The sequence below is a fragment of the Phasianus colchicus genome, chromosome 1 (assembly GCF_987193195.1).
Source record: "Phasianus colchicus chromosome 1, bPhaCol1.hap1.1, whole genome shotgun sequence".
NCBI lineage: Eukaryota > Metazoa > Chordata > Aves > Galliformes > Phasianidae > Phasianus > Phasianus colchicus.
The window spans coordinates 134554661-134759366 of NC_143436.1; the positions used below are offsets into that span (position 1 = coordinate 134554661).

A 204706-nucleotide genomic window follows, 5' to 3' on the forward strand; every position below is an offset into this window, starting at 1 on the left:
TCGTTTTGATGAACATGCTGTGATGGGGCACGCCTGTGACAGGCCATTCATGGGGTGCTGCTGACATGGTGGGCACAATTTCAAATGAATCCTACAGTATTTTTCAGCCCCACTGGGGCTGCCCACATCCGTGCTCCTCTTCCTGTGCCAGCATCCAGTCCCAAGGCAGGCTGGAGGGCACAGGGTGCTCCAGCCAACACTGAGATGAGAAAGAGCAGAAGGATGGGTCAGAAAGCTGAAGGAGAGAAGCCAGGTTCTTCAGAGTCCTCTTGTCTTACAGGATCAATATTTGTATAATATTCATGTCAAAGGACTAAATATTTGTTATGGGACTAAATATTTCAGTGCTGCTCTAGTGACTTCGCCAGCCTTCAGCGCCTGGGGCTGCTGGTAATGAGCTGGAGTCACACACCATGCTGAATTATTATTGCTAACACGTATGGATGCAGCCTCGTACCTGATGAATGACACCTGCTGTGAAAACTGAGTGATGCTATTTTAAGAAGGTATTTATCTGGTATTTGGTGGGGAGCTTTAGACATATGCAATTCAGATGCATTTCTTTAGATAGGATAGCAGTCCTTACATTATCATATTCAATGAAAGTGTGCCTGCAAATACATCTTCTGTACATGCCGTATGTGTGCAAAATGTGTATCCTAGATACCTAATGGCAGATCCAAGCTGTAAATAAACTGATAAGTCAAATGTGCTTTATTGGGCCCAGATCACTAAAATTGGCAGGAGCCAAGTATGGAAAAGAGCGCAAGATTGGATCAACCATAGTAAACTCAAGCATTATTATTTCCCTTTCGGAGATTAAAGCAATATTACAGATTTAAAACTGGATGACATTTTGAGCACCGTTTGAAAAATCATGTTACAGATTTACCAAGGCACTTTCAGCTTAAAACTGCCTTCTGGAAGAGTTCTTGGTGTTTCTTTTGAAATCTGCAAGCACTTTCTCCCTTTCCCTTCCCCCTTCGTCTACTGCTCTTTCTAATTGTGTTCCACTAGAAAACCAAAATGAACTGGTGAAATATTTAAGGGCAATATTTACAACAGGAGTTTTTTTATTTATTCTTATTTTTTTTTTTACTTTTCCTGACTTGCAGGTTAAAGTGAGAATTTACTATTGGCACCAGTGTGTTTGCACATCTGTCTTGCTTGATTGCTAGTGATGCAGGCATTACTTGGCCAATATTTAGAGTAAGCTTGAAGTGGGATGATGCAGATGTCTTCTGTGATTTCTCATGAGACACCACTTTGTTTCCTGGTAGTGTCACTTGCGCATTCTAAATAAACCACTGAAAAATAAACTTCTTCTCTGTCTCCCATGAAAAACATTCAAAGCTTCTGAACAGCTAGGTGTGGGTTGTCCCAGGGCTTTGTGATGGGCACGTGCATTGCTGTCACTGGGAATGTATCTAGAGCAGTGTCCTGCTCCAGTTTGGGTCAAGAAAATACCTCAGACTTGCAGCATGCAATGGGCACTGCTGGGACTGCACAATGGAAAAACCATGAACTAAAGCTAAAGCAAAGTCAAAGACTAGGCTGTTTCCTAAACTTCTCTTCCTCCTGGTTGAATTCATGGTTTCCTGCCTGTGTCCTGCTGTGGCTAGAAAGCAGTGTTTTCCCAGGCATGTGCCTGGCTCCTAGGCTTGCTCCTGAGACCAAAGCTGTAACATCCAGGTTAGATGCAGAGCAGCTGAGCTCCTCTATATCTCTGTCACCAGCCTCATTGGAGTCCCTCAGCCTGTGTAAGGTGCTGTGCTGGTACAGAAGGGAGGCACTTGTGCTGTGCAAGAGCAGCACACTGTATTTTTACTGCCTGGAGCTGCCTGTCTGCTCACAAGAGCAGGTAGAGTCCCTGTGCCTGCAATGAGATCCACCTAAGCCCAACATGCTTGCATCCCAACCAGAACACATACTTCTACACCTAGCAATCTGCAGGCTTGTTTGGGAAGGAGATGGACTTCGTGGCCCTGGTGGATTAAAAGCTGGACATGTGCCAGCAGCATGCTTTTGCATCCCAGAATGCTAACTGTATCCTGAACTGCATCAGAAAAGTGGTGGCCAGCAGGGAGAAGGAGGTGACTGTTCCCCTCTGCTCTGCCCTTAGAGGCCCCATGTGAAATACTGTGTACAGGTCTGGGGCCCCCAGCACAAGCAGGGCATGGAGCTCTTGGAATGGGTCCAGAGGAGGGCCGTGAAGATGATTAAAGGATTGAAGCACCTCTCCTATTAATAGAGGCTGAGGGAGTTTGGCTCATTTAGCATGGAGTGGAGAAGGCTCTGGAGAGGAGGCTGCAATGATGAAGCCTTCTAGTACTTTAAGGAAGCTTACAAGCAGGAGGGGGACTGACTTTTCACAGGGTCTAATAGTGGTAGGACAAGAGGGAAAGATTTTAAACTAAAAGAGGGAAGATTTAGGTTAGATATTCTGAAGAAATTTTTTACTCAGAGGGTGGTGAGGCACTGAAACATTCCAGAGAAGTCACGAGTGCCCTATCCCTGGGGCCATTCAGACCAAGTTTGGATGGGGCTGAGGCAGGTTAGTCTGGTGGTTGGTAACCATGGCAAAGGGGCTGGAACTAGATGATCTCCACCCCAAGCTGTTCTATTTCACTTGATAACCTACTTCCATGCAAGTTATAGTTGCTAACGGGCTAAGATTCACTGGCATGCTTTTGAGATGCACATGGTGATCTTGCAAATTTCATTTCCTTTTTTCCCTCTCCAAAAGGCAGTTAGATTTTCATACGCCTCTTTTTTTTTTTTTTTTTTTAATCAGCATAGCTCAAGATAATCACTTTCTTCTTCTTAATTAGCAAATTACTTACCAGTAAAGTAAAAATCATTTTACTCAATTTTCTTTCACAATTTCTTCTTAACTTCCAAGAGTTTTGCTTCACAAAACTTTTTTTTACTATACCGTAATGGTGTGTTATGGGATCTCAGATTTTTCTAAATAGCCTTCGGTACTTAATGCATATATTCTTTAAACAGTGTGATTTTACTCCTCACAGTAGAAAGCAGACATCATTCATAAATTTCCTATTTCCTCAGGAGATCCGCTCTGATTGATATTCTGCACAATTAAGCATTTTAATTGCATATGTGAAATCTTGAACCTGGGGCTGTTTCCAGACCAAGTCATGCTTTGAAAAACTGTAAGAAAGGTGGGTGCTTCAGGAAGGTAATTTGTTTGAAAAGATTCATTTCCCTATCCTAAACTCAATGTTTATTGGATAATATAGCATGTCTCAAAAGAAAGGGTTCCATGAAAAGTTGTGATTCACTGATAGACACAGATAGAACACATGCACAGCACTAGGAGTCATGTGGGAGCCCAGAGGTTGAGAGCCTGAGTTTTCCTTCAGACACTGTAGAGAATCTACTCTAAAGTAAATAGAATTCTCTGTAATTTATGCTACATTTATTGGTGCTAATTTCTCATGCTCATCTATCAATTTCCAATCTTTCTCTCACTAATCTGCATTCAGTTTTTCAGTTCATATTCCTGTTGGTGGTTGAAATTCTCACTCATAATACAGCTCAGAAGATCTGTTGATACTTAAGAAGCATTTACTGGAAAATTCATCTGAAATTCTCCCAGTTAATTTCCCCAGATTGTGTCAAGCAATGTCTGAATAGAGAAACAATAGAAATAGATTATCTTCCTCCTTATTTTAAGACTGAACGCTCAACCACCAAAATGACCTAAAATAAGTAGACTTCTGTCAACTTATTACAAAAGATAAGTACACCCTCTATCTAGAACTGCAAGTTAATGACCATTAGGGTTCTGTATTTAGTTATGGCTGTATTAAAAACTGCTGTTAAACGTGATATCCAGTGAAGACTGAAATCCTTGCTAGGGCTTTAATTTAATGCAAAATATATAGACAAGATTTGTCTAAGCAAGGGGTTAGCAATATCCATTTACAAATATTTCTATTTTAAAAGGTATACATTTCATTCCTGAGGATGAAAACTGAAGATACCACTAGTAATGCATTTGGCTTGAGGGTATTTTGTGAATGGGTAAGGATTTCATACCTTAGATATCATGTAAGAATTAAAAATAATGGAAAAAAAATATTCTGGTCATCCCACATGTCATTGTTTCACAGGAACTGACAAATTCCAGTACTAAGAATGTATGACCAAATCAAGGGACTCTGCTGGGGGAAAATCTAGTATAGATCTCTTAAGACCTTTTTTTTTTTTTTTTTTTTTCCCAGATATTTTATATTCATTAGGGATGTCTTCCTGCAATGAGCTCTCACTTGAGTTCCTACAGCTGATTCTTATATACGGTAATGTCACTTAAAGCATTTCCAACTCATTATAAACAACATTTGTTCTAGCAGAGACAGAATATGATAGACATCCATAAAACCAGAAAAGCAATGGGGAAGGTGAGTCTGAAATGAATCTTCACTACTTTTCACTGTTTCTCATGATGGTAGAACAAGACATCTCTGAGAAATACATTTGAAGCAGACAAAGGAATACCTATTTCACACATTAAATTTTAATTATAAGGTTTACTGTCACAGCAGTAGGTCCTGAATTTCTCAACCTGAAGAAACACATGTTGAGGGAGTTCAAGGGATGGACAGATTCCAAAAGAGTTCAAATAGTTTCAGGGAGGAAAGAGAGACAGTAGGAGCACTACACGAAATTTCCTGGGTGTGTTTTCCTTCTAACAAAGCATCTGAACTGCTGATTGCTGGGAGTAGAAAAGACACAGAAGGGGAAGGATCACTCCCTCTAAAACTATTTCCTAATCGTCTGTATTGAAAATAGGGTGTGAGGATAGATGGAGATTGACTCGGCCTAATGCAGACTTCTTATGCTACTATGATACGTATCAGTGGCAACCAGCCCCATTATTTATGGAAGACTATTTCAGGATTATATTCTTTCGAAGGCACATTCAGATATTCTTTAGCATATTTAATTTTAGTTCTTGGGAGTCTGAAAGTCCAAATACATTTCATCTATATGAAGCATATTCTGAAGCAATTTATTCTGTTTTGAGACCTGTCACTTCAATGTTCAATCTTGACAGTATGAGAAGTTCTGCACTGAAGTAATGCACACAGAACAGAAGGCCAGACACCTGCCCAGACGAGTTTGACCTAATAAGCCCTTCAGAGAGGGATTTAGCTGCTGTTACAGATGCCTAAATTTAGGGCACTGCAGTAAAGATATCTGTATACAAGCTTGGTGTTTAAACTTCCATTACAGTCAGGGGAAATTTGGTCAATAGATAATGGTGTTAAGGAGAATTCATAGCATTATAAAGTAAAGTCTGTGATTCTGTGATTCTGTGAAAGTCCAACATTTTCTTAGCTGGATTACTTCAGGCTCAACTGACCCTATTCCTTAGATCTCCAGTGATGACAACAGAAGCTCAGACACCCAGCTGGCACGTGGAGGCCAAAATTTGAAGTAGCTTAATGGGGAAATGAACTCATTCACAATTTCAGTTAAACGTTGTAGAGTAATAAATAATTAATCTGTGCTGGATGGATTTGGTATTTTAAGGAACCCCAGATCTCCCTCACACCAATCAATGCATGTTCCTTATGTGGAAGGAATGATTATTTCAGGAGAGCCTGGTGCTTTATGATGTATACAGTTCATTGGATACCTTCTGTAACATCAGCTAGCAGCCTAGGCTAAAATTGCCCTTCTCAGTCAACAAAGGAACTGTGCCTTGGCACATGAGAGCTTGACCCGAAGTGAACAACCAAGTGAACTCTTGAGATTTTCATGATAGTCTCTTTTATTATTTCTTTTTTAAGATTTTTTTAAAGGTAGATATTTTCTCTCTGAAAGGCTATAACTACATCTACGTGGCAACCTGCAGTTTCCAAAACTCTTGGAGTCATTGAAAGTCTCAAGAACTGCTTAAAACTTGACTTGTAGATTTGATAATTGCTTCTGTGGGGAGGTGGGTATGTATGTAGGACAGGAGTGTGACATCGTGGGGCCATTTGAATGGGTAAAGTGATCAAGGCTTGAGGCTGGGACCACAGCTCTCACCCGTTGTGCTGTGTTTACACCGTACTCAGCTTTTGCAGCCACGCTTGTATAAACAAAGTAATCCCCCTGTGCGTGATAAGGTGCATCATCAAAGACAGGAGAACTGAAAACAAACCTGAATATATCCATGAGGATATAGCCTATCTGATTTGGATTATTAAAACAACAACAAAAAAATACTCACAAAGCAGCTCTGGAATGCAGAATTACAGAGGCACTTTGGTTCTGTGTGCTCTATCCCATCACACAGGAGGGGCTGCTGAACACTGTCTTTCTTTAGCAGCCAAAGACCAGAACTGGGTTTTATGTAATTCGGCTGTCCTACATTTATCTCTACCTGGCAACGACTTTGCCATGCTGGCTGCGTGCTGCACGTTTTGTACTTCATCTGTAGCAGCTTTCTCTTTGCATTTAGATCTGAGAACATAACAATGTCAGATCTTCTGTTTAAGATCTAACTGAATGGAGTTGATGTCTTCTCATCTCTTTCCCCTAAAAACACACAGCATCATCTTGCCTTTCTCTCAGATGTGGGCTTTTTGTCCTTATTCTTAAGTCCCAGCACAATTTGTCTGTCTCATTTCTTGGCAATTCATCATTGATGCTGATTTGTCAATCAGTGTTTTAAAGAAGTGAGGTGAAAATCTGAGATGTGGGGAGGTGAAGTGACTTGCCAGAGGCAGAAAGGCAGCTCCCTGAATGTCAGCCTTACGCTCAAATCTCACCAAAGAGCTCGCATCACTAAGGCATGCTGAATCCCTGCAAGCCTTAACACGTACCTCCCACCAACTCTCTGTGCCTCATCCTAGGTGTTTGTACTCGTCTCTCCATACTCCATTCCAGGCATCTTCTGGTGGCCTTTCATTGTCGCTGCACACCTTGCCAGTACATCACCCATACCCTTCTCTCTACCTGCCTTTTCAAGAGGTCCATTCCCCGCTGGTATGGCATGACTCCATGTCATCTTTCCATGTCCATCTTGTACTGTTGCAGTTGTACAACACGCACAGATTTCTGTTTGAATAGCAAACTGCTACTCAGCTTCCAGTATGAATAGCAGCTGCCTAGGGCAGGCATGCTCACAGAAAAGATCTTTGCTTTCTCTCTTTCTAAAAATAATCAAAGAAAGGGAAAAGTCAAAAGCTCATCATGCCCCACAGAAATGTCTGCATAGCCACAGAAAACCTTCAAATATAGAAAACAAGATAGAGCAGCAGGAGTAGAAAATTTTCAGATCAAAGGTTTAGAAAATGTGAAGTTCTGTTTGTGTGATGTAGAGTCAGAGCTGTTTGCTCTTCTCAGAAGTAGAAAACAGGCAGGTACACTCCTGCCAATGCCATGGTGCCATCAGCATTTGAAAGCTGAATGCCGCTCCTGCTTGCTGCAAGAGTTTGGGCAAGGGTTACTTCAATTGAAACAAAGCTTTCTGGCTATTTCACTCACTTCTGCAAAACAGGTAAGGATACTTAGGCCTAACTTTGGGGAGGCTTTTAAGGTAGAGATTCAATTCTGCCTACAGCAGTGTGAGTCCCCTTGGGTCAAATCCTCATTGGTGCATTTCCATCAATTTTTTACAGGCATTGGTTTCATCAGGCAGAAACTGAGACGTGCTCGCCCTCACACTGCTGGACACACATGGTGTGCATACACAGTGCAAATTCTACAGGTCTTTTTGTGGTTTGTTTGGTAAAGCCCATTGAGAAATACACATCCCTGGAAGGAGGAGAGGCAAGACTGAGACAGGTTGGGTCATTGCTGCTGGTTTTCTACAGCACCGTGTCAATCTTACTTGATAGCACCAGCACAGGTCTGTGGAACACAGATCTGTAATACACCTAGCAAGAACTGCAAAATGAAAACGAAACTGGATGATTATGATTATGATATTTACAACAGTTTTCAAGCAATCCAAACATCTGACTACATCTTTAAGGGCGAGGAGGACATTTTTAAACAAACATGCTTCCTTCCTGCAAGTAATGGATTGCAATAGCAACTGGCAGAAAAGCTCAGCTGTTAGTTTAGTTTTCTTCATGGCTTTTTGCTCTAACAAAAACATTTAAAAGAAGATAGTAGCTTCTGTTGTGGGGAAGTTGTCAACATTTATTATTATTATTATTATTTTAGCCTATATTTATTTTCAGAACTCTAGAACCTTTTGAAAAATTTCCTCTTGCTGTCCAAGCTTTCTTTGATTGATTCCCCATTCCCATTTCAGAATGGTTATTTTTTTTGTATGTGCACAACTTAGATACAGCCTTTCCAAACATTTTGGAAGTTACAATTGATATTCTGAGCAGGGAGGTTGGAACTTGATGATCCTTGAGGTCCCTTCCAACCCAAGCCATTCTATGATTCTATGATTCTTTGAACACATTTTCTCCTTAGCTAACAAACTAATATATCAGTTATCATATTATTTCCATAAAGCTAAGCATGTAGATAAGCCAGTGCAAAATTTTTTAGTATTTTATATTGGAATCAGCAAGGTTCTTGAAAAAATGTAAATGGAAAAAAAAAATTATTGAGCTCATGTAAGTGAAATTTACCTTGAATATGAGATCTTAAAGACTCGAGAGTCACTGTAACACATTAGCAATTGTTAGAGAAGGAAAAGAGAGTAAAACAGAGAACACCATCATGCAGTGGTAGTGATTGTTTGCCTACTTGGATTGCCTGTCAAATACTATGTGCAATCCTCATCCTCACCTTCAAGGAGATGGGGAAAACAATCAGAGAAGAGCAGAAAGGGTTATCAAAAACATGGAGAAGTTTCCATATAAGGAGCAAAGAAGCAGCCTTTGGCTTTTCACCTTGGAAAAGGGTTGATGGAGAGGAATTATGACATTGGTCTAGAAGGCTTTGAGCAGCATAAGGAAAGTAAAGAGGGACTGAGTATTCTTTCTCTTTTCCAATACGAATGAAGAGACTCCAAATAAAGCTAGTTGGTTCAAAATGAGCAGAACCAGATGGCTCTTCATAAAGTGTATAGTTAAGCAGCGGGGTTCCCTGCAGGAAGATGTTGCCCATAGTGGTTACATGGGTATAAGGAGAGCTTCAGAGAATAAACTATTGACAGCTGAGAGAGCACTCCAGGGAAGTGCACAATTGTGCTATTCTTACTCAGTTCCTCACACATCTCTTTCTGGTCACAGATAGAGGCAGAATACTTTGGTCTGGCCCTGCATATAAGTTGTTCTTATTTTCATAATTGCTTCCTGATAGAGCTAAGTTCCTTCCTTTGACCTAGATAGGAATAGGGCTGTTATTGCATATATGTCTGTTTGTAAAAAGGTGCTGATGTCAATGATTTGCTAAAATACAGTCAGCAAACCTGATCAGCAGACTGCTTTGGCATTAAGAATAGGAAAAGATTCTAAGTGTTAGGAACAAGAGAGTAATTCGGTTTTAGGGTCAATTATAGGGTCTCGAAATAACTGACGCTGCAATAACACAGTCTGTGAAACTCTTGTATCAAAAAGAAAACATCTTCTGTGTGAAACTAAGTTCTGTTCAGTGCAAGTAACGGATTGCTGTCCTCTTCATTCCATCTTGGCAGAAATATGTACTTGACCAATGTTAGCATCAAGAAGTATGAGACTCACTCCTCATCTGAATCGCACAGGTGCAGACTTCCCTGCAGAGACCCGCCTCTGACACAGAACCATTTGGAAAACATTTTGCTGTATTTAGCATTTCATTAAAAGCGTTGTGTAAAATGAATTCTCCGTTACTCTGTGCTGTTCATCTGCATGTAATACGAATGGTAATTGATTTTCTGATGGTGCATGAACTGCTAATATAAAACCTCTGCAAAAGGCTTACAGGTGAAATCCATTTTCCCTGCAGACAGCCTACATAATCTGGTTTTACGCATGTAAAGGACTTGCGAGGGCAACACACACGGCACCCCAGGTCCTGCCTCACCGTGTGGGGTGAGGTCAGCACCTGTCTGGCTTCCTTGCACCCTCCTCAGTGGACATGGCCCTGACCAGGCCCTGCTACCACCTCACCATCATCCCCTCCGTCGCCCAGACACATTTTTTTTTCAATATGAGGTTGCTAACACACCCCCTCGCAAGCAGCTGTGTTAACTGCATATTCTTCCACTTAGACAAGAGAAACAAAAGGCGCTGTGTGTTTGTGTCCACACACGCAGCTGTGTTTGTGTCTGGCTGGGAACGGCCCGGCCTGACGCAGCTCCCGCTTCCAGTTGTCAATGGGAGCGAATCGTGGGGCGGCGGGCCCACATCTGTGCACAATTACTGAGCGACGTCAGGATCAGGCCCTGCCTGTTTCTCTGCGAGAACAGCTGAGGGCAAATATTGCCTACAGGATCTGCTGATGCTGGAACACTGCAATTACTTCTGAAATCTAACCTAATTACAGTTGCTGAAGAATTCTCTCCATCCTCTCTGGCTCATTTACAACTCTCCCACATTCTCCTTTACGTCTCCTTTCTTTGAGTCAATATTTACCTCCATAACTCTCTCTTCCTCTGCTCCCTCCCCTCTGTAGTGCTCCGTGAGAGCAGAGCAGCACAGCCTCCCCCATCAGCCTGCACCAATGGTTAACAAAGCTCCGAGGTGTCAGAGTCAAAGATCTGACATCACAAAAGCAACAGAATCACCTTAGCAGATCTGGCAACAGGGAAATTGTTTGCTTGCGTTGTGTTTGCTGTTCTGCACTATCCCAGGGTATTCACAGTGAAAGCAGAACTGCAGATCGCATGAGTATCACAAAGAGAAGCTGATAGTGACAAAAAAAGAAGGAACAGGCCACAAAGAAGCCCATTGCCACTGACGAAATAGAAAACAAATCAACTTTTTACATGGCCTGATTGTGATAAGACAAGGGGAAATGACTTTAAACTAAAAGAGAGGAGATTTAGGTCAGATGTTAAGAAAAAATTCTTCACTTGGAGGGCAGTGAGGTGCTGGCACAGCTGCCCAGAGAAGCTGTGGTGCCCCATCCCTGGGAGCGCTCAAGGCCAAATTGGATGGGGTCCTGGGCAGCCTGAGCTGATGGAGGGCAGCTTAAGAATTTTTAAGTCAAGATCAACATTCTTTAGGTTGACAATATGACACCTGACCAGATGCACTCAGGAAATTCTGCACCCTGGAGATGCAAAAGGTCAAAATCAGTGGTCATGCTAGTCCTTTATCATGTGTAGATATGTAGAAGATAATGAGGAAGATCTTGCTGTGTATGCTACAAGCATCCTGGAGTGAAATCTTCTGAGCTAATGTTTTTAAGTTAAGCTTCTATGTCCAGGTATATACATTTTCTTGATACTTTTTGAAAATCATAGATGGTAAGATTTACATACAAGGCCAAATGCATATGCCCAAAAGTTTGAAGATTTTTGTATTATTTCAGTTATTTACATAACTTTCACAAGTAATTTTTCAATAGTTTTACTAATCCGTGTTAAATATTTCGAGCTGAAGGTAGGTGCAAGAGCAGAGTGCTACAGAGAATCAATGAAAGCTGAGAAGAACTTCAAAGAGAAATCATAGCGTTAAGTAGTGTACCAACAAAGTTGTAAGCAAGAACAGTAATCAGAAAAGAAAAAAAATAGCAGGAGCAAATAATAACAAATTTGGAAAAATTATTCAGAACCCTGAGCTGAGGTAGCTACGGGCCTAACCCATCTCCTCCTGAAGTGGAGAAAGGGATTAGGCAGCTGCTGTGAGGAGAAAGGCAATGGTAGCTACACCTTCCTAGAGCTTCTAGAAGAGATAGAAGTCTTTGAAACATGCCAAGAATTAAAATATTTGTACAGAACCATAAATCCATTAATGCCATTGCTTACTTTAGTCAAGGTAAAACCAAAGATGCTGCATTTGCACTGAGGCCTCCCCCAGCTGTTCTTAATTCAGTTGTGGCACTGCAACCCTTCATTATCTTGTGTCTCACTGAAACTTCCAGAGAAAAATACATCCTTTACTGCTAGATTTCAGTTTGAAACTCATTTTCTTGAACATGTTTCAAAGCTATCCAAGCTTTAGCAGCCTAATTTCAGTTCAGAGCCTTTCTCCCAGGTACAGCCAGGGCACAGTAAGTTGTTCACATTAACCAGCAAAGTCCTGCTGGACCAAGACTTTGCTGTGAAGTGTGTTCCCATCCCAACACAAGTGAGCATAATGTCATGTGTGGGCTGGCAGGAACAAAGGACAAGCAGAGGGTAAGGGGACCATCTTGTCCGTCCCACAGAAATGATTATTTCCACAGCCTTGAGGTTGGGCTCTTCAGGCTGGTCCACATATTGCTCTGCAGCAGCTGAGTGCATACGTTTAGCTTGTGCTGCACAACAGATTTGATTCACAGGAAGGCTGCAGACATTCAGCCACATGAGCAGTGGTAGGATTCAGGGCTTTCTATACAGCCAACAACAACTTCTACCCTTTCAGACATGAAATCTGTTCAAGGCTTAGTTACTAATTTTTCGGCCCTTCTTCCAACTTCCTCCTAGCATTAACCACTTAAAGAAAACCTGCACAACCTCTTTTGAACAAGCTGAAGAATTAAACTCTCAGGCAGGCTGTACATAAAGCTAAGTCCTTCCAGGAGGACCCTTTGGAATGGATACATTTTTTCCTTCAAAATAAATCAGGCTATGCTAAGTTCAAATCAACACATTGGCTCTTATTTTGTAATAATAATGTAGGAAAACAGGCAGCTTGGTTTCCTAGCTGCACAGATTCATCAAACATCCTCTTTGAGCACTTGGGGCAGCACCAGCAGGGTGCATTTGGCTCCCATTTCTCTGTGGCACGTGGTTCAGGGGTGTGCTGCCAGGTGATAACTGTGCCTCTCCCTCTCCCAGGAACCTGAAAGCTGCAGAATGAGAAATAATGCTCCTCTAAAGACTGCTTCTTTCTGCAGAAATCTCTGCAAGAACTGGTTACAGAAGTGCATCTGTCTGTCCTGTCCATTAATTAATGCAAGGGTAATATTAATCAAATTAATCCTTGTTCATCTTCTTCTTACTTGTAAATGTCAGAGAATAGCACCAAATTCTATGTAAACTAGTCTTTTCTTGGAGGCTCCTTTCTTCTTTTCCACCATGCCCCCTCTTCTCCTCTCCCACAGTGACTGTGGCACCATTCACATTGATTAGAAGAAGATTATTTGGGGGCCCTTTTTCCTTCTGCACAACCACCAACCTAAAAGTAGGCTCCACTGGAGCAGTAACATCCTGAGGGCAGCTGCTGTCATCTTCCACTCTCCCTGTGGCTCCCACTTTGAGAAGCACCTATCTGGTGGGTGGCAGTCCATTGGTAGCCCTGGTGTATCTCTTCTGGGCTGCCACAGTTGGCCAGCCTATTCTAGTTGAAACAAAGGGATTACGACTTGGGATTGCAGGCTCCTGATGGCTGAGAAGCAATTTACCAGTATTTTGTGATTATAAAATGATTTCATTCTTAAAATTGAATACTGGGCTCTTTCCCCAGTGTTCTTATACGTGGCACCCAGTGGAGTCCCTTGGTTGGCTTCCAAACCAAACACAGCAGCGATAGCATCCAGTTATTTTCCATTGGCAGCTGGATGGGAGGAAGGTCTGTGGACATGGAGAAGTCGTCGTTTCACAACAGGCTCAGGTATGTGCTGGGAAAACCCTGCCTTGCCTTCAGCCAACCTGCTGACCGTGGCCGTAATTCAAGTACACACCAGTAATCTAGGGGGTGAATGAAGAAATAAACCTTACCCAGTTTCCCTTCTCATCTATGCAGTGAAGGCACTACAAATTCATGGGGAATGCATTAAAACCCAGTGTAGGCACAGTTTTGCATGCATGTTCCAGTGCTACCTTTCCCACTGTGATACTGTCCTCAGAGTGCTCCCTTTCTCATTTTTGGAGATCGTTTTGGGGCAGGGTTTTGGAATGTTTTCAACAGGACCAAAACATCACTTTGTGTGATATGTAGTCCTGGGAAGGTCCTTTTCTTTACCCTTACAAGGCTTGAAGACTGTGTGTACTTCAACACAAGAGAAATACCTCCAGAACAGCAATCTCTTTTATTCCACTCCCCATGTATTTGATGCTTTATTCCCTCGGGTGCTACTTGTTTGCCAAAGGATTGTTTAACCACTGTTTGACAATTTCCAAATGGGAAAAACTGCTGGGTTCCATCCAACGGAAGGGAGGAGCTTTGCAAAGTTTTCTATTTAATCTTGGTTAAACGTAAACAACTTTACCCTTTCAACATTAGTCATGCCCGCTGGAGAAAGGATGGTGTGAAGGCGCTCAGCAGAAGAGTGTGACAGTTTCCTGTGATAATTCCCGTGTGCGTTGGGGATCGTAGTCACTGGGTATGGTGGCAGGGGGATGAGGGAAGCAGGGCTTTGAAGTGCTCCCCTGCCCAGCTCCTGTGTCACTTGGCAGTGCTCCTAACCGTCGGGATGGGCAGTGAGGGAGGGTGCTCCGGCACGCTGCTTATCTCTGGCTGGCTACTTTTCAGGAGGAGAACTAGGGAAAAAAAAAAAGAAAGAAAGAAAAAAAAAAAAAAGGAAGAAAGACAGAAAAAAAATAAATGATGCAAAGAGAGGAATAAAAAGAATGACCTACTTTGCAAAAAAAAAAAAAAAAAAAAAAAAAAAAAAAATAGAGCTCTCTCTCAAGGTTTTGCTCTAATTGCCGGTACGGTGTTGCATAACCACATCGGGACTTACTGCCTGTACCCGGCGAGGCCGGGACTTGCTCCGAGTTCGTGGGGTGTCCCCTGCGGGCGGGGGATGTCCCCGGCTGCCGAGTGAGGCCGGGCCGGGCTACACCTGGATGCTGCCCCTCCAAGGCTCCAGAAGCACGGTCCTGGGGTCAGAGATAGGGGGCTGTAGGGATGTGGGTGTAGGGATCTAGGGATATGGGAATATATGGATACGGAGATGGAAGGATGGGGAGACGTAGGATATAGGGAGATGGGGATATAGGGATGTAGAGATATAGGGACGTGCGGATGCGGGGATATGGGATATGGCAGTGTGGTGCGGGGATGCCGCTCCGGACCCGTACAGTAGCCCGCACGCCGGTTTTGCTTGAGGCGCTGTGAAGCCATCCCTGATTCAGGGCTGGGTTTTTTGGTTGAGGTTTTATTTTTTTTTTCCCCTGCTTCCCCTTTCGTTCTCTTTCCAGCTTCTCCTTTTCTTGGATCCACGCCTGTCTCCTCCCACAGAACGAGAGAGAGAGAGAGAGAAAAAAAGGTCACGTATGTTTGGAAAAATATGTAGGTCAGTGGAACATTCCCTGCACTTGTGCAAACGGAGCCGGGGCGGGAGAGCTCCTCCGCAGCCCTCTCGCTGCCCACCTCCCGGCCCGACCCTCCCCGAAGCCCGGGCGCTCGGCGGCGGGGAGGGGGCAGCCAGGAGCCGGGGTCCCTCTCCCCTTCCCTGACCCGTTTCGCGCGCCCAGCCGGGCTCTCGGCCGCGGGCTCCGAGCTCCGGGGAAGGCGGGCGGGCGGCGGAGGAAGGCGGCTCGGGCGATCGGCCGCCTCCAACCTCCGGGCCCGCGGCCGCCCATGGGCGCGGGGCGCCGGGCGCGGCCCCCCAGCGCCGGCGGCTGAGGGCGGGAGACGGCGGCCGGGGGATGGAGGCGGCCGGGGGGGGACGCCCCCGCCTCGCCCGCCGGGCTCCAACTTCGCCGCCAACTCCCGGCCCCGCGGCCCCCGCGGCCGCCCCGCTTCTCTCGGCCGCGCGTCTAACTTAATGCACCAGCGGCAGCCCGAGCCAGCGGCCCCCCCGGCCCCCGGCCTCCCGGCCCCCCCGCGGCAGCCCGGGCTCCCGGCGGCCTCCCGCTGCCGGCGGAGCCCCTGGCCCCGGCGCGCCCGGCTCCCGCGGCGCCCGGGGCGGCGGCGGCAGCGCGGCATGCGGCGGCCCCGCGCACCATGAGACACGGCACCGGCCCCGGCACCGGGCGCGAGGCGGGCGGCGTCCCCGGCTCCTCGGCGGCGACCAAGAGTTTGCCGGCTCCCGAGCCCGGCCTCCTGCGCGCCTGGAGCAGCGGCGGCCGCTGCCGCAGCGGCACCGGCAGGCAGCGGAGAAGCGGCGGCATCCAGCCCGGCGGCACCGGCACCCAGGTGGCCACCGCGGACAGCAGCAGCGGCGGCGGCGGCGGCGGCGGCGGCGGCGGCTGGGGCTTCCCCGCCGCGCTCCCGCAGCACCGGCAGCCCAGGTAACGCGCGGCCCCGCGGCCCCCTCGGGGTACCTCGGGGTACCCGCCCGCTCCCCGCCCCGGAGCCCACCGGGACCCCGCCGCGGGGGGGGTGGGAGATGGGATCGGGGCATCTCCCGCCGTCCCCGGGACTCCCGCGCGGTGCGGGGTCATCGCATCACCGCTGAGGCGGGGGAGGAAAAGTTGCGGTGAGGTCGGGGGGGATCTCTGCTTGAGGCCCGGTGGGACGTCTGCACGGGAGCAGGGGTTGAGGTGCTCGCTGTGGCCGCGTACCCAGCCCCGGCTTGTTCCCCGCAGCGTGCCCGATGGGGGGATGCTGAACGCAGCGCTCGGCAGCAGCGCGGCACTTCTTTCACGAGGAGTTGTGCGCTGGTGCTCTCCTGCACGGTCACCGTACGGTTTGTCGGTTAGCGAGCACGTTCGTCCATAAACTTTACTCGGCGCACCGTAGCTGTCGGCAGGGCGGCAGCTTACTTTCACTCAAGTGACTCAGAAATAACGAGCGGCTCTGAGCGTTCACGGCCGGCAGAGGAACTTTAATCTTTTCGAGGCTCTACGTCTCCAGAAGGGCTGCCGGGACTCGTGGCTGCGGGACTGCCCAGCCTGACCTAGTGCGTGACGGCCCTACTCACGGCAGGAGGTTGGAGATGGATGGGCTTTGAGGTCCCTTCCAAGCCAAACCGTTCTGTGACGCTATGATTCTAACCAGGCTCTCGGTGCCCGCTCAACAAGTGGCCGTATCTCGAAGTGGGAAGCCATCTCCCTTCCACCCCTGAGTGAGTGTTGGTTTGCATCCCTCCGTGGTGCTAGGCTGTGTGCTGACACTGATTTAGCAGTGCTCACACTTCGCAGAGGTGGCCCTGCTGCCCTGCTGAGTCCTGCTCCAACCCGTGCAGCCAGCAGGGATGCCTAAAATTGTCTTCCTTCACACATAAAGGTGCTGCTCTGCCTGTGTGATGCATTGAACCCATAGGTTATACTTTGCAGAATTGCAGCTGTCCCATTTTCTAGCCCTGCACTCGAAGGTATTGTTATTTTATCATAGGCAGAGATGTTGTCTACAGTTAAAATTACCCTGTGCTTTCTAATACAATGCTCTGCTTTCAGGTGCTTATGCATTTGCTAGGCTTGAAAGTAGGCTGACATTTTCCGGGTTGAGTATTTGCTGAAGACAGAATCTCTTTGGGAAGTTTCAGATAAAATGGTTCAGCTATTTCTGAAAGCGTGGTGAGAGGAAATTGCATTCTTTGACCACATATCTGACAAAGATGGTTTAGGTATATCCCATCCTGCATTAGGAGACCTTGATCTTTGTTTTTCCATGAATCCGCATTTTTTGGCTCTGTTGAAAAAAAACACTTTCATTGAAACCGTTGAATTCTTGTGGCTTTGTGTTTTGGAGCAGGAAAAAGATACTTGGCTCGGGATCAACCTTGTGACGGGGGTATGCGTCACATTGAGCCTATGAAAATCTTCCAGAATTTGGAAGTGGTGGGCATTTGGGGGTTTGCCTATGGCACTGCTGGAGATGTTCTTGGTGTTATGACACACTGAACTCGTCCTCCTGGGAAGGATGGGAGCTGTCCTGCTTGCGGCTGGAGGGCCGTGTGGGCTTCCCTACGCAGGTCTTCTTCCCAGATGTTGCTGCTGTGGTGAGCACCAGAAGGAGGGGACATGGGGCTGTGTCTGCAGTGCCTGGGTGTGTCTGCTTGTCTGCTGGCATGGAGACTGAGTGGGGAAGGAAAGGGAGACTGCTTCATTTGCATGCATGGGGAAAGAGAGTGTGGGATTAGGGGGGAGAAGCAGCACTGGTGATGCAGGTGTGGTAGAAGAGAAAGGCAGGGACCTTGAAATCAAGTGGAGAGGGCTTGGTGGAGTTGATACGTGGCAAAGTTTGGCAACAAGGTGAAGAGGAAGGGCTGGAACTGGAAACAGAGGGGGAAAACCCAGACTGAGAGAAGGAATGGTGAACAGAAACACGTGGTGAGAGTCTGGTGGTGGACAGGGACAAGAGATCTTGGCCTGCAAAACCAGTTGTTTCCAAACTTTCAGTGATTGGATTGTATTATTACCACTTCTTTGTACTTCTCATCTTCCCCCTCACACAGCCTTCTGTGCTCTTCAGCCCCTGCCTCTACTTTGCCCCACATGAACTGCTCTGCCACCTGGTGATGATCTGAGTTTTGGGTGGTGCTATGTGGAGCCAGCAGTTGGACTCAATGCTCCTTATGGGTCCCTTCCAACTCGGGATGCTCTGATTCTATCATTCTGTGGTCTCCTTGCTCTGAGGAGCAGCTCTTGTTGCTCATCGTACATTTTGCACCACCTTCCTTTAGCTGTGGGCTTGCCACAGGCAGGATGGCAGCTGTGTATGTCCCCATTAAGTCTCATACTACGCTTTTGTGCTGTGGACCTCCAGGATTCATCTCATCCTGCAGTAAGCTGATGCGGGTTTTCCACAGGAAGAATTTATAGCTCAGTATATTAAGAATAAATCAACACAGCAAAGTCCAGTGGAAACAAAACAGTATGTCATCATGGAGCTGATGCTGCATCGTAACATATTTGCTTCAAGTAGGAAAATGAAGATCAGCAGCTGATTGTTCCAGTTTTGTAGCTTGGCATTCTTTAAAGATAGGACATTTTGCACAGCCATAAGTTTAGAGCAAACAAATGACATCTCTGTACAATTGGTGAGTGGTAAAAATAAAACAACTGAGAATGGCATTCAAATGTGTATTTTATGAGTACTTTACTGCTTTTTCTTCCTAAGCTGGACATTAGGATTTAAGTAACTTTCATTTGTATTTAACAATGTTTTGCTTTCAGGTTCTTAGGACAGATGCACTCAAATAGCAAATTTTGTAGGGAGATCATTATCTGTATGAAAACCAGGCATTTTTCCAGATTTGGCTTAGCTTTCTGTTGATCCTTGGTCTTATTACAACTTCTTTTTAAGAAACTAGGCTGAGGCAAATATTTGTATTTTAGCTAACTTAATTCAGGCTGGAAGTTTAACAGAAATAAGCATCAGCTGGGACTGACTTTCTTTTCTGAGACAGAAATTTGAAAAGGAAATGCCATGTAATACTGTTTAAGCAGAGTGTAGAGATGGTGGTGGATTTGTTTATGTACTGGCATTATATAGGGATTTTTTTGGGACCCTTTGTTGGGACCTGCTGCTATGTGCCACGCAGGATGTATATACTGATGTATCACCAGCTGAATTCAGAGATGTAACAGTTGTAGGGCAGGAAGGACAGTGTAATGTGATGTGATCCTGTAGGCTTGTGCTGAAGCATCTGAGAAACTGCAGACATGATTTACTCCTTGCATTTATCTTACCATGGCTCAGGGATCTTGGTAGATTGGGCTGAGGGGTTTTGGAACACACCTTTCTTATACCAATACATGTAAATTCTGTGTACCTTTTGGGGATGGAGGGATAAGAGCTGCTCTTTATACTTCATTTCCTGTGTGTCTTCCCCTAAAGGCAAACCATGATGCATACGTCAGTCCAACCCAAATGTCGTGTTTAATAACATTTTAGAACAGAAAGACTCTTCTATTCCTTTATTCAAGAATCATGGCAGAGGTCAGTGTTTCTTCCATACTGCCTGCCTTTCATTTTGGCATCATTCTGAAAATTCACCTGTGGCTTCAGAAGAGTGAACCTCTCCCAACATATAGGCCACCAGTGAGCTTGGACATTTGTTAGTATCCATTAGCATTACCACACACTTTGCTGTCTGTTCTCAGTACCTTCCTGTTGTTCCTTGTCCTGTCCCTCATCTGTAAGCTCTGCCATTGTTCTCTGCAGTGCAGGTACAGCATGTGCACACTCTGATCCATGGTTGAGAGCTCTGAAATATTCCAAACCTGACCTTGTAAATGGTGAGTACTGGGAGGTGAGCTCACCTTCTGCTTGGGCACAAGTCTGTGTAAAACAGGTGATCTTTTGCTGACCCGACTGTGACAGAAAGGAAAGTGTGTTCATCTGTTTTACTACTGTTCTTAGGGATCTGTGCATAAAATACAAAAGTACCTAAAGGGATTCTGCAAGAAAGCTGGAGAGAAACTTTTTACCAGGACATGTAAATGATAGGACAAGAAGTATGGCTCTAAACTAAGAGGGTAGATTTAGTTTGGCTAGTAGGAAGAAATTCTTCACTCAGAGGGTGGTGAGGCACTGGCACAGCTGCCCAGGGAAGCTGTGGTGCCCCATCCCTGCAGATGCTCAAGGCCAGGTTGGATGGGGCCCCGGGCAGCCTGAGCTGGTAGGTGCCCAACCATGGCAGGGTATGGAACTGGATGGGCTTTGAGGTCCCTTCCAACCCAAGCTAATCTGTGATTCTGTGATTCTGTCATATGGAAAAAAAGCCTGAAGGATGTTTATGTGGGCTTGAGATCAAAATGGAAATTTGGAAGTTCAAGTATGAAACTTCTTAGTTATTTCAAAACATGGAACAAGAGCCAGTGTGACAAAGCATCATTTACCTGGACATCTAAACCATTCTTTCTCTTTGAGTATCCTCATGTCAAGTGAATGTAATATGTTTTGCATTCATATTTAATATGTCGTACTGACAGTTAATGAAAGAAAGTACATGTTATCCAAAACAAAATCACAGAAATACATTGCCACAAGTCACTGAAGATACAGAAAGTTAGATAAAATCTTCCATAAACAACTCAAAAAACTTTCAAAGCAACATACAGATGTGAGCGTAGAAAACTAAACAAAACAATGGAAATAATAAAAAAAGAAAATCATTAATTTACTGCGGAAACTATGGGTGTACCCATGTCTTTGAGATTATACATGTTGATTCTTCCATTCCAAAAGCATGTGGTGGCAGGGAGATTAGGAGATTCAGGGTTTGGTGATCAGAGGAACAGTGTGGCTTCTGCATGAGTAGCGACAAGGCTAGTAAGGCAATGATTGGCAAGAAAGGAAACAGAAATCTGTAAAATCCTGCAATACATGGAGGAGGCGAGCTGGGAGTGACTGCTGTCAGAGACAGCCATGAGGGTACCGGGTGAAGCAGGCAGTCATGGGGATTGAGACAAAGGGAGGTGGCTCCTCGAGCAGTGTGGTCAAATGCTGAGCTCCTCACCACAGGATGTGGATGCTGAGAGGTTACATCAGCTAATGAGGTGACTGGATGAGTTCATGGAAGAGAAATCCATCACCGGCTATTAAATACAAAACCACTGCCTCTCACTTAGGAAGCTTTGATCTGCAAATTCTTGGAAGCCTGGTGAATATCCTGAGGAAATACTGCATTTGATTTGCTGTATTCTTCTATGCACTCCTTGATATCATGGCTAGCTGTGGCTGGGCCAGGTGGTCCTCCAACTGTGCCTGCTCTGCTACATGAGGTGCGTTGGGGACTCCAGTGCAAGGAGCTTGTGGTTGTGTATTTGAGTGGAAAGAGCTGGTTTGATGAAACTGGTTGATATGCTCCACAGAAAAGCCAGGGTGTGAGCTAAAGCTTATGCAGGGCTGGAAAAGCAGGGTACGGGGCTCAAGCTTGCTCCCTGGTGTCCTATTATTTAGCTATGCAGTCATGCCAAGGATGGCAGTCTTATCTCCTTGGGTTCAAGTGGGTTCAGAAAGCAATTACATTCACAGAAGCAATTCTGCCAAGAGCCACTGAATGCTGAGCTACAATGCCTGGCTGAAGGAGTCTCTGCTGGAAGACTATTGTATTTCCACATGCCTGTCCCACTCACACAGCCTGCCCCAGCCTTAGCTGCTGCCCAGAATTAGAAAGATGATTTGGGGCACAATAATCTTGTTTCCTGACCTGGCAGTACTGTCATTAGTTTTATCTGTCCATTAGAGAGTAGGCTTTGAAATTCCGACCAAAGAATGGGAGAATCTTTAGGACTATTATTTTTTTCACCTATCCACAGCGCTCAGGCACTGGTTACAGAAACAATATTGTGTTGGCTGCTGGTTGCTGGACCAGAATTTTCTTAATCATCTGAAAGGCAGATTTTAAAGCCCTGGGTAATGAACACCACAGCCGTTCCAAAGCAAAACCTCTGTAGTGCCTAAGCAGTGGTCAAAGTACTTACACTAGCTTACCCACTAGTTTCTAGATGAGAACTAGCTGTATGAAAATGACAGAAGCAATCTGAAATTCAACAACGTGCAAGTTGTTGTGGTCATTTCTTAAAATTCCTCTATGCTAGCTGCTAAGAAACTCAAAGGCAGCGTGTAACTGAACTGTATGAGTGCCTGTATGTATTTTAGGAATGCCTTATGTAACCGAATGGCAGGCCCTTACACTGAGCAGGAGAGCAGTGTTGCATAAGCAGCTGGGGAGCATGCAGGAGCTCCAAGAGCACTCCTGAATTCTGTGGATCCTGCTGGATCTCATTTAATGTTATTTAATAAGCCATATTAACTTCTCTTCCCAAGAGTTATCTCGGAGCAGCGACACTGATTTCATTTCCCAGATAAGCTTCACTTTTTAGAAAGAGCATCAAACTTTTCAGTCGGTTGAGCAGCTTAATGTCCTGGTAGCCTTGAATTTTCTGTAGTCAGCACTCAATCGAGTTGAAAATAAAAACTCATTAAAGTGAAAACCTTGAACAGGAAAACACTTGTTTTTCATTCTCGTTTCTAATTCGGTAACCATTCTTAAAGCCCATCACTATGATTTCCTCTATCTTGGGAAAAACAAATTATTATTCAAGCAGCTTTTATTTTCTTTAAAAATAGACAATACTGTTCAATTGTCGGGAAGAAAACCAGAACAAGAAAATCAACTTTAACAAGCATACAGATGGCAATGAATTTTTTTAACATAATTTTAGTCCTGCAAACAGTAATAATTGAGTTTGATTTTTTTTTTTTTTTGTCTTTTTGTCATTGATGAGCCAACCCGAGTTTTTTTCTCTTGATTCACCCTTAGGTGTGTCAAGTCATTAAGCTGGAGGGCTCTTTTAACAAGGAAGCTCCCACCTGTAATCTCTCAATCAACAGGTGGATGTGACTGCAATACCTGAGAACTGCCGGTTGTCTGATCAGCAGAATGAATCCAACTATGAGTACATCTTGGACTTATTGATTTGGGTGGGATGACTCTCATTAGTACGTCATGGAGAACTGATGCAGCATGGATAAGACTGATATTCTTGCAGAGTCCTGTAGATAATAAGTATTATTAGTGCGTGCAATGTGATCAGGCGGAATCAGGGCGTTTTTCTGCTGTTTGTAGTTCTTATACAAAATATTCGCCTTGTTGTTCTTGTTGGTAATTCCACAGATTTTACTTGTGGTATTTTGCCTGTTCCTGGTTTTGACATCTAAAACAGTAAAAGGTTTTAAATTGGAGGCTTTACATTTGACATACCCACAGCCCAATTACACATCTAGTGAGAGCTCCTTTAATTTATGATTTATAAAGGTGTACGATGTCTTCATGGACCATTAAGGCCACTACTTAGCCGAAATCTTCATCCTGTTCATCAGATGAGCATCTAGCTTTTAAAAGTCGCTTTATCTTTGGTTACCAAGGTCAGAAGAGCATTTTGTTCCCCAATTTAGTTTTTGCTATATCAGTGTGATATCTGTGGAATACACTTTCTCAGTCTTTCTGCCTGAAAACAGCCTAATCAAAGAATACTTGTGTGAGCCACATGGGTGCATTTCCAACAATTTCAGCAAGAGCAATGCAGATACAAAATAAATAGGTCACTCATATTCACTGTTGTATTTGTATTATTTTTTTAATAAGAAGGACTGGAGAATCTTGTTTGTTTTCGGAGCTGTCACTGAAGTGGATGGAAACTTTCCTGGAATAATTCTGGACCTTTAATTTGGTTATTTGCAAGGTGACATGAGTCCCTTGTTTCATCTTTTCTCTTTCTTACAGCATGAAGGGCTTTATTGTAAGCTGATGCGCACTGATGTATCCCAGCTGGTTGTGGCAATTACACTTATACTGCCTGGCTCCTAATATCCATATTTCTTCAAAAATGCACAGTCTTTTTCAACAATACAATATCTTGCTGTATCTTGCTGTTATTCAAGTATAGAAATAAAGCTGCATTTGGTGCCTATCCTCCTGTCCTCATTAAGGCAAAACTCCCACTGAAATCAAGGGGAATTTGGCTTGACAAAGAATTACTGGCTTGAGTTCCTGATAGCACTAAACTTTGTCTTTTTCTTGTTGTTTTTTGACTTTTTTTTTTTTAAAATTTTAAATTTCATCTGTTCCTTCTCCTTCTTTTACTTCATTGTAATCTTTAGCTTTCTTCAAGAGGACCTTGTTTTTATGAATTTATTTCAGCTGGTACATTCTGCTTCTCCCCTTTTCCTCTCTCCTTTCTTCTTCCCTCTTTCACTTCTCCTGTTATCCCCACCTTCACTGACTACAGTACTGTAAGGAGCTGCTGTAGATCATGCATGTATCAAGGAATTTAATTGTCTCTTTTAGATTACTTCAACATATAGGTACCTATATCCATGTACTTGCCTTAGGGTGATGCACAGGTTTATAAGATTGGTGATTTAGACAGAGATTTATTTGCACAAAATCCATCTCAGTAATCTTTCCTTGTATTCTGGCAAGATCTTAAAAGTTCCTCTGAAGCATTCATGCAGGGTTTTAGCAGTAAATTGGGTTTTGAAATGACAAAAATATTTGGCACAGCATTGCAGTCAGAAGAAAATACTTCAGGATTTTAAAGTCAGTGTAAAAAGGGTTTTGTTGATGGCAACAAAACTGGAAATCTCAAAATAGATAGATTTTATTTATAATTGTACTGTGCAATGCTATGAGCTTAGACCACAAACATAATGCCCTTTGTGCATCACATCTCTTGTCTACAAACTAGGGCAGCCTAATAGAGAAGCGTAGTCTCTGATGAGTGATGGGTGCATTCACAGCCATGTGTTTGAGGGGGTCACCGAGCAGGGGACTGCACCATTACAAAGAGAAGTGGTGGAGTCACCGATCCTGGAGGTGTCCAAGAGACATGTAGATGTGGCATTGAGGGACGTGGTTAGTGGGCATGGTGGGGGTGGCCTGATGGTTGGACTGGATGATCTGAAAGGTCTTTTCCAGCCTTAGTGACTCTATGACTGGTAGAAAGAGGAGCCATGGTGAAGCCTCTTCTGGGTGTTGATCCACCTTGGTGGCTGAGCCTCATGAGGCGTTTCCTTGTGCACTGCAGAGTGTTGCTTCCAGCTGCTCTTGTGCCTTCCCTGTATGCCCTGTCCCTGCAGGTACCTCTGCAAGGTCATTCTCTCTCGCTTCTACCTATTAATTATTTTTGGCTTTAAGACAGAAGCCTTTTGAAAGTGCTAAGTATTGTTATTTTCTTGCAAGTTGAACTGATATTCAAATTCTTTTCCAAAAGACCCCATTCATGCTTGTGAAGTAAATAATGACTGTGTGCCTTCCTGATGGATAGTATAGAATTTAGAAGTAATGCCACCGGCTTGCAGTTCCTTAGCATCTGGATCCTTCCAGATATTCCCTTTAATGTAAAAGGCATAATGCCAAAGTTGCTTATTCTTCCTCAAATAAGCAAATACATTTTCTCTTTTTGTAAAGGTTACAAATATTGTTACATGGTGTCCAATTTTCTGTTACTCTGGAAAACCTAAAAGGTATTAAAAACTACAGGCAAAATCCATAGTGTAATGCCAGTTAAAAAGGTATCACTTCTTCTTTAATGCAACTGCTATTTCCCTTGCTCAAAATTGTCTTTTTCCAATGGATGATTTAAACTGTACCTGAACAACAGATTTATTGTTGTTGACCAAATATGAAATTTGATGGTCTTCTCGATTTCTTTTCAAGATAGGTTATTTTTCAGAGTACCTAGGGATATAAGTTCATTGTTTAACTTTGGAATTCACATTTTGTTTGCCTGGTCTATAATATATGTATTTGCAAAGTCATAAGTGGCATTAGACTTGCCATATTTCTCTGCAGACTTTTTCCCACTGTGAAACTAACACAGGGTCATCATACTGGTTAATGAAAGAAGGACGATATTTTTTGTAAATCATAAGTATTTAAATATTCTTCTATGCAGATTTTTCCTTTTCATGAGAAAGTTTAAAGAGACATCTGAAAAAATTCTGTCTTGATAACGCAGGTTAAGTTCATTCAAAATCTCGATATCCAGTGGTGTAAGGTAATGAGACGTTTCAAAATTGGTAGTGTGTAATTGAGAGGGGATTCCATATATGAGATGCAAGCATAAAAATTCGGTATAGCTCTTCACAATGCCGCTCGTTTTGCAGCTGAATTCCTCAGTACTGTTCTTAGAGTGTATAATCAGTTACGCTTGTGTTGATTTAATCAATTATTCTTGTGCACAAACAAACAAACACAAAAATCTGGCTAATTTCAGGCTCTCTTTGAAACACCAGACCTAAAGATTTAACTTACAAAGAAAGAAATACTATTTTCAAGCTTCTAGAGTGATTTTAAAAATGGCAAAGATATATTTGGGAAGTACCATACTTCTTGGTACTGGCAGCTGTGTATCCTTATGCAGAAGTGGATTTGGCTGAAAGACCAATTCATAAATATTGTATCCAAGGACTGCAGCAAGCTTTCATATTTTCAAGAGATAATGTAAAATGTGCAACATTTTTTCTTCACCCTCTGAAGTCTCAGCTTAAACAACTTGGTCTCCCAAGTACGATGAATAATGGCCAACTAGCCAAAGTATCCACGGCTTCTTCAATCACACAGACTGGATATGATTCTGCTTCCTCCCAGTGAGCCTGCATACGTAGGAGAAAAGGTCAGCTTGCTGCGCTCAGTCTGAAATCCCTCCTGCACACTGGCAATCTGCAAAGCAGCTCGGAAGGAGGAGATGTTGATAAAGAACTTGACTCCTGCACTCGGTGACTTTCCATCTCTCAGTCTGTGAGCTTCCAAGCAAGCAGCACAGACTGCTCCTCACTGTGTTACAGACTGCTTGGAAAGCCACATGGGAGATGGGGAGTCTCTTATGGCTCTCTTAGGAAAGTTTTTTTTTTTTCTTCTTGTCTCTAGACCTCCCTTTTGATCTGTGATCTGGGAAAGCAAGGGGTATAAGGAAGAGGTAAGCATTATCTTTGATCTGATGGCTCCTCTCCTTCTGGGCTACTCTCTGGAAAAAAAAAAAAATCCCCCTTGGGAAGGCAACATTTACTGTGGCAGAGGCTCTGTGTGCGGGAGCAGTGGGGAGGATGCTGAGCATGCCTGATGGGCGCTTGACATTTTAGCACGGATTTAACAAAGCAACTTTATTCAGGTAAACACTTAGGCACATGCTTTTCATTACCCATTTGCTAAGAATTTTATCTAAGTCTTCTCCTGAATATGGAAAGATTTAAGTGCATATTTAAAGGCTGACTAGTTCCTCACTCTGACTCACACGTATGCTGCAACAGGGATGGGCTGGGTGGAAAGGGAGCAGTCATCACAGTAGCATGGGAGCTGAGAAGTATGTATTTTTTCAAAGATTAAGGGATTCTGAGGTAGGAAGGGACTTCATTCTGGCCAACCTTTTTTCTGCTTTTTAATCTGGAGTTAATAACTTGTTGGATGTTTCTCCCTAGTTTTGTTTCCCAGCAAGTCTCCAGGTTTCTTTTGGAGAGTTCTGTTTCAGGTGAAACTCCTCTTGCTCTGCCTTAACGCAACACTTCTTGCAAGACAATTTTCTTAGAGAAGAAAGTAATAGCTGAGAAGTTGTGAGACATTTCTGGAATGAACTCAGGCAGCTTGTCAGCATAGGATATTCTTCCATTTAAGACCAATTTTCCATTGCTTTATCAAATGTTACCCTTTAGTACTAAAACCATACCTGCAAGATTGCCTTAATTTTGCCTTAGTGAGTATGTTCTGCTAGTGCAAAAGAAGATCCTGCCCTACTCCCGAATTTGAATACTCATTTCTGTTATTTCCCTTTTCCAGGAACTGTAGGCAAGACCAGGAAGCTGATCTTGCTGAAATTTAACCTTCTCTGTATGTAGGCTAATTTTCAGCTGTTGTGTTTTCCTAAACTGGTTCATGGCACAGATATACAAATGTTGGTGGTTGATTCAAGGAAATGAAGCAGGACTTCCTTTGGAGCTACTGTGGGTTTAAGTCACCTTACAGTGTCCCAGGAATATTTTTTCTTGAGTGTCCTGGAGGACAAGATAAATGGGGCTGTGTTTTGTCCTGCAGGAAGCTGGTGAGTGGAGAGATGAAGGCAGTGAGAAGATGTTGACCAGCTGGAGAGGGAACACAGAATGTGAATAAGGAGCAAGAAAGACCAGGAGCTTTGAGCTGCAGAGAAACGAGAGGGGAGGGATGGAGAAAGAGCCCCCAGTATGAAATGTGGCAAAGTGAGGGTTTTGTGGCCAACTGGAGGAAAAGAGTTGGAAAGAGGGCAGATGTGGACATGAGCCTGGGAGGAGGAAGGTCAGAGTGCAACTTGAATGCACCACACCGGGGAGAAAGAGATTGGAAGAGAAGCCAAGGAGATCTTTGGGCTGAGCAAAGACTGGAAGTGAGATTGGAAAGCAAGGAGTAATGCTCAGAGTTGCTTGGGAAGTACCTGAGACTTGGAAAGCCAGAAATAGAGATGAGCAGATGATTGTCCTCAAATGTGAGGCTGGACTGAGTGAGGGGTCTGAGGTGTGGAAAGAGCTGGAGATCAGAGGGACAAGTAGGGGCTGCTTGATCACTTGGGCACCTGGAATGGAAAACAGGCAAACTTAGCACTTCTCTGCTGCCAGCAAACGCTCAGGAAGCCCATTGGAAGAGCACCTCATCCCTGCCTCTTGCTGCTTCCCCTTATCGCTACCTGCATCGGTACCCTGTGATCATGGCAGCTGCCAGATCTTGTTAGCTGAAGTGGCTGGAAGTCTGATGGTATTTTGGAAATGTCACAACAATGTCCAGTAAGGAGGATTTTCACTAGCAAAGTCACGTGCTCCCAGAAGCTGCATTAAATGTTATCCACTATGGATGCAAAGTCAAGCATTCAGAAATTAGGAAATAGTATAATTAAGCCTGCCTGTGTGATTTTAATTTATTCACTTCCTGCATATTCGTTATGATTCAGTACTTAATGATTTAATGATTGCACTATGCTTGCTTTTTTTTTTTTTTTTTTGGTTTCTTGTTACCAGTCATTTTAAGTAATATTAATTTGCTGGCATTTCCCAATCAGTTCTGAGTCGCAGCACAACCGCTGGCTTAAGCTGGGGACAGGTCAAGCATGGGACCATTTCTGTCCCACCAAAGCTGACTTATCCTGGCCTGAACGAATTCTGAAGTGACAACACTGATCTCCATGTAACAGGGTGGCAACTTCAATTTTATTAAATGTTGGCGTTCCAGTTGGTTTTTAACTGGGGGGATATCCTTGTTGCAAAGGCCACACACACCTGTAAAGCAAGATATTGAAATATTTCTCAAGAATGTACCACCTCTCCTTTTTAACTGTTTTGGCAGAAATCGGGACTAATTGTAACTCAAGGAGATACCAGACTGGAAAATTTCAGTTCAAGTGATTTGGTTCTGGGAAAGTTCTGTGTGGCTGAGAGGAGTTCTCCTAAGTGGAGGCATACTGCAAGGCTTCCAGGCAAGCACTATACCCAGGTCACTCCCTAGAAAAGCCTAGCCACGAATAAAATTCATATTTCCTGCAGCCAGATACATGAGCCTTAGTAAAATCCTCAAGACTTCAGATTTTCATCTCGATCATTTTGTAGATTCATTTACTGAGCTAAGCTTTTCTCAGAGGAACTCTTCCATTTTCTCTTGAAATTATTGCTTCTTTATTTTGGGAGTGAGAGGAAAAAACGAAAATTAAGCTCATGGTTTGTTCTTAGTTCCAAAATCTACTGTCTTCAAGTGGCAAGGCACAAATGCAGGGCTAAGAAGAGAATTTTGTGCACAACACTGCCAGGTCATGAAGGCAGAATCAGTGAATCTAATGCAGATAGGGAATGGGAATGACCAACAGCTACCACCACTAGCAGCACTGTACAGTTCCATTACTGTGGCTACTGACAGGCCCAAAAAATAGTTTGGAAGAACAGCATACATACAACACAAACATATTTATGAGCCATGACTAGTTCCCTTCACTTTGGAGTATTTTGAATGAATGTCTTCTGGGTTCAGAACTACTTTGCACTAAGCAAGCAGTGGAAAGCATGTTTACTATGAAATGCTGCCTCCTTTGAACTTCAGTGTGACTAAATTTTTGCCTTTATCACGAAGAGTTTTGTGGCTGCAATGAGGCCATTCAATGTTATTGCCTGTCTTGCTCTGTTCTCTTCACAACTTTCCAGTAGTATGACTACTTTGGCCCTCTTTGTCTGTTTTGAAGAGGGGTCCTTTGTGGTTCAGCAAGCTTGAGGCAGGTCAAAGAAAAAAAATGGATTTAGTTTAATGGAAAAGTATTTCCCTAGAAACTTTTTCTAAGACTTTATATAGCTTTAAAGATAGTTTAAAAGATTAAATTTGCCAAAGAATCTGGCATTTGTATTTTGAAGTTTACATACCTGAGAAATGATTAATACTGAGCACACAGTACTACTTTTTTGCTCATTTTCAGGTGTTTCTGATGCTGTGATATGTTTTGGTGTGCTTAAATTAGCTTTTCAAGATTTTAAATTAAAAAATGTTAACTGGTTTTAATAGTCTAATAATTTTTCTACTAGAATCTAGAGTCATCTTTATGACTGCGATACAATTTCATTTTAAAGAAATGTGCACTGTTTTTGTATCTGAGAAAATATAAGTAGTATATGTTCAGAACTATATAAAGCTTCAACAGTTCTTTTTGATATGAGTTATTTCCAAAATTGTCAGTATGTAGCCAAACTCTTGAGATCAAACGGGCTTTTAACTTAGCTTTCTGATCTTCTAGTTGCATCTTTTAGGAGCAGATTGACAGGCATTGTTAAAAAACTGTATATATATTTATACTTTACTCCCTGCAGAACCTTGTGCAAAAGGGATTTTGTTATCTGTACATCAAGTCCTTAATGTAAGGAAACACAAATGTTAAGAAACTTGCTGTAACTAAGTTGTTTCTTGCATCCTGATCAGGAGTTACATGTGCTGTTTTGTATTGTATCTTTAATTCAATAAGGTATAAAGCTTGTTCTCGAGCTGAAAGGGTATTTTATTGGTGAAGTGACTTGATTACTCCATGTATCAATGTCTTCAAGAGCCTAATAGGTCTTGTTTCTATCATATATTTTTATGCACCAAGTCTATATACATGCAGAAATACCATCCTTTAGTTGTGAACTGTGTAAGAACAAAGCCTTATACATTTCTCTTTTGCTGTGCAAGGCTGTAATGCTCTGGAAAGAATAGTAACATAAACAGTAACAATAAACACCTTCACCATGTCCATGCATCACATCCTGTCAGATTGATGCATTAGCTTGTTGGATTATGGTCTTCAGTCAGCTAAGCACAAAGCATGTCGATAAATAAAAGTTTGACCTGTTTTCCCATATCATTAAAACAGCTGGTAGGTTTAAGACTGATGGAAGGCAGTGGACATTGCTGGCAGAGCAGGCGGAATTTGAGAGCAAATACAAGTTACCCGTTAGATAGCTCTTCAGTCGACAGAATCATTCTTTCATTTACTGTGGTATAAGGAGACCAAAAGCTCCCCGTGGACTTCCAAGGGACCCAGTTGACATCTGAAGTCCATCCATTATAGCTACAGTAAATACATTGTTGTCATGGTAATGCGGTGATCAAAGTCTGAGGGAAAAACTCAGGCATTTCTCTGGTTCATAGTGTGAGATGAAAGGAAGACTTGACAAGAAATAAAATAGAATTGATCAGCATTTACTGTAGGTTGGTTTTGCAACCTTCCAGAAAGATACTGTGAATTTTAATTTAAAATTAAACTGCTTCAATTTAATTATGTGATTTTGTATATCTGATAGGATATTTTCTGCACTCAGAAAAATTCTGTTTCAGTCGTCAGGGTAAGGTGGAAGTGTTCTTTCCCAAATCAATTTCTAATGATATGAGACAAAATTGACAATTGCCCCTTGTGAGACCATGCAGGGAAGTAGCTGTGAGTAGCTGGGATGATTCACAGATCTTCTAAGGGGGGAAAGGTGTGTTTTCACAACAGATTAAAGCTCATTGATGTCCACTCACTACTGGCTTACCCTAAATGGTGAAGGGCTGCTCCCACTTGCACGCTTGGTTTGGCAAATGCCAGCTTGCCAGCCCCAACCCATCCCCTGCTCCTAGCTCGACACTTCTGCCAATTGCTTTTTGCTATCTGACCTGGTGAGACTCCTGCAGAAGTTCCTTCAGCTCTCTAAATCAGAAAAATAAAAGCCAGAGGCTATCTTCTTGCCAAATTACTGAATTGAATCAGCCCATAGATGGAGGAGGAACTAGCAGTGAAGACAAGCAGGGGGAAAAAAAAAAGGAGTGGTGGAAGAAATCCTTCATTTTCCCAGCCCACAGATACGGGCCTTGAGCACTCAAGAGCCAGAGCCTGGGTTGCTTACTAACTGAGCAGGAGAAATGCATGTCCCACAGGAGTTCTGAGGAGAAAGGTGGCTTCAAACCAAGCCTTACTTACACCTACACGTGCCACATGTAGGATAGGAATACAGAGCCTCAGTGCCTTCTACACTGAGGCAACAGATCTTTCCCACTGGGTTGTGAATCCTCCCCCAGTGTGGCCCACTTCCCCATTATATTGCCTGGGAAACTGGGACACTACTTTCAGGCTTCTGATTTCTACTCCAGAAAGAGCAGCTTGAATATCAGCCCCAGCTCTGATCCCTTTTCAGAGGAATCATCTCCTTTGCCAGCATGCTTACAATGTGTTTCTAGCCCAACTCTAATATTACTTGCTCACAGCAAGCGTCTTGTTATTCCAACACTGCATCCTTCTCTTCAGTGGTGTAGCTTAATGGGGTATATGCATACATGCCCATAAATCTTGACAGATCAAACTGTGCAAGCTTTAGACCCAGTGAAAGGGGGATGACTCACCTGATGAAGTGCTTGCTAGTCAAAGCAAATCTGTACAAAAGAAATCGTGTTAAAATAAGCTTTTGTCAATAGGGATAGAGTCTGACCTTCTTAATAACAGTGACTGTGTCTCACAAGTATTCCCAGTGAATAAACTAAAAATACATGCAGAGTAATAATGAGAAAGGGTACCAAATTCCAGCCCTATGTCATCCACCTTCTGTTAAAGTTTAAATCCATTTAGCTGATGTATCATGCCTAATGTTTCATGATCGTCCTTTAGTACACATGAAAACAGCTTAATCTAAGGGAGCCTTCCTGGTGTGTTATGAATTTCATCAGTATTGAAGGGACCATTGAAATTACAATTGCAAAAAAAAAAGCAACATGTGAGATGGCACGTGACATGATGACGTTAATTTATTTCCTTGACACTGGAAGAAGCCTGCAGCCCATTAACCAACAGGCTGAGCTAAATGCCTAAGTGTGGAGGGAAAGGCACGCACAAGAGGAAACTCCTTGAAAAAAAGTAAAAAATAATAATAATAAAAAATGCTGGAAAGGACAATAGTCAAAGAGAATTTCTCTTCCAAAGTGTGTGATTGTCTGAACAGATGAGAGTACTGAAACCACAAGAGTGGCGTCCATGCAGGATCAGGACTGCTTCCATTGTAATTTTTAAACATGAGCAGTATGGAAATGTGAGTATGGGTGCATGTGAGCCATCAGAGATCAAGCAGAAGGGTTATATAAACACTGTGACTACAAAACGGGAGCCCTCTCTGGAATTTAAGAAAATTCCTATCAGTAAAGAATGATAAACTTTACGTTATTTTATTCAAAAGTTGTTGTGTCAAATACTGTGCCTAGTTTTGAGCCCCTCACTGCAAGAAAGACATTGAGGCCCTGGAGCATTCCAGAAAAGGGCAGTGAAGCTGTAAGGGGTCTGGAGCACAAGTCTTATGGGGAGCGGCTGAGGGAACTGGGATTGTTCAGTCTAGAGAAAGGGAGGCTCAGGGGAGACCTTCTCACTCTCTTCAGCGACCTGAAAGGATGCTGTGGTGTCATGGAGGTTGGCCTCTTCTCTCAGATAACAGCTATAGGACAAGAGGAAATTACTTAGAAAGACTAAGCAAGCATTGGGACAGGCTGCCCAGGGAAGTTTTGGAGTCGGTGTCCCCAACCATGTGGATGTGGCGCTGGGGGACATGGCTAGTGGGCACGGTGGGGGGTGGGCTGGTGGTTGGACTGGGTGATCTGAGAGGTCTTTTCCAACCTCAACAACTCCATGAATCTATGAAAAAACAATTTTATTTTTGTAGACCTAAATGATAAGAAATTCCTCGTCTCGAGGATATTACTGTCTCATGCAGTTTTCAACATAAAGTAAATAGAAAAGTAGTTTTGTCTGAGTAAGGACTTTATTATATGCCCCAGAGGAATTAAAACTCCAGGAAAGGAAATGGAAAAATCCAGAAAATGAGGAAAGACAAGTACTGCAATTTAATAGCATGTTTAAAGCATATACTTATTTTAGAACATGTGCTCAATATCTTTCCTCATCGGGTTTTCATTTATGTGAGAGTAAGTACCAGCTGATGTATATTACTAAATCACAATGCAAGGGTCGATAAACATATCCGCAAAACTTACTTTTTTTTTCCTGGACTGTGGCCTGGTTATTAAAAAAAAAAAAAAAAAGAAAGAAAAAAGGAGGAGGAAACAAAGAAATGAAAGTATTAAGTGCACTTTTTTTTATCTCCAAATAGATCATAAATCAAGCATACAGTAGAAGTTTTCATCAGTCTTGAGGCAGCACTCGGCTGTATGGAATATCAAATATCTAAAGGAAATACCATAACTTCTGAGATGTGCTCAGTGTTCTCATTTGTAATTTATCTCTTAAAAGTACAGCAGCCAAATGTTAATGCCCTTCAGTTAGGTTTTCAGAACCCAAGAAATACAGAAATCAGAGGGACATCTCTGGTTTGCCCAATCTGACAACCATATAATTTTTCAGGAAGGAACTTAGAGTGACTTCAGAGACTCTTCTTAGCCCTGAATCCCCCATATGGTGCTTGTACAATTCTGCTTCTGAGTGTTTAACACATTTTTCTCTCTCACTGTGAAATGCCCATGTAAGCAGAGGGCAAACTAAAGGACAGGGCACAAGTATGAGGGAACAATAAAATAAAGGATCAGTACATACACAAAGTTAAAAAGACATTTTTCCCCCTTCAGGGGACTTTCCTTGTACATTTTTGGAGGTGAAGAGGAATCTGATTCAGGAATCATGCACATGAGAAGGCTGAGCAAAATGGAGCCTGAGAGTCAACGTGATTGCTCTTGGAAGGTAGGTGAAAAGGAAACATGAAGGAAAGCTATTTAAGCTAAAGCACAAATTATCCCAAGAGCAAAAAGGTTTAAAATTCCAATACATAGGTACAGTAAATTTAGGTTATCAGGTAGAGAAGTTCCCCTAACCACTGGGAGAAAGTACTGAAGCAGCTTCTCTGTAGGATTCAGGGTGGAAAATCATAGAGTCATAGAATGGTCTGGGTTGAAAAGGACCACAGTGATCATCCAGTTTCAACCCCCTGCTATGTGCAGGGTCGCCAACCACCAGACCAGGCTGCCCAGAGCCACATCCAGCCTGGCCTTGAATGCCTCCAGGGATGGGACATCCACAGCCTCCTTAAACCCTAGCTGATTACAGGCTGATACCTGTGAAGTTTGAATAGAAGATAGAAAGATAGAATAGAAGATAGAAAGAAAGAAAATAGAAATTCAATAATGTGGTCTCCTGAGGTACTGGGGGACTAGAGGTAGACGGGGGTGCTTAGTCTGAGCCTTTACTATCAGGACACTTCTCAAGCATGGCATATTTGATTGATGTTAATAACTTTCTTAGAAATGGGTTAATGCTGAGAGTTGCTGTTTCTCTCTGCTGACTACAAAGGCCATTTTGACAGTTATCTCTGCTGTCAGCCATCTGTACTGCGAATACCTCAAGTTAGGTAAGAAGAAAGAATCCATGAGACTAAAAATTAGACATTGTAACCTCTAACTTTTTGATTTGTAAGTGTTTACAGGGTCCAGCCCCGGAAACCTGCCTGGTTTGGATATTGAGTTCAAAACTATGGGGTTTTTTTGCTCAGTTTCTTGGGAGAATAAAGGATTACTTGGTCATGTTTTATGTGGTTGTACATGTGCCTGTCTGGCTACATTCTGAATTTGCTGGCCAATATCAGTTAAATTTATGAGAAAGGTAAAGATATCAAAGCTATGGAGTATCTTTAAGTTTTATGACAATATATGCCAGACCCTACAGACCTCAGACGACCTTCACAAGAGCTTTCTGACACCATCCAGTGAGACATTAACTTGTACTAGTTTCACAGTTTGCAGAACTTAGTTTATGATGTGCAATTGCTTCTTTTCGGATTTGAATTAAGTGACTCTTATCGACAGTGAGTTGTTCCACATATGTAAAACTGCTCCTAGTGTCAGATTTAGGAGTAAGATGAAATGGAGCTGCTTGCTGGTGGTGCCTGCTTACAACCAGCTGTGGCTCTGACCATGGTGTTGCTGCCTGTGGGCAGTTCTTGGCTCTGTGCAGGACTAGCCTGAGGCAGTCTTCAGGCAGACTTGAATGCATCCTCTCATATCTAGGAACACTGTGTTTTCATGTGTTTAGCCTTAAAAGATAAGCATTTTTAAAAGGAAAAGCAGCCAGGAGAGAAATTAAATAGGAACTGTTCAAAATCAGGAAAAGTGAATGGGCTGAAGGCCAGGTTTCCTGAATTCATGGTGGTTGCTCTGGAGAGCTTTTTGTGGGGTAACTGCGCACTTCATCTCCTCCGGCCACAAAGAAAAGAAATCACAAGTGGGAGAGATTACTAATGGGAAATGCTGTATTATTTTCATAGGTCTAATGGATGATGTGAAAGAGTGAATTGTCAGGGGAAGCCAAAATCACACTGAACACTGCAGCATTTAGGCCTGCTCTTGGCTAGTTGCTATACTGGAGACACAAAAAAAGCTAGAAACATGGTGTTGTAGATTACATCGGCAGGATCCCCTGATGTGGGGGCTCACATACAGGCCAGCTGGCTTCTCTGAAGTTTCTGAGGCCAGCTTTGCCCGTGGCATGTGAGCTGGGTGGAACAGGAGAAAAAGGAAATCACCAAGGAAAGGGAAGAGATAAAGAAATTCCCCTTTTGAGTGCCAGCACTGCTGCTCACAAAGCTGCTGACAAATATCACAAATTTTGTCTGGAAGGAAGGACCGAGGTTTTCCCTGTCATGGATTTGTAGTTTTTCTCCTCCTCCAATGCTCAGCATTTGAGTGCTTCTCAGAGCATGCAGGAGCAGGCTACTGTGATTGCCCTAGATGAGTCATTCCTCCAGATAAGCCTGACTGACTTCAAAACTAAAGTTACCCTGCATTAGGTGGAAAACACTGAGATAGAAGAAAGCAGATTGTAAATGAGGAATTGCTCCTGCCAAACTGCAGTCCCTGTCACATGAAGCCATACTATTTTGTGTGTGAGGTGAAGTGCTGTTTTGAAATGACTTCAGCTGATCGTAAAACAAAAATGATGTTGTAATTGTCACATAAAGGCTCCTGACATAGCAGGGGAGAAGACTTCAATCTGTCGCAACCTGTTCTCTTTGAGGAAGAAAAGGTGACTGTGAGAGTGTTATTTGGCAAAGAACATTGAATCAGAAGCAGTAATACAGTCCTTTTTCATTTTTTGGATGCATTTACACTTGCTAATGTGCCACTCAGTGCTCTTAAAAACTTAACTCTTCCTTCCCACCTGGCAGCAAACTGAGAATCTACTTTCCTAAAAATGTGCCAGAAAAATGCAGCTTCTTCAGAACCAAAGATTTCAGTCAAATGTGCATTACAGCAGCTAAGACAACAACTCTTTCACTGCCCTGCGTGTGGGCTGCTCTCCATGTAGGACATTCCAGTTGGGGCATTCCTGCACAGCCCTAAAGCAGAAATACTACCTTTGCATTTTCCCATCTCCACACTTCTAAAAGGATCCAGTCTGCTGCCAGGAAGCTAGTTTATGTGGCAAACAGGGCTCAAGCAAGATATAAAGGTGGCTATTCAGACCCTCAGGCTTTGGCTGTAAAACCTACTTTATCTTTAGGGAAGCTGGGGAATGCCAGTGTAGGACTGAGTGAACCTCCATAGGAGCCTCTTGGTGCAGAACAGTAATGCTGTACAGCCCTGACAGACAGATAGCACCAGGCAGCCACATCGCCATGAAGGATTTCCAAAGGAATTCTCCAATGGGGCAAAAACTGAGTGATGCTTGATATTTTTGCAGACAGGGAAGGGAAAGATGCTGTGAAAAAAATCTCTTTTACATGCTAAGTATAGCCATAACCAGCAACAGTATATCATTCTGGATCAGAAGGACTTGCAGGGCATAGTAATGACTTTCTCTCCTGATCAGAAGACTATCCATAGCTACATGACCCTCACCCTCACCATGTATCTCTCATAACATGCATCAGTGAACACTTTGGACCCAAATGTAATGTTAATATTAAGGAGTAGGAGTTTTCAGGTGATAATTAAAGGCAGGATTAGATTTAGGATGAGGGTTAGGGTTGAAAACAGATGGGTCTGAGGAACTTGGTCTGCAGGTACAGCCAACAAGGCCTGCTGGGCTACAGCAAAGACTAGTCAGCTTTTTTACTGGTGGCTTTTTTACTGACTTTGTTTGGCTCCATATTGGGCATAGAGTTCACATGCTCTTCTCCACAGCACAACTAACATACTGTTCTTCAGTCCCAATACCAGCTGCTTTCATCCATCCCTGACAAGCTTTCAGGATTTACCACTTAACACTCCTGCAGCCACGTGTCCACCTGTTGCCTCTAACACTAGCCCTTGGTCTCAATGTATTCTTGTGGCCCATATCTGCTCCAGGGTTTTTCACAAGCCATTTGCTCTGGTGTTTGTACACAGTTCAACCTAGTGGGCCTCCAGGGACTTCTAACTTGCTAACTTCACCCTGTGTAACAGACACTTGACTTTAGGTCATTTGGGTCAAGGAGGACCCAGGTACAATAAGAGGTTTGTCCCAGAGCCTGTGACATTCCAATCAGAACTGTTGCTTTGTGGGATTCAGATAATTGCAGATGATAGAGGCAAGAATGCTAGGATACTTAACTCATGAATGTATGTTGCATGCAAGTAAACAAAACCTAGAAAGCTGTAAGCTGCTTGAAATCTCACATCAGTGATTGGTGGCCACTTGCTCATTGGTTCCAGCTGAACAAGTCATTGACCAGACACTGTTCTTTTCAGCAGCAGAGACACAGTCTCAATAAACTGTTACTTCTTCTGTCTCTTTAAAGTAGGATTGCAGCCTTCAACAGTGTCCTTCCTACACTATGTGCATGTGAATCTTCATTAGCTTCTAGATGCCTCCACCCAGAGCAGGACAGCCCTTGCTGTAACATGTCTTTTTGGCAAGGCATGGCATCCATGCTAGTTTCAGGTCATTTCGTTCTGATTTTGCATTGAAGCTTTTTGTATGAACAGCAGTTTCATTTCAGTAAGCTAATAATAGCCCTTAAAATCTTACGTATCTGCAAAAAAGAGTCCCCACAGCTGCAAACTGAGTTTAAGTTTATTCTGTGCAAGGGTGAGTAGCGAGGATGAATCATAGAATCACAGAATCACAGAATGGTTTGGGTTGGAAGGGATCCCAAGGATCATCAAGTTTCAACCTCCCTGCTGCAGGCAGGCCCACCAACCTCCAGATCTGGCACTAGACCAGGCTGCCCATGGCCCCATCCAACCTGGCCTTGAACACCTCCAGGGACAGGGCATCCACAGCCTCTCTGGGCAGCCTGAGCCAGCAAGTCACCACTCTCTCTGTGAAGAACTTGAGATCCAATCTAAATGTTTCCTCCTTGAACTTAAAGCCATTCCCCCTTGTCCTATCACTATCTATCCAAGTAAAAAGTTGATTCCCCTTCTTTTTATAATCCCTTTTTAAGTACTGGAAAGCTGCAACGAGGTCTCCTCACAGAGGAGATGGATTAATTACTTTTTTTTCTCAAAGCCCCGTTGTAAAATGGGCACCTCATGGAACAGATATGAGCTTTATGCTGTCGTTGGCATTTTGACACTGATTTTGACAAAGTGGAAATGCAGTTAGTGTAGTCAGGGTCATTGTAGTTGTTCTATTAACATGATGCGTGTTTTCCTGGGCATTATCTCCAAGCTATTTTCACAATAGAGCTCAATCAATGTATCTAATTCCCGTTCACATGCATTCATTTTACTTACCCGTGAAAACTGATGTTACCAGTCTTTGATAAGCACTTAAATTAATTCCTTCCAGACGTTTCACTTAATGCCTTTCATCCTGATGGAGTTGAATTAGCAGGACTAACTACTTAAGAGTACAGAAGAAGAAAGTAAAACATTTTTGGATTAGATATTCAAGACAGGTTTTCACATTAGCATATTAAATCCATAAAGTACAGGTGTTAAAAAGGACTTTAGTTACCCTCTAGTTAGAAACAAGCTTTTGGTATGAGCAGAACCTGTGTACCCTAAGACACAGGCTTCCCAGGTGGGTACAAGAGCGTTAGACAAAAGGATGCATTCTCAATGTAATTCAAAATGTAGAATTATTTTCCTCAGTTTGTTAAAAACAGCCTTCAGAACCTCCTTGCTGCTCTGCCCCAGCAGGACCATTTCCCCATGTGAAACTTTGATACTAGATTTGATACTAGAAGGTCTGCAGTTGCACCAGAAATGTAGAGTATGAGGCAGCTCCACTACATGGCTTTACTATGGCTCTCTTACTGGAGATTATGTGTCTGCCAGTTCAGAGGAGATGACCCCCAAAGTTTTGTGATTTAAGGGCGTGAGCAACCTATCAGGGACTCACTATCCATCACTGGTCTCCAGAACTGGGAAATTGCATTGTCCCTGCAGTGCCTCCTAGATCAAAGTCTCAACCTGGTTACTCAGTGTGGGAGAAGAAGCAACAGGTCATTTAGGACTACTTATACTGGGAAACACCCACACCAATGGACACCACCTGCAAGTAACTTCTGTGTTATGTGCAAATGAGACACTTCTAATGTGGAGAGCTGTTACGTATCTTACATCTAATTACTTTTTACTGAAGATTTCAGAAAATTCGAATTTGTCCAGTAAAGAGAAGATGTATTTCAGTTTTCCATTAACCAGATGCAGGTTGAGCTGAATGTGGGTATTTACTGATACCTTCAACAACATATTTTCTCTCTCTTCTGCTTTCCATTCCCTCCTCATTTATTTTTTTTTCAGTGCAAAATAGGAAATGTAAATTTGGAAAACACGAGAAAGTCTGGAATGTATTTGAGAAACATACTTTGTCAGATTGAGCAGGAGAATGTGCAATGTTTAAAACAGTGGCTGAAACTTTACCCTTCAAAGTATTTTCCATACAATAAAGTATTTCCAGATAGATTATTATGAAGTCACTATGCTGTATTAGCTATATTCTGTATATGAATGCTGATTTTGCAAACATTTCTTCTAGAAAGATGGATTTCTGTCGTATGAATTTATGCATTTTGATCTTAAACCTGCTTATATAGTGTCTCTGAATCTTAGGAACCTTGCTAATGGGTCAGTAATAGCACTACTCTCTTTCCATCTTTCTAGTTATTTACTCATTAACTTTACTGCTTTAGAGATATGTCAACTAGCCAGAAACGTCAAAAAGCACTTTGTGCGCATTACAGCTCTGTCTTTAATACTAGGCCTTTTTCACAGTGTTCAAAAGCCAGGATTTTTTCTCTTTTTCTCAGAACTATATCCTTTTTTTCTCAGATATACATCTAGAGAATGTTATATGCGCAAACAAAATTAGGCATAATACTGTTCTTATTCATAAAGAGGTAAATAAAATTTAGTCTTAACATGAAACGTGGAGGCATTTCAGTTTTTCCTTAGAGGGGAGAAAAGCTCAGGAAACTGTTATGTTTTATACGTGAAGGCATTTCCAGAAAACATAAATCTTTGTCTGGACTACATTTCTGTGGCTGAAATCAGTAAGTATATAGGGCTAGATGTGCTGAGGTGGGAACGTGCATTAGGAGTGGGCAGCAACAGGAGCCACGGAGGGTAGAGCAGTGTAGCAGCAGTGTAGGAGGGTAGAGCAGAGATGTAGCACCTCTGGAAACTTTTTACTTTTGGGAAGTTTTTGCCCCTTAAAAAAAGAAGAAAAAAAGTCATTTGCATCTGTGTTCTCCTAAACACATCTCTGCTGTCTTTCAGAAGCAGAAAGAATATATCCGAGCGCTTTGTCATGTTCCCTCCTTTTCTTTCATGTCTGCTGAGACTCATAGAGTCATCCTCCCTTATCTTGTAAAACGTGGTGAATGCAAATCAGCATCCATTGCAAGCTCAAGGTAATTTAGAAGTAAAGGGAAAAGGCTAACTTCCATGGCAACTTTGTCCTGCAGGATCCCTACAAGAAAAACTAGTATAAAACTCCAGGGGAAACTGGTACAACATCATAGCATTTGTTTACCTAGTCCTTTCTAAGCTTTTTGCCGTTCTGCTCTTTCTGTTAAGGACCAGCTCATCACTCAGATTTGTTTCTTTCCAAAAAAGGGCAGAATCTTGCCCATGTTTGCATCTAAGGAACATCCAGCATGGCTTAGTGAGAGGATTTTAGAGCAGTTCTGTTGCTGACCGTCTGCATAGTGCAACTATTTCAGGAGGGCTTTGGTTTACACCAGAGACTGGTAGCCAGCCAGCAGAAGCCCATGCTGTGCTGCTTCTGCCCTGGCTTTATTTTCTGCCTGTGCCCTAAGCACACAACCTAAGAACCACGGGTTTCTCTGAAGTCCTAGGTCTTCCCTAGTCACTCTGCTGTGGTACTGCCTCGTGACTCTATGAGGTCAGCAAGGAGCCAGTCTCCACCTCCCTGTCGCTGAACATCAAACCTCAGAAAGCAGGACAGGCAGAGGGGGTCATTCGCTCTTTGTGCTATCCTATTGTTTTGTTAGCATTTAGCATGCCTCTGAAATAGGGCAAAATGCTTTATTATTTCCCAGATTTCCTGAGGCTGCGTGTTCCAGTGATGGCATTTGCCACTCACCTGGCAGGGGATCAGATATGGGCAAGAGAAGCAGAGCTTGAGTTAGATATTGCATCGACTCAAGTTGCTTGTGTGTGCTTGAGTAACGACAATGCTGAGGATAGTGAAGAAGAATCCCCCAGGAGCAGAACATGAACGTTAATTATAGGGGGGAAAATATATTATTAACATCAGACCGCACACTACAGGAGATCCCAGTGTGACTATTAAAGGAAATTAATTACCACCTCTCTTTACCTTTCAGATCAACTCTTCTTTATAATGAGAATAATTCCTTCTTTGTTACCACTGGTATTATCAGCTGTGTGAGAACAGTTTTTCCTGGTATTCCATTCACTGGTATTGTGTATCTGTATAGTCTGAAAATAAATATTTGCAACAGATGCATTGCATTCCCTCTGAGGGGAAGTCCCACAAGCCTGGGCTCAGGCTCTGTAAAACAGATCGACGTGCTGAAATACTGCTTCCTCTGTGCTGATAAGTGTGAAATAGCATCAAAATCATTCTCTGTGGCAAAACCAGGAGCAGGATTTAGGAGGTAGTACAAGAGACCTCTTTTCCATTCCCATTCCTCACTTTACATCAGAGTGGTTAAAAGCCGGGAGATATTCTTACTTTTTAAAAACTAATCCTGCTTCACAAACCCTTTCCCAGATCACCAGTGTATTTTCCAAATACATCTTGTGTAATCGCACACAATACATTTTTGCTGGTAAAGTCAGAATTGAGGTCAAAACTGGACTAAAAGAAAACTCATTACAACTTCAACATCCGTAATCCACCCTGAGGAGAGAGATGAACGCAGTGAGCAGGCTATGCATGCATTGTTTCCATTGTGCTCTTGATTAACTTGTAATTCACAAGTGAGGGAGTGTGAAGGAAACTACTGAGTGATGGAAGGTCACCAATTCCAAGAGGAAATAAACGATGTATAGGCATCCCATTCATCACTTTATTTGTGTAACATCCTTTTGGAATCTGTCTCTCTAGAGTAAAGCCCATTTAAAATCTTCTAATATTTTGCAAAGACAAGGCTGGAAGCTTGTGTAATCTTAGTGACAAAAGAATCATATATAAAATCCACATCATCCCAGGGCTGCCAGCACCTTTTTTCTTGGGGAGGCCCCTAATTCTCCCAAATTCTTCCTGGCTGTCCTTGGATAGAGGCCAGAAATGCTCACGATTCTTTCAATCCCACATGAAGATCTGCTATCACCCTATTATTTCCAGATAATAACAACCCTGTGTGCTGCTGTATGGTTCACCTTTGCATTCCAAGGAGCATCAGTTTCTCAGAAAATCCTCATCACGGGCATGGCTCTGATTAGTGTCAGGTTCCCTAATTCTGGTATCAAGAAATACTTGAATGCGTGCATGATCTCCTCTCCTCATCCATAATTGCACCCTCAATTTTTACGGAATAAATTTATTAATGAGCAAAAGCTGTACAGCAAAGAAATTGCATCGATTGCTCCCTTCATTTGTAGAATAGCAGCTACCCCTCAAATGAGCAACAAACTCCTGAACCGGTAGCTTCTTTTATCACGCTGAAATGGAAGCAGTATAACAGTAGCTGGTCTAACTGTGGAAATAGAGATCAGCATTTGTATTGGCTATTTGTAAAGGCTGGAAGAGTTTGGCTAAAATAAGAATCAGAAACAAAAAGTGGTTGGTAAAACAGACATCTGTGCCAGACAGAGAAAAGACCTGTGCATAATATCCCCAATCTGCTTCTACTGTTAAAGTAATACTATAGCAATAGGACAGCTAGACATGATTGAAATGCTCTCACACTTTATTTTCTTCCACAGTTTATTGCAGAAATAATAAACACACTGTGCTGCACAGAGTCAAATTGACGCACGTGATCTTCTGCATTATTGGTGGCTAATAGGATTGCTCTGGAGCAGGTCAGTGCACATTCTCACTTTCAGTTACTTTGGACAAATGCAAACTAAGTGTACCGTGAAAAATTTCATCACAGAACATGGCGTCCAAAAGATGATGTATGTCACTACTGTGATATTTTTATTATGCCTCAGAGGAAACCCATGTTAATGCACAGCTGCAAAAAGAATCACAGGTTTTAGAGGAGAAAAGATCCAGAGTAACTAATGTGGACTAGCATTTTCTTTCATGTATACCAGCAGAGCTGCAAAAATGCATGAGGCAGGACATCATCTGCTTTTCTCCACATACAATTTATTTTTCAGTGGGAGATAGGATTGATTTAAGTCTTATCCCTGGATTTTGTAACAGTGCTTATGAGGAAGGTAGTGAGTTGCTAGATAGAGAAATAAGAGAAAGCTGTGGCATGCACACAGGATCTTGAGGCATGGAGGAATCGAAACATAGTATTAAAATTAATTCTTAAACTCTGCAGAGAGTTTTTTTGTTCAGCCCGCTATGCAACAAATAGAGGAGTCATGGCATGACAAAAAAATCTTCAGCCCAACTGTCACATCGCCAGGGTGGATGGAGCTGTAGGTAGTGGGCACATTCCTTGTCCAAAACGTGATTCCTCATTAGCAGGAAACCTGTCTGTGGAAGGGCAGCAGCTGCTGCTCTCAACTCCTTCCAGCTCTGCAGTAGCGGCTTGGCATACAGGGTTAGGCCATAATTCCAAGCCAGGTTTACAGGGCTTTTGCTCCTTTTCTTTCAAAGGACTTGCTGCTGCTTCTTCCTGATGTGAGAGCAGAGCGGCCTGATCTCCCCCTCAGGACTGTGAGTGAGGGCAGAGAGGCCCAGCCTCCTCATCCCAACTGAGCACTGCAGGAGGCCAATCCTGGATGGGGTGATGCTGCAGGAGAAAGAGGGGAGGAGAAGGCTCTCCCTGGTGGAGGGGGCAGATGTCAGGGCAGGCTGAACAGCTTCACAGACTCCAGAATGGGACAAAATCCAGACTGAGCCAGAGATAATTGGTTTGATAGTCGAAGAATAAGGAAGCAGCAGATGTCTTTGAATGCATGATAAGAGCAACAGGTCAGACTTGGCTCATGGTGATTAGGTTTTGAGATAGCAGTAGAAGAAGCCTGTGTTCAGAAACTTGGCACAAAGCTACAGTCCTTTTTTGAACATCTCTTTGGGCTGACAACCTATGATCCCTCTTTTTTTTCCCCCCTATGGTTTTATGGTATGAGAGTGTCTACTGCGGTCTGCACTTAAGCCCCTTAGGAGCAGACTAGAGAGGGAAAAGTATCTGGATCTATGAAAAGGATAATACAGGGGAAAGTATCAGAGAGCCTCTGTTTTCCACAGAGTCTTCTTAAATGTGCCTTACCATTGACTCAAATATAGATTGATATCCATGGCATAATCCGTGCAGTTCCTAGCAGCACCTGCATTTCTTTCAAGGTTTCTCACCCACTCTTTGCCCAGCCTGTTATTTCTTATCCTATATGACAAAAAGCCATCCTAACAGCCAGGGAATTGGAATGCAATGGGAAATAGCTGAAAGCTAGCAATGAATTTAGGAGCTGTGCTAACCATTTGGAGATTTATTCTCTTCTTTTTCCTGGATAATGGGTAAGTTAGAACCTTTCAATATTTCAAAAGAGTGCAGTAGAAAATATCCCTGGGGACAGGCTGTGTAAGCTCAGATCCTGTATCTGAAGTCCAGCACCAATATTTTCTCTAATGAAAAAAGTAATTCATTCAGCTAAAAGAGAGTGAGTTTGACTTTGAAAATTAAAATCAATGCTTTAATTCAATACGCATACAATTACCAGCTGTCAAATGGCATGTAATGCACTTTTACTTGGGGAAATAAAAACACCATCACGAAAGACCAGAAAGGAGGCATTTGACAAATGTTAGGGTTTTCATTATGAACATTTTTGGTGTTTTTGAAAGCAATGCTGCAAAGTTAAGCATCACAGATGACAGAACATTATGCAGAGGGCATAAAAGGACCGATGGTGTTTTTCAGAACACATATCACTGCTTCCTGTAATGTTCTGTTGTCACAAATATATGGTGATTAGCTATTTATCAGAGTGAAAGCACATCATAAAACATTCCACATATCATTGAATTTCTAATAATCTGTGTCACTGTAAAGATTAATACATTAAGTCAGTCCACATAACTTCATAAAATATGCTTCTTTGCCAAGATTTGTGTTGGCTTTGGAAAACAGTGGATGAAATGGGAACATCTACTCTTGTTGTCTGGTCTGTGAAATTACAGACTTGTTTTTTCTCTCTGGGACAAAACTGTTTTGAGTAATAAGAGTGTCCCCAGTAGTGTTGTCAGCATGGGAAAATCTCACCTGCCTGGTTTATGAATACAGTCCTACTTAGTCTATATTTTGGGACATGACTTACCCGCATTGAAGCCTTGCAAATCCTTTCACCATGTTAAGGCACACTGAAGACCAGCACTGTATATCAAGGTCAATATTTTCAATTTTGGGTGCTGAGAGTTCGGCACTGAAATCCATATTTAGTCATCTAACTACTTTTCTAAACACCCACATGTTCTTCAATTTCAGTGATTTATCACTACCTGTGTTTCCACCAATCCTTCCCCAGAGCCCCGTGGTGTCTAAGAATACACTGGAAGTTGTATTTTGTTTGAAAGATAGCTAGAGTAATTGCTGTTTCTGGAGGAAAAAAAAAAGAAAAAAAAAAAAAAAAAGGAAAAGAAAGATATGAGCCAACCTTAACATTGCAAAAGGGAAATTGTTTCAAATCACAGAAAACAGCTGAAAATCCATCCACATATTCATGCAACTTAAACATACTCCCATCACTAGCTTAAAAATCTCATGTTTAAAAATGTTGCCCTGAGCCCACTCAGAAATGCATGATTCAAAATGAGATTAATGATGAATCCAAAGGAAGTATAACCTTCTCAGGTTGGAGTGTGACTGATGACGTGCAGCACCAGTTCAGTGGGGAAGGTAGGAGTTCATTTAGATTGATTTATTAATGTTTTTCACAGCATCAGTAAAATACTTGATAATTAATGGCAGAGAAATATGAGTTCAGCTAAAATCTTCCATAAATTAAAAGTATTTAATTTAATAGTAATTTAGAGGATTTTGCAAAGTGCCAGAGCAAGATAACTGCATTTGCAGAGGAGGCAAGATTGAGAGAACTGCCTGCTGGACTGATGCACATAATGTATCTTTATAGCCATGCGATTCACCATTCAGCAGTAGAACTACTATCCTTCCCATCAATATTTCCACGAAGCGAGAGAAAAAGGTATATCAGGAAAAATGTTCTCTCGCATTTCATTCTTCGCTCTTTAGCTGACTAAAAATTTACTGCACGCCTCACAGTACAGTTTAGAACTCGGCATTATTTCTCGGGATAATGTCAGTTTTAAAATAGCCTGGAATTAGACTGTGGACAAATCGAAGCTGTTCATTCCAGTAAAACATTTCTGAGTTAGGAGGAGATGTGTGAAGCCTTTTAGTGGCTTTCCTATCCCAGCACCCTTCACCAAACCTAGCTCAGACCCTTTTGCCCACCTGAACAGCAGCAGCTAAACTCCATCACTCCATCTCCTTATGGCCCATATGTACACTGAGCTTTATGTGGCTTGGCTGTTCTCACAAGCACCCAGACACACATCTCCAACAGATGCAGCATGTTACTCATGGCAATGCTGGTACAAATCCTCTGAGCCACACACCAGGTCCAGGATGAGGAAGGGGTATTGAAACAGAGTTGGCTTGCAGATGGGAGGAGGTGCTGGCTTGGGGTGCTGTGGGGAAGGAGACACAGGGCAGGGATGAGATCAGAAGAACCTATGGTTGGATTCCCAAAATATGCATTTCAGCCATTTTGGCTGCCAGAGGTTGGAGCAAGAAACTTGTGTTTCTTGACAGCGGGTAGGTTGGACAACAGTGGGGCAACGTGTAAAAGGGTAAGTGATATATTAGGCAGATGTGCCTTGCAAAAGTGCTCATTAAAATTTCTGTGTCATCTTCACTAAGTGAATAGAGAGCATTTCACTTAGAAAATATAGGTTTTATTTTTCCTGTCCTGTGTCCTCAAGGGTGAGGTGATTAAAAACAGAAGGTGAGAGTTTTCAAAGGAGAGAACTACAGGGGTGGGACTGAGATTTGGATGAGGATTGCCCTCTTTTTCCAACACCCATTTGAAAAAGCTCTGCTCTGCTTTGAGGGATTTAAGAGACTCCTCGCTGCCAATTTTAGGAGTACTGGAACACGTTCAATCATAGACAGAAAGGATAAAGTGTACTTAATTCTCTGCACTTTGGGGTGGTTTACATTGGCACAGTCTGAAAGGTTTAGAGTTCTGAAGTTTACACATTCACAAAGTCTCGGTGTTCAGATTTAACATCATGTACTTTTTTTTTTCACTTGAAGTAGGAAACAATCAGCAAAGTTTTTTCAGGAGCTTGCCTTTTGAAGTATGGAAAGCAAGGTGAATGGGGGGGTGAACACCCAAAGAGGACCAAATATCGCTCTGATTATATAAAAAAAAAAATCTCCATACCCAAATACCCCATAATAATGTGGCAGAAGGATGTATGAAAATAAAGTGAAGTGCTGTCATATTGGATTTTATACTACTTTTGTCATAGTTTCTATAAATTGATATCTTTTCTGCTGACACTAAAGTTGCTATAGTTTCTATAGACACCCTCGAGACTGCTTGAAACCCAGCAGACAAGAGCAGCAACAGCACCCCCGTGACCAAAAATCCTGATCCATCTCATAACAAAAGCTTTTTCCTGGTTTCCTAATAATGCCATCAGGATACCATTTTTGTGAGGATTTTAGGGACTTTCCTCTTTTTCCCATCTGAAGCCATAGCCCTGTGTCTGCCTCTCCCAGGTGTTTTGCACGAGTCTGGAAGCCAGAGGGATCTGACCTATCAACCTCCAGGGCTTCCTTCCAGTTGCTTCCATCTCTTTTCTCCTTTTTCTCTTTTTTGCTTCTTTTCCTCCTACATCTAGCCATCATGTGCAACATAGTTTTGTAACCACAGTCCTGCTTCACTGCTTGTTCAAAGCTGGATCAGGTAGAAGAGAATCACAGAATCCCAGAATAATAGAATCATAGAGTGACATAGGTAGGAGGGGATCTTAGCTCCAACCCCCTGCTGCTGGGTTGCCAGCCTCTAGATCAGGCTTCCCAGGATCCCATCCAACCTGGCCTTGAATGCCTCCAGAGATAGGGCTCATACAGCCGCTTTGGGCAGCTGTGCCAGTGCCTCTGAGTAACAAATGTCTTTGAAATATCTAACCCAAATCTCTTCTCTTTTAGTTTAAACTCATTCTCCCTTGTCTCATCACTATCAGATTACACAAAAAGTTGGTTCCCCTCCTGCTTGTAAGCTCCCTTCAAGTTCTGGAAGATTGCAATGAGGTCTCCCCAGAGCTTTCTCCAAGCCAAACAAGCTGAGCTGCCTCTGTCTCTCTTCATAGAGGAGAGGTGCTACAGCCCTCTGATCATCTTTGTGGCCCTTCTGTTGGCCACAAAGCTCCAACAGCTCTGCATCCTTCTTGTGCTGGGGGCCCCAGGCTTGTACACAGTGCTACAGATGGGACCTCACAAGGGCAGAGCAGAGGGGGACAGTAACCTCTCTCTCCCTGCTGGCCAGCGATGTTGATGCTGCCCAGCATACAGTTGGCCTCCTGAGCTGCAGACACACTGCTGGCTCATGTGTAGCTTTTCATCCATCAGGAACCCCAAGTCCTTCTCCGCAGGGCTGTTTTCAGTCAGTTCTTCTCCCAGTCAGTACTCATATCTGAGACTGCCTCGACCCAAATGCAACACATTGCACTTGGCCTCACTGAACTTCATTAGATTCTCATGTGCCCACTTTTCAACCATGTCCAGGTCCATTGCTTGATGTCTTTTCTTTCTATTGTGTCAACTGCACCACTCAGCTTACTGCAATCAGCAAGCTTGCTCAGGGAAAACTCAATCCTGCTGCTTATGTCGTTGATAAAGATGTTGAAGAATAGATACACTGTAAAGTATCTTACTTTCTGCAAGGTAGCTAGTGCTGATTTTTTTTATATTACCTGGGAAAATCATGGTATGCTGAAGGTGTTCAGGTCCTATTTTTCCATCTGTGGTGGTTCAGTAATGACCATGACACTGTGTTTGAAATAACATGCTATTCAGTATTAATAGAAATCTTTTTTTTTTTCTTTTTTTTTTCTTTTTTTGCCTCATGATTTTTACCCCTGATAATTATGAATGATATGTAGGAACATGAAACAATTCAGGCTTTATGAGACACACACTTAGTGTGCGGATATATGACACAGATGGCAAATAAAACAGCAAGTCAGCCTGACATTCTGACAGCAAATTTGCTTGCAAGTGGGAAGGGTAAATGCACATTCAGAACTGAAAGAAGCACCCATCATAGCCAAAACATGCTTTCCTACCAATATCATTTGGCACAGAAAAGATTTGTTATTTTGCAATTCTAACTTTCACAGTACATGAGGTGAATCAGCAGATCAGTACCTCACTATGGTTTTCAGAGTGCCTTTATTCTTTCTTTTCAAAGTTAATATCTGACAGAGGCATAATTTGATGCTTTGCTATAGGGCTTTTAATGACTTTTCTGTTTCTGGAACACAGCAGCTGAATGAATATGCTAACATTTAAATGCACTTTATACTCTCTGGACTATATCCTGCATTTAGCCTGTGTTCAAGAGGACATTATGTTGAAACATTCTGAAACCTCTATTCCATTTTAGTCAATAGGGAGAGTTTCCTGTGAAGTAAGAAGTAGGGAGATGCTTGAATATAAATAAAAAAATATAAACAAAAGCAGTTATAGTTTGCTCTCATTCCTCCATCTCATCAGTTTAAAGCTGCTCTTATGCCAAACAGCAATGGATCACCAGAATGCATCTTGGCTGAAAAAAAAACAAGCCTGACAACGTATTTTCTTGCATGTGAGCCACATGGAAGATATTATCTAGGGCCAGATCCATTTTAATGGATTCTAAATAACTTGATTCAGGACCAACAATGTATCTAAATTAATAATTTCAGATGCTGCATTTGTACTGAATGCACAACTTCAGCCATAAAATCGGTTGTCCTAAGCATTACTCAGGATCCCCCTTTTCCAAGCAGCACCCCTCAGAAGAGTTGCCTGGCAGGAAACTCTGCCCTGGGCACCCCATAAAGCAGCACTGGCTGCTTCACGAGCTCCCCGTGCAGCACTGCAACGCCACGTCACACAACACAGAGCTGTTTCACCACAAAAATAGAACATCTATCAATTACGGTTGAGGAGACAAACCTCCCTACAAAATTCAGACAAAATCCCCTGCCACCGCTGCCACTGATATCAGGAAAAGAGAAACAAGGTGCAGTAATGACTGATGAATTGGACAATTTCCCATGCAGGAAGACAGTGTTGCCCATTAAATCTGGATTTGTACTGTATAAAGGTTATACAGAAATTTCTGCTAGTTCTGTACAGGCTTTAGACTGTTCTTTTCTCACACTCTATTTGTTTGTTTGCTTGGGTTTTGCTAGTTTTCATTGTTGTCATTTTTCATCATGCTAACCTATAAGAGTTATCATTACCCAAAATAAATAAAAAAAGAACAGGAAATGTGATATGTTCAGTGCAGTGAAGATTTGATTTTTTTTCTCTCATAGCATTTTGCTTTTCAAATCACTCTATTCCCAGTAGCACAACAAAAATCATTTGCTTTAATGCAATTGCTAATAACGATGGTATCAACACAAACCTCTGTTTGTTCATATGTTGAGCTCATTGAATAAAGAAGCTTATCATTTATCTGTGTAGAAGCTTCTAATTAGTTTTCTGAATTTACTCCAGAGATTAATGGGCAGATAATATTTAATATATGCTTTATTGTTTTCATTTCTTTATTGAGATATCTGAGTTTGTATGCTGTTCCACCTTTGATATTTTACTCTCTCCATGTTAGTAATAGTGAAATATTTGTCTGCAATCAGATTTATAAAGAATTCCACCAGCCCACTGCTACTGAGTGGTGGTGGGTGGTTTGTAATGTAGGACACAGCAAGTTCTACTCTGTCAGGGATTATAAACCACGCTCAGAAAAGGCCATTTGTACTGGTGTCACTTGCTGGTACATTTCAAGATTTCCAGCAGCTGGATGGGTAGATGCCTTCTCCTGCTCACACACCAGATGAATAGTTTGTGGATTTAGGCATTTCTTATTTTACTGAGATTTTGTTTGACCTTTTCTCCCAGCTGCCTCCTTTTTTCCCTGGTCATGACCACCAGGTATGGTGCACAGCTTAGCAAAATAAGAGGAAACAGATGTATCAGACTTCAGTAGTAAATCATACCTCTATAGTGTGTCTGCCTCGCTGGTTTGGCCGGTACCAACTGCATTCATGGAAGACGTGACACACTTCAGAGCATGCTGTTTGAAGAACTTGATCCAGGGTAAGCATAGGCAGAGCTCCTCTGGCTCCTTGCAGCAGTGCCACGGAATGTGGTGGTAGGGTAGAGTGGTTGTGCTTGCCAGGAAGGTGCTGGTGGGCTCCTTGTGGTAGCTGGGCTCCTCTGAGTTTCCATGGTGAGGACTGTGAGGTGCTGACATAGCTGCCCAAAGGAGCTGTGGTGCCTCATCCGTAGAGGCACTCAAGGCCAGGTTGGATGGGGCCCTTGGCATCCTGATGTACTGAGGGGGATTGGAGCTAGCTGACCTTCAAAGGCCCCTTCCAACCTAAACCACTCTATGATTGCATGATGTCCCCCTCCTGCCACATGTCTGGCCACTGCAGTACTGCTCCTGAAACCTGTCGCTCTCCTCTTCACTCACCATTGCTGGGAAGAGAAGCTGAGCTTAAGATGCTGAGTTCATCTTATTTCTTGTGTCTTGGGAGAAGATGCATATTCCAAGTGCAGATAAAAGAGAACGAAAACCCTAAGTAAACAACAGCGCATCATTTTTATTTAAAACTGTCCTATGTAAATATAAAGTTCAACATTATGGGTTTGTTGTCCCGGTAGGAGAAGGATTAAAATGCTTATTAATGGGATTTAAAAGCAGGAGTTCAGTTATATTAGCTACAAAAATATAATTATCATAATTAAGATTGCAAAGCACTAATGAAGCTCTTTAATAATTATCCTTTTTCCTCAGAGATTAATTTTGTAAAACCTGATTTGAATTTTACAAGACACTGGAGAAACTTTGTTGGTGTAAAGATGGGAACCGCTGGTACCAGGAGAGGGCTGAGAGCAGCAGCACTTGGCACACTGGTGGGATGTGCTGGCACCAAGGCTTGGCCTGCACTGGGAGAGACTCGTGGTCACAGATGCATTACATGGTGCAAAACATGAGTGCAGCCTTGGTTTGATGCTGTGTCTGAACTCTCAGTAGGCTTACAGACTTGGACATGAAACTATGGGACAGCAATGGGAGAGCATCCAGTCACAAAGTCCTTGCAAACAGGCAGACCATGCATCTCTGGACTCTGGATCTCTCTAGGCTTAGGAGTGCCCAGCCAGACTCTGAGCTTGATCTTGTCAGAGGTGACCTTAAAACCCCTTAGCTTACATGATTAACCTGCAAGAGAGACCGCAGGTGGTATAGGGCAAGAGCCTGTATGGTCACAGGCTTATGAGGTGCCCCCTGAGAGATGAGAGAGACAGCAAATTCTCAAAATTAAATGACAACAAAGTGTCCGTTTAAAAATATCTCCCCAAAACAGATTTTCATGATTCATCTCCCTAGATGATTAAATATTTAGTTCTGCTGACAGGAATATGATAGTTACTATAGAGCAGAAAATTTAGTGCAGTGTGTGAGTTATAAGGAGATATGTTATCAAGCTGTTAACACAAAAGTGATGGGATTATTGGTGTTGATATCTGTATTTCTTTATATTGTGCAGGGATTTTTTTTCCCTGTACAGCAGCAGATTTAGGCCACAGCTTTGCATTTTCTCAGGACAGGGAAGCTCTTGCTTCTTGCATGCTCTGTGCAGTAGCAATTGTGTTTTGTCACAAACCTCCTACCTCCAGCTCCCATTAGTGGCAGAGCAGCTGAGTCCCCCGTGGTTGTCACCTTGCTGGGACATCTGTGAAGATGGAGAAGGCCAAGAAAAGCACTCGCTGTCCAGCTTGAGTCCCAGGCTTCACTCCATGGAGACGGGCCCATCAGGAAACAATTATCCAGGCCCAGAGCCTTTGAAAGAAGAGTAACTTAGTTCCTTGAGAGCCATCCCTGTATAGTTAACAAACAGACAAAAAGCGGGGGGAATGAGACCAACCTATTTCAGCTTCTGGATATTCTGCTTTACACCATAGTGCAACTGTAGCCTGTTTAATTGGATGGAAAGGATTAGAAGGATCTTGTCAAGGCTATTGCTGCTGGGAAGAAAAAAAAAAAAAGACAGTGACTTTGACAACAGTCCCATCAGAAAAGACTGATTTTCTGTTTTAGTGCTTCCCAGTTAGTTCGTGCCAAACAACACAACACAACGATCCTTGAGATTTCAACAAATAAATCTTCAGAGTGTTATATTCACATATCTTGCCAGTTTGCCTGTATTGGCTGAGCGTTTGACCGTCAGATCATAGGTCAGATGTTAGATTATTCTACTGATTTAAATATTTGCAGGAGCAAATAAACTTTAACAGATTTTTGCAACTGAGAATACTTTATAACTGAGACATTCTTCCTTCAGGGGAAGGTTTCAGAGCTAATAATCACAAAATAATCTGTGCAGCTCTACCTGTACGTTTAGCCCTGAATTTTGCAAAAATATTAGTACGTGGGAGACTTCTTACAGCAGTATAGAGTTAAGCACATGTTAAAATCTTTGTACATTTGGGGTTTCTGATACTGTGAGGATTAAAGTTTTATGAATACCTAAAACAGATTAAGAACATGAGAAGCAGAGAGAGAAAAATACATTTCTTATGCTGTTAAGGGCCTTTCTCATGACAGGATTTTTTCTTCTTCTCTCTTTTTTTTTTTTTCTTCCAAACTCCATAATAAAGTGAATATTCTTTTAAATTGATGTCTAAAGATGACATGACAGATGCATGACATACAGTGATGCAATGTTAAAATGTGTACCTCATGTTCTTTTCTCCTTGATGGCAGGTTTATAAAGCAGGAAAGATGCCAGTGTAGAGAAGACGGTGCACAAGGTGTTGGTAGCATAGAAAAGAAAAAAAAAAAAACCATTAAAATAGATTTCAAGAATATATGTTATGTAGGAACTTATTCAAGGAGCACGAGGATGTTCCTGGTAGTAGCCAGCTGAGTAGATCCAGAACCACTGGACAATTTGTGTTGTAAGCGACCACAGTCAGTCTCCAGTCCAATCTCCTACTCAAAGCATAGCAGCTCTGGGGTCAGGCTGTGTTGTTCAGGATGTCTTGTCAGATCCTAACGGCCTTCGAGGATGGGAACAGCGCAGCCTCTCTGGGCAGTCTCCAGTACTGCCTGGCTGTCCTCATGGGAGAAGTTTCTCCTCTCTTCTTTCAACTGATGCTCATTATTTCTTCCTTTCCCATTCTGCATTGCCATGAGGAGCCTGATTCTAGCTCATCAACCCTCTGTAGGTTCTGGTGGGCCTGCTAGGTGCCTCAAAGCCATCCATCCCTTGTCAGCAATGAACCATCCCAGTTCCCCCAGTCTTTCCTCATGAGGAAGTGCTTCAGGTCCCGCCACTCTGTGGGCCCTCTGATGAATTCCATCCAATCTTTTCTGTGTTGATGTGTCCAGAACTGGATAGCCCTACCCTAGATGTGGTCTAACAAGTGCTGAGTCAAGAGGAATAACCTTTTCCCTCAATCAAGTCATGCCCCTGTTCATGCCACCCAGGGCACAAAGTCACACCACCACCTCATGCACAGCTTGCTTCCTACCAGGACTCCCAAGGCTGATCCACAGCAGTCCATCTCCAGCCTGTACAAGCATCAAAAGCTCTCCCATCCCAGATGCAGGATATGGCTGTGGTCCGTGTTGAACTTCATGAGGTTCCTGTCAGCTCTTTCCACCAGTCTGATTGGGTTCCCCTGATGGCAGCCCTGCCTTTGAGCGTGAAGCCAACATAAATGACACCCAGTGCTCCCTTCCCATCTACAGATCTTGTCATTTATAACAGACAATCGGGTTGCTCTGGTATGATTTACTCTTGGTAAATTCATGCTGACTGTTCTCTTTTATGTGTCCAGACATGTGGTCTGTGGACTTACCCTATAATTTCCCAGGAACTGAAGTAAGGCTGACTGCCTTTTTGTACCCTGTTGCTTTGTGGTTGATTTTGTGTTGTTGTTGCTGTTAAAGATGGGCATATCAGCCTTTCTCCAGTAATGAGGGACCTCCCTGAGTCTCCACAATCTCTCAGAGATGAGAGAGATAAGTCCAGTGAGGACAGCAGTAGCTCTCCCACTATCTGCAGAAGCCTATCATGCGCCACCAGCTTGTTGGGTCAAGTTGCCTCAAGGTCCCTTGAGTTCCTTGAGCTGATCCTCAGCTGTTGCTGGTCCTTCTGCTCCTCCATGATCCTGCCTACAACACAGAGTCCTGAGTGACCTTGTGGGGGAAGGCCAGGACGAAGGCATCAGTATCTCAAACATATATTTCAGTATCTAGAGGAGACTGTAAGTAAGAAGGGGACAGCCTTCAGCAGGATCTGTTATGATAGGACAAGGGGAAATGGTTTCTAACTGAAAGAGAAGAGATTTAGATTGGATATAAGGAAGAACTTTTTTTACAGTAAGGGTGATGAAGTACTGGAACATGTTGCCCAGACTGATAGTAGAAGTCCTTCCCTTGGGTCAGGCTGGATGGGGCTCTGAGCGACCCGATCGAGCTGTAGGTGTCTCTGCTCATTGCAGGGGTTTGAACTATAAATAACCTTTAAATATCCCTTCAACTCAAATGATTCTGTGATCACTTTGCTGCCATTAGTCCACCCACCCATCTAGTTTTGTAGCAGTCCTTCCTTATTCGACCTTCTACTACTGTGGTATTGCAGAACAAGCTCTTCTTGTCGCCATTGATGTTCTCTGCAAGTGTCAACTGTAGGTGAGCTTTGGCTTTCCAGACACCATCCCTACATACCCAATAAACTTAATACAAAAAGGCAGTAACTGCAGTGGATGATTTGTCATCTCCTGCCACATTGCTCATGCACAACCTTTGATAAAAATCAGGTTGTGCATCCTAGTTTTCTAAGTCCTATTTTTCCTGAACTTACAGTAGTTACACACTGCCCAATTCTGTGTAGTTTTGTAAGAATGGAGGAATACACATATGCCAAACCAGTAATGATGTAGCCTTTAATTGCCCCATGCCTCAGTTTCCTTGTTAAAACGCACCAGTCAATTCCATCCCACCATCCCTGTTTTGCCATATCCCTGCTTCTACACGTGTTACCCTTCTGTGAAAGGGCTGGTCCTTCTCCCTAGAAGAACAGGCTTTTCCTCGTGAGGGCCATGTGACAAGCCAAGGTCCCACTCTGCAGGAGAGCAGGCTGTGAGCAGACCATTGCAATCACGTCCTCTGTTCATCACACGCAGCAATGTTACCGAACTGACCTACTTTTTCCGTCCGCCCACGGAAGGCTAATCCTGTTTAGCATTGCTGGAAGGGGACGGGCACGCGGAAAAGTGCTCGGAGTTATACAGATGGCAGTCTTTGCTGATTAATGTTACTTTAATTTGTTTGCCTTTCTGTTTGCAGCCGTGTGAGGGGAGAGCAGCGTGGGGCTGGACCCGGGGATTCACTTATCCTGCTCACTGAGGTCTGAGTGGCATTAGCCATTCGGTAACAATCATAATAAGGAAGATAACGAGCATGCACGTCCTGATCTCCGTCAGGGACGCCAGGCTCTGCACAAACTTTACGCCTTGCTCACAAGCTAGAGATAAAGGATGCCCTGCGCTCACCCTGGCTGCCCTCCCTGAAACATTGCACTGCTGGCATCATCTGTGCTCCTCCTAGCTCAGGCAGATGCAAATGATGCTGCACCTATAGGGGGCTCACCCATCCCGCACCCCGAAATCAAACTGCCACCAGGGCAGCAGGGGAAGCTGCTAAATAGCTCACAGCAATAGGTGCAACACTTCTGATGGACAGAAAAGAATACCTTTTCTCACTAAATAAAGAATAAAATCAGAGTACAGTGTGAGCCCTTACTTCTTCTCATTATAATTTCATAACCACTCAGTTGTGCTACCTGTGAGCAGTCTTCTGCCAACCTCAGTTTGGAAGAGAGGAGCATTAATTTCTGTCATGTTACATCATTTTCATTGTCTGCATTTGGATTATTTTTTTAATGTCTGTTTTGCTTTAAGCAAGTCACCATGTAAAGATTCACTGTAAACATATGTGTGAAATGCGGATAATCCCATATTTACACGAGGTCCAATATTTCCTCCAAAAGTTTTCTTCTTTTCTTTTTGTGTTGGGTCTTCTTTGGAAACCTATAAACAACCTTTTCTTCAGTGCAAGCAGAATGTAGTAAACCACTGACTAAAGGAAGATCAAATTGCACACTGTCAGGCAAAGACAGTCATAGCTCTAAACCCGGACTCGTACCGTGCTGCTGGAGTTCTCCTTTGATTGTAAAAATAGTGATTCCCATAACAATTGCAGCATTACATGACCTCTAGTAACTGCCAACTGCCTTTCTCCCACTGAAAAAGCACAGTGCCTTCTCAAATGACAATCTATATCACAAGGAAAGTGAGGTTTTTTTCTTAAATTCTATTCAGTCTATTCTGTTTGCATTTTCGTACATCAGTTTGGATTGGTAGTTATGTCCTGTAGTGTATTTAGCTATGGATTCTGTGTGTTCTCGTAACAGCACAGTGATTTCCATCTGAAAACTAAATTTGGAGGGTTACATGAAATTTGTGTATGAATCTTTTGGTTTATTCTGATTTGCGTTATATGAATCCTTCCTGTGTGTATGCACCACAGCTGTCACAATGGGATGTCTGAGTGCTTCATCCACGTCAGAGAAACACAGAACAAGGTATTGTAAATGTTCAGACAACCATTTGTTGCCTGTGACTCCTCGTTTCCCATTTGAGGTTGGATATTAGGAAACGTTTCTTCTCAGAAAGAGCAGTGATGCAGTGGCATGGGCTGCCCAGGGAGGTGGTGCAGTCACCGTCCCTGGAGGTGTTCCAGAACCATGTGGATGTGGCACTGAGGGATGTGGTCAGTGGGCATAGTAGGGGTGGGCTGCTCGTTGGACTGAATGATCTGAGAGGTCTTTTCCAACCTTAATGATCCTATGATTTGCAGTTCTTTCTTCTTTCCTCCCAGCAAGAGAAAGGAAATACTTCACTTTTCAGCCCATGCTACCTCCTATTACAGCTCTGCCTTAGCTGAGAAGAAGGGAGTACAGCTGCTACTGCTGAGACTCAGCACTGCTCCCCAGTGTAGGCAAGCACCCTCCAAAGCCATGCTGTGGAACACCCATGGGACAACCCACCATGCTAGAGAGGAAAGGGGAGGAAGAGCCCAGCCTACCCCCTAAGCTGCCTGGTGTAGGGCTGGAGAAACACAAGTGCTGTGAGTACTCATCAGGCTTCCCCCGGCACAGCCCTGGGCCTCTGGGGGAGATTTACATCTCTGTCTTCCTTACTATCAGCAGAGGGATGTAATTCAGCTGAATTAACTGAAGGTGATTGAAAATTCCTGTTAAATGTCAGGCTGATTTGTAGGAGCTGAGATTAGCTTGCCACGTGGCAATTTACTGAGGAATCGACAGCTGCTTGCTTGTATTTTGAGCATCAGTCATGTTACAGTATATCCTCGTGAGCAGTAGTAGGACAGCAAGGAGGGAAACCAACCTCCCCTACACAGAGGAGTTTAACTCACTGAAAAACATGCTTCCAGAGTACCACGAGGTGTTCCTGATCAGGACCGGAGGAATTTTACAGTGTGAGCTCTGTGTCCACTGGGAAAACGGTGTCTCAAAATAAACACATGCAGTCTTTTTTATGGAGAGTCCCTGCAGAGAGCTGGAACCATCCTGGATTACTCCTTTCCCAAGCAGCAAGTATCTGTATGAATGAATGGGGGGAGATGTTTGTGCTGTAATTCTCCATCTGATGACCAAGCCAGGAGTGCATGGTTTTGTTTTCTGGATGTCCTATTTCCCCACTAGCTGAAGAAGCACTCATTTTGAAAAACAGAAAAACTAAAAGGAAAACATACAAAATAAAATATTTCTATACATGTTGTCATGACTTAAAGCCCTGATGATGGATTTACAGTTTGTCCAGACTCCTCCTAGGAAGGGAAGCCCTCTGGCAGACCTCAGTGGCCCAGGGGTGGGGAGGGCCATGGTTTGCTACAAAAGGAACCTGGCTACCAGGCTGATGTGCAGCTAGCAACGAGCTGGCCCTGCATGTTGGGAGCCAAGCAGCAGTGCCAGATTCTGCTGTATCTATTTTACAGAGACCAGCTTTAATTTCAGACGGTACATATGTACCTGCAAACGCTGTTAGCAACATTTATGATGCGCTGGAGATTTTGCCGTGTGAGCAAACAGAAGTAAAATGGCAAGTAGATATTGTCTAACAGTAGGGACAGCACAGCAGGTCCAGAATTTCATGTTAGTCAGTGAGAAAAATTGTTTACTGGAGTCTGGCTGTGAATTGCTGTATGGGTCTAGCCAGGTCCCTGGCAGAGCAGACCAGTCAGACCTGTTGCTTCCTGGTAAGACTAGGGGCTTCCCTGCCATGTAATTCCTTGACAGTTCATGCAATACAGACATAGGAAACCACTTTCCAGAGGACCGATGTGCCTTGCAGAAGCAGATGGGGCTGAGTAGCACCTATGCAGATGCACCATCTATCACCACCCAGAGCTTTAGTCCCAGAGCTCTAGTCCCTGTGTTCCTGCTTTCTGCTGTTCCTCCTCTGCTGCAAACAAAAGAGCCCCTGGTGCAGCAGAGGAGGATCTTCAGTGATTCACAGAAGGTCCTCTGCTGACAATGCCCTGTGTCTCATGTCATGTCCTAGATCACAGATTCATAGAATCACAGAATGGCCTGGGTTGAAAAGGACCACAATGATCATCTAATTTCAACCCCCCTGCTATGTGCAGGGTCACCAACCATCAGACCAGGCTGCCCAGAGCCACATCCAGCCTGGCCTTGAATGCCTCCAGGGATGGGGCATCCACAGCCTCATTGGGCAACCTGTTCCAGTGCGTCACAACCCTCTGTGTGAAAAACTTCTTCCAATGCAATGGAGCCTTGCAAGCAAAGCTCTAGCAAGGAAAAACAGCAGAGTCTAAATATCAGCCCTTGCCGTACTGCTGATACCTTCTTTGCTCTCCAATGACCTAGCTGGGCATTGCAGATTCAGTAAATGAACAAATAACAGTAAAAAAAACACTGAGTTTGTCATCACATTTTTGCGTGAATTATTTGAAAATTTCCTCGTTGGGCTGACAGCCCCATTTTGGCACTTGGTGAATAATCACCCATAGGATTTGTAGAATGCTGGTAAATAAAATTTAACTGGGGCTATAAATTTTCCTGGCCTAAAATATGGATCGTGCTGTGGCTGACTTGCCTGTTTTCAAAGCCAAAGAAATATCTGGGAAAAAAAAAATAAAAATAAAAAAAAATAAAAACCAACCCTAAAAACTACATCATGCTATTTATTTTCTGTATCACAGAATTCAGCAGTTTAAATTTGCCAGCCCCTCAGCCTTCATATTTTCTATTTATGCTGCTCCATCAACACATTGAGTCCCGTGAAGCACTAGCTTTACCCTCCAATCAGTGACCTGTAGCTTTAATTTCTCTTCTTCTTATATCTGATAAAAAATTGCAGGGTAGTTCCGTGTTCTTAGCTAACTGTTGAGTAATGAGCAGGTGGAACAGACTGCGAAAACGCCACTGACAGAAGGAGGGAATTTATCCACTGTTCTTTCTATTGATAACTTTTCACTCCTGATTTTTAATAAGGCAGTTTGGAAACAGGCTCCTGTGTGACTCATAGGTGGAAAATATCATGGACTTAAATAATGCACAGCAATTAACTTCTCTCCTCCCCTCTCCAACGTTACTCATGTCCTACATTTTGAGGACAAATTAAATGGAAAACTTGCTGATTTTTGTGAGTGTTATCACTGCATGTCATTAAACCGTGCCTTTGGGAAAGATGCTTGGGCCAACCCAGCAGTGTGGTGCTGCCCATTCAGTAAATGGGTGCAGTGAGGGGCTGGAGGAAGCATTTGGGGGGGATATGGGAGCACCTCCAATGCCTCCTCAACTTGCTCTCAGCCTGGAGCTCATTCAGCCTGCAAGCTGACAGAGAGCATCCTCAACACTGAAAATCCCCTGAGAAATGTCTGTTTCTGTACAGCGTTGGCGCGCAATGTTGTGCCTGGGAGCCTTGATCCCTGGCTGCAGACCCTACAGCTAGTGTGACGCTGAGGAGTAATGCTGTCTGCAATGGATGTTTCTTAAAATCACGGACTGTGGCATAAAGCACTGCTGACACATTTATCTGACCTGGATATCATCACTCTGTTATTAGAATGAAATAGCGTGACTCTGAGATTAACCTGAAAGTAGAACTAACAACGTGACAATTCATAATGGCTCTCGCATTCCTTCCACAGGAAAAACTGCTTAGACAATCTAATGGATGAAGATGAGAAAGACAGGGCAAAGAGGTGAGCACTTTTCCTTTTTGAACTCTCTTTAACTCTTGGTGAGCTTGATGGTGCTTGTTGCTGCAGAAGCTGCTTTATCCATAATCAACTAATCAAAAAGAAGAGAGGAAAATAAAGCCAAGCCCAACCTGAAAAACTGTCATATCACAGAGTGCAAGTCCTGGACACCCTGTAAGAGGAAAATAACTTACCAATTTCCTGTAGAAATGGTCATAAAGAGCAAAGGTGTGTTTTTTCACACTAGTGCAGAGCACAAGGCCTGAAGAACCAACAACGCATTCCTGCTGCTGTAGCACATCATCATAGTTCTCAGAGTGTAGAAAAATATGTGACTTTCTTTTTACAAGAAGCATATTGCAAAAGAAAAGGAACTTTAAAAATGTGTTTTTTGTTTTTTTTTTCTGTAATATGATGGCCACTGGCTCAGCAATGCCTATCTCACGGTGATGAGAACACCCAGAAGTTACCTTCATAACAGAGAAAAGCTGTTCAAAGTGCCGTGTCAGCCCTAAAGTGGCAGAAACATTTATTTCCATATATTCTTTGCTCCACGATAAAGTCCCAGCTGATACGTAGGCAGGAAATTGTTGCGAGTGCTTTGTGGGCAGGGGAGGGCTGTGCTTCAAGGCAGAAGAGCCGTGCAATAAAACGCTAATAACTGTCCAATCTGGCTGGCAGCTGCAGTGTCACAAAGGCTGTTGGAAAGCATTTATTTATTTTTTTTTCTGGAAGCATTATCAATACTGCAGCCTGCAATCTAATTGCTTAAGAGGGAGCCTCTGGTTGCATGCATTTTTTTTTTTCCCTGGTTCCCTTTAATGAGAGTAATTTCCAGTCCAGGCACAACTAGTTGATCCATTTTCATCTCTTTTGATTCCTTCTCCTCTCCTTCCTTCCCTGCAGCCTTTTCTCCCTAATATAGGTCAGTACATACTGCAGCCACGCTCAGCCGCTCTCCCTTGCTCCTTCCTCCAATGTATGCAAGGCTGCAAGGAGTCACCTGCTTTGCCCTTTGTGGGGTTTGGCTGATAAAATAGGGACACTTTACTGCGTGTGGCTGTGCCGAGACATCCACAGAGAACACAGAGACATGCGGACAGGGTGGTCTTGGGGAATGGATGCCTCCTGTCGCATCACTCACCAAATGATCTGTCTTTTTAGTGCACAAGGACCTGAAGAGTATAAGATGCAGGGACCTTGGGTCAAGGAGGTGGAGGGCAGTAGGCAGCCCACATCTAGCAGGTATCACCACTCATCATGCTTAAGACCTCATTTTTCAGATATTAGCATTGTTGAAACAAAAATGCATTAAATGAACACACAAAGGACAAAAATAGAATTAGGCGTATCCTCACGATCGGCGATTGTCATCACCATCTGGTGTGATTTTCATGCCGTTTGTTCAGGGAGGAAGTTTTTGACGTGCCCTGGGGCAGGCCTGCTCTAAGGTGGATGAAAGAAAAGATAACTTTTAAGATGTAAAGAGGAAATCACTTCTTCGAATTGCAATTTAAGCACTTCTTGGTTTTTAGAAATAAAACTAAATTGGAAATTAAGTCTGAAATTGTGGAGTCATAGAATATCCTGAAGGGATCCACAAGGACCACTGAGTCCAACCCCTGGCTCCACACAACACTACTCAAAATCCAAGCCCTGTCTCTGACAGCATTTTCCAAATGCTCCTTGAACTCTGGCACTTCGGGCTGTGACTGCTGCCCTGGGCAGCCTATTCCATGCCCACTGCCCTCTGGTGCAGAACCTTTTCCACACCTCCCAACCTGATCATAAGAGAATTCTTATAAGTCTACAGTTACTAAAGTATACGAGAACCACTGAGACTCATTTAAAAGCTGTGTGGTTTGTTCTAAAGCTTTAAAGAAGGACAAGTGTGGGAGAAGTCATTGGCTGAACATTCTGCTCTTATGGAGATCAGAAGCCGTAATTTCATTTTCAATTTTGATGCTAGATTAAGTATACTTGATTTTATAGATATATTAATATCTATAAAATATATCTATAGATATATTAATATCAAACAAAAGGTATTCTTGAAAAAAACCCTTAACCCTTTTTCTTGTCGTTTTCTTTACCTAATAGAAAATTATTCTCATATATATATTTAGCAATCTAATTGAACTGCACATTCCAACCCAAATCAGCTTGGAGTAAATCTTGAGACAACACTTAATTAAATTAAGACTAGCAGTTGCCATTTTCCACTCCAATAAACTGTAAATTTAAGACTCTGAATTAAAGTATGGGGTACAACTACCTGCTTCGATGCATATGTAATGTAATCCATTGGACAGCCAAAAGAGATAGAAAATTTAGTGTAAAGTCACATTTCATTGTAGATCAGCATCATACAATGGCTGCTGGTCAACAAGTATCGGCCTTTTTCTGAGACGATAAGCAGCAAGTGTGTGAGAATAAAAATGGCTGTTGAGAATACATTTGAATCGTTGGGTTTGATCTTTCTGAATTCAAGCTGTCCTGTATTGCCTCTAGCTGTATTCACTACAATTCCAGATTTTATTCATACTGCATCTCCTTCTTCCCGTGGGTATGTGTATTTTTTTGGAGCAGTGGGGAGAGAGGAGAACTGGGATGAGCGGTGTGGAATTAAGACTGTTTTGGCTTACTGTAAGTGATATAGCCTAGCAATGAAGTAAACAAGGCGAGGGAGTAATCTTCCAAGGGAAGTGATGAAACCTGCATTATTTAAGGCATTTACAACTGGACTGAACTAAAGCATTTACAACCATACAGGGATAGTTTAGATGACCTAATTGTGGGCTTTTTTTTCCTCTTTTTCCCCTTTTTAAGATTTTACTGTGATTATTGATTCAGATCTTGGTAGAGTTCTTTCTGTTAAAGGAGTTTTTATGTTTCCTTTGTGAATAAAATGTCAAGTATTAAAAATTGTTACTTTATATTTCTGTCAAAGCATTTTTATTTTGGCAGTGCAACACTTTCCTGGTACTTTATTTTATTTTCAGGAAGATCAAGACCCTTTGAGCTTAAAATGAACTGAGGACTGAATTATGAGAAAGTAAAATGTTGACATTCTTTAAGTCCCCTTGAACTGTACAGAAATAGGATAAGGATGGAGCTTTTCACATCTTGTTCTGACAGCCTTTTGCACTGCAATAAGAACAGGCTGGAATCAGTGAGGCAGTATCCACCCAATCTCTCGTGTTCCAAGCTGTAAAATAATCAAACGTTGGCTTCAATCCAGTGCATCTCCAAGTGTGTTCAGGGTTGAGAGCAAGACAAACAAAAATTACCCAGCCCTCTGTTGGTAGTAACATCCAGAAGCCTCTGCAGTGATTTCTCTGCTGAAAATGTTTATTGCTGGACTGGTCCTTGGGGGGATGTAAATGCTGGGCTAAATTCTGCTCTCATTTTTGCCAATGTGTGGACAGAACTCCTTACAATGTACAGCAGAATTAGCAGGGATGAGACGCTCAGAAGGAGAACTGGCCTCTTGGCTTTTCTTTCCTGCCTACATATAACCAGATTTTTAGATCTTTATGTCATGAATGAGGCAAATCTTGCCTGCTTGGTGACCTCTCAGAAGAACAAACACATGCTCTGTATCATGCTTATTTTAACATAGCTACAGAAGTCTGAGTGATAGTCTTCGTATAGCAAGACTGTCATATTTTGGGGGGTCATTCAGAAACCTTTATTTGTGCATAGCTTCATATATGTTTAAGAAATGAATAAAGTACACAAGCTGAAAAGATTATCAACAGCTTAATGACAGTGTCATGAAGTTGCCAAAAAATTCCAGATGAAGTCAGGTCCCTTCTTCTGTTGAGCTCTTCAAATACAGCAGTAGAAGTAGGCTTTCTCTGATGAGACACCAATGGAAATAGACAGGACTGGCTGAGAGTTGTGGAGTCACCACTTCATACCTGAAGAGTTGTGACATTTGGACCTAAAGTGATTTGCCCAGTGGCACCCAGGCATTATGGGCAAGAAGCTATGACTTTGCTAGCACTTCTGAGCCCCATGTCCAGGTATATGTCCTGGCCTTGGCCCTCATCCATGCTGAGATGGGATACACACATCAGCCATCCCTCCTTTTTGCCCTGGTGACCTTGGAAAGGAGACTGAGCTAGGGGGCATATGAGCCAGGTGGGAGCCTCTGCTAAGCTCCCTGATGTGAACGACTGGAAGACAACAGCCCCATGGCTTTCTGTAAGCAAGCTTAGATGTACCCAGAGGACCTGCATGAAGAGACAGTCTCTGGGTGGACCCCATTCTAGTGCAGTGACTGAGCTGAAGGACTGGAGATCCTCTCTCCTCTTAAAACTGCCCAGATGGGTATGCCCCATAGTATTATCAGTCTCCATTCTGCTTCTATGTGAACGATTTGCCAGTGCCAATCTTCACATAATGGGGCATACTGCATGCTGATTTCCACATGCATGCATTACAAAGAGGAGGTGCGTGATGATTCCTCTTCTTGCTCCTCTCATCTTTTTTTCTCCATCTACAGGGCTTCGCGTAACAAGTCTGAAAAGAAGAGACGTGATCAGTTCAATGTTCTCATCAAGGAGCTCAGCTCAATGCTTCCAGGCAACACCCGTAAAATGGACAAAACTACTGTGCTGGAAAAAGTCATTGGCTTTCTGCAAAAACACAATGGTAAGAGTTACTGCAGCTCATCATGCACTTGCCAAACGCTGTTACAAAATCCTGTTTCCTTCAGTGATTGTCAAAATGGCTCAAGGGGCTTAAAAGTGCCAATGTAAGGTATTTTTTTGTATCTCTTGGCTTCTAAAAAGATAATTTACAGTCATCGTGCTGCCCAAATCCATCTCCTCAGTTGTTCTTTAGTTGGGAATGGCTCTCAACCTGTTATGGAAGGTGGTGAATATCAGGAATGGAGGCAGCTGTGCCCTGCAGCTTATGTGAAGAAAAGGGGTGCTCTGAACAAGAGGAGTGTGGGGCTGGAGGGAAGATTCCTCTCCTTGAAACTAGCAATATTCTGAGAAGAATGAAGCATTCACTTCAGCTTCTCTACAGAAAAGTACCAGGAAACAGTCTGATTAACCCCTTGCTCCTCATTGGACTCTGTAGGACTCAATTTCCACAGACAGCAAAAAATTCAAACCAGGAAAGGCTCCAGCTCTTTGAAGTCAGTGTCAGCAAGTTGCGTCCACAGAAAGCTTTGCTTGGTTTACCCAAGCAGAAAGCTACATTGTGTTTGTAGATCATGCAGTTTCATGCAATTTTGGCCTTGGAAAGGCAGGAGCTTGTTTTAGGTTGCAAACACAGTGACAGTGAAGTGTCTCAGAAAGGTTCCCTCACTGCAGAAATCCCTGACCCTGCTGCTCTATCCCCATTGATCTTGTTTCCAGTCAGCGCAGTGAGCACACATGGAAGGCTCCCTGATGCATGCACACCCTCCAGCAGGAAAAAAAGACTGATGAAGTGCTTCTCCTCTATAAATCAGGACTGACATAGAGTCCTCTTGCTCTCCATGAGGAAGAGGATGAGAATTTAGCAGGTGACTATAGGGAACATCCCTGATCCCACAAAGTGGAGAGGGCTCTCATGGCTGATGCACTGCACCACCTGGCTCACCTTGCTTGTTGAAAATCTCCCTCTCTGGAAGTGCTCTGTGGGAAGTGGAGAAGAGCACAGCAACTCTTGTATCATAGCTCCCAACATAATGGAGTTGCAAATGCCAAACTTACTAAGGAAATAAATATAGTGATTCTGTTGTTAGAGAAAAGTTTCACTTTTTTTTTTTTTTTTTTTTTTTCCCTAGACAAGGTGATTTCATATGAGAAAGCATGACTAGGGTGTTTCGAAGTTTGATAATTGTATATATTTATTAGAAAGTGATAGCAGTAACATGTTTTTCTTTAGCTACCCAAGACAGAGTAAAACAAAATGTGAGTATGCACAGTTATAAAAGCCAAGCAAAGAGCAATCATACAAGTCTTGAAGAAGTGTAGACAAGTGTGGCTGATAGCCCAAATGATTTACTACAAAAGGCACTTCATTTCTAGAAGAACAAACAACTGGGTAAAAGAAATCCAACAGTCATAAATCCTTCCACAGAAACTGGGTCAAACTGTGACTGATTTTGTGCACTCTCTAAAAACAGTAAATGTTATCTATTTTTAAACTAGATTAGTTGTCACACAATATAATACAAAGCATCACCATTTAAAAATGTTGATTATCTTCAGAGTAGTTTGGATCTGCTTTATTCAATTGTATTTCCCTTTCACTTAGTAGGCTAAACCAAGATTTTAGTTATAACAGAGGAGCAGGTCAATTTTTAGAATTTTTGGTTTCGTAAACAGTCTCTTTCTTTATAATCCACAGAATCTCCCAAATCTCAAGTAATTCTTCTAGCAGTTGATGCTTTGTGTATATCAGCTTTCCCAAGCTGAAAGCATCCTCTATTTTGAGACCACGTAATGCAAATCTGGCTGGGGCTGATCTCTACTTTTCTTTCGTCTGGTTTTCATATCTCCATGTAAGACCATCTCAGCTGCCCATGACAGCTCCAGCAGTGCAGACAGCAAGCTGAACTCACTGTGTCTCCACTCATAAACCTGGAACAGAACTTTCATTTATTTCTAGGGGACAATATGCACAGGCAACATTATAAATTTACTCTCTTTAATAGCACTGAGCTATTTTCATTTCCCTGGCCAGTTTGCCTATGTGCTTAGAATAAAGAGCATTGGGTATTGCGTGCTCTGTAAGTGTTAATCAATAGGATTAATTAGCAGGGAGTGCTAAAAGGAAAAGGCAGGCTTCACTCAGCATCCCCTCACTACTCACTACGTCACTACTGAATGATGTTTGGAGAAGCAGAGTGAGCAGTGAACAAAAACAGCACCAGATTCTGTAAATCATAAGATCTACCCCATAACACTGTCTGACAAGTCTGGCAGCTCTCAGGCAAAGCTAGCACAAGTTGCTGTTTTTTGGAGCTTACCACAGTGCACCCAGCTATCCCTGGTATGGTGCCACGTTTCACTGCTACGTCATGATTTGTCACTCTGGTCTGCCTGCACTCCATTCAGGCACCACTCATCCATGGGCTTTGCTGACAGCAGGGCCATCCTCATGGGCACCATCCATGTGGACATGGAGGATGCCTACGAGGGCATGAGCATGGAAGACCCCCTTCAGACAGGATTTGGGAGGAAACCCCAGTGCTCCAACTCTTACATTTCCCAAGTACAAGTGATGCAATGCCCATGTATCACTTCCATTTTGGTGAATGGAGGAATTCCTCTGGTGTTTGGGGTTACAGGGCTTTGGGTCTTCTCTGAAGGGATTTTCTTGCTGTTCTTCATTTGCCACAGTAGCTATAGGCTGAACTCTAGCTCCTGGGTGTCCTAATTTTGAAGCAGCACGTTGTAAATACCAATTTGGCATGTGCCAAACCTCATCTTGATCTTAATTTTGTGCAAAATGTTTTTATCTTTTGAACAATACTTCAGTAATGCTGACTGATGCCAACAACTAGGTGAATACAAGCTCCCACAGAAGCTGGTTCAAGCTGAGTTGAACAAAAACAGAGGAAAACACTTCAGGCTTGGGCCCAGTTTAGGCTGTCATTATTCTCTCTCTCTATATGCAAAACCCGTACTTGAAAAATGAAATTTTTGAATGTGTAGATAATTTCTACCTTTTCATGTATAGTCTTTCAAAATATAAGTTTCTCTGAATTTTAAAAAATGAAATGTTTTATTTATCTAGAAGTGTCGGCACAGACGGAGATTTCTGAAATTCAGCAGGACTGGAAGCCTTCATTTCTCAGCAACGAGGAATTCACCCAGCTGATGTTGGAGGTGAACATGCATACAGCTCTGCTAATTTTGCCTAGCAGTTGTGGAAATGCCCATGCTTCTAGAATAAAATGTGGTTCGCAGCTCCAAAAGAGGTTTCAGGTACCACTGTGTTTGCCCATCAAGCAAAGGGCTGAGAGTTGGCTCATGGCACTGCTGTTCACCCTTGCACCAGCAGCACTGCTGCTGCAGCACCCTGCAAAAGTGCAGACAGAGCTCCAAGAAATGCAATCCAAAAGAGAGATTTGAATCACAGATTACATTTTGTTTTCACAACCAGGGGTGAGGGAAAGGGCATGCAGCAGTTTATCTCCTGATCTCGTAATGCGCTATTATTAATATTTATGCAAGAGTAGCACCTACAATGCAGCAGTGTCACATCCCTTTAGTGCTAGGTGCTGTACAACCAGATAAAACCTGACAGCTCCTGCAGGCTCGATGCAGTTAATACTTCCACTATAATGAATTTCCAGGCCCTTATCAAACACTTTTTATTCTAATAGAGAGCAGGGTTATTTTGCAATGATAGGTTTTAAATTATCTTTAAATTACACCATAGGTGCTTTTAACACTAGCTAGGATTTGAAGGGAGGTGACTCAATGGCGTTTATGCACATTTGAGATGAAATGCAAATGAGCTGCTAAAATGCACTTTTCTCTCTTAGTAACAGCTAGAGCCTTCTTTAACAATGATCTTCTCCCATGGTAAACATGGGGAAGTTGACTGTGATGGGATCCCCCAGATTCAGGGTTGAGAGATGCTTCATGCATACTGTACCCATGACCACTGATTCCCAATTTGGTGCTCCGGAGCATGACATACATTGCTCTTTCAGCTGCATTAAAACAGTTCCCTCCGGAACCAATATGTTGGTAGATGTCTTGACTGTTGATTCTGCTTTTATCAGCCACACAGTTTTAAAGTAAAAAACACTTGCTTTCAAACTTCCTGGTTTATAAAACTCCTTCCTGCTAATGTGAGTTTCAAATTGATGTTGCGTATTGGGTCCTACTGAGGCAGATGTTCAGTAGTCACTTCTTTTTTCTTTTTTTGCCTTTCCTCCAATCCTATTTTATTAGCATTTGGACAAGACTACTTAAAGTTCTTCCTGTTTTGTTATCAAAGAATGGGAAGGATTTTTTCAAGCACTGATTCAAAGCAGTCATGTTTTATCACAGAACTACATCAGCTTTCCTGAAAACAGCCCCTTTTTACTGAATGAAAAGTAAGGAAATTACACACGAGTGGGGACCAAGATCTGTTGGTCCATCCATGATTGTTGCAATACGGAAAGCTTTGATGAGCCACATGCCATCTTCATGCTGGAAGAGGACCGCAAGTAAATAAACACAGAATTATGTATGCACACATTAACTTGATCTTACCACAAAAGTCTGATATGAGTCACTTTGTATGATTTGCATTGGATATGAAATAAAGACTCGGTTTTAAAAAAATAATAAAAAAAAAACCATCCTTCACCATAGTAACATGAACAATCCAGCTGCCTTGTGATACCACTCTCTTCTCTCTTCTGAGGGTTAACAGATATCATGCCTTTTAGAAAACAGCTTGAATGTACTATAAAGAAGAAAAACATATCCTCTGCACTTAGATTAACAAAATCAAAGTAACTGGAGGGTTAGGCAGCTGGAGGGTTTTCAGAAATGCTAAACACATACTCTTCTGCTGGGGTGTAAGTTATTGACCTGCTTTTCAAAGGATTGTAGCACCAGCAGATTCCCATTGACTTAAATAGTTGTGGGTGCTCAGCATTCTCTGAAAAAAAGGAACATATGTTTGTGTCTTTATTCAAGGTTTTGTGCTCTCCTATGTTTTTTTACCAAACAATTAGCATTTCTAGTGTTCTCAGAATTCTTACCCTTATTGAAGTCAGCAGGGGAGAAGGATGTTCAGCAGCTTGCAGGATCCAAGTCTGTCTTGGAGGGGTGCCCAGGTTTGCAGGGAGGGTTTGTGACCTGGTGCCACCACGATCAGGCTATTGGCCACGCACCTGTCTTTGGAGTACACCTGAAATTTTCAGTCCTGCTCATGGCACTTATGCTGCTCCAATAGGGCAGTCAGCACCAGCTCCAGGTCACCTGTGACCTGGCAGAGAAAGCACTGCCCCATTCCACCTGAAGGCACTTTGCCAGTGGTTTTTCAGTCATGATAAGGCTTTAATATTGTCTCTGAACACCTGCTATCGACTCTGAATTTTTGAGGTGTTCTGCTCAGAGTAGGTGAAACATTGCTTTAAATCTGGAAATCTACCTAGGCTTAACTTAGAAGGAGATTGATCTCCAAACTTTGCAGCTCAGAATAAAGAAGGAACTAATTTTGAAGGTGAAATTGCTGCTGTGCAGAGGACTGGGATAAAGTATTCCCTTCAGTGCTAGGCATGAGGGGGCTCACTGCAAGGTGGGACTCAAGTGGGGAAGGAGCTCTGTGGAAGAGGGAATTTCTCTTTGAATGAGTAATCCAGTACCATGACCTTTAGAATAAATCACTCAATTAAAAGTCAGACTAAGGATTATTTGATCATTTGCATTGCTTTTACTTACATGAAAGCCCAGTAATATACAACGTTACATTAATACAAACTGAGATTTATGAGTTTTGCAGAGAACTACCATTTTGAGATAGGACTGCATCCTTTCATCGTCCTTTGATATTTACACAGAGCTCAAATGTTCATTTTAATAACTTCCAAGGGATCCAGTCTTAGTCATTTTGCATTATTAAAATGTGTGATTAATTTAAAAACCGAGACATGAAATATTCCTGTGAGCCCTTTGTTGCTTCAATAGTAGGTTTTGCTAGACTACAAAGAGTGTTGTAAAAGTTAAATCAGACTGTAAAATCAGAGAATTACTGTTCTGCAGTGTGAGATAACGTTCCTACGTCTCAACAACAATATGGTGCTGAAGTAAAATGGTTTTGATCAACATGCAGTGAGACATGCTGTTTACTCCCCTCTTCCTTACTAAAGCACTCTCCACTTGCATGTTTTCCTTAGGCATTGGACGGCTTCATCATAGCAGTAACCACAGGTGGGAGCATCATCTACGTGTCTGACAGCATCACACCTCTTCTAGGGCATTTACCAGTGAGTAACTCCGGCACAAGCTTTTTTCTACTAAAAACCATAGGATTGGGCTCTGTTAAAAACAGACACAGGAGGGTGGGAGATGGGGTGAGGGGATGTTTTCTTGCAAACGCAGGGAGAGTTTTTGTCCCTACATTATGCCAGTCACTGCTGTTGATCTCCTTTGCTCCCTCTCAGCGTGATTCATGCACTTCAAGTTTTTGTTGCTATGAGGCACTTGGGTTTGAATGGAAAAAGCTCTGTGGGAATCCTCTAGCCAAGGGAGGGATGGGTTGACCTGGCTGATCTTTTCCATCTCTGATTTCTAAGCCAGTTCAGCCCAGCAAGGAGCTTGCTAGGGGCCTTATTTCTGCTCCATGGAGGTAAAAGACAGAAACCCCACTGCAGTCACAGGGGCAGGAGGTAGCTGGCAACTGTTCCTCTACTTCAGCTGCTTGTGGAGATGTTGCTGTGAATCCAGCAGAGTGGCTGCGCTGGACTCTGCTCCTGTTGCTAAGGCTGCTCTGGGAGGAATGGTGCAGTAATGAAGTATTAATCCAAACACTCATTTTTAGTAGCTCAGTCTCAAATAAATGTGTGCCCGGGAGAAAACAATACCTGCCAAATCATTATTTCATTGCCACCATTCCCATGTTCTTCAGGAAATTACAATTATTTTTCTCTCGTTTACTTTTTCACCAAATATGTGCTGTTTTCCACCCAGCCAAATGTATTTCACACACACTACCTTCCTGTAGTACAAACAGTAAAATTATTTTCTTCTGAGGCGAAAGGAACTTGATGAAAGGCAGCAGCTCCTGGTAAATGCAAGAATATTGCTATGCAACAGCAGATTGAACTGAATCTATCTACTCCAGTTTTCTTTAATCGTCAACAGTTGAGAACCCAGTGGTTGACTATTTTTTGACATTTGTCTTCAAATCAAAGGCAGAGAGAAAGCTGTCCTGCATGCAAACTGCTATGTTTTCATACGCTTACTGATTTACGTGGAGCTGTTGGAGCAGGTCCAGAGGAAGGCCACAAAGATGATCAGAGGGCTGGAGCACGTCTCCTGTGAAGAAAGGTTAAGGAAACTGGGCTTGTTTAGCTTGGAGAAGAGAAGGCTCCTGGGAGACATCACTGCAGCCTTCCAGTACTTGAAGGGAACATATAAATAGAAGAGAGAACGAGTTTTTACACTATCTGATAGTGATAGGACAAAGGGGGAATGGTTTTAAAATAAAAGGAGGAGGTTTATGTTAGATTTTAGGCAGAAATTCTCTACTCAGAGGGCAGTGAGGCACTGGCACAGCTGTCCAGAGAAGCTGTGGTGCTCCATCCCTGGAGGTGCTCGAGGCCAGGTTGGATGGGGCCCTGGGCAGCCTGAGCTGGTTGGGGGCAGTCCTGATCTTGCAAACACTGATCTTAGTGGACATGGTAGATCTGCTGCAGAAAATTATCTTTTCAGGAGTACCACTGATGTCAGGCCCTTTCCAAAAACCAGCAAGCTTACCTCCATAACTGTTCCCATCAAAGCAGCTCACAGCAGCCAGGGTTGGGAACCAGCCTGAAGGCAGCAGCAGAAGTCCCACAGACCTCAGGGCTGACAGTGCAATAGTGGCAAACCCTGCCCCACCAGTCTGTACCTGTGCAGTATGTTGTGCAAGCTGGCTTCTACCAGCCTGAGGTGCGCAAATCACATGCCCATGTGCACTGTGCAGCTCATGGGAAATTTCAGCTGTCCTTTCTATTTGTCTTCTGAAGTTCTACCACTAATCAGAGCACTATCTGGAAAATCTACATTACTTACTTTGTTAACATGCAGGATCTACTGGTAAGCTACATTCAGTCACTGTTGGAGGGACACAATACCAATTCTTCTTCGTCTGTGAATGCAGGGGAAAAAAAAGATATTGTGTAAATCTGCTGCTTTGAGCACAGAAAGGAAAGCACAATTGGGCAGAGCACAAAGCAGGGCTCTCTGAGGGCCCCTATCCACAAATCTGATGTATTTTCTTTCATTAAAATCATGGAAGACTCTGGTGCTGAGAGTAAATATATCCAATTCTCTTTTATTCAGCTTCCCTGAGTTCCATGGAGCGTTTTCAGACACCAGCTGCCTCTGTGGTAATTCTAAATAGTCTATTATTGCAAGGTTTGGAGACTTCTCCCAGGGTTGGCTGATGTGAAGAGAGGTTTAGCTAATATGGTTAGACTGGCTGTAGTTAAAGTGAAGTGAACTACTGTAAATCTGGTCACAACTCAAAGCATTTAGCATCAGCTGATACACTACACCCCCGAAACCATGCAGGCCTTGGGAAGAAGGTCACCCATGCTCCTTCTCACCAGCTTTGCTTCACGAAGCAGCTAAATGCAGATGGCAGAATGCCAATTTCCAACCCACAGGAAGAAACAAACTGCTTTCTTTCTACTGGACTTAGGCAGAAAGTGCTGCATCTGCTCACTGACCAAAGGCAGTGGTGGGTGCTTTAGTTAAACATCAGGGCTTACAGAGCTGCCCACTGCAGAGCAATTGGGCAAAGCTGCAAACTTTCCCCTCCACCCTATGCATTTTTGTCTGTGGTGATTACATTTTGTTTCCCTCTCCTTTCACCTATTTGTCATGGCACCAGGTGGCTGCTCTTCGGGTCTGGTACAGAAGGAGCTTGCGTGACATTTCCTACAGCTCCAGTGAGACTCTGGTATATTTACTCCTCTCTTTATTTTTGGCCTGTCAATAGGTTCCTGACTGGCATATTGATTCAAGAATACTGTTGTATTCCTGAATTGGATGAGATCCAGAAGTTGTTCTGTGCATTTCTCTGCAGGTGTTCCTGACCTCTCCAATAGCAAGAGCTATAAAATATGTGAAGTAGATTCTATCTGTTTTGTCCTATCCTTAAACACAAGGGATACTGCAGCACTTGATCATAATACGGAGACAAAAGGCAGCACAGAACCACAGACTGGCTGTTACTGGCAGGGTCCCCTGGGTCTCTCTGGCCCATCTCCAGCAGAGCCACCCAGAGCAGGGTGCCCGGGGCCTTGGAGATCCCCAAGGAGGAGACCACACAGCCTCCAGGAAACCTGTGCCAGTATTCTGCCACACAGCACAGAAGTGCTCCTGGTGTTCAGAAGGAACCTCCTGTGTTCCAGTTTGAACCCATGGCCTCTTGTTCTGGCACTGGGCACCTCTGAAAGCGCATCCCAAGGTCACCATCAAAGCAGTAGTGAATGTGAGGAGCAGTGACAGCTCACATCAGGTGTGGAGATAGCCTGCATCTAGCAGTGAGCAGGTCCTTCCAGCCCTCCTCCATCTACTGCTGAGTGGATGAGAGAGTAATTAACCCTCATGACACCTGTGTGAGACTGGTAGATAAGCATCATTATCTACAATTTACAGGTAGAAAAGGATTGGGAAGGAAAATTACTTTTCCAAGACTGTGCCGTAAGCCTTGAACTGCACTCAGCACAGCAGTTTCCCTTCAGATGCTCTTTCTTCATATTCTCAAAATTATGTGAACAATGTAATATATTTTGTATGACTATAATGTGGATATTTATATATAACTGTACCACATGCAATATAAATGGGTTGTGTATTAAAGAGGTACATATTGAAGTCACAAAAATAATTTTCAAGTATTCTTCACAAAAGGAGTATTCAAGTAGCAAGCACGCTTAATAAATACTTGTAATTGAATAAATTAATATATTATTGCATCAAGGTAAGGATACAAACTGTCCCACTCTAGTTTTTGAAGTATGTTCACTGCATTTCCCTACCCCCAAATAGGAATTACGTAGAGAACAGCAGGCCTGGATGGAAAGCAGAGGGAAACCAAAGCATAATCTTAAGTAAATACATGAATAAATGATGATGATTAATAACTTGCCAGTCTCATACAGGGCTAACACATTTTCAGCACAAATGTGCAGTCTGCTAGCAGCTGCTCTGATGACACAAGGAGCTGTGTCAGTACGTCAGCTCAGCCCTAGGTAGTCTCCAGTGAGATGAGTGCAAGTTAATGCCATTAGAGGGTTACTTTATCTCACAACTTCCTTTCAGGTAGGCTTGTCAGGCATTATGTTGGTCACTGCACTGAATACAGGGAGATTTTTTTCTTGGCAACCTTGTGGCATACTCTTGTCTTATCCACCATAGGCTTGTACAGAAATGTATCCATCTTTCTGTTCCCTAGTCCCCGAATCAGTGAGTAGCTCTCACTCTGTGTTGGATGCATTTTGGGTTCCTACTCACTGGCCACAAGGCTGGAAACACCTGGACATTCAGTTCCAGAGGGCTTGTGCTGGTGGTACTGTGAATTCATGGAATCATTAAGGCTGAAAAAGACCACTAAGATTATCTAAGTCTGTCAGCTTACCCCCACCATGCCCACTCATGTCCCTCAGTGCCACATCCACACAGTTCTTCAACACTTCCAGGGATGGTGACTGCACCACGTCCCTGGGCAGCCTGTGCCACTGCCTCACCATTCTCTCTGAGAAGAAGTTCTTCCTAATGTCCAATCTGAACCTCTCCTGGTGCAACTTAAGGCCATTGCCTCTCATCCTATTTCTAGTTCTGCAGGAGAAGAGACTGACCCCCACCTTTCCACAACCTCCTTTCAGGTCGTTGTAGAGAGCGATAAGGTCTCCTATGAGCCTCCCTTTCTCCAGACTGAATAACCCCAGTTCCCTCAGCTGCTCTCTATCAGGCTTGTTCTCCAGACACATCACAGCTTCATTGTCTTTCTCTGGACATGCTCCATGGCTTTGATGTCTTTCTTGTAGTGAGGGACCCAAAACTGAACAAAGCATTGAGGTGAGGCCTCGACAGTGCTGCGTACAGAGTAACGATTACCTCCCTGCTCCTGCTGGCTGCACTATTTCTGATACCATCCAGGATGCCATTGGCCTTCTTGGCCACCAGTTCCCCATCCTAGGGGACTGCCAGTGCTACAAAGTGATGTCCATAGCAGAACATCTCCTGGAAGAAGGATTCATCATGCAGTGTGAATGTCATGGTGATGCTTGTTGTGACATTGCTGTTTAATATCAATATTTCTGTTGGTTTGTTTTTGCAGTGTGATGTCTTGGATCAGAATTTGTTAAATTTCCTCCCGGAACAAGAACATTCAGAAATTTATAAGATGTTATCTTCCTGTATGCTTATGACAGATTCTGCCTCATCGGATTACCTAAAAAGTAAGTTTTATTTTATCTTTCCCTGTAAATCAAAAAGCGTGGGTAGGATAAAAAACTTCTCACAGAATGAGTTGTTTTTGTTTGTTGGTTTTTTTTTTGGTTGTTTTTTTTTGTTTTTTTTTGTTTTTTTTAATGAGCCATGCAGTGTAAAACTTATGTTCATAGCATTTCAAAGAGATCTTGCCACCTGGCATGACCCTTTTGTACTATTTTTAAATTAAACTCGTTGCATTTATTTTATAGGCAAAGTCTACTTGCAGTTGTGTTAATTATTAAATATAGCATCTTTTGAGACAGCTGAGGAAAATAGGTTAGCCAGTGGTAACATTTTGCCTGAGACAAATCACATCTTAATTGATATTTCAGCCCATTAAAATAAGATGCCGTTCAGAGATATGCTAGCAGTGCATACCTTTGTTCTGCATTATAGTTGAAAAGTAGCTGTAAAATCATCATAATTCTTTTTCAAATTGAATTTATTTTTCTTAAAAATCCTTTTATTTGCCTCAACCTTATTCACTCTAGGAGGTAAGATGAAGGAAAGCAGAAAGCACACAATAATGTGAGACGTACAGCTGCTTAATCTACTGCATACGTAAATCTTGCAGCTCATAGTTAATATGCTGAAGTTAATTTAATAGATTTTTTGAAATAATTAGGCATAGTTTTCCAACACAAGATGTAAAACAGCTGTGAGTCATGAAAAAGCTAAACAGAAAAAAAAAGCCATAGCTGTAGGATCCCATTCTCTACCTCAGTATGCCAATGTTGTGTCAGTGCTATGCTGAAGACAGTGTAAGAGAACCAGCCACCAGCCCACATAGGTCAGCTGCACGTAGAGCTCTTGCAGAGGCTCTGGCCCTGCCACTTATTGCACCTTGGTGTGTAGAACTGAGTGGTGACACACTGCTCTTGTGCTGCAAGATTGGGGTTGTGTTTAGCTTAAATAGTATATTTATTTCTTCTTCTTCTTCTTTTAACAATCCAGCTGACAATGAACTAGAGTTTTATTGTCATCTTCTGAGAGGAAGTTTGAACCCAAAGGAATTTCCAACATATGAATACATAAAATTTGTAGGAAATTTTCGGTCTTACAGCAATGGTAAGCTTTAATTGTTGTATAAATGTTACTTTAGCTATGTAAAATGATCTTTAAGTATTGCTCCATTGAACAACACAGGCTTGTACTGAATGGGCTTTTTGTAATGTTGTGGGGCAGATTTTGCTTTGAGTGGATCTAACAGCTGATTTGCAAAAGCTGGATGAGAAATGGCCAAAATTGTCCGCTCCTGTTGTTCGTGCCCTTTGTTTGCTTTGGACAATGGGCAAATTTGCAAATACCGCCAGCTTCAGAGGAGGGTTGGGTTGTACTCCCCAGTACGCAAGCTATGGCTGTACCCATAAGCTACACAAGAGGAGTGCCAGTCTATCTACTGGCTTATGTGGAACACACATCCCAGCCCGTGCCAGAGGCGATAGCCTATCAGATTTGCCCTCTCATCCCCGCAGAGCCATTGTGGGGAAGGGCGACAGTGCGGTACCCTGAGGCCTCCCCTTAGGCTGCCATTTCCCACTTCTACCCAGAACCACAGAGCATGATGCCACAGCACGGGGAGAGAAATGCACTTGGCACAGCTCGCCTGCAGCATGGTCATCCTTAGGAAACCATCTTTCAAGGGACAAGGAGCAGATTTCTAGCTCACGTGCTCCCTAACAAACAGACTGCTCCATGACTATTAGTGTCAGAAATGAAATATTTTTTTATCGCTTTCCCCTCTCCTGCCTGCTTGAGTTCGCTGTAGTTACTTGTCTGATTGAACTCTGGAGTGGCATTTCAAAAGTTGCTGGTATTGCTCCAAATAGGTCATCCTCAGCAAAAATTCCCCACTGTGCTTTCCAGAAACCGCACACCACACTGTGAAGAAATGTCCCTGTCCCCATTTAACTTTCTGGTCTTGAGCCACACGACTAGAATAGAAACCTACGTGCAGCATGAAGGCATGTATTTCTTACTTGGTGCCATACGGTTTGGGGCTGTATTTGTATAAAAATGCAACCGCCTGTATGCTTTCTAGTTTGAATGGAAAGAAATGCGGCCGCGTGGCAGACGCACGCACCAAGCTGTTCTGTTTTCTAGAGCAGAAACCGGATTTCAGGTGCTGACTCATAAGGATACATTTCTACCAGGGGAATTTCTGATCCATTTTCTAAAGGATTCTCAGCCTTTTATTTTCATGTGACTTTAACATTGTTCTCTTCCCTGTTTGAGATTTCACATCCCTGCATTTGGATCAGTGGTTATTTCTCAGAAGAAAGATGCAACTTGCATTTTTCTGCTGCTCCAGATATCTCCCCTAGCTTAATGCACACAAACTAAATGCGAGCATATTGATTTCAGAACACACAGAATTATTTTGCAAGGACTCCAGCTTATAGCTCACAAATAAGACACAAGCTTTCTGCTTCAATTTTCTGCTTTTTCTTCCACGTGCCACTTTTCTCTAAATCCTCCACTTCATGTCACCTCTTCCAATTTCTCCCTGATCTGCTGCAGATGGACTCTCTGGTCAGGAGGGAGGGCCTGGCACTTGTCCTGATCTGTGAGATGGTACTCCCTCTTCCCATTGCAGAGGCTAGGCTATGATAAAAAAAAATGAGGCAGCGGAGCACAGAAATTGCAAATTAAGCTTAATTAGCTGGAGATGTTCCTTATGAATGTATTCAAGAATGCTTTTCCCTGTAGCTTTTCACAGCAGTAGAAGTGTGAGCATGTTTTTACGCATGGGAGACGGATACAGGATGTTCTTCTCTAAATACAAGTTTTTGCTGCTCCCTTTAGCTGTCCAATGCCAAATTTTACCTTTGTTTTTCTGCAATTTGCTGAGCATTTCCTGAGCCTTCTCTGTCTGCATGGCCCTGCTGCCCCAGCACGGGGTCTTCCCAGAACACTAAGATGTTCCATTCCCACTGGCCTAGTGTTGTGATAGGGATGGTCCTAACAACAGCCCTGACCTCTTCTCCTCAACCTTTGTTGAGTGTTTTGAAGTATGGGTAGGTACATTTTTGGCCTCTTTAACAGAAATGTCACTAGATTTATCCTACTTCTACATAATCTTTTACATAACCTCCCTTGAATTCTTTTCTCGGACTTGTTTTACTCTTTTTCATTGCCAACATAACTGCAATACTTAGGGGAAGTGGGTGATGTGTGATGGGGTCTCACAGTCCAATCCTCCTCCCTTGTACCTTCTCTGTTAATCACGTTGTGACTTATGGCTGAGAACATCATATAGGGATGGGTTTGAATGGATTAAATTGAAGGACTGAGACTTAGACAGTCTTAGGGGCTTAGCTACTCTCCCTAACTTCCTTGGGAGCTGTGGGACTAATTCCCTCTTCAGCTTTGGAGGCCGTTTTACTATAACACTGAGATGCTAGTGAGATTTATTTTTTCTCTAAAGCAGAACAAATACCTGATTTATACCATGGTGACTTCTCACCAGGATTGCTGCTGGGGATCCAGATCTCGTGTAGCCTACACGGAGCCTGTATAGGAGTAGCTTTCCTCCATCTTGGAAGAGAGATGGTGCAGGGCAGGGGGATGCACATGCAGCTCCCAGAAACTGCCAGTGAAGTTCACGTTGCTGCCGGCATGTGTTCAGTCTTTCAGAAGATCACTGTCCCTAGAGTTGTCTGCTCAGCTATAGCTGGAAGCAAGAGGAGCTGCTCCGGCCCAACCAAGGTTCACATCAGCATCCACCTAGGCTGGCTCTGGGCATGGTTTGTGCTCTGTGATACCTACTGCAGCGTTTTGGCAGCTCTTTCTGCACCAGGGATGTGTCACAAGCTGCCTGCACAGGAGTGAACCCCCTCAAATTAGCTGTGCCCAGGCATGAGGGGCCGAGCAGCCAAGCAGCAGTGCAAGCTGTGCCGAGCAACTGTATGAGTCACTGCCTGTGCTAAATCAAATACAAGAGATTTGATTTTCCATTTGGGAGGATTATATAATCATCATTAATTAAGCTTCAATGAGAAAAGCGGGGCTGTAACCTGACAAGAAGACTGAAGAGTCCCTAGAGATACGGTCTCTGGGCCACTCAGAACAGGAGGGCTGTGTTCCATCTCCTTTGGTGAGAAAGGCCTGGTTGCTCACAAAAAGAAAATATTACAGGATATTTTTTGGTTGTTTGTTTGGTTTGTTTTTTTGTTGTTGTTGTTTTGTTTTGTTTCAAAGAGGAATGCCTTCCAGTATTCTGAGTGCTTAAATCTCAGACTCAAAGGCTGGCTGAGGCTGGCAGGGTCCCTTGGGTCCCTCTGGCCCAACTCCTGCAACCCCAGCAGGGCTACCCAGAGCAGAGTGCCCAGGGTCACATCCCTCCCAGAACTATCTCCATTCACCTAACTGAGGCCTTTCCTGTAGACTGGAGAACTGAATCTATCAGATATCTGAGGGAACTGAGTGCCACCACTGCCCTTGTTGACAGCAAGATATGGTATGGGGCAGACTCAGGTCAGCATTACCAGCGTGTAATGTAGTGGTTCTCAGCCAGTTTGATCTGAGGGCTGAGAGGGGAGGAAAGTAATAAAGACAATTCTCCAGAAAGTTGAAGGGAATGTTTATCTTCCAGTATGAAATGTCAATTTAAGTGAGAATAAATTATTTTACAAAGCCGCTTAATAGCTCACTCTGATTAGAAAAGATAAGGCGGGCCGGATTTATCCCCCCTGTGAAAAATTGTTTGTTCGTTTGTAAACAGAAGATCTTTCACAATCATGTAACCAAATACTGGCTTTGGTATCATATTCCTGAGGTGACATACTTGTCTAAACACTTCTGAAAGGCACAAAACCTGAGATCTGCCTTCCAAATAGCTTACCAAAAGCAAAAGGACCACCAGCATCTTTGAAAGGGCAGATGTGGCCCTGTAGCCAAAAGGCCTGAGGTTTTGCTCCTAAAGGAGCGGATAACTGTTTTGTGGAAAGAGCTCACGATCGAGTAGTATAATTAAATATTATAGTGGGATTTAAAACTGTGCATCTTTGTTCCCAATTATATGGAAACTCAGGAATTATCTAGTTACTGAGTGCTAATAATAGCAGATAGCTCCACTGTTAGCTGATGTGTCTCTTAGAGATAACAATAACCATCAAGGAAATGATTATGCCACGGAGAAAAAAAATACACTCCTAGAGTGATTAACTTAGTCTGAATTCCATTTTGAAGGAAATAAACAGATTTATACAGAAGACACATTGATCTTGAGCCTCTACAAGCATATGCAGAAACATCTGATAACAAGAATAACTCGAAATGAATGTTTTGATGAGAACTGACAGCCACATATTATTATTTACTGTGAACAAAGTGGTAGAAGCTGCAGCTAGCAACATGCATTGCTTATGACTGGCTCTCTGTGGACACATCAGCAAAAAAATTCATGTCCTAAACAGTCTGCATGGGGTTCAGATCCACATAGGATGGCAGCATGAGGAGCAGGAGGAGGAAAAACGAGAGAGCTGTCCAAATGGACAGTGATGTATGGAGACCATCATTGTTCACTCAAAGCTATTGAGTGCAGCCTTGCTTGCCTTTAGCACTTTAGAGTTCTTCATTACATATATTAATTGTTGAATGTTCTGTTTATCCGTGGTCTGAATTCATTTATATGAAACACTCTTGGTTTTGTGCTGGTCTGTTTGCTCATCTTTTTTGAAATTACCATTCAGTTTGTTTGGCAGTCAGTAAAACTGGTTCTTTAAACATTAGCATCTACTCGCAAAATAGGAAAGAAGGATTTCTTCTTTAAAATGACATAAATGAGAAGCTTGCTTTTACAGAAAGAATATGTTTTAAACATCCCAAGTTAAAATAAGATGACCGAGCAACCCGCGGCTGTGCTATTATTAACAGAATAATGTGTCATCTGTTTTTTTTAAAGCATGCTTTCATTCATTTCGTGTGGCATGATTTGAATCCCTGAGGGCAAAAATCTTTTTATCTGTGGTAGCTAAAGGCTTTATATATTACTTATTTTTAACATCTTGTCCTTAATGTTCCTGGTCCTTTTATTTTTAAATTCTGTGTACAAGCAAATCAGTTTATTTCTATCTTCTTACATTATATTTGCAGGTCATTTAATACCTCCAGTGCAAACAAATTGTTTTGTAGTTCTAGCAGCAGATCTGATAGGTAACCACAAAAATTATTAGAACTCATGCCAAGGAGCACAATCAGCTAACCAATAAACATTTCCCTGTTCAGGATATGTTGTCTAAATCATTTAATTGTGAAACACACGTGCCCTCTGTTACCTGGCCCCACCTGGTTATAGCCTGTTCCAAAGTGAGTATGCCTCCTTTGGTAAATGTAAAAGGAGAACTGGCTTCAATGGATGAAGAGAAGGTTGAGGTACCGAATGAGTTCTTTGCCTCGGTCTTCACTGGCGGCCACGATTCCAGTACTTCTCCCGTCCCTGAGTCCTGCATCCCTAAACCTCTAGGTGGGGACCGGGGTGGTAAATCCCCCCCGGCTGTGAGGACAGAGCAGGTCCGAGGCCGCCTCATAAGACTGAATGTGTACAAGTCTATGAGGCCGGATGGCGTGCATCCCAGGGTTCTGAAGGAGCTGGCTGAGGTGGTTGCTGAGCCACTCTCCATCATATTTGAAAAGTCGTGGCTGTCAGGTGTGGTCCTGGATGACTGGAGGAAGGGTCACGTCACTCTCGTTTACAAGAAAGGGATTAAGGAGGACCCTGGGAGCTACAGGCCAGTGAGTCTCACCTCTGTGCCTGGGAAGATCATGGAACAGATCATCCTGGATGACATGCTTGATCACATGAGGAATGAGTGTGTGTCCCGAGACAGCCAGCACGGCTTCATCAGGGAAAGGTCATGCTTGACCAATCTGGTGGCCTTCTATGATGAAGTGACAGCATTAGTGGACAAGGGGAAGGCAACCGATGTCGTTTACCTGGACTTGAGCAAGGCCTTTGACACGGTCCCCCACCACATCCTTATCTCCAAATTGGAGGGATGTGGATTTGATGGGTGGACCACTCGATGGATAAGAAACTGGTTGAAAGGCCACAGAGAGCAGCCCTGTGGAGAAGGACCTGGGGGTCTTGGTAGACGAAAAACTTAACATGAGCCAGCAGTGTGCCCTTGCGGCTCGGAAGGCAAATGGTATCCTGGGCTCCATCAAAAGAGGGGTGGCCAGCAGGGACAGGGAGGTGATTGTCCCCCTCTACTCTGCTCTTGTGAGGCCCCATCTGGAGTTCTGTGTCCAGGTCTGGAGCCCCCAGTACAAAAAAGACAGGGAGCTGTTGGAGAGGATCCAGAGGAGGGCCACGAAGATGATCAGGGGACTGGAGCACCTCGCCTATGAAGACAGACTGAGGGAGCTGGGCTTGTTCAGCCTGGAGAAAAGAAGGCTGCGGGGTGACCTCATTGCAGCATTTCAATACCTAAAGGGAGCCTACAAGCAGGAGGGGAATCAACTCTTTGAAAGGGTTGATAACAGCAGGACGAGGGGAAATGGTTTTAAGTTGAGGGAGGGGAGATTTAGGTTGGATGTCAGGGGGAAATTCTTTACAGGGAGAATGATGAGGTACTGGAACAGGCTGCCCAGAGAGGTTGTGGATGCCCTGTCCCTGGAGGTGTTCAAGGCCAGATTGGATGGGGCCCTGGGCAGCCTGGTCTAGTATTAAATGGGGAGGTTGTTAGCCCTGCATGTGGCAGGGGAGTTGGAGATTCATGAGCCTTGAGGTCCCTTCCAACCCTGGCCATTCTGTGAAATTTTCATCAGATACCTTCTGAGAAAAGTACTCCAAGACTTCTAAGTGTAAATATCATCACAGCCTTAGACTTCATCCTATGTAAACTGTTTTTCTGTTGTGCTCCCAAAGAGCTCACTATTGAACTTTGTAACCTAAAGACACTGTGTGTGTTTTTCTTTCCAACAGACCCTGCAAATTATAAGGTATGATTTTTAGAAAGTCTGTTTAAAAGATTACACCAGGATATCTTTTTAAAATGTGTGTACAGATCTCTTTTTTAAATTACACTTTAAAGATCTCAACAGATTTCCAGATACCGAAGGCCAGATTGGATGGGGCCCTGTGCAGCCTGACCTGGTGGGTGGCAGTCCTGCCCATGGCAGGGGGTTGGAACAATATAATCTTTAAGGTCCTTTCCAACCCCAACCATTCCATAATTCTATGAAACAGAAAAGGTTGGAATTTGCTGACCAACTGCAAAAGAAGAGGCAAATTGGTTGTGCAGATAGAGCTGTGGAAAGAACAGATATCAACAAAGTAAGTCAGGCAGAAACTAATCCAGAAACAAGTCGCATGTATTTGTTACTTTTAGTCATGGTAGTTGTTATTTTCAGATCGAGATTCACATTTCAAGTTGGTGGTTATGTGCCTCATCATGGAAGCTTTTCGTGCTTTGGACTTTGTCAGAGACAATTGTGTATGGAGACAGCACAGATCAGTTTGTAGGCTGGAAGACTTTCAGCCAGGCCATCTCTACCTCATCTCCTCAGGCTCATTCCCTCACTGCCTCCAAGCTCGACATTCTCAGTGATGAGATCGTAAAAATGCTGTACAGCTATATTATATGACATTTATTACCCTTTTAGGATTGCATTTACTTCTTGGAAATATAATCCTGTTTTGTAAATGCCACATTCAGGGATGTATTCTGCTCTCTCCTGAGAGTAGAATGTCTCTGATTCGTGTCCATTTACATCAAACAGCTTACATCAAAAAGGCCATCTGCTGTCTTTGGCGCAACTCACTCATCTTCCAGCAGTTCTCCTGGAACTGGCGTTATTCACAGGCCCATGGCTTCAATAACTAGGTTAACTTTTTATACCTGAACTTTGGAGGCTGATTGTGCTTATCTTATTTTTATTTCTTATGTTTTGCGTTCCACTGAACACAGCAAAGCCAGCCAATCAAGAGAGGTGATTCTCCCACTATATTTAGCATTACTATAGCCTCACCTTGAATATGGGCTCTACAGTTCTGGGCTCTACAATATAAAAAGAATGGTAATGTCCTTGAAAGCGTCCAGAGGAGAGCTCAAAGCTGGTAGCAGGTCTGAAGGCATGTCCTGTGAGGAGAGGCTGAGGGCACTGGGCTGTCTAGTTTGGAGAGAAGGAAGCTGAGAGTTGACCCCCTGCTCCCTGCAGTGCCCTGAGGAGTAGAAGCAGAGGGAAGTGCCAGGCTCTGCTCCCGAGAACCAATGGTGGGATGGGAATGGCACAAAGCTGGGCATTAGGAAATAATTTTTTCATTGTGAGAGTGTTCAAATACTGCAACAGGCTTCCTAGATAGGTTGTTGGTGCCCTGTGCCTGTCAGTGTTTGGGAAGCATTTGGATAACGCCTTCAATAACTTCTGGTGAGGTTGTCAGGTTAGACTCAATGGTCTTTGAATGTCCCTTCCAGCTGAGCTATTCTATTCTATTCTATTCTATTCTATTCTATTCTATTCTATTCTATTCTATTCTATTCTATTCTATTCTATTCTATCCTATCCTATCCTATCCTATCCTATCCTATCCTATCCTACTCTACTCTACTCTACTCTACTCTACTCTACTCTACTCTATTCTGTTTTAGATCCCAGCCTACAAATATTTGCTATTGAACTTGGCCATTGTAGAGAGAAATTGGCTCATTGACTTCAGTTTGGAAGACATACTAGTTAGTAAGCTTGGAAGTAACTTCTTTACAATGTCCTTAATGTGAGTTTGTAGCCATATCATTAATTTTTAAACATTAATTTTCAAACATTAATTTTCAAACAGGACTGACTACAGAAATCAACAGGCTTGCATGATATAATCTCATCAGGGCAGAACCAATAGCTCTTTACTAAGGCTTCTCCTGTTTCCGACAGCTCCTAACTCTTCCTTCTTTTTTCCACCTCTTGTGCTAATAATCCTGTAGAAGCCCTCTTATATGCACATAACCCCAGGAGCAGAATTGGAATTCATATTCCTAGAAAGTCCCCAGAGCAAACGTGCTTTGCTGGTGAAAGGAGGAGAATTTTGCCCATATTTTTTATCTTAATATCCAGTCAGCCGTGCCCTCAAGACTCTTCTGCAATAGAGCTGCAGTCTCTGTGGATGTTCACATCTGTGCTGCCTTCTCAGATGAGGAATCTTTCTTCTCCCTTTTGGCACAATATATTGTGCATACAGTGGTCTAAGTCAGTTAATCACAGGTGTGAATTCTCTCCTGAGTACTTACTTTACTGTCTTATACCCTGTTATCCTTGTTATCAGCTGCGTATTGTTATGCTAAGGTTTTTGATAGGTTTCTGGGTTCCAGAAGCACATCTGATGAATAAGCTGAGACTTCTTCAGTCTCTACAATTTATGGCAGTGAACTAAAGCCCAGTGCAGAAGCATCCCAGAGTAAAATTTGCTATTGAATTCCTCCCCAGACAGATATAAAACCCTTCATTTTCACAGGAGCCAACGTGCTTATCCCTATGCAGAAGAAATGAAGAAATTTCATAAAGTTGGATGTAAAAAGAAAAGAGAGTGGGTAAAGTTGGATAATGGAAAGGGAGCACCATATTAGCGTCACCATTAACAGGAGTTAACATTAGATTAACTCCTACTAGTGACCTCTGGCTGCTGGATGGGACCATCTGCCTCCAAGGGGGACAGTGCAAGTTCAATTCCCACTGCAGCTTAACACACAGTTTATTACAGTCCCATGGGAGTGGGATTACCATCGCTAAACAGCTCAAACTTGGATGACGAATTTGCGTTATGTCATTTTAACATGGGATTGTGGGCAAGTGTAAGGCAACACATTCTTTTGGCAATACATCTCTATGGCAGGACGTACTTACAGGCCCGCAAAGCAACACAAAAACCATACACTCATGAGAGACAGATAAAAACACACATACTCTAGCTGCATCACACCATTTTTCTTTCTGCCCAGTGTTTAGGAGACACCTGCAGACCCATGAGAAATGCCCAGTTCTGGCAGATAGTGCCATATATGGAGTACTGGTGTATTTCTTCAACACAAGCAGAAATAGAACAGGAACAAACACTTCATCTGCTGAGGATCCCGGGCAGGCTCTGTTAGCTTGTTGAAGCCTTGCTGGCATTGGTCCTCCATGTTTGTTCACTGACAGCGTGAAGAATTGCCTTCACCACCTCTCTTGCCAATGCCTTTTTCCCAGTCTCATGGGAGTAGTGCACGCTAGGCTTGCTGCAGCATGCATTTGCATTGTGAGTGGTGACAAAGAGCAATTGGATATATGGGGTTTCTTTTCAGAAAGCTGGTTTATGCTCTGTGATAAGGTTTGGCCTTATTTTTGTCAGGATTAACCTCTAAGATCCATATTTGAAGTTAAACTCTGATGCCTTTCTGCCTAACATGACTGACTTGCATATATATATATATGCATATCAGCTTTAAAAAGCTTTTAGAGCACTTACGTGAATAAAATTAATACTAGTATGCTTCAAGTGTGAAAAATATGCTGGGATATCAGATCTGGTACAAAGCATGACACTGGGTCCCACTTTTTGTCCTGCCAGTGCCTAACTCCACCTGCAATGGCTTTGATGAGGCTGTTCCCAGGGCTTACAGAGCATCACCAGGAAAGCAGATCTGCTTTGTCGCTACTGTTCGTTTGGCAACGCCTCAGTTTTTAAAGGTAAGGGCATATCCTCGATCCCGTACTCTCCTGGAGTTATCAAAATGGTAGTGTGCAAAATTCTCAGTTTTGCTAATTGAATGGATTACGGCTATCACATTTCATGCACAGAAATCCAGTGAAGAGGATTATCGGGGTGAGTAAGGATCTGCAGAAGTGGTGTCTCTTCTGCCCCTCTTGCACTGTTAGCCCTGGTTGCGTGAGGAACAGCAACGTCACTTTGCAGATAGGCTGTTTGTGTTCTGTTCCTCCGATGGGACAGCACACAGATGGTTCTCATTTTGTGTCCCTTGGTGTCTTCAGGTCACTGCTCCCAGTTTACCTCCTCCCAGATCTACATAGTAAAATGGTTGTTTCTGGAAAGAATAGACAGCACAATCTGATGCCTGACACCATGGTTCCCTAATTAACAAATGTGAGCTGCTGCATCGGGTGTCCTGTCCTCAGGGGTTAAGAGGTTAAAAAGCTCATCTGAGACATGATCTGGATGAAATCACTGCCCCCTGGCATGGCTCTGTCACTGCACAGAGACTCAAGGGCTCTCCTGACTGATTCATGGCCCTGACAGCACGTAGGGTCCCTGCTGGGTGCAGGAGGACACCTCTCATTAATCTAACCACAGTTGTCATGCTAGGAGCAGATGACAGAGCCATAGTTCTCTGAGAACACTGAAAGCAGTTCCCTCATTGCTGGGTTAACATAATGTTAAAATGCTCACAGAATCAAAATGGGCAGCACATGATGACAATTGACCCAGGGATTGTGAGACATCAGCTGCCAAAGCACCCAGGAAATCCTAAACACTGATCTCCCCAGGTCACCTGGATGAGTCACATAACCCCCAGTCCTGACTCTCTCCTCTCAGATGGAGGCAGAACTTTTTTTCTGACTGGCTGAGCACAGCAGAATCAGCACACTGGTTTCACATAACAATGTTCTCATGTTGCACCTGAGCAACTCCTGAACTGTAGAATGTATTCTTGGCATCAGCATGGATCTGGGCGTAGAGTGGAGAGAAGGAGAGAGGAACTGAAGCTATGCATGAAGCCTTTGGCCATTGTGCGGCCAACGACTTTAGTCACTTACTTGAGCATTAATAAGTATAAAAGGAATGCTTGGTGACAGCTCCTCTTCTCAAAGACGGTTGGTGGCCCAAAAGACTTCTGTCCCTGTGGGCAACAGCAGAAAGAGGACTGGTGGAGGAGATGATGGGAAGGCGTTTCTGAACCAACGGTCCAGTGGAACACAGTACCAAGAAGCAGGGGGATATCAGGGGACAACAGACAGGCTGTCCTGAATAGCACCAACGGAGAGTCTCCTGCAGGAGAAACTTTCACTCCTAGTGTCACCACATTTCTTTGTGCTTGAAGCCAGGAAGAACCCAGGCCTTGTTTCCTATTCAGAAATGGGGGACAAATGCCCACCAAAGGCAACATCCAGTGGGAGTTTGAGGGGAGTGGTGAAGATATCAGATGGGGTGGGAGGAACCGAGGTCAGATATGACCCCAGTGAGGAGAAAGGGCTCAGTGAGACAGAAATAAGTATGATAGATCTCTCTTTGGAACTAGCAGGGAATGTATGAATCTTTTCTGTACTGTGTATTTATAGCTTACAAATGTAGATGTAGAGGTGTGAAGCTGCAACTCTCAAGAAGTTGTTTTTCTTCACCATACAGGAGATGTGCATCGTGGAAGAGCCTTTAGAGGAATTCACATCAAGACACAGTCTGGAATGGAAATTTTTGTTCCTGGATCACAGGTAGGCGACAAGAAGAGCGATCCTGATTGTGTTTTGTGTTTGTTTACTCCTATTTTCCTAAGCACAATTCTCCCAAAAGGTGTTATGTTTCACATCTAAATCGTGTGAATGGGAGAGTTACTACTAAGACAAAAGCTAACGTTTACTATTCTACCCTGCATTTATTTTTATCTGCCTTCTAAAACAAACTGCTCTTTTTCTCAGGTTGCATTTGTGATTAGCTGTTCTTGTTTGTTTTAAAAATATCTGTGGACCAAAGCATGTCCCACAGCAAAAATATACAATTATTATACAACTGTGGAAATAATTCCCTCAGAATCCAGCCCATGTTTGCATGTGCAGTTCCCACTGACTTATGACTCCCATACAACGGGTCCTCACATGAAGGCCCCTTAGAAACCAAGCTAGTTTCCACAAGCACTTTTTCCCTGAGAAGAAGGGGCTGTCACAGGCCTTGTGCTGGGGGGAAGGTGCCTGCTCTTTGGACTTTTGGCACATCCCTGTCAACATGTTTGTTTGTTTTGTGGTTGTATGGGTTCACTTCTGTTGTGCCCAAATGCAGAGCACCGCCGATCATAGGATACTTGCCTTTTGAAGTGCTGGGTACTTCTGGCTACGACTATTACCATATAGATGACCTAGAGCTGCTTGCAAGGTGCCACGAACACTGTAAGTATCACATAGCCCAAGTTTCTGTGAATTAACCAGGATACCTTTTTCAGTGTCATATGGTTGCTGTTAAGGTAGATGTAAACTCAGACAGGGAGAGGTATACAGGTGCACAGCCATGAGACCTTTGCCTCGTGGCTGTATACCTTAGTGGAGTTGTAGCAGATTGGGTGCATCATTTCTGATCAGCTGTGATTGAGGCCAATTCCTCTAGCTCTGAGGAGAGCACTTTCTCCTTCTTTATTCCAAGCAGCAGTTAGTGAGACTCACTGAATGGATAAAATATGCCAGATTTGACTACTGCTTTATTAGTCAAAAATATATAGGAATAGTTCAAGCAATCTCTGAGGAGATTGTATGTTGTAAAATTCTTGCAGACTATTTACCATAACGCTGCTCACCATGTATTTGGCGCTACCTGCGATTATTTAAATATAATCTAGTAAGATTTAAGTGGAAAGCTCTTTTGTGAAGTGAAGGAGGCAATCCTTTTCAAATATTTGGTTATAGATCTGAGTGGAACATCTCAGTCTTACTGCCTCTGGGTGGCCTGAAAATATCCAGCCAAAATTAGTTTTTATAAGTTGACATTAAAATATAGAAAGGTTAAATATATGCATGTTTGGGATCCCCTTGAAACCCTTGGAATAAAAGCAGAGATTAATTTTGTCCTTGAATCTTTGAAGCCTGTAATGCAACACAGTTTACTACCCTTCAAATTATTGTCTATCTGTGAATTTTCTTTCAGTTTCAAATGATTTCTATGTTTTCACAATGTTATCTCCTGTACTCACTTCATTCTGTACAGTCACTAACATCCATCTGTACAGAAAACTAATCTCCACAGGCATTTTTATCCAGTACTTTACTGCTACAGGTCTTCAGATGATCACTGCTAGAAACTAATCCCGGGTGCCTTATTAGGGAGTATGTGATCAGCACATAAGCCAGCAAGAGCTATGTTTAAGTCGTAGCAGACATGAATGTGTTAGTGTTAAAGCTAATTTTCCTGCTAAAGAAAGTGCTGTTCAAATTGCCAGAAGAAGGAACCCAAAAGATGCTTAGGAGTCAGTGAGGCTGGGACACCTTTGTCCCACTTCTCAGCTTTCATGACCTTTTCACACTGGTGACTGTGCTACTAGCTGTGTCTGCTTTCTCCTGACAGTGATGCAGTTTGGCAAGGGGAAGTCATGCTGCTATCGGTTTCTGACCAAAGGACAGCAGTGGATCTGGCTGCAGACCCATTACTATATCACATACCACCAGTGGAACTCCAAGCCAGAGTTCATTGTGTGCACACATATGGTGGTAAGGTATGGAAACTCCTGTCAAGCGGTGGGACATAAAGGAGAGTAAGATATGGGCATCCTCACAACTAAAACAAGAACTGTCTTCTATATAACAAAAATGAAGTCTGGGCTCCCTGAATGAAACATGTTCATTGCAGAAAAACAACTGGACTAAGCGTTACTGTATGCTATGCTTCATTTGTTGTCCACAAGCTTAGGAGTAACTGTTGCATTTTTCCATTTTCTGCAAAAATAGGGAACAGAGAGATCCCTCAACCATTCCATTCCTTAAATCCTTATGTGTTGCTTTTTAAGAGATGTGTGGAAGCTTTTCAGTGAAGTTACAGAGTAGCCTTAGGATGTGAATTTGACCTCATCTGTTTAATCCAGTTCTTGATTTCAAGAAGATAGGTAGAGAAAGAAATGAAAATTAAAACGTAATCTTTCAAATGCTTTCATCTGATGCAAGTGAGTTTTTAAACTGTTCATTTAACCTGTAAAATTTTACAGTAATTCGTTTCTCTATTTGCTTGAAGCACATTTTATGACTACTACTTTGATCCACAGAAGTGTATTTTACATTCAGTTATGCAGATGTGCGGGTGGAGAGGAGACAGGAGATGGGCTTGGAAGAAGTGTCCTCAGAGGTTGTGTCCTCAGCACTAAAGGTACAGTGAGAAAAGTTTTTTTCATGAATACATGTAGGAATCACAACTTTTTCCTATGCTAACATCACTGACGACTTCAACACTGTCTTTCTGGGTAGGTTCCCTAACAAGTTCAGGATTCATTGGCTCACTTGAATAATTTTAAATTAAATTGGATACATTCATTAAAGCTCACCTCAGCAAGCTCATTGGACAGCACATTAAGTAGGTGCTGCTTGGAAGGAACATTGACACTGGTGCCCAGGTCTTCTGTTGGCCTCCCTGAGATTAGTTCTGCTCAAGTCATAAAGGCCAGACAAAGAACCGAGTCTGCAAGTATTGGTAGATGCATTTTGAAATGTTTTTCCCCTGACAGATGCAATAGCTATTCTCTTTTTTGTTTGTTTTAGGACAGTGGCTCCAGCTTGGATCCTGAACAGCACTTTAATGCGCTTGATATTGGTGCCTCAATCCTCAGTGCTAGCCGGACACCCTCGGTGTCATCCAGGAGTTCACCAAAATCTTCCCACACACCCAAGTCTGACCCAGCAAGTGAGTGGCTTTCCTAGGTTGCTGCATTATTTTACATTTAGCCAAGTTATAGAACGTGTGTCTATATGCCACAGCTGCTAATGTAATAGTTATTGTTGAGGTATTGATAATACATGTGTTTCACTGACAATGAAGTGCAATGGTAATGTACAAGAAGGAAGGTCTAATGTAACCATGCATACACTGGAAAATGAATATCAGGACTAGCCATGAGACTTGCTGTTTAGATCTGTTATGAAAGTAAGGACTTGTGTCTTCAGATTTGAAGATGCCTGTATGAGCAATGGAAGGCCTCTCCTGACTTACTTGAGTAATAGCAGCTGAAGGTGAGAATTCTTCTGGCCAAGATTCAGGATGCTCCAGCCATGACTTGGGTACACCTTATGTGCACTTTCTCCTTCTTGGCCTGGAACAAAAGCCAGTGAGCTAAATCCAGTTATTCAGTCCATACAAAGGGAGCTTTTGGGTCCTTTTCTTCTGCTTGTTGGAGCATAGACCATAATCTGTCTCTGACTTTTGTCTTTGCCCAAACACTCCTTATCAGTTTAATTCTACTGCCATTGAAGCCAACAAGAACAGCCTCAGCTCCAGCTGGGATTCAGCCAGGCTATAATCATTTTTAGCTAGGTCTCATAATCTTGACTTCCAGTGGCGATGATTTGCAGTTTGTGAGAACTCACCAGAAATCACTTTTCTTGCAGCTACACCAACAAAGCTGACTGCAGAGACAAGCACTCCCTTGCAAAGAACATCCAGCACGCAGCAGGACTTATCTACACACAGGCTCAGCCAGCCTACCGCTCTGCAGGTAACTTCCAGAGGACCATAGGGACAGGCAAAAGGCAGAAGGCATGTGTCATGTATGCAGTTTAGCAAATCCGAACAACTTGCACAAATGCCAGGGCATTAGAAGAAACACAGAATTTAAAGGAGCCAAACTTATAAATAAAGTTTTGCTTTGTTTGTTTTGCTTTGTTTTTAACCTAGGCTTCCTTGCCTTCTCAACCTTCATGTGAGCTTCTCCCACAGCAGTTGCTGCCTCAAGCAACTTTGCAAAGTCAGCCTGCACCACTGGCACAGGTTAGTTGGGGGGTGGGAAGTGGAATAGGTCACTTACCTCTCTCCTGCTGCTTTCTCCCTTCATCTAATAAATAAATTCATTACAGGAGTCCAGGCTCCTGAGGGTTTTTAGACAATCTCTTTAGTAGCTAAAATCAAAAATCCACCAGCTCTCAAACTCTTAAAACACTGTGGGAAAGTAATCTGAACTGTACACTTGTGTGTTTAACTATTTTTCTGCATACATTCTCAGCAGAAGTCCAAGTGCATATAGGTTCATACATCTACTTCGCAGGATAACAGAAAGCAGAGATGGGAAATCAGTTTTCAACTTTGCTTCTGTGTAATCACATCCCTTCAGAATCAAGGTCACAATGAGAATTAAAAAAACAAAAGCTAACAAAGGCCCTCCTAAAACACCTGTTTGGCTGCATGGAGGCAGAACCAGCCAGCAGTAATGAGCACACTAAGAGCACAGTAGCACCCATTTTGTGAGTGTGCCAGCAACAGCAGGACATGTTCCAGACTAACAAATTCCTCCACTTAAATCTTTAAGCCTGTATCTCACATGTGTGTGATGGCTCAGAAAGCCATCTCAGTGTCTTATTTGGTTGGGTTGATGGTTGACAATTGGACAAGATGATCTTGGTGATCTTTCCCAACCTTAATGATTCTATGATTCCATGATTTGCAGTAGATTTTGAAGGAGCAAATTGGAGCACCGTGTTCCCATCTCATTGTTTGTGCCCTGTGGTTGTGCTGTGATGAGTGTCCCATCACCCTCTGATTTCAGAAATGACAGAGTCCTGGCCCTAAGCTGCTGCTGCTGTTTGCACACTGTCTTCTCTTGCAAGATCTCAGTGCTTCTTCCAGTAACATAAAAAACATAAGAAGTCCTGAGGATCCCTGCTTTAAAATAACAAATTCTCATTTATCTTTTGTGTTTAATATTCTTTTCACAATTCCACACCAGCATGCAGTGAAGGAACAGCATATCAATTACCTGCTCTGAGCAGTCATTTTCTTTTACAAATATCCCTCTCCTTTACTCATTAATGCACTTCTAAACATCAATTAGCTTATTTATTGTAACCCTGTGCATGTTCTGCATGACTTTTTTTCTGCTTTCCTTTCTTCCATCCTGCAACCCTTGCTGGAGGGATGCTTTCTGGTTGTTAACCAAAGGCTCTGCCACCTCCCTGTCCCAGCACAACACTTTTTGGTGCTGCAGCTCCATCTTCACCACCAGACTGTGGTGCTGTTCTGTTGCATGGCCACAGGTGCAGCCCTGATTGGCAGTTTCTGAACTGGGAGAAGCAAACTTTGCCCACTGAATGAACATTAAAGCACTAGCTGCTGCCTGCATGTAAATGGTTCACATTAAATGAAGTGCTCCCTATTAGAATATTTGTTTGTTTGTCTCCCTCATTGTAATAAATCCCCTGCAACACAGCGGATGCTGATGACTGAATAATAATCAGCACTAATAATTCCATTTGGGATTGCGCAGGTGTTTGGTAGCAGTGAGAATGAACAAGTTGTTCCATGAACCTCAAAGCCAGTGAAACCTGGCTTGCAGGCCCTCTGCCCTGCAGGGCTTTGCACTGGGGGGTTCTCCTTTTTACTGCCTGGCCAGAGCTCACATGGCATCACAGCAGCACAGTGGTGTTGAGGCTCTCACAACTCTGCTGCGTGTCTCCAGCATCGGGCAGTAGGCTTAGAAGTAGGAAGGCAGAAGGAATTGAAAGATTCATTTCATTAGGAAACCAAGCAAAAAATAAATAGTTGCTTTCCTTTACCCAGCTACTGTTTTAATGAAACTTGCAGGAACAGAATGTCTTTGAGGCATCTGTCCTTCTGCTCAGCACACTGCAAATGGGGAACACCTCACCTTGAAAGGTTCTGTAGGGATCTTTTTCTCCCTTGATTAAACTGTGATCCTCTGCAATTATAGATATCTCACAGGTTAAGTTTGTCATGTTTGGCTGTACCTGGAAGCTGGTACCTGTACCATGCACTTTTCTGAGGATCCCAAGAAGTTTGCAGTTACCTAAGTGAGATGAATGTCAACTTTATCTGATGCTAATGGCAAAGTTAAAGCTGTGCCGTGCTTTGTTGTGGAACATTTTGAGTTAAGCTATTTTAATGTATCATATAATTACAGACTTCTTCCTTAATCAGTAGAGCAGCTGATGATCTTGAGATAAATACTTTGTGGTGCAGGTCAATTGCTGTTAGTTTCTCACTGCACAAAAACAATAGAAGCTTTGTAGTCACAGGGATCAATGCAAGAATTATCAATAAACTTTGGTCTTAGAGTAGGAAAAAGCAAGGAAGGAGTTTCTCATCCTTTTCTTTAGCGGCTCTCATCTGGTAGACCAGCTAACTGCTGTTGCTGTTAAGTGGGAAACAAAAAGACAATACTAAACAAATATGTTACACATAAAAGATGCTGAATCAAATAATGGACTAAAGATTTAAAATCAACAGCAATACATTTTTGTACGCTTCACCAACCAGCACAGAGCTACAAAAACAGCCACGGGAACAACACGCCACCTTCGAGTTCAACAAGTCATAGCAAAATGCCTTCTTTCTTCTTTCTTTTTTTCTGGATGCTCCCAGCTCTGTGTCTTTTCAAAGAGATTTTAGATTCTTGGATGCCCTGATAACAGAATAGCACACTGATTTTTTTTAAGCCATAACACTGTGGGTTTTTCTCAAAGTGTGTTTTTTACTTTTGGAATATGAGCTTGTGCAAAGCAACAATTCCAAAGCCAATTAAAGTAATAATGAATTTTGGTGGACATTGGGTCATACCTGTAAACACCAAATAAAATGGGGATTTTTTGGCCATGTTGTCCCTCTGTGCTTATGGAGTCATTACACTTGGTGCGAGGCATTGCTGCTATGGAGGCTGCACTTTCTTCTTGACCCTTATTAGTGATCTGCATTCTACATTATTAGTTAGAATAGCCTTTCTCCCACTGAGCTGAGCTATTTGTTTTACGTCACGTATAAAAATAGCTTAATGAGTATTTCTTGCAGTTTGGCCACTACACAGTGGCAGAAATCTAAAAAATGTTTCCTGTGGTGAACTGTGGCATAATCTTACAGTATGTAAACAGCAGAATAAAGCATTGCACCACAGCTATTTCTGCATGGAAGAAGTTGGTAAAACGCATTTGGAATATACAGTTATGCTGTGCTAAGGGCTCCAAACTACAAGCCAATGATAAAAATGCACTCATTTACCATTCATTTAAGATGCTCTTGATATTCTAAAGCAGCGTACTCTCAGAAACAGGCATTCTGATAATTCCCTAACAGAACAGGGTCAGTTGTAAGCAGATCACTGTAAGTGAAGCAATTTAATATATGGGCATAAAATTGAAAATAGAAAAGATTTATCTCTGCCTAGATGGTAGTATATTATGAACACACACTTTAGTCCTTTGACTTTGCTTTGCAGCCAAAAAACCAATAACTTCTTACAGAATGATGTTGCATGAAGGCTTGTTTTCTTGTAAAGACTCATTTTTCTTCCTTTTTTCTAGTTCTCTGCCCAGTTTAGCATGTTCCAGACCATCAAGGACCAGCTAGAGCAGCGAACACGGATCCTGCAGGCCAACATCCGCTGGCAGCAGGAGGAGCTCCAGAAGATCCAGGAGCAGCTCTGCCTGGTTCAAGATTCCAGCGTTCAGGTGCGTTGCTGCTGGGAGGGCCAACCAATCTCCCATGAAGCACTTCATAGGGCTGGCAATTTAAATTAGCCCCAGGGCCTAAGTGCACTGGTGTCCAAGCTTTTCACTTTCATGGGTTGCATTGAGTAAAGAGGAATTGTCCTGGGCCACGTACCATTAGGATGCTCCATAAGTAATCCCTATTTATTTCCATGGTAAATACAACCCATACAAAGAACACAATAACACTGTTCGATAGAGCAAATTCTTTGCTACAAAACACTATTTTTCACCATAGTTACCACCAGTAGTTACACATTTTCACCAGCTATGAAGAAGTGCAGCTAAAAATCTGCATCAGAGGAGGTGACCCACTGTTCCACAGGTGCTATGATGGCGTCGCTGCTGATACACACCACCCACCACCTCACTGTGGTGATATATTTAGTAAAATGGGACTTATGAAAGTCCAGTAGAGAGACATGGTCAGATTTTTGAATTAAATATCTGATTGCAACTCTATACATTCCACTTGAAAATTTTCGGTTAATGTATTTGTGCTGATTGAAAATGGAGTTGCAAATATACCAAAACACTGATGATTTTTCTTTGCAATCTTGAAACCTGCTCTCAAATTCCTTTATCACAATGGAAAGCACGGCTGCATACTTTTTGCTGTTCACAAGACTGCATTAAGCCAATCCATAACATTATTTACCACAATTTGAGTTAGCACTGCATTGCACCCCATACCGTGGTTTCAGCCCAGATATGGTTGATAGCACACAGTTTGGTCCTTGCTGAGTGATGGCTGTGCACCCGAGCAGGAAAAGCCACTGCCTTTATAGTGAGGGGTAGGGTGGCTAGGGGGTGAGCTGCACTGAGAGCTGTGCCTAGCCACATGCAGCCCATGGGCCATGGGTTGGACATGCCGGGGCTATGGCATGTAGACATGAGAAAGCCAACTCATCTGAATGAGGATTTTCCCCTCTGAAAGCCTCTTGAGTAGCCTACGTCAGGAAAGATTAAGAGCTCTCTGGAAGAAGAGAAGAAAGAAATATCTCAACCATAGTGATGGGGGAAAGAGTTTGAGTCATTTACACTGATGTTTTAATACTTTATCTACTGAGCCTTCTGAGTGAGCAGCTGTAATGGAAACATGTTCATGTTCATATTCAGCACTGATTGTATCTCTCCAGTTCATTAGTTTCCATCAATCCACTGCGTGTTTCATGGGGACATCAAGGGTGCTCAGTACCGCATCTGTCTCTCCCTCAGCCACCAGCCCTCCTTCAGGCACTCCTGAAGTGCTCATCTCTTTCATGAGATCACTCATTCCCTATTTTCCCGACCCTACCACAGCTGGGACACAGAGCACAGGAGTCGAATTCCCTTCTCATATTAAAACCTCCAAAAACCTCTGCTGCTGTTCATTCCTTTCCAGCTGGGAAGTGTCTAAATGCATTTGTCACTGGGCCAGCCCAAGCCTTTAGGGTGAAACTGACTGGGGCTGCTGTCCTTATGTCTTTGATATCTTCTGCACAGAGCTGGTACAATGTCTGCTTTGTACTACCCCTGACCCCTACTGCACCAGCAAGTTCAGTTTAGTACATCTCAGGTTTTTTTTAATGACAAATGTAAGAAATCATCCACTTTTATGGAAGTTTCCTAAAAGCAGGTTGATTACTGCTCTGTTCTTTATTATGTAACTATAAATACCAGGTTAAATGACCCTTGCTAGAAGTGTTGCACTGGGGACCCACTGTGAGCATTGTACTAACAAGATTTTTAGAAGACAAGCTCTGCCACAGAAATTAAGGTCTCAAAAACATTTTAAGCACAGGATGAAAACATGGGACCTGGTGAAGCCAATGGGAAATTTGCTTCTGACTTGCACAGAAATAGAATCTCACCTCTCATCAGCACCTGTGAAATGCATTTTCATGCATTAAAACCATTTGGGATCGTATGTTTAGGCAATTAAGGGATTGATGAAGCCAAATTTGAAACTTTGCCACCTAAGATACTGCACTTGCACTACTATAAGGCAGCACAGCAGAAGCAGGGCTCCCTGTTTCTGGTTCCATATAAACATACAGGCAGACCAGGCTTAATTTCAGTGTATTTCTTCTATTGGTTCTGGAATGGCATTGACTAGCAGGAAAGAGAAGTCCCTCTGCAATTGTCCAGAATATTCAGAATCTTGGCATGTGTCTGAAAGCTATTATTGTTATTATGAATATCAAGAGACATGATATTTTCATTTCTTCTTCTAATTGTGCAAAAAAACATACCTCTCCCTCTGTGAAGTCTTCAATATTTATATACCCTGATCCTTTTTTTCCCTTTTTTACATAATCCAGGCAAAAATAGAAAATGAGAGCACCTTCTTACACACAGGAAAGAGATTTTGTTTTTGAATAGTTGGATGGGGAGGGTCCTCCTGTTCTGGGATCAGAGTGCTTCACAGTCTCCCCAGACCAATCTCAAGAGGCAGCAAGCTATGAGCAGTCACACTTTTACTTCTCCTGCTTTCTCTACACTGAAAAAAAAAAAAAAGAAATAAATTACCATGCCTTTACAAGGATGGAGTGGGTCTGGGGATTAGCTCTGTCGTACTTGGCTAGGGGCAATTTAAAATAAAACCTCACAATTTCACTTGTAGCACTTTTGTGACTCACAGGAGGTTGGGATTAAAACTGTGGAATCGGAAATCTAGCCATGTGCTCTGCCAAACAGATTTCATCACTGAGGGAGCTGCATGGCTGCAGACATCAACCAGTGTCTGTTAACAAGGTTAAAAAGCATAGCAGCAAACAGAAGAGCCTTACTGTTGAGCAGATTTCTGGTCTTCTTAATATTCCACGGAGAGAATAGGGCTGTGCTGGTTGTGAGCACAGGGGAGTGCCGTGGGCTGGCCACAAAGGGGGAAGCGTTCCCTGGTTTTCTCTCATTAGCTCCTTTATTAGCATATTGTCCCGAAGTGTACAGGTAGCACCGTGGAGAATTAAGCCCAATTTCCACTTCCTTCAGAGGTCTTTAAAAGTGTAGTGCAGCACTTCACCAAGAAGCACTTTCCCAACCAGAAGGATGTCAAGCTCAATTGTCCACATTTGTAACTATTTCCAAGAGCCTCGCGCAATGAAAGATGAAACTAGCAGGAGGGCCATAGGCCCTGAACAAAGTGCTCAAAACCCTATTAAGTCCTTGGTACTGCTCTCCTGACCAACAAAAGCATTAAGGGCAGCAGCAGCAGGAGTAACCTCAGAAGTCTGAAGGATGCCGTGTCTGTGCCAGATTTGAACAGTCTGGCTAATGAATTGCGGACGGAAAGGAAGGCAGAAAGAAGAGCAGAGACTGAGCAGCATGCAAGAAGTAAAAATGAGAGCATACATAGCCACCCATAATTTGCAAGCCAGTCTCTCTTCAAAGGCAGTGAATCTCAGATCCCCAGTGCTGCACCTCTCTCCTCTACAGGTATTTTACTGAGGGAGCCCTGATTCTTATAACGATGAGCTGTCATCACCTGATTATGCAGCAAAGAGTCAAAGAGCTGTCTCCCTCGCATCTTGCCAGAGTGATTCACCCATTAGCAGCAGAGACCGACTACCGCAACAAGTGTCAGAGGGCCCCTTCCCTCTCTTGCAGCTTTGCAGTGTATGTTAATAAGCTGGCCAATTAAAAAATATTTGTAAGATGCTTCTCTGGTTTTGCAGTCCACAAAATAAGGCACGAGACATGTCATTATTGGCAGTGCAGTTATGGGGCTGCTGGTTTATCTGTTTGGATTTGTTCCGTCTGGAAAAGATTTCTTTCCTTTATTATGGGGTTTCTGTTGCTATTTAAAGCTGCAGTGTTTCAGAGGAATTCAGGCAGGACTATCACAAGAGATACATTATGAAAAAACTGTTTTGTACAAATGGAGTACATTTTTGCTTTCAGGCTTAACTTGCAGGTAGCAGCTCCCTGCTTCAATACTCTCTCAAGTTAAGTTTTATTTTATGAGGTGTTTTGAGTCTTCCAGTTCTGTAGGGATAAAGGTTAAATGATACCATTGCCTCCTGCCCTCAGCTTGTTTTTCCAGGACATTTATGTTCAGTCAGTAATAATGCTGCTTTGTCCATTTTAACTCAACAGAGAGCATCCCTCGATATGAAACACTCATAGACCTGTCAGTGTGTGAACACATGAACAAAAGAAATTGGTTTACTGCAATAAACTTGGTTGTAAATTCATAGTGTGGCTGCCAACTGCGGACATTCCTACCCAGTGGCACACTCTGGTAATTGCAAAGTAGGTTACTCTGCTTCCTGTCAAGGATAAGCTACTTAGTCTTTGCCTTGAAGTAAGGCAGGCACACAGGCAGTTCACTGCAGAGTAAGTCATCTGCTGCAAGTTCCAGCCTGTCCAACTTTTGCACTGATGGATACTGAGTTTGCATTGGATGGACTTAATATTTCACCAGCATTGTGCACCATATCCAGGAAGGATGCTTAAGATGTTGCTCCTTAAGGTCATACCTTGTGCCAGTCTTGTCAGGAACAGTGGGCTCACAGTCCACGTGACATGTTTGGAAACAGGCCAATTGCTCTGCCTCCTCTGAATTTTACATCAAACATTTTATATCAACGGAGAGTGGTTTCATTGCTGGAGTTAATCAAGTTCATTTACCAAACGTGTCCAAAGCTGAGCTTCTATATAACAAAAATAAACAAGAAAATGAATTTTCATAATTTCTGCCTTTGATTTATTCATAATAAGACCTATTTACTTGGCAGAAGTTGCAAGACCATCTGTCTTTCTGGTATGTAATGGCTCCAAACCCAGCGAGCAGTGTTTTTAAAAGAAAACACTTGGAGCTAATTTCAGACCTGCTGCAAGCAGCCACAACTCTGTGACTTGACCCATTTATTTCTGTCAAGCATCTCTGAGATTAGCCTGCAGGACCTGAAACACACCACACCATTTCTTTAAGCCCATTAACATTTTCATTAATTGCCCACTTCTCTCATTAAAGTAACTGATTAAAGTAAGATTTGTCTCTACCTTGCTTCTGAGTAAAATCTTGGCGCACAGAGATTCATTATATTTGAATAAAAACTATGTTTTTAAAGCTAGATAAATAAGCACAAATATGGTAGATCGGCCCGCACTTACGCAGAGAAAATCAATGCATTGTGTCGGTTCTTTGGAGAAAGGTGTGGGTTTTTTTCCAAAAGAAATGACAGGGGACATGATAGTTTAGGGAATTGCTAATATAGCAATAAGCTGCATAAAGGTGTACTAATTACTGGGTGTATCTCAGACGTACTGCTATGCGTGAGACTGATGGATGAATAATGAAGAGAATAATTGTGATTCTGATTTCATTTAAACTCTCGGTAGCTCCACTTATATTAATGGAGTTCCACACTTGTAGTATTGGTGTGGGACCACAATCAGAGCCAAAAATGCCTTCAACTACTTTGGAAGCGTCGCTTTGTACAGTCCTTGGTGGCAAGAGGATAGATTTGAAATATTGCGAAGATATCTTGTAGCATTAATTATTAATAGTTTTAAAAGATGTCTTTTTCTTTTGTATAGCTCTAGTAAAAGAAATAGCCTCTAGGAAAGCAAAAAGATTCCAAAGCCCTGCAACTTTTGAAGAAGAAAGATTCATCTTGCAGTGCAAGAATGGAGAGTACATCATGTACAGAAGGGCTTCTAGTTCTCCTGCACAAGTTGAATGCATGGCATGATTAGGAAGAACACCAGGTGACAGCTACCTGATGGGAAATCAGATAAATGACAGCGACTGCCTGTTTACACATCTCCTCAATGATAAGGACACAGTCATTCAACACGGACAACTCTGGCCTTGCTGTGGCCTCATTAAATACGTTCAGCGATCCAACTGTATAGAAGGTGTTGAATTTTCTGAGACAAATTCAATAGCAGCCTTGCCTGAAAGACAAGCTGATTTGTTGAAAGGAAAAATGAAAGGATTAAAAAGACATGGAGTTACTCTTTGCTTTCTGGTCAGGGTGCCCCAGAATATGACAAATGCACAGTGAACTGCTCTCAGAAAGGCCCTGCCTGCCCCATGGAGTGAAGGCTTTTACTTTCAGGATACATTTCACAAGTAATGATGCACTTTTAGAAGAAGAAAGAAAGAAAGAAACCAGAGACAGCAGAATCGTTAATATAGGAAATATGTGATTTTCAACTAACAGTAAATGCATGGTGAATTCAGAGCTGTGATTACTTATCTCTAGATTTAAATCCGTCACCTTCGTTATTTGTAACAATTGGCCTACGTCAATAAAACATCTGCCCCGTTCTTTTCCAGATGTTCCTGCAGCAGCCAGCAGTGTCCTTGAGCTTCAGCAATATTCAGCAGTCAGAGCCACAGCCGCTACAGCAGAGGCAGGGGGTCATTTCTCAGCAGCAGCTTGTCCCCAGTCCTCAGCTCCCAGGGCAAATTGCATCTCCACAAACACCGAGCCAGCAAGTACTGAGGGAAGCAAGTGTGATATTAAGCCAGGTAATCATTTATTTGACCACAGAAGCATTTATATGGAAAGAAGACACTGAGCTGTTACAAGACAAGCAAGTAGAATCACGTCAGTCCTGCAGTTACGCCTTTCCTTCTCTATTCTTCTGTCTAAGTGCAGACTATATAAAGTGTGTCCCTACAGCATTTACTTCACTTTAGACCCTTTTTTAAGATCTTAGTCAGGAGTTACCCGCTGCCTGCCATGCTGGCATGCTGTTGGAGTGCTTGGATGTTGATGTGAGATGCATGGACTGGGCATGGGGAAATGGAGGTGCAGCATCAAGTATTTCTAACCAAGACCTGTGGGTGTGAGGAGACCTGGCACAGCAGTTCTGTCTTACTGCAGATGTCTGGGCATTTCCTTCTTTGCTCTTCCACCCACCAGCTGTGCCTCCCTTCAAAGGAGCCACAGCCTCTATTGCTGTTGTCAGAGTACACAGTGAAAATGGCTGCACTACGATGAGGTAAGGGCTTAGAGCCCATAGCCTTAGCATTTAGCCTCTTACCGGCCCACATTAACGTAACTGTTTAAAAGTGAACAGATAGAAAGACAATTACATTTTTTCTTAGAAACAGTCATTCAGGTTGGATATTGGGAAAAACTTCTCACAAAAAGCAGTGAGGCAGAGGCACAGGCTGCCCAGGGAGGTGGTGCAGGCACCATCCCTGGAGGTTCTGAAGAACCATGTGGATGTGGCACTGAGGGATGTGGTCAGTGGGCATGGTGGGGGTGGGCAGATGGTTGGACTAGATGATCTGAGAGGTCTTTTCCAACTTTAATGATTCTATGATTCTTTGATTCCCATTGTGGGGCTGTCATGGCAGGGCTAGCCAGGCCTAACACCCAGCCGCCACTCCTTGCTCTCTTGCAGGGCCCAAAAGCAGAGAGGAGCACCGAGCTGACAACAGGCAGCAGCCGTCCGGCTCGCAGCACAGCCACACTGTTCGGCCCCTCCACCCCTCTGTCCCGCCGAGGCCCTGGCCCCAGCTCTGGTCCTGGTGCATCCGCTGCTGGCTGCAGCCATGACCAGCAGCTCAGGTAGGGCACAACACAGACCGCTGCACTGTCTTGAGATGTCCGACGCCTTTTCGTCCGACTCCCTTTGGGAGTGAGGGAGGGGGTGAGGCTCCAGCTCCAACTAAGCGTATGAATCTTGGTTGGAATGTTGCCCAGCATAAAAGGATCTGGGGGTGCTGATCAGCAGATGGCTGAACACAAACCAGCAGTGTGCCCAAAGAGGCCAGCATCACCTGGGCCAGTGTCAGAAACAGTGTGATGAGCAGGTAAGGGAAGTGATTGCCCCTCTGTACTTGGCAGTGGAGAGACTGCACCTTGAGTGCTGTGTTCAGTTTTGGGCCCTCACTACAAGGACGCTGGCTGAGCTGGTCAAACACACACAGAGAAGAGCAGTTAATCTGGAGAAGGGACCAGAAAACAGGAGCAGCTGAGGGAACTGGGGCTGTTTAGTCTGGAAAAGAGAAGACTCAGGAGATCTCATCACTGTCTACAGCAACCTGAAGGGAGGCTGCAGTGAGGTGGGTTTCCATCTCTTTTCTCAGATGACAAGTGATGGGACATGAGGAAATGCTGCCATATCACACCTGGGGGGATTTACCTTGGATATCAGAATTTATTCACAGGGAGGGTGGTCAAGCATTGGAACAGACTGCTGAGGGAAGAGATGTGTGGATGTGTACTAAAGGGATATGGCTTAGCAGTGGACTTGGTATTAGGTTGATGGTTGGACTTGGTAATCTTGAATGTCTTTCCCAACCTAAGCGATTGAACCAAAAAAAAAGACAGTTGGATATTGAGGCAATACAACCCTTTGCCACTGAAGTCCGCAGGAACGATAGAAGTTTCTCTCTCCTGAAACCCAGCACCTCAGATGGGCATACATGTGACCCCAGCTGGAATGCATGGCCCCAGACCTCCACTAAGCAGAGCTGAGGTTACATCTCCTACTCTCAATCTTGTGCCATATCTACAAAAGCATCTTAGTTTTCAAAATAAAGCATTTTTATGGTCTTTCTCTTACAGCAGTATCACTTTTTCTTTTTTCCATGTGCAAGACTGTTGCTCAGCCAGCCTATTCAGCCTATGATGCCCACGTCCTGTAATGCAAGACACTCTTCAGACCTCAGCATGGCTGGATCTCAGGCTAAGTATGTGGCTTGTTAAAGATAAAATGCCGAAGTTATTTTTGAGGGAAAACAGCCTTCTTTAGTAAGATGACAAAATAGATTCAATCAGTCACACGTTATTGTGCTGAGCTTGGTGTCCAGCATCAGGGTCAGCCTCATCTGCTTGGTCACATCAGTAACAATTGCAGAGAGAAACAGAATGTGTCAGTGGTATCTTAAGAAGCCCAGGCTGGGAAGGTTTTCTCCTTTATGCAGCGCTGACTTCAATGCTGGAACTTCCGACCCACAGAAAGTCAGTCCTGACCCAGCTGAAATGACCAGCACCAAGAAGTTCTCCTCCTCTGCATAGAGAAGTACTGGAGTAACACCAATGGAGGAATGCCTAATTTAGAGCAGCAAAGCCAAAAGAATCAACAGGCCCTGCATCAGTGCTCTCTGAAATGCTGCTAAACAAATGGCCTTGTTTCTTTCCATAAACTTTGGGTGAAGGAAGCAGAAACTTTCAGTCATAAAATGCTTTTTTTCCCTTTAGCTGTTTGTTTGTTTGTTTTTGTGGTCACTGTCCTTAATTGTGAGCTGTCAAAATGATCAGTTCTTTGTATGTCATTAAAGTGATTCCTTAAGTTACCTCAGGAATGTAGGTATTCAGTATTTCTTTTTTAAATGCAACTGTTGCTGCTTAAGATTACCTTGAATTAAAACCTTTAGCATACAGATCTGCAGTGGAGATCTGCTTTAAGCCGCTAAATAAACAGGCCTGATCTTCAAACATACCTCTCCCCATTCAAGTGCTCTGCTTTTTCAGAGCTCACATCCTTTCATAAGTGCACAAATCTTAGCCATTTCTGACTAACCCCTAAATTTTGAACAGCTGTTAGAAAACACACAGCACAGTATGATCTCATCACCCATTACAGGATAAACAGAATTAGGCTGGGTTGGCAGTAGCTCCATTGTGGTTTTACCCAGAGCCTTCTGCAAAACAGCACATATTTGGCATTTGCTATGCAAAAGCAGCCTAGCAAGAGGAGCTGAGTGTTTTGTTTTTGGCCTGTCTCTCATTCTAGAGGACTTCTAGAGGCTTCTTGTGTTCTTCTAAAGCACCTTAGAAAGTAATGAAACCTACCCATCCTTCTGCAGAAGATCACCACTCCCACAGGCAGCCATACCAAAGCATAGGCAGCAGAACAGGGCAGAACTCAGCTACCGCAGTTCAGAACTCATCTTATTAATAAAAAATCAAAGGCCATTTGCTTTAATGAGCCTGGGATGTGAACCTGTGGCTGAAGACATGCATAAACCAGAATCTCTAATGAATCTAAAATGTGGTCTGGATTTTGAGGTGCAACGTGCTCTGCCTTGCAAGCCCAGCTCGTAAGTAAAGCAGTGCTGCCAGTGCTGTTGGTTCTCATGTGCACAGATCTGACGCATTGGAATCTTTTACTGAGAATTATTTATGAAGACTATTGATGTCCACCTCGTATCCTAGGAGAAGGTCTTTGTTTATACTGGTTTATTCTTGATTGTTTTCCTTCTTTCTCACACAGATATTCTCAAAACCAACAAATGTTTCAAAGTTTGGAAGTGCAGGCTTCCAGCAGCGGCTCTCCAATCGTTCTGATGGGACAAGCAGTGTTAAACCAAGGGTTTGCCACAACTCCTCCTTCCCAGTCATCCTCCCTGCCACCTATGCAACTCCAGCACCAACAGCATCAGCAACAACGCTACCTGCAGGTAGGGAAGGACAAAGAAGACAATGTGTAAAACACATGCACAGAGTAATGAGGAGAATGGGCTGTGCAAACAGGGCCTGCAGGCCTTGCCAAGCTGTAAGTTTCAGCGGGAGCCTGATCACAACAGAGATGGTCATTTCAGAGATAATGAAATGTGCAAGACACTGATACAGTGTCGTGTACTCTTCCAGTATAGCAAGGGAGCAGTGAGAACAGTCAGACTATTTCAAAGGAAATTACTAATCCTGCATATTGGAAACATAATCAGATTATCTTGGATGTATTAAAAGTGTATTTCTAGATGGAGAAAATTGCTGCCTTAGGATTTATTTTGTACTCTTTATTAAGTACAAGATTTGCTTAGTTTACAAGTCAAAAGATGATTTTTAATTACCAGCACCAACATAAAATGAGATCTGGATCAGATATCCAGATCTCTTCCATAAATTAAAATATTTCTTCAACTCCACAAGGCAAAGAAGATGAATTGGAGCAGATCACCTGGAAGCACCAGGTGATTTGAAGATGAAAAATACCGTGATGTTTTGTTTTGTTTTGTTTTACCTAATTCAGCACATACTAAAGCTAAGGGAAAGGGGGGGAAAGATGTGTTTCTTTAGATGTCTCAAAAGGAGCTGAACTGAGTGTATAAAGCCTGATCATAACTCCACTGGAATCACTGAAAGAGTATCATCGACCTCAAATAATTAAACTGAAAAATGGCATCCTTACAATAGCTGAGAGTTAATGGGGGAAAAAAAAAAAAGAAAAAAAAAAAGAAAAAAGAAAAAAAGGCAGATTCCATTCTTATACAAGCATCTGCAAAATTCACATGGACTTCAACACTGCAAGGTTACAACCTACCATGTACTCACAAAAAGAAAGGGCTAGAAGGGACCTCATGAGGTCTACTAGGATCCCCTGTGTCATTTCTGTTTCATTTCTACTGTCTAGCTATGTCATTTCTGACACTTCTGTCTCAGCTTGTACTTAAACAGACTTTTCAGAATAACCTGCAAGTCTTAGGCAGGGCATGCCTACTGGAAAATCTCGATGCCTAATTGTAATCTTCTTTGCTGCAATTTAAGTCTATTCCTCCTAGCATAGGTAAGCAAACCCCTTGCCAAGCAGACAGCCCAGAAATAAAAGCCAGCAAAAGAGTTAAGTTTTTAAGCATGCTGTACATTGAGGACGACGAGCTCTAACATGTGAAAGAATCAAACAACGAGATGAATTTTATTTTATCTGTAGGTACAAACACCAAGTTCTTTGCACAATGAGCAAACTGATTCTTTGCTCCTGCCATCTTACTCACCACAGCAAGGAAGTATGGGGTATCATCAGACACAGCAGCAGCAACAACTACCAAGAAGAAGCAATAGCTTATCAGAATCATCAAATTTACCACAGCCACTGCGATAGAGTCCCACCAGCACAATCAATGCACGATTAGCTTTAACCAATGGGCACATGGGGCAGGAGAGAAAGACTCTGTACTTACTGTTTCGGCTTTTGCACGAGCCTTTGTTTCACAGCTCTGTGATGCCACAGAGGACAGACTGCTGCACACAGCGCACTGACGGCACGCTGGATTTAGTTTGTGCTGTCTTGTGAGTGCAGCACGTACTGGCAGAGCAAAACAAAGAGGAACACTATCCTGTGCAAGGTCCATCATCACTGGGTGCACAGGGGGAGGAGTTCCAGCTTGGCGTGTTGCTTGGAAAGCTGTCTGGCAATTCCAAAAGACTGTTGACAGACACATGAGGTACATGGCCTTCACTCTTTCAGTTCTTCTTTTGTGTATGAAAAGCACTGCATCAAAGGTCTATTGAGGAGAGAACAAGAGATTATTTTTATTATGATTATTGTTATTATTTTGCACAACTGCACAGAGGACAAAACCTAGGCACTTTCTGTAAAGAGAAGTTTGTTTCCTTATTCTTGTGGCCAAATTAGCACATCCAATGGAAAAGAAAGCCTGGTCATTGGTGAAGATGGTCTACAGCTCATAACCCTTGATTTAGAATCTGAAAAGTATTATGCAGCTTACCCTAACTGTTCTTTGTGACTAAGAACAAAACAACAACAACAAAAAACACTGGACTGTTTTCTATATGAATTGTGATTGCAAAGGTGAACTCAGATTGTAAGCACAATCACGCATCTCTCCCATAATACAAGATGGATCCTTCTTCAAGCTAAATAACTCACTCACTGCAAGTCTCTGAGAAATATGCACTGTGTTTTGGCCCACTGACTCGGGATGCTGCAGACTATTACATATCTCCTTCATTATAACATTTAGGGTTGAATTTTCCTTTGGGGGGGAAAGAAGAAATGCACTTTTCGCTTTTTTTGTATGTTTTCTGTTGATATGTTTCTAAGAAAGATTTTATGTAATTATTAAATAAAAAGTAGTGTATTGTACAGCTGTTGTAATAATGACCTATTTCTATATAAAATAAAATTATATGGAATTATGTGGAAATTATTTTGTATATGAAATATCAACTCATTTCACAAGTATAAAGATTGTGCTTGTGCTTTTTTGTGAGTGGATATTTTGTAATAAACTAATGAATTAGAAATGGTTTTTTTTGTGAATGGTACTACTGTTTCATGCTATATACATCTCAAGCTATTTTTTTTTTCCTTTTAATGATGGACAGTGTCTTTATTTGTAGAATAAAATAAAATAGCCAAAAGGCTTTATTGCAGGACTTGCACACATTTTCCTGTGGCTGTTCAACTACATGATTCACTTCAGATTTTTAGTATTAGCTATAGCCTTACGGGGTATTTGGCATCCAGTTAGCAAAAACAAATATCCTACAGGATCTGGGTATGGCACAGACAATGAGAATGATAGCTTAGGAAGTTAAAATAGCTGCTAGCCAAGACAGCTGGTTTTACATTCTCTTATAACTCTGAAGGCCGTAGCTCTGTACTTCCAACCAAACAGTTTTGGATTGGGACAAAACGCAGGGCACAGCAAACAGTTTACAGCAGTCAGATGTAGCATATTCCCAGGCTTTGAGCCGTGTTCGCTAAGCAGCAGCTTCAGTGCTTAGAGACTTGGCTGTCCTGAGTTTTCTGCTACACCTCTGCTGAATTAGCTAACATACCCTCACTGCATACAGTCTAGTCTCACTTGGGCATCCTTGTGCAGGTTTTTTCATGTTAAATTCAAATTGACAAGATGAAGCAGCCGAAGCACAGATCAGCTTTCCCTCTGCAATTCTGCTGCAGGAGCAGTAAGCTCCAACAAAGAATAAGTGGACAACTAGGTGTAAGAACGTCTTCATCTGCCACAGCAGGTTTGAAGGGATGGCTCCCAGAGCCCCTCAGGACAGCCTGCATCTGCCTGACACAGCCTAACCTTCAAGAGAGCACAAATCATTCTGTCCTTCCCACACTTCTGCATCGGGGATGTCATAGGGCACTTGTGATCATCTCTGACCTCTACAACAGAGAGAACTGGGTTAGGGGCTGCAAATGGTGAAAGTAAACTTTCAGAAAAAGTTCACTTGTCCTGGGTTCTGAAAAGCCTTCCGTAAAAAAAAAAAAAAAAAAAAAAAAAAAAAAAAAAAGCTAAAAATCTCCTGGAGAAAACCTGCTGGCAAAATGTTCGCATGCTTCCACAGCAGGACTGGCTGGCAACAATGATTGGTACACAGGTATTTCAGTTCGTACTGAAGGAAGATGAGAAAATCAAGTATCTGTTTCTAAAAAGTGTAGTAAGACTACATCTGGTATCTAAGAAAACGTTTCTACCACTAGCTTCAGTCACCTCTCCCAGATATCTGAGTCACTGTGCTCACATTTAAGTTCTTACATTCAGTGAAGCAAGAGTGACCCCTCCAGATGAAGATTAAAGCACCAAACCCTAAGGTTCTCTCACCTGATGTCTGAGGAAACTTTTTTCTGTGAACTATAAACAAAGCTTTGTGAAGGCACATTAGCTAAGTAGGGGCTAACTTCATAAATGCCATCCACTTCTGTACAGACTTTTTCTTGGAAACGGAAAGGGAAATCTGTCCATTTTGAAGTCAGAATGTTCATGCAGGGAAGCAGTAATGAAGGAACACGAGCTCTTCAGAGAAAACACCCGTGGAAGCAGCACTTCTTAAGGGCTACAAAGATGGTGAGGGGTCTAGAAAGTAAGACCTGTAGCTGAGGACCCTCGTGCTCAGCGCAGAGCAGAGGAGCTGAGGGGAGGCCTGAGGGGAGGGATGGTGGCTGCAGTTCCTCACAGGGAGCGGAGGGGCAGCGCTGAGCTCTGCTCTCTGTGACAGCGACAGGGCCCGAGGGAACGGCATGGAGCTGTGAGGGAACGGCATGGAGCTGTCAGGGAACAAGATGTCCAGGGCAGTGGGCACGGCCCCGAATGCAGGGAGTACTTGGACAGTGCTGTCAGACATGGGGTTTGAATGCTAGGTGGTATGTGTGGAGCTGGGAGCTGGACTCTGTGATCTTTGTAAGTTCCTTCCAACTTGGGATATTCTATGATTCTATGACTCCTGTACCTCATTTATTATGACAGAAGCCAGAGGAAGAGAAAATCTCTTTGAGAAATTGTTTTACTCTCCCACATCTCTCCTGATTCTCAGTGGTATGCCCGAGCTCAGCCTCAAACCAGCAGAACTGCAGCAGTTAACAGGCTGTCAATAGGGTGGGGTTGCCTTCCCATAAGCTGGCTTACATTGTTGTTTGGAAGGACACAGGGCACTTGTGACAGCAGATTTACGTCAGTATCTCATTTTTCATGCTCTGTCTCATTTCTCCTCTGTACACACATTCCAGATCTGGATTATTGCCCTTGCTCCCTGTTGCATGCACATGGATTGCCAGTCCTCTTTTACAGAGTGGTTTGTTGTTCTGGTGTAGTATAGCTGAGGTCTGCCTTGTCCCACTGGAATTGCTCAGAGCTGGCTATTTCCCTAGGCAGACAGGGAAGTCATCATATGTTGCCCTGTACCAGCTGGTCCCCTTACTGTCTCAGGGATGAGAGGCGCAGATTGAATGGGACACAGTCTACCAGTGGGACAATCTTCAAGCCAAGCCCCTATACAAGGGCCAACTTATAAGAAAGACCCGGAGGCTGTGGATGCCCCATCCCTGGAGGCATTCAAGGCCAGGCTGGATGTGGCTCTGGGCAGCCTGGTCTGGTAGTTGGCGACCCTGCACATAGCAGGGGGGTTGAAACTGGATGATCATTGTGGTCTTTTTCAACCCAGGCCGTTCTGTGATTGTGTGTGACCCCTAAAGATGAATGGCACGTGGGAAGGCAGCACTCAGAGCCCAACACGGAGATGCAGGTGTAAGTTCCTCGGCTATGAGAACCTTTGGCCTAGCAAAAAGCAAACAAGCCAGGTTAGCAGAAGCATGCACCGTGTAGTAGACAATCAGAGCAGCCTATCATTAAAACGCATCCCGTACCTAATATCCTAAACCCGAACCACCTCTTGCCGGAGAGGAGCCTCATCTTAGCCGCCATCGGCCAGAAGCGAGTGCGCATGCGCATCGCGCACCCCTAGCCCTTGCCCCCCCCCCCCACCCGAGGTTCTGTTTGCGCAGGCGCAGTGAGCCGCAACCCGGAAGGGTTCCTTTCTCCCCCGCTCTCTTCCGCCTTCCTTTCCGGCCTGCTCCCGAGCGGGGTGAGTTGGGCTCGGGCCCGGTCGTCGTTAATCCGCTGCCATCCGCTCCGCAGGGCCCGCTGCGGGAGCGCTTCTCCATCCGGTCCAGCGCGGGGGACGGCCCTGCGCACGGGGCGGCGGGGCGTTCCTCTTGACGGGCGTCCGCTCCGTAGGGATGGGCGCACGTCCCCGCGCCCCCCGGCCGCAGCTGGGATGGGTGGGGAGCGGGCTCGCGGTGGCCGCGGGGCAGCTGTGCAGGGGCTGCGGTCTGTGAGGGGCTCCGGGCTCTGCTGTGGTTCGGGTTGGGAGCGGGAGAGCATAGGCCCCTATTGGGTTGCCCTGAAGGAGGAGGGAGCGTGGAGATACAGTGGCGGGATAGGGGAGGAGGGGTGATTTATGGTCAGCTGGGGAAAGCGTCTTGGTAAGCAGCCATGGAGCCCAGTGATGTGATCCCAGGGATTTTATACCGTGAGAATGGAGGGGTGCTGCAACAGGCTGCCCAGAGAGGCTGTGGATGCCCCCTCCCTGGAAGCGTTCAAGGCCAGGTTGGATGGGGCTTTGAGCAGCCTGATCTAGTCTTAAATTTGGAGTTTGGCGGCCCTGCCTGTGGCAGTGGTGTTGGAGCTTGATGATCCTTGATGTCCCTTCCAACCCAAACCATTTCATGATCAGAAATAACATCCTGAATGTGGGAGTTGTGCAGCCTGTAGGGAGCTGTGGAATGGAGGAGCTGGCAATGTAACGTAGGAAAAGTTACAGGGGTGTGTGTTTGACATGTGCATGGATGCTTTTCCAGTGGTGTTCAGATGGCTCCTGCAAAGAAAGGCAGCGAGAAGAAGAAGGGGCGATCTGCCATCAACGAGGTGGTGACCAGGGAGTACACCATCAACATCCACAAGCGGATCCATGGAGTGTAAGTGATGTTTATTTTATTGGTGAAGTGTTGCTTGTACAGGTGGCATTTAGAACAGCAGAGAACAACAGTGCTTACTGGCACGGGTTGTGAGGGGCGGTGGTGTAGTCTCTTCTCCTGCAGTTGTATCCCAGAGGACCAGATCTGTATCTCTGCAGAGCTGGACTTGGAGATGACTTTCTGCAAAAGCTTATTGGTTTTTTTGTGAGTGTTTCTGGATTTAATTTGAAAGGAGAGCTATTTGCCTCTGTGCCTAAGTCACTGTTATTTCCCAGCCAAAGTATAACATTTATCCCACTGTGATAAGTTTTAGAAATAGTGCTGTAGTCATATAATTGGATCTGTGCTCAGTGCTGAATTGGGTGAGGTATAAGTTGGGGTATGATTTGAGTTGAGCGATGTTTGTTGGGATTTGTGTGTGTTTGATAACATCCTGAAGCTCATACTGTGCAGCAGCAGAGTGCTTGAGAAGACATACTGCAAAATTCCCTTCGGTTCTCTTCATATGTGTATGGCTGCGGTCACACGGGAACGAAAGCTGTAATTGATGAAATGGCAGAAATTAACTTCGAGCAAAGAGAAATGAGACAGCAAACTGACAGCTGATGGTTGAAGTTTTTTGAATTGCGTGGCTGGTAGACGATTGCTGCAACAAGTGTCCTTGAGTGCTGACAGTTTGCTGGAGTTCAATAAATGGTTCTTCTGCTTGTCCTAGTGGCTTCAAGAAGCGGGCACCGCGTGCTCTCAAGGAAATCCGTAAATTTGCAATGAAAGAAATGGGCACTCCTGATGTTCGCATTGACACCAGGCTGAACAAAGCAGTCTGGGCGAAAGGAATAAGGTACATTTCTGCTACTTTTCTGAGTTGGGTGGGGAGAAACTTTGTAATAATGTCTTTATATATACAGGACTTAGAGGGCCGAACAAATTTGTAACCTTCTTGCAGTATTGTAGTATTGTAGTACCCCAATGCTTATCAGAGCAGGAAGGTTTTAGAAACCCATTGCATTCCTGGCCAGGAACCTGGGATCTTTTATGTGCCTGAAGAGAATTAGGTTTGAAGCATGGTGAACGGGCAGAATGATGCACGAGAAATTGATGTGGTGAGTTCTAAATAGGGAGGTTATTCTTGTGTTGAGAATGTAAATAATAAAGTTGTTCGGGGGTCAAAAAATAACAAACTTGTGTTAAATTGCTGCCAGAAAGGCAGTTGATTCAGCATTTGGCATGTGTTAAGGTGGCCCAAAGGCTATTACTGACTGTAAGGAGTGAGATCTTCTACACCATAATAAGTTACCTGGCAGGAACTCATACTGTAAGTGTGAGTCTGGCCCGTGCCATATTCAGAGTCCTTGTGTGCTTTGTCAACTCTTTCTTCCTTCTTGTATTAAATGTGGAGGATGGTGGCCCTGCTTGTGGCAGGGGGGTTGGAGATTCATGATCCTTGAGGTCTCTTCCAACCCTGGCTGTTCTGTGATTCCTTCCAAAGCAGAGTGGGGGGATAGGACTAAGTTATTGGATGGGTTGTTTTTCTGTCCTTAGTATTAAGCTGTTGTGGTTCGTGTGCAAAGAAGTAGCAGTTGTTCAGACAGCATAACTTCAGAGCTTAGTTGTGAGGCTACTATCCAGGACTTCTTTGTATTAATTTGTAAAAGTGCTGCTAAGTGCATTCAGCATAAAAGAGCAGGGAGTCATCACATCTGCCTTTCTGCATTGAGTTTAACTGCAGTTGTTGTTCTTCCAGGATTAATATCTTCTGGAAGGATGAGGAGAGACTAAAATCACAGTGTCAGCTAGTGCGATGATCAGTGAGCCAGGCAAAGTAGTAAGAAATGCTTAAGAGGTGGGAGAATTGAAGCGAGTGCCTGTGTCTTAATTACAGTATGCATGAAAGTGCTTTGTGCTGGATCTGATTTAATAAATATGCTCTGAGAGTGCACAGCAAGGAATTTCTTCTACTGAGTGAAGTACTGAGAGCAAGACTTGCCCAAAATCCTGGGTTCCTTTGAGTGGGAGGCTACTTGACAAATGGTCTGAACAAACTATTTTTTGCTTGCCCTCAGCATCAGACTTAGTGCAGTATTAAGGGAGGACGCTAGGCTGTGACAGAGTATCACAAAACAGAGCAGTTCAGCTGTGATTCCATGGGCTTTGTGAGGAAGAAACGCTCATCAACTATGTCAGTAGGTAAGATCTTTAGCTCTTATGCATACTAAGGTTGCACTGACTTGTGGCGAACAGATTGAGCAATGCTCTGAATCTTTGACAAGGCCCTCTGGCTTTCAAAGTAGTTGTGGGGTTTTTGTTAGTTTTTTCCCCCCTCACTGTTTCCTGTTCAGGTAGGAATGCTGGACACAGACAGGGAGATGAGGGGCTGGAGCAGTTCATTAGGAAGGGAACTGATGGTGCAGGTGAATCCCCTTCCCTGGAGGTGTTCAAGGAACGTTTGGATGTTGTGTTGAGGGATATGGTTTAGCGAGAACCATTGGTGATAGGTGGATGGTTGGACTGGATGATCTTACAGGTCTTTTCCAACCTTAGTGATTCTGTGATTGTGTGGTGGCAGCAGGCTCAGTGTGAGCCAGCATTGTGCCCTGGCAACCAAAGGGCAAACTGTGTTTTGGGCTATATTAAGCACAGCATGGCCACTTGGTTAAAAGAGTGGTTCTTTCACTATATTTAGCATTGTTGTGGCCTTGTCTTAAATATGGTCTGCAGTTCTGGGCTCTGCAACATGAAAAGAATGTTAAGGTATTGGAAAGAGCCCAGAGGAGGGCACCAGAGCTGTTAACAGGGCTAAAGGCATGTCCTGTGAAGCTGAGGGCACTGGGCTGTGCAGTCTGGAGGAGGACAAGCAGGAGTTGACCTCACTGATCCCTGCAGTGCCCTGAGAAGCAGAGGGAGGTGCTCTGCTGCTGGGAACTGATGGCAGAAGGAAAATGGCACAGAGCTGCACCAGGAGAGGTTCAGACTGGGCATTAGGAACAATTTCTTTATTGTGAGGGAGCTCAAACACTGGAACAGGCTTCTTAGAGAGGCTGGCGATACCCCTTGCCTGTCTGTTTAGGAGGCATTTGGACAGTGCCTTCAATTAATACACTTGGACTTTTTGTTGGCTCAGAACCGGTTGGGCAATTGGACTCAATATATTTTTGCAGATCCTTCCAACTGAGCTATTATATTCTATTCAGGTAAGAAATGCTTGTTAGTAACAGCTGCTTGCTGATGATAATCATCTTCATTTTGCCTATTTGCTGGATCAGAACTAGAGCATTGGTGCACTTCTGATGTTATGCTTCCAGTGGATCATCAGTACTCAAGGCTCAGTTGACTCTTAATGGCACGCTTAAACATAAAAGCTCCTTTAAGACAAGCAGCATAAATTTCAAGGTACAGGCTTTCATTCTTGTTACGGTGCTGCTACAGAAATAGGATTGACTCATCATGTCTTTGAAATAGGCAAAGCTTCAGAAATCAGAGAGGTTAGTAACCATGAAACAAAGAGCTTTTTTCTTTGCTGTTGACTGAAAAAAATTCAATACATGTTTTATTGACAGTTAATGATGTCTTGTTTTAGGAATGTTCCTTACCGTATCCGTGTGCGTTTGTCCAGAAAGCGCAATGAGGATGAAGATTCCCCAAACAAGCTGTACACGCTGGTTACCTATGTACCAGTCACAACATTCAAAGGTAAGGTTGCATGGCGTCTCTTCCTGAAGGAAATCATGCACAGTAGTGAGCAGCTGGTGAAATAGGACAGCTTTGCAATGCAGAGTTAGGATGAAAAGTGTGCAGAAAGGGGTCAAACTGTTGATTTAACTTCATCTACTGTAGAGAGCAAGGTAGCTTGCCTGGTCAGCAGTAAAATTGTAAGTATGGTATTATGTGAAATAATATATACAAATATATTTGAAAGAAAAAAAAAAAGCACTGTAGATGTTAGAGTCATTTAAGATTCATATTTTCCTATTTAAAGTATGTCTAATGATGTTGAGGCACAAGCAGGTAGAGCCTTCATGTGCATCAGCTGAAAAATACCTTATCTGCAGAATGGATTTAATGTGAAGCTTCCATTAGTATTTCCCTGTATAGTTCTTCCAGAAGTAGATCAGCAAACTAGCTTTCATACCATAGGTGGATTTCTCTTGGGAAGACTTGCATGTTCTTGAAAGGGAGTTACAGTGGGAATAGATGATGGTACAACTTCTTGTTTTGCAGGTCTACAGACAGTCAATGTGGATGAAAATTAAACCGATTTTAATTACAATAAAATAATTAAAAAGAAAGTTTAATTTTAAATCTTTTTTGTTGTCTGGTCTCTTCAAGATCTCACCCAGGAAGAATTGAGTTGAACAGGTGACAACTTGTTTTCTTGGGGCTTTGCATAATGGGGATGTTATTTTTTTATTATTATTTAGGAGGAAATTTTTCACACAGAGTGTAGTGATGTGTTGGAACAGTTTGCCTAGAGAGGTTGTGGATGCCCCATCCCTGGAGGCATTCAAGGCCAGGCTGGATGTGGCTCTGGGCAGCCTTGTCCAGTCGTTGGTGACTGCACAGAGCAGGGGGGTTGAAACTAGATGATCATTGTAGTCCTTTTCAACCCAGGCCATCTATGATTCTAAACAATACAAAAATCTGCAGACTTCTGCTACACGTGAATGTAAGAGCGAAGATAGTGTTTGGCTGGCAAAGTCCTAGGATTTTGTTCCTGTAGGAATAAAGAGCCATGACCCAGGTATTGTAACAGTACTTCGTGTATGTAATCTCTCCTAGATAGAGACTGTATCTGTTTTTCCTTTGCTGTGCTTTGAGGTGGAAGGCTTCTCTCAGGCAAGTCTGCGTACTGCCCTGAGACACAGGGCTCTGGCCAGGCTGTTAAATGGAACACACTACCTCAGGGAATTTGAAGTAGGAAACTAATGGCACTTAGCTCCCATCAATCCAGAAATTGCCAACGCAGGTTTAGTACAAAAAGGGTTTATTGAAAAGTGCATACTGTCAGAGACCAACATCAAAAGCACAGTCCATGTACACTTAACTTTTCAGCAAGACATACAAATTGGAATACAATCAAATATATTAAAATAGTTTCAATTACCAGCATTGAAACAGTTTTCAGTTATTAGTGCAAAAAAGGCAACCTAAACAAACTGCAGACAGTAGCTGAATAGTTTTCCTGTTTTTTTTTTTGTTGTTTTTTTTTCCTTTTGAAAAAAAAGGGGGGGGCAACAGGAGCCAGCCTCTGCTCTCCCAGTATGGAAGAGGACTTCAGTATCTTCATCCTGTAGACAGATGTTTCCTTTTAACATTCGGTGGATGGCACAAAATGACTTACTTACACACCCTTTTGTTTTAAAACTCTTAAACTGAAAACCACAAACTAACAAATTGTTTATCAGAAGTCCACTGCTGACTGAAAGCATTGTACAGTATGTGCTTTGGCATAATTTCAGTGCATGTTCTTTTTGATAGGTTTGTTGCTACTGTGTGTTTAGTTTTGTATGTTCGCTCCGTGACTGGCAGCTCATTCCATTTGTTTTGAGACTATACTGATTCAGCTTTGCATTCTCAAGTTTTGGTTTTAGCTCTAGGGGTTTTTCAAAGAAATTAACTAATGACTGTTCAGTTAAGAGGGATGCTAAAATGTGTTCAAAAGAAACCGTCCAGTCCCCTTCAGTCACAGGTGAAGACTGAGAGTCTCTGTGAAGGGTCTTCACAGTGTCACTAAAAACAGCATCATGGTCTGAAGCAGAGGCCTGAGCCTGCAGGTCCTCACTGAATTCATCCGATCCGCTCCCCAGGCTGATGCTCCTTTGTCCTACTTCTCCAATCTGAAGTAACAGGGTGGTCACAGTGGCAATGGCTTGATATAAGTCATTCTCCTCTGGATCTTCGTGAAACATGCTGTACAAGGTTTTGCAGAACTGAATGAATTCTCTCTGTAAAGGATGAAAAACCAGAAGTAAGGTGCTGAACAGCTATGCCATGGGTAACTAGGAGTCAGGGGGAGGGCAGAGCATTGCAAAAGAATGCAGAATATTGTTTGCAGATTTGCTCATTTTTAACTTCTGCTTGCTTTAGAAAAACTGCAAGCAAGGGGATTTGAACCTCCACTCAAGCTAAGAAACACTTGTACTGGAAATCAAAAGGGGAACAGAGCAGAAAAGTATTTTGCTTCCTTGCTTAGAACAGGACCTCTCAGATGACCAAAGAACAAGCGGAGATACATTTCATTACTGGCAGAAAAAGTATGGGTGAGAGTGATTCACAACCACAGTAGCCACTCATAGACCTGCAAATACCTTCCCTTCCACTGCTTCCCCAGCTCTCACCAGTATTTTTTTCTTCTAATTAAAAAAAAAAAAAACAACTCCTTGCCTCACTCACACTTCACAGATGCTTCTTAGGCCATGAGCTGTTCCATCTGTGAGACCTGAAGTTTCACACGATCAAAGGTTAATTCAAGTTGAAAGGGACCTCAGGAAGTTCAGTGAAATGCTGCCCTCAGATGGTGTGAGACCTGCTAAACTTATAAAAGGCTGGGGACAGGCCACCCATTAAAAACTTTATTTAGTTATACCATCACAGAAGGGATTATAGGTAGATTCTCATTTCTCTTTGTATGTCCATACACATTTTAATAATACAGAGCCCCCTTTCCCCAGTAGATTTCCTTGTATCAAAAGCATACACAATATTAGGATTAGGGAAGAGATGACAAGGTGACGAGCCTTTGGTGACAGCCAACACTGTTCAAGTCAGCATTAGGCTGAGACAGGGCAAGTCTCAACTGTTGATGGACCAACAAGGTTACTCTTCTGATGGGGAAGAGGTCAGAAAAGAGAGAACAGCAATATACATTCTCAATAATTCTTTGGCTTTATGAAGAGTGCTTTTTTTCCATCCCACTAACGCTGTATATTTACCAGCAAGTCTGTGGAGAGGAAGCTGCTTAGAAAGGTGGCTGATTGTTTTTTAACATGATGCTTTTCCCTCCATCAGAATAAACCTAGATACCTAAGGACTGAATCTGAGCTTGGGCTTAAGCTACCCTAAGAGCTAAGCTGCTGTATTTAGACAGTTCATTTGTGAATGCTCTCTACTTCTTTAAAAACAGACCACAGCCCCTTACATACATACCTGGCTCATTTTTGGCAGTTCTTTTTCAGTTTTAGTATCCTTTTCTTTGGCTAGGTCCTTCAACATCTGTTTCAATTGCTTTTGGTAATCTACTGCATCTCCTTTTATGGAGCGGACACAAAAAGGAGAATTAGTTTTCAAGTCATTGCAGTAAATCAACATTTCAGAATAAAACCCAGAGAGTGAAGATAATGGAGTGGGGGTAACATGCGGAAAGTCGTTATCTCATACACACACGCATACAATGGACAACCACTTCCTCCATACCGTTTGATTTCCCAATGACTAATGGTCTTGAAGTTGACAGCAAAGGATTCTTCAGTGGTGACTGGCTGTCTCTTTCATCTTCTGTGAGAGCTGTCCAAAAGAAGTATCATTAATCCTTCCAATGCTGCACAGTGGTTATTTATGTTTGTAAAATTTACATACTTAAAGAAAACTAAATAACAGGGCAAATATGTTTTTAAGCAGTTACTTCATTAAATCGTAATGTAAAATTATATTAATGTAAATAAGGCTGGAGCTGCAGTAAGATAGGAATTCTGACAGGAATGGTACACTGAATTAAAAACTTTGAACAGAGAAACTATTGCATAATTTCGTCACCTCATCACAACTGGATCAAGGTGCGATGAGGACATGGCTGCTGCAAACTGAGTACAGCCATTCAATAATGTAATCCCAGTTTGTATTTAGTCTAGAAATAACCATAGATCTGGCAGCAAAACATCTCTGTATGCAGCAGATGTGAGCCTTAACCGTTTTGTATCCATAAATTCCACCCAGAAAGCTTTTACTGGAGTGAGCATAATTACAAACGCAAATCCCAGCTGAAGGAAGCAAGACAGTTCATTAGGCAGCCTCTTCCCAACAGTTTTCATTGGGTGGTTTGCTGATTGTTTGTTTTTTTTTTAAAGGGAAACTGAGGTATATCCTTTCAAATTTCTTACCAGGTGGGATGTGCAGCTTATACAGGAACTTTATCTTTTCATTCATTTCTCCATTATACATGACATCTGTGAGAAGAGGTGGGGGGGGAGGGGAAAGAAAAATAAGGAAGTGGACTACAGCATTTACTCCCACAGCTTAAAATAAATCAGCCATCTCAGTGCAGAAAAGAGAATTGTTTGCAAGAACAATATGTGAAAACAAGCATGTTATTTTGAAATATTTTAAGTTGCGCCTATTAATGAAGAACAGCAGGTGACAGGCATCTGTTGTGCTCTTTGTTGTGTACCTACCCTATGGAACTTCATCATCAATTAAAAATATCAAGGAGAATGGTAGGGAATCTAGTGAAGGCTGTTTGTTGCTTCAAGATAAGCAGGAACAAGAAAGGGGAGAGACAGAAAACTCTCTTCTTGGGGCCATAAGGTTTTTAATGTTTCTTCCCCTTAGCCCTTACCACTGTTCTATAAAATAAGCCCCAACAAGGTATCTACTTTTCTTGTAATATAGCTCATATTTTCAGTGATTAGAAGTAATGAGATTCATAGAATGGTTTGGGTTGGAAGGAACCTTTAAGATCAGCTAGTTCCATCCCCCTTGCTGTAGTCAGGGACATCTCCCTTTAGACCAGGTTGCTCACAGCCCCATCCAGCCTGGCCTTGAATGCTCCATGGAGGGGCAACCTGTTCCAGTGTCTCACCACCCTCACAGAAAATAATTTCTTCGTAATATCTGGTATAAATCTAACCTTTTCCAGTTTAAAGCTATTTCCCCTCATCCTGTTACTACCTGCCCTTCTAAAAAGTCCTTCCCCAGTGTTCCTGTAGGCCCCCTTCAGGTACTGGAAGGCCGCTTCAAGGTTCCCCTGAAGCTTTCTCTTCTCCAGGCTGAAGAACTCTCCCAGCTTTCCCAGCCTGTCCCCTTAGAGAAGATGCTCCTGTCCTCTGAACATCTTCGTGGCCCTCTACTGGACCTGCTCCAACAGCTCCACGTCCTTTTTGTGTAGGAGTTCCAAAACTGGATGCAGTATTTCAGATGGGGTTTCACATGGAAGGGCAGAATCACCTCCCTTGGCCTGCTGGTCGCTCTTTTCTTGATGCATCCTAGGATATGGTTGTGGCCTTCTGAGCTGCAAGCACACACTGCTGGCTTATGTTGAGTCTTTCATCAACTGACATTCCCAAATCCTTCTCCTCAGGGCTGCTCTCAAGCCATTCTATGCCCAACCTGCATCTGTACTTGGGATTGCCTCAGCAGGGGTGCAGGACCTTGCACTTGGCCTTGCTGAACTTCATGAGGTTGGCATGGGCCCACCTCTCAAGCCTGTCCAGGTCCCTCTGGATGGCATCTCTTCCCTCTGGCATGTCAACTGCACTGCTCAGTTTGGTGTCATCTGCAAACTTGCTGAGGGTGTACTCAATCCTTCTGTCACTGTCACCTACAAAAAGGATAAATAGCACTGGTCCCAGCACCAATCCCCGAGGAACGCCACTCATCACCATTCTCCACTTGGGCATTAAGACATTGACCACAGCCCTCTGAGTGTGACCATCCTGCCAAATCTTTATCTAGGAAGCACTCAGTCAAATCCATTTTTCTCCAATTTGGCAGCCACGATGTTGTGTGGGACAGTGTCAAATGCTTTGCACAAGTCCAGGTAGTTGACATCAGTTGCTCTTCCTTTATCCACTCACACTGTAACTCCACCATAAAAAGTGAACAAGTTTCATCAGGCATGACTTGCCCTTGGTGAAGCCATGTTGGTTACCACCAATCACTTCATCTTTGTTTGCCTTAGCAGGGCCTTCAGGAGGATCTGCTCCATGATCTTGCCAGGCACAGAGGTTAGATTGACTGGCCTGTGGTTCCCTGGATCTTCTTTTTTTTTTTTTCTTGAAAATGGGGGTTATAGTTCCCCTTTTCCAATCAGGGGAACTTCACCAGAATGCCATGACCTTTCAAATACAGACAGCGGCTTGGCAACTTCCTCCACCAGTTCCCTCAGAACCTGTGGATGAATCTTGTTGGATCCTATGGACTTGGGCACCTTCAGGTTCTTTAGGCAGTCTCAAACCTGATCCTCACTTAGAGTGCGCAGCTCTTCCTTCTCCCTATTCTCACCTTTGCTTTCTGCAGCTTGGGTGGTGAAGCTAGAGCCCTTGCTAATGAAGACTGCTTCTAAACTTTCAAAAGCACTGAAATGTTGTGCAAACCTTTTCAGTTTAAAGAATGTAAGAATTGAAATCATGTAGTATGGGTTCATTTGGTTCACATAAAAAAATTCTAGAAAGCTTAATTGGCAAAAATATGGATTTACTTAATTTCTTGAGGCTTTGACTGTTGAAGCATTTTTGTTATCTGGGGTCAGGCAACAGCTGAGATGTAGTACTGTTCATCAGACAGATTTTGGGATGGACAGCCTTCTCTCAGCAGTACAGCTGTGGCCTCAAGCTCTGTTTTCAGTCCCCGATGGACATTTTTTTTGTTCTGCTTACTGTCAACAGCAGCAAACTCATATAATCTTAAATGAGATTAAAATAAATCTTGAAGAAGCAATTACAGATAATATACTGCAATTTCAAAGGTATACTGAGTATAGCAATCTGGCAGAGAAGATTTCCTAGCCTTCCACACAGACCCAAGTATGATTTTAATTCATAAAATACTTTCAACAAAATTACTAACACATATTTTAATACAATATTGAATGATGACCTTAGGTGTCTTTTAAATCTAACCTACTTACTGTGAATAGAATAGTGAATATTAGTGAAGGTCACTGGTTAGGTGAATTACACATATAAGAAAAAATACTTGCTCACATTTTCATAGAATCATAGAAAGGTTTGGGTTGGAAGGGACGTCAAATCCTACCCAGCCCCAACCCCGGCTGTGAGCAAGGCTGCTCCCCACCAGCTCAGGCTGCCCAGGGCCCCAAGGTACCACAGCTTCTCTGGGTAGCTGTGCCAGCACCTCACAGCCTTCTAATAAAGAACTTCCTCCTAATACCTAACCTAGATCTCCCCTCTTAGTTTAAAAACCATTGCCCCTTGTTTTATCACTATCTGCCTGGGTGCAGGGTCACCAATTACGTGACATCTGTCTCACCCCATACCACCCCACCTCTGTGCACCTTCCACCCCATGTAAGAAGCCAATACCTAGGCAGCTGGCAAGCCCCTTGAATTCAATGAGGTGGTCCATATTGTCATCTAGAAGCCGGAATGTCCTCTCAGCGAGGATGTCGGTGTGTTCCCCACACGTCCAGGGTGAAACGAGCTTGTAGAGGTTAGTAAACTGCTGCGCATCAATCCGGTACTGCTCGGCGTATGGCCTGCTGGGGTCGTGTCGCTCAGCAGCAGGCCCTGCCGTGTCCCAGTAGCATCTTATTAGATGTTCCCTCTAGGAGAAATCAAATGCAGGAAAGGGGAATTGCAGTCTGCAATATCAAAGAAAGCACGACTGGCAGAAAAAGGCATTCACATCAAAGTGTGCTGGAAACGCTCAAAATTCTCTTTGTGCTTAGTGTTATAATGATACCGAGACTATTCATGTGAAAAAAAGCTAAGTATGAATCTTTAATTAGAGCATCCAAGTGCTCTTATTATCGCCAATGGATAATTAATAAGTTTGAAAAGAAACTGGACAGACTCTTGGAGGAAGAGCTACTGACACTCTCTTGGCTGTATCTGGCTCAGGACATCTATCCAGAGGTACAGGAGAGTGGAAAAAATTCAAGGTGTCAAACATGCTTGACCCACTCGTTAATTCTCTCCCAGACCTCTCAGTTTGGATGCTGTTCCCATTATTCTTCCCTTAGAGTCAGTCAGGTTGATGCACAACAAAGAGTCCCAACAAAACAGGGTGTCCTGAGGGAGCAGAGGAGGTAATAAAAAAGGAGCCACAAGGAAACCAAGTGAGGAAAGAGAAGGAGTGCAAGTAAGAGTCAAGGATAAAAAACAGCAGCAAGGAGCAGGAGGAAAGCAATACAGAGTGAGCCCCAGCAGCAGCATCTTACCACAACTAATGGAACAAGAATACAATTGCTCTTAGCCACAAAGATACTTAACACTGAGTACATACCACAAGAATGTTCTCAGTGCCTAATATTTATGGATGAACAACAAATCAAAAGAAATATCCATTAAATGTCCATTACATGCGTGGAGCTCTAAATCATGGATTTCTGTGTAATCTTAAATGTTTCCATCTCCAAATATCTTTTATAACAGCTCTTTTAAATATCATCCTGACATTAAGGAACTGAAGTAGAAACTACTTTTAATTGTTAAAAAAAAAAAAAAAAAGATAATTGGGAACTAATAGGAAAGATGTAAGTTTCTGGGTTTCCTCCCCACTCCATGGACAATTGAGAGTGCCTTTAAAGAGCATTAAGAGAGCAGGACTTAAAAGTACTACAGATCTCCAGTGAGCAGAACTACATAATAAGTCTAGTCTGCATGTGAAAATTACTGGGACCTAATTTTTCACGGACCATTACCAAGCAGCAAGTTAGAAAAAATATTCTCAGTAGTTCTCCACTGAATTATCAGTACATTAGTATTGCTCTTTAGCAACTGGACAACCACACAAAGGACAAAATGACAAGTTCCAGCTAAGATCTCATCCAGGTAACACAGAACACCTCTCCAAGACATCCCAGACATGAAGTGCGAGATAGCTGTGCTAAGCGATGGCAGGAGGTTACAGCTGGGAGCCTCAAATAGCTTAATCCACTACTTTTTATGTATACCAACCTTGAACAGGTCATACAATTCCTCTAAATCTTCAGGAAGAATGGAAACATCTGGGATGACAACTCGAAGCTTAAAGAGAATACATGTTAGTCGCAATGCTTGCTACTGTCATCACTGGCACAAACAAGCAAGCACTCGAGCCCTCCCAGTGACTGTTCTTATGTGGTACAGGTAAAAACGAGCACTGAAAAATCTTTGCAATTTCCCCCCCCTTCTCTAGGTTCACTGGTTGGGCAAATCTGTGAAAAGAGAAGTCCCCTAAGGGCTATTAGAAACAAAGACAGGAAGTCCCTAAGCGGCAGGTCACAGGAGGCCAGGGAAGCATCGCATCACCATCGCTCTGTTCTTGCTCTTCCCCAGGCATCTGCCCAGGGCCACTGCCACACACAAAGCATTGTGCTGGACTGTCATGCAGTTGTTCTTAATGTTATAGCCACCCTAAAAAATAATGCATGTGGCTGCAAAATAAAAACATCAAGCATCCCAGAAAAGAACTTTTTTCCAGAGTCAGTAACGATTCCCCCTGTTTTCATAATCTTGCACCTTAAAAAGACTGAAAGCTGGTTGCCACAGAAGATTGGGGCTGAGGGGAGGTGTTAAATCTCAGCCTAAACAACATTCTACTCACCACATTTTGCTTGGTTGTGTCTTCGTGGCTTTGCAGAACACGGATTCTGTGTTTGTAGCGCATATGCTCTATCTGTTCCACAGAGTGATCTCCAAATTTCTTGAAAGGAGAAACAGAAGCTTATTGTTTTGTACATTTTACTATACTGATAATTCCAGTAAACTGTATTTCCAACAGATGGGAAACACAACTTTTAAAATACCGTGACTCCCTCAAGAACTCACAGTTTAAATGTATTCAATCTCTAACTGACCTCTCAGTTTATGTATTTATTCTGCACCTAGCATTTTGCATTTGAGCACTTCTTCGAAGATCTTTTAAAATGTGTATGAACTGTTGAAACATCTATATTGAATTTAAATCTTTTTCTTTTACAAAATTGTAACTTATCTGACCAGTAGACACCAAGCTGGATTTTACCTCGTAAGAATCATGAATGAGATTAGCTATTTCAGTCACTGGAGTGGCTTCCTGATCATCGCTGAAAAATGCATGGTGATTACCAATAGGTGGCAGAGGGCTCTCCTCATTTTTTACGTGCTCTAAAAACCTAGAGGGAACAAGTACAAGCAACACAGATTACTCTGTACTATGTTTTTTTTCAACATAAATTATAAGTCTTATGGCTCAGACTTAAATTTTTTTTTTTAGGCTGCTATGTTTTTCAGAAATGCCTTCAATATTACTCATCCTAGGAACAACAAGCCCGCCAAATGACTAAACGCTGCCCAAGGAAGAAAACTTCTGACTCCTTGAGGTCAGGAGCGGGAAGCTCGTCACTCCAGGGAAGACACAAAGAGCAGCAGTATATATTGCACACTGACAGTCCGTGCATGTCTCGGTGTCGCCAGGAAGTGTCACAGGACATATATTTGTCAAATTTACAAAGCCCATTGTTTGAGATAGGCACCGTGAAAGCAGCAGCAGCATGTTAACTGTAGGGTGCCTACAGTTGTCATGACAACAGCACCCAAATTCCTTTGACTGCAGAAAGATTTGCGAGGGAAGCAATGTTCCTGCAACCAGATGCGTGACGGTACCTGCTCAGAATCATCAGGGCCTGTCCATCATCTTTGCTGTTACACAAGTCCACTGCATTGGCTTCAAGTATGGCCAAGCCTAGCTGGAAGATGGCTTTGATCCCATCATAGAAAAAGCAGTCTACGACATTCACAGCACTTTCTAGAGGCATAATGCTAAGAAAAAGGGTGAGGAACCATGAAAGAGAAATGGAAGCTAAGGTAGTCAGGTCCTTCATATGTTCGGCCAGTTCTGGAAGCTGCTCTTTTATAAGCTCTTCAAACACCGACTGGTCTACTTGAGCACCTGCAAGTGCAAGGAAGCAGTATTAGCCAGGATTGACACAGGAAAAATATTCTTTAAAGCCAATGATTGCTGTTTTAAGACATTTTTTAAAAATTGCACTGACAAGATATGCATACGGCTACAATGAAATCCCCATTATCTTCCTGCTGTGATCTCAGCCCCAACCCTTATGTCTCTGATCCTCACTGTGCAACACTCTGCAAGACCATGTTGGTTCTGCTTACTGCCTTTAGGGTGCAGTAAAATAGTAATAGTAGCAGCTGTTGTTTTTGGCTAAAACGGCACATAATAATTAAGTGATAGGAAAAGCAATCTTAAAGCATTTTACTGTTCAACTTGGGGTCTAAGTAACGAAAATGAAACACTACAGATTCCTCTACAGCATATGTACTCAAGCAAGCAGGCAGCAGAGCTTTCACTCCAGGTAACAAAATACAGGAGATGACTACATTCATTAAACATGAAGAAGAGATTTACACATATACATACATATACACATATGTACACAAATATTTATGGGTACACAGGTAAATGCAAAGATATATATATATATATATATATATATTTTTTTTTTTTTAAGAGAAGATTTCTGCAATATCTATATACAATCTTTCCTGACCATCCAAACCAGGCCTTCCAGAAGGAGCAGATTTGGGCCCTGTTTCTTTTTTTTTTGAGCTGGAAAATTGTGTTATCTTTTGTTTTTACATCCAAATCATAAAAAAAAACAGTTATGATAATTCTCTGTTTTCACATTAAGACACAAAAAGCTTCTGCCGGTCTCTGACCAAAATTACAATATTAAAAATTGAAAGTAAGTACCCAGAGGCATGCAAGGAGCTTCTGAGAAACACCAAGCACTATGGTTGCTTTGAAGGGACAGTTTTTTCATGTCAAATGATAAGGGAAAAGAAAACAGAAAAGAAAGCAGGCTGGGGTTATTCTGCAGCATTCGTCTTTCTTAAGTGCTTTTGTTTCGTTTTTAATAAAGAATTTAACAGCTTTAATAGTTTACAGATCAAAAAAGATACAGAAAGTTTTAGGGGTATTTGAAGAAAGCTAGAGACAGATAGGTGGACACATTCAAAGATCCTTTCAGGCTCAAAGGCAGTATGGGAGAGACTGGCAAAAGCTAAAGTTTAAAAGAAATGTGCAATGCTGACCAGATTGTTTGCAGAATATTATATTTTGACTAAATGTTGACATTATAGATGAAAGTTAAGTAGGTATATTCAAAGATATTTTTATGCCCACTTTTTATTTAAAAAAAAAAAAAAAGAAAAGAAAACAGAAACCACGATAAGCAAGCAATTGAATTTCTGGGGTATTGCATCACGAAACCATAGTGAGGTAGGAAAATACTAGGGTAGCCATTCAAAAAAAGGATGATCCAGATGACTTCTCCAGGACTGAAAAGGCAATTCAGAGAAGTGAAGTGGGGTTTTCAATGTCTGAAAAATGATAATAGCAAGGTGATGACAATCTAACAGATACAGTGTAGTAAAATGGTCAATACATTTATGGGGAGGATGGAAGAGTCATAGTAACACGAGAATTGGATATGCATTACTCCTGTATCCATTCTTGATTCAAGCACAACTTGTTTCTAACCTGACATCATAGTATCACACAATCACAGAATGGCTCCGGGTGGAAGGAACCTTAATGATCATGCAGTTCCAACCCTGTCACGGGCAGGGCTGCCCCCCACCAGCTCAGGTTGCACAGGGCCCCATCCAACCTGGCCTTGAGCGCCTCCAGGGATGGATGGAACACCACAGCTACTCCAGCAGCTGTGCCAGTGCCTCACTGCCCTCTGTGTAAAATTTTCTCTAACATCTGATCTAAACCTCTCCTCATTTATTTTAAAACCATTCCCTCTTGTTCTATCACTATTTGCCTGCGTAAAAAGTCAAGTCTCCTTCCTGCTTATAAGCATCCTTCAAGTACTAGAAGGCTGCAATTAGGTCTCCCCAGAGCCCTCTCTCGAGGCTAAAGGAGCCCAACTCCCTCAATCTTTCTTTGTAGGAGAGCTGCTCCAGCTATAGTGTTAGCAACAGCAAGATACAAACTCCAAGTACAACGCAAGGGTAGTGATATGACCAGCTGTATGGGAACATTCAAGTTTATTTGTGTGTGAGGAATTCTCCTTTATAAACAATTAGCCAGCAACCAGCGACATTAAGACAGGCCCTAGGCTGATGACATCTAAGAATGCAGGACAAACAGACGTGCTGTGTAGTTTATTCTTTTTCCAAATCACGAAAAGAGATGCACGTACATGGGAGTAAATCATCAAGATGGCAGTTTATAAAGTCACACCTGGAGACAAGAACTGAAGTTCTAACAAGTGTGGAGTGCCAAATCCACTAGCTGAAAATACCAGTGGAAACAAAACACACTGGAAACACCGCAAAACATTCTAAGCATCTAGCTGACTATAATTCTGCTTTAATTTGCCTCACCTGCCAGTTCAGTGACTGTGCAGCTGCACAGCATCAGGAGGTATTACAATCCCACCCTGAAAGAAAATGATTAAAAATCTCCTCAGACGTCTTATCCTGCCCCTCAGGAAGCACCAGACTGCCGACACCAGCTCTATGCTCCAGAGCCATACTGCCAGGCCCTTCCTCCTATCTCTACCTCCTCACAAGTGACCAGATCCCTCCCTTTGCTACAGCAACAGTGTAATGGCAGACACTAAAGAGTAAGGTTAGCACTGAAGAGGGAAAAGCTATCAGATATTTCTGTAAGAGGAGGAAGTAAACAGACTGCAAAAAACAAATACTTCTTCTTGCATGTCTGCGTGCAATTACTCTGTCAAGCAGCTCAGCTCCTCTCTTCCTATACATGAGGCAGGCATTAGCAATTTACATGATTATTTTCACAACAGTCTCTAAAACAGCTGCATTGCAAAGAAGCAAAGACATGCCACGTGCAGTACAAAGCATGTGCTCCAGAGGGGCTGGTGTTATTTCTTATTGCTGCACCTCACTTTCAGCGATCTGGTTTTGTAGCAGCACTCATTACAAAGGGTCACAGAATCACAGAATTGCCAGGGTTGGAAGGGACCTCAAGGATCATGAATCTCCAACCCCCCCATTTTAGATGCATGTCTAAAATTACTCTAGCAGCTAAGCAGACGCATCAGCACAAAAACAGCCTGCAGATCTTCCCTAAACCAACCTGAAACAGCTAGAATCTCTAGCAGTGCTAACCAAGACACACAAGCTCTTCTATTTTTATCTAACAGGCAAAAGTTCTACTATCTTCTGACCAACAGGAGAAAAAAAATGACAAACTATAAAAAGCAGTCTGTATGTTTATGGCTCTTGCAGCTCAAACTCTTTGAACCAAAAAATAACCACTGGAACTTAAGCAGCCACCTCTGCTGTCTTTCCACAGTACATGAAAGCATATGGACCACCTCACTCATGGGTTCTGCATATCAGCAGAACTGCACTTAGTTCTTTCAGTGCCATCCAGCTGACCCTTCCCCGTTAGCAAGAGTGGAAGAGACATCAGCTCACCTATCACTCGGTGGTTGAAGTAATCTGGAAGCATTCGTTCACACACAGCAACCAACAGCCAAAAGGCTTCTTCCTCTTTGGCATATAACAGTAAGACGGAGGTCAAAATATTCATAGACTTACAAGGGGAAAAAAGAAAATCAAGATTTATTAGCAACAGCAAAACCTACTGGCAAAAGCTAAGTTGTGGATATTTTTAAAATAAAAGTAGCCTAACTTGATGTAAACAGCTGACAAAAACAGCCAAAGAAAGGTAACAGTCAGTGAATACATAATTGCAACCCAAGAAAAAGGCATAACGAGTTTTTCAAGCTTATATATGCTGCTTTTCCTAAGAGCAATGGGAAACAACTGAGAAAGGCACAATTCTGGATTTGCCCAGATGCAAAGCATGTAGCTGACAGTGCAAGATGTTTTGGGCCTGCTTTTTCCCCCCTCCCTGTATTTGTATTTCAAAAGAAGAGAGGGAATCTGGAACTGTTACGATGTTAGCTAGAATTCAGAGAGCTGCACAGAAGGCAAAGATATTAATTTAGGAGACAGTGGGTAAGGAACTTCATCATCAACATCATCAGTTTTGGAAAAAAGAGCAGAGCTTCATCAAATCTCTGCCCGAGTGCACTATGTAAATCTCATCCACGTAGGCCAGCTCCCTTTGCACTGTCTCCAAGTATTGTGCAAGAAACTCACCCTCAAACAAACAAAAGCATCATTTTTTTTTCCCTCCTCTAACTCTAAATGCAGTTTGCAGAATGCTGAGGGAATGCTTTTGATAAAGCAGAGCATGCTTGTTTTCCAGATTAATTCACAGTTAATGTCCAAAGTTACGCGTTTTCCGTAACTAAAAAGACATTATTTATCAAAAAACACAGTTTAAATTATTCCCAATAGAACGATAAAAGTGAGAAAGAAGAAAAAGTGGGAAAAAAAAAAAAAAAAACACCAAAAGAAAAGCAGCATTATCCCACTAGGAGCTTTTCACCTGGCAGTATCCTATTTTGGGGTTTCTGTGCGCATACGCAGTCAGCACCCTCCTGAGAGCCGCTATCCCCGTCTCGCTCTGGAAGGCAGGGTGCTCAGGCAGCGAGCGGTGGAGGTCACGCTCAATCTCCTCTGTCACTATACAACACTTGCCCATGGAGGCCTCCACTAAGTGTACGTAGTAACCAGGATGAGAGGCGAGATCTGTCACAGCGTCTGGAAGCAGCGCCAGAAGGGAGGAAGAGACACAAGTGGATTAAAAAAGTTGTACACTTTACAGATGTTTTGAGCATGTTGTGTGTTGGATTAAGGACTAAACTTGAGATCATACTGCAGAAACTTTCTGGCTCCGCCAGATCTATGGATGAAACGAGTTGTTTTTTTCCATCTTTAGTTTCTATTATTCCTGCCAATTTTCAGCATGGAGCAAGAGCAGCACTGCTGACTTGAAGATGTCATTATTTTGCAGTAATTTGATTTGAGTAAGGTTAAATCAATATTTATGCTAAAATCAAATTGTTCCTTGAAGAAGAGCATTAGTCTATGAAAACATGACGTTAATTTTAAATTACACAGATGAGGCAGATGTTAATTTTTTTCTGCACATTGTTCCATCATGCCGAGATAAAATTCTTACCACCCACCTAATTACTTACTTGCTGTTATTATTTGATCATTTGTCTTCTAGAAGCATATAAACTCCATGCCTAAGACATTTAAGTGCCCTTGGGAAGTTTTGCACCTAAATGTTTTGCTATGCACAGAAACAGACATGACTACAGCCAACTGTAAGTGCTCACCTGAAAAGAGCAGCCACAGTTTGCCTCTTAAGGATTCAGGGATTCCCATAGCAACAAGTTTTCTGATCTTCTCTGTGCGAAACATGCACACAGTTCTGCCATACTCCACAAAATGGTCATCCCATAGACTCTCTTTGATTTGCTCCCTAGACTGCGAACAAGAAGGTATCTTTAAAAGAACAAATCATATGCATGTGAGAACCTGTAAAACAAGAAATATTCTACATCTTAGAAATTCTGCAAGATATTTCCATTACCAAAGGATATGGGAACTCTAAGGAGTTAAACTATGTCCATTTTGCAAATGTGAATCACCACATAAGGGAGAACACAACTGAAGATAGGGAAAAACATTATAAATATTCATCAGAAAGGAATGGGGGAGGAAGAAGAAAAAAAACATGCAAATAAAAAAACAGCTATTTTATACTTAGCATACATGTAACTTCTCCAGGCAATACAGAGCTTTATTACACTAAAATTACCTGTCTGAATTTTGAATTACCTGTTTTTTTTGTTTGTTTGTTTTTAAGAGAAAACTTACAACATCCCTAAAATTGTACATACCTTTCCAAAATCAAGGCCTGCCATTCCTGACTGATGAAAGTCTGACCTCAGTGCTTCAGCATTGAGCGAGTAACTGCTCTCCTTGTCGCATTCGCTTCTGTCCTTGCTTTGGGCAGCCTCCATTCCTGGACTGCCAGGCTTACAGCCCTCGAGCACACATGCAGATGTGAACACAGGAGTGTTCTGCAGTGTAGGTCCACAGGAGGTGACAAATGAGAAGAGGTTAAGAACTGGCTCCCAAACAGCATTCAAAACAAGCAGCAGCCTGCTTCCTGGGCTAGCTTTGGCTGTTGCATCAAAATGTTTTACACCTTCCAGGAGGAAAGGTCTTACTCAAGACTTTATTCATACTATCATTTCTTTGTATGCCAGAGAAGAGTTGTTACTTTGAAACTGTTGTTGTTAGTAATTTCTAAGTATCTTTGCTGACCTCGGCCTCACCTCATAAGGCACCTACTTCAACCTACAGTCATGTTGTGGCCCTCCAGGGCACTTTCTAAAGTTTGTCACTGTTTTTCTTGTTTGGTGAGGCAGAGTCAAAACTGAACGCTGCATTCAAGATCACACTTATAAGCACTGAATAAAAGAAAGCAATAAAGTCTCATGGCCTGCTGGTTATGTTCAACCCCACAGTCTGCTGGCCCTCTTCACTGTTAGAGGGCATTGCTGACCAATGTGCTTGGCCTGGTGTCCACCACGAGCTCCATGCTTCTGCTGCCCAACTGCTCTCTAGCCAGCCAGCCCAGGCCTCTCCTTTGCATAGGGCTACTCTGCCAGACCTTACTTGCACTTTTGCTGAACTTCACAAAATCTCTATCAGCCATTCCATCAGATTTTTAAGGCCTCTGTGAAGGGCAGTGCTGACCTTCAGCATATTCACTGCTCCCCTCAAACAGTGCAGGCCACAACTGCACCATGGATACCCTCCACACCACTGTACTGGTCAATACCAAGGGCATCAGACAGGACCAGACCGAAACTGTTGTGCTGCTGAGAAAAGCAGCACAACAGACCAATGGAAAAACACAATGAATTCATAATTCAAAAAGCCACAGAAGTTCAGTACCTGGTTCTTACATTGCAGGTTGTTACAGTGCACTGGGTTGCTGGAATTCACTTCTTTTAGCCTCTGGAGCAGGTTCTCCACCAAAGCATCCCGTTCCTTCAGTTCAATGAACTGAAAGGCAGTCTTGCTCCTTATGCTAACAATGATGGGATTAGGAAGAAGACTTGTGTCCTCCATCTTCTCTATACTGATTACCTTTTCCAGAAACATCAAAGAAAATACATAATGCATAAATCTACAGAAACATCTTCATGTACATTGTACATGTATCACAATTTACAAAAACGGCATTCATTTGCATGCATATTTTAAAAGTGGTTATTCATATTGGCTTTCCTTAGCCAGACATATTCTGCCACCCAAAGTTTATGGTATCTTCAGAAGCTCATAGCAGGCAGCAAAAAGTATCCCAGCTGTTTCTCCTTCTGTTTTGTTTTTATTTCAATTTTGCCACCCACTTTGGGAGAGCAGACTGAGGGAAAAGATAAGAAAGGAGAGTAATGATTAATATTAGATTTAGAAAAGGGTCAACTCAACCAAATTCTATGGGACTGAGGAGGAAATTTATGTTCAAACTTTAGAGGATGGGGGGAAATAGTTGTTTGTGATGAAGTATTTAACACTATTCTCTTACTTTCTATTCTGTAAGAGTGGAAGATAAGTCACTGCAGTTAGGATACATATCATTTGGATGTTATCCTGTTATTAGCTGAGGATGAAAGGAAAGCTTTAATTAAGAGATCATAACAGATCCACAGCAGATCAGGCAGATGTTTGCTGACAGTTCCCTTCTCCTCTACTCCCACCACCTTCCCATGTATTCTCCCTCTACTTAAATAAGTCTTTAATTTTATGAAAATTTAGCAACTCATCACTCCTTCCAGAATTCCCCCTTTCCTCACTGCCCCACAGGTTTGCAAAGTGCACACAACTTTGCTAGAGTCCGTCTGTGGAGAGAGAGATTCAACACTTCTAAGCGTTGATCTCAGATAAGGACGCCTTTATGTTGCCAGACTGGGTCCAAGCTGAAGTCTCCACCAACATCAAGTTGGACTTATGTATTTCTGGAGCTGGGATGGGAGCACTGCCCCAGTCTTGGACCAATCAAACTCCAACCACTGCAGTAGTATGTTCGTTCTGCTGCCCATGCTTAATTTTGACAATTTCATTAACTCACCCATGCGTAATCCTGGGAACTCATGTTCTAATGAGTCCCAGAATGAACTTTAAACAGTCTTCCAGGGACGATACACACAAGCACCCTTCTCTTTTCATCAAATAGCAGTTTATGGATAAATCAAGTGACAGCAGAAAAAGGCAGATAAGGGCTTGAAATGAAACAATCAACTCTACCTCTCTAAGTGGGATGATAACATTGCAGGAGCCATTTTCCTTGCTGGCAAAACAGATATAACTGTCTGAAGTATACATCCTTCCCACTGTGTGACAGCGGCTGAATGGTGTCCAGAGAGAACAGTCTACAACTTCGTGTAGCTTCTCCTTCCTAGGCAATCTGAAGAAGGCCCGAAAGAATTCATTCTGTGCTCTGGCTTCAAGATCCCTTAGGAGAAAGCATTAAAAGAAAATCACAGGACTCTGAAAGCCAAGACACCATGCACAAGGTTCTTCTTCTTCTTAGTCTCACCAAGGGATAGAGAAAAAAAGCATCATGCACAGCAATCTTCACTGCCTACGTGAGCAGATCAACAAAAGACTAACTTGGAAATAAAAAAGAATCATCATCAATTTTCTTATCAATAGATCAAAAGCAATTACTTGAACGACTAGAAAAGGGAAGAAAATTAATTTAAATGAGTTGTCTCTTTCATTACCATTATTATTTAGCCATACACTTTCTCTGGCTGCTATACCACTTTCCAGCCTCAAAGAGTTACGGGTTTCAATGCCCAGGAGATAACTAAATCTTTCATCTGATGAATGCATATTGAGCAACAGAGATCAGCTTTGAATTCCTTGTTTCCTGTCCTGGTAGAATTACCAACATCACCCCAGGGATTTGCACCTGCATCCAAAAGTAATGCATTTACTCAATGAGTACCACCCAAAATGATCAGTGACAGAAGAATTAAGGATGGTGACATAATTGCATCACTAATTTACAAAGGTATCTGCCTCTGAAGAGTTGCAAATGCAAAACAATTGCAAGTCACTTAGACTTAGGAAGGAACAACAGCATCAGCTACAAAAAAAAAAAAAAAAAAAGCATTAAGCTTTCATTGCTGGGCTATGGTAACACAGAATTGAGTTCAGAAGATTTTTTTCTCCTCCTTTTTTAATGATGAATTCTGCAGTAGTTTATTAAGCTATGCAATTACAGTAGAAACAAGCCATGACTGTTATCTCACCAACAGCAGTTCCAGAAACTACGGGACTCAAATTCTATCATCCTCTTTACAAGTAAATTTTTCCAAACATGATTCACCTTAGGAGGGGGAAAAAAAGAAAAGAAAAGAAAAGAAAAAAAAAAAACAAAAAAAAAAAACAAAAAAAACTGACTGTTACTTTTTTCTACAGCAAGAATTTAAAGCAGGGCTGAAGTGCAGCAGGGAGTGGTACCTTGTTGCTGTAAAGCCCCTCTCCACTCCTTCCTTCCCCCTCCTCTTCTGCAAACACCCTCCCCTGCACCAGCCCTGCTGTTTAAGAACAAGAAGTTTGCACAGATGTAGCCTCTTCTTCAGCAAATAAATCGTGTGTTTCATTTCAGTTTACTCTGCAAAGAAAAATAACCAAAAACAAACTGAGAAATGAGAGGGGCGGGTCTGTAGCTGTGACAACTGACACCACACTACACAGCGTTTGGCTGTTGTTTCCTTCTAAAGCATTATCATCCTTCATAGGATTATCCAAGGAAAACAGACAAACAGCCTCCTGTTTTTCACAAAGAACAAAGAGAAGCACTCTCTGTAAAGGAAGAGAAAAAGTTTGCTCTGAAGTTAAAATTCCACAGCAAAAGAAACTCGAATAAGTGCCCATGGCGATCTGCTATTGTGACAAAGCTAGATCAGGATATGCCTCCTAGTTAACTCAGCACAAAAATATTTTCCATTCCTGCACAACACAGATGAATGTTACTGATAGCATCTGCAGTCAGGTCTGTGTGGAGCTGTGCTCTGCTGCTATTGTGCCAGGAAGGTAAGACCCTCCCAGAAGGTATGCAGCTGCTGCAGTTTCTATGCCTTTATGCTAAAAAATGCATTGTACCGAAGAGTGGAACTTCTGGTGAGACAGAGGTTGTCTGTTACTTGAGAATCATTTATTTTCCAGTGCTCCAAAATCCATAATTTCTGTCTAGTTCCGAATATTTTGCATTTTGCTGCATATCCCAGGGTTGCAGGCTCCTTTCAGACAGGAAGATCCATTGCTACAGGTTTTCCAACTGAAATACGACTTTCCATATCTGAAACAAAGTAAATTCCTCAAGGAACTTTCACCAGGACACTGCATCCAACCCCACACACTCAACATAATCTAAAGGGGGAAAGACTGCCAGCCCCAGAAACAGAATCATGGAATATCCCAAGCTGGAAGGGACCCATAAGGATCACAGAACTTTAGGGATTGGAAGGAACTTCTGGAGATCATCGTGATCAACTCCTGCTAAAGCAGGTTTGCTACAGCAGGTTGGCACAGGTGGGCATTCAGATGAGCCTTGAATATCTCCATAGAAGGAGACTCCAGAACCTCTTTGGGCAGGCAGCCCGTTACAGTACTCTGTCACTCTCAAAGTAAAGAAGTTCTTCCTCATGTCCAGAAGGAACTTCCTTGTGTTCCAGTTTGTACCCTTTGGCTCTTCTTTTATTGCTGCACACCATCTAAATGAGTATACCGCAAATCAACTTGACTTCTGCACTTTACATATTAATAAACAGTGATGAGACACACTCCCCCCTCATCCGTCTCTTCTCCAGGCTGAACAGCCCCAGCTCTCTCAGCCTTTCAAGGGAGATGCTCCAGGCCTCTCATCATCTTTGAGCATCTCTGCTGGACTCTCTCCAGAAGTTCCCCATTTTTCTTGAACTCCCTGGGAAACCCAGGACTGGACACAGTATTCCAGCTGTGGCTTTACCAGGGCACTTCAGGGGGAAAGGAGAAGAGGATTCACTTCCCTCGACCTGCTGGCCAGGTTCTTCTCAATGCACTCCAAGATTCCACTGGCTTTTTTGGGACACTGCTGGCTCATGGCCAACCTACCACCCACCAGTGCTGGAGATGGACGGACCACCCAGATCCTTCCCAGGTGCAGAACCCTACACACGCTTGGCTCTTGATGAACCTCATCAGGTTCCTCTTTGCCCAAAAGGAGGGCTCGTCCGGGATTTGAACCCGGGACCTCTCGCACCCTAAGCGAGAATCATACCCCTAGACCAACGAGCCAGTTGACTGATGTCATTTTTAAGTCCAACTCCCGGCTCCACACAGCACCGCCCAAAATTCAAACCATATGTTTGAGAGCACTGTCCAGATGCTTTTCAAACTCCAGCAGCTTGGGGCTGTGCCCGAGAGAAAAGCGCTGAAAAGAGAGGACAGCCTGTTGGACGGTGGGAGCCTGGAGAGAAAAACGGTAGCAGAAATATGGGCAGCATTTACTGCCGCGGAATCAAATTAAGGGAAAGAGGCGCACTGTGACAACACTTCCAGCTAGGCAGGCAAATTGTAGGGCTTCTCACCTTCAGAAATAGCAAAAAAAGTAAACAAGACAGCAATTGCGTAAATATAATATAGCAACAACTCAGGCCAGATCCCACAACTTCCATTTTGAGTTTCACAATACCTGCAGCACTGAACAGAAACACAACTTCTCCACATGCTGCCCAATCTGTTTGAAATTTTCTTCTCTAGCTTCACAGTATTTTAAGTGGTTTGGTTTGTAAGCAAATTCGGTACACTCAACTACACCTAAGAAAAGAAGGAAACCTATCCCCACATAAAACTAATGTAAATCAAACATTTACACGTGCCTCAGAAGAATAAAAGGCTAAAGGATGAAACTGCTTCATTCCCCACTCTTCAGAAAAATCAGCAGCTCTCTCCAAACGCAGTTCCCAACTTGCAAGCTATGGGGTTCTTGCACTGCCTCTGCCTTTGGCACTTCAAAGGGTCTGCCAAGTCAAAGCTGTGATAACTCTGCGTGCGTGACCTACCGTTACCTAGCAAGAGTTTTAAACTACAGGAAACAACGCACAAGTCTAAGAAAAAAGTATCAGGACACTTAAACATTTGACAGCAAGGACAGCATTTTTTTTTTTTATTTTTTTTTTTCACTCTGCTTTAAATCCAACAGAAGTCAACTTGGCAAGACTTTGGCCCTGCTGAGTCACCCACTGCTTGCTGCCAGACAAAGAACTGTATGGCATAAAGTCAAGCAACAGACATAGGGGAAAAAAAAAAGAAAAAAAAAACATGAACAGACTGCTTGACCTCTCACTTTTAGAGAACGATTACTGCCCTGTTCTTGCTATTCAGACTTCGGAAAGTTGATTTTGAAAATAACAGCAATATATATTTTGTTTCTCAGAAAACCTGCTGAATTTCTGTGGCAAGAAACTTCTCATAAGCAAGCTAGTAAAAACCATCCAACGAATGCCAATGTAGACTTGTCAGGACAAATGTAAACCCAACATCATTACCTCACATAGCAGGAACACTGGACTTACAAATGGAGGAGATGCAACAGATATTTCAGCCAGACTTCATGGAAGTCTTGATACTTCCTCACAAGAGAACTAACAGAACTAGATTGCAATGAAAATGTGTTGTACCCAAAAAGAGTACCCAAAAAGCAGCCCTCTAAGGTACACAGTTAAAGCAGAAGGCTGTATGGTAAGGATCTCCTGGGAGCCTGTCTTACACTGGTGTCTGTTCAGTATTTTCATCAGCAACCTGCACAGTAGAGCAAAGATTGTTACCACATTTACACATGGCATGAGGCTGGTAGAGACAAATGAGCAAAAGAACAGGATCAGAATTCAGACTGAGATGTGCAGACAAAAAGCCATATAAGATGATGGCATCGAGTGCACCCTCAGTAAGTTTGCAGATGACACCAAGCTGAGCAGTGCAGTCGATACACTGGAAGGAAGGTAAGCCATCCAGAGGGACCTGAACAGGTTGGAGAAGTGGGCCTATGAAAACCTAATGAGGTTCAACAAGGTCAAGTGCACAGTGTGGCACTTGGGTCAGAGCAATCCCAGGTATTTATACAAACTGGGGGGAAGATCTCCTTGAGAGCAGCCCTGAGGAGAAGGACTTAGGGGTCCTGGTGGAAGAAAAGCTGGATGTGAGCCAGCAGTGTGTGCTTGCAGCCCAGAAGGCCAACTGTCCAACAAAGGGGTGGCCTGCAGGGAGAGGGAGATGATTGTCCCCCTTTATTCGGCTCTTGTGAGGCCCCATCTGGAGTACTGCATCCAGGACTGGGGCCCCCAGTGCAGGAAGGATGTGGAGCTCTTGGAGCAGGTCCAGAGGAGGGCCACTAAGATGATCAGAGGGCTGGAGCACCTCTCCCATGAGAAAAGGTGGTGAGAACTGGGATTGTTTAGGCTAGAGAATGGAAGGCTCCAGGGAGACTTCATTGTGGCCTTCCAATACTTCAAGGGAACGTATAAACAGGAGAGGGAACGGCTGTTTATGAGGGTGGAGAGTGACAGGACAAAGCAAAATGGTTTTAAACTGAAACAGGGGAGGTTTAGGTTAGATATTAGGAAAAAGTTTTTCCACACAGAAGGTGGTGACACACTGGAACAGGTTGCCCAAGGAGGCTGTGGATGCCCCATCCCTGGAGGCATTCAAGGCCAGGCTGGATGTGGCTCTGGGCAGCCTGGTCTGGTGATTGGCAACCCTGCACATAGCAGGGGGGTTGAAACTGGATGATCATTGTGGTCCTTTTCAACTCAGGCTATTCTATGACTATGACTCCATGATAAGTATTTTCAGTTGTAGGAGGAAAGATGCACAAATACAGGCTGGGAACCAACTCTACCAGAATTCTAAAAAAACAAAACAGAAAAAAAAAAAACCAAACACCTTCAGGATTACAAGGGATTGTAAATCAAACATGAGCTAGCAGCCTCATGCTGTGCGAAGAGAAGTATCACCACACCAGGCAGCACAGGGAAGCTTTCAGCTCCCAAGAGGCAGCAGAGAAGACCTGGGGTTGTGGCAGGTCGGGGATACTCCTGCAGCCTGCCATTGCACTCCTGCAGCCTATGGGATTAATGGAAAATGTCCAGAGAGGAGCTACCAGAGGAGCTAAAGACAAGATGGGTAACAAACATCTGGATAAACCAGAGTAGTGCAGATGACAGAAGTAAGAGGAGATCACAGAATCACAGAATTGTAGGGGTTGAAAGGGACCTCCAGAGATCATTGAGTCCAACCCCCCTGCCAAAGCAGGTTCCCTACACCAGGTCGCACAAGTAGGCATCCAGGCGGGTCTTGAATATCTCCAGAGAAGGAGACTCCACAACCTCCCTGGGCAGCCTGTTCCAGTGCTCCGTCACCCTCACCGTAAAGAAGTTCTTGCGCACATTTGTGCAGAACTTCCTATGCTGCAGTTTCTGGCCATTTCCCCTTGTCCTGTCTCCACACACTGCTGAAAACAGTCCGGCCTTGCCACTCTGCCCCCCACACCTTAGATATTTATAGACCTGGATCAGGTCTCCTCTCGGTCTTCTTTTCTCAAGGCTAAACAGACCCAGCTCACTCAGCCTTTCCTCATAGGAGACGCTCCAGGCCCTTCACCATCTTTGTGGCTCTCTGCTGGACTCTTTCCAAGAGATCCCTGTCTTTTTTGTACTGGGGAGCCCAGAACTGGACACAGTACTCCAGATGAGGCCTTACCGGGGCAGAGTAGAGGGGGAGGATCACCTCCCTCGACCTGCTGCACAGTACTCTCCAAATATAGAATGGTTGCTCTAAAGAGAAACATTTGATCTCTTCCATTGTAATGGATAGGATAAGAAGTATTAGACTGAAAAACCTGCAAGAAAGTTCCAAGAGACTTCAAGAAAGCCCTTCCAAACAATGGTAGGGCAGTGAATTACCACTATGGGCTCTAGCACTGCCATTACTGGAAATTCTTAAAATGTATTAGGCAATCATCTGTCAGGAATGACATGCAGAGATAATCCAAACCCTGCCTTCTGCCAAGCAGATGAATAAAATGAGATTCTTCCTTGTCACATCTTCTGTTTTCCTCCAGGTTTATGGTGTTCCTAGAATCAATGCACACTGAAGTGACATTTACAATTCAAGATACTTCAGTTTCTGTTCACCTTAGGTCAGTATTAAAAACCTTGTTTGCTCTCATACAAAGCAAATTCATCCTCCCTAGAAATCCAGTGTTAGACATGAAGAAAAGAAATCAGGCCTGGAAAAATGTATTACATTTTTGAAACCTTACTGACAGAAGCACTAGAGCTTTTAAATCATGTGTTCTGACCAATTTCCTCATTACGTTTGAAGAATGTGATGAATATCCTTACATCCTGAAAGAGATGGAAATAAGAAATACAATAAAGCTATACTGGAGATTTTAGTGACCTTCCTTCTGGAAAAGAAAAATATTTATGACGTGTTCTAATAAAATTTTATGGTGCATATGAATACATCTGCAAGAAATGGCACTTACAGTTGTCAAACACCTCTGCTTTACTTCACTTTTTATGGCAATTAATTTAATTGCTATTAATCCCCATGTAATCCATTGTTCCTAGCCTTATCCTTTCACCAGGCAGCACTAAAACTTGCGTATGGACTTGTTTGATTCTGGTCTTGATACAACTGGTGTCACAGACTGCAGGTCTAATCCTCCAACCTCTCAGAGTCTCATCCATGCTCGGTAGGATGACCCCAAGAGCCTCAGGGAAAGCATCAAAGATTGCTGTTTTTTAGAACGTATATAGGCCATAGTGACAAATGCATTTTATACACAAAGACATTGTGATGAGCTTCTTGTAAAAGAAATCCTAGCAAACAAAAGAAATATAAAGCATTAATTTGACACAGCAGGAATAACTTCAATGATGCGTGGATTACTGCTTTCACTTTGATAGACTACTATGTGCTTCCTAATCACGCACAAGAAATAACAAAGACAATTATTAGGGAAAAATGTCAAGTGGAAAATAATTGTTCTTGTAGTACTACAATGGTTCCAGGAAAAAAGAAAAAAAGCAGCAACAAAAAACCTCACACACCAAAGAAGTTCACCCCCCAAAACACGTTAGCATTAAAAACCAGTTTATCTACTATTCTAACTGCAGTCTTGCTTAATCACATCACATCAAAGTGTTTGCTGAAGTGTGACAAAGGGCACCAGAAACAGCAGCTCATCCAACTACTACCTCTCTAAATCACACAGAGGAAATGGGATTTCAGCATCTTCCACATTCTCATTTTTGCCATCTCAAGTTACAGCATATCAGCATGGTTAAGAGAACATCTTGCTCAGGAATCAATTCTATTTTCCTACTCCCTTCCATTCTTCTCCTCCCTCTCCTCTTTTTCTTTTTTTTTGTTTCGTGTGTGTGTGCGCGTGTGTGGTTTTTCTGTTTGTTTTTAAAGTTGAAAGGAAGAAGAAAAAAAAAAATGTTTGAATAAATGTGTGGGATGGTTTCTGTTACTTGTTTGCTAATAGATACACCACATTCCAAAAATCCCACAAGGTACATAGAGGTTGATTTACCAAGAGCCCTGTATTATAGGATCTTATTAAGCCTCTAATTTTTTTGTAATTGTCATTTTAGGTTGGTGGGCCTCTTTGTTTTCTTTTTGTTCGCTTTTCATTCTGTTCATTTATTTGAAACAAAAACTCCTTTGAGAAGAGACAGTCAAGAGTTAAAAATCAGTAGACGCTGAAAATGTCTCCCGTGGATTGTTACACTTCTTTTGGGTTTACTTCCCTTGTTTTATGGATCTAACTTTTCAGCCCAAAAGCAGGGTGGTGGAATTGTAAAGCATGGAAACGGGTTTCAATACAACCTATTACTCAAAGTCATATTCTACATTAGTCAAAGGACATAAACTACATTTCTTGGGCAAAAAGCCCATAATGTTAACAATATCCAGTTACACACACACAGTGAAAAACAATGACAGCCTTTGTGTTTAGAGCAGTCCTGGCTATGAAAAAAAAAAAGCCTGTAAGGAAGTTCATGGCTGCTCACCACTGTATCACTCTAACAAACAACTCCAATGAACTGCTTGATGGTATCATGGATGAAATCCTGATGTCAGTCACTTCCCTTATTGTGTGTACATAGGAAATCAAAGGGAAAGCTGGAGAGAACCTCTAGCGTCTTCATGCTTTAAGCAGTTTTAAAACAGTAAGACTTTAAAAGCTTAATACTAAACTTTGCACAACTGTTTCCCTAAGACGTATATCCAATATCACTGCAAAAATGCCACCCAAAAAACAATATAATGGCTACTGGACATGTTTCTATTTGTTGGGAAACAACACTGCATTCTCTACATTTCGCTCTGGAAGCAACACCTGGGTAATTCCCCTTGTACCTCTGGCAGGAGGACAGGAAGGAAGAGCAGGAAATGTTATCAGCACTCCAAACAAACTCCACTCAGAAAACATACATTATGGACAAGCACATTAACATTGATGCCCCAGGCAAATTTCAGTTTTGGATATTACACTGTGCCCACCTAAAATTCCTCCCTGCAGTTTCTCTTCCCCTTTCACATACCAGAAAATAAACACAAAGTTCTGTCTTATACTACTGGCAGAAAAATAGTTATCAATCTTCTCCCTGAGCATTCAGTGCATTTCTGCAGTGGGAGAGGAATGCACAGATGCATTTCAGGGATGCAGTGTGCAGAGCTGACATCAGCACATTAATCTGTTGCAACAGCCTGTCTGTTTTTGGGTTCTATAAATGCTTGCTAAGTCAGCTATGGCAATCCTCCTAGTGGGAGATTCCATATATAAGCTACCATTCTACAGAACTGTCAGCACTAGAAAAGCCTATACACTATTGATCTTATCAACAAAGGAATGCTATTCCTCAGGAATGACAGAAAATATCCCTTACTGTCATTTGCATTACTACAAAAAAAACAGTGAAGAAAGTAAAAATGGAAAAAACAGTATCTTGCACACAAATTAAAATGATTTGATACTCTGCAGTACGTTGTAAAATTCATGTGGGTTTTTTTGCCCCGTCAAGTAAACCTTTAAAGCCTTACCCAGCTAAGAATGCAATCCAGAAAATCCACTTTTGAACCTCTGCTCACACAATGGAAGATCAGTTTTGCTTCTCACCTCTTGGTAATCTGAGTAGGATCCTGTAAGCCTGGATCCAGCTCAAAGATCTCGTTATCCAGTAGCCTTCGAAGAGTTACATCTGCCAGCTGCTCCATGATCCGGAATGCCTCAGCGATATTGAGGAACGTGGAGAAATCACGCTCTTTATTTGGTGTGGTGACACGGACCGTGTCAGTCATGAAGACATTGGAGGTTCTCTCCAGCTTCTGGACCTCAACCCAAGGAATGATGAGTTTCACTGCCATTGCAGAAAGACCAAAAGTGAATTAGAAATTTTTGTTTAAATTGCTCATATTTGAAAAATACATAAATTCAGGAAATTCGAACAGCAAAGAGGATAAGCTAATCTTTACAAAGACCAAGGAAAAGATGAAATGCTTGATATTACTATACATTTGTTCTCCCTCATTTCAACAGACTGTCTTGTGGAGAATCTCTCCCTCCGAATTTCATCTTTCTTCTTAAGAAACATAAGACTGAGGAGCCCTGTCTCTACTGAACCTTTGTTTTACTTTCTTTAGAAGTAAAGAAGTTTAGAAGAAGAATTTCTGCAGCCTTCATTACTACCAAAAGAAATACTGGATTTCATGAGTAGGGAGGAAAAAAAGGAATAGGGCTTGTAACCTTGCAAAAGTAAAGTTTTAGGCAGTTGGGAAACCTAGGCAGTTGGAAAACCTATTCCAATTACATACACGGTATTTTAAAATTAAAATAAAGGTAACTCCCCTGAAAAATACGTTTTTGTACATTAATTTCTTTTGTAAGGTTTACATACTACTATAAACAGGGTGTCAAAGAAAAACGCCTAGATATTGGGATCTTCCTGTTCTGGTTACTTTTTATTTAAAAAATGCACTGGCAAGTTTTGCCATAAACATTAAATGCATTTTAAGTTGTTTACAGAAAAGAAAAAGTACAGGACACAGTTCTTTACACGCAAACACTCTGTCAAATCATATAAATACAAAGAAAAGAATCGGCTTATTTTAGACAGCCACTAAAAGACATTACTTGCCTCTAGTACGAATCTCCGGGTAGAAATTAGTCTGGAAAGAACTCTAAAATAGATTAAACTTCTACTTAACTGTTGGATTTTTCCCAGCATTCTATGTGCCAAGAAACATGAAAGCTACATCTCCTAACATCCCTAGCTGGTCTCCTGATGCCAATAAAGTAATAAAAGGCAGTAATAACAAGCATTGTCATGTATATATGACACTTATCCACAATAGTTAATTATATAAGCAGCCACCTTCAGCAAGTTTTCTGTATTAAAAGAACCGCAGCTGTCGAGATTATTTGCAGGTTAACGTTTTTCTTACTTAAATAAAGCACAGCTGCGTCAACACACACAAACTGCTGCAAATGGCCACAAAGTCATCTGCATCGGTACAGCCAAGGGAAGAAAGATTAAAGAGTGCTGTAGCAATAGCACTATTGTTCAGGCAGGTCAGGAGCAAATAGGCTGCGCAGTGTTTGTCACAGAAACAGCAGACTGCAATAGGCCCCGACTTCTGACGCAAAGGTACAAAGTCTTCAAAGTTTTAGCAAAACAAAAGTGTAACTAAAAAATGTAAAGAAACCCTGGCATGTCCTTGCAAGAAACCTGACAGGCAAATCCTACAGATTTATACTTTAAAATACTTTAAAAACTTAGCTAAAAGGAGACTTGTCTTGAAAATATGTTCCATGTAGTCTATGCTCACATAAATCTTATGACAAGCTGAAAACAGGTTCCAGTACTGCATTCCAAGTCATTTCAACAAAAAATAAAACATGGAGAAGGCAACAGGCTTGCCAGAAGCTGAAGACTTAACACTTCTACTGTAAAGAGATTTCAAACTCCAATTTGGCGGAATTTTTAGAGTTAAAACACATAAAAGAGCTATTTCTATTGAAACTCTTCTTTTTTTTTCCCCAGGAAGATGGGAAATAATGCAATAAATGCAATTTATTAGCAATATTTGCTAGACCGGAATTAGCCAGATTTGTGACTGCTATCTGAAAAAAAGAAAGACAATGAACCATTTGTTCTATTTATGATCAGCAGCAGCCTCTCAAAGAAAAGCAAATATAGTTGCAGCAAATCTGAACATTCAGTGTAATACAAGCATTTCATCAATATGACAAAATCCCAGGTTTCAAGGAGAAGCAATGATCTTTATCAGAACCAGGGAGCTAGATAGCATTTCATATAGGACTTACAATTACTTTTTATTTTACTCTTTCACATGTGAACCACAAAGGTGATGCCATTGACTGTAACAGTGAACAAACAGCCTATTTTCCATGTTCAAAATGAAAGGTCTCAAACATGTAATTATTTGAGGTTGGGCTGTTGTTTTGGGTTTTGTGTTTGTTGGGTTTTTTGTTTGTTTGTTTTTTGCATTTTCACAATGAGTTATTATTTAAAAAAGAAGTTATTTCTTCTTAAAGAATACAGTGTGAGATTGTACTTCAAGTATCATTTAATGATCTGTGATATTGCAGAAACAAAACTTTTGGAACAGTACAAAGGATTTTTATCTCTGCTCCCTCCTTCCCCCATTATCTATCATTAATAAGTGTAATTTTTGCTTTGCCAGCTTTGGCAGACTGGATATCTGTGCTTAATGAGAGAAAACCTGCAATGACAGCAAGCAGCAACAAATCACAAAACATACTGTTTGACACTAAACAGAAAACAAGAAGATCAGTTGAGGACCCAGATATCTAGAAACATTGCTACAGTCTTCCAGACAAAATTCAGCTTCTGTATTTACAAGGCATAACAGTATTTTAAATCTAACTCTGCCTGCCACCTTTTGCAGATATGACAAAATAACTGGCATGAAACAAAGTATGAAGAAAAAGGACCCCTAACTCAAGGCATGTCTTTCTGTGCTTTAAGTTGGGGGCATACAGGAAAGCTGGGGAGGAACTTTTATGAGGGCATGTAGCAACAGGACAAGGGGAAATGGCTTTAAACTGGAAATGGGTAGATTTAGACTATATAATCAGGAAGAAATTCTTTACACTGGAACTGGTTACCCAGTGAGGCTGTGGAAGCCCCCTTCCTGGAAGCATTCAAGGCCAGGCTGGATGGGGCTTTGAGCAACCAGGTCTAGCGGAAGGTGTTCCTGCCTATAGCAGGGGGTTGGAACTAGGTGATCTTAAAGGTCCTTTCCAACCCAACCCATTCTATGATTCCAAGTTTTCACAATCACCACTTCCTATCTCTTATCTTTCCTACATTTGCACCAGTAAATGGTACAGCTTTCCTAATCGCTGTCTAATTCTTGCCATAGTCACAGCAGCGTAGGTCCATACTACCGTGCTCACTACAGCAGGATGGTGAGGACTCAGGGCAGCAGCAGTGTCACTGCTGTGCTTCCTGTTCTATTTTCAGCCTCGCAGCAGCCTCACGCACTCCTAGCACGGTGCTCTCTCCCCCAGGCAGCGCTTCCTTTCCTGCCTCACCGCCCGACCCTACGCTCAGCGGTGCTGGCGGCGATGTGCTCCCATCAGCTCTCAGCTGACTGTTTGCAGCACTAAAACCAGCTGTTGAAGCTGCAGGAGGTCTGGTACATTTTAAGCCTGCTTCACATGAAGAAGGAAAAAAAAAAAAAAATAAAGGACTGGAGAGTAACCGTGACTGCAAACTCGTGTTCTCATTTTTATTACCAGATTAATGCTAAAATATAAACAAAGGAAGAAGTAAAACCCAAATTAAACAGGATCTTTCATCTGAATAATAAAAATCTCAGGGAAGAATTACACTTTTCATAAAAATCCCAACTCTTTTTGCATTTCAAAGCAGTTCTGTTTATCTCTCTCCACAGTGCTAGATTTCTTACATATTTACACTTACATTCTTTGCCCAGGAAGAAGGAATAAAAACAGAGATGATTGATACTCAAATAAAGCCAGCCTTGCCGAGGAACTTTTCCTTTCCAACAGCAACAAGAATAATAGGTGATCAGCTTCTCTGCTTCAGGAAAATTAAATCTGGACTCAAATTTCACCAGGGCTTCTCGGAACTTTTCAGGGTCTTCCTCCTGCTCAGCGAGCTTACTGCTTGTTTCCTCTGCAATCAGTGCCTGATTCAATAAGAAGATAACAGATGATAAACCTACAGTATTCCAATTCAAGCAAGTTACTACAAGTTTACCATTCAGATTTTAATAACACAACTCCTTCTGAAAGAAGAAATTCAAGCTGATTTGCCATTTTCACAAACGGATGCATCTCTCATACACTCTGAACGCTTCCAGATCACGACTCCCAGTTTTGGTTTTTCCTGGGATTTTGTTTGTGGGGTGTTCTGTGTTTTGGAGTTTTTTTGTGTGTTTTTGTTGTCATCGTTGTCACCACTGTTCTATTTTGGTTTTGCCTGTTTTTCTTTTACTTTTTCAGTACGTCTGGCAAAATCACCTACTTACAGTTCATGATCACTGGGTTCTACTGCATACAGAGCAAAGATACAATAACAGTTTTGTATGATGATCAGTTCTGTTCTCCTACAAAGAAGCCATGCAGTAAGATGTCAGTAAGTTGTAACACGTTCTGAACTACTAAACATGTGATTTCAAGAACATCTCCATGGATATAATTCAATGTTGAGGATTTTAACAGTGATGTTACAACAAATGAGTTAACCAGAGGACAAAGTCCAGCACCTGAGTTTAACATTAAGTAATGAAACCTGAAGAATTTTAAATATTCCCCATGCTAGGCAATCAGCTGCCACAACATTATCAACAGAGATTAATTTTATTTGAGCCTGTCAGTGCACTTAAATATGTGATCTGTGCCAGGAGGCCTCTGCACCACGAACAGAAGCAGGCACAGCAAGTTTAAATTTTCAGCAAGGTGCAGCACATCAAAATTGCTCTTTAAAAAAAGCAAGATAAATGCTAAGGTTTATGCAGTGATGTGTTGTGCTTCCTTCCCTGTTTCAGAAACCACTGAGATCACAGCAGCAGGGTTGAAATTTGTCAGAAACGTTACATTCCCACCAATTTTCCAGACCAAAACAGTGGATATGGGGGCAGAGCATCATTCTTACTGAGGAGAAGGCTGCAGCAAGATCTCAGTTACAGTGGTCCCCAGCAGACCTTCACCAGTGCCAGCCCTTGGAGCGTGTGTTTTATTAGAAGAAGAGCACAGAATGCCAAGCTTTTTAAGTTTCAATGCACGTGCCATTATTATTTTAAATCTGCTCCTCATCACCTAACTGCTCTATCCTTAAAATTCTACTTCTGCCCTTCTAAAAAGATGCCCATTCAGACACCCGGCAGCTAGCCAGAGGCATCAGTGCAGTCACTGGCCATGATGTTGACACCTTGCAAAGCCCAGGGTGATTTCCATGCCAAATCCTTAGGACGAGAGTTCAAGAGAGCAGAACAACAGCCTCACAGCTCCAGCTCGCTGGGTAGAGGCCAGCTCTGCACCAGAGGACAGCTGTCTCTGTGCACTGGAGACAATCTCATTGTCCACGTGGCAGCAGGTTGTGCCACTCTGACTGCTAATGCTTACTGGAAAAGCAACAGGTCATAACTTTTCTCTAACCATCACACAGAAACTGGTCAAATGCCTGGCATCCTTTTGACTGTGTGACACAAAAGATATTTTACATCTCGCATCAAATCAAGGTGAACTCAGTTTAGAAGTCGTGTCATGGATAAGACCACCAGTGAGGAGCCTGCTCAGACAGGAGGTCCTCCTGCTCCCTTGGAGGCACAGTCAGCACTGCCAAGCCAATAGTGAGACTTAGCCAAAAGAAGACCTAGGAGTCACTGCTCTACAAGAAGCCACTACCTATAGAGTCATTGTGTGAAAATACAATGGCATAAACACCTTCTTGCCTCTTACAAGTCTGCATGGAAACAAATCAGTAAGACTACAGATAAGCAGAAGTAAAATAATTAAACATGAACAAGAAAAATTTGGCAGATTTGGTGATCAACAGCATTCAGGATGAACACTAGCTGGATCAGCACACTCAACTAAAAAACAGTATTAAGATGAAAAAAGACAAATATAAATAACTTCCTGCAACTAATTGGACAAAAGTAAGACAGTTTCCCTACCTTTACTTTCCCCTTGACAAAACTAACAATATCTTCTTTATTGTCAAAAACAGACAAAGTATGGAGCAAGTTTTGTTCCAGCCATTCCCAGTGCTGATTTATCTCCTCAGCAGTGGCACCTAAAAAGGTAAAAAGCAATGAATTAAAATTCAACATATAAAATAAAGTTGAAAGGAAGAAAAAACTGAAAGTAATAAAATGCATTATTACTTAAGTTCACTTTGAGAAACTGAACTTTCAACCTCAGAACTTTTGATAGCAAACAGGACAAAAAGGTCTAATTTGTAACAGTACACTTAGAGAAAAACAAAAAACTCATTGTTTTAGGAAAATAGTTTTAGTGCTTTTATCTTTATCTTCCCAAACATTCTCAGCCAGCAAATGCTGCATTAAAAGGCAAAGCAGAAAAACCAGCAAAACCTCTTACTGGTCTGTTAGAAGACAGCTTATTTTGACACAGCATTCTATAAGCAGCTACTGTAAACCACTGTTATATTGCAATATGTCTTATTCCCAGAAGTCCCTGACTGTCCTTTCTCCCTTCGTATGCACGTGCACACACACACACTTGCCACACATGCATGCATACATGACATGATCCTACTTGAAAAGTCATTTGTAATCACTAAAGAACCTAAAAATGAAGGAGCTGGATTCAACAACACCTACAGGGTCTGCAAGAGCATCTTTTCAAGGTTTAGGGGTGAAAACCAGTGAACAAAAAATCATTGAATAATAAAGATTTTCAAATGTAATGTGTTCACTCTAAGTCCAGAAATAATATTTCAGTCATTACACTGCCTATTTGTTTTGGCTCTTTCTGCTTGAAACTGAACTGCTTATCATTATGACAGGAGAGTTAGAGCAAGAGAGTTGACACAGAGGACAATTAAGGGAAAATATGGCCACTCTAGACCTTACTGGTCAATGGTTAAATGTTATATGTAAAAAAGAGTGCAGCCACAGTTGCTTTTCTTATGCCTTACTTATGAAAGAAAGGAGAAAAGTAATTTGACATTAGAGGCATATAAAGCATAGAGGAATATACTTATAAAATCAATCTCAGACAGAAAACTTGTCTCAAAATTGTATTTGTGTGTACCTCAGAAATGCATCACATTGCCTCACAACAACAACAACAAAGACAAACTGAGCTATGAATTTTCCACTCTCCTCTGCTCTGTTTTCCATAAAGAATGCCAACTGGCAGGGAAACTTTCCAAGCTTTAACTTCCTTGACAGGAAGGTCTTGTGATGGAACTTCATAAATATCATTAATCAAGGTTAGATACCTAAAAAAAAAATTTAAAAAAATCAAGAAAGAAGAGAAACTCAAATGACCTTTTTGTACGGGAAACAAATCATATCAATTGTTAAGGACACCAGAAAAATACTTCATTTATATGAAATGTGAAAAAATATTTTGCTTATATTGAAATGGCTGCACAAAGAAAATACTGAGTTGGTTCTCTACGCCTGGGCAAACAAAAAGATACCAACTGTACAGGTGGGCTTGTGGGTTGTCTCTTGGAAAATCAAAGATAACTCACTTGGCTGATCTCTGTGGTTCTCCTTTGCCCACAAGTCTTCTGAAGTATTACATGGATGGAGACAAAGCCTGAGGTCAGGCATTTTTTTTTTTCCCTGTAGTGGTATAAGATGATTAGCCATCTGGACTGAAACATCTCTGCCAGAACAGGCATGCTGGGCATGGATCAGACTTCCCAGCAGCCCTCAGAGATTTGCAAAAGTCTGTAACACAGATATGACCCTTATGCATAAATTATAATTTCATCCTACAGCTCCTGGAGCACAGGACCGCCAACGTACAATTGGAAAATGTCATCTTAATTAACTGCCTAATGATATGATGGTTATCCCTAATGCAGTTACACCGGGAGACTGAAAGGAGCTGCTGGAGCAGCTCCTTGTCTTTGCTACATAGCAGGAACTTAATTTGACCTGCTGCTCCATCCAAATCCAGTAACAAAACCCTGTTTGCACAGAGCAAACAGCCCAGCCAGGGCAGAGCTGGGCAACCAGTGACAGCCACTTCTGCAGCCCTGGGGAGAAAAAAGTCCCTTGCGGTGCTCCGGCTTTTTAAGAAAAGGGTCAGGTCGTGCTGTTCCTCCATCTGCTGTTGCCAAAGCCCATACTCCCCACTCACTTCAGGGTTTCACAACAGAGATATTATTCAGAAACAGCTCCTGCTACCATGGTTCTTAATTTCTGTGCAGCTCTCACAGTGGCGTACGCGTCATGCCCTTATGGCATACAAAACAGATCCCTCTGCCTTCCACCTCATTACTGCAAATCTCATTTTCTCAGTGCTGAGTATTCATTTAAGAAAGCAAAAGAGAATTTTAGAGAACAGTAATCAAATTAGTTTATCTCAGCAAAATCCTTAACTGTTCCAACCAGACAAGCTTTTGAGTTGTAGTTGCTTTAATATAAAAAACTTTTGGGAGTGAATAAACAGATGGCCTCTTTCATTTGAAGGACTGCAATATCAAAAATCATCAACAACATGTCAACATTTACCTTGGCTAACTATTTCATGGCTTGATCCATGTAAGAAACAAAAGCAAAACACGTGCTGTCAATTTCAATGCTAAGATTTCAGAGAGTGGAAAAAAGATGAGAACTGCCCTGCAAACTGCTTAAGCAAGGAGAGAATGAGTTTAAACACTGGCATTTAACATGCCCCAGTAAGGCTGCTGCAATTCACATCCATATCAATTTCCTGAAGATGGGTTTGACTTTCAAAAGTTGCAGAAACACTGTAAAATGGATTAGTGCACAGCAGACCCAGCTATTAGACATTCTCCTTGACAACTCTATTTATTACCTACTTCAGGTAGCATTTTCTAAGTGTCCAAGTTATATTTCATTATAATCAAGTGTTGTAAGATATTTCACAGGCAGTGAGCAAAAGACAAGACAGATGAAAGCCAAGATTACACAGTTTCTTTCTGTAAGCAACTATGACTACCATACAAAAAGATATGCATATGAATTGAATCACAACACTTCGCAAGAGACAAAAAAATAATGGAAAACAACCTCACCTAAGCAAGCTTCCTATTGAAACATTTCCCTAGTTAGCACTTTTTCACAATCAGTACCTGGGATTCTAACTGAAGGTTAATTAGATAGTTAACATGAGCTGTAGCCAAGAGCTTCACACCTGCACACAGCCAGCTGGGGTTACCTTGAGTTTCTCGGACATGCAGATGCTGAGCATGCTCAGAATTTTTTTGTATGTGACTCACCAATAGCTATGGCCCAGTAAACTTCTGATCCGTTCAATAACTCACCACATGCAATGGCAGAGTAAACCTGTGAGCCTGGGACTTGCAGTAAGATTCTGAAGGGAGCAACACGTGCATTGGAATCCAGAACAGCATCCAGGGCACCCACCAAGCGACCTGCAATCATGCAAAGAGAAAAGTGGGAGAAAAGAGCATTAGCACCATGCCACCAGTTCTGAAGCCTGCAAGTCTTTCCACATCTAAAACCAGAAAATCAAAACGTGTAACATGACGATAACAGTTCTGCCCACGTTTTAAGCTGCAACTTGCAGTTACTCAAAATGCAAGATGCAAACCAGATTAGCCGATCAAACACGTAAGAAGTATTTTGTGCTTCTGGTTCTGCCTCATGTATACGTATATCATCACAGAACTACGGTGAAGACCTGAGGGAGCCCAAAGAAATTACTGTTCCAGCCCCCGTTCTCAAGCTGGATAAAAGAACCTGTGCCATAAATAGTATTTGTCTAACCTGTTCTTCAAAACCTCCCACAACCAAGGTGCAACCGCCTCCCCAACAGACTGCTACCAACAGTGTCAGGATGTATTCTTACAGCAAAAACAAACAAACAAAACAACCACCGCAAACTTAAACCTTCCTTCTAGAAACGAATCCTGCTCCCCAGAACACAAAAGTAATTGGCCAAAGTTTTTGATGTTAACACTCGATAAACTCAAAAAGCATCAACATAATTTGCCACTGTTTCACAATTTCTCTTGTTCCAAATGAACCCCACCTGACTCATCTCTTCCTCAGAGGTCATAGTTTTCAAACATTTCATTGCTCTCGAGCTAATCTTTAAGCATAACACTCAAAACCGGACACAATGTTTGCTAATAGTGAGTTCTCAGCTGTATGAAGAATGGAAAACCACCTCCTGTATTTTGCATGCCCGCAACTGTACCCAAATAGGCTTGCAGCAGTATCCCACTGTAAATTGGCACTTGATTTAAATACAATGCAAAGCTACATTTTCCCTTCACACATTTAACTTTTCCAACCAAAACACTGTATTTACTGTTATATTTTTGCTCTTTCACCATCAATCCAAAACAAAATGAATTGTTCTCAGTCTCCAGAAGTTTTGCCAGCCCTTTATAACTGTGTTTACCAGTCCATCATGAAAGTGATTAATGGAAACAATAAAATGAGACCTACAAAGTCCTACTCTGAAATACCACCTCACTCGGACAAAAAAAAAACACAGAAATTTGAGAACAGCACAACAAAATAGCATTGCAGCAACTTTCTTGTCTAGGAGGTATAAGAATCCCACATGGAACAGTGTAGAAAACCTTCCAAAAGCAAAAATAATTACACCAATTACTTCCTTCTTGTGCTCACACACACTGGTCATGCCACTAAAACTAAGCAGAAGTTGGACACTAGTATGTTTTAAAACTATACTGTGAGAGATGCAAGATACTATTCAGCTTCTCAGCTAAATAGACATCAAGAGACAATAGCCATCTGTTTAAAATGGAGACCTGAATTTGAAGACTATTATATATCCTACCAGAAAATGCAAAATGCCCTCTCAAAAAATAAAAGTATAAAAAGTCATCCAAGTATAAAAGGTAGCAACGTATCCACACTTACAGAAAACACAGCTTCAGTGTGCACTCTTCAAAATAGCTGGATGAAAGCCAGTAAGACAGCATCAAACAATGCAGAGAACAATGTTATGGTTTAACTTCCAAACTTCAAAAGACTTGAGACATTGCATGAAAGAAAAAGAAAAAACTTATGAAGTGCTGCACATGATTTCCCCCGGTGATAGATCTAGGAGAAGAATTTCTTTTTAATTTGACTGAGGTAACAGAAAAAGTCTACTAACAGTGCTATGAAAATCCCAAAAGAACACTTAACAAACATCTGATTGGTGAAGTAATTGTTTTCAGAAACTATGAAAAAAGCCATGGAAGTACACAAGGAGCTGCAAGACTGTACTTCTTAGTCTGCACAGAATTAATTCCTTTTTCTGTTCCTGAAAAACTGATGAGAAAAAACAATTCCTCTTCTCATTGCTTACTTCTGCTTACAATTTCCATCTTGCTTATCAACTATCACACACAAAAAAGTTTCCTCCTTCAACTGAGAACCATACAAATTAAAAATCTTGCTCCTGTCCCTGCTGTTTCAGCCACCATCTCTTCCCAACACCCCTCAGCCCTGAGGGTTTTGTTGGGGAACAGTAAAGGGGAGCACTGCACAAGTAGGGCAAGCAAGCTGGAACCCGAGTGTATAAGTGCCAAAACATATAGAGGAGAGACTGATGGAGGCTGAGGGTCAGTGCGATGGACCTTCTTAGGATGCATTTTCTAGGGCGTAAAAGGACACGACACTCACATGTACATCCAAGCTGGTTATGGTAATCTAGTGGAAATTATACAATCAGCATGTCTCTGGTGCACACACTGATGTTAGGATGAAGCAGATCTTCTCACAAGCAGCAGGGAAACCATTTATATCTCTAGCACAGTCAAAAATTAGAAGGATTCAGAAGCAGAGGAAAAGAAACAACTGCTATGCAGGCTTCCTTCCCAAAATTCCTTGTTAGTGGTATTTGGGTTTGGTTTTTTTTTGTTTGTTTGTTTTACTCTCTGTGGGACAAGACTTGTGGAAGAAACTTAAACTTGAAAGTACTGCTTTGCCCTTAACAAGTTGCTCCACCAAGTCCTCATCAGCTTTTTGACCTCCCAAGATGCAGAACTACTTCAGGGAAGCAGTTAATGTTGCATTGACTGCAAAGACCAATTTGAAGGGTCGGCTATAGAGCATCAAGAGAACATCTCAAAACATACAAGGCTCTTCAAACATAAAGAACACTGCCATGCTAGAATTCAGACACAAATCTCAGGTTTAATGTATGCTTCAAACAGATAGGAGGAGAGGACAGAAGCAGAAAAGGAAACATCTCCACTGAAATGAAATGTTCCACCTCAATAAATCCGATCCCTTTTTGTGGAAAGTCAGACAGTGGGAACATCTGCCTATATTTTTTTAAGAAGCAAACCTATACATCAAAATTCCCCACAAATCCCACACCATACACTTTCATTTCATCCCTACTTTTGAAACATCTAACTTTGTGCTTATTTTTCTGCCCTGAGAATGGAAATTAGAATATCTCGAAGTAAAGCAAAAGTGCTATGCTTCTAAATGCAAATCTATTTTATATGTGCATTATGGATACAATAACACAAACACAATCAGGTATAAAAAATAGCAAGGAATCTGGGGATCCTTTCCCATTCTGCAACAGATAGGTAGTGTCTCTCTTCTACAGAGATCAATCTATAGCCAAATGGAATGTAAGCAGGATATTGTGAATTGCACAATCAGATACTACCTAAATAAATTTCAGCTGAATGATGTGGAACAAAACTTTTGACCATTTCTTCAAAGGAATTAAAAAAAAAAAAAAGCTAACCAAGGGTATTTTATAACCAACTGGTTCTCAAATGCACAAAAACACATTTATTCTTTAAAAATAAGTTTCCTTATACCCCCATAAAAAGATAAAAAGTTCCATTACGAATTATCCTGTGTCACGCCCATAGCTTACAATCTAGACAAAGAAACATGTTCACAGTAAGTTAATCTAACACCAATTAACACCATCATATCTTTCAAACTAAAAAATGCAGGCTTATTTCCTGAATTGGTGTTAATTATCCACAAGATATTTTGAAAATTGATAGAATCACAGAATACTTTGGGATCTCACAGCCCACCCAGCCCCAACCCCTGCTGTAGAAATAATATCTACTACTTCCATCTCTTAGGACAATACTCAAGATACAACCCAAGACACTAATAATTTTTTGTATGCTGCTGTGCTAGGTATAAAGACTCTCTCCATAGAACAATGAGAGCATCTCCACTTACCTCCATCATAGTTTAAAAGGCCCGAAGGAGATAATGAAAGGTCTTCATTGAGTTGGAAACCAGAACAACTGGGCAGGCATGCAGTAAGGCATGTTTTATGGTTCTCTGTCAAACTGAACCCAACAGAGAATACAGAGAGAAGAACACCATAGCACCTGAACCCACATCTGCCTGCAGAGATGCTCAGCAAGAGGCCCCTGGGGGCTGTGGGGACTAGTTCAAAAAGTGACTGGTGGCTATGCTTACCTATACTATGTCAGAGCTTTGTTTTAAATGCTTACAGTCTATTGAATCAGGCTGCATTATCTTTGTTAGATACACTGATGTTGGATTCAAGGATTTAAAAGTAGAGCAACAAGCTCTCCCTTCAGAACAAAGTGATAGAGCATGATACATGTCTCTGAATGTTCGGAGCTGCCTTTTACTGCTGCTTGCTATTTATGTTCCCCAACAGATATAGAGGCAGTATGAAAAACAAGCCTGGGCAGCAAAAGCAGCAGCTTGACAAAACACTTCAATCAATAGGAAAATGCTCTTACTGCAAAGTGGAAGTAGTCAACAGTGCAGGTTGGTTTTGAGCAAACCCTGATTTGTAAGGAGAGTTAGCAGCTATAAGCTCAGCTGCTCAGGCATTAGAATTTGGAAGAAAAAAGAACAAATCAAACAATTTGGATTTTCATAAAAATAAACTAGGAGCTGCACTACAGCAGGCACTCTCACTGGCTGGACAAGCAGGCTACCACTGCGTGGTGATTCAGATGGAAATGAGGAGTCCCTGTGTCCATCTGTCCACTCCAGCTGTAGCAGAAGGGTGGTCTTCTGCTCAAGACGAAGAGCAGAGGCACCCTGAGAACTACTCCAGCACATCTTCATCCTCACGTCCTGCACCTTGGCTAAAGCAGCAGTCCATCCCCAAGAGGACAGAGACAGTGCAGGACACTGGGAATGCAGCTACTGCTCACCAGCAGTGGCTCCCAGCAGAACACCTGGGATCTTCCTTACATCTTTCTTAATATCTTAATAGGATTTTTCTACAACTTAGAAGCACGGGTGTTTAGCAGGTCGCTGCTTTCACTTAGACTTTTCTAAAAATCTATGTTTTTGTTAGAGAAGAGCTGTCAGTTGCGGAGGCTACTAACAGAACCTTACTGTCTCAGCTTAACACCAGACATTGTCTTTGTTGAATTCTGCTGAATTATGTAAATAGGTTTTGACACAAAGCAGTACCCAGGAGTCAGTCTCTCCCAACAACCTTCTTTCCACCCTCCAAAATAAGAGTTAACAGAACTTATTCAGGTAAGCATGCAAGAAAAAAAGGTGAAGGAGGGCTCCTCCAAGTGCTGCAGAAAGACAACGTTTCCCTTGCAGCAATAAAGTCTCACAGATCAACTTGAACATTAGATTTCAGTAGAAGGGCCTAATGCTTCGAGCATTTATTAACCCAGGGAAGCTTAAACACTGAAGTCCTTCAATTACTTCCAACTCATGCTTTTCCAGATCAAACACCGCAACTTGGGTAGGTTTTCTTCCTCTTCTTATTTATTTGTTTACTTTTTGAACTTGGCACATAGAAACACAGGATTTAAGTGCTGCTCCCCAGCCGGAGCGCTGGGTGAGAGCAGAGCTTGCCTTGGCTCCTGCACCAGGTGATATGGCCGCACTCATAGCCCCTGTCTCAAAGCCCCAGAGGCCGCGGAGCTGAAGGCCTAGCCTCTGGCATTGCAAAAAGTACACATGAAAACAGATTTCTGCCTGAAGACTGTTGGGAACAGGAACGCACAAGCATACAACCCTGTAAATTACTCAACACAGGCCACTGCTCTGGGCATTGTGATAAAAAACCACCCCTTGTGTTTCTGACAGATGCTGTAAATAAAGCTAAAGCGAACCAAGCAGTGTTACTTGAACTCTACCACTAGGCACTCTCAATTACTTTCTGTTGTCTTCTAGTCTGCCTGGCCTCCACAACTGAAAAATACAGAGTTACTGTGGCTGTTGACTGGTTTACAGTGTTGCCTAGACTGGCGGTCTGAGCAAAGACAACCTGAAGCCCTCTCTCCACACATAAGTGCATTCTCACCTTTTCTACAAGGAGAACGAAACAGAGACACAAAAAGCAAACAGAAGGAGCCAAGAGCAGCACATGGATTTAGATGGGAAGCAGCCACAACCTCCATTGCCAGTGCCTGGGCCATGTGTTCTGCTGGGGAAAAGCCGCATGAGCAGGGAAGTTCAAATCATGCTACACAGAAACATGGGGAAAAAATGGAAGGGAAGAGGAAATCACTTACCCGTCTGAATTCCAGCTGTGGGCAAGGCTAGATAAAATTCTGACAAGAGTTTAAGCTTCTGGTAAACTATTTGCATTTCCTCTTCTCCTCATGCAAGGTTTCCAAGAGCTCTTCCTTATGAAAACAGAGCCATGAACACAGACTTGGGCACTACCACGTATCCTTTACTAACACTGTTTTCATGTCATCTTCTTCTCTTCCATCTATTGCATAAGGATTTTTTTTTTTTTTTCGGTAGTTAGAGGTCAAATTTAACTTTTATCTATCCAGTAACTTCCACTGGTATCACAGATATATATCAATATTAAAAGGCAACTTTCCCTGATTCTGGTAGGCAAGCTATTTTGAGGTCTGTATCAGGATACATCCTTTAATAAACTACTTATTTTGCCTTCATGCCTTTCAGAAGGTTAAAAAAAAATAATAAAGGATATGCCTTTGCATACACTACTGAAAATCGAAGTCTTGACTGCATTTTTGACCCTCTCCTTCTAGAGTGCAATAAATAGGGACAATCAATACAGGATTACTGTCTTAGACACAGGAACCTTCAACTTCTGTGGTCTCCCTGTCTTCCTCTGAAATAGACTGTATCACAAGATTATTTATCCTGACCTTGGGAGAGAAACAGGGCTAATAAAGCTGATGTATGTAAGATGATTGCAGTACTATTCAGATTGGCAAGTACAAAAGAGCAGCAAATCACCTTTTGCTTTGCAATTACCCAAAAAAAGGACACAGAATTTACCAACACTCACCTTGTTCTATGCATTAAAATTTTAGAATCCAGTCAAGGGGAAAAGAAGGGACAGAGTTCTTCCCATGTAACTAATCAGATCTCTACTCACAACTAGGAGGTGCTCTATGGACCAGTTTGAAAGCCATCACTCTGCAAGAACTTTATTTAAAAGAAAAAATAAAATCCTAAAATGGGAAGTTTAATTCAACTGCTGCCAATAGCTCAAGCTGCCTATCACACTTATTTTTATTGAAAAAATAATAAGGTTCATATTCATATACAGAAGATGTTTCTTTTTGCCAGTGTATCATTTGACATCTAAGATTGTGAACTATAAGGTTTTATATAAACTCAAGGAAAAATTCATCTATCTTTAAAATGTTCATCCTCTGAGAATTACAAAAGATTTAAGACCATATCTATCTTAGAAAGTGCCCTGAGATGAAAACAGATGAATACTAGAAGAATATTAGGGAGAAATATCATAACTAAATAAAAGATTATATTTTGTTCCTCTTTTTTATTTACCTACTTCAGGGAAGAAGATGAAGAAGCAACTATCTCAAAAAGTAAAGACAAAAATCTGCTTGAAACAGCTTACAGACTTCAGAGTTGATTTTAAAGTTTTACTTGACATTATAAAAGGTAAAATTCACAAGTACTTAGAAGACTCCAGTGGTATTTATACACTAAAAGCATGCAGTGTCAAGTACTGTGTAAACAAACTGCAAAACTAGCTGCTTGGAAAGAATGAAAAGCTACTCTTAAACCAGTGCCCAGGACAAAAACATTCCCAACAAGTCACAGAAGACACAGCTTTGCTGTCAAAATTCACATTCAGGCATTCATCATTCCCTAATCAAACTAAAAATAGTGATGTACGTATAGGCTAAACTGTCTTGCACTATTCTACCACGAAGTATTTGAAAGTGATCTTGTCTAGTGATGGCATCCCAAGCTTATCATTAATACATAACCTTGGAGCCAAAAACTTCAGCCAGTATCAGATCCAACTAATTTTGACCTACTAATTGTGGCTATATGGCAAGTCTTTTCGCCATTAACAAAGTGGCACATAATGGCCAAAAAAACCAACACAAATTAATTTGGTCATTCTCTTTTTATATATATATACTACATATATATATATATATATATATATACACTGAGTTAAAATTAGGTTAAATATTAGTTGTTTATTAAAAAAAATTATAATTCAGTTTCTACAAAGTATTTCTAAACATTACCAATTTCCCTCCTGAGTCTCTAATCCAGTCATAGTCTCAAGTAGACATGCAGGCTAACTGGCAAGTTAAACATTGACTCAAAAAGCATGGGAAGACAGAATTGCACTGATCAGGTAATGAACAGTTAAACACTGTCTCCATCATTTTTTGTACCTACTGTTTGCAAATCCAGCGTACTCTCAATAATTACCCTAGAACATAAATCAAATTACAGTAGCAAATACAGTCTTATCAACATCTGCTCACAGTCCAACTGAAACACAGTGCTCAAAGAAAGTAAGGCGGGTGTAGAAGGAAAGCACTTTCCTTTGTTAGATGTTCTCTATTCCATCCTTGAGGAATTAAATCCATGTAAAATACACCCTCCAGCTGCGCTAACTTACTCTTACATAATGAATAAAATGCCCTCGTAAGGAAAGAAAAGCGTCCTAGAAGAAAAAAAAAAAAACCATGCAAGAATGAGAACAAGGCAATAAAACAGATGTTCTCTCACAGATTCAGGGAAAACACCACGTTGCAGCAGCAACCACAAGGGCAGCTCAGCTGTTGCAGGATCCTGACACCACTGCTCCACTCTGTTCAAAGCTAATTATGCTGGGTGGTCCACTGCACCATCAGCTTATGAAATCTAGCCTCCTTGGTTTTGTTGGCTGCTTTTTTTTTTTTTCTTTTCTTCTTGATCCCAGATGGATTCTAACACAGCTTGAGCACGTGCAGCCTCAGGGCAGGAGCTAAGAGACTTCCTTTTACAGTCACCCTTTTTCATGAAATGTACAGGGCCTTCACCTCTTTCCAGCCTCTATCCTTCTGTCAAATTTAGTTTCCCACTGGCCAAAACTCAAGCTACTAGGTTGGATGTCAGGGGGAAGTTCCTCACTATGAGCTGCCCAGAGAGGCTGTGGATGCCCCGTCCCTGGAAGTGTTCAAGGCCAGGCTGGATGGGGCTTTGAGCAACCTGGTCTAATACTAAATGTGGAGGTTGGCAGCCCTGCTGGCAGCCAGAGAGTTGGAGCTTGATGATCCTTGGGGTCCCTTCCAATCCAAGCCATTCTATGATTCTATGACATTGAAGGGAAAAGAAAACAGATATGGACAATGTTCCCACTTAAGTCTTGTTTCACCAGCAAAACAAACTAATTCTTCTAACTCAGTGCTGACAAGCTGTAGAGCCATTATTCTGAAATACAGTAAAACTTTTCTGACCTTCGTATCTGTCAGTTTGGAAAATGCAGGTACCAATAATGTCTCCATAAAACAAGAACTGTGATGCAGGCTTTGCACCAAAAGGAAACAAATGTACCAGCCAACCCAAACTTTCCCCGCACAGGTCTCCATTTTGAATGTAACCAATTAAAATTTAGGGAAAAAAAAACCTAAGTGTCTACCTCCAGCTATCCCTAATGCTCTCCCACACTTGATATGGGACTCTAATTTCCAATCCCTTTTACATACAGATATGTCTCAAAACCGTTTATGAGAGAATTCAGTTCCCTTAGACAATGTTTTCTAAGACAGGAGTGGCTCAGCTTTGCCAGCCAAAAGGTCTGTGCAAGTCCGTGCACCCTAGGTTCAGAAAATGATTCACCTGAAACGTAACCAGATAGAGAAGCATTTTGTTTTCTTTTAAGTTTGCAAATCTCTGTCACGGAGAACTCGGGCACGAGGAGTAGTATTTGTGCCTCCCAACCTCATGATTGCGCTGGACTTGAATCAAGCAGCTGTAAAAGGTTATTTTTAACTCTGAAAACTAATCCACGCAGCCCTTATGGTCACAAAAGAGCGGCCTGCAGCTTCCTCACGGGGGGCAGGGGAAAACCTGGGGACAGGCTTTTGTCTCACTGTGAGAGAAAGCCACTGAGTTACCAACGCTTGCATTTCGTTCAACTGGTGCCTGCGCTTCAACCTGATACACTGCCTTTTTCGGAGGGGTGCAGCCCTGCCCTGCGGTTGGAACTAGATGGGCTTTGAGGACCTTTCCAACCCAAACCGTTCTGTGATCCTGTGATGATCACAGCACCGGCAGCCCAGCCAACGTCAGGCTGGGGGCTTCGTCGTGAATCCGCCGCTAGGACAAACTTCGGGAGGAAAACACGCACAAAGCAGCACTGCCTACTGGCGAGGGTCGACAGTTCAAGAGCAGAAGGTTCCGATAACACAGACCTGATAACGCAGACTTGGAAAACACCGTGAGAACACCTGATCGTTCTCCCAAACACATCAACCACCGTTTCAAACGGCGATGTTTAAAAAGTAGACAACAACCTTCACGTCTGCTTTTAAGCCCCGCTGCCGGGAGGGCACAGCCTCTCCCAGGCGTTTCGGCGTGAGCTCTGCTGCTCGGCTCTTCGCTCCGACTTCGCCCGAGCTCCGCGCACCGCACGCCGCGCAGGGTCCGCTCCCTCCCACGGACCCCGCCGTCAGCCCTCGCTCCCCGCCACGAAGCGCGGCCCCGCTTCGCGGAGAAGGGAAAGCGAGAAGAAAGTGCAGCACCGAGCCGAACCACGAGCCGCCGGCGGGCAGCTCCCGGTCACGGGATGCCGGGAAAGCCGCCCCCGGCCCGAGGCTCTCCCCGCGCCGCCCGAACAAAGCGGCCGCTCCGCCCGCAGCCCGGCTCCCCGCCCGCAGCCCGGCTCCCCGCGCTCCGCCGCCAGCGGGCCCCGCCGAGCCCCGCGCCCAGGTACCGGTGAAGCGCCCGCCGCCGTCGCCGTGCCCCCGCCGCCGCTGCAGGACGAAGTAGCCGCTGCTCTTCTGGGTGACCCAGAGCTTAAGGGCGTTCTTCAGTAGCACCTCCTCGGGCTTCAGCCACATCTCGCCCTGCCCGCCGCCCCCCGCGGTCCCCCGCCGCCCGCTCACATCGCCTCCCTCCGAGCGGGCCCGGCCGCCGGGAGGGGCGGGGGGCGGAGCGCGGGCGGGGGCCGGCCTCCCGCTGCCGCGGGCTGAGCGCGGGGCGGGGGCAAGGTCCGCCCCCCGGCTTTGGGTCGCGGGTGAGGAGCTTGGGGAAGTCAGGGTGCTGCCGCGGGGGCTCCGATTTCCCGAACTGTGCGCTTCCTGGGGCCCGGGGGTGGCCGTGCGGGCGTCCAGCTGCCCGTGGAAACGTTCACGGGTGGACTGCAGTTGGCTGCCGTAGTAAACGCTGTGCGGTCCGCGCTCCTTGCCGTCCCGGGGTAATGCGGTGCTTCCGTCTCCGTCTCGAGGCCGCATCTCGACTGCTGTGCTCACCTCTGGGCCCCTCGCTACGAGAAGGACGTTGAGGCCCTGGAGCGTGTCCTGAGGAGGGGAACGGAGCTGTGAGGGGTCTGGAGCACACGTCTTATGAGGAGCGGCTGAGGGAACTGGGATTGTTCAGTCTGGAGAAGAGGAGGCTCAGGGGAAATTTTATTGCTCTCTGTAACGGCCTGAAGTGAAGTTGTGGAGAGGTGAGGGTCAGCCTCTTCTCCCAGTTAATAGAAATAGGACAAGAGGGAATGGCCTCAAGTTGCTCCAGGTGAGGTTCAGGCTGGGTGTTAGGAAGAATTTCTCCTCACAAAGAATGGTGAGGCAGTGGCACAGGCTGCCCAGGGAGGTGGTGCAGTCTTGAACACCGTCCCTGGAGGTGTTCCAGAGCTGTGTGGATGTGGCACTGAGGGACGTGGTCAGTGGACATGGTAGGGATGGGCTGCTGGTTGGACTGGATGATCTGAGAGGTCTTTTCCAACTGTAGTGATCATATGATTCTACAGTATGCAAGCTGTGAGCATACGCTTGTCTGCTATGAAAAGAAAAGCTATTAAAAAGAGATAATGGGCAGCCATATAACAATGTATTTAAAAATTAATGGCGGTAAGAAGTGGTTATTTAAAAAGCTCTTACAGGATAAGAATAGCTCAGAGGTTCCCCTGCCCCGAAAACAATCCTGGGGACGGTAAGTCATCAAATGCTTGGCAAGGTGTGGTGGTACTTCCTCCCTTCCCAGACAGCTGATCAGTAATTTCCAGTAGTGTTTTTGGAAGTTTTTTACATTCAGCTTTGGTTTTGGTCACAGTGATATGAGACCTAACGGAGAAGAAAACCACATTGTGCACATTCACTTTAGTTAATGCTGTCTTGAGACATGCTTCTGGTCCGTGTTGTGGAGTCCAACCAACAGGATCGCTGACTACATTAGACTTGGCCTAGCCATCATCAATCAAAATGTTAAGGCTCTTGCTTTCTGTGTGAGCAGTTTCCCCAACACATGGCATCTGTGGATGGGGCTTAACAACATACCTCTTAGAAATGGCTGAGAAGGAAAAAAAAAACCAAAAAACAGAAGGATGGCCACAGACATAGGAAAGAAGCAACACAGCCACTTCGGCAACAATCCTGGGTCAGCAAGGGTTGCAGAGAGGAGTTGAGCATGTTTATTATGTTATTATTGTCTTATTTAGCCAAAAAAACATGCAAGGAAAAAGTCACCACACATACGTCTCTTGCTACTGAATGATGCAGCCTAAACCTGCTAACCAGGCAGTCTATGGCAAAGCCAAGGGAAGGTTTGTGAACATGGAGAGAGCCCTGCAGGGATGCTCTGGCAATTTCCATTCTGTTTGAAATGAGCTTGGATGGTCTACGTGCAATAGTTTTATCACACTTGTGTCTATAGAGGCAAACAGAAACAGAGAGAATGGGAATCCAGTAGATTTTTAGATGCATAATGAGATGCTGTGCAATTATACACTTTCCTATGTGCTTTCTTACACAGTCTAGGAAAGAACAGGGCTATCTCACACCGTGTTACTCAAATACCTCAAAATCAGAAGGCAGAGAAATAACGTCAGAAATAAGTGAAAATATAACTGGAAGGAAAGTTATGAAAGAGAATGAGGTTTCTGGCCTTATCCCTCCCTTAGCATGTGTTCCAAAATGACAGAACTGCAGGTATTTATAAAGTCATGTATCATTCTTAGATTTAAGCAACTAATAGTACCAGACAGGGAGCCTGCTGTTCAAATGGCTTCATCTTTTTCATCCATAAAGCACGCCTGTAATTTTTTTTCCCCTGCAAATCACTGAGATGCTGGGGGAAGAGAGATTCCTCGTGTGTGTAAAGTGAACTGTGTGTCTATGTGCAGCAAACAAGCAGCCCTGCATGCCCCAGGCTGGGAGAAGTGAGTTCATTCTGTTCCCAAGGCTTGTTTGGTGGAATTCCTAGAAGACATAGAGTCTGGATGGAGCAGAGGTAGCAGTGAGTGTGGAGAAATGATGTGTGGGGTTTTAGGAAATTAATGCGCATTAATGAATGCAACATTGGGAATTTAAGCTCCTGGCAAATATATATAAGGAAAGGTAATCAAAATACTTTTATTCTAGGATTTCAGGCACCAAAGAAAAATGCTTCATGGAGATTAAACAACAGCTGCTGTTTTCAGCCCTTTGTGATCTGCAGCCTTCAAACTTTTCCACTTCAGCTCCAGACTCCAGTGGTGCAGTTGTCAGTGGGTGTCAATGCTCTTGTTTCTCAGAATTGCATGTCCCCTTAAAGCTACTGGCCAATTCAAAGGTCCACAGCCCTTTGAAACCACTGGGCTCACTGACAGCAGAAAAGAGATTTTTCTAAAGAACTGAGCCACAACTCTGCAGATTCTCTGTACTGGTAGTTGGCAGTAGTTGGAGGTAGTTGGAAAATACATTACCTCTCAGCTGTGTTGAAACAAGGAGCAAGTTACACCCTTGGTCAGCACCCAGCAGCAGGCTGAAGCACCCAGGCACAGGGTCACCTTTGAAATGACCTTCTACATTCACCTCCAATCGCCAGAACTTCCAGGCCTACACATAGTGTGGGGCTGTATTTCATAGAATCGTACAGCTGTTTGAGTTGAAAGGGATCCTTAAAGGTTATCCGCTCCAATTCCCCCTGCAACGAACAGGGACAACTACAGCTAGAACAGGTTGCTCAGATCCCCATCCAGCCTGACCTTTGAAGTCTCCAAAGACATCCACTACATCTCTGGTCAACCTGTGCCAGTGCCTCACCACCCTTATAGTATAAACCTTTTTCCTTATATCCAGTCTAAATCTTCCCTCTTTTAGTTTGAAACCATTTTCCCTTGTCTCCCCTTTCTATTACCTGCTCTGTAGTACTAAATCCACAGCACACACCAGAAAGAGAGCAATCCTCCTCCACTAAAGTCTGGAGGGACCATGCTTGATATATTAACTGAAGGTACTTCAGTCTTTAAACAATGCAGATCTAGTGGAGACAGATTAAGAAATGAATAACAGAAATTCTTAAAGGTTCAAAGCTGACTTGTGAGCTTAGATGGGGTGCATTTGATGTGTGAGTAACTTGGCTGAAAGTGACAACGGGAGTACAAAATAGCTGCCTACAAATATCAGTGTGTTGAACGGAAAGAAAGAAGACAATGTATTTACTGCATTTAAAAAGTAATTCAATAAAAGCAGAAATAGAGGTGTTTTTTGCAAAATTTGCAAAAATTGAAGGCTAGATTAAATACTAAGCAGATCCTGCTGACCACATCTTTTTTTTCACTGTGCAGAACAATGTATTGAGGGACCAGTGTCATTTTAGAAATAGTAAAAGATGGATCATTCCATATAATGTAATTTGGGGATTAGAAAGATTAGAAAACTAAGTAAATGCCTCCCATGCCCAGCTAATGGCTTCCTTCATTACAAGAAATCCCCTACAGGAGGGGATTTTTTAAGATGCTTTGAAAGGCCTCTGCAAAGTTTTTCTCATCAGATGCCCTCCCAGATATTGTCCTGTTGGAAAGGGGCCATGTTTGCTTCTCACTTGCAGAAAATCCACTTCAAATTTGGCAAAAACAGGAGGGCCCAAAGGGAAATCACAGTCATTCACAAGGAGCTCCCAACTCCTGGCAGCATGCCTCCACTGAAACCACTCTGCAAAGACCCTTCCCTCTAGACGTATCAGATCCTGGGAATACGCAAACATAATTCTTACGCTTAGATCTATTTAAAAAATCCAAATGCAAGACACGTGTGGGTTTGTAATGATCCAGGAGGTGGCAAAGGTACTCTACACCAAAAGTCTTCTACACTAAGGACAGTTGTGGAAGTGTTGGAGAATTCTCAGCTATGTTTCCAGTGTCCTTAATGACGGGATGGCAAAAGCCAGCTCACGTTTATGGGGCCACATGTTTTTGTCTTCCCGCCTGTTCTGGTAAAGTAACAAAATTTATGACCTGTAATTAGAGGCTTTGTTTATTATCTCTGATTAAATTAATGCCTGTGCAATAATGAAGATATAAGAAGTCATAATATACTCTCAGGAGTAATTGCAATTAAGCTACAGGCATCACTGTAAAAACAGATTAGAGGTCTTGACTCATGGTTTTGTGCAATAATATTTCATGACTTTTTCTCTGTCAACAACATTATAATAAACATGTTTATATTTCAACCAGCCAAACTCAGTTCTTTTCTCACTGAGGAGAACCACTGAGGAGAGAAAGTAGTTCAGTTGTCCCACCTATTTTTGTTGCTAATTCCACTTCTTGTTTTACTTCCAGCATCACTCCGTGACTTCCAGTTGCAATTTCTGCAATTTAGGACTGACAAACCTCTTCTGGGAAGCAAATGATTTAGGGAAAACCCAGGCAGGGGTTTTCAAGTCACACTTTTCTGCCAAGGGTGACACAGGCATGTGACCATATCTTGCCCTACCAATCCCTTGACCAATTCCGCAGTAAGTTGGGTCTCACCTGCTTTCCTCCCCATCTGCAGTAGGTGCAGAGGTCTCTTCACCACAGCTTGCCAAACCCCATTGGTAAATGACCCTTGGAAGCCAGGAGCAGAGGCAGTCGTTGGTGTGTAGAAAAGGTACTTCTCACATTCCCATCCAAGACACTCTCCTTGCCCATCTTCCAGGGCACCTGGACTCAGAGGTGTTCTTATTCTCACATAGCTGAGGGTAGACCAATCCTCCCAGCACTTTCCTGCATTACTTACTTTGACATTGAAGTAAGACACTGAAATTGTACTGGTACAAAAGGGCAGCCCCAAGAAAGATGCTGCATTTCAAGAATATCATTTATTTCTGGCATGCAACAGACACTGTATTGTAATGGGAAAGGAAGAGCTGCCCTCCTAAAATACTTTGGCACTCCTCAAAGGAAATGAAACAAGCAGCCAATGTTTTAATACCTTGTAGAATTTAATGAACTAAACTGAGTGATGTGGGATCTTGAACAACAGTAGAAATAAGTAAGTGGTGGAAGAATCAGCAAAATGAAGGTGTAAAGGCTCTGTAAGCTGTGACAAGGGAAAAAGCCCAGGGTGTGCAGAACAATACTCCCTAAGCAGCGTTTCCAATGCCGTTTCTCTAATTGCAAGTTTCTGCACAGCAGTGAGGTTTTAGCTGGAAAATCAAGTGACCTTGAGGTATTTGGTCAATACCTTGAGGTACTGCTGAGCCAACACACCACTTGAAGAGTGGCGGCTGGCACTGGAACCTCAAAGGAAGCTTAAAGTGGAGCAGCCACTTAGTAGCGACTTCCTCTAAGGCTGTTTCCTGATCCAAAATCCCCATACTAATTCACGTTTCAAGATCAAAAACTCTTCAAGTGTTCAGCAATAGTTAAGTGTTTAAGGAGGTAAAATGGAAAAAAGCCCCCACTAGTATGCCAGCTTTTCTCATAGTGCTACATTTTGTTTCTGTGTGAAGATGGGCAGTGGTATTTCTGCCATAGCTGTCTTCTGCTGGTCCTGGTACAAGATGCCACACCAAACACAAGCTGCTGGCAGAATTTACACTTTGCTTTTCAGCACTTGGAGCCAGGGCCAAATGTTGTTTTGAACATTTCCTTGAGGTGCTTACTATGTTTTTCCTTTGAATATCCACACACCAGAATATCATCCATGTGGTCAGTACAGCCTTTCTAAAAACTTGAAATAGCTTTGCCCTTTTCTCTGTCCGTGCAGACTCAAGGCACACAACAATTACAGCTCAGAAAGGCATAACAGTATGTGGTCCTGCTTACAGCTATGGTGATATCCATCCTGCCTGTTTCAACAGGGTCTGATGCTGCACTGCTGCTCCGTGGGATTTATCATTGTGAACACAGGACCTGACAACCAACTTTAAGACTGGTAAAACTCCACCACTTTCCCTTTTCTCTGGTCCTGTTCAGTAGCTGTGGTAGAGATGGTAATTCCCAGCACTGAGCTCAGCACTGTGCTATGACCTGAGCAGTCCCAAGGTCACTGCTGGTAGAAGCTACCACTTTTGCTCTCCTCCTAAGCATGTCAGCCCACCTGGGGGAAAAGCAACTGCAAGAATGGCAGAACTGTGCCATAATACAAACCCTGTATCACGCAAGTGTCAGTGCTCTGACACGACTTTTAAAATGTGTACGTGAGCGCCTTCGAAATACCCTTTCAGGTAATTTTTCAAGCAATTTTTGACTCACTTTTACACACAGGGGTATCCCCACAGGAGCATCTCTGTTTTGATTCTTACATCTTCCACTGATCTGCTATGACATCCAAGGCTGTGCTGAGACTGCTCGCAGCCCATCACTGATGCTGCCGGGGAGGAAGCATGCTGCACGTGGCTAGGGCTGGGTTTGAACCTGCTGACTTTGATCAGCATTGTATTTCTGCTTCTACCTGACATTATATTTTGAAGCTTTTCTTGGCGTGAAAATTCTGTGATTTCCTCCTGTTCTGCCTGCTGGCCAATTTCAATGCGACTCTCTCCATTTCCACAGAATTTGGAGAGCTTTTTTTGCCACCTTTGCTTTTGAGGGTGAGCAAATAAGGGCTTTAGTCCTTGAAACAAACATGGCCACAGAGCAATTGAACTTGAGAAAACATAATTCCCATGAAAATAGCTACTTTTCTTCCTTACTTTTAAAGTATTCTGCTATAAATAGTATTTTACACAGCTATATACATACATGCATATATTTACTGGACTACCAGTTCATGTGGTTTCTAAAGAAGTCTTGTGTTGTTTTCTGCTCACTTCAGCAAAGCCAGTAACTGTACCTTCCTGGTTTATATTCTCAGGAATAAAATGTTCATCACATACTTAGGGAAATGCACCCAAACCATCTGCCTACCATTTATGGGAGAAACAGAAAGATTTGAAAACGTGATCCACTTCCCTCCCTGTTTGTACAGATGAATGGATTACCTTGGAAGTCTTTTCTTTTAACCTTAAGTTTTAATCAATCCTTTTTGTAAATCTTAAATCCACTAAATCTTAATCTTATTAAGTCGGATTGTGGCAATAGTGACAAAATGTTTTCATGTGTTTATTTACATCCCAAAGCAGTATCTCCTTATACACATTGGAGAAACCCAACAAGCCAACGAAGCCTGAACCTCCAGCAGCTATTCTCAGCTGCTTTTGAGCATGCAGGTTAAAACTTAGTTTTGTAGAAGTAATCAGTATCCCATTGACCGCGGTGGCAAATGTGAAATCAATCCCTTTGGAGTTCTGGTGCTGAGCATCAAGCAGAGCTCTAAAAAGCAGTTTGTGCTTTTGAAAACTTTGGACTTAAGCCAGAGCTTTCATCTTCTTATCTATAACAATGGAATGTGGCTTAAATACCTCTCCGACGGCTCATGAAGATTTGTTAATGTTTATAAAACACTTGGAATTGAAAAGTATTTCGGATTATTTATTAATTCCTGCTGTCTTGCACCTTCACATTCCTTTCACATGTCCTAGAAGAATATTTTGTGAGCAACACAACCAGCAAAACCCATAATGACCTCCCATCTCCCCCTCACTGTGGCAGGCTCCCCATACCTCTTCCCCAAACCCTTGCACGGCCTTTGCATTGTTGGTCCCCTCCATGTCTCCTTCTCCCCTGCCCAGCTGATGCACCTTGCAAAGCTGGACTTCCTGCAGGCCTCTGACCCCCTCTCTCATTTGGATGAAAATATGAGTGCAAACACCAAGGTGAACCAAGCTCACCTGAAAACATTTGGTTCATGCTTGTGAGTGTAAGTCCATGCCGGGAGTTTTAGAAAGATGGTGAGGACTTCAAGGCCTCACTAGCATGAACTACTGAGGGAACTGTCTCACTGTCCCTCAGAAAAGATGTTTGTCTTTCCTCAGCTCCTGTTCACAAACGTTCCTAGCCCATTATTAAACTGCCAAAAATAAAACGCTTCTGGTTCAACATTTTCTCCCATGTGTCCTCTCCAGCTGCTGCCCAGGCACAGACCCTGCACCAATGAGTGCACTGTTCCTGTTTTGGGCTGTGATGTTATCGCAGTGGGATGCACACTGCCCATGAAGGGCATTTCAGCAGTGCATTTTCTTAACCCTTACTTGACAGTGATAGTTCTTGGCAAAGAAGTCACGCTGACATAGAAGAACGGAGACGGCTGTTGTTTGCCTCAGCCCTTGCCAGCTGAGGTCTCTGGTGCCACAGTTGTGAATTTACAGCAATATCTAGAGTAGGAGTGATGGGCAGCAGCTACAGTTAGTGCACGGGGAGAGCTGCCTTCACGGAGCCCTGTGAAGAGCTTGCTCTCACCCTCCAGTGCCATAATAAACCAGAGAGGGGGATCAGCTCATGAATGAGGCATCACTACTGCCTGCAAGATGGCTGTCCCAGACTGATGGAACCATTGCCGTGTTGATTAGACGAGATTTAATGCTGTGATAGTACAATGTCTGTGCTGTGGTTGCTGATGCCAAACCACAGGCTCCAGTGAAATAGTAGGTGGCTGAGGGAGAGTGCACTTCTCCAGCTACACTGAGTGCATACGTCCTTGGTGTGATCTCTATGAGAAACATGGGAATGACTGGCAGCCAGGAGCACAGCTGGATAGGTCTGCAGATGGTGGCTGATCACAGGGAAACATTTATGAACATAAGCATGGGACGTATAGTGCATGAAACAAGGATCCTGAGAAGAGCCAGTGTTTCCCTCTCTGGACAAGGCAATGTCATATTTATAAATAGGAGGTTTCTGCCCACTATTCCATTATTTGACCCACCTTACCATCTTTTGTTCTGGCGTGCATAGTTATATGCTGAGGTCAGATCACCTGATGGGAAAAGAAGGTTTAATTATATGTGAAATGCTTACAGAATGGTTTCAGCTGCTGAAGGCAAAATGGCTCAGCCTCCCAACTTGTTTGGATGCCAGTGTGCTCTGTGCCATTTGTGTTAACACAGCACTCTGCTTCTGCAAGAGGGTCAGTGAAAGATACCAATCTTCTGCAGTAGGCAGGGAGAGCAAGAGAAACCAGGGATGCCATATGGCTTCCTGTCTCCGTGTTGCAAGTGGCATGCTTGTGCATTTTTGTGCACGCATGTGTGTAAGAGTTTTATGCTGTAGATACTTCTTGACTGTTTTTCCTTTCCTATGCACTCCAAGGCCAATAGCATTTTTTTTTTAAATTGGATCTGTGTCCAAAATCACTAACCATTTGCAGAACAGGGAACATTTATTCTGCCCCCAACAGATTCCTGCCAGGTTATCTTAACTAAGAAGAAGACTGTACTCTACTTCCTTGAGTAAAATGTTTCTTTTTTTTCTTAATAGAAGAAAATGAGTTCATATTTACACTGTTCTGCATAATAGGGTCACTGCTTTTGTGGTATCTCTTTTATTGTCTCATCTTTAGCCATTAGCCTGTTCCAAACCTCCTGCAAGTTAACACAGTTGTTTCCAGACATGGCAAGATTTAAGCTTGAAAAGAATTGCAGAAATAAGTAGCTCAGGCTTAACGTAGAAACAGAATAGCTGAGGAAAAGGCTCATCACCAATAGTAGTTTAAATGCATTTTTAGGCTACTGACTTGTTGGAATTCCCTGACAGGAATAGAAGCTGCTTCACAGAGCTGTGACAGAAGAACTCAGCATTTTGCTCAGGAGATGTTTAAACATTAGCTACTGTTTAGCATATGTGTGAATAGGGAGGAAATAAAGGAAACTTAGTCTCTTAAGCAACCTTATCTATTTTTCAATAAAAAGAAATGCTCACGCATCACCATAAGGATGTCAGAAAGGCATTAGCAGAAGTTAAAGAAGCTTAATAAAAAGCAAATCTTCATTTTCTTTTTCCTGTGCACCTTTCTTCAACATTCAGGGTGTCACGCTATGTGTCTCCAAGGAGTTTACGTGCTTCCATTGACAAGGCATTGGCCTATACTGAAAAATAAGAGCATACTCTCTCACAGCAGAAATACGAACTTATGACATTGGGTCTATAATCATAGTTTTCCAAACATCACTGCAAATACAGGTAAATAGATAATCATGATATAAACATGTTACATGTATGTGTTATGTTCTCCTTCCAACACAGAAACACGCAGGCACTGCTCAGGACCATATCTTACAGTGGAGCAGATGGCAGCCGAGGAACAGACTGGGATTCAGCCTTGATCTGAGCATACTTGGATTGTTTGATAGATAAAAGTCTCCCAACAGTGACACTGAAAGAACTCAGATTTCCCACAGCTTAACATACAGTCAAATTTACAGTCTCCTTTTGAGATACCGTATGCACTTGCAAAGGTTTTATAAAATTACAGGTCAGATGTGAACCCCGTTTTGTTGTGCATTTTGTTCTCCATAATTCCTCTATAGGAATTACCTATAAAATACTTGCCAGGTAATAACAGAGATGGTGATGGCCCCTTCTCTAGCACTTGCTTTGCATTTATTTTCCACCATGTTCCTTCAGACACTGTTGAGAAGCTCCCTATAACATCACCTCAAAATCCAGTCACTTTGAGGTTGAGTCAAGAGTCCAACAACCCCAGCTGCTTCTTTTCCCTGGGATGTGTCTCTCTCTCCATCTCTGAAATACTGCCAGATACCCAGGAGTGTCCCTCTAGAAACACCTCTGGGCTGTCACTCCAGCCCTTCCCATCCTTCTGACTTGAGGAGGTTACACACATCACAGCAGAGTTACAGCTGCACAGAAGTTGACTTGCCAGCAAGTTGCTGCTGCCTCTCAGCAGAATTCATCCAGTGCTGACTTCTCCAGGGAGGGAATGGATAAGGTCTCTTCTCTGTCCCAGCCACTGATTGTCATAAAGCATGCATACATTCTGGAATACTTTTGCCTTTTGGTTGTGTCCAGCTAAAAAAGATTAATGGTCAGAAGATGATGGGGGGAGGGAAGGAGGCAAGGGGGCTGGTTTGATAGACTGACAAATAGACAATGTGATTGCATCAGTCTCATTTCCTTAGGAAACTAGGCTAAAAATAAAAGGCTTTATTTGCTCCTGGGAATAAAGCAGAATGTCTCTCACATCTTTACAAAACATTTGTTTCTATGTATACTTATAAACAGTCAGGATGGGAGAGGAAGTTTGCACTGGGTTTTGAGAAGAAAATTACAAGGAAGGGCTAGAGGTGCGTGGATTTTAAAACCTGGGATACTTTTAGACATACAACACAGCAACAAATGCAGAGTCTTGGACATTAGTGCCAGATTATCGATGCATAAACTGTTGGCCTGCAAACCAACTTGCCTGTTAGGCAATTTTTTACCTCTCATCAGAATGAATACATTTACTCAGTGAAGATGGATGGTGTGCTTAAACCAAACCCTGTGTGCACTCTGAGGTCAGCAGACTTTCACAGATGTAAGTGAGCAGCACAGAGGTTGCTGTATTTGATCAGATTTACGGTTTAGAGATTCCTATCTGATGGTGACCAAGACTAGCTACTTCAGAGAAAACACTCCCCAGAAAGGTCTTGGTTTTTACACATTCTGCATAGAAAATTCTTTTAGTTTATGAAATCTAAAATTAGTATTTTGCAGTTTTATGAACTGGTAGCATACTGGAGTCATGCTTTTACAGTAGTACTTAATGGACAGGGAACCAAGTAGTTCCACATCCTCCAGAAACTTCTGACTGCTTGCTGTGACATGACTACCAACATAACATCCAAAAAAAGGGAACAGTTAATACAGCCAAGGGGGCCTTCCATCATGGCAGATTGGCTGTGTGGTATCATTCATATTGTCCATCTCCTTTGCTTGTGCACCACCTTTTCATTTTTGCTTCAGTGGCCTATGCATGGAAGCTCCTTCTTCCTGGGACATGCTATTTCCATTACATTACATTACATTACTGAGTAGTCTCAGCAAACACTGTACTAAGGACTATATCAACATGTCATGACGTGGTCAAAAGATGAAAGATCAGCATATTCTGGGGGAAAAAAGGATGCAGTACACTGCTGGAAGACAAGAAAAGCAATATATATGTCACCTGCAGGTATAATTGGTCTTGCCAGGATTTACCCTCAGCTCAGCTTCAAACTTGTTCTTGCTTCCCCAGGATGTTCAGCATGACTTTAGGAATGTGATCGCTCTATCCCATTGTAGAGGTCAAAAATGTGACATCTGAGCTTATCCTTCTACAGTCCCTCTGCAGTCAGCCAAGCAAATTAGGTGTTTGCAGGAGAACTGCTCACTACTACCACCATCTACTGAAAATAAACAATGTTTCCCATTTCAGAATTTTGGAACCAAATGGTGGTTTTCTTGATCATTTTTGGCACTAGCCAAAAGCTAATGTCTCTTGTTTGGGCAGAAATTGAACTTCACATACATTTTAATGTTCACTGTACAATAATGTGCAATGACACAAAACACATGCATATGTCTGTTTTAGATACCTTACCTGTTGAATGTTTTAGGATTTCTTGGGTAACTTCTTAGAATCAAGTATGGTATCTTAATTTCAGCCTAACTTGCACATTGGAAACTGTTACATGATTCAAAAAGCTTCTTAAACTTCAAAATCATTTACACATTCTCAGGAATTTTTCTTCTGTGCTTACTTGCATCATGACCTTCAAAGGAAAGTACAAAGACTGGAAAAAAATGAAATAAATGGTGATTAAAGCAACTGATTCTTTTTAGCTTGATAGCAAGAACTCTATGTAGTTTCACTCAACTGCAATAATATCTGAGTCAAGCCCTGTCAGGTGATCCTGTTGGTGGATGTGGTTATAAAACAGCAGCTGCATATTGAGAAAGCAAGAAAACTGAAGTCCTTGCAAAAGCATAAGTCTTCCATGTATCTCTAGTACTTCTCTGTCTCTGCCTCTCTTTCTTCTCACTCTCTCTCTCCATATTACTGATATTCAGTCAACTCACAGAGCAGAAACTATTTCCTAATATCCTCAGAGAGTCATGCACATTTACATGCAGATACATACATACAGATAACTGGTATGTAATATATGAATGAAGCTCTGAAAAAAAAATAGATTAAGACTTACATTTAATGTCAATTTCATTTTTATTCATTTGCTATGAACAGTCTCAAATAAAGCACGTCACAGCCCTGGAAAAATTGCATCCCTGCTTACAACACAAGAAGCTACAGCAATATCACACACAGAATCACAGGGGTTGGAAGGCACCTCTGGGAACTAGCCTGCTCCCTGCTAAAGCAGGTTCCCTGCAGTGAACTACACAGGAAAGCATCCAGGGGAATTTTGAATATCTCTAAAGAAGGAGACTCCACAACCTCTCTGGGCAGCTTGTTCCAGTGCTCTGTCACTCTCACAGTAAAGAAGTTCTTCCTCATGTTGGTATGGAATTTCCTGTGTTGCAGTTTTTGCCCATTATCCCTTGTCCTGTCATTGCACACCACGAAAAAGAGCCTGGCCTCATTGATTTGACTCCCACCCTGTAGGTATTTATAAATAGTGATGAAATCCCCTCTCATCCTTCTCTTCTCCAGGCTGAACAGCCCCAGGTCCCGCAGCCTTTTCTCAATACTGGAGATGCTCCAGCCCCCTCATCTTCTTTGTAGGCCTCAGCTGAATTCTCTCAAGAAGTTCCCTCTCTTCCTCTCTTTCTTGCACTGGGGAGACACAGTATCTGACAAGGGCACACTACTGGCTCACCAAACTGTTGTCCACTAGAACACCTAAGTCCTTCCCCAAAGAGCTTATTTCCAGCAGGCCAGCCCCTCATCTGTACTGATACATGCAGTTATTTCTTCCCAGGTGCAGGATCCTGTGCTTGCTCTTGCTGAAGCTCATAAGGTTCCTCTCTGCCCAACTTACAGGACTGTCCAGGTCCTGTTGAATGGTAGTACAGCCATCTGGTGTGTGAATGTGTGGGTGGTGCAGCTTGTCAACGCTGCTGTTATAGCATTACCTCCAAGTGGTCATACATGCAAGGTGACACTTGAGTGAACTGAATGGCTGCTTCACATCCTGCTCACTGAATACACAGTAACTTCTCCCGAAAGCACTGCTCTCTGGTAGGGTGTAACTACCAAGTTATTCAGAAAATGTGAATGGTTATCTTATCTTATTGTGGTGTGTATATTTGACAGTTTCATTTTTCTGTTTGTTTTTCTTAGCCTGAGCTAGTGTGTTCCATAACTCAGCTAATTCCTATCCAGAGAGTATCCTGAAGCACCTTTCTTCACTCTGAAGCTAAAACACTGCATTCACCAACAGCACTGACTGGTATGCATCATTAATATCTTCACTGTGACCACAGCAGATAAACAAAAATATGTGCAGATACAGTAATCTGTTATTTTTCCCTTTTACTTCCTTGTACCAAGGATTATGGTTTGCTTGTTTTAAGACATTGAAAATAATATACTTCTAATGCAGCTGATTGCAACAAACATTGTGGGGGAGGATGGAGGGAGGATTCAGTTGGCAAGAGATAGTGGAGCTTTTTTTAGCAGATAAATATTGTAGTGCATTTGCCTTGTCTTTGAATCACATTAAATATACAAACTCTTAAAACACTATTGAAATGTTTGAATGCCAGTGTTGCAAATGAAAATCAATAGCATGCTATTAGGCTCATTATATTGCTGTTATGCATCATTAAATTGTATTTTAAAAGCTTTCAACATAAAATGGGAGATGAGATGAATAAGAAGATGTTTTGAGGAAGTGCAGCACACTTAGAGACGGCCACAAGAGAAACTTTGTATGTGGTTGGAAAGAAAGCCATGTAAGGAGCTCAGTAGGTATAGGAAATAAATGGAATACTACAAAATGAATGAGACAAAACTCTGATACAGACGAATCAGTGGAGCTTCACCATTGCAGTAGGAAAGCAAAATCATCAAATACTTATTAGATACATTTGCAATTTGAGGTTCTTTCTTCGACTAGGCTATAAATATCACTATACCACAATGCTCTGTAATGCATCTAAAATATACTTTATCTTCTTGCACAAAAGAACTGTACTAGTCCCTAAAAGCATGTTTAAAAATTAGCATTTCCAAGCATCCTTCTGACCAAATGTCACTTGGAAAAGTGTCACATCATCAGATACTTCAACCTAGTTCTTCTCTATCTGGTATAGATATGTAATGAAAAACTTTTGGTATAATATTTAAATGTCTATATATGCTTTTAAATGAGTATGTATGCACACACACACAATTATATTCATTGGAGAGAAGAGAGGTTCCTTTCTAATGTTCTTTCGAAAGGGACTCTTTGAGAAGAAGGGACTCTCTCAATGTCTGGGAGTTTAAACAGGCAAGAGGGACAACAGATTTCCAGTCCCCACATACATACATTGTTATGCTTTCATACCTGACTGCCATTGCTTGCACTGTTCCTGGCACAGGACCAGAACACAAACCCTCATCCTGCATCTCACCAAGCACTCTCACTAAAACCATCAGATCCTGTGTTTCTCCTTTCCTTCCAGGGTCCTCAGTTCCTGTAAACAAAGCAAAGTAACTTTAGACAGAGATGAATATTCCTCCCTGCTCCTAGTAGAGACATTGCCTGGATTTGAGTTCAACACCCTATGGGCAGAGGAAGAAACAGAACCTGAAAGTCCCCCTTTTCGAGTAACAGCTCTGATCAGCTCTGAATTATTGAACACTTTTTCAGAAAGCAGATTTCAAGTTTCTAGTTTAAGCATAAAGTCCTTTCTCCTGCAAAGATTCAACTGATATTGATTTTAGATGAAAACAGAAACAAAACATAAATGGAATCATTGAACCAGAGAATAGAAATAGTGCCAGGTGAGTCAGGCATGCAATTGCAGAGCTCAAATTATAAAAGCTGAATACTCTAAGTTCACAGTGAAGAGTTCCCAACCAACGTTCACACAGAACACATGCTCACCTATTTTTGAATTACAAATGGATTTTTAAAATCCTTGTCTAATTAAACAAGAAAAAAGAAAGAAAGAAAGAAAGAAAGAAAGAAAGAAAGAAAGAAAGAAAGAAAGAAAGAAAGAAAGAAAGAAAGAAGACAAGTGAAAGGATCATTTTGCTTCAAATCATTTTTTGAAAATGTTTTAGAGTTATCACAGAAGGGTTTCCTAGCCAGAATAAGGGTCTATGCACAGATATATATGCCAAAAGTCATATTGTATGTTGCTTTTATGTTCTAGTATCAAGAAACCAAGTAATTGCATTAACAATGACTTTACATGGGTTGACATTTAAAAACTGACTTAAAATACAGAAGTGTCACTAAAATTCACAGAAGCTAAAGAATTCATCAACCACCATGTTTGTTTCTGAATGACCATGGAGCAGCACTTATGAAGCTATTGTAAAATGATATTTGGGGTGTTTCTAAAAAACATCCAAGAATCACTTGACATCTTAGAGGTCTGATGAACAAGTGAAGATGTATTCTCATATAATTACTCAGGAAGGCTTTTAGGCATTGTTAGCATGCCAACATTGTTGATTACTCCAGGAATAATAAATCTGTTTCTACACTGGTTGTCTTGTTTTGAATTGAAGACATGAATTAGGAAGGATAACATGCAATGGTCACTAGCAAGCTGCAGATAGAGAGACTCACGCAAAACCTACCTTCTCCCTCCCCTTTTGGATATCTTGCTATTTAAAATACACTGTAGATGGGCTGGGTCACTAAAATTATTAAGGGAAGGAATTTGAGTACAAGAGAAAAGTCTTGTGAGAATAAACAAAACAATCTGGAAGTGTTCTGATTTCCCCTATGACTTCAAGGTGTGACTTAATTCCTTCCCACCATGTTCTTCCCATGTGAAATGTGGGATAAAAATACACTGGTGGAAGTTGTTTCCTAGCTGAAGTATTCAGCTTCTTTGCTAGAAGAAATTCAAGTACTTGCCATGGAGCAGGTCAATTTAATATAACTTCCTTGCCACTTTTTCTTTCACCTCCCTAATGCTGTCTTTTTCTGTTGCTCCTTCATTAGTATTCTTTCCCTAAGTGCCCACAATGCAGTTTCTATTCCTTGGTGTTATGTAAAATACAATAGCAAACAATAACATAATCAATTTGAATAAGGAAAGGAGGAAAAACAAATTCTACAGTTAAACTGCATGGCCTTTCCCTGCTAATAGCAAATCAGATTAAGTCAAATCAAATGTGCTCCTTTAGTTTCAGATCTGATTTTCCAGCAACAATTACCATTTCTCACAAGATGATGTCAATTTAAACACTAAACAAAGTTCATATTCACAGTGATATAACTTGAAAGGTTTATTTGTACGTGTAAAGATTGTCTGAAATCTGTGCATTCATATTATTAGCATTTATGAGCCAACAGGACAGAGCTAACAAAGGAGCCTGAGAGTCAGTAATTTAAGAGTAGCCCCAATTCCTTTATCCATCCTTAGGAATTCAAAGCACGATGTTTACTGAGGTTCTTACTCAAGCCCAACTTAAAGAACGATGGGTCAATTTCATGCTTTAACTGATCATTTAGAAGCTCTTCTATAAGCCATTTAAGAGAAATGGAATACATTCAGTCTAGTCCCAGAAAAGCTGTACTGCAAAGGCATCAATGTGAACCTTTGTGCCACAGGGCTGTGCTGTGCTGGACTGCCAATCTGGAGGAGCTGGGGGCCCAGCCTTCCTCCCCGCATGCAAAGTGATCCATTTGAGAAGTCAGGTATGTCCCAGGACTCCTTTACTTGAGCCTCCACTAGTCTCACATGCTGTTGCTTCTTTGTTACATAAATGTGGAGTCCAAGAATATCCACTTTTGCAGCACATTTACTACACTTATTTTAGCCCTACCTTTTTCTTTGATTTTTTGTTACTCTGAAATGGTAATCTGTATTCCATCTTCCAAACCGTTAGCTTTCCTGCTCTGACCAGAAACCTCTTCATTTGGATAGAGGGATTTCAGATGGCTGCATTAGCCACACAGAAGTAGCTTTCTTTTTTGCTGTCTCAGTCACTGGGGAGACATTTTATTGCTCTGACGGCCATTTCTGCAATTCTACATCCATTATTCCAATAAGAACATTATGCAAGAGCGGTTTGTATTTCTGAAATGTATGGGAAAAAGAGAGAGAGCTTTTTCTTTCACAACAGGTTTCTCCTTCTTGCAACAAATCTGCACAGTCTGCTATTAGCAGCAGGCTGATCAAAAAAGGCTACCTGGGCAGAAGCACCACAGATCTACTTGACAGTGGATTAGCACCCAGAAAACTGTCCTTCACTTAAGGCACAATTTTAGGCACGGTTATTTCTAACCACAGACTTCCTCCCACCAAAAAAATGAACAAAGAAAAGGTTTGCCAGCACAGCAGAAGCACAAAATCTGTTGCTCAGTTTCAGGTCAACAGATGAGAACAACGTACAAAAGCACTGAGGGAAAGAAGCTAAAGGAGAAAAGCTGAATTAATTCCTTGCATCTCTACAGGGATCTTGGAGTTGTTCCCAGGCTTTACTGACGGGGTGCAAGTCAGGAAAACTGTCTCACAGTGAAGAGTTAGTAAGAGATGTGAGATGAAGTGTATAAAATGAATCATTATTCATCACCAGGACCTGATGGGACTCACCCAAGAGATTTATTTCAGGATGAAGATGTTATATTGCAGTGTGCAACCTTCTCCTCAAAATGGTCACAGTAGCAAAAAAATAGGGGTAGAAAGTATGCAACCAATTTTTCAAAAGGCCATGGAGAGAATCCAAGAAACTGTAAGCCATCAAGTCCAATTTCTGTACTGATAAATGCAAAAGAAAATACTATGATGAGGGTGGGGTGGAAAGAGAAAGGATCTATCCCTTTTGCAGCAGTGGATGCTTCCTAACTATTGCTGCTGAGGAATGATACAAAAAGTCGTTGAGGACAGTTCTTTTATAGGTCAGGTCAATGTTCATGGCTTAAATAGAGCGAACAATGTGAAAAAGTGAGCAGAGAAATAAACAGGACTCATTGTATAAAGGTATATAAACACATAAATCTGTGGAACACTCACAGTTGAATAAGGATAAGGCAGAAGTAGGAAAAGCAGAGAAGAGCAACGAGGATGTCAGAACACGTAGCTTAGAGGGGAGCAACTGAGCTGTGCTATGATAAGAGACGTGCAGAACGTGATGAGTAATGAACAGAGTTAAGAAGGAAGTACTGTTTTGTGCAGTATGGCTCTTGAGTTGCAGAGATCATTGCCACAGCGTGTCATGCATGCCAAAAACATAAGCTGGTTCGTGAATCACTGAAGATGAGCTCAAGAAAGAAATGTTCATCAGGGGCTGGGAATGATGAGCATTCAACCTTTGAATTGGGAAGTAACTAAACTGGAGGTGGCCAGAAACCAAAAGCACATCGGGAAGTGCCACTCTGTGCTTTCCCTGCTAGATCTTTTCTCTAGCAGTTTCTGCTTACCAGTCATGGACTAAGTGAATACTGTCCTGTCTTCTTGTATGTAGTTATGGACATTTAAGGCTGCAGTTAATCATGTGAGTTTCTCTCATTTAGACCAGCAACTCCTATCAGGAAAACTTAAGTTTTGCTGTAGTGAGCTATCTCCCAAGTATTCTGTATCCTTGTATCAAACCATATCCCCTCATCTCTGTAGGAGGTTTAGCAAAGATACAGAAATAGCCACCAGAGCCTTTTCCACTCTGCAGACCACTGACATGGTTTCATCTTCTCGATTTATTGCAACAGTTCTTCAGACCCAGAAAAACAAACCTCTCTGACAAGAACAAAGAATACAACAGTTTTTCTGCAGCTAAGCGAAACAGAAGGGAAGATAAGAGTTGGCCAGTTTGGCATGTTCTCAATCCCTGTTATCCAAAATGTCTTCCCAAAGACCGAGTATTCAAGGCAGCTGCCAAAGTTCATCCTTCTACCTATTTTGCCAGAAATCTATTTGAGTTATAAAGAATTTTACTTTCCCACAGCACCTTCCTCTCTAAACTACCCAGTTTTCACCTTTTTTGACTGAAGAGATTTTTGACTACTTCTCTGTATTTGTTGCAAGTAAGGGTAGAAAGCGTTTGTATATACCCATGCTTTCCCAAGTTCTCCAGCCAGCTCTTCTGCACACTTCCAAAGATTATTTCCTCAGCAATTTGCAATTCTTTCATTTCTTCTTAAAACTTACAATGGAAGTCCTTGCTACAGCTGTTAACACATTGCAAAATCCCAAGGACTTGCTCTTCTGTTTCCTAGTACAAGCTGGCCATGGCAGCAAGCCCAATGGCATCCTCTTCCATTTGCTTTACTATTCTAGCTTCACACCACAAGCAGACCTCTCAGTGTGATCTAGTCAGTCAGTGAGCAGCTGCTCTAGCAAGAACGCTTTTAGATTATCCCTTACAGGTCTGTAGATCTTGGTAGCTTTTTTTGTTGTTTTTTTTTTTGTTTGTTTGTTTGTTTTGTTTTGTCTTTGTGGGGGGAGGGGGAGATGACCAGTTGTTGCTGTTGCTTGTTCTTGCTTGTTTTTCCCAAAGCAGTCACTGGGCATGAGCCAGCAGTGTGTGCTTGCAGCCCAGAAGGCCAACATTATCCAGAGCTGCATCAAAAGAGAGGTAGCCAGTAGGGAGAGGAAGATGACTGTCCCCCTCTGCTTTGTGCTTGTGAGGCCTCACCTCATCTGAAATATAATGTACAAGTCTCGGTCTCCCAGCACAAGAATAATGCAGAGCTGTTGGAGCGGATCCAGAGGGAGTGCCAAGATGATCAAAGGACAGGAACACCTCTCCAATGGAGGCAGGCTGAGGGATTTGGGCTTGTTTACCTTAGAGAAGGCTCCATGGAGACATCACTGCAGCCTTCCAGAACTTGAACGGAGCTTACAAGCAGGAGGGGGACGACTTTTCACATGGTCTGATAGTGACAGAACAAGGGGGAATGGTGTTAAACTAAAAGAGGGGATATTTAGGTTAGACAGTAAGAAGAAATCCTTCACTCAGAGGGTGGAGGCCCTGGCACAGCTGCCCAGAGGAGCTGTGGTGGCTCCATCCCTGGAGGAGCTCAAGGCCAGGTTGGATGGGGCCCTGGGTAGCCTGAGCTGGTGGGAGGCAGCCCAGCCCATGGCAGGGGGTGGGGCTGAATTATCTTTAGGGTCCCTTCCAAGTCAAGCCATTCTATCTATGTGAAGATTTACACCTCTCAGATCTTGTTTTCCCTTCAATTTATATTACTTTATAAACCAAATTTCATTTCTGACACCATAAATGGCTCACTATAAAGTCAAGGTCTTCTGGGCTGTGCAGCTGGGGGCGCTCATCTGAGGGAACGCAGTCACTGCTTCTACAAGAATCTGGCCGCCGAAGCAGTGTCTGTTCTCAGGACCTTCCAAGTCCTTCCTCAGCATGTACCACAGTCGCAGCTCCATGTGCGGTGGCGGGTGGGAACAGGGCCCGAGGGAACGGCATGCAGCTGTCAGGGGAGGGCAGCTGGGGGTGAGGGAAAGGGTCTGCACCAAAGGGCGGCGGGCATGGAACGGGATGCCCAGGGCTGTGGGCACCGCCCCGAGCTGCTCCCCCCCCCGCCCCTCAACCCTCTACCGCCGGTTTATCGCTCTGGAGGCGACGACGCCCCTCCGCTGGACGACCAGCCCCCGAGCGGCACGATGCCGAACTGGCGCTGCCGGACTCCCCCTACCGGCCCCAACGGCCGCCGCGCTCCGGCCCCGCCCCGCCCCGCCAGGCCCGGTCCAATGGGAGCGCGCGGTGCCGGCCAATCCCCTGCGTCCCCCCGCCCCGCCGGGCGGATCGGGCCAATCCCATCTCGCGAGACGTCGCCGCGGGCCCGTGCACGACGGGCGGATCGCAGCCCTCCCTCACGGCTCCTCAGCGACCGCGCCGCCTTACGGCCGCGCCGTAAAGCGCGGCCGGCGCGACAGCGCGCGGCCTTCCGGTGGCGGGCAGCGGCGGGGCCGGGCCGGGCGCCGTGAGGCGGGCGGGGGCGGATGCCCGGGGGCGGGGGCAGCCCGGCTGAGGCGGGCGGCGAGGCGGGCGGCGCGGCGGGAGGCGGCGGCGGAGCGGCGGGCGGCAGGATGAGCCTGTCGCCGAAGGAGCTGACGAGCCTGCTGGGCATCGTGTCGGAGGAGGCGGGCGGCAGCACTTTCGAGGGCCTCTCCAGCGCCTTCCACCACTACTTCGGCAAGGCCGAGCACTTCCGCCTGGGCTCCGTGCTCGTCTTGCTGCTGCAGCAGCCCGACCTGCTGCCCAGCCCGGCGCAGCGCCTCACCGCCCTCTACCTGCTGTGGGAGATGTACCGCACCGAGCCCCTCGCCGCCAACCCCTTCGCCGCCGTCTTCGCCCACCTGCTCAACCCCGCTCCCGAGCGAGGCGGCGACGAGGCGGAGCGCACCCCGCTCTCAGGTGCCGGGCAGCGGCGGTCGGGGGCGGGGCGGGGCGTTGCGGGCTGTGACGGCGTTGGCGCGGATTTCTCCCTTTGCGCCGCCGTTTGTCGTTGGCGTTACTTTTACCAAACGTTTTCTCTACGCTTGAGGACTCCGCCGGGTAGCGGTTGCCTCAGGAATCAAGGCTTGCTTCTCCTTTCTCTCCCCGCAGGCTTCTTGCCGCCCATAACCCCGCCCGAAAAGTTCTTCCTCTCGCAGCTGATGCTGGCCCCCCCCAGAGAATTGTTCAAGAAGACCCCGCGCCAGATTGCAGCGATGGACGTTGGAAACATGGCCCAGTCGGTGGATATAAGCGGGCTTCAGCTGGCCTTGGCGGGTAAGGAGGAGCTTCGGCACCGTTGCGAATGGAAATGTTAATTGCCGTTTGACTTTGAGGCGCTCCTGTCTGTGCGTGTGGAAAAAGTTAGGCTAAGCTGTAGTGTCTTCAAACTTTAGAGAAACTAAAAGCACAGTTGTGGCCTGGCTATTTTATCCTACTTACATACGCCACTGCCTTCAAATAAGACCGATTTGGAAGTACAGGAAGATTTTCACCTGAAGTTTGGCATGCTTTTTGTGTGCATCATTATCCCTTTTTCTCCTTTGCCATGGTTTTGGTATGAGAGAACATGAGGTAACTGCTGCGCAGCAGTACAGCAGCACCTGGCAAATAGGCTGCTCCAATTACATCTTCGGTTTTCTGTGGTCAGATTTTGCAGTGTTAGCTCACCGGTGGGAAGTGGTCTGCCTTTACTAGGCTATAAGGAAGAGGAACTCCTTGGGCAGGAGGAGGGATATGATTGTTCTGATCATATGGAGCAACAAGTTGCATCTGGAGCTAATCTGAAATGGAAAGTATTCATTGGAACAAGTTGCCAACTTGAGCAGTTTATTTAAAGAAAAAAAAAAGTTTATTTCCTAGATACATAAAAATGGAACTACTTCAAAACTGACCATCCCACTTCTGTGGGATGTTGTGGATGCCCCGTCCTTGGAGGTGTTCAAGACCAGGTTGGACGAGGCTCTGGGCAACCTGATCTAGTAAAGGTGTATGTTCGGTGGCCCTGCTAGGCAGGGGGGTTGGAACTACATGATCCTTGAGGTCCCCTCCAACCCAGGTCATTCTGTGATTCTGTGTGATTCTGTGATTCTGTGATTCTGTGAACGTTGTGATTTTTCTCAGTGAGGTCAGGCATTACTCTTTCTGTCCTGCATAGTTTGGTGCTGTCATTTTTATGTAGCACTTGTCACTGACCTTTACGCTCTGCTATGCTGTCCCCTGTTCCCAGTGTCCTCAGCTGCTGTCTCCAGACATCAGAATCTTTGGGAATTGCAAATACAATACCCAAGTGTATCTACAAAGAGGGGAAACAAACCGTTTTGGTTCTTCTGTAAATCCTGTCTGTATTTTGGAGACTGCTTTCTCAGTCTTATAACTGTAGCTCCCTAGAATAAATACCTTCTATTAGCTTTCTTAAGAGTCAGCAGCTGTTGCATCTCTGTTAGTATTGTGATGCTTCTTGACTGTCTGTGTGCAACATTTCAGAAGGTCTGTCACTTTTTCAGAAGCTGGCAGTGTATGTCCCCTATGTATGGAGGATGAAGCCAAGGTATTCACAGTGTGTAAATACTTTGTATCATGGTGCTTAAGTAAGTGTTTGGGTGTTGTGTTTGCATTGTTTTCCCACTCATTTTACAACAGAACAGCTGTGGGCCTACTAAAATTGTGGGCTCTGTCATGAATTCAGAGCTTTTAGAGCAGGATGATGCTTTAGAATACACCTGTGGAACAGAGTACTTGGCTTCTGAACTTCAGTTCAGTTGGTGACACACTGGAACAGGTTGCCCAAGGAGGCTGTGGATGCCCCATCCCTGGAGGCATTCAAGGCCAGGCTGGATGTGGCTCTGGGCAGCCTGGTCTGGTGGCTGGCAACCCTGCACATAGCAGGGAGGTTGAAACTGGATGATCATTGTGGTCCTTTTCAACCCAGGCCATTCTGTGACTCTATGATTCACTGTGACAACTTTTCTTGTAGGCTTTTCTGTTGCAGTTATTGGAATAGAATGTCTTGGGAATCAATATTAAAACTTGCTTTGTTCTATTCTCTCTTCAGTCCACAGAATATTCATTCAGTATTTGATCTATCCTTATAACTTGATGGTGTATTACTGTATCAAAAGTTGTCATCTTCTGCTTCCTGCAGGGACCTGAATTCTGGTGAAGTCCTCCCAAGTGTTTGTGTGCTAACTTCCATGTGATGTAAGGGTAATTGCCCTGTATTGGTATTTGGGCTTGTAATAAATACACTGTGGATCTTTCTGCTAAGAATCAAAGAAAGGTTCTTGTTATCTGTTAAAAGGCAAGGAGAGCCTGATAAACCACCATAAGTGATTGCATACAGAGGAGTTGTTTCCTTCAGTTTGAATGTATTCAAGTTGCTGTTTTCTCTTCTGAAATACAACTGTGTTCTAACTAACAACACTCATCTCTTCCTTCTGCTTATTCTGGGCTGCCCAGGGCGGTGATGGGGTCACATCCCTGGAGGTGTTGAGGAACATTTAGATGCTGTACTGAGGGACATGGTTTAGTGGGCAACAGTGGTGGTGGGTGAGCAGTTGGACTGGATGGTCTTGGATGTCTTTTCTGTTCTTGCGATTCTATGATTCTATTCCGATTTTTTTGAAGCAGTGAAAGTTAGGATGTCAACCCCAATGTATGTAAGTAAAGGGCTCATTTAGGCTTAAAACATCAGTGAACTGAAATACTGTATCTTAAACTTTTTGTTCTTCTAATTAAGCATCATTAGTCATTTGAGATAAGGGGATTTGAGAGGATACAAACCAATCAGTGACTTTATACCTATACTGATAGATGTAAGTTCTGGATTATGGATGACAGGAATGAAGGACTCCCTGTCGTCTCGTTTTCCTCTCAGAGAACTTCTTATGTTAACCCAGCTGATCCCTCCAGGAGCTAAATGATAGAACTCAGTAGCCTGAATTTCCAACAGAAAGTGTACTTTGCTTAAAAGAGATAAGGACAGTGTACTGAAACGGAGGGCGCTACACTTAATTAATCATCCGGTTAAGAAGTGGTGTTGACTTCGTGTGGGACCAGCAAATTTGGACTTCAAATTACTTGAGACTTAATCTGCTACTTAATATCCCCTTTGGGAGGGGGAGGGAAGGAACATAAGGTGGCATTGTGTGGTGGGCTCTTGGCTTTCATGGATGGTGTTGGGTTTTGTTGGACCGTTATCATTACAGAAAGTAAACGTATCTCTGCAGATTTCTCTCTCTGCTGCTCTGAGAAATGATTGCAAAACTAGATAGTTATGTGAACTCTTTCAGGACTATCATGTGAATGTACAACTTTGATGCAATCTGATATTAAAAGCAGTTACTTAACTTTTTAAAGTCAAAACTGTCTGAGATTCATTTCTACTTCCTTATTCTTGCTGCATGCTGCTGGCCTTCTTCTGTCAGCTGGCATTCTGAATACTAGCAAATACAGTACTAAATTTCATGTTGTTATGTTTTGTTTTGTTTTTTTTTCAGCTAAAAAACTTTTGCCTAACTTCTAGCATTCTGGTCTCTTTCAATTTCATGCTTTAACATTCTGAACTGACCTTCTTGCAGAGCGTCAGTCTGAGTTGCCAACACAGAGCAAGGCCAGCTTCCCCAGCATCCTCAGCGATCCTGACCCAGATTCTTCCAACTCTGGTTTTGACAGCTCTGTTGCCTCCCAGATCACTGAAGCATTAGTGAGTGGACCAAAGCCTCCTATAGAAAGTATGTATGTTTTCAAAAACAATCTTTTTGTTTAACTCACGATGTGCCATGTTGTTATTCATCTCCAGATGAAGCGTAGTATGATTCAAAAATATTTTCAGGGTATGAAATGGGAATGAAGATGAATGAAGCAATGCAGAACTGTATTAAACTGTCTCCAGATCAGTCTCCATCGTGTTCATGTTTCCAGGCTTTTCAAAATCTGAAGTCTGTCTCAATCTGTTAGCTGTGTTACCTGATGCTCCTCAACTTGTAGCCCCTTGCACTAAGATCTACGCTGACTGTAACACTTCAAAGAATCAGGTAGTGTGGCAGGGAAAAAGACCATTCATCAGTGGCAGATGCAGTAACATAGTGATCCGATTCAAGAGGAAAAACATGCTGGCATAGCAGCATCACTAAAAATGAGGAATAAATACTTGTCTGGGAGGAAAATAAGACTGTAACACGCTTCCCAGTGTTATTATAGCTTAAAAAATTGAGAATCTTGGAGATATCCTTGTACTGAAATAAAACAAAGCTTGAAGTTTAAAACAAACATTCCACATTGTTGTCTTTTTTTAGGTCACTTTCGGCCAGAGTTTATTCGTCCACCACCTCCGCTCCATATATGTGAAGATGAATTGGCATGGTTAAATCCAATAGAACCAGACCACACAATTCAGTGGGACAAATCAATGTGTGTTAAAAACAGCACTGGAGTTGAGATCAAAAGAATTATGGCAAAAGCTTTTAAAAGTCCTTTGACTTCCCCACAGCAAACGCAGGTAAGTATCGTGCAATTTTCTGCTTAAATTGATTTTCTAACAGGCTATTAAACTTACGTGTTTTCAATTTAAATTATCCAAGTTTTCTAATTCAGATTTCTGTAATGACTTGGTAAACACCAAGTAATCTAAGTTCTCAAAACCCAGTGCTTTTGGTTAGGGTATGTACGAACAAGATAAGTCTTTAAACTTCACGGCATTGACTGGATGTAGTCAAAGCTGATCAGTAAGTGGCACTGATATTTTTCTGTGTGAAATCTTTTGATAACCAAGTTGCTTGTGCTTCTTTTGTTTAAGCTTTTGTTAAGAAATTAATTCAGAAATGCCAACACTGAATCTTTGCTCAATTTGTTAATATTACCCCCTTCATTTCAGTGGGATTTGAGATATTCATTATGCTAGCACTATAGATGTGTGACATACAGAACTCTTTCTGACAGCAGTGAACTTTAAATTTAGTTTTGTTTTTTTTTTTCCGCCAGACAGAAAAGTAAAGAAGGAATTTTTTTTTTCCTTCATTGCCCATTGATCAAAAACTACTAAATGCCTTGGTAAAGGTTTTCTTACCATAGAATCATAGAGTGGCTTGGATTGGAAGGGACCTCAAAATCATCCAGTTCATTGGCACAGTTGTTTCTAAGTGGAAGCGTTAAAGAAATATACCTGCAATATATTTCAATAGAGACATCTGTAGGTTTATAATTCTCCTCTAGTTTAGATGTTTTATAGCTGTTACTTCAAGCCGCAATCTGAATAATTAAGAAGTAAATAATTCAGACTTTGTTTTCCCCTTTACAGCTCCTTGGAGAACTGGAAAAGGACCCCAAGCTTGTTTACCATATTGGTCTCACTCCTGCCAAACTGCCAGACCTCGTTGAAAACAATCCTTTAGTAGCCATTGAAATGCTGCTCAAACTGATGCAGTCCAGTCAGATAACAGAGTATTTTTCTGTCTTGGTCAACATGGACATGTCCTTACATTCAATGGAGGTTGTCAATCGGTAAGTACTATCTCAGATCTAAGAAAGTTTCCTGAAGTTTGTAAAATAAAGATCATCTACTGAGCAGTTAAGTGATTGTGAAGCTGGCTGCAGGCTGTGGTTAGATGAATTCCAAAGAACACCAGAGGTAACAGAAATAGCAGGAGCTGAAGAAATCATCAGTAAAGGAGAAGGGCATCAAATTATTTTCCATCCTAATTTCTCAGTTGTTTTGCTTTTAATACTCCTTTAAGAGTAGGACTTAATGTGCTTTAACTAATCCTGCAGAGGAACGCAGTGCTATAGATTTGTAGCTGTCTCCAACTACTGGATTGTCTGTTTCTTTCATAAAGGCTTTATTTGCTTTTTGTGCAGTTTCTTCTTGTTGGTGCCATTAGCTAAAGGAAAAAAAGCTCTTGTTTTGATCCAGATTAAACTTATAAAGTTATGTATCTAAGAATCAACCTCACCTCTAGTTTGTCTTCTTTTCCAACTCTGGTAGCAGTTGTGTTTTATTGGGACATCTGGAAATGCCAGTTTTGACCCTTAAGGTATACTGGTGTGGAAGATGCAGTGGGACTGTTACTGTGAGAAGTATCTGCAAAAAATTACTGCCACAGATGTTTGCTTAAACAGAACTTGCATTCTTCATGCAGAGCAAGTGAACAAAAAGTGTTAAATAGCCATCCTGCTTTATGCTGATGCCCTGTCTTCTTTGGAAGTGACACCTGCACATAGATAAAACCCTTTTTCTGAATGAAATGCTAGCACTTCAGCTGCCTGAGGTTTTCCCATTTAATCCTAGCAATCTAGAAGAGTATAGCTTTCCTGCATTCTTCCATTTCTGTGGTGATTACTGAATGTGAACTGTGAAATCCAGCCTTATTATCAGTCTTTGCAGCTGAGCTGAATCACACCTCAAATATCATTTGACAAAAGAATCCCATATGCCACCCTACTGGTGCAGAATTAAGCAGTTAGTTAGGGCCCTGTTGGTGGGGGTAATCATTACAACAGGGAAAAACAGTGGTGAGAAAACAGTTCTTATTCCTGTTTTGAAAAGCTGTGCAACTGGCCAGGCTTGCTGGCTTTTTTCACAGTAGAGCTACCATAGGAAAAAATTAGATTTGAAAGAAATAAGGAAACTGGTCTTTAGATGCATGAAACAGTTATGCTGGTTGTATTCTTCAGGAAGGAACACCTGGATTCACTGAAATCTTAACATGGATAAGCCAAATTATATGAAGAATCTTGTTACTCAGGCAGTATGGAGGATTGAAATTATATTGATTCACTTCTGTAATTTATAGCAAATGTTTGTATTAATGTCAAGTACACTGGAGCCCAAATTTAACTCAGCTTCTGTACTGTGTTGGGTTTAAAAAAGAAACATGATCAGTAATAGATTAATACTGCAGGTCTAACTCTATTCTGCAGTGGAACCATTGAATTTATGGCTTCATAAAGTATTTGATATCTTTAATTTAAACAGGCTGACTACTGCAGTTGATCTCCCTCCTGAATTTATTCATCTTTACATCTCCAACTGTATCTCCACTTGTGAACAGATTAAAGACAAGTACATGCAGGTGAGTGCTCTCCTAAACTGGTAAGGAAAAAAGATCCTGTATCTCGCTCTGTGAAATACATGCTTAGACTTTATAAGAGAGATAGCATTATAAGTTATTCTGCTTCTTTATTCCTAAGCATTAAGTGGTTAATTTCTGCTTAGTTTTGAGCTTTGAGGTTTTTTCTCTCTGACATATATACATCAGTTCCATACCTTTTGAGGAGATGTTACTCATGTAGAAGCCTCGCCCTTCTGTTCTGCCTATTATGACCTACCACAACTTGCAGATATCAAAGACCTAAAACCTCTTTTCTGTTCTCATAATGCCATATTCTCTGCTTCCCAAACCCATCTTTTTTCCTTAGTTCCAGTATACAAGCTGTAGATGCTTCACAAATCTTTATCCCCCTTGCAGCTGTTGTCTGCATGCTACATGAGGTATTCCTTCTATCCCAAACCGCTTCAATTCATTTCACCAAGTGCCCAGTAGGTCTTGTTTTCCTGGATATGTTTTTAGTGAAGTTTCATGCTTAGTTCATACCAGGCTTGGTGAGTCTTGACCAATTCCTTCCTCTGCTTTCTTCCCTTCATACTAAAGGACTGGAGCCTTGTTAGGCTCATGCAAAGCAGCCATTGCTTTCCTTTAAGCTTTTTGATTTCTTTTAGTGCCTTCTGTAGCTCTACTACATCCCTAAGCTGCAGAAACCTAAAGTAAATGGGATACAAGCACATTGTGGTTTTAGACAGCAGCAGTATCCTGTCATGACTGTCATCTGGAAAGGTACTGAGAACAACCACTTGTTAGTTCTTGGTGGCTGCTTGAAGCTGCAGATAAGCATGGATACGCTGGCCTGTGACCTTTTGAATAGCTGGGCCTATTACATGGGGTAGCAGAACAGGAAAATAGAGCTGTGCTGTGGCTGAGAACATGCTCAGCACCATGTTCTACTCTGGGGGCTTGTTAGAAGCTGTGTTTCAGGCAGGGGACGGGACAAAAAAGGGGGAACAGAGGGTCAAGGAGCACATTCTGATCACTTTAAATTTAAGTAGCATGCAAGGCTTGGGGGATGTCACTTTTTTGTTAATCCTGCATGAGGTCTCATAGCAACTGAAGCACAAGATGTTTTGAAATGTCCTGTCATGACAGCATCTTAGGCTTTCATCCTTTCTCTCAGGACTTTGTATATAAGGTTAATAATAAAGAAATGAAATATGGTGTGAATGAGATGCATCATTTGTTCAGGGGATTAATCTTGAAGTCACCTGTATCTGTAAGTACAGTACTGTAAAGCAGAGGAGTGAGTCCACTTTTAAATACAGCAGTAATAGGAGAAGTAGAAAAGCATGAGCAGCATATTCAAAGCTTGGGTATAAGAGGGCTGCTGTACCTAAATTTCTCCTGAAGGGGCTGTTGCACTGCTGAGGGCAGACACACTGCACTATTGCAAACATGTATGAGGATTGTGAAACCATCTCTCTTCTGTTTCAGAACCGCCTGGTACGCCTTGTTTGTGTCTTTCTTCAGTCTTTGATTAGAAACAAAATTATCAATGTACAGGACTTGTTTATAGAAGTGCAAGCGTTCTGCATTGAGTTCAGTCGGATCCGAGAAGCTGCTGGCCTTTTCAGACTGCTGAAGACCCTGGACACTGGGGAAAACCCATCAGAGACAAAAACTTCTAAATAAGACTGTGCTGTCAGTAGAGGGGAAAAAGCCTGTCAGCATTCTGTACTAATTAACTGTATATTTCAAAATCACTGGATTAATAACATCATACACTATAAATAGCATTTCATGCATTTAAACAATAAATGTTTTTTCTCAGATATGTGCTTGAGTTTGGACATTAGACATTTCAGTTGTTCTGGACTAGAGGTTGCATTCATATACTGAACTAGAAGCTCTGTTCCTAGAGAGGGATGGAAATACTGCTTTCCCTTCCACATTAAATTCAAACACATACTGGTACTCACTGTCTCTGTGTCCAAAACTGTTCACAAACAGCTGAAGGCAGCTGGTATCCAAATAATTAACTTCATGTCCTTTCTTTACTGTGTAAGGCCTTCTGAAAAGCAGATGCAACATCTAATGAGGCATGTAGTTCTCAGCAGGTAAGGGAAAGTCTGTCTTGATGTTTAAGATAAAAGGATAATTTTTAATGCTTATGAAGGAAGTGTGTTGAGGTGTGAGCTGTAGGCTCAAAGCAATATACTCTCTCTTCCGCATTAATGAACCTTTCTGGAATGCTGCCTTGTATCATCAGTAGCTGAAGTACCACAACAACTTCATGCTTTTGAGAACGCTCTGCTGTGGAAAAAAAAATGGCCCCATTTCTCCTGTAAAAATGGAAGTCATAAGCCTGTTCTCACCTCAGAACTTGCACAGCCACTTGCTTTGTGGCTACCAAAATTAAGACAACCTCCAGCCCATAGTGTAGAGTCTGAGACTAAATGCTGGGGAAGGCAGGGAAAGGGTCAGTTAAAGTCTCATTTTAAATTCATAGTAAAATAATTGCTGATAGTTAAGCCCTCAAATCTGAGGGAAAAAACAAGAAGAGGGCTAGTCCTAATTTATGATGCTTGATAAACAAAAGCTGTTTTATAGTTATAGGATAGCCACAATTATAAGCTAAATCTGCTTTCAGGTTTTTATGAAGCAGAAGATTGATAACGTAATATCAAGGCTTTTGGTATTATCTGAGTACTGCCTGTTGCTAAATTCCTTAGATTGGAAAAATCCCATCAATCTCCTATCTTACACAATGTAATCTTTTCGTAAGATATCCTGTAAGAATTTCTCACCAGGCACTGGAGGATTAGACTGCTATAGTTTAACTTCTCAGAGTTAGGATGGCCAATTAAATTAGCATTTCTCTGTGCTGAGGTGCAGATGCTGTGGCCACTTTTATCCTTTCAGAAATTATGTTTTAAAACTCCCATAACACAAACCCTGTGTTTCATTTATTAGTAGTAAACAATGCAAAAATCTTTTTGAGTTGTTTTGTGAAGGACTGGACCAAAA

At 42.7% G+C, this 204706-nt stretch overlaps 4 protein-coding genes, 3 long non-coding RNA genes and 1 other non-coding gene across 26 annotated transcripts; 4 read left to right on the top strand and 4 right to left on the bottom strand.

Annotated features, from left to right (window-relative positions):
• Positions 1 to 11249: 11249 nt before the first annotated feature.
• LOC149920046 (uncharacterized) lies at positions 11250 to 13587 on the top strand. The gene is made up of 3 exons (XR_016460590.1): positions 11250 to 11334; positions 12890 to 13012; positions 13518 to 13587. It is a non-coding gene; the product is annotated as an uncharacterized LOC149920046 (long non-coding RNA).
• Positions 13588 to 15934: 2347 nt separating this feature from the next.
• On the top strand, positions 15935 to 113404 carry NPAS2 (neuronal PAS domain protein 2). 7 transcript variants are annotated; one of them, XM_090127472.1, is made up of 22 exons: positions 16657 to 17883; positions 45175 to 45273; positions 63949 to 64002; positions 68510 to 68658; positions 71746 to 71837; positions 74855 to 74944; positions 80011 to 80131; positions 81120 to 81233; positions 91708 to 91826; positions 93502 to 93584; positions 94147 to 94253; positions 95419 to 95566; positions 96129 to 96210; positions 96600 to 96741; positions 97443 to 97549; positions 97729 to 97821; positions 101358 to 101504; positions 107812 to 108006; positions 108891 to 109057; positions 110092 to 110184; positions 111711 to 111897; positions 113148 to 113404. In XM_090127472.1, the coding sequence occupies exons 3-22, from the start codon at positions 63971 to 63973 to the stop codon at positions 113316 to 113318; spliced, it is 2439 nt and encodes an 812-aa protein (XP_089983598.1). In that variant the 5' UTR covers positions 16657 to 17883; positions 45175 to 45273; positions 63949 to 63970; the 3' UTR covers positions 113319 to 113404. The 7 variants fall into 7 exon arrangements, with proteins under 7 accessions (XP_031461070.2, XP_089983568.1, XP_089983572.1 ...); XM_031605210.2 differs by lacking the exons at positions 16657 to 17883; positions 45175 to 45273 and adding an exon at positions 15935 to 16231; XM_090127442.1 differs by lacking the exons at positions 16657 to 17883; positions 45175 to 45273 and adding an exon at positions 15935 to 16231 and having other exon boundaries at positions 113217 to 113404.
• Positions 111761 to 117424, bottom strand: LOC149920047 (uncharacterized). The gene is made up of 4 exons (XR_016460586.1): positions 117336 to 117424; positions 113398 to 113721; positions 113212 to 113258; positions 111761 to 111891 (listed from the first exon to the last, which is right to left on the bottom strand). It is a non-coding gene; the product is annotated as an uncharacterized LOC149920047 (long non-coding RNA).
• A 29-nt stretch (positions 117425 to 117453) lies between these two features.
• RPL31 (ribosomal protein L31) lies at positions 117454 to 122731 on the top strand. The gene is made up of 5 exons (XM_031605211.2): positions 117454 to 117553; positions 118329 to 118445; positions 119161 to 119286; positions 122023 to 122135; positions 122664 to 122731. Exons 2-5 carry the CDS (start codon positions 118339 to 118341, stop codon positions 122693 to 122695), a joined length of 378 nt encoding a protein of 125 aa, XP_031461071.1. The 5' UTR covers positions 117454 to 117553; positions 118329 to 118338; the 3' UTR covers positions 122696 to 122731.
• A 678-nt stretch (positions 122732 to 123409) lies between these two features.
• On the bottom strand, positions 123410 to 171904 carry TBC1D8 (TBC1 domain family member 8). Of its 3 annotated transcripts, none has more exons than XM_090127499.1 (20): positions 171719 to 171904; positions 160830 to 160985; positions 157558 to 157676; positions 155337 to 155565; positions 151484 to 151724; positions 141544 to 141751; positions 140191 to 140385; positions 139125 to 139307; positions 138558 to 138726; positions 137759 to 137973; positions 136777 to 136894; positions 132961 to 133246; positions 132341 to 132470; positions 131921 to 132019; positions 131293 to 131361; positions 129697 to 129937; positions 126539 to 126604; positions 125856 to 125945; positions 125589 to 125689; positions 123410 to 124387 (listed from the first exon to the last, which is right to left on the bottom strand). In XM_090127499.1, the coding sequence occupies exons 1-20, from the start codon at positions 171843 to 171845 to the stop codon at positions 123929 to 123931; spliced, it is 3501 nt and encodes a 1166-aa protein (XP_089983625.1). In that variant the 5' UTR covers positions 171846 to 171904; the 3' UTR covers positions 123410 to 123928. The 3 variants fall into 3 exon arrangements, with proteins under 3 accessions (XP_089983625.1, XP_031461067.2, XP_089983631.1); XM_031605207.2 differs by having other exon boundaries at positions 160875 to 160985; positions 171719 to 171903; XM_090127505.1 differs by having other exon boundaries at positions 138558 to 138708; positions 171719 to 171903.
• Positions 144514 to 144585, bottom strand: TRNAP-AGG (transfer RNA proline (anticodon AGG)). Its single transcript has one exon. It is a non-coding gene; the product is annotated as a tRNA-Pro (tRNA).
• A 7405-nt stretch (positions 171905 to 179309) lies between the features above and the next one.
• LOC116236534 (uncharacterized) lies at positions 179310 to 194057 on the bottom strand. Of its 11 annotated transcripts, none has more exons than XR_016460598.1 (6): positions 192965 to 194054; positions 187564 to 187693; positions 184653 to 184845; positions 181991 to 183097; positions 180999 to 181049; positions 179310 to 179711 (listed from the first exon to the last, which is right to left on the bottom strand). It is a non-coding gene; the product is annotated as an uncharacterized LOC116236534 (long non-coding RNA). The 11 variants fall into 11 exon arrangements; XR_016460596.1 differs by having other exon boundaries at positions 179310 to 180845; XR_016460595.1 differs by having other exon boundaries at positions 179310 to 181049.
• Positions 194058 to 194125: 68 nt separating this feature from the next.
• CNOT11 (CCR4-NOT transcription complex subunit 11) lies at positions 194126 to 203511 on the top strand. Its single transcript, XM_031605202.2, has 7 exons — positions 194126 to 194555; positions 194748 to 194912; positions 198215 to 198367; positions 198932 to 199134; positions 199933 to 200135; positions 201607 to 201703; positions 203174 to 203511. Exons 1-7 carry the CDS (start codon positions 194141 to 194143, stop codon positions 203369 to 203371), a joined length of 1434 nt encoding a protein of 477 aa, XP_031461062.2. The 5' UTR covers positions 194126 to 194140; the 3' UTR covers positions 203372 to 203511.
• Positions 203512 to 204706: the final 1195 nt, after the last annotated feature.

Coding starts and splice junctions, on each gene's coding strand:
- NPAS2 (XM_031605210.2), top strand. CDS start 15,945: ATGAGACACGGCACCGGCCCCGGCACCGGGCGCGAGGCGGGCGGCGTC. Junction 16,232..63,948: donor CCGCAGCACCGGCAGCCCAG/GTAACGCGCGGC, acceptor TTCCTTCCACAG/GAAAAACTGCTTAGACAATC. Junction 108,007..108,890: donor CAAGTGTGATATTAAGCCAG/GTAATCATTTAT, acceptor GCTCTCTTGCAG/GGCCCAAAAGCAGAGAGGAG.
- CNOT11 (XM_031605202.2), top strand. CDS start 194,141: ATGCCCGGGGGCGGGGGCAGCCCGGCTGAGGCGGGCGGCGAGGCGGGC. Junction 194,556..194,747: donor GGAGCGCACCCCGCTCTCAG/GTGCCGGGCAGC, acceptor CTCTCCCCGCAG/GCTTCTTGCCGCCCATAACC. Junction 201,704..203,173: donor TTAAAGACAAGTACATGCAG/GTGAGTGCTCTC, acceptor CTTCTGTTTCAG/AACCGCCTGGTACGCCTTGT.
- RPL31 (XM_031605211.2), top strand. CDS start 118,339: ATGGCTCCTGCAAAGAAAGGCAGCGAGAAGAAGAAGGGGCGATCTGCC. Junction 118,446..119,160: donor CACAAGCGGATCCATGGAGT/GTAAGTGATGTT, acceptor TGCTTGTCCTAG/TGGCTTCAAGAAGCGGGCAC. Junction 122,136..122,663: donor ACCAGTCACAACATTCAAAG/GTAAGGTTGCAT, acceptor CTTGTTTTGCAG/GTCTACAGACAGTCAATGTG.
- TBC1D8 (XM_090127499.1), bottom strand. CDS start 171,845: ATGTGGCTGAAGCCCGAGGAGGTGCTACTGAAGAACGCCCTTAAGCTC. Junction 141,752..151,483: donor CCTACTCAGATTACCAAGAG/GTGAGAAGCAAA, acceptor CTTTCTCCTAAG/GGATCTTGAAGCCAGAGCAC. Junction 124,388..125,588: donor AACTGCCAAAAATGAGCCAG/GTATGTATGTAA, acceptor CATCCTTTACAG/AGAGAATTCATTCAGTTCTG.